Here is a 255361-nt window from a genome sequence, read left to right as displayed (position 1 = left end):
TTACATTATAAATAAATATGTTGAAGATTTTGTATGATTTATTTTGTTATTATCATTATTATCATTATTTATGTGTGTGGGTATAGATGCTCCAATTAACGCGCCATCTCATTAAACAACATAATAAATAAATAATAAACTCCTCGATTTTTTTATTGTAAGTTTCTCTTGGTATATATTGTCTTATGGATTCACTTTAAACAATATGACAAAGAACAAAATTAAATAATTATTAAAGAGAAGAATAAAATTAAATTAAAATAAACAATCATTTATGAATAATATTTTTAACTACACATTCTTTGAAATAGAAGTATATTGATTACATTTGATGACTCTGAGTGGCAAGTATACACGCCAAATATTATTAGACTTATTAATTGTTGTTTCGTTGCATTAACTAGCACTAAATATTTGTCTGTAGTCTCTACTTCCTAATAAATAATCAGATAGGTTTTATCTGATTAATTGAATTCTGTGTAATAAAACTCAAATATTGTGTAGTTTAGTTGAGAAAAAAAATACTAAAACAAAACTAATGAAATTTTTTTATATAATTTTTTTTACAATATCTCTCAGCTTAGTATATTAAGACTCAGTTTAAATAAACAGCTTAATTAAATTCATTTTAAAAAAAATAGGTTAAAATATATATATATAACTATATGAAGATTCAGTTTGAATAAACAGTTTAATTAAACTTTTTTTGATAAAATTATTTAAATAATAAATGACTATATTAAAAATAGCTTATAAATAAGTTATTTTGTATTTGGGTTTTTAGTTTTAAAAGTGTTTATTTTATAGAAATGTGATAAAAAAATAATAATATTATGAGAGAAGTTATTTTTTTAACTTCTCTATAAGCTTCTAAATAGCTTCTTAAAAAGTTGTAATTTAGTTTTAAAAATTACATCAGACATTAATACAATTACTTTTCATAAGTTAAAAATTCAAAAAAGTTACTTTTGAAGCTTCCTAAACAGGCCCTAAAAGTAGTTTATAAATAAGTTATTTTGTGTTTGAGTTTTTAGTTCTAAAAGTGTTTATTTTAAAAGAAATGTGATAAAAAATAGTAGTATTATAAGAGAAGTTTTTTTTTTTTAATTTGTCTATAAATTCCTAAATAGCTTCTTAGAAAACTGTAATTTAGTTTTAAAAATTTCACTAAATATTAATATTACTATTTTTCATAAATTAAAAACTCAAAAAAAATTACTTTTAAAATTTTTTAAACAGACCTTAAAAATTAATATATTAAGATTCTGAATTTTAATTAAAAATTTATTATTAATTAATAAATTATTAAATATACAAAATATTATTCAAAATTTTTAATATTTACATAAACAAATAAGTGAGTTAATAACTTGATACATTTAAATTAGTGCTTTTGTAAGATTATACACTAAAGTAATAATAGCATACACTGGGTTTTTTTGGGTTTAAACTATTTTTATTGGAAAAAGAAAATAATAAGTGCAGATTGCAGAAATTTTGTAACAACATTCTCTTGTTTTATTTAAGTATAAAATTAAAACCAGCTGGAATTGACATAAAAATATCTTTATTCAAAAAGAGAACACGACATATATCTATCTATAATCTATCTTTATTAACATTACAAACTAAAAATCTAAATAGTGTATTTAGGTTAGATAGATGGATGTGATTTCAATATATGTCTTTTTCTTCACTTCAATATCTTTCCTTATTATTTTAATCATACATAATTAGGAAGAGTCGTATAGTAAGATCCACGAATTTCGTCCTAGTCAACTAGGGAATATAAACCTTTTCCCTTTTAATTTAGCTATATAATTCTTTAGGCATGTTAGGGAAATAAATATATTTAACCATTATATATACACGGTTCGCAGAATAAACATTGATAAACAATAAAACTATAAAAGTTTGTTCAACTCATGATTAACAAAGGGTCCCAACAGATTGCATAACTAACTTTTTATGAAACTTATTGATATCTTTTGATTTCTCTTTCTACTTTATTTATTTATTATCAGTGGAGAAATTTAAGTCATGATGATTATTCTGTTATACTGACGAGGATTATTACATGTTTCAATATTTTTATATTGTATGGAATAGAAAAAAAATATAATATATTTTATTAGTTAAAGTTATTTATTTTTAAAAAATTTAGATACTTATAAACAAATTTTAAATTATTAATTAAAATAAAAAGAATTTAATACTCTTATATATTTTTAATTAGAATGTATTTATCAACTAAAATTATTTATTTAAAAATTTTAAATACTTATAAGTTATAAACAAATTTTAAACTATTAATTTAAATTAAAAATACTAATACTCTTATAAAAGAGGATACGATAACAAATCTTATAATTTTTACGGACAATATTAAAATAACCTTAACATCATTAATAAAAATTAAATTAAAATAATTTATTTTCAATTGTGTCAATCATGTTTAAATTCTATCTAGCTAATTCTTTCTTATATAATATGTTGAAGCAATTGGTGAATAGTGATGAGTGATGACACCCACAACTTAAAGATTTTTTTTTTTTTTAAATAAACATCGTCACATTCATGATCATATAGGATGATGAGATGAGTGTATAAAAAATTGCACTTACCAGCTATACCCAATCATTAAAGACAACGATTATACGTTGAATGCCTCACTAGTCACTACTCTTCGGATCATCATCATTTCCATTTAAAAATTAATTTATATATTAATGTTGTTGAATATTAATGTACTAAAAAATAAATGTATATCTTTATACTTTTTGTTTTGTTATTGATTATGACGTATGAGTTGTTTTAATAAAATATTGAACCATACAGTTTCACTGTACTGAACATGATTTGAAGCGTCTAAATTCTTTGTAAGTAGGTCAATTCTACCTACATGTTTAGATTTTCACTATTTATTTATATAAAAAAAAAATGCTTCTTCCCCCTCCCCTTCGTCCTCCTTCCCCCTTTTCTCAATTTATATATATAAACAAGTTAGGAGAATTTGTTAATAAATTCATATACAAAAATATCCATATGAAAATTAATAAATAAAATATATTTATACATGTTATTTCATATTTTTTAGTAAAATTATCAACTATAAATAATCAAAGTTCTAAATTAGAATGTAATTAAATATTTCATAATAAAATAATATCTTTTTCATAACATTATGATCAAAATTGTTAAGAATATCAAAAATCACCCACCATTGTATTTTTTTTTAGACTTTTACTTCTATTTTAATTATAAACACTACTAGGATTCAGCTCATCAAAATAAATTTGATTTTTAATATTTTTAATATGCTTTAAAATATTTTTATGTTAATTTTTTTATAAGAAGAAATATTAGAATTAACGATAGATTGAAACACATTAGAATTTGCATCTATTATGAAAATTTTGAATATTTGTTGATTTTTCTTGTATTATAGATATCTGAACTTCACATAGGAAATAACATATTTTTCGCCTAAGTAATTTTGGGCATTTACAAGAGAAAAAAAAAATCAGAAAAATGAATAAAGGTAGTTATAACAGACATTAATCTAGTTTTATTTTTTATATTTTATTGGTGTAAAAACAACTCAAAATACCCACTCTCCATTATATAGATATATATAAATCTAATTAAATTGAGTATATATAAATCAAGTTCGATTATTAGTTTAAATATGTTATCATTTTGATATGTATTTCTATATGAGTGCTGGTATAATCTGTGGAGTCTAGTGGTTAAAAAGTTTTTTCAACGTATTTGTGTACATTACATCAATTACAGTGCATATGTTGGGTTAACTACCAAAATCCCCTCCGAATTATTTAAACGCTGACAAAAATACATTTAAATTTTACTATCAATAAAAATACCGTTAAATAATTTAAAAATACAACAACAATATCTAATAGTAAATATATATTTTCAAAAAATACTTTAGAGATTAAATTTTGATGCAATTTTTTATAAGCATGATTATAAAAATAATATATTATTATAAAAATAATATATTATTATATATAAAAATTGGTGATTTTTTGTTAAGTATATAATTTCTTATAATTATTTTTGTTAACAACCAATAATACTTTTAAAAAATCACAAAATAATATATACTTAACAAAAAATCACTAAATTTTAAGAATAATGATATCTCATTTTTTTAATTATTCTTGCAAAAAATTACATCAAAATTCAATCTCTAATATATTTTTTGAGAAATAAATATTTAATGTTAGTTTTTTTGCAAGAATATCTAACAATTAATATGTATTTCTCAAAAAATATACTAGAGATTGAATTTTGATACAATTTTTATCAAGTATAATTAAAAAATGAGATATTAATATCCATAAAATTTGGTAATTTTTCGTTGAGTATATATTTTTTTTGTAATTTTTTTGTTAATAACTAATAATACTTTTAAAAAATCACAAAAAATATATACTTAGAAAAAAATTATCAAATTTTAAGAATAATATCTCATTTTTTTAATTATTCTTGTAAAAAATCACATCAAAATTCAATCTCTAAGGTATTTTTTGAAAATATATATTTATTGTTGGGTATTGTTGTCATGTTTTTAAATTATTTAAAGATATTTTTATCGATAATAAAATTCGGGTGCATTTCTGTCAGCGTTTGAATAAATCGGGAGCGTTTTTAGTGGTTAACCCGCATATGTTTAAAAAATTGAAAAAGAAGAATATATTTTTTTTTTCGTACATTAACCATGTCAATGTGCAATAATGTGAAAATGTAAAAATTTAAAGAAGAGTACTGAATGCACAATGAAATTTTAACTTATAAATAAGAGACGTTTGTCGAGTAAATTCTCATAATAGTCTTTAAGATTTAGGCTATTATCTAATGTGATCTTCGAGATCTTATTAATTTTATCATTATAATTTTTTAGATACAATTTTAAACATCATAATAGTCCATAAATATTTTTTCGGTGATGAGTTAGTTATCATCGTGTTGACCTGGCATCATGTTGTCATATTAGATGGTGTCAAAACGTTGCCGTTTTGGTTTGACGCCAAATTTGATAAAAAAAAATGACGCCATTTACATTAAACATATCATGTAAACGGTTTCAATTAAACACACATTCTTCTCCATTTTCAAACTTCTTCTCCTTCTTCATTCTTCTTCTCTTTATCAATGGAGTCAAAAGCTTAAAGGCAAAAAACTTCCAACTCAAGACTAAGTTAGTCATTCCTTTCTTCCACTACAAGCAAGAGATTCTACCATTTTTATTGTTACCAAAGATAAATTTTTTTTTGCAATTAAATAATGGTTGTTCGGTATATTCGTCTTGTGATGATGGTTGAAATTTTCTGTTTCTTTTCGAAGGAGTTGGGTCATCAATTTGGTAAGGTTTCTAACTCTTTGCCCTATCATCAGACTCGATGCTGCCTCTTGGTTTAGTTTTAACCACAACCACCCAAGTAAACTTGTATGAACCGGACAAGACAAATAGTATACTTGTTGTGCTTTTTGACGTAGAATAAAAGGATCGTAGTGCCTATATTTCCTGGTTACATTAACCTCAGTGATATTGTAGTCCATGTGCTTTCGTGTTCTTTGTCGCAAACTTGGATCGTACCATTCACATTTAAACATGCACATCTTGTATGTAGTGCGACAGAAATACTCTAATTCAATTATGTTGTGCAACACACCAAACCAATCCGAATTTTTCCTTGATTCAAAGACATTCATCAAATAAATGTTTTCACAGAGAAAACAGTTGCAGGCATAAATTAGAACAAACACGAATTTAATAACACATCAAATCCTAACCGTTCTAGTGCGTAACCCCTTAAAACTCCACAATTATTCAGCAAACAACGGTTTCGAGAAGGTGCCTCTACTATGCGATCTTCTCCCACTTCCGTTCTAAAATTCTATCCTAGAAAAAGTAAGTCCAATATAAAACTTAAACAATTTATTATAGTTAGAGATAGAAAATCTACCTAGAACACGGATGCACAAAATACGGAAGAAATGAAATCCAATTAATCTCAGAGAAATAACACCGTCCTAATAAAAAAGAAACTTATTAAACTCACAAGGTGAAACTAATTAATTCAACAAACTACACAAACCAACAATATCGAGCACTATTAATCTCACTCTACTTAACCTACCTTAATTTATTTTCTATTTACATTAAATTAACATAAGAAATCCTAATCACAAATTTCATTATCCTAATTTAATAAATAATTTGATAATAAAATACATAATAAAACTCCAAACTCACAAAAAAATATGAAAAAACTAAAAACCATAAACCAAACTCTAATCACATACTTCATTATCCTAATTTAATTAATAATTTAGTAAAATACCTAATAAAATTCTAAACTCAAAAATTTTGAAAAACTCTATAAAAAACTATACCAAATTCTAATCATAAACTTTATTACACTAATTTAATCAATAACTTCATAGACTACTTAATATAAAATCCTAAACTCACATAAAAATCTTTAAAAAAAATAAAAAATGCAAAAATTATCTCTAATGGTGACTGTAGGATGAGAAAGGTGTGGTGGTAACAAGAGGTGGCGTGACGGTGATAACATCACTATCACAAACGGCAGTGACCGTGAACGCGAACGGTGACATTCCCGATAGCTACATCGGTGAGAATGTCCAGCGACAACGGCAGCGGAGGCTCTAGTGGGTGGCTGCGATGCCAGTAGTTTCAATGCCAATGAGAGAGCACATAGGAGAGAGAAAGAGAGAGAGAGAGAGAGAGAGAGAGAGAGAGAGAGAGAGAGTTTGTAGAAGTGAGGGGGAAGGGGTTTGTATTTGAATTTTACCCTAATATTACCATCGAATTTACCAGCGGAGCATTCTGACGGTAAATTTTAACGCAGCATTTCACGAAACCCTGTTACCATCGGCACAATCTGACAGTAGATCTTTCGGTATAGTTGGCACCACTAAAATAATATTTCACACCACTTATCACCATCAAAATTAGAATCAGAACATAAAATTCAACGGTAAATAATTTGGGCAACCAAACCTAGCTTGTATCCTATGCAAAAACCAACGTTAAATCCGACAGTGATGGACATTGCTAAATCCAATGGTATTCAGTGTGTCTCTTGTAGTAGTAATCATTTTTAAATTTTCTGCAGTTAGAAGAGATGATGGGTATCATGTTTCATTTTAGGGGTGACTTCAAAAAAAATGAAGAAGGGATAATGATATATTCTCCAGATAACAAGGTTTGTTTAGGTGATTTATATGTGATACTCTAGATATATTCCACTTGAAGAACTATCATAAAAAATTTGGATATAATGAGATAAATCAATGCTAGTGGCATGTACTTGAAAAAGTTTTGGAGAACGGGTTGAGAAATTTGAACAGTGTCAAAGAAATAAAAGAATGATAAATTATGCTAAGAAAACTGATGGAGTAATTAATGTATATCTAGAGCATGGAGTGTCATTGTCAGAGATTTTAAAAGAAAATGAGGCAATTATCTATTTGGATGATGATGATGCAGAAAGGTGCAATGCTAATATAGATGCTCCTGTGAATCCCCCTTCAAATGAGAATTATGTACTCATAGTTACTCTCACCACCAATGACAAGTTCAATCTACCAAATACCACTTTTGAACCTAACACACATATTTATTCTAGCCCCACCAAAAAAATTTTTTGTAGAAGAACACATCCATCACTTTCAAAAACCAAAATTTTAGCCAAGACCAAAATTAAGCAGACCAAGCCTACCATAAGCATCCAGTCCACCAACCTTATGAAGCCCACAAAATTTACCCAACACAACAAATCAGATAAGTCCAATAAGTCCAAACAGTCCAAAAAATCTAACATATCTAGGAGACCCTGTACAAGGTCTATTGTCAAAGAATTCAAGAGCAAAATTTTTAACAATAAAATTTTTTTGGAAGTATTTTTTGACTCTTATATAACTTTTCTGAAGAAAATGCACACACAAGGAGAGGTTGCAAAAAAGAAAATGGAAGGAGGCATTGTTACATCTGACCAACTAACTGAGCAACCTAAAGATGATTGTGACCAAGGTGCTGGAAAAGATGAGTATATTTTGTAGCCTCCTGTGAATGCACAAGCCAATTTTGATGGATAACATGTAGAGATAGATAGATTTATCTCAGTCTACTACTTTTGACTTAGAAGAATCTCAACATATATCTAAATATCCTAATACATAATTTTATGTGATTCATTTAAAATGATTTCGTTTAATGATCTAGGTGGTTGGACATGGCAGGCCTTCGAAATTACCACCAAGAAAAAGACCCTTTTCACCACTAATTCCTGGCCTAGTCAATCCTATACAAGGTGCTAGTTTAGGACAGCATCAAGACTTGCCAAAGTTCATGAAGTTCACCCAACTCCAGAATTTAAGGCTCTAAAAAGGAAGAATTGAAAACTTTAACTTAGTGTTCATAGGATTTTCTGTTTTAGTTTAAAACTAGGTATTAAATATTAACTGTAGAAGGATGTACAGTCTTTTATGTTTTGTTGTAAAGTCCTTTGATTGTGGCTATTTTATTCTAGCATACTTCTTGATTGAGTAATTTAGGTTTAAAATTCGGTATAAGATATTAACTTCATGTTTTATGGTTATGTACTCATGTTGCCTTCTTTAGCATACTATTGTCTTTGGTACATTCTATGAACAAATATAACTACATTCCATTCATAATTAACCTAGTTTTCATTCCATCAACAAACACTAGTCATCAGTTTTTTATTTTCATACTCACATTTTTATTTTTTCATTCATCATTCATTCAATGAATACAGGGTAGCCACTACCAACTCTTTCACTCATGATTTACAATCCAAGATCACAATTAATACTATTAATACATACACAATTAGTACTAATAACTAAAAGATTAATTTTTTATTTCGAACATCTTCCTCCAACCGCTCAAGCTTCCAATCAAAGTTCATCTTCACTTTATAATTGTCTCCTTAAGATTCTCGTTTCTCAACCTTTCATCCTATCAAGTATCCATTCATACAAAAAATTCACACCATCTCTTCTCACTTTTGTGTAATCAAGAAAAGATATAATATACTCAAGCCTTAGGGAAGAACAACAAAAGAAGAACAGTGATGGAAGAACAATTATAAAGAGATAGGTAATAATGATAACTCACATGATAATTGGGACAACCAAAAAATAATTTGTTTGAATATGAATCTATCTCAGACCATTTGAGAACCAGACGTAGCCACAACCACACCATTTCGGCACCTGCAATTTTTTACTCTTATTTTGTGTTCTCGTCCAGTACCCAATAGATGGTGAACGGATAGAGCTTTCAGCTATAATGCTCCCACCACCTATCATGAATATCACGAACAAAGAAAAGAAGAAGAAGAAAATATTAAAGAAGAATAAAAAATTAACTTTCTAAAGATTTAGGAAGTTAGTGTTAAATATAGAGGAAGAAACTAAATTAGATATAAATTAGAATTTTGCGAGCTAAGCTAGCTATTGCACTATCCAGTGAGGCAACATGATGTTAAATCAACGCGATGATAATTGACTCATCACTAAAAAGATACATCGAGACTACTATAATGTTTAGACCTGTATCTAGGAGATTATAATAATAAAATTGAGATCTCAAAAAGTATATTGGATAATGATATGAATTTCAAAGACCGTCATAAAAATTTATTTAACGTTCGTTGCGTTTTAAATTTGTTGGAGAAAAAATGTGCTAGAGAAAAATAATAAAAAAATTGTAACAATTAATTGGGAGAGATTTTTTTTTGAAAAACGGGTTAATAGTGTCCAAAAATTATAAGGTATGGATTTATACCTTTAAGAATATTTTTGGAGTAACATCTTTATTATTTTGTGAAATATGAATGGTACTCACTCTAAAATATTATATGTAACTTTTGTATATAAGAGTATAGAAATAGTATTGTATAATTATCCTAAATATATTGAAATTTTTTTAGAACTTTTAACATAAATTTTATCCGATTTTAGATATTGTCATATTAAATATTAATGCAAGTTATTATTTCAGAAATAGTTCTCATATAATACTATTCACCGTACGTGTATAATATTATTTGCCTTTACATATGTGGAATGTTGATGTATATAATACTCCATATTATATTTGTATTTGTATATTGTACTATTTATAAATAGTTAAATACGACTTTTTCTTGTCAAATTTATACTTCTGTTATTAATTTATTATGATTGATTATATTGTTGGTGAAAATTAATTTTGTATTCTGCGCAAGTTCCAACATAATTTATTTGGCTTTATTAATTTCATACTTTTTAGAATTTTATCCCTTTTGCTAGAAATGCTGTAAGATTTTAGGTAAAAAATTATTTTATTTTATTTTATTTTGTGCAGAATAAATTAATAGAGAATAAAAAGTAACATAGTCATATATTTTAATTTAGCTATTAAATAAATAACAGTCATGCTACACATCCATGTAATTTTGTATGCAAATTCATCCAAGTTGGTTCAATACCAAAAAAATTTCAATACGATTAAATGAAACGTGAAATACACGCGCCCAACACACACAAAACCGTTCTTGCCTAACACTTCTTCTCTTTTTCTTCTTCTCTTCTTTCCCACGCTTCTTCTTCTTCTTCTTCTCATGCTCGTTTACGCACGGAGGGTTTTCTTCTTCTTTGCCTTCTTCTTCGCATTCCTCTTCCTACTCATTCTCCTCCTTCTTTTTTGCGTTCTTTCTTCTTCACATGTTTTCTCCTTATCGCCATTCTTTTGTTATTGTTGCTGCTGTATTTTTTTGTCTTTTCCTCCTTCTCTCTCTAGTGAAGAAACATTAGAAGGTGAGGAGGAAGAGTTTTGAATTGTGCAGAACAGAAATGAACCGAACATGTTATTATGGTGAAACAATTGTATAGTACTAAATGAATGGAACATTACCCATTATATAAATTCAAATTCGAACATCTTTCTACATAATGAACTGAGAACACATACTGATGGTGAAATAATTGTATAGTACTGAATAAACGAAACATAATCCATTATATAAATTTAAATTCAAACAGCTTTCTGCATAATGAACCGAGCATGTCATTATGGTAAAACAATTGTATAGTACTGAATGAACAAAACATAATCCATTATATAAAATCAAATTCAAACAGCTTTCTGCATAATGAATCGAACACGTACTCATGGTGAAACAATTGTATAGTACTAAAGGAATGATGTAAACCCCGATAAATTAGTAAATAATTAGTCAATAAATTATTTTTTAATAAAGAAGATTAGAAACACGAATATTATATTAAATTAGGATAGAGCTCATCGAAACGAGAAATATTGATTAGACCGAACGGGCTGAACCGATTAAACCTGACTCAAACCAGCCCAAAAGGACATTTAATGAAACTCAAACATTTCCCATTTCTTCCCATATACACGTTCCAGTGAGCAGAGGGAAGGGAAGAATGAGAAAACGTTTCCAACCCTTACGGTAAATTCAATTTGCTGTAACTCTTCCGTCCGAGCTCCGATCACTGCACCGTTTGCGGCCACGTGACCACCGCGTCGAGCTCTACGTTTCTATCGAAATAATTTCATAGGTAATCCACTAATTACTCTTAGCCACTCTTTTTCCCCAATTTTTAAAAAATTAAAAGAAATGTTGAATTTCTTTAATTTCTGATATTTTAGGATCCAATTAGCTTGAGAAAAATTTTTATTCTTGCTTATATGAAGCTTGAGTAAGGTGAGAAAACCATAATTCTATTTTAATTTTACTGAATTTGAGTTTTGAGTATTAAATTGGATATATATGTGTTATAACTGTGTATTAGGTTGTGAATAAATAATTGGAGCTTGAAATTGTGAATATTGGAACTTAGAGGAAGCTGAGCCTAGTGTTTACTGAATTTTGGAAGGGCTGTGTTTGTTTTGGAAGGGATGTGTTTGTTTTAAATAAGTTGCCTTGATCACTACGAGGAAATTGGCTAAGGTATGGTCTATGTTTCTTGCATTTAATATATAATATCCTGTAAAAACTTATGCTAGATGACCATAGGATAAGCTGAAACGTACAGAATGGTACAATGCTTATTATACTTGATATGTATGATGTTATTTGATTATGTAATAGAGATCATCATTATATTGACATTTCAATGAGATATGAGCAATGAGATATGAGTAAGTTGATGATTATAGGTTACAAGTATATTGAATGAAGGTTTGATGGATTTGTTGAAATGTATAATATTGATGAATGGTGGTTGATAAATGGTGTAAAGTTGTGTTGAGTTTTGTTACTAGCATATGGTGTTGGGTTTGGCAAGTTTAACAAGGAATGGAATGGAGATTTTGGAATGTAAATGAGTTTTAAAAGGCTTTGTAAAGTTGGTTTTTGGCCGAACTTCGGCGAGACATAACTTGGCTTTCGGACCCTCAATTTGTTTCCAACTTGTTTTGAAATGAAAACTGGGTTGGTGATGTTTATGCCATTCGAAGAATGGGTAAAAAATATTTTAAATCGAAAAAGTTATGGGTGTTGGAAGATTTGAACTCAAAACTGGTTTTTATTATAATTCTGCATTTTGCTACTGAATCTGTTTTTTTTAAGGAACGTGCATCCACGCGTATGTGTGGCATGGACTTTCGGCGATGCGTACGCGTCTAGTCCTATGCGTATGCATGACATGAAGTTTTCACCCACGCGTACGCATGACAAGGGATGCGCGCGCGAGTTGCACCTTCATTCTCCCACGCGTACGCGTGGCCCCTGTTTCAGCAAACATATTTTTGGAGTTTTAAACTTTATTTCAAACCTCTAAACCTCTATTTTTATTCTTTTAGTCATTAATAATAGTATTAAACCTGATATTTAGATGAAGTTAGGAAACAGATATAATTTGGAGCTGAAGTAAAGCTGAAAAGTGATGAATTGACTATGAAATGTTCCGAATGATCATGTATGATACCTGGCTTGAATGACTAAATGATCTGAGATACGAGATTTCCTGGATGAAGTACCATGGCTTGCCACCATGTGTACCAGGTTAAAAATTCGATACTCTGTTGACCCTACGACGTAAGGGTGACTGGGCACTTATAAATTCCCGGGAATATTAACCCCATTGAGCAATGTTGATTATTTGAAAAAAAGCTATGCATAGACTCTTGGGGATGCACGTCGAGGGACAGTCTAAGGTTTTTGGACTTGTCGGGTTGGCTGGATAACCGACAGATGAGTTTCATCAGTCATAGGACAGGCATGCATCATATACATATTACTTGAATTATTTGTTTGTGCATTAATTGGGTGTGCCTAAGTGTACTTGCCATGTTAAATGTATAATTGTTACCTGCACTACTTGCAACCTTCTTGTGCTTGCCTTTATCTATTTATTTATCTGTGATATGCTGACGGAGATGGAGGTATGGAGGAATGACAGTATGAGACTTAAATTTAAGGTTAAGTTAGGCTTAAATACTTTTAAAAAATCACCTTTTTATGGCTTCTCTTTAATACTTTAAGCCCTATAATATGAGTGTCGGCGTTCTAGGATTTTCTCTAGCATTCCCAGGACCTTATATATTATGTGTGTGGCACCTTTACCATACTGAGAACCTCCAGTTCTCATTCCATACTATGTTGTTGTTTTTCAAATGCAGGTCGAGGGGCATCTCGTTAGGCGTTTGGATCCCTGAGGCGAAGTGGTTACTGGATTATTTTGTTGTACACTGATGTATATATATATGTACTTAGCTCTCTCTCCCCGCATAACTTGTTCTTTTGATCCTCTTAGAGGTTTATGGAGAGGCAGGATTTTGTTTATGTACATTTGGATTTTGGATATTATATATATGTGTGTAAATATTCTTCGGCCAGTCTTGACTTCGCGGACTGAGTTGGAAGCTTGTTATTTTGTATCTTTGCCACTCTATCCTACTTTTATAATCTTATGTTTGATGGTTATAGCTTTCTTAACACGCAAGTTAACTCGTTTCTTGAGCGTTGCGCTTTTATTTCGCGATTTTTATTTCCCATATTCTTCAAGGCTCCTAGCATATTATATTCTTTCTGTTATTATATGTACACATTTTATTTTAGAGGTCGTAATACCACACCACCTCTGTTTTACGACTTAAGCGTAAAGCTCAGTGTGGTAGGGTATTACAAACAAGACATAATCCATTATATAAAATCAAATTCAAACAGTTTTCCGCATAATGAACCAAACACGTACTCATGGTGAAATAGTTGTATAGTACTAAGTGAACGAAATATAATCTATTATATAAAATCAAATTCAAACAGCTTTTTGCATAATGAACCAAACGCCTACTCATGGTGAAATATTTATATAGTACTGAGTGAATGAAACATAATCCATTATATAAAATCAAATTCAAACAGCTCTGCCTACAATTTACAGATTATCAATACAATTCAATTCATTTCAGTACACATTCGTCCATTCAATTCAAATTCAATTCAAATTAGCAATTGCATTCCATTCAATTCGATTCAAAATTGAATAATCTAAACTTCGTCAGTTTGATTCGTTTCAGAAGAATAATCCAAATCGCTCTCATTCAACTGATTTGAAGTTGAGTTATTCATTATTTCGATTCAAAAGTGCATATCGAAGAAGAAAACGAAGAAGAATAGGAAGAAGATAAATGCAACGTAACCATATCGAAAGAAAGAAACGAGAAGATGAACGCGACCAAAAAAGAACGACAAAGGCAATGCAGATCAATAAGGAAGAACGCGAGCAGAGGGGAACGCGTCTGGCCAATATTGCTTGAATAACTTGGATGAATTTTTTACATGAACATAGAGCATTATTGAATAAATAAATATAATAAAGTTTACATTCAATTTTTTATCACAAATTATAATAAAATTTTCACAATAATTAAATAAATTATAGTTACTAATTTAATGAATTAAATCCTACTCGTCTAGAATCTAGGAGCACAAGCCAAACACCAGACCACTAAGCTCAAACTAAATTTTGCTAACCTTTAGATGCATGCTAACCCAATTTAATAAAGAAGGATTGTATAAACTATATCCAAGTTTAAGTAACATGAATTTTGGCTTTTCTTAACCTATTTTTCTTATCTTTTTCCACTCTTAGTTTTTTTTTTATTCCTCACAAAATATCAATTCAACCTTTTGCATTATAGAAAGAGATATATTAGGAAAAATAAAATAAAATAGCATTTTCTATGTAAGCATGTGATAGAAAGGAATAAAGCTTATCATAATCCATCAACTAATATTTATCATCATCAAATATTGTTAATTTTAATTCTAAATTCAACATATTCTAAACAACGTTTTAGAATGTTCAAAAGGAGATTTCAAATATTAGGAAAAAGATAAGGGATGCTAGGGAATCCAATCTAAATGAAGTTCCGAAAAAAGGTGATACCACTAATGAAAGGGTCAGAACATTTATTACTTTGACTAATCCCATGTTAGTTAGTATTAATCAACTAAACACTACTCGTTTGCAATATTGACTAGCTAGCTATAGTGATTACAAATCAATTTGGATTGGTCGAGTGGTCCGCTCACTCGTCCACTTAAATAAGTGTTGAGGGTTTAAATTTCGATTTGTGTATGTAGCAATCCATTGGCCAGCGACAGACCTTTAAATGAAGCTCAGATCCGCGACGAATTATTCTTTGACCTGTGGACCAAAAAAAAAAACTATAGTGATTACAAAGTGTATTATTATATTAAATAAAAAGAAATTCTATCAATAAAAGAAAAATTAAATAAATGGTACGGTCACATGGTAGAGCACCTATAAGGAAATTATTAATTAATAACAAAAGGAGAACCTAAAAAACAAAGAAAGGAACAAAATCTATTCAAATCTATGAAGGTTAATATCTCTATCTTCGTTTTCTCTTAATATGATTTCTTGTTATTATTATTTCATGTGACGAAATAAAAATAGTTATGATTCATACTATTGAGACAAAACTATAAAACCGACTTTTCTTTCCAATGGAATATTTTCTGTCATGTATTTGGATTTGCTAGAATTTATATATAATACAACATAATCTTAGTAAATATGATTGGTATTATAATATAGCACCTCATTAGTTCTTGGGTGGATTTTTGTCCTTGGCAACCATTATGAGAGGGAATCGTATTGGTCAAAATTAATGCATTCCTAATTAGCCTTCATTATTCTAATAATATAATATAATTTATTTTCCTTTTATTACTATAACAAAATCACTTTTAGAAACAAATTTTTAATGACAATGCAATAACGTAATAGTCATTATATAGTTCATTTAGCTTATATTTTTTACAAAAATTATATATTTATTATTACTATATATTATAATAACAATTATATACTTTTTATAGTCATTTAAAATATCTTTATTGATAATTATATAATTATCGTTAAAATTTTTTAGTAACAAAACATAAGATAATTAATATCAAATTATCATTATATATATATATATTATTAGTAATTATTTTTATTATTACTAAAATAAAATAAATAATTGCTAAAAAATGATTTTTCTAGTAATTAATTGTTATTGTTTTGGGGTTTTTTTTTTTGTAGAAGGTCATCTCATTTTCTTTATTTAAGATTACCAAGCCAAGTAATATTTAATGAACAATTTAGTACTAAAAAATATATTTCATACCTTCAAGCATTGACGTGTGTATGCCATAGACCATAGACTTAGTCAACAAACACAAATTTAAGATTTTAGATCTCTTGTTATACATACATTATTACCGGTTTGTCAGATACTTCGTATTTATTAAGCTAAAATTTTATGTAGTAATTTATTAGGATTTTGGTTCTAATTTTTTAAATTCAAAATTGTTAAAAAGGTGATAATATAATTAAGTTACAGTAAACAAAAAATAGGGAAAAAATTGAAAACATAGTTGTTTGAATTTTTTTTTTTAGAAAAAAAAGAAGTGAAAATGTGTGTTTTATGGAAGTTGGATTTGGGAGAGAAACAACAAACTGCCTTTCTTATATAGAGAAGTGGAGCACCTTGAGAAAACACTTCTACACTTGAGTTTTAACCATATTTAAGACTAATAGTGTAATATCCTAATCATCTCTCAAAAAATCTTTAGTCAAATATTTTAATTTTTATTTTTACTAGATAAATTAATTTTTATATTAGATTATCTATTTATATAAAAAAATCATTCTAAAAGTTTTATAATTTTTTAGAGACCATTATATTTTTATCAAATAACGATAGAGATTTATTTATCTATCTTTTTATCAAAATTTGATGTAAAAATTGATATATCTAATCAAATAAATAGTTAAAAATTAATTTGGTGATTAAAATTGATTGATATGTCAAAACTCATATTCCTCCTCCTTTTCTTCTTTATTATTATTATTATTTTTTTTCTTTTTCTATATTTTTATATTTTTTTATTTGACTCTTTTAATAAGAAGCTGTCTTATGGTTAAAAAAATTTTGGTTTTAAAATTAAAAAAATTATGTGTCACGGTTAAAAAATTTTGATGTTACTTTTTTGATAAATTCTGCAGAATTTAAATATTTTTTTCCTCTTCTTTATCATTATCATCTTCTTCGTCTTCTTTTTCATATTCTCTTTCTTGTTTTACATTCTCATAATTCAATACCACCCAACTAGTTTAATGATAAGAAAAGTACATCATTTAGATAGAAATAACACGATTATGAAAATTTTTTGCACGGTTAAAAAATTTTGGTGTCAAAATTTAAAAATTTCATGTGTCGCGATTAAAAAATTTCAATACTATTTTTTTTTTGATAAATTTTGCACACTTCAAAAATCTCCTCCTCCTCCTTCTTCTTTCACATTCTCATAATTCTTGTTTCACTCTCTTAACAAGAATTTGTATCTCGATTAAAAAATTTCGGTGTCAAAATTAACAAATTTTTTGTAATTAAAAACTTGTGTCTTAGTTAAAAAATTTTAGTGTCAAAATTAAAAAAAAAAATTTGTCACGGTTAAAAAGTTTCAGTGCTATTTTTTTGATAAATTTTGCATAACTTAAAACTCTTCTTTCTCCTCTTTCTCATCATCATTATCATCATTATTATCATTATCATCATCATAAAAACAAGAATAAAAACAAAAATAAAAATAAAAAACATCAAATAAAAATGAAGAAAAAAGGTATAATGATGAGAAAAAGAAAAAAATATAACAACATCAACAATAACAAAAGAATAACAATAAAAAAATACACGAATAAAAAAAACACAAATTAAAGAAGAAGTACCTGATTCACGCGTTTGTCATTATTTGTTTTTTTTTTATGAGCTAACTTGATAATATTAGATTGACAAAAATACTTAAATATACAACAAAATCGCATAATTTAATATTAATAAGAACTTAAAAAGGTGATAAACTGTGGCCAAAGCATGTGGTATAGTGGCAAAGGTGTTTGCCTTGTACTAAGCCATACCAAATTCGAATTCCTAGCAGTGGTAGCTAGATTAGTCAGTTTGTGTGTGTATGAATGAGTATATTAGTGCGTTGTATGACTAAACAAAAATTGATAAACTGTAATAATTAAATAATTGTCCACTATAGTTTTTTCTAAGTCTTAATTTATCGACAAATTAAATGTATAGCATAAAAAATATTGTCATATTATAAAATCTAAACATAATATACTTGTTAATTAGGTAGCAACTAGCAACCCCTTTTCACAACCCTACCTAACAAAAAGTCACACAAAAAAAAAAACAACAAGAGTGATATTATTTTTTTTTTTTTTGACAACTAGAAGATATTAAAATTAAATATTATAGGAAAAAAAATACAAGGCATCAATAATTGCAGTAAATGAACTGAGACTTAGCTTTATGTATCATTGTCTTCATTATGATGTTTATACATAATAAAGATACATATATAAAGGAATTTGACGGGCACAATAAACTAGTTCCTTATAGAATGATTATATATTCCTGTAGAATCGTAGAGATATCTAATAAAATTATACCATAATCATTTTATTTCGGTGGGAATTAATTAATATTGGTTTCTTCACTTAAGAGTAATAATGATACAAATATTTTTTTATAAACATATTAATAAACTAAAAAATTATCAATGAAATTATTTTTTTCAGAAATTTAACTTTATAAAAATAGATACATAAATAATTATATATTCAACGTATTTTTTCTACGCAATGTACTCTTTTATATTTGCGTTAATTTTTACATAGGGTATTTTTATTTATCTTATGCCAATTTTTTTTTAAGTCAATAAAGTTAAATTCAGATTTGTAAGTTATAGAAATTTTAATATCATGTTATGAAATTATTTTTTAAAAAAAATTTAAGTTAATAAAAAAAAGTATATATATGACTATATATCTCAAATAAAATCATTCTGAAAGAAAAGAATTCTAAACCGGATATGACTAAACAAAAGAATCCTGAACAACACAAAATTTGATTTTTCGTTTGTTCACTATTAATCTTTATAAAATCTTAATTTTGGTATTTAAGATTATAAATTATTTTTTACATTTTTATTATCTGAAGAAATTTGATATCTTGCATTGGAAGATCAATTAATTAATGGTATAATTAAAAGATAGTTAGTTTTATTGTAGTAATAATATATAATTGAATATCTACACAGAATTTTCTCCACCAATAATATTACATACTAAAGAATTATGGTTAGAAAAATGTGTTATTAATTATTGAATTTTATCCAATTAGTATATAGTATATTACTACATTATATGACAACTAACCCTACAATAATTAATATATTAATCTGAGTTTACTTTCTTACTTTGTTTTAACTATATATTCTTTATAATCTATATTTCTATTACATAATAATTTTAAGCTAAGTGATCACGGATCCCAACAAGGGTTGATGCAATGGAACTATAGTAAAAAAAAAGTTCAAATTCAAATTAATTTAATAAATTAATTAAGTTTGAAGTCATGCTTCCTAGCAATAAATCTTAGTGATTCTACATGGTATGCTAGGGGCATTGCACCTGGCACAACCATGTTTTTGCATATGGCAGGGACTTACCAATATTTTAAGCAAGCTAAATTCCTTTCTTTAAATTGGTACATATACACATTATTATGATAATAATAATTAGTTTATTTATTTTATTTTAACTGGAATTCCTTTTTTTTTTTTTTCTCTTCATTCTAGGTGCCGCCCTCAGTGACTGTTTTCCATGTTTGAGGCAAAAATAATGAAAAACCTCTCACGTTCTTCCCATAGATTTCTGATCAGGTTTTCTTTTATAATCATTTGAGTTGAACATGCATGTGTATGTAATTTCCTATATTTCGCTTAGCTTCTGATTCAGAATGTGCTTCTCCCCGTAGATCAATGTCACATGACATAATTAAAACAGTGCATGTATATAAAAGCAAATTATATTTCAACCAGAATCATGAATTAATTATTGAAGTTAACATAATTATTCTTATTACTTGGTGGAAATTTAACATAATTTTCCTATTTAATATTTTTAACCAGTATCATGAAAATACTAATTTGTAAAAGGATAAACTACCAAAAAAGCATTCGAATAATTTTGTTGCTGATAAAAATATATTTAAATAATATCTTCAAATGATTTAAAAACGCAATAAAAATGTCCAACGTTAAATATGTATTCTCAAAAAATACTTTAGAAATTGAATTTTGATGCAATTTTTTGCAAACATAATTAAAAAAAAGAGATATTTTTATTCTTAAAATTTGGTATTTTTCACTAAGTATATATTTTTTGTGAAAAATATATACTTGGCAAAAAAGTCACCAAATTTTAAGAATAATAATATCTCATTTTTCTAATCATTCTTGTAAAAAAATCGTATCAAAATTTAATCTCTAAAATATTTTTTCAAAAATACATATTTAATATTGGATATTTTTCTGTATTTTTAAATTATTTTAGAATATTTTTGTCGATAACAAAATTTAGGTGCATCTTTATCAGTGATAAAATTATTCGAATGCATTTTTAGTAGATTACCCTTTGTAAAACTATTAAAATTACAGACACATATAATACAAATTAATTTAGTGTAAGGATATTTTTATCATTAATTATGTTTATTGATCTTAAAAGTAGGTATAATATAAATTGATTTGTTCTAATGATGCATTAGTATATATATGATTGAAAAACTTTTAAGTTATCGGTGTTTCAGTAATTTTTAACTACTAATTTTATAACGAATAAAAATGACTAAAATACTAGTGTATCGATACACTTAAAAATTTTTCTATATATAATTATGTTACAATATATCACTCTTAGAATCTTTCATATTATTGAGATATTTTACTGCGAGTTTTTTTAGTTTAGCGACGAAAATAGTGAAGGAAAAAATCCATCGCTAAAAGTGGCATAGAAAACAATTGGGGTCAAATTTTAAATTTTGTTACTAATTTGTGATAAAAAAAAATGACAAAAGATTATTTAATAATATTATTCTTATTGAAAAATTTTATTGTTAATTTTTTTTCTAGTGAAATGTATTGTTTGATAGTAACTAATTTACGATTGATTTTCAAAATAAATTTGTCGATATCACATATATACACGACATTGTTTGAGTTGATCAAATTATCGATGAATTTTTTTAAATCCAAAACTTTTTTTGTCGCTAAATTTTTGAAAAAAAAATTGTATACCAAATTTTTTGTCGCTATTTTAACTAAATGTGTTGCTAAAACTCGTTAGTAATCTGAAAGATTTTAGTATTGGTGAAAATCTACTCCTATACGAATAACACAGTAAAATTAAATGACTTATAAGTCCCTGTGTAATCTCACTTGAACTTAGAATGAATATAGTATTTTACTTCCGTTTCATTTTTTAATATATCCATTAACATACTAACGTAATTATATAAATTATTTTTCATTTATATACGAACAAGATTATTATTTGCCATATATAGGTTAATGTTCCCACGTATTTGGAGTAGTGACTAAGCTTAATAATATATTTTCTTTTATATTATTGTTACACATTGGTTATAGGAAAAAAATCTCATCAGAGAGAGTATTAACATACACCTTATTCTTATCTATTAGGTGGATTATATTTTCAACAACGTGCTTATATATTATTTTAAGATAGATATTTAATTTTTACAGTAGCTACCTGCACTAGGTACACACTATTACTATTCATGCACAAATAATATATAATTTAAGAATAAAATGATAAAAATATACGTAAAAAATTTGAATAATTTATTTATTTAAATTGTTTAAAAAATTATTTTATTAGATTATAATTTTTAGAAAATAAAAATACAAATACAACTTTTATATCTTTATAGAAATTACAGTAGGATATCACAATTTAGGATTATACTTAAATTGTTATAAAAATATAGCGGTTTGTGAAATAGACAACATAAAGAAATTAGATAATCTGTAAATTTTATTTTATATAAAAAAAATATTTTTATTTTATTTTGTAAAATTTGTAATTATAATTATTATATAATACGTTATTACCAAATTTTACATAATATGAATTATAATTCTATTAAAAAGACAAAATAAATAAAAAAATTAATTATAAATAACAATAATTTTATAAATAATAAAAATTTATAATTTAAAATAATATTAAATTAAAGAGTACTGATAGTACTATAAAAATTATAAAATATTTTTTTTGTTTAATATTATAAAATTTAGAGTACTCTCTTTTGTATTTTTATTTTTTATTATATTTATTTTATTTACATGAGAAATCATTTTTATATTTTTTTTAATGTTACGATTTTGTATGTATATTATTATTTTTTACAATTTTTATTATTTCTTTGTTTATATTAACTTTTTTTTTATCATATACATTCTTTATGTCTAATACTTTTGTTGTGGTTGAAATTTATAATACTCGTATACTATGTTTTTTTATAATATAGATTATGATCTCATTCAAAAATTTCTAAATGAATAACTCGCTACTACCGCAAGGGAATTTATATTCATCCAATTTCTGACGCTACAGAGTGAGTGTCGCGATTTCTTCATGCAGCTATAGGGATAATGGTTTCTGCATGTACGGCGTCGTTTAATGTAGCGATTTACGTGTAATCTTAATCTTAATTCGTGGGAGGGTGTCGCTATTTTTATAGATTTGTAAGAGTTGTATTTATATTTTTCAAAAGTTGTAATCTGATAAAATAATTCTCTAAACAATTTAAATAGATAAATTGTCCTAAAAAATTTATAATAAATAAAAATATAGATTAAAATTTATAAATATAAAAATATAGTTATAAATCTGCTAATAATATAATATTTTTGTTCATTAAAAATAATTTTTTAAATATATTTTGATATTTATAAACTTTATGTATATTACTTTTGTTCATTTTAAATTATATTCTAAATTATTTTATGTATATTTTTGTCTATTTATAATTTAATTTAATTTAATAATTATATAATACAATACTGCATTAGTTATTACTGACTTATAAATTGTCCTTTGGTCAACAAAAAAAACTGTACTTTGAAAATTGTCAACTATTGTGGCAACTAAGACGAAAAAAAGAGAAACACAAATGAATGAAGTGTCGATAGTGTATCTTGGAAATCTCCATGCTTTAAGTGTGGATAGTGTGTCTTGGAAATCTCTATTGTTTCTCGAAAAGGTTAAGTTATATTTGAAGTTCTCAATGTCTACTGATTTTCGAGATAATTAAGTTATTCTTGAAGTTCTCAATGTCTTCGTGGACGTTTTACGTAAAACAAGATTCATGTACATTTTACGTATTGTTTTTCAATTTTTATATACTTAATTTCATTTGATCTTTCACTCATGTCAACAGCCATCCATTTTTTAATTATACGTCTTTTTAACATTTTTTTAAATACAAAAATTTAAATAATTTTAATGGTAAAAGACTTCCATAAATCAAAAGAGTGAGTGTTTTATGTAAGATAAAGTTCATGTATATTCCACGTATTGCTTTTCAATTTTCATGCACTTAATCTCATTTGATCCTTCACCCATGTCAAAAGTCATCCATTTTTTAATTATATGTCCTTTTAACATTTTTTTTTAAATAGAAAAGTCTAGATAATTTGAAGGGTAAAAGACCTCCTTAAATCAAAGGGTGAGTGTTTTATGTGAAAAATATTTATGCATATTGCTTTTCAATTTTCTTGCACTTAATCTCATTTGATCCTTCACCTATGTCAAAAGCTATTCATTTTTTAATTATATGTTCTTTTAACATTTTTTTTAAATGCAAAAATCTAGATAATTTTAACGATAAAAGACTTCCATAAATCAAAGAGCGATTGTTTTATGTGAAATAAGATTCATGCACATTCCACGTATTGCTTTTCAATTTTCATGCACTTAATTTCGTTTGATCCTTCACCCATGTCAAAAGTTATCTATTTTTTAATTATATGTCCTTTTAATATTTTTTTAAAAACAAAAGTCTAGATAATTTTAAGGGTAAAAAACTTCCATAAATCAAATGTGAGTATTTTCTATAAAACAAGATTCATGCACATTTCACGTATTGCTTTTCAATTTTCATGCATTTAATCTCATTTAATCCTTCATTCATGTCAAAAGCCATCCATTTTTTAATTATATGTCCTAACATTTTTTTAAATGTAAAAGTCTAGATAATTTTAAGGGTAACAGGCCTCCATAGATCAAAGGGTGAGTGTTTTATGCGAAACAAGATTCATGCACATTTCACATATTGCTTTTCAATTTTTATGCACTTAATCTCATTTGCACTTAATCTCATTTGATCATTCATCCATGTCAAAAGCCATCTATTTTTTAATTATATATTCTTTTAACATTTTTTTTTAAATGCAAAAGTCTAAGTAATTTTAAGGGTAAAAGATCTCCATAAATCAAAGGGTGAGTGTTTGAAAAAGTCTAAGGGCCAGCAACTTTAGTGTTTTCTGGTCAGCACTTAACCATCAAAAGAAAAGTGAATGATTTCTCACTATTAGATGTAATCTTCCACCATTAAAAATATTATTGATGGCCAATTAATGGTTACAAAATACTAAAATTGCTGACCCTTTAGTATTCCTTTAAGTGTTTTATGTGAAATAAGATTTATGCACATTTCACGTATTGCTTTTCAATTTTCATGCACTTAATCTTATTTGATCCTTTTTACATGTCAAAACTCATGCATTTTTCAATTACAAGTCCTTTTAATATATTTTTTTTAATACAAAAGTCTAGATAATTTTAACGGTAAAACAAACCTCCATAAATCAAAGGGTGATGGATTTTACATGAATTCCTCACATTAAAATTCGTTACATAAATGTCAGAGTATATTTTTATATAAATCGAATTGATTTAATTCGATTTAGGAATACAAATTGAATTAAATTGATCAAATTTAAATTACTAAGGATAAGAGTAAATCGAATTGATGATTCTATTTAGCATGCATATGCCTGAATACATGTAATTTAGAAGGATTAAATTCGATTTATGTATGTATGAATTGCATAAATCGAAGCCATAAAATTTGATTTACTGTATTTTGATACACCAACAATTATATTTATATGAAGTCCATGCTAAATTGAATCATGCGAGTTTATGAAAAAAAAAATTGTATTTTATAAAGTTTAAAAATTTTTATTATGTATAAGTTAATAACGAGTATATTACAAATTTTTATATTACTCATCATAATAATACTTAATTTAAAAATTATTATTAAAATTTTAGTTATACTCATTATATAAATTGACTTACAAGTTGTTATTAAAAAATTTTTTAGTGAATTAATTTACATGTATTGATTTACAAATTTTTATAATACTCATAAAAATTTTTTAAAAAAATTTTACATTTTATAAAATTATTTATAATAATAATAATAATAATAATAATAATAATAATAATAATAATAATAATAATAATAATAAGAAGAAGAAGAAGGTTTAAACCCATTTTATTATATTAGGTTAAATAAAAATTAAATTATTTAAATAAGAAATTTGGTGTTTGGAAGTCAAGCATTAGAATAATATTTTTGAAAAGTATTTATCATATCAGATATTCATAATTATATAATTATGTGATGATTTATTTTTTAAATTATATTTTAAATTAATTGACTTTTAATATTGTTAGATTGTCCTCTTTTATTATAATTATTCATTTCGTAATGAATATAACTAAAATTTTAATAAAAATTTTAAATTAAATATTTTTATAAAATTTTAAATTTGTTATTGTAAACCCTTTTTTATAATTATTATAAATAATTTTATAAAATTTATAATTACTTAAAAGATGTTATGATGAGTACTATAAAAATTTGTAATGTACTCGTTACTAAGTTATACATAATAAAAAATTTTAAACTTATAATTTTTTTTATAGACTCGTATTATTGAACTAATTGAATTTGATTTAGCATTGGTTTCATATAAATATAATTGTTGGTGTATCAAAATACAGTAAATCGAATTTTATGGATTCGATTTATGTAATTCGTGCATTTTGTACATAAATTAAATTTAATCGTTTCGAATTACATGTATCTAGGTATATGCATGCCAAATAGAATTTGATAGGATCGGTTTACTTTGCAAACTTACATCCATGCTAAATTGAATCAAGTAAATTTGATTTACCCTTATCCCTGGTAATTCGAATTTGATCAATTCAATTTACTAATATGCCTAAATCGAATTGAAGAAATAGATTCTTGAAGTTAATTTGGACTTTTGATTTAGTAAAAATGAGTTTTAAGAAAGAGAAATGGATTTAACTTGTTTTTTTTTTAAAGAAAATATATTTGAGATTTGAAATACCTAGATAAGATGCAAATGTTGTGGTTTAGTCGCACTTGCTCTGGGTTAAGATTTTAAAGGATTGTGATTCTGAATATGATTGGGAACATTATTAGAATTTGATTTGTATTTAGTAAGGACGGAGGTATTATCCTGCTTATGTATTTGAGATTGAAAATAATAACTGATTGGCAAGGATCATGGTGGTGTATCGCTCGTCCAGTGTCGCAGCAGACATAGAAATTGTGGTTATCTACCACCGACATTTTTTTTTATATTGTAACTTATACACCTGGCAAGGATCATGATGGTGTACTGCTTGTCTAATATTGCAGCAGACATGGGGATCTTGGTTATTTACTTTCCATGGGTTTTTTTAAATTGTAACTTATGCACATGGCAAGAATCATGGTTATTTACCGCTCAAGAGGTGGGAATTGTGGTTCTTTAGCGCCCACCGCCTTTCAAGAGGACGATATCTGGGTTGGTTAACTGGTGTGTCGGGTTTGGAATGATAACCAACACGTGAGCTTACGGCCAGTAAGACAGGCATACATCATGTGCATTTGGTTGCTAGTGTTTGGATGTGCTTAAGTGTTCTGGTTTGCCTATCTGAAGAATTCTATCTAACTGTTAATTGTGGTGCCTGTTGTAACTGCTTTCTAATTGTGTTTACCTAGTATTATTTGTTGCCTGTGATTGATTTTATTTTGAGTCTGATTTTTGGTGATGAATTGATGATTCTGAGACCAAGTGTTGATTGATTATATGTTGGACCAGAGGTCAAGATTTGATTATATATTGGGCGGGAGGCGTGATTGGTTATGCTTGGATCGGGGGATGTGATTGGTAAGTTTGGATTGATTGATCCTTTGGTATGTATTGAAATGTTATGTGATTTATCCGATAATTTTTAGAACTTATTACAAATAAAGATATGAAGTTGGATTTTCGTATTATTTATATGTTGATGTTTGAATAGATTCATTAGACGAATGATAATCGTTGTGGTTGAAATATATACTCTTCTTTATACGTATCCTCTTATAACAATTTTGAACTTCTCTGGTGAGACCGTGTGGTTAGATTCTCACCATACAAATTTCTCTTTTCATGATGGACAAGGAGTTTAAGGAGTTTCTTCCACGTATGTGATTGTATTGTATATATCTTAGTTATAGTTTTTCTCTTGCCTTGGTATATAGTTTTGTAAGAAGAACATGAGTCGTGATTTGTAGTGATATATATGTCTAGCATATTTGTAAGTTACTTGTATAAGAAGTCTTGTATATATATATATATATATATATATATATATATATATATATATATATATATATATATATATGAAAATTGTGATTGAATTTGCTTATACATGCATGTTTGTAAAAAGAAAAAAAAACTTTTGATTTTTCAAAGAAAATAGCGATATGGTTTCGAGTTAAAGGTTCCTATTTTATTATTAAGTAGGAAAAACAACCATTAGTATCCATGAACTTTACGAACGCTGACAAAAGTACTCATCAAATAAGGAAACCAACGTTGTACCATGAAAGATGGATTCCGTACGATAAAAGTACCTAAACCCTAATTTTTTGTTGACTTTTTAATCAAATTTCCAAATTAACCCTATCCTTTTTTCTTTTCCAAACTTTAACAATAGTGCTTCAAAAAATCCCATCCATCAATAGCTACAGTTTTAACACCTTTGCTTTTTTTTTTCAAATCTTCTACTTCTTCTTCTTATTCTTCTTATTCTTCTCAAAACTCACCGAAAAAGCACACTCTTTTAGATGTAAAAGAACCCTAATCAGAATTAAAAAAAAACTTAACATGGATGAATCTATAGCAACCATTCTCAGTTTCTCACTGTTGGTCACCTCCCTCTTACTGTTGGTCACCTCCCTCTCACTGTTGTCGCCACATCGTTGCCTCTTGCTCCATGCTGGTTCGCCATCATCACAGCCTCCTAATCGATCTTCCTCGTCATTGCTATCTCTAGCAAAGTCGTCACCGCCACCAGCAGCATCGTTTCTGCCTCCAGCAACCTCCTCGTCGTCGCATCAATCTTTCCTTCTGTCGCGGCTACCTCGCATTTGTTACCACATTCTGTACTAAGTCTATTTCTCTGATTAACATTTTGGGGTTTAGGGTTTGTTCAATTTTTTTGGTAATATAAATTTTGGGTATGGCTTGATTCGGTAAATTGATTAACAATTTAACCCTTTTTGTTGTTATTGGTGGTGGTGGTGGTGTAGGTGGTGGGAAAGACCTTTCAAATTCTAAGCGCTTTGGGTACTTTTGCATTGAAACTTTTCATTTCCAGAGAAATCGGTGTTGGTGCTGAAGTTTGGAGAAGAAGAGAGGCCGTGGAATTGAGGTTGAAGAAGAAAGATGATTTAATTTGAAAATTTTGTTAAAAAGTTAACAAAAAATTAGGATTTGGGCAATTTTGTCGTACGAAACCTATCTTTCATGGGTATAACTTTAGTTTTGTTGTTTGATGCTGGGTACTTTTGTCAGCATTCATAAAATTCATAGGTACTAATGGTTGTTTTCCCATTAAGTATATAGAATTCATCGTAATGTCCTTGCTATCAAAATGGCACAACCGAAAACGTGATATTCTGATAATAAGGGTGTTACATCTTCCATTTAGAGACATGACAAAGAAACCAAGTGGTCATTCATTTTAAGAATTTGCAAAAACTAGAATTATTGTTATGATATACAGTGCAGATATTACCACCTTAACTAATCAAATCTTCATTAACTTATTGTAGCAAAAAGCTACTTCATAACCATACAAGACCATTGCATTGATAATATGAGCCACAACAAGGGTGAATTTCGGTTTGATTGGAATCACAAGTATAAAACCTTGTTTTCGGCTTATTCTTCAATATTTGTGAAAGCACGGTTGAGATGAACTATTTTGGAAATTGATGTATTTGTTGAAGAACAAATGGTACATATCTAGAAGAGTTATAAGTCAGGTTTTATATACATCTAAATCTGATTATATTAGGAAAGATAACTAATTTCAGGAGATGGTCATAACAGAGATTAGTCAACTGAAACTCAAGAATTATGTTTACACGCTCATCCAACAAATTATATAATTACATTCCATACTGGTGAAATTTTTGGTATATGTATGCGTGAAAAACATCATGGCTGATGGAAAGAGCCTGCTCCTTGTTCATGATGATAAGTAACTCAAAAGAAATATCCCGAAAGCCTATAAAAAAAACATCCGATAACTCAAAAACAAAACATTCAAAACTCTATAAAGTCAATTAAATCTTCTAATTTTAAGAGCAACAAACATTAAAATCTCATAAAAACAACCAAAAATGAGAAAATGGGGTTGTTAATTCTTGAGTTGCACTCTCAAAAAATTATATTTAGAAGTAAAAACAAACAAAGTATAAGCAAAGATAAGAATGCAGTACTTTTTTATTCATTGGTTGAGCATTGAATTTTGACATTTTAGGAACTATTTCTTCATCAAGATCAATAGTACTCCCTACACTTGCTAAGGAAACAACCTGATCTATCTTGAATCCAGGTATTTTAGGCCTTGGTTTCATCTGTTTCTAGGCAGCACTTCCTTGAATCATACGTCAAAACTATAAGAACATCTACTCACATGGTGTAACGAAAGAAGAAAACAAAATAGACAATAGAAGAATAAAGTAAACCTTCACCGCATCTATCTGCATTTTACTATAAAAAAGAACATTCCTAAACCTATGAAAGAAATATCTAGTAACTCATAGAGAAACATCCCAAAGTTGATTAAACAACAAATTTGATAACGTGAAAAGAAACATCTGAAATTCTGTAAAAAATGTCTATTTACTCAAAAAGAAACATCCAAAAAATCAATTGAAGCTTCCAATTGTAAGAGCACCAAAACCCCCTATGATGATCATCCAATTTTAAATGAAAGCAACAACTGAATTTAAAAAACATAGAAACAACCAAATTCATAGAGGAATGACATGGATAATACATGTTGTCACAGGAAAACATCCGTAACGCATGCCAATATAACATCCAAAATTGAGGATAAGTCCATTTTATGTTTCCCAAAAAAGGATCGGATACAAGTGGTGTTACCTTGTCTATGGAGCCCTTGCATTCGGTGAGTGAGTTTTTATGCACATTTCAAAACGTACGATGCACGGAGGTGGGGGCCGGCACGAGTGTGGACGGCTGGAGTGTGGATAGAACTGCAAAAGTAGATGATGGAAGCGATGGGGATGAAAGTGGCGAGTGGCAAGGATGCGACAGGCGAGCGGCGTGGGTGCGAGTGGCACGGATCAAACGGCGGTGTAACGGAAGAGCGGCAATGATGTGAGAGTGCTGCTGATAAACTCCATTTTGAGGGTTTATCTTGTATCGATTTTAGGGGTTTTATCAATGATTCCACACGCTTTTCATTTGAAAATACAAGACTTTGTGTTCCTTTCCTAATTTTGCCTCATGGATGAAAACATGCTTATTTTGCACTAAATTAGATACATTTCTAGTCTCTTCTTGGTGCCATTCGATACCGTAACCTGTGTGCTAAGTGGTTTCAGAATATAGGGCAGGGATGAACCGGAAGAGAGAAGGAGAACGGGTGCAAAGGAAGGGAGCATGAGAAAGTGAGCTTTGGAAACTTCAGCAAGGGCGCTTGCGCGTACTTGGCGCGCCCGCGTGGATTGCGCAGCTAGAAGTCAAAGCTAGAAGCCAAGCCATGAGCGGTCTTGTGTAGCGGCTAGGCCATAATCTCCATGGGCGCGCACGCGTACGTTACGCCTCCGCGCGCATCACAAGATGCCCCAGTGGCGCGCACGCGTGCTTTGTGCGTGCGCGCTGATGCTCGAATATGATTTTTTTAAAGAGTCACGTGACCTGGGCGTGGAGACAGTTGGGGATCTCATCTTTGGGAAGTGCCTTGGCGGGAAGAGCTTAAGAAGACCAAAGGTTGAAGGGTTAAGGGACTTTTTGCTCATTTGTGATTGTTCTAGATATTTTTGCTATAGTTAGTTACACTCTTGGGGAAGGAAGTTCTCATTAGGGTTCATCTTCATCCATTTTCTGAATTTTCAATCACTCTTTGGTGAGATCCATTGCAATTCTCAATTTACTTTGTTCATGTCATAGATCTTCTTCTCCCAATCTCAACTAGTGTTTGTAATTGCTCAATTTTCATAGATCCTAGATTCAACTTTGTAGTTTTGGATTTTATCAAGTTCTTGAGAGTTTCATTTCCATTGTTGTTCTTTGTTAATTGTTGTTAGTTTCTTGTGTTGGAGCATTTTTAATTCTACTTTCTTCTCATTCTTACTATGCCTTTTATTCTTGCTCATCAATTGTTTGATAAAATGCCAACACTAGTTATGGAGTAAAAGTTTCTTGCTTGGCATAGGGTTTGGGCCATTAGAAGGAGTTGAATAGTTTATGTCAATTGTTGATTTGGAATTAGAAATTGCTAGTTGACTTGGAGTGCACTAAAGCTAGATTTCCCTAAGGTAAAACTAGAACTTGTGACTCAAGTTAGTTACTCTCATTTGACTTTCCTCTATACCTAGGGGTTAACTAAATGAAGCAAGGCCTAATTGTTGTCATCATTGAAGGGACTATAAGGATAGAACTTCTAATGCCAACCCTAGGCCAAGTCTTTTAAAGATTGATTGTTTGTCATCTATTTTGCTAAACCTTCAAAGAATCATAACAAGGCTTCCTAATCAATAAGATGCATGCTTTAGCAATTCCAAGGGAGGACGACTCAGGAGACTAGTACTCTCGGTTATAGATTGTAGGATTGTTTGATGCGAAGTTTAAGTGTCGGTTAGACTATACTCACGATCATATTCATTATTGAATTCTATATCGGCATGATAAATTTCATTTATCAAAATGGCGCCGTTGCCGGGGAATTTGCTTAGTGTGCCATGTTATTGTTTAGAGTAAATGTGTATATATGTACATAGTTGCATTTCATTGTAATTTGTTCAAGTGACTAACCCCTCATCGTCACCATGAATTTCACTTCTCCTTCATTGCATGACGCGTTCACAACCGAATCCGAGCTTAGTTCCCTTTGATCCGGAAATAGAACGAACTTTGTTTCATATTAGACAAGCTCGGAAGCGGTTAAAGTTTGGAAAAGGTGAAGAGGTTTTCACCACCTAAACCACCTCACTAAAAGTGAACATTGAACCGTCACTCAAAGAAGGCAATAGTCATTCTCCCATCAATATCACTAACAACTCTTCTTTTGTTTTAGGTACTAACGCCATGGATGCTCCGATGAGAGTTACTATCAAGGAAGCGGGTACACCGGATTATGTCCTTCAACCCCTTCATGTAACTCACCCCAACTTGAATGCAAACTTTGAACTTAAGACCGCTTTGATCAATCTCCTACCTAAGTTTCATGGGCTTCCCGCACAAGACCCTATTCGACATCTCAAAGACTTTCATCGTATATGCTCAACAACTAGACGGGAAGGATCCGATGAGGTTGCGATATGGTTGTTTGCTTTTCCTTTCTCTCTCGAGGACAAGGCTAAAGAATGGTTCTACACTCTATCTAGTGAAGTCACCTCCGATTGGGACTTGCTTAGACGAGGATTCTTGGATAAATTCTTGCCTCTGGAGAAGATGGATAGGCTAAGGAAGGAAATGTCTTGTATTGTGCAAGGTGAAACGGAACCACTATACGAGTATTAGGAACGGTTTCGTAAGCTACTAGACACATGCCCTAATCACATGCTTGACACTCAAGTATTGCTTGGATACATATGTCAAGGGATGCGAGAACAAGATAGAACTCTCTTAGACACCTCTAGCAATGGTTCCTTGTCTAAATATAAAACAGCGGAGGAGGCATGGCAACTTATCATTGACCTAGCCGAATCCAATCAACATATGAGAGGAAGAGTCAACCGCTCAAGAACCGTGAATGAGGTATCAACTAGTAGTGAAACCACCGCTCTAACTCAATCCTTGAGCGAAATGACATCCATCTTGAGGTAACTCCAATTGAGCCAACAACAACCACAACAACCTCAACCATATCAACAACACTCCCCACCCCCTCAACAATACAATCAACAATTGGTCCCTCAAAAAGTGTGTGGCATTTGTTCTTGCTATTCCCACTACACGGATGAGTGCCCAAGCCTTCAAGAAGACAACACTTTGGTGGCTACCCATAATTTCTATGACCGCTCAAATCAAGGGTACTACCAAGGCAATCCTAACCAAGGGCACCCTTATCAAGGAGGAAGCTACAATCAAGGGAGTGGGAATCACAATCAAAATTGGAGAGATAATCATCAACAAGGGAATAGAGACAACAACAACAATGGAGGAGGTCAAAGATGGAATAACAACTCACAAAACCGGCCACCATTCAACCAACAAAGTCTACCATTTAACCAACAACATCAACCATATAACCAACAAAATTAACAAAGGAACTACCAAACATACCAACCACCACATCAAAGACCACCACCCAACCAATCACAAGCTCCTCAACTCACATATTCATCCGCCTCCTCCAACCAAGATGAAACACTCCGGACCATCATCCAAGGCCAAAAGGAACTACAAAACACACTTGCTTCCGGTCTCACCGGCCTCACCTCTACACTACAAGCTCTTCTTGCACGAATGGACACACCATCAAATCCCACTCCTCAACCCCCAATCCAAAGCATCATTCCCTCTCAACCTCAACCCAATCCTAAGGGGGGCATCAATGCCATCACCCTAAGATCCGGAACACAATTAAAAGAAAAGGGAGCAAAGGATTCAAATCCCATCACAATCGCTCAAGAGGAGGAGAGAATAGATGTAGAAGAGGTAGTGGAAGAGGAGACACCACAAGTCATAATTGAGGATGAAGCTCAACCAACAAAGGAGACCCCCAAGACCAAGAGAACCTTAGAAGAAGAAATTGCTCAACCACTCCCATTTCCAACACATGCAAAGAAAGCTAGGAAGCGCATAGAACTCGACCCCAAAATGGTAGAAATGTTCAAGAAAGTTGAGGTAACCATCCCCCTCTTTGATGCTATCCATCAAGTTCCTAGATATGCAAAATTCCTTAAAGATCTATGCATGAACAAGGATAGAATTCTTGAATTGGAAACCATCCCATTGGGGAGTTCTATTTCCGCTTTAATGGGAGCATTGCCCGAGAAGTGTGATGATCTGGGCCCTTGTATGGTCACTTGCATTGTCAATGGAGTTCAATTCATCGATTGTATGTGTGACCTCGGAGCATGTGTTAGCATCATGCCTCTCTCCGTCTACCGGGTATTGAAGTTGCCACCACTAAAAAGGTTGACGGAAAGATTTGTCCTAGCGGATAAAAGCATAATAACCGTGACGGGTGTTGCGGAAGATGTATTGGTGAATATCAAAGGGTTGGTGTTTCCGATTGACTTCTATGTCCTTGAAATGCCATCAAGCGAAACCGAGAGAGCATTATCCATCCTACTTGGAAGACCATTTTTGAGAACTTCTAGATTTAAGCTAGATGCCTACTCGGGAACCTACTCATTTGAGATAGATGGGAGAGTCGTAAGTATTAGCCTAGAAGAAGCAATGAAGCATCCACCGGAGAATCACTCTCTATTCCGGTGCGACCCAATTGACAACATTGTTGCCGAAGTTCACCTTGCAAAGTTAGATGAGAAGTACATGATTGAAGAAGTAAATGAAGATCCAAGCAAATTAAACACCACACACCATACAAACCATCTGGAAACTCAAACTTCAAAAAATGACAAAAAGATGGAATTGAAGCCACTACCACCCCACCTAAGGTACTCATATCTTGATGAAGCCCAAAAGCTCCCCGTGATAATTGCAAAAGAGCTAACTCCTCAACAAGAAGAAAAGTTGCTGGATGTATTGAGGAAAAATAAAAGGGCAATCGGGTGGAGTTTGGCGGATCTAGTGGGAATAAGCTCCCAAGTATGCGAGCACCGCATATTTCTTGAAGAAGGAGCAAGACCGGTCCGACAACCTCAAAGGAGACTTAATCCAACCATTCTTGAGGTTGTGAAAAAAGAGGTCACTCGGTGGTGCGCGAAATTGTGATCACTACAACTTCACACAACTAACCAGCAAGTGCACTGGGTCGTCCAAGTAATACCTTACGCGAGTAAGGGTCGATCCCATGGAGATTGTTGGTATGAAGCAAGCTATGGTCACCTTGTAAATCTCAGTCAGGCAGACTCAAATGGGTATAGGTAATAAACGAAAATAACATAAAAGATAAAGATAGAGATACTTATGTAATTCATTGGTAGGAACTTCAGATAAGCGCATGAAGATGCCTTCCCTTCCGTCTCTCTGCTTTCCTACTGTCTTCATCCAATCCTTCTTACTCCTTTCCATGGCAAGCTTATGCAAGGGTTTCACCGTTGTCAATGGCTACCTCCCATCCTCTCATTGGAAATACGTTCTTGATGCTCTGTCACAGCATCGGCTATCCATCTGTCGGTTCTCAATCAGGCCGGAATAGAATCCAGTGATTCTTTTGCGTCTGTCACTAACGCCCCGCCCTCAGGAGTTTGAAGCACGTCACAGTCATTCAATCATTGAATCCTACTCAGAATACCACAGACAAGGTTAGACCTTCCGGATTCTCTTGAATGCCGCCATCAGTTCTCGCCTATACCACGAAGATTCCGGTTAAAGAATCCAAGAGATATTCACTAGAGCCTCGTATGCTTGTAGAACAAGAATGGTTGTCAGTCACCTTGTTCATGGGTGAGAATGGTGATGAGTGTCAATCATCACCTTCATCAAGTTGAAGAACAAGTGATATCTTGGATAAAGAACAAGCGGAATTGAATAGAAGAACAATAGTAATTGCATTAATACTCGAGGTACAGCAGAGCTCCACACCTTAATCTATGGTGTGTAGAGGCTCCACCGTTGAAAATACATAAGCATAAGGTCTAGGCATGGCCGAATGGCCAGCCTCCCAATGATCTAAGAACTAGATGTCCAAAGATGAAAAATACAATAGTAAAAGGTCCTATATATAGAGAACTAGTAGCCTATGGTGTACAGAGATGAGTAAATGACATAAAAATCCACTTCCGGGCCCACTTGGTGTGTGCTTGGGCTGAGCAATGAAGCATTTTCGTGTAGAGACTCTTCTTGGAGTTAAACGCCAGCTTTTATGCCAGTTTGGGCGTTTAACTCCCAATTAGGTGCCAGTTCCGGCGTTTAATGCTGGAATTTCTGAGGGTGACTTTGAACGCCAGTTTGGGCCATCAAATCTTGGGCAAAGTATGGACTATCATATATTGCTGGAAAGCCCAGGATGTCTACTTTCCAAAGCCGTTGAGAGCGCGCCAATTGGGCTTCTGTAGCTCCAGAAAATCCACTTCGAGTGCAGGGAGGTCAGAATCCAACAGCATCTGCAGTCCTTTTTGGTCTCTGAATCAGATTTTTGCTCAGATCCCTCAATTTCAGCCAGAAAATACCTGAAATCACAGAAAAACACAAAAACTCATAGTAAAGTCCAGAAAAGTGAATTTTAACTAAAAACTAATAAAAATATACTAAGAACTCAACTAAAACTACCAAAAACATACTAAAAACAATGCCATAAAGCGTACAAATTATCCGCTCATCACAACACCAAACTTAAATTGTTGCTTGTCCCCAAGCAACTGAAAATCAAATAAGATAAAAAGAAGAGAATATACTATAGACTCCAAATTATCAATGAAACTAAGCTCCAAATTAGATGAGCGGGACTAGTAGCTTTTTGCCTTCGAACAGTTTTAGCATCTCACTTTATCCTTTGAAATTCAGAATGATTGGCTTCTTTAGGAACTCAGAATCCAGATAGTGTTATTGATTCTCCTAGTTAAGTATGATGATTCTTGAACACAGCTACTTATTGAGTCTTGGCCGTGGCCCAAAGCACTCTGTCTTCCAGTATTACCACCGGATACATACATGCCACAGACACATAATTGGGTGAACCTTTTCAGATTGTGACTCAGCTTTGCTAAAGTCCCCAATTAGAGGTGTCCAGGGTTCTTAAGCACACTCTTATTGCCTTGGATCACAACTTTATTTCTTTCTTTTTCTTTCTTTTTCTCTTTCTCCCCTTTTTTTTCGTTTTTCTCCTTCTTTTTCTCTTTTTTTTTGTATTCACTGCTTTTTCTTGCTTCAAGAATCATTTTTATGATTTTTCAGATCCTCAGTAACATGTCTCCTTTTTCATCATTCTTTCAAGAGCCAACAATTTTAACATTCATGAACCACAAATTCAAAAGACATATGCACTGTTCAAGCATACATTCAGAAAACAAAAAGTATTGTCACCACATCAAACTAATTAAGCTAGTTTTAAAGATGAATTCGAAATCCTGTACTTCTTGTTCTTTTGTGATAAAAACAGTTTTCATTTAAGAAAGGTGATGGATTCATATTCATAGCTTTAAGGCATAGACACTAAGACACTAATGATCATAAGACACAAACATGGATAAACATAAAGCACTAAAATTCGAAAAACAGAAAAATAAAGAACAAGGAGATTAAAGAACGGGTCCACCTTAGTGATGGCGGCTCTTTCTTTCTCTTGAAGATCCTATGGAGTGCTTGAGCTCCTCAATGTCTCTTCCTTGTCTTTGTTGCTCCTCTCTCATGATTCTTTGATCTTCTCTAATTTCATGGAGGGGGATGGCATGTTCTTGGTGCTCCACCCTTAGTTGTCCCATGTTGAAACTTAATTCTCCTAGGGAGGTGTTCAGTTGCTCCCAATAGTCTTGTGGAGGAAAGTGCATCCCTTGAGGTATCTTAGGGATCTCTTGATGAGAGGGGTCTCTTGTTTGCTCCATCTTTTTCTTAGTGATGGGCTTGAGGTCATGCCTTCTCAGTTGAACCGGCTTTAGATGCCATAAATGGTTATGGAAAAACAAAAAGCAATGCTTTTACCACACCAAACTTAAAAAGGTTTGCTCGTCCTCGAGCAAAAGAAGAAAGAAGAGAGTAGAAGTAGAAGGAATGAGGAAGAAGGGAATGGCTTTGTGTTCGGCCAAAGAGAGGGGGAGAAGTGGTGTTTAGGTTGTGTGAAGATGAAGGGGTGAAGAAGGGTTTATATAGGGGTGTTGAGGTGATTGGTGAATGGGTGAAGAAGAGAGAGAGAATGGTGGGGTTGGTGGGGATCCTGTGGGGTCCACAGATCCTGTGGTGTCAAGGAAAAGTCATCCCTGCACCAAATGTTGCTCAAAATCACGTTTTGAGCCATTTCTGGCGTTAAACGCTGGGCTGGTGCCCATTCCTGGCGTTTAACGCCAGGTTCTTGCCCTTTTCTGGCGTTTAACGCCAGTCTGGTGCCCCTTTCTGGCGTTAAACGCCCAGAATGGTGCCAGACTGGGCGTTAAACGCCCAACTGCTAGGCTTACTGGCGTTTGAACGCCAGCAACATCTTTCTCCAGGGTGTGCTGTTTTTCTTCCTGTTTTTCATTCTGTTTTTGCTTTTTCAATGGATTTTGTGACTTCTTATGATCATCAACCTACAAAAAACATAAAATAACAAAACAAAATATATAGAATATAACATTGGGTTGCCTCCCAACAAGCGCTTCTTTAATGTCAGTAGCTTGACAGAGGGCTCTCATGGAGCCTCACAGATACTCAGAGCAATGTTGGAACCTCCCAACACCAAACTTAGAGTTTGAATGTGGGGGTTCAACACCAAACTTAGAGTTTGGTTGTGGCCTCCCAACACCAAACTTAGAGTTTGACTGTGGGGGCTCTGTTTGACTCTGATTTGAGAGAAGCTCTTCAAGCTTCCTCTCCATGGTGACAGAGGGATATCCTTGAGCCTTAAACCCAAAGGATTCTTCATTCACTTGAATGATTAACTCTCCTCTATCAACATCAATCACAGCCCTTGCTGTGGCTAGGAAGGGTCTGCCAAGGATGATGGATTCATCCATGCACTTCCCAGTCTCTAGGACTATGAAATCAGTAGGGATGTAATGGTCTTCAACTTTTACCAGAACATTCTCTACAAGTCCATGAGCTTGTTTTCTTGAGTTGTCTGCCATCTCTAGTGAGATTCTTGCAGCTTGCACCTCAAAGATCCTTAGCTTCTCCATTACAGAGAGAGGCATGAGGTTTACACTTGACCCTAAGTCACACAGAGCCTTCTTGAAGGTCATGGTGCCTATGGTACAAGGTATGGAAAACTTCCCAGGATCTTGTCTCTTTTGAGGTAATTTCTGCCTAGACAAGTCATCCAGTTCTTTGGTGAGCAAAGGAGGTTCATTCTCCCAAGTCTCATTTCCAAATAACTTGTCATTTAGCTTCATGATTGCTCCAAGATATTTAGCAACTTGCTCTTCAGTGACATACTCATCCTCTTCAGAGGAAGAATACTCATCAGAGCTCATGAAAGGCAGAAGTAAGTCCAATGGAATCTCTATGGTCTCATTTTGAGCCTCAGATTCCCATGGTTCCTCATTGGGGAACTCAGAAGAGGTTGGTGCACGCCCATTGAGGTCTTCCTCAGTGGCGTCCACCTCCTCTCTTTCCTCTCCAAATTCGGCCATGGTTATGGCTTTGCATTCTCCTTTTGGATTTTCTTCTGTATTACTTGGGAGAGTACTAGGAGGGAGTTCAGTAACTTTCTTGCTCAGCTGCCCCACTTGTGCTTCCAAATTCCTAATGGAAGACCTTGTTTCAGTTATGAAACTTTGAGTGGTTTTGATTAGATCAGAGACCATTGTTGCTAAGTCAGAGGTATTCTGCTTAGAACTCTCTGTCTGTTGCTGAGAAGAAGATGGAAAAGGCTTGTTATTGCTAAACCTGTTTCTTCCACCATTATTATTATTGAAACCTTGTTGAGGTCTCTCTTGATTCTTCCATGAGAAATTTGGGTGATTTCTCCATGAAGAATTATAGGTGTTTCCATAGGGTTCTCCCATGTAATTCACCTCTTCCATTGAAGGGTTCTCAGGATCATAAGCTTCTTCCTCAGATGAAGCTTCCTTAGTACTGCCAGGTGCATTTTGCATTCCAGACAGACTTTGAGAAATTAAATTGACTTGTTGAGTCAATATCTTGTTCTGAGCCAGTATGGCATTCAGAGCATCAATCTCAAGAGCTCCTTTCTTCTGACTAGTCCCATTGTTCACAGGATTTCTTTCAGAAGTGTACATGAATTGGTTATTTGCAACCATTTCAATTAGCTCTTGAGCTTCTGTAGGCGTCTTCTTCAAATGAAGAGATCCTCCAGCAGAGCTATCCAAAGACATCTTGGATAGTTCAGAGAGACCATCATAGAAAATACCTATGATGTTCCATTCAGAAAGCATGTCTGAGGGACATTTTCTGATTTATTGTTTGTATCTTTCCCAAGCTTCATAGAGGGATTCTCCATCCTTCTGTCTGAAGGTTTGGACCTCCACTCTAAGCTTACTCAATTTTTGAGGTGGAAAGAACTTTGCCAAGAAGGCATTGACTAGCTTTTCCCAAGAATCCAGGCTTTCTTTAGGTTGTGAGTCCAACCATATTCTAGCTCTGTCTCTTACAGCAAAAGGGAATAGCATCAGTCTATAGACCTCAGGGTCAACCCCATTAGTCTTGACTGTGTCACAGATTTGCAAGAACTCAGCTAAAAACTGATGAGGATCTTCCATTGGAAGTCCATGGAACTTACAATTCTGTTGCATTAGAGAAACTAATTGAGGCTTAAGCTCAAAGTTGTTTGCTCCAATGGCAGGGATAGAGATGCTTCTCCCATAGAAATTGGGAGTAGGTGCAGTAAAGTCACCCAGCACCTTCCTTGCATTGTTGCCATTGTTGTTTTCGGCTGCCATGTGTTCTTCTTCTTTGGAGAATTCGGTTAGGTCCTTTAAAGAGAGTTGTGCTTTGGCTTCTCTTAGCTTTCTCTTCAAGGTCCTTTCAGGTTCAGGATCTGCCTCAACAAGAATACCTTTGTCTTTGCTCCTGCTCATAAGAAAGAGAAGAGAACAAGAAAATGTGGAATCCTCTATGTCACAGTATAGAGATTCCTTTAGGTGTCAGAAGAAAAGAAGAGTAGAAGACAGAAGTAGAAAATTCGAACTTATCAAAGAAGATGGAGTTCGAATTTTGCATTAAGGAATAGTGTTAGTCCATAAATAGAAGGATGTGAGAAGAAGGGAAGTAATTTTCGAAAATTAAGTAAAAGATTTTGAAAACATTTTGAAAAACACTTAATTGATTTTCGAAAATAATAGTGGAAAAGAAATCAAGTGATTTTTGAAAAAGATTTTTAAATTAGAAATCAAAAAGATTTGATTGAAAACTATTTTGAAAAAGATGTGGTTAAGAAGATATGATTGGTTTAAAAAAATGTGATTGAGAAAATATGATTTGAAAACAATTTTAAAAGATATGATTTGAAAACAATTTGAAAAGATATGATTTTAAAAATTAATGACTTGCCTAACAAGAAAAGATATGATTCAAACATAAAACCTTCCTCAACAGAAAAGGCAAAAAATGTTCAATCAAATCATTAATTGTTAGTAAGTATCTTTGAAAAAGGAAAAGAAATTGATTTTGAAAACATTTGATTGAAAAGATATGATTTGAAAAAGATTTGATTTTGAAAAACTTTGAAAACTTAAAAAAAATTTGATTTGAAAAACAAAATCTTCCCCCTAGCACCATCCTGGCGTTAAACGCCCAGAATGTGCACATTCTGGCGTTTAACGCCCAAACTACTACCCTTTTGGGCGTTAAACGCCCAGCCAGGCACCCTGGCTGGCGTTTAAACGCCAGTCTGTCTTCTTCACTGGGCATTTTTGAATGCCCAGCTTTTTCTGTGTGATTCCTCTGCAGTATGTTCTGAATCTTCAATTCTCTGTATTATTGACTTGAAAAGACACAAATTAAAAATATTTTTGGATTTTTAATAATGAGGAACAATCAAAATGCAACTAAATAACAATGCATGCAAGACACCAAACTTAGCAGTTTGTATACTACTGACACTAACAAGATGAGAATGCATATGAGAAACAACAAAACACTCAAGTCAATAGAATTCAAAGATCAAAACAAGGAAATCATCAAGAACAACTTGAAGATTAGTGAAGACACATGCATAAATTCGAAAGATGCAAGAAGGACAGAAACATGCAATTGACACCAAACTTAAAATGAGACACTAGACTTAAACAAGAAATATTTTGGTTTTTATGATTTTGTAAATTTTTTTTTTTCGAAAATTAGGTGAAAGAAGAAAATAAAGGTATCAAAATTCTTAATGAGAATTCCAGGAATCATGCAATGTTAGTCTAAAGCTTTAGTCTAAAGGAATTAGACATAGCTAGCTAAGCTTCAGCAGGACATTGCATTCAAGAGCTAAATTGATGATGATCAATCAGCTTTGGTGATGATAAGAACATCACCTTGAAACACTAGAATTCATTCTTAAGAACTCTGAAGAAAAAAAAATACCTAATCTAAGCAACAAGATGAACCGTCAGTTGTCCATACACAAACAATCCCCGGCAACGGCGCCAAAAACTTGGTGCCCGAAATTGTGATCACTACAACTTCACACAACTAACCAGCAAGTGCACTGGGTCGTCCAAGTAATACCTTACGCGAGTAAGGGTCGATCCCACGGAGATTGTTGGTATGAAGCAAGCTATGGTCACCTTGTAAATCTCAGTCAGGCAGACTCAAATGGGTATAGGTAATAAACGAAAATAACATAAAAGATAAAGATAGAGATACTTATGTAATTCATTGGTAGGAACTTCAGATAAGCGCATGAAGATGCCTTCCCTTCCGTCTCTCTGCTTTCCTACTGTCTTCATCCAATCCTTCTTACTCCTTTCCATGGCAAGCTTATGCAAGGGTTTCACCGTTGTCAATGGCTACCTCCCATCCTCTCATTGGAAATACGTTCTTGATGCTCTGTCACAGCATCGGCTATCCATCTGTCGGTTCTCAATCAGGCCGGAATAGAATCCAGTGATTCTTTGCGTCTGTCACTAACGCCCCGCCCTCAGGAGTTTGAAGCACGTCACAGTCATTCAATCATTGAATCCTACTCAGAATACCACAGACAAGGTTAGACCTTCCGGATTCTCTTGAATGCCGCCATCAGTTCTCGCCTATACCACGAAGATTCGGTTAAAGAATCCAAGAGATATTCACTAGAGCCTCGTATGCTTGTAGAACAAGAATGGTTGTCAGTCACCTTGTTCATGGGTGAGAATGGTGATGAGTGTCAATCATCACCTTCATCAAGTTGAAGAACAAGTGATATCTTGGATAAAGAACAAGCGGAATTGAATAGAAGAACAATAGTAATTGCATTAATACTCGAGGTACAGCAGAGCTCCACACCTTAATCTATGGTGTGTAGAGGCTCCACCGTTGAAAATACATAAGCATAAGGTCTAGGCATGGCCGAATGGCCAGCCTCCCAATGATCTAAGAACTAGATGTCCAAAGATGAAAAATACAATAGTAAAAGGTCCTATATATAGAGAACTAGTAGCCTATGGTGTACAGAGATGAGTAAATGACATAAAAATCCACTTCCGGGCCCACTTGGTGTGTGCTTGGGCTGAGCAATGAAGCATTTTCGTGTAGAGACTCTTCTTGGAGTTAAACGCCAGCTTTTATGCCAGTTTGGGCGTTTAACTCCCAATTAGGTGCCAGTTCCGGCGTTTAATGCTGGAATTTCTGAGGGTGACTTTGAACGCCAGTTTGGGCCATCAAATCTTGGGCAAAGTATGGACTATCATATATTGCTGGAAAGCCCAGGATGTCTACTTTCCAAAGCCGTTGAGAGCGCGCCAATTGGGCTTCTGTAGCTCCAGAAAATCCACTTCGAGTGCAGGGAGGTCAGAATCCAACAGCATCTGCAGTCCTTTTTGGTCTCTGAATCAGATTTTTGCTCAGATCCCTCAATTTCAGCCAGAAAATACCTGAAATCACAGAAAAACACACAAACTCATAGTAAAGTCCAGAAAAGTGAATTTTAACTAAAAACTAATAAAAATATACTAAGAACTCAACTAAAACTACCAAAAACATACTAAAAACAATGCCAAAAAGCGTACAAATTATCCGCTCATCACTCGGCTACTTGAAGCGGACATCATCTATTCTATCTCGGATAGCGAGTGGGTGAGCCCAGTCCAAGTGGTGCCAAAGAAATCCGGGGTGACCACAATCAAAATAGAAAGCGGTGAACTCATAGCAACAAGAGTGCAAAATTCTTGGAGAGTATGCATAGACTATCGAAGGTTGAATGCGGCCACAAGAAAAGATCACTTCCCACTACCGTTCATTGATCAAATGCTTGATCGACTAGCCGGTAAATCATATTATTGCTTTCTTGATGGTTACTCCGGATACTTCCAAATACACATCGCTCTAGAGGACCAAGAAAAAACCACATTCACTTGCCCCTTTGGAATGTATGCTTACAAGCGTATGCCATTTGGCCTATGCAACGCACCGGCAACGTTTCAAAGATGCATGATGAGCTTCTTTGCGGACTTTGTAGAACAATGTATGGAAATTTTCATGGACGACTTTAGTGTGTACGGTGATTCATTTGATCATTGCTTAGGTAACCTTGAAAAAGTCTTAGAGAGATGCACCAAAACAAACCTTGTCTTAAATTTTGAAAAATGTCATTTCATGGTCAAACAAGGCATTGGTTTGGGGTACATAGTCTCAAAAGAAGGCATCTCCGTAGATCCGGCAAAAATAAATGTCATATCTAGTTTACCTTACCCCTCCTCCGAGAGAGAAGTCCGCTCTTTTCTTGGACATGCAGGATTCTACCGGAGATTCATCAAAGACTTTAGCAAGGTGGCCTTACCTCTCTCTCGACTACTACAAAAGGACACTGAATTTGAACTGAGCAAGGAATGTATGGAAGCATATGACAAACTTAAAGTAGCATTGACACAAGCTCCTATTGTGCGAGGACCGAATTGGACTCAACCATTTGAAATCATGTGCGATGCCTCGAATTATGCGATAGGAGCCGCGTTAGCACAACGCGAGGGTAAGATTTCCTATGTCATAGCTTATGCTTCCAAAACACTAGACGGAGCCCAATCCAACTACACTACTACCGAAAAGGAACTCCTAGCTATTGTTTTTGCTTTGGACAAGTTCCGAGCCTATCTTCTTAGTTTCAAGGTAGTAGTGTACTCGGATCACGCGACACTAAAGTATTTGTTAGCCAAAAAGGAATCAAAACCGAGATTAATTCGTTGGGTGCTTTTGTTACAAGAATTTGACTTGGAGATCAAGGATAGGAGTGGTTCCCAAAACTTAGTGGCGGACCATCTAAGTCGCCTCGAACACACAAAAGGCGACACCACTCCTATCAATGACTCCTTTCCTCTAGATGGTTTACACGCAATCTCGGAAGTAGTTCCTTGGTATGCCCCAATAGCAAACTACTTGGTTTCACGCACCTTCCCTCCCAATCTCAACAAGCATCAAAAGGATAAGCTGAAAAGCGAATCCAAATACTATGTTTGGGACGATCCCTATTTGTGGAGGTGTGGAGCGGACCAAATAGTGCGACGGTGCATACCTCAAACCGAATTCCAAGCAATCTTGGACGCTTTACATTCTTCCGAAGGAGGTGGCCACTACGGCCCCCAAAGAACGGCAAGAAAGGTCCTTGATTGCGGATTTTGGTGGCCAACCCTTCTCAAAGATTCTTCCCTCTATTGCAAATCTTGTCCCCAATGCATTCGGTTTGGTAATATTTCTAAGAAGGACGAAATCCCCCAACAAAATATGCTTTTTTGTGAAATCTTTGATGTATGGGGAATCGACTTCATGGGACCATTTCCAAATTCCAATGGCTTTCTCTACATCTTATTAGCTGTCGATTATGTGTAAAACTGGGTGGAGGCAATCCCCACCCGAACGGATGATGCTCATGTTGTTTATTCTTTTGTGAGGAACAATATCATTTGTCGCTTTGGCGCCCCAAGAGCAATCATAAGTGACCAAGGATTCCACTTTTGCAACAAAAAAATGGACGGCCTCATGAGAAAGTATGGCATCATACACAAAGTCGCCATGGCCTACCACCCTCAGACAAACGGCCAAGCTAAGGTTTCTAACCGGGAAATCAAACATGTGTTAGAAAGGATTGTGAAGCCGAATAGGAAGGATTGGAGCGCTAAACTCTCCGATGCACTTTGGGCATATCGAACGACTTACAAAACACCCATTGGCATGAGCCCTTTTAGGCTTGTATATGGTAAAGCATGTCACTTACCGGTAGAAATCGAACACAAAGCTTATTGGGCCATAAAGGAATGCAATATGAGTTTGGGTGGAGCCGGAGTAGAGAGAAAGCTTCAATTGGCGGAATTGGAGTGCTTGAGATTAGAAGCCTATGAAAATTCTAGACTCTACAAGGAAAAGATGAAAGCCATTCATGACAAGAACATTAGGAGAAGGGAATTTAGACCCGGTGAACTAGTCCTCCTTTACAACTCAAGGTTGAGATTATTACCCGGAAAGCTTAGATCAAGATGGGATGGACCATACCAGGTAGAGAAAGTAGAACCTTATGGGATCTACCACTTGCGCCACCCATCAAGTCTGGATATTTTCAAGGTAAATGGGCACCGTCTCAAATTGTACCATGGTGAGCAAAGAAAGAACTCCAAGGAATTCGAAGTGTTCCTCTTGAGGGATGCATCTCTTGAACAAGAACTTTGAGCTAGTGGAAGTCCAACTTAAGGACGGTAAACAAAAGTGCTAGGTGGGAGACACCCCACCATGGTAAGATCTACCATTTGTACATAGCCATTGAATTCTTCTTTGATTGATACTTGCTTAACACTTGACTTCATGTTTGGTAGCTAGGTAATTGATGTAGTTGTAGCTAGGTTTCATTTCAAATTTTGTTTCATTTGTTGAGTACATTTGGTACTTTATCATGTCTAAACATGCTTCTATAGTGCTTAAAGTGGTTGTTTGGAGGGTTAAAATGCTGAAAGTGGTGCGAAACATGCAAACTTTGAAAAAGGCACCCTTCTGCGCGTGCGCGCACCTGGCGCGTACGCGCCCATGAAGCATTTTTCGACCATCCACGCAGACGCGCGGCGTGCGCGAACGCGTGGATTGCAAAAAGTACCCCTCCATACATTTTCTAGAGAGTTGCGCCCACACTACGCCAGCACCATGCCTGAGGCACAGACCAATCACGCGTGCGCGCACATGGCGCGTACGCGCTCTTTGACAAATCCACAGATCGACGCGCTAGCGCACCTGGCGCGCGCGCGCCAATCGCCTCTGTGCACTCCTGGTACATATTCCAGAGAGTTAAGTCACTCTCGCGCCTGCACTAAGCCACCAGCCCACCACCTCTGCCGCATACGCGCACTAGGCGCCAGCGCGTCCATATGCTCACAAAACGAGGTGCGCGCCTGCGCCCATGCCGCGCACGCGTCCCTCGTTCTGCACCAACCTCTAGGCCACTCCACAGAGAGTTAGGCCAACCCTAGGCCCATCTTATGCCTGAGGCATAACCGCATTACCGCGTGCGCACACCGTGCGCGCGCACGCCAACAGCCCTGCAGCCAACTTCTGGTACTTCTTCCAGAAAGTTGTGCCACCTCTAAGCCACCCTTGTGCTACCAGCACAAGCACATGGGCGCGTGCGCGCGCACGCGCCATCACCCCACCCCGCTTCCTTGCGTGAGCGCGCACCGTGCGCGCACGCGTGGGTGACCGACGTAAACATAATGCGGGAGCATACTTGCTCCCTTCATTCTTCTTCCCCCTTTTTCTTCTTACCTCCTCTACTAACCATTTACCTACTACCATTTCTCCTTCCAATCAACCACCTCCTACCATCACCTCCGGTGACCACCCACCTCCGGTGGCCCCTACATTGCCCCCTCCATCCTCCATCATTCCACTCTACAACTTCTTCTCTCATAACCTTTTTCATCTCTCTCAAGGTACTATACTAGGCTTCCCTCTTGCTCTACTTCTCTCTTTTTGCTTCTTAGTCAGTTAATTTCATTTTCTTTTAGGTAGTCTCTTTCTTTTTCTCCTCCCTCTTTTAGTTACTTCTTTGGGGTGTTTTTATTTTTTTCCAATTAACTCTTCATAGGAATTTGGGTCCTAACTTCTTTTGCATTGGTAGATGAGATGTGTTGTATGATTTTCTTACAACCACTGTGCATTGTAGTGATTAATATTGGTTTGTGGAATGTCACATTGCTTTCCCCCTCATCTATTTACCTACTACAAAAAGGATGCACGCCAAGTGTTTGAGGAAAGGCATACATGACTTTTGAGCTCATTTTGACTCATTGGTTCTTAACTAGTCACTTTTGGGTGCACCTTCACATTCTACAATCCACCCACTCACTATTTCATAAATTGATTTTCACTTTGGTATTTGAGGGTATATGCTTCTCATGCCTTTTCCTTGCATGCTTAAACCACCCCTATACCACATGCCAATGATTTGCCTTGCTCTTCACATGTTATCTTAGTTACATGTTGCAGCTGTCATGTATTAAGGATACCCATATTCTTACGGCACAATTTTTCATTTGCATAATCGCATTCAATTACGCTTCTTTGGGTTTGATGTTATCTCATTTCTTTACTATCATAGGATGGTCATCAAAAAGAACAAAGGGAAAGCCCCGAAGAAGCCAGCTTCCAATAGAGCGCGCCAAGAACTAACGGCCAAGCCACTCCTAAAGAAGGCTAAGGGCCCCGTTGATGTTCTAGAGAAGGACAACCCTCCAAAGGATTCAAACAAGTTCCCTAACCGCTACTGCGAACTTGTTTACTCAAGGATGATTGAAAGAAATTATCACCCAGAGCCTCTTCTAGTCCTACCGGCCCACCTCACTCCGATAGTGATGCCACACATTGACCGGAGGCAATGGAGGTTCCTCTTGAGGCAACCAAAGGAGGCCAATTTATCATGGGTGGTGGAATTCTACTCCAACTACCACTCACCCCTTCTCACATCAATATTTGTGCGCCGGAAGCAAGTGTCAGTCACAGTGGAAACCATTCGAGGAGTCCTTGGGATTGGGCCATTAACGGATGGATACGATGCCTATCAAGAAGTCTTGACAGCATGCGACGACCGTGACTTCGATTGGAGCGCGGTCCTCCGCATAATTGCTTTACCCGACGCATGTTGGATTCGGGAGACCATAAAGCAAAGACCAAAAGGCTTGGATGCACGTTACCTCACTCAAGAAGCCACGGCATGGGCCCAAATTCTAGCTCACTACGTGCTCCCGAGCACCCATGGGTCATCCATTACCGCCGAGCTTGCCTTATTGATATGGTGCATCTTAACCGAGAAACCGGTCAACATTTCGCATGCCATTCGCCAATCCATGGGGCGCTTTCATGCCAAGGGAAATCTACCATTCCCCGCTATGGTGACCGAATTAGTAGCAACAATCGGCGTCCCCCGAGAGGCTAAGGATAGGAGGACCTCAATTCCGGTCGAGGGCGATGTTATTCCGACCAAGAGGTGCCTCAAGCCTCCGGAATTCACCAAGGACATTGGACTACCCACACCAACTCCCAACACCACTACATCATCCACACCACAAAAATCAGCCACCCAACGCCTTGAAGACCTTCACAAGAAGTTGGACCGTTATGAGAGGCGTAACCAACGCCGATATGCTCACGTGAAGAAACTTCTAAGCATTGTCACCCCACCTATGGAGGAACCAGATATCTCCACATCCACCGCTACTTCAAGCGGAAATAGCGATGACAATGGAGATGAGGGACACTCGGGACTCGGCCACCCATTGCGCATCACCTATAGCACGGAGGACCGTGCTAAGTTTTAAGTGTGGGGAGGTCAGCTGACCGATCTCCGTAGGTAACACCTGAATAAAACACCTGAATAAATTTTCGTTCTTTGAACTCCTTTATAGTTAGGATAGGTTGCATGATTAGGTTTTCTTTGACATCATTTGCATGGTAAGTTTACTTGGTTGGAACAATGAAACTCTCTCTTAGGAAACTAATACTTTGGGGCAACCGTGACATTGCCAATTTTGAATATTTTGATGTCAAACTTGCTTGAAGAATTGTATTTTGGAACATGGATTTTGAGCTAAGAACACAAGCTAGTGAGCTTTGAGCCTTGTTTTGTGGCTACATCTTATAGTCACTTATTCTCCTTCTTGTGTGCAATTGTTTTCTCTCTATGAGTGTGATCCTTGCTTTGTTTGAGTCTATATGTCCATTATTCCTTGTATTCATGCATTTATATGATTGAGGCCATCACTTCATTAGCCCACGTACCAAATAGCCTTACCTCTTATCTTCCCTTGTTAGCCAAATTTGAGCCTACGCTTAACCCACTTGTTCTCAATTTAGCACATTACAAGCCTTAAAGCGGAAAACAATAAAAGTCCTTATTTGGATCTTTGATTAGCTTAGGCTAGTGTGTGTGAGTATCATTCAAGTATGGGAACCTTGGGACATTGGGTGAATAAAAGGGGTAGTTTTTGTATTGTTATTAAAAATATTGGGAATTGGGTACATACTCATGTATTGGTCAAATGTAAAACCTTATGCATTGAGATCCTAGTATAAAAAAAAATTTTGATGAGAAAAACAAAAGAAAAAAAATAATATAATATGAGAAAATATATATATATATATATATATATATATATATATATATATAGAAAAAGAAAGGAAAAGAAAAAAAAAGAGAAAGGAATAAAAAGGGGACGAAATGCCCTAAATCAAAGTATAGTCCACTAAAATCAATGCATAGGTGTTGTGAAATTAAAAAGGAATACATGAGTATGTGAAAGAGTGAAAAATGGGTAGTTAGGTTGGAATTTAATTCTATAGGATGTCATAGGTTAGGTGGGAAGTTTAAGCTTATCAAAGATTCAAATTTCAAACTCACTTAGCCAAATATGCATCCCACCTTGACCCTAGCCCCATTACAACCTAAAGACAAGACCTCATGATATTTGTACACATGCATGGAATAAATGTTGATTGTTAGATGGAGAACAAATCTTGGAGAGCATGATTAGGAGAAAATTGAAAGAAGCAACCCTAGACACTTGAGCGAATAGAGTGTAAACACTTCCGGTGAGGGTTCGAAGGCTCTAATTCATGATTCCCGGCTCTCACGAGCATTCTTCATGCAAAGGTTGCATATATTGCACTTGATGCTTGAAAATTGGTAAGTCCTATATATTGACCACCATCGTACCCTATATGCTTGCATATATCTTAGGAAGGTTGATTTGTTCCTAACCAAGTAGATAGTAGCACTAGTCGTAGTTGCATTCATGAAAGTAGGTTGCACTTCATGAGTCTTATACCTTTATGATCCTTCGGTCTTTTGCGTCTCTTTTGCATTTCTCTAAGCATGAGGACATGCTAGAATCTAAGTGTGGGGAGGTTGATAAACCCCATTTTGAGGGTTTATCTTGTATTGATTTTAGGGGTTTTATCAATGATTCCACACGCTTTTCATATGAAAATACAAGACTTTGTGTTCCTTTCCTAATTTTGCCTCATCGATGAAAACATGCTTATTTTGCACTATTTTGCACTAAATTAGATACATTTCTAGTCTCCTCTTGGTGCCATTCGATGCCGTAACCTGTGTGCTAAGTGGTTTCAGAATATAGGGCAGGGATGAACCGGAAGAGAGAAGGAGAACGGGCGCAAAGGAAGGGAGCATGAGAAAGTGAGCTTTGGAAACTTCAGCAAGGGCGCGTGCGCGTACTTGGCGCGCCCGCATGGATTGCGCAGCTAGAAGTCAAAGCTAGAAGCCAAGCCATGAGCCGGCTTGTGTAGCGGCTAGGCCATAATCTCCATGGGCACGCACGCGTACGTTACGCCTCCGCGCGCATCACAAGATGCCCCAGTGGCGCGCACGCGTGCTTTGCGCGTGCGCGCCGATGCTCGAATATGATTTTTTTAAAGAGTCACGTGACCTGGGCGTGGAGACAGTTGGGGATCTCATCTTTGGGAAGTGCCTTGGCGGGAAGAGCTTAAGAAGACCAAAGGTTGAAGGGTTAAGGGACTTTTTGCTCATTTGTGATTGTTCTAGATATTTTTGCTATAGTTAGTTACACTCTTGGGGAAGGAAGTTCTCATTAGGGCTCATCTTCATCCATTTTCTGAATTTTCAATCACTCTTTGGTGAGATCCATTGCAATTCTCAATTTACTTTGTTCATGTCATAGATCTTCTTCTCCCAATCTCAACTAGTGTTTGTAATTGCTCAATTTTCATAGATCCTAGATTCAACTTTGTAGTTTTGGATTTTATCAAGTTCTTGAGAGTTTCATTTCCATTGTTGTTCTTTGTTAATTGTTGTTAGTTTCTTGTGTTGGAGCATTTTTAATTCTACTTTCTTCTCATTCTTACTATGCCTTTTATTCTTGCTCATCAATTGTTTGATAAAATGCCAACACTAGTTATGGAGTAAAAGTTTCTTGCTTGGCATAGGGTTTGGGCCATTAGAAGGAGTTGAATAGTTTATGTCAATTGTTGATTTGGAATTAGAAATTGCTAGTTGACTTGGAGTGCACTAAAACTAGATTTCCCTAAGGTAAAACTAGAACTTGTGACTCAAGTTAGTTACTCTCATTTGACTTTTCTCTATACCTAGGGGTTAACTAAATGAAGCAAGGCCTAATTGTTGTCATCATTGAAGGGACTATAAGGATAGAACTTCTAATGCCAACCCTAGGCCAAGTCTTTTAAAGATTGATTGTTTGTCATCTATTTTGCTAAACCTTCAAAGAATCATAACAAGGCTTCCTAATCAATAAGATGCATGCTTTAGCAATTCCAAGGGAGGACGACTCGGGAGACTAGTACTCTCGGTTATAGATTGTAGGATTGTTTGATGCGAAGTTTAAGTGTCGGTTAGACTATACTCACGATCATATTCATTATTGAATTTTATATCGGCATGATAAATTTCGTTTATCAGCTGCACAGACGTTGAGCGATGGGACGCGAAGAGGGTGAAGCAGAGGCGCGATGGTGGTTGTCTTTCCTGTGCAAACGGCAGATGAGGTGGCAGAAAAGGATGTGAGGATGACCAGCGGTGGCATATGAAGACGGTGCAGCGACAGTGTGGAGCGTTGGGAAGAAGGAGGCGCAACGTTGATTATTGGGAGGGAGGAATTAGGATTTATGATTTTGTAGGGTGAGTGGGAGTAAAATTGGAATTAAGGTAATTTTGTGTATAAATTTTTATTTTTTAAAAAATTAAAAATTATAGAAAAATTAGCTGAGTTAGCTTATAACATAGTTAGCCCCTATACTTTCTCTAATAAAATGCTTAAAATGGTATTTAACGCTTTTAATAAATACTAGAAATAATACTCACATACTACATTTTATCCGAATATCGTATATTTAACAACACCTTTTTTTATCCTTGTAAACAATATAAGAATATGTTCCACTACAAGAAAAATAAAACGATTGTGGCAGTCTTTTTAATATTTAGTGATAATTTAAACCAGTTAATGACGGTTGGTTAAACACCGTATTTTAAAGCACTGACAAATATATTTTTGATGGTTTCTAATTACATTGATTTGCGTTGATTCATAACCGTCGCTATTTTTTCAATGATTTTAAAATATAAAATTACGTCCATTTAAAACCACTGCAATTTTTTTTTGAGATTTAAAAAAATACAAGGGCTTAAAATCTCCATAATTTTCTACGTGATATTGAAAAGAAAAAAGAGTTGATAAATTATTGTGCGAATGTTTTTATTCTTTACCCTGATCTTTTGCTTTTATAATACCAACCCTAAAACAAAAAATACACACGTATATCAAGAATCTTGATGATAGTTAAATTAAAAAATGATCTAAGTAGACTAAATTAACTTCATATTAAAAAACACATTTTATTATAATTAAGATAAATATTACATTTATTTTCCTTTTCAAATTACATTATTAGTAGGGATAATTTTGGAGGAAAAAAAAGTGATACTACCTACATATATATTTTAAATGAGATATTTTGAAACATTAAAAAACATCAATAAGCCCGATATTATAAAACAGAAGGGATATTCAAAGAAAAAATGCAAATCAATACTTTCGTTACATTTGAGTTTTTAACATATTCAAAAGTATGATTGATATTTTGAAATAGAAAGAATATTTTTTTAAGACTTATTTGGATGAGCATTTAAGAAAATATCTTTTTTTGAATTATTTTTTTAAAAGATCTTATGAAAAAATAAAAGTAATTTTATTTTTTAGTATTTCATGTAAGAAGATCTTTTTATTTATCAATTATGTTTGAATATAACAATATAAAAGTATTTTTTGTTTATTTATACATAAAAAACATCTTTTTTTAAAAAAAAAAAGATTTTTTAAAAAAATATATAAATTATAACTTTTAAGAAAAGATATATTTTTTTTAATTTTTCTAGTACTTTTATTTTTATTTTAAAAATTTATCAAATACACTAAAAAATAAAAAAAAATCTTTTTCATTAAAATTTTTTTTATCAAAATAATAACACCCAAACAAATACTTAGTTTGTGTATATGTAACTTTTATTATTTTGGAACCGTTATTATAAAAACGGAGGAAAAATATACTACTGAGAACATTTAAATTAAAAAAAAAATAATTAACTAGGGAAGGCACATGGAGTGGGATCATAATAATAACACTAGGATGCACACTATTACTATAATTAACATTGCATGAATTACAATCTTCAATGTCGTCTCCTATAGAACACTCGTAACCGCCCTTTTTAGATTTGACTATTTGAGCGCCTTAGCTTTTGATTACAGTTTACTACTTATTAATTAATAATTAATAAACTATAACTACTACTACTACTACTTACATGTGAATTATTCCAATCTTAAATGGGTCACAAGTCAGAACCCCAATTTATAAATGATCCCATGTATAGATATTGTTAAAAGTCAAATCCATATAACCTTAATTATTTAGACTTGCTACTGCAACATTCTTAGTCTACCTGCAGCTAAGGTTTATTATGATTTTGTTGGAAAAGTCAACAAATTAATGCATACATCTTTCCATTAATTTAATCTTTTAAAATAAATAATTTTATGACGAATTAGAATTTTTATAGTCTAAAAATGTGAAGTTTGGTATTTATTTACTCTAAAAGAATTAAAGAACATCACTCACATTAAAAATATATTAATAATTGTTTATGTATATTCTTTATTAATTTAAAATTTTTAGATAATATTTATAACAATTAACTTGCAAAAAAAGTGGATATTTTTTTCACAATAATTTTTTTTTCAAAATTTGACCACAATAAAATTTATACTTATAATTTCATTACTAATAATTGACAAGTTAGTCACCAGCTAGCTAGTTTAATCTAGAGACGTAACTGATAGTAAATATTCACTTATCACAAATTTTATCATGGTAAGATTTCACAACTCATCACTACAGTTGAATTAACCAATTATTTTAAGATCAGATATAGTGTACTTTCTTTTACCAATAATTTCGTTTCTCATCATTTTTTTTAGCCTAACAAGACAAAAATTGAGCTATACTATGGATCGAAGTTCTATTGAAGAATTTCTCACTATTTGCCAATAGACTACTGCTATATGCACAAGGCATATTTTAAATTTTCAATACTTATTTTAGTGAATAAGTGTGCTAATCATTTGATTAACTCAAATTAATTTTTTTTATTAATAATATTATTTTAAAAAAATAAGAATAATATTAAAGAGATAATAATTTATTATAAAATTATTTTATTTAACTTTACATTTATAATTTTATATATATAATATTTATAATTACACACATCTTATATTTAATATTTTATATTTATTCCAGTAATAATTAATAAATATAAACAAAAGCAAAAAAGACAAGTTATGACATTTTCGTTTCACATAAACTAGAAATATCATGAATATATTTCCGTCCCTAATAGCATTTATTAAGAGATAAGTTCAAATCTATTTAGAATACATACATATGCTCAAATCTTTCTTCATAAGTGGTCGGTATTTCAGTTCAGCGGTCAAATATAAGTAATCAACATATCCTCCAACATATATATTAGTTTTTCAGAACAAGAAATTGTATATCTTTTGCTTAGTGTTAATTACAAGTAAATTATACTACTTGGATTGCACATGACATAAATCATAAACGACAAAGGCAAACCATGTAATAGAAACAAAGATACACATAATATAAGCTAGCACCTTAAAAAATTACACTAACTGCTAATGGAATCTGCATGTGATATAATTTAATTTGACCTAGCTAGCTATATTATTAATTGCATTAAAAGTGATCATTCTGTGGCATTAATTTATTCCTAAGTGCAGAACAGCATTAACTAACAATACAACTACCATAACGGCAAAGATAACAACTAAAAAATAACAATATTTTTTGTACAATTTAATGATTCACAATTTCAACTAGCTAGGAAGAAGGGAATATAATATGTTTTAGAACATGACTAGCCGTTTGGCAAAAGGAAATGAAGAACATGACGGGAATAAATTAGATACATGCATTATTAATTGCATCATATGAAATCTGTTTGACCACACACATATGAGGGGGGAAATTAAAATAAATAAATATTATATATAATAACCACCAAAGAGAACGATATATATGTGGACTCTCCGAAGAAACACATGAGACCACATGGAACGGCTTCTTAAATTACAATTGGAATATTTAGACTTTAAATGAGTAGAGGATAAACCACAAAAAATATTCTCTTATTAGACTACTTATACAGAGTTACTTTTTAAATTTTTTAAGATAAAAATACTTTTAAAATACAATAAAAGTAATAAAAATTATAATTTTTTTTTTATAAGTAGCAAATGGTTACGTATTTAGTAAATCATTTGAGCATATAAAATTTTGTAAAAATATTTAGATTATTAATTATTCAAAATATGCATGCAAAAAACTAGACTAAAATTTGGTCTCTAGACTTTTTTTTTATTTTTTAAAATTGGACCATTTATAAAAAAAACAAAAAACAAAAAATATTCACTTATAAAATCATCAAATTTTAAAATAAAATATTTTATTTTTTTAATCATATCTAAAAAATATTTACTTATATTTTGTATATATATTTTTCTTTTATTTTCTCTTTCTTTACTTCAATTTCCTCATCAAGTAATAATATGAAATTTTGACCATGTAGTATATATGCATGTGTGTTTGTTGCCAATAGGAGCATGCCTCTCTGAATGCATCCTCAATGAAGTTTACTACAATATAGGAAAACGTACTTCCTTTTATTTTCTTATTTTATTTATTTTATTAATGACTATATTTTTATACATATTTTATTATGACTATTGTTCACTCAATATATATGGGGGAGGTACATTATATATTTGACTTTGTGAGTGTGGTATATAATAATTTGTGCTATTATTACAAAATAAATAAATAAAAAGGGGCTATAGATAGATCCTTTAAAAATTCTCACAAAAAAAATTCCGAACAACAAATCATACATATATATATATATATATGCCATTAAACAATAATTTCCATGCATGTTAAAAGCAACTAAGAGAAGGAAAATAGGAATTTGAGCAGGTGCATTGCATGGTTTCTCCACTACCTACTTTGATGCTTCAGGTTTAATTTTTTTTTTTTTTGGGATTTTTTTTTCTTACTGAATACTCTAGTTTAGTATATTAGGGTGAAATAAAAAGAAAAATTAAAAGCTTATCCAAGATGGGACCAAAAGTAAAAGAATAATTCAAATTGGTATAAAAAAATTATTTGACTTGAATAATATTATTAGATCTGTCATATTAATTTATAGATTCACCTACAAAATTATGTCTGCATATATGTCACTGAATCATATTCAACGAACACGTTATACGTAACATGTTCATCCAATATAAGTGCCCTCTTTTTAATTTATTTCATCATTGGAAGAAAAAAAAATAAAAACATTGTTTCGTAAACTGTTTAAATTATGCTGAGTGTATAAATTTTACATATATACATTTAAACGTATCATCATTATTATTATTATTATTATTATTTGCACATTGACATGAAAGTAACATTTAAAAATAAGTATTCTTAACTAAATCATTATTGTTTCACTGATAAAATTTTTCTTTAGTTTTTGGCTGAAATATTTATGATATGGCCGCACAAGCTGGCCAATATTGATGATTGCCATGATTAAGATTTCATCATATAAACACATTTTTCCCACTAAATAATTAATAACTAGTTTTTTCTTTGTTGTTCATAATATATATAATGCATGGGCCTTTCACAATCATTGTCACCAGATTATAATAATGGTATAATAGTAACAAGCCGATCCACCAATTTTATTATAGAATAAAATTAAAGAAATTAATAAATAAGGCAATTAAATTTGATAGCAATGTCTACCAGCTCTTCAAAGTTAGATTAAAATCCAGGGTGAGTATATATATATATTCTTCTTTTATATCTACCTACTAAAAATGAAGATATATGTTCACTTTCCTCAATTGATTTCTCAACCCTAAGCCACAAATTTTGTGAAAATTATAGTTAATAATTTGTGCAGATATATGAGATAGGGATGTAAATTCTGGCGAAGGCTAAATTTTTTTGAGCCATGTGCTATTGAAAATGACAAAGTTGGACTTTAATTTTCCTTTTGATCCTCAGCATATTAATATATATATATATATATCCCAAATAAGACAAAGGTAAGAGTATAAATATAAATTGAATATATATTTCATATAATTGTGACAAGGAATTAAATTTGAAGAAAGGGATTGCATTGACTATCTAGCTAGTTGGCTAGTTGATGATGGGCTATGGCATGGCATAATTGAAATCCACAAATTATTGACACTAATCAATTAGTTAGTATATATATAGAGTTTCGTTAAATGTAATGAGTACCTTCAAAATATTCTTTAAGAAAAATACAAAACTAAAAATATTTTAATTAATGCCATTAAAAACTTAAATTTCTTGTCTTTTTCATATTTTAATTATGTCTAAAATTATATGATTATTCTAGCTATAATTAAGGAATACAGAATAAAAATACTTAATGTAAAATAAAATAATTTTAATTTATTTTAAATTGATTTTTTTATTATTTACTAAACATTTTTTTATAAAAAGTTTAACTAATATGTATTCTAAAAATACATGTTAAGATTATTATTATTAAAAATTTTATTTTAATAAATAAAAAATCAATATATTAAAAATTTAAATTTTATATTTTTCTATAAAAAAATTTTTTAATCGATAATGTTAATAAGTATCTTTAGGACTCATGTTAGTTAATCTTTTTTTTTTAAATACTCTCAAGACACTCATTAGAAAAGTTATTATTTTTATTCACCCATTATTATTGTTTATTAAGTTCCAATTAAGAGGTAATTTATCGTAATAAGTCCATATGAATATTCATAATTATTAGTGTCATCATCACTTATTCACTTGAAAGCTTCTTCTTTGTTCTTTTTGGTAGGCACTTCTAAACTGTTTGGATCATATACTTCCATATATGTTGTCATTTTCCATAAACATTTGTGATTTGTATGATGCTCTTATGCAATTTATTAATTATATTTTTGGAAACTTGAGAAACTTTATTTCATCTGCTTGATGGTCCATGTATGGGGTACTTTATTTTATCCCCAAAAAGATTGTCCTCTATAACTATATATAGAAGAAGTCCTTTAATTTAATTTCCTTTCTTTATTGCCTCCTATACTAAAAAGAGCAAAGATTAGTTAAGTTCAACAGGATAGGGTTGTTTGTAGCAAGATGTAATAATGGAACTGGTCTAATTATTATTCGAGTTTATTAACATGTTTTGGACATATTAAGGTTATTAATTAAAAGGCTTTTAATTTTCATAAAAAGTATATAAATTTTAAATTTTAAGGTTATTAATTAAAAGGCTTTTAATTTTCATAAAAAGTATATAAATTTTAAATTTTAATGCATTTGTTATATATTTATTAAAATAAAAAATGTAATTTTTTTTAATAAGTGTTCTAACTTCTAAGAACACATTAATTAACTAAACCTTTATTGTTATTACCAAAGTTTACTTATTACTGGTTAGTAAAATAGTATTAGTGAAAATATTATTATATCATATCTCATTATCTTGAGAGGAAAAGTAGGGAGATAATATCTCATGTCATAAAATCATATATCCCAAAAGTAGATTTTGGGTTTCACCAAAGATCGAATTCTTGACCTTTCGAATCTAAAGATTTAATATCATGTCATGATATAACTCATCCCAGAAGCTTACGCTGATGGAAAAATGTAAAACTAATGATTATATCTCTATTACTTCTTAAACCTCCATTATATGCATTGTACAAATATTCTATTAGCTCCCCATACTTTCTCAAGCAAAAATCCTTCCCCACCGCCCCCTTCTGCTGGATGGTCATTTTTTTTCTTTTTTCTATATTCCTCTACATTTTCTTTAACAACAACAACATACAAAATGCAATATTTTTTTCTGATTTTTTTTAATGCATAAGCATAATTGCATGATAACTATACTCAACAACCATGCAAATTTCATGACTACTATTATTCTCGTTCAATGTACTACAAGATTGAAGAATCAATCAATGAATTCCCAAGATTGGTTGTGAACTTGTGATAGAAAGCTCTATTAAGTATCAATATTTTAATCTAAAACCTAAATTTACCTACAATTTAGTGAATGTGTTGGATTTGGAGATTTCGAAATCTCAAAAGATTCAAAGCTCTAATATTATTATTCAATTTTGTATGATGAAAAACAAAAGCTGGCGGTTTTAACCACTTGGGTGTTTTCTTATTCAACATTCTCAACAATGTCACATTTTTTGAACCTACATAATATGAGTGAAATACACATTAAATGAAAATAGGCTGAATGAATCATAATTTATAAAGGCAGCTGGTGCGGTGTTTATAACCCACAAATTAACCGGCAAATGTACCGGGTCATATCAAGTAATACCTCAGGTGAGTGAGGGTCGATTCCATGAGAATTGATGGATCAAGCAACAATGATTGATTGATTGGCTCAGTTAGACAAACAGAAAAGAGTGTTTGAGTGTTCAAAGAGCATTAAATAATCGTTCAGAAAATAAAATAGTAAAGTAAATAAGTTGGGAATAAAATATGGGAGAAAACAGTTAAGGCTTCAGAGTTATCTATTTTTTCAGATTAACTTTTCTTACTAACTATTTTAATCATATAGAATTTAATTTATGGCAAACTATATGTGACTAGACCCTAATTCCTTAGACCTTTCTAATCTCCTTTAAGATTCATTAATTGTCCATTCCTTGGTTAATTAATTCCAATTAGAAGCTGCATTATCAAATTTCAGTTTATATGCCACAAAAACTATAATTACCCAAAAATAAAAGGATTATATGTCACGTATCCCGTTAAATCCAAATAACTAAAATTTAGGAGAATATGTTTTCAAGCTGTTGTTCAAGTAAATAGCTTTTCCAAGTTTTACAAGAACTCAAATAGAAAGAGGGTCATCTTCCGTTCCACCCAAATTCATAAGATAAAGAACGAAAACAATTCTTAAATTATAAATCCATACATGAATTAAAATAGAAAAAGCAATAAAATCAATCCATACAAATAGACAGAGCTCCTAACCTTAATAATGGAGGATTAGTTGCTCATGGTTCAGAGAAAAATAGGATTCTCCTAAAATGTACAGAATTCCAATCTGATGGCATGTAAAATTGGTATAGAATTCCCTAATAGAATCCATTTTTATAACTAATCCTAATTAATTTAAAATTAAAAATAATATCCTTTCCTATTTTAAAATCAAATTTGAATTTAAATCAGAATTAATTATAACAATAAGCAAGTCAACTATTGATGGGGTGTGGAACTCTTGTTTTGTCCATTCTGCAACTTCTAATCTGTGTTTTCTGGGCTGGAAACTGGGTCAAAACAGCCAGAAATTGCCCCCAGCATTTTTTTGCATTTTCTGCACGTGGCACATGTCACGCGTACGCGTCAGTCACGCGTACGCGTCGATCACGCGCAAGCGTCGATCACGCGCACGCGTCGATCACGCGCACGCGTCGCTGTGCAAATCTTCAAATCATGCACACGCGTACGCATCATTCACGTGCAGGCATCGCCATGGAAAGCTCCAAATCACGCGTACGCGTCAGTCATGCGTACGCGTCGCTCCTCGCTGCCATCTCTTTTGATTCTTATGCTGCAGAAACTCCATCAAATTTCGCCGAATGCTACCTAAAATAAACAAAATTGCAATAGACTCAAAGTAGCATCCATATTGGCTAAAAGATAATTAATTCTTTATTAAACTCAACAAATTAGATGCAAATTCACTAGGAAAAGATAGGAAAGATGCTCACGCATCACAACACCAAACTTAAATTGTTGCTTGTCCTCAAGCAACCAAAACTAATATAAATTTAGGATGTGAATTTACATGAGAATGAAGGTTCGATTAAGCTCATGTCTCTTCTTATAGTGGGGTTTACAACTGCAATCCTGAATAGTTTTGGCATTTCACTTTATCCTTTGAAGTTCAGAATGATTGGAATCCATAGGAACTCAGAATTCAGATAGTGTTATTGATTCTCCTAGTTCAGTATGTTAATTCTTGAACACAGCTACTTTATGAGTCTTGGCCGTGACCCTAAGCATTTTGTTTTCCAGTATTACCACCGGATACATAAATGCCACAGACACATAACTGGGTGAACCTTTTCAGATTGTGACTCAACTTTGCTAGAGTCCCCAGTTAGAGGTGCCCAGAGTTCTTAAGCACACTCTTTTTGCTTTGGATCATGATTTTAACCGCTCAGTCTCAAGCTTTTTAGTTGACACCTTCACGCCACAAGCACATGGTTAAGGACAGCTTAATTTAGCCGCTTAGGCCAGTGTTTTATTCCTTTGGGCCCTCCTAGCTCCTATCCATTAATGCTCAAAGCCTTGGATCCTTTTTTACCCTTTGCTTTTTAGTTTAAAGGGTTCTTCTTTTTTTTCGCAAGCTTTGTGTTTTTCACTGCTTTTTCTTGCTTCAAGAATCAATTTTATGATTTTTCAGATTATCAATAATATTTCTCTTTTTTCATCATTCTTTTAAGAGCCAACAATTTTAACATTCATAAACTTCACTATAAAAAATATGCACTATTCATGTCATGCATTCAGAATCACAGAAAATACCACCACATTTAAGTAAATAAGACTATTCTTTAATATAGACCCACTTTCTCATGCAATATATCACTCCTGTATTTTTTTATTTGGATTCAACCTCAGTGAGTAATACAAGAGACATCTTTTCAGAATTAAAGCAATAGGGAGAACTAAACTAGTTCTAGGATTCTAACTAATAAAGGATCATACAGCAAATAAAGCAAAATAGCAGAAAACTGGAACATAACATAGTAAAAGCGGGAAGGAATAAAAAAATGAAAAGAACTCATCCACCTTAGTTATCCGAGCGGTCGTTTTATTCTTCAGGTTTGTGCTCTTTTGTGAAGATGATTCACCTCCCTTAATGCTATAAAATTAAACAGAAAACTCTTAAGCGAAGCGTGAACACCAAACTTAAAGCTTTGCTTGTCCTCAAGTAAAGAAGAACTGAAAATAAAAACAAATACTAAGAGGAAAGAAGAATATAAGGATAAAAGAACAAGGAGGAATTAGGATTGGGAGAGGGAGAGGGGGAAAGAAAATTAAAGCTGGGCGGCGAACTAGTGTAGTTGTGTGGCGCAGGTGATGCGTACGCGTGGGTCGCGAATTTTCTTAATGATGCGTCAGCGTCATGCACGCGTCTGCGTGCCCTAGGTTTTGCACGATTTGCGCGAAGCCAGCCGCGCGCACGCACAACTCTCTGTTCGCGTGGCTTGGGCACCAATATTTTCAAACGACGCGTGCACGTCATGCACGCACGCGTGGATGGCCATTTGTGCAAATGACGTGCACGCGTCAGGGACGCGTACGCGTGAACAAGTTTTGTGCTTCTAGCACACTTCCAGCACCAAGCCAGCATATCTCTCTGACCAAACACATATTTACGCTGTTTTCAAAGTCAAGCGTACGCGTGGAGTGTCAAAATTACCAATGATGCGCACGCGTCATGGACGTGTTCACGTGGGCTTGTTTGTGCGAAAGGCATCATTCCTGCACCACTCCCGCACAACTCTCTATTCATTTTTATTTTTCACGCACACCCCTCTGATGCGTAAGCGTCAGCGACGCTTGCGCATCATGTGCTCTCTCTTTTTTTTCCGGTTCCTTTTCTAAAATAGTTGCATGATCAGAAAATTATTAAGAACTCAATAAAAATCAAATAAGTAAGAAAACTACTACAACGAAAAATAACTAAGAATGAAAAGGGACGATCATACCACGGTGGGTTGTCTCCCACTTTTAGTTAAAGTCCTTAAGTTGGACATGTGGCGAGCTCCTTGTCATGGTGGCTTGTGCTTGTACTGATCCAGAAATCTCCACCAATGTTTGTAAGTCCAATGGCCACCGGGATTCCAAGCTAGGCGCATAACGCCTTCGAGCAAGTTGAAGCAAGTGACAAGGCCCCAAGAGTATTGATTGTGGAAATAAGTTCCAGGGTCCCAAACCTTGCTTTTACATCCGTCTTCTTGTGGATTACCATTGTTCCCACCGGGTGGCAAGCAATCTGAATTCTCATAGAGACATCCAAACAACCTTCTAGACCCATTCAATTGAGCTCTATACCAATCTTTGCACTTCAATTTGGAGCATGCAACCATATTGAACTTTGCTTGATAACTCTTGCCACTAACCATCTTCCTCTTACTCTTAATGCCACAAAGAGCTCTAAGTTGACCATCCGTCTCCAGTAGCCCATATTCAAGTGGGAAAGTAAAGGTTAAGGATAGGAATTTTACCCACTTGAATGTTGTATTGGATGGTGATGACTTTGGAAGAGGTCTTGCAAGTTCCACTCCCTTGTGTTCTTCTTTGAATTCTTCTACCTCTTTGCAAGCTTCCTCAATTTCAACCTTTTCCTCTTGGTAGCTTTCTTCTAATTCAATCTCTTCTTCGTTACTTACCAAGGGCATGGGAGGTTGTGCATCTTTCTCTTCTTCTATATGTGAGGGTGGAAAGTTCTCTAATTCACTGGAGTATAAACTCCTTTGATTTATTTCCTCACTTTCTTCCCTAGGATCGTGCATTGTATCTTTTGGGAAGGAATTTGCTTGTTCCTCTTCCTGGTTCTTGATTAGCGACTACACAAATTCCTCTACATTTTTGGCACTCGTCTTTATATCATGTAAGAATTCTTTTATGAGGAGCTCAAGATCTGATGGTATCTGAGATGAATAAGAAGATGATGGCTCTTGATATGTATAAGAAGGAGATGATGGTTCTTGATAAGTGTAAAAGAAGGATGGTTCTTGGTATGAATAGAGAGATGGTGGCTCTTGATATGGGTAGAAGGATGACGGTTCTTGATATGGATAGAGAGGTGGTGGTTCTTGGTATGAATATGGAGATGGTGGTTCTTAATATGAATATGGAGGTGGTGGCTCTTGATAGTTGGAACATGGAGCATTGAAGTTTCTTTGGTTTTGACTTTGCCAACCAAAACTTGGATAGTTCCTCCATCCACCATAATATGAATCACTACTCGGGTGTGAGTAGTACCCCATGTGATCTCTTTCCATTATTTTTTCTTAGCACAAAAAATACCAAAAAGGATTAAATGCACCATGTGATAAACAGGAAAGCAAAGAAGAAAGAACAAGGTTCTAAGAATTCAAATAAAACTAACTAGGAAACACCAAACTTAATTTCAGAAATTAAGAAAAATATTGGTTCTATTTATTTATTTAATTTTTTTTCTTTTTTTTCGAATTTTTTTAATAAAATTTAAATAAAATTAAAACTAAAACGCATAGTCTAAGCAATCAAACAATTAATAGTTGTTAACCACTGTCAATCCCCGACAACGGCGCCAAAAATTTGGTGCGGTGTTTATAACCCACAAACTAACCGGCAAGTGCACCGGGTCGTACCAAGTAATATATACCTCAGGTGAGTGAGGGTCGATCCCACGAGGATTGATGGATCAAGCAATAATGATTGATTGGTTGGCTCGGTTAGACAAACAGAAAAGAGTGTTTGAGTGTTCAAAGAGCATTAAACAATCGTTCAGAAAATAAAATAGTAAAGTAAATAAGTTGGGAATAAAATATGGGAGAAAACAGTTAAGGCTTCAGAATTATCTATTTTTCCGGATTAACTTTTGTTACTAACTATTTTAATCATGTAGAATTTAATTTATGGCAAACTATATATGACTAGACCCTAATTCCTTAGACCTTTCTAGTCTCCTCTAAGATTCATTAATTGCCAATTCCTTGGTCAATTAATTCCAATTAGAAGCTGCATGATCAAATTCCAGTTTATATGCCACAAAAACTCTAATTACCCAAAAATAAAAGGATTATATGTCACGTATTTCGTTAAATCCAGATAATTAAAATTTAGGAGAATATGTTTTCAAGCTGTTGTTCAAGTAAAGAGCTTTTTCAAGTTTTACAAGAACTCAAATAGAAAGAGGATCATACTTCCGTTCCACCCAAATTCATAAGATAAAGAGCGAAAATAATTCTTAAATTATAAATCCATACATGAATTAAAATAGAAAAAGTAATAAAATCAATCCATACAAATAGACAGAGCTCCTAACTTTAACAATGGATGATTAGTTACTCATGGTTCAGAGAAAAATAGAATTTTCCTAAAATGTATAGAGTTCCAATATGATGGCATGTAAAATTGGTATAGAATTCCCTAATGGAATCCCTTTTTATAACTAATTCTAATTAATTTAAAATATAATTATCTAAAATTAAAAATAATATCCTTTTCTATTTTAAAATCAAATTTGAATTTAAATCAGAATTAATTATAACAATCAGCAAGTCTTCAGTTGATGGGTGGGGACCACTTGTTTTGTCCATTCTGCATTTTCTAATATGTGTTTTCTGGGTTAGAAACTAGGTCAAAATAGCCCAGAAATCGCCCACAGCATTTTTTTGCATTTTCTGCACGTGGCACATGTCACGCGTACGCGTCAATGGTCTTTTTCCCGAGTCACGCGGACGCGTCGATCACGCGCACGCGTTGCTGTGCAAATCTTCAAATCACGCGTACGCGTCAGTCACGCGCACGCGTCACCATGGAAAGTTCCAAATCACGCGTACGCGTCAGTCACGCGTACGCGTCGCTCCTCGCTGTCATCTCCTTTGATTCTCGTGCTACAGAAACTCTATCAAATTCTGCCGAATGCTACTTAAAATAAACAAATTTGCAAAAGGCTCAAAGTAGCATCTATATTGGCTAAAAGATAATTAATTTTTTTATTAAACTCAACAAATTAAATGCAAATTCACAGAAAAAAGATAGGAAAGATGATCACTGGTGCACGAAATTGTGATCACTACTTTTCACAACTTTCATAATCCCCGGTCATGAACTCCAAAAACTTGGTGGTTCAATCCCATGGCATTACACAACTTCGCACAACTAACCAGCAAGTGCACTGGGTCGTCCAAGTAATACCTTACGTGAGTAAGGGTCGATCCCACGGAGATTGTTGCTATGAAGCAAGCTATGGTCACCTTGTAAATCTCAGTCAGGCAGACTCAAATGGGTATAGTGATAAACGAATAAAGCATAAAGATAAAGATAGAGGTACTTATGTATATCATTGGTGAGAGCTTCAGACAAGCGTATGAAGATGCCTTCTCTTCTGTCTCTCTGCTTTCCTACTGTCTTCATCCAATCCTTCTTACTCTTTTCCATGGCAAGCTTATGCAAGGGTTTCACCGTTGTCAGTGGCTACCTCCCATCCTCTCATTGGAAATGTTCAACGCACCCTGTCACGGCACGGCTATCCATCTGTCGGTTCTCAATCAGGCCGGAATAGAATCCAGTGATTCTTTTGCGTCTGTCACTAACGCCCCGCCCTCAGGAGTTTGAAGCACGTCACAGTCATTCAATCATTGAATCCTACTCAGAATACCACAGACAAGGTTAGACCTTCCGGATTCTCTTGAATGCCACCATCAGTTCTCGCCTATACCACGAAGACTCTGATCTCACGGAATGGCTGGCTCATTTGTCAGGCGAGCACTCGGTTGTCAGGCGATCAACCATGCATCGTGTTATCAGGAATCCAAGAGATATTCACTAGAGCTTTGATTGCTTGTAGAACAAGAATGGTTGTCAGTCACCTTGTTCATGAGTGAGAATGATGATGAGTGTCACGGATCATCACCTTCATCAGTTGAAGAACAAGTGATATCTTGGACAAAGAACAAGCGGAATTGAATAGAAGAACAATAGTAATTGCATTAATACTCGAGGTACAGCAGAGCTCCACACCTTAATCTATGGTGTGTAGAAACTCCACCGTTGAAAATACATAAGAACAAGGTCTAGGCATGGCCGAATGGCCAGCCTCCCAAATGATCTAAGAACTAGATGTCCAAAGATGATCAAAGGATCAAAAACAATCCAAAGATGAAAATACAATAGCAAAAGGTCCTACTTATAGAAAACTAGTAGCCTAGGGTGTACAGAGATGAGTAAATGACATAAAAATCCACTTCCGGGCCCACTTGGTGTGTGCTTGGGCTGAGCAATGAAGCAATTTCGTGTAGAGACTCTTCTTGGAGTTAAACGCCAGCTTTTATGCCAGTTTGGGCGTTTAACTCCCATTTGGGTGCCAGTTCCAGCGTTTAACGCTGGGATTTCTTGAGGTGACTTTGAACGCCAGTTTGGGCCATCAAATCTTGGGCAAAGTATGGACTATCATATATTGCTGAAAAGCCCAGGATGTCTACTTTCCAATGCCGTTGAGAGCGCGCCAATTGGGCTTCTGTAGCTCCAGAAAATCCACTTCGAGTGCAGGGAGGTCAGAATCCAACAGCATCTGCAGTCCTTTTTAGTCTCTGAATCAGATTTTTGCTCAGATCCCTCAATTTCAGCCAGAAAATACCTGAAATCACAGAAAAACACACAAACTCATAGTAAAGTCCAGAAAAGTGAATTTTAACTAAAAACTAATAAAAATATAATAAAAACTAACTAAAAGATACTAAAAACATACTAAAAACAATGCCAAAAAGCGTACAAATTATCCGCTCATCACAACACCAAACTTAAATTGTTGCTTGTCCCCAAGCAACTGAAGATCAAATAAGATAAAAAGAAGAGAATATGCAATGAACTCCAAAAACATCTATGAAGATCAGTATTAATTAGATGAGCGGGGCTTTTAGCTTTTTGCCTCTGAATAGTTTTGGCGTCTCACTCTATCCTTTGGAATTCAGAATGATTGGCTTCTTTAGGAACTCAGAATCTAGATAGTGTTATTGATTCTCCTAGTTAAGTATGATGATTCTTGAACACAGCTACTTATTGAGTCTTGGCCGTGGCCCAAAGCACTCTGTCTTCCAGTATTACCACCGGATACATACATGCCACAGACACATAATTGGGTGAACCTTTTCAGATTGTGACTCAGCTTTGCTAAAGTCCCCAATTAGAGGTGTCCAGGGTTCTTAAGCACACTCTTATTGCCTTGGATCACAACTTTTTTCCTTCTCTTTTTTTTTTCTTTTCTTTCTTTCTCCTTTTTTTTTTCGTTTTTTTTTTCGCTCTTCTCTTTTTTTTTTGTATTCACTGCTTTTTCTTGCTTCAAGAATCATTTTTATGATTTTTCAGATCCTCAGTAACATGTCTCCTTTTTCATCATTCTTTCAAGAGCCAACATTCATGAACCACAAATTCAAAAGACATATGTACTGTTTAAGCATACATTCAAAAAACAAAAGTAATGCCACCACATCAACACAATTAAACTGTTATAAAATTCAAAATTCATGCAATTCTTTTTCTTTTTCAATTAAGAACGTTTTTATTCAAGAAAGGTGATGGATTCATAGGACATTCATAACTTTAAGGCATAGACACTAAGACACTAATGATCACAAGATACAAACATGGATAAACATAAGCATAAAATTCGAAAAACAGAAGAATAAAGAACAAGGAAATCAAAGAACGGGTCCACCTTAGTGATGGCGGCTCTTTCTTCCTCTTGAAGATCCTATGGAGTGCTTGAGCTCCTCAATGTCTCTTCCTTGTCTTTGTTGCTCCTCCCTCATGATTCTTTGGTCTTCTCAAATTTCATGAAGGATGATGGAGTGTTCTTGATGCTCCACCCTTAGTTGTCCCATGTTGGAACTTAGTTCTCCTAGGGAGGTGTTTAGTTGCTCCCAATAGTTTTGTGGAGGAAAGTACATCCCTTGAGGAATCTCAGGGATCTCATGATGAGTGGGGTCTCTTGTGTGCTCCATCCTTTTCTTAGTGATGGGCTTATCCTCATCAATGGGGATGTCTCCTTTTATGTCAACTCCAACTGAATAACAGAGGTGACAAATGAGATGAGGAAAGGCTAACCTTGCTAAGGTAGAGGACTTGTCCGCCACCTTATAGAGTTCTTGGGCTATAACCTCATGAACTTCCACTTCTTCTCCAATCATGATGCTATGAATCATGATGGCCCGGTCTAGAGTAACTTCGGACCGGTTGCTAGTGGGAATGATTGAGCGTTGAATGAACTCCAACCATCCTCTAGCCATGGGCTTGAGGTCATGCCTTCTCAATTGAACCGGCTTGCCTCTTGAATCTCTCTTCCATTGTGCGCCCTCTTCACATATGACTGTGAGGACTTGGTCCAACCTTTGATCAAAGTTGACCCTTCTAGTGTAAGGATGTTCATCTCCTTGCATCATAGGCAAGTTGAATGCTACCCTCACACTTTCCGGACTGAAATCCAAGTATTTCCCCCGAACCATAGTAAGATAATTCTTTGGATTCGGGTTCATACTTTGATCATGGTTCTTTGTGATCCATGCATTGGCATAGAACTCTTGAACCATCAAGATTCCGACTTGTTGAATGGGGTTGGTAAGTACTTCCCAACCTCTTCTTCGGATCTCATGGCGGATCTCCGGATATTCACCCTTTTTGAGTGAAAAGGGGACCTCGGGGATCACCTTTTTCAAGGCCACAACTTCATAGAAGTGGTCTTGATGCACCCTTGAGATGAATCTATCCATCTCCCATGACTCGGAGGTAGAAGCTTTTGCCTTCCCTTTCCTCTTTCTAGAGGTTTCTCCGGCCTTGGATGCCATAAATGGTTATGGAAAAACGAAAAAGCAACGCTTTTACCACACCAAACTTAAAAGGTTTGCTCGTCCTCGAGCAAAAGAAGAAAGAAGAGAGTAGAAGAAGAAGAAATGAGGAAGAGGGAGATGGTGGTGTGTACGGCCAAAGAGGGAGAGAAGTGGTGTTTAGGTTGTGTGAAAATGAAGGAGTGAAGAAGGGTATTTATAGGAGAGAGGGGAGAGGGTTGTTCGGCCATAATGGGTGGGTTTGGGAGGGAAAGTGGTTTGAATTTGAAGGGTGAGGTTGGTGGGGTTTTATGAAGGATGGATGTGAGTGGTGAAGAGAAAGATGGGATTTGATAGGTGAAAGGTTTTTGGGGAAGAGGTCTTGAGGTGATTGGTGAATGGGGGAAGAAGAGAGAGGGTGGTGGTGGGGTAGGTGGGGGTCCTGTGGGGTCCACAGATCCTGTGGTGTCAAGGAAAAGTCATCCCTGCACCAAATGTTGCTCAAAATCATGTTTTGAGCTATTTCTGGCGTTAAACGCCGGGCTGGTGCCCATTCCTGGCGTTTAACGCCAGGTTCTTGCCCTTTTCTGGCGTTTAACGCCAGTCTGGTGCCCCTTTCTGGCGTTAAACGCCCAGAATGGTGCCAGACTGGGCGTTAAACGCCCAACAGCTAACCTCACTGGCGTTTAAACGCCAGCAACATCTTCCTCCAGGGTGTGCTATTTTTCTTCCTGTTTTTCATTTTGTTTTTGCTTTTTTCATTGATTTTGTGACTTCTCATGATCATCAACCTACAAAAAACATAAAATAACAAAAGGAAATATATAAAATATAATCATTGGGTTGCCTCCCAACAAGCGCTTCTTTAATGTCAGTAGCTTGACAGATGGCTCTCATGGAGCCTCACAGATACTCAGAGCAATGTGGGAACCTCCCAACACCAAACTTAGAGTTTGAATGTGGGGGTTCAACACCAAACTTAGAGTTTGGTTGTGGCCTCCCAACACCAAACTTAGAGTTTGACTGTGGGGGCTCTATTTGACTCTGATTTGAGAGAAGCTCTTCAAGCTTCCTCTCCATGGTGACAGAGGGATATCCTTGAGCCTTAAACACAAAGGATTCTTCATTCACTTGAATGATTAGTTCACCTCTATCAACATCAATCACAGCCTTTGCTGTGGCTAGGAAGGGTCTGCCAAGGATGATGGATTCATCCATGCACTTCCCAGTCTCTAGGACTATGAAATCAGTAGGGATGTAATGGTCTTCAACTTTTACCAAAACATTCTCTACAAGTCCATGAGCTTGTTTTCTTGAGTTGTCTGCCATTTCTAGTGAGATTCTTGCAGCTTGTACCTCAAAGATCCCTAGCTTCTCCATTACAGAGAGAGGCATGAGGTTCACACTTGACCCTAAGTCACACAGAGCCTTCTTGAAGGTCATGGTGCCTATGGTACAAGGTATGGAGAACTTCCCAGGGTCTTGTCTCTTTTGAGGTAATTTCTGCCTAGACAAGTCATCCAGTTCTTTGGTGAGCAAGGGAGGTTCATCTTCCCAAGTCTCATTTCCAAATAACTTGTCATTTAGCTTCATGATTGCTCCAAGATATTTAGCAACTTGCTCTTCAGTGACATACTCATCCTCTTCAGAGGAAGAATACTCATCAGAGCTCATGAAAGGCAGAAGTAAGTCCAATGGAATCTCTATGGTCTCATTTTGAGCTTTGGATTCCCATGGTTCCTCATTGGGGAACTCAGAGGAGGTTGGTGCACGCCCATTGAGGTCTTCCTCAGTGGCGTCCACCTCCTCTCTTTCCTCTCCATATTCGGCCATGGTTATGGCTTTGCACTCTCCTTTTGGATTTTCTTCTGTATTACTTGGGAGAGTACTAGGAGGGAGTTCAGTAATTTTCTTGCTCAGCTGACCCACTTGTCCTTCCAAATTTCTGATGGAGGACCTTGTTTCATTCATGAAACTTTGAGTGGTTTTGATTAGATCAGAGACCATTGTTGCTAAGTCAGAGGTATTCTGCTTAGAACTCTCTGTCTGTTGCTGAGAAGATGATGGAAAAGGCTTGTTATTGCCAAGCCTGTTTCTTCCACCATTATTACTATTGAAACCTTGTTGAGGTCTCTCTTGATTCTTCCATGAGAAATTTGGGTGATTTCTCCATGAAGAATTATAGGTGTTTCCATAGGGTTCTCCTAGGTAATTCACCTCTTCCATTGAAGAGTTCTCAGGATCATAGGCTTCTTCCTCAGATGAAGCTTCCTTAGTACTGCCAGGTGCATTTTGCATTCCAGACAGACTTTGAGAAATTAAATTGACTTGTTGAGTCAATATCTTGTTCTGAGCCAGTATGGCATTCAGAGTGTCAATCTCAAGAACTCCTTTCTTCTGACTTGTCCCATTGTTCACAGGATTCCTTTCAGAATTGGTTATTTGCAACTATCTCAATTAGTTCCTGAGCTTCTGTAGGCGTCTTCTTCAAATGAAGAGATCCTCCAGCAGAGCTATCCAAAGACATCTTGGATAGTTCAGAGAGACCATCATAGAAAATACATATGATGCTCCATTCAGAAAGCATGTCTGAGGGACATTTTCTGATTAATTGTTTGTATCTTTCCCAAGCTTCATAGAGGGATTCTCCATCCTTTTGTCTGAAGGTTTGGACTTCCACTCTAAGCTTACTCCATTTTTGAGGTGGAAAGAACTTTGCCAAGAAGGCATTGACTAGCTTTTCCCAAGAGTCCAGGCTATCTTTAGGTTGTGAGTCCAACCATATTCTAGCTCTGTCTCTTACACCAAAAGGGAATAGCATCAGTCTGTAGACCTCAGGGTCAACCCCATTAGTCTTGACTGTGTCACAGATTTGCAAGAACTCAGCTAAAAATTGATGAGGATCTTCCATTGGAAGTCCATGGAATTTGCAATTCTGTTGCATTAGAGAAACTAATTGAGGCTTAAGCTCAAAGTTGTTTGCTCCAATGGCAGGGGTAGAGATGCTTCTCCCATAGAAGTTGGGAGTAGGTGCAGTAAAGTCACCCAGCACCTTCCTTGCATTGTTGGCATTGTTGTTGTTTTCGGCTGCCATGTGTTCTCCTTCTTTGAAGAATTCGGTCAGGTCCCCTAAAGAGAATTGTGCTTTGGCTTCTCTTAGCTTTCTCCTTAAGGTCCTTTCAGGTTCAGGGTCAGCTTCAACAAGAATGCTTTTGTCTCTGCTCCTGCTCATATGAAAGGGAAGAGAACAAGAAAATGTGGAATCCTCTATGTCACAGTATAGAGATTCCTTGAGGTGTCAGAAGAACAGAAAAATAGAAGAAAAGAAGGTAGAAGAATTCGAACTTGATTAGATAGAGTTCGAATTGTGCATTAAGAGGGAGTAGTACTCCATAAATAGAAGGATGTGGGAAGGAGGGAAGAGGATTTTCGAAAATTAATCAAAAAGATGTTAAAAACATTTTCAAATTTGATTGATAATTTTCGAAAATTGAAAGTGGAAAAGAAATCAAGTGATTTTTGAAAAATATTTTGAAATTAGAAGTCAAAAAGATTTGATTGAAAACTATTTTGAAAAAGATGAGGTTAAGAAGATATGATTAGTTTTAAAGAGATGTGATTGAGAAGATATGATTTGAAAACAATTTTAAAAGATATGTTTTGAAAACAATTTTAAAAGATTTGATTTTGAAAATTAGTGACTTGCCTAACAAGAAAAGATATGATTCAAACATTAAACCTTTCTCAACAGAAAAGGCAACAAATTTGAGATGTCCAATCAAATCATTAATTGTTAGTAAGTATCTTTGAAAAAGGAAAGAAATTGATTTTGAAAACATTTGATTGAAAAGATTTGATTTGAAAAAGATTTGATTTTGAAAAACTTTGAAAACTTAAAAAAAATTGATTTTGAAAACAAAATCTTCCCCCTAGCACCATCCTGGCGTTAAACGCCCAGAATGGTATCCATTCTGGCGTTTAACGCCCAAAATGCACCCTTTTTGGGCGTTAAACGCCCAACCAGGTACCCTGGCTGGCGTTTAAACGCCAGTCTGTCCTTCTTCACTGGGCGTTTTGAACGCCCAGCTTTCTCTGTGTAATTCCTCTGCGGTATGTTCTGAATCTTCGATTCTCTGTATCATTGACTTGAAAAGACACAAATTAAAAATATTTTTGGATTTTCAATAATGAAGAATAATCAAAATGCAACTAAAATCAAATAACAATGCATGCAAGACACCAAACTTAGCAGTTTGTATACTACTGACACTATATGAGACGCATAAACACTCAAGCCAAAAGAATTCAAAGATCAGAGTAAGAAATCATCAAGAATTACTTGAAGATCCTTAAGACACATGAATGAATGCATGCAATTGACACCAAACTTAAGATGAGACTAGTGTCTCAACAAGAAACATAACATATTTTTGGATTTTATGAAATTTTTTGATTTTTTTGTGTTTTTTCGAAAATTAAGTGGAAAAAGATATCAAAATTCTTAATGAGAATTCCAGGAATCAGTGCAATGCTAGTCTAAGACTCCGGTCCAGGAATTAGACATGGCTTCACAGCCAGCCAAGCTTTCAAAGAAAGCTTCGGTCCAAAACACTAGACATAGCCAAAGGCCAGCCAAGCCTTAGCAGATCACTGCTCCAAAAGCAAGATTGATGAAAATCAACAAGCTCTTGTGATGATAAGTTGAAACCTCGGTCCAATGAGATTAGACATGGCTTCTCAGCCAGCCAGATTTCAACAAATCATCATGAAACTCTAGAATTCATCTTCAAGAATTTTGAAAAAAAATACCTGATCTAAGCAACAAGATGAACCGTCAGTTGTCCATACACAAACAATCCCCGGCAACGGCGCCAAAAACTTGGTGCACGAAATTGTGATCACTACTTTTCACAACTTTCATAATCCCCGGTCATGAACTCCAAAAACTTGGTGGTTCAATCCCATGGCATTACACAACTTCGCACAACTAACCAGCAAGTGCACTGGGTCGTCCAAGTAATACCTTACGTGAGTAAGGGTCGATCCCACGGAGATTGTTGCTATGAAGCAAGCTATGGTCACCTTGTAAATCTCAGTCAGGCAGACTCAAATGGGTATAGTGATAAACGAATAAAGCATAAAGATAAAGATAGAGGTATTTATGTATATCATTGGTGAGAGCTTCAGACAAGCGTATGAAGATGCCTTCCCTTCTGTCTCTCTGCTTTCCTACTGTCTTCATCCAATCCTTCTTACTCTTTTCCATGGCAAGCTTATGCAAGGGTTTCACCGTTGTCAGTGGCTACCTCCCATCCTCTCATTGGAAATGTTCAACGCACCCTGTCACGGCACGGCTATCCATCTGTCGGTTCTCAATCAGGCCGGAATAGAATCCAGTGATTCTTTTGCGTCTGTCACTAACGCCCCGCCCTCAGGAGTTTGAAGCACGTCACAGTCATTCAATCATTGAATCCTACTCAGAATACCACAGACAAGGTTAGACCTTCCGGATTCTCTTGAATGCCGCCATCAGTTCTCGCCTATACCACGAAGACTCTGATCTCACGGAATGGCTGGCTCGTTTGTCAGGCGAGCACTCGGTTGTCAGGCGATCAACCATGCATCGTGTTATCAGGAATCCAAGAGATATTCACTAGAGCTTTGATTGCTTGTAGAACAAGAATGGTTGTCAGTCACCTTGTTCATGAGTGAGAATGATGATGAGTGTCACGGATCATCACCTTCATCAAGTTGAAGAACAAGTGATATCTTGGACAAAGAACAAGCGGAATTGAATAGAAGAACAATAGTAATTGCATTAATACTCGAGGTACAGCAGAGCTCCACACCTTAATCTATGGTGTGTAGAAACTCCACCGTTGAAAATACATAAGAACAAGGTCTAGGCATGGCCGAATGGCCAGCCTCCCAAATGATCTAAGAACTAGATGTCCAAAGATGATCAAAGGATCAAAAACAATCCAAAGATGAAAATACAATAGCAAAAGGTCCTACTTATAGAAAACTAGTAGCCTAGGGTGTACAGAGATGAGTAAATGACATAAAAATCCACTTCCGGGCCCACTTGGTGTGTGCTTGGGCTGAGCAATGAAGCAATTTCGTGTAGAGACTCTTCTTGGAGTTAAACGCCAGCTTTTATGCCAGTTTGGGCGTTTAACTCCCATTTGGGTGCCAGTTCCAGCGTTTAACGCTAGGATTTCTTGAGGTGACTTTGAACGCTGGTTTGGGCCATCAAATCTTGGGCAAAGTATGGACTATCATATATTGCTGGAAAGCCCAGGATGTCTACTTTCCAATGCCGTTGAGAGCGCGCCAATTGGGCTTCTGTAGCTCCAGAAAATCCACTTCGAGTGCAGGGAGGTCAGAATCCAACAGCATCTGCAGTCCTTTTTAGTCTCTGAATCAGATTTTTGCTCAGATCCCTCAATTTCAGCCAGAAAATACCTGAAATCACAGAAAAACACACAAACTCATAGTAAAGTCCAGAAAAGTGAATTTTAACTAAAAACTAATAAAAATATAATAAAAACTAACTAAAAGATACTAAAAACATACTAAAAACAATACCAAAAAGCGTACAAATTATCCGCTCATCAATCACGCATCAACAGCATTAGTGGAAAATTGAAAATGGTTAAGAGTTCAATATTTGGATGTGCATATAAATCCGGCTTTAGTAGAAAGTGTTTAACAAAGGTGTCAAACATAGAATTTTTTACTTGAAAAATTAAAAAGTTTTTCATTATTGTTAATTCCCTATATATGCCATTTTTTTAGGGATATAAAGAGATATTTTAAAAAAATAATAATAAAAAGTCTTAATCATGAATCTTTAATTATTAATGAATCAACTGATATTTATAATGATTTTTATAAAATTATTTCATCTTGAATCTTAAGTTTGTAAAAGTGTAAATAAATTTTCATGAATATAATTTCTGAAATAGTTAACTCAAAATTTGGATTTCCAAACTTATTATTGATATTTTATTTAAATTCAAAAAAATTCTTATTCGCAAGTACATTCTAAAAAATTACTAGATATAAATAAATTGTTAAATTGTTGTCAAGTAGTTGAATTGTAGATATTTGCTATACTACTAATTTGGCTCTATCTTATTGTCATTGCCAATGATATACATGCAAATATAATTTTCTTATTTTGACTGGTGGTGACAATAAGATAATGCAGATTAGTTTTGTTCCCCAAACCAACTAAACACCTAACAAAATAGAAATTGGTGAATATTGCACAATTTACACATATATGAATACAATAAAGTTTAATTATTATATTGATACTTATAATTTCATCAAATTTGTAATTAAATTTTTATATTTTTTTTTAATTGGATCTTATTGCTTTTAATTTTGTAATTAGATCATTATTAGTATAAAAAAATTTAGAATTAATAAAATATTTCTTCGTTCACAAATTAAAAGTATTCACAATTAAAAACCTAACTAAATCTTCGAGATTTTGACCACATATTTTTTGGGAAGAGTATTCCGTTAATTTTAATATTTTTGACACGAAAATGACCTAATTACAAAATTAAAAGTAGTATAGAGACCTAATTGAAAGAAAAAATTATAGAGACTTAATTGTAAATTTAATAAAATTATATATACTAAAAAATAATTAAACTTATAATAAATTTTTGTTTAAATCTTAAAAAAAAAACACTTTGCCTTGGAATGAATGCAAATATGACGAATGCATGTATGTCATTTTTGTAGTTAGGGGAGGACCTTGTACGCCAATGGGAATAATGGTAAATGGTCCAACAAATTATAAGAGTAGCCTTAGGTGCATTTTCACTTTCAGGTGACCATTTTTGGATTATTACGTCTAACAATATATGACATACATACATACATACATGGACCACATAATTTTACTAACCTAGAATGACGACGTTTTCTTGTCTTCTTCCCACCCAAATAATATATCAATATTTTTGTTTTTATATTTATCAAAACCTAATGCAGAAGGCATTAAATTCAGCTTAATTAATAGTGCCATGTTGCACATTTTCAATCGAGAAACGTTACATGGCCGAACATTAACAGATTAGTTAGAATACTATGTATAATGGTCCAATTCCAGTAACGCTATATAGTCTATTCCATATAGGGGTGCCGTCAATAAAATTGGCCAGATTACAATTATGAGTATCCCAGAAATTAATTAAAAGATGGTCCAATTCCAGTACTTTTTGGTCCTAAGAATGGTTGGCTTGATAAAATTCATTGTGCCTATAAGAGATAAAAAGCCGTTCATTGATGTAACCCTTTTCTTTGGGACAGAATGATGTAAGCTAATAAAATCTATACCTGCCATAAATGGATCTCTCGTGTGTGTGTGTGTGTGTGTGTTATAAATGTTTTTTATAATACTTTGTTGGGTTTTCTTTTTTCATCGTTTTTGGTGCTTATAACTCTTTTTTGTCTCGGACTGGTTCATATGATACAATAAATATGCTGACTGCTGAGGATTAGGCTAATTGGGTTGTATATAGTGTGCCCTATGAAACATTTGAGTTTGGACCATCTTTATTTTCTTTGGGTTTGCTCGAAACATTTCAATCTTAATGTCTGACTTTTCTTTACCCCGGCAAATAGCATTGTAATTCTGTCTCTTTGGGCTTTGGCCCCGTTAATTACCAAAAAAAAAAATATCTATTCTAAAGAACGTATTATAACTGAAGTTAATAGTCAAAAAAATTCCTAGAGTTAATAGTCAATTAAGTTCCAAAGATCACCCATGTATCAAATTAATTCCGAAAAAAATTTTCAATGATTAGTTCTTGAAGAATATATTCGTACGTGGTGTTAGTCCTCCTGTCATCTCTTGTATTAAGGTTGCTGAATGCCGAGCTGGGCTACATTATTTTCTTTATTAGCACAGAATCAAGGAATCCTCCAAACATGACTCTGGCACTATAGTTTTTGAGCTGGCCTGTTCATTCCACTAGTTAGTTTTGTTACGACACTGAAAAGAAAAAGGAGTTATTCTTGGACACATGCATAACCAAATCATGTGAAAAAGTTCACATTACATGGCTAAATGATAAACAGCATAAATATTTACTGGTCATTCTAAGAATAATGCTGGGTTTTGAAATGCTCCCTACGAACTACATCACAGTGCCTATTCATATATCCATTGGGTTCAGCAAAGTTAGCATCTGTCAACACCAAAATATACAGTGCTCTTAACATTCCATTGTTGATTTACTGGAGACGAGAAGAGCTTCGGGTTACTCTCCTTGTACCAGGAACGCCGGGTAAAGATTGGGATTGAGATTCAGCAGATATTCCCACATTTGCATCGCCACTTCTATGAGTTTTACCCCTTTTGCGCGTCATTTCATTACCATGTTGGCTTCCGGTGCGTTCATTTGGCACATTCTCATCACATGATTCAGCCGCTTCATCCCCAGAATTCGTATTGGTTCTTTGCCTCGTTCTTCTAGAACCAGTTGGTAGTTTGCTTCCTCGAGGTTCATGCCCATCTTCAGTTGCCACGGCTTGCCTGGTTCTTCTAGAACCAGTAGCTTGTTGGCTTCCTCGAGGTTTATTCTCAACTTCAGTTGCCACGGCTTGCCTGGTTCTTCTAGAACCAGTAGCTTGTCGGCTTCCTCCGGGTTCATTCTCATCTTCAGTTTCCACAGCTTCTGTCTTGGGTACTGTATATGGCCATGAGGTACCACAACTTGGGCAAACTTTTTCCACCTAAACATGAATTAGTGGTAAAGATAAAACAAAAAATATTCATTTTATAAACAAAATGAATTGAAAAAAAAAAAAGGGAACATTATAAACTTGCAACAAGAAAATAATACCTTTCTTCGGGAAAAAAGTTGCTTGAGGCAGTAGTGATGAATTCTTACTGTACAATTTTCGTTTCGGCATAACTCGGCCTGTCATATTAACTAATGAATAATCAGACGCAAAAGAGAAATAATATGTGTTGCAAGTATTATTGATGCTAAGTATATAATTCAAATTTTCAATTTCTATTGTTTTTTTCTTCCCACAATTCTACTACATAACATGTCTAGCTACTATTGTCTTGGGATCTTATCAGTGGTTCAAACAGGATGGATCAGAAATATATATCTCCGTATTGGTAATACAATTCAGACAGCATCACCATGTAGAAGAAATTATAACTGTATAACTCAACTTGCCCAAACGGTACTCAAATAGTTTTCAACAATAAAATAAGCACACAACACTTATCAATTTAATGAACCACTTGATTGTTTCTAACCAAATTATAATTTTATCAAGATTTCTTCTTTTGGAATTCCCACTTAAAATTTACAATGCATAGATTCCAGAAAAAGGATAAGCAGAAAGTCAAATGCCAATGCAACACAATCAAAACCAATGACAGAAAAAGAAGGAACTGTCACAAACAGGATAACCTTTACACCAGCTTCATTGCAAACTTGACATGATGGAATGTCATTATTCCGAAACCAACTGCGAAGATCAAGAAATGACTTCACTCCAAGTTTGATATGACCATCTTCAGTCACATGAAGCCACCTATCCCTCACAAGGTCATCTAGTGCCTTTTCCTTCTGAATTTTTGTGAAAGTTTTCAATGGATGTGGGATATTGGATTGGCTTCCTTGGGATTGTGGATCTATCGCGATCGAAACCTATAGAAAGACAACTTAATGTTATCGCCATAGTCAACATTTACAATTGATACGAAGCTGGTATGTAAACACACTTATATTGATATTCACAGTGAAAAAGTCCTTCAATACTGAAGCACAAAAGTTTTTAAAAAAATATAACACAAAAAAAAAATCAGCAAATAGAAGTCCCTTCTACCACAGTACCAGTATGCATTGATGCTAGTGCAAAAATGTGAGACCTTTTTCATAGATTGAATGCAACTACCCAGGAAGTGGTACAATATAATCTCGGCACACAAACTCCATTATCTGACAGAAATTTTTATGCTTGGAAGTGCACACAGAATTAGTATTGAAAAATGACGGATCCCTCACTGAAAAACTAGTTCTTTGCAGTTGTGTTCAAATAAGATATACTAAGTTTTGTATCTTGGCCTCTTGGGACTAGCGTGTAAATTGTTGTGACGGAGGTAGCCTCAGTTATTAGATGTTCAATAATCACCGTGTTGTGGCATCTATGGTGGCTTGAAATCCTTCACGACAAAAATAATTTCAGCCACCAAAGAACTAGAAACAGTGAGACTAACAATTATTTAGAGGACAAAGGTACATCATTAATGATGCTATGAAAAATAAGTTACTGGCAGTGAATTACGACAAAAAGACTTGCCATCAAATAACCTATTTTGCTAAATTCCATTAAGACTATATTGCTATTGTAGCGGTTTAGTGAAAAGTCAAATAAAGAAACCAGAAAACTTGATGGCCTTCAATGTTTAGACAAGTCAAAAGATATGGCACAGAAACAAGTTCATTAAAGGCTCTAATAGAGGAAGGAGTTTGAATTGTGTTATTTGATCTATAAAGAATATGTTATGTTCTTTATGATAGGACGGCAAGATATGCCCAATTTCATAGAGGTGCCACAAAATGATTTACAAATAATAATAGGATTGTAACAAGGTCATTTTTTAATCTAAACCATTTTAATCTATGTTACACTTGCGGTACATAACCGGTCCCAAGCCCGGATAAAGGAGGAGGGTTGTATTAGGTCTTCGACAACCAACATAAAAATATAGTCGAACCCCCATGCCATGACATGTTGGATTGTCCACATCAAAGAGCTAGTGCCTCAGTTAATGCATACATTTACTTAATGTGATAGGCCTAGTTGATGCAGGGAGAGAATGGTGAAATAAATTCATGTGTGTTAATTGAGAAGGGCTTCACAGTCAAGTAAAGCATGACAATGAAAGTGGAGTCGAATTAGTGGGATGAGACCAAACAATATTTGAAAGATGAAAATTGGGGATAATGTCCCACAATTTGTTAACTGTATTCTCACTATCCAATTTAATGATAAATTAGTGATGTTTATCATTGATTGATCATGTTCAGATTGAGCTACATGTAGGAAAGGAAGAAAAAAAGATGACAAGGGCTGATTAATATGAAAATATATGGGTGCGACTATTCTAATGTGATGAGGTGTTGATACAAAATGCAAAGGTCCAATCGCTATTTATAATTATATAACGTACGAGAATCATAGCTCTAACACAAAAAGAGCACCAAAAATAACAAAGACAGACCAAAAAAGAAATGTAATAGAAGACAAGCCACAAGAAAAATATTGGGTAGCCAAATACAGGAGAAACACTGAAGAAAAAATAGAAGAGGTTCAATTTGTATGAAACTCTAGCATAATAGTCACATAAACCACAAAAGATAGCACCACTCTTATACCATATTGAGATTATGGACTTTAGGCAGTAAAGGAAAAATAGAAGAGAAAATTAAGACTATCAGTAGTATAAAAATATATAGGTGTGGTATTCTTGAGTATGCTGTGCTATGATACAAAAACAAAATACAAAGCACTATTCCCTATTTATAATAATATTACAAAACCAAATCTTATTTAGATGAAGAAACAAATCTGAAGTATAAGGAAATATAAACATGAATCTAAGAGATAAACTTAGATAATGTAATATTTTAAGATATGATATGAGACATTATGTGATACTATAAGATACAGTATAGACATTTCTAAATTTCCAACATATTTGTACATCTCAAGCATTTACAGCTATAAATGTAAACAGATCCAATTTTTTATGAGCAAAAAGTGTAGGTATCTATTTGTAACCTGACTGTCCAAACGAAGATTCAGAGCATCAATGCTAGATACAACACCACTTGCCATGGCATCTTGTGCTATCACTTCCATCTGTTGTTTGTCATTGAATAGCAAAATAATAATTATCCCCATTAATTTACCAAAATAAATAAATAAATAATATTCATATCACTCTCCCATCTCTCTTCTCAGTATTCAACCGATATGGTTCATACATCAAGTGCGAGGTCTGAATCAAATTAGTTATTATTAAATCCTTACCTTGGGATCTAGAAGGTCCCTGAATTCAAGGATTAAGTAACCAATGAGGGATAATATAGGATGGTGTAAGGTATTTGCAGTTTCTGGATGCTACAAAGGAAAATTTCTAGCTAATTTCTTACTTCTCCGATCTCACACAAAGACATCCTGTTTATGATACATTATATATAATATATGATTTGATTACCCCACTATTCCATGTGACCAGGTCTAACAAAAGCAACCTAGACTCAAACAAATTTCAATCCTTAATCATTAGATTTCAATCTTTCCCACATATATCAATCCTAAATACATACATATTACTCTCACTTCAAATGAATTACACACTGTACCAATGATTTTTGATATTCACACAAGTGCTACACACAAATATTCAACATCTCATGCAAAGATATTTACAGAACCTAGTACTTGTTCTACATAGCACACACAAATAGAGATTGGAGAAACACTTGCAAGTACAGCTAAACTTACAAGAGCCTTATAAAAAGCAATTTCAGGGATTGTATACTTCGTTCCAAGCTTTGATTGTTCGTCAGAGACTGTATTGACCACACCATAATAGATTTGGCCATCATATTGATCTATGCAGGCACGCAACTCAAAATTAACAAAAGTAAGTTCCATATTTATCTTCAGAATAAACTCATCAAATAGCTTCCGATCAGTGCCTACACCAAGGTAATTGCCATTAAGGTCATGAGAAAAAAACAAGTTAACAAATACACATGAAATGCAAATATTCCAAACTACAAATCAAAAAATGAAAAAATTAATCACAAGAGGAACCCTTTCTAGTTGGAAGATACAAAACCATTTCAGCCCTTTTCTTCCATCTACTTGAGCTTTTGGTGAGAGATTATTCATGATAACCTATCAAAGGCTCTATGATCAAGAAGTCTAAAGTTTGATTCTTGATCTCTCATTCTTCTAAATAGAAGTTAAATTTCAGCATGAATTTTCCACACTCTAGCCAAACAGAAACTCTAATTTGAGTTCACATGCTAGATAATAGATATAAAACATTCATGCCTTTACCCAACACTTGAGCTTTTGGTAGAGATGGTTCGTTACAGTCATTATTTAAAAACTCTCAACTTCATTCTTAGTGTTCATCATACCACACTAGACTGGATCATAAGTTTAGAACTTAGCTTCAAAAACCATGTTTGATTTATACAATATCCTCCCCCCAACCCCCCCCCCCCCCCCCCCCCCCCCCCGTTTTTTTTTTAAACATAAAGATTAAGCATTAACCATGCCAAAATACAGAAAGCTTAAAATTTGGATGTCAAAACCTACAAACTTTAATGTAAACTATAAAATTTTAAAAAACAAAACCTGGGCTTTTCTTAGTGAGTTCCTTGAACATCGAGTGCAAATCGTTCTCTTTGAGTGGACCTCGTGACAACAAAGCTTGAATTACGGCATGGTGCCTCCAGGTTAACCCACCTGACATCTTTTCTCAATGGTGAGTATATGTCTACAGCTGTCCAATTTTTCTTACTGTAGATCTGCAAAATTTCAGATTTATCAATGAAAGTTACTAATCATGCATGCTAAAACTTAAAAGGCTACAATTGCAAGAACAATTCAACTAAAATGAAAGAACAATTCCTTAATTTCAGGAATTGAGAAAACCCAATTTCTGAACCACTGAACCATACTCAGTAATCCAGCATTAAGGTGATGTTAGTCAAATAAAACCAACTTTTTTAAGTCCAAATGGTTTTATTGTGGGCACTTATATGGCCATCAACTTCTCCTTCAAGTGGTAACTTCATACTCTACGAATTAAAGGAGCAGTGTTGGCCAAGAAGCCATAAGGATGAAAAGAGCTGAAGAGCATCAATGCCTTAGTCTCCTCCTTGAAATTATGCCCTGCCTTGGAGCAACTTTCTTTTACGGTAGGTTAATCAGTTAATTAATGAATCGTATCATACTATTGCTTTTTTGCAGTATCTCTTAACTAATTAACTGATATATGTTCATCACTATTTTGGATGCAGATTGATCCTAAGAGTTATTCATATTGGGGTTCAAGGACAAAGTTTTCATACTTAAAGTAAGCAACTAAGTACAGGGAACTGCAGCAACTAAGGCTGACAAGGTTAACGGGATTTACAAATAGAGTGGAGGAAATATCAGTAGCAAAAAGATTTATTGGACTAGTAGTCATGAAGGGAAATATTACAAAGATAGAGACATTAGATGGGACTTACCTAGATTAGGCCAAGGGTGTATATGGGCCGGGTAAAACCGGGTTTGTCCTAACCCAGGCAGGCCCGGCCCTAAATATGTACCAGCCTACCAGGCCTATTTTTTAGACCCTAACCTGGTCCGAGATACAATGAAACCTAAACACTTTATAGCCACAATTATACCGGGTGAAAACCGGGCCTTTAATCATTCTTTACAGATTTTACTACGAATTCAAACTCAGTGTATGCCTTTTATCAAGCAGAGCATTCTTTAATCTTCACGGGGTAAAAGTTCCCCAAGTATGCCAATATGAAGCCAATCCCTACATAGATCTAATCGAAATTGATTGTAGAACCACTACTGATATTTCAAGTCCAAATACATTGATAATTAGAAACATATCAGGAAGTAGAAATTCATAACAGAAACTTCACCAAGCAACCTAAATCAATTTTCTCCTTCAGGAAAATAATAAAATAAAAAAAATAAAAAAATAGAAAGAACCAGTACACCGTATACAAGCTTTGATATTCTTTTTCCAAGGGTTGATATAAGCAAGGTTATCAAACACGCGAGTCTAAATATACTCGTGGAACTGACGTAGACTCGACTCATAGACTCATACAAGTTTACCTATTATGATTTTTTTAAAAAATATGTATATAATATATAATATATTTACGCAAATATAGGCATTCAAAATTAACAATTTCAACCTCAAAACACATAATAAGTTAAAATAGTACTACAATTATAACAAGTTCTAGAACACATACAGTAACACTGTAATTTGCTAAAATTGCAACTGCAATAGCTTTCAGTGACATGAATCAACATCATTCTCCAACAGAACTAAAATAAATTCAACCTTTTTTCCCTTGCAAATTACAATTATGAAAAATGAATTAACAATTATCAGAATTCAGACAAGCAGAGTTCAGACTATCACAGAACAACTAAAAAATTTAAGTCAGTAACAACTAACAACTAAAAATGCAGTAAGTCAGCAAGAAACTCAAGTAACAACTATGAAATTGTTTTTAAAAACCATACCTGAATGGAGCGGAGAAGCAGCGCAGTTGTGCAGGCAGGGAAACGGCGCAGTCGTGCAGGGACGTCTGGACGTGTGCGGCTATGGACGAACGAACGACGGCAGCGCGGCGGACGGCAGAGATTCGACGTGCATCAAAGCAGAACAGAGAGCGAGAATGCGAAAGTAAGGAGAGGCAAAGCAGAGAGTAGAGAGCGACGTGCGTCTGTGCGCGAAGCCGAGCAGACGAAGGAGAACGCAGGCGACCGGCGGAGAACGGCGACGAACGGCAGACGGCAGAGGTCAGAACACTGAGAGAGTAAGTGAGAGTGAGAGAACGGGGAGAGTGAGAGAAAGGTGTGACCGAGCCAATTAGGGTAAGTGGGTAACGTTTTTTTTTTTTTTTTTTGGTATAGGGTAAGTGGGTAACGTTAATCTCTCTTGTTTTTTTTTTTTTTGGGGCCAAAACGACCTCGTTTTTAGCCAAGACGGGCGGCGTCCAATGCAAACTCAACGCCAATTTTGGTCGTGTTTAAGCAAGTCCATCGGAGTCTATCTGAATTTATTCAAAAACTAATATCTGTCCAAGTTTACGAATTAATTGGCGAGTTTAACAACAAAAAATACCTGACCAAAAAAAAAAAAAACAACAATAAATAGAAAAACGAAAATGTTATTTTTCATTTAAATTTTAACTTTTGGTCAACCTTTAAATTTAATAATATATTATTTTAAATTTTTTATACCTACTTTTACAATTAATATAAAATGAAAGTTATTTTTTTTTATTTTTTTTTTACTCTAAAAGCTGAATAAAAAATAATTTTTAAAAAATATCTATTTGCGCTGAAATAAAAATATATTTGATAATATCTTATAAGTTCCTGACATTTGAAGATTCAATTATCGGGAATAATTTTATAAGAGTATCAGAGCTAAGAGCATCAGAACTAAACAAAGAGAATAAATCAACAATAGCCAAAAGTTTAGAACAACAAATTACCTTTATAATTATAAGGATTAAGTACGATTTTGGTCCTTAAAATAAGGGTTGAAAATTTTTTTCGTCCTCGACCTTTTTTCACTACAAAATAATTCCAAAGATTTAACTTAGTTTTAAAATCGTCCTTCGGACAAAAATGTCATTCCCCCTTCTTCCCAAAATCAACTAACGCAGAACCAGAAGCTAAACCAGACGTTGGAGCAGAAGCAGAAGCAACACCAATAAAACAATCAACCAGAAGCACAACAACAACAATAACAATAATTGGATAATGAAATTAGCAAAAGGACAACAACAAAACCAAGAACCCAGAAGATAATGAAATCAGAAGATCAACAACAACAAAAACCCAGAAGAAGAAAAATCCAAAAACATCATCATCAAAAGAAACACTAGAAAATCATTATCATCATCGTCAAGAACCAAGAAAAACAAGAACCAGAAAAACAAGAACCCAGATGCAGAACTCAGAACTCAGAAAACAACAAAATCATCATCGTGCAATTACTATAATCAGAAGCAATTACTAATTTACTATAATCAGAAGCAGTATCACCAATAATAAATTAACAACAACAATTGTGAAGGGTGAATCAATAATGGTGAATCAACAATGATGAAGCAACAACAAAAGCAAAAATAAAAACAGAAATAGAAGCAGAAGGCAGAAAGCATAAGCAGAAAAGCAGAAGCAACAACAGGGCTCGATAGCGACGGGACCTCACTCCAATGGCGGCGACGGGACAGGGCTCGAGCGCGACTGATGACGGCGGTTCGCGATGAGGACGACAGCAGGACGTGGCTGGACACGGTCTTCATCAGCGCCTTCGTGCTTCTCTTCTCTTCCTCTCCGCTTCTCTTTCTCTCTTTCTCTACTTGCAGTGATGTGAATCCAAGTCAGCGGTGACGCCAGCGAACTGCAGTTGTACTGGTGCGACGACGGAGAGGAGCTGTAGCGGTGGTGGACGGTGGTTTCGGTGGTTTCGCTGGCATGTCCTCCCCCCTTCTCCTTCCCCCTTCTTCTTCCCTGCCCCCACCCTCTGCGTGATTCCCCCTTCCCCTTCCCTTTTGTTTTCTTTCTTTTTTTATTTTATAATTTTTTATAATTTTTTAATGAAGGGTAATTTAGTAATAAAAAAAATAAAATTGGTAAAAAAGGATAATTTTAAAATAAACTGAAATTTTGGAGATCATTTTGTAGCAAAAAAAGGTCAGAGACAAAATCGATTTTCGATCTCTATGTTGAGAACCAAAATCGTACTTAACTCTAATTATAATAACAAGTTCAGAACAAATCAAGTACGGGCTTATAGCTGGATATGATCCTTTTTACTGAAATGGAGTTAATACTTGTCCCAAACCCCCAAAAGGCCAAAACACCTCGTTGATTTGAACATTGTAAGCAACTTTATTCCGATTTATGAGCCACTATTGGCTTATCTATGGTAGTAGTAAATAGTAATACCCGGTACTAAAGTAGACACTGTCCTTGTATGTGTCCTTTTTGTCCTCAGTTATTTTAATCGGACATCTTTGGAAGAACTAATTAAATATATTAAGCTATATTGTATGTATAGTAGGGTTGAGTACGGATAGTGGGTATCTTATTATCTATCCGAATCTGAACCAAACTAATTAAATTGGTTCTAGAACTAACAGGTAATCGGATTCGGTCCGAATCAAACCAATGCCTCTCTCTAGTAATTAGTTCGGGTAACGGTTATGGAGTTCGGAATCCGAACCAACTTGTGGACCCGACCACATATTAATTAAATAAAAAATAAAAATTTAAAAAATATAGATATGCCTTTTAATGATTTTGAGTTTCTTACCCAATAAAGTTATAACCCTAACACTAGCAGCGGTTTTCTCAAAGTTACGAAAACCAAACCGATCAATAAACCGGTAAGGTCACTGGTTTAATGGTTCACTGATTCGACCAAAATTCAACCGGGATTCAACCGATTTAATTAAATATTAAAAAAAAATTAGAAAACCTATGTATATAAATATATAAATTCAATAATTTCTAACTTAATAAAATTCAAAATTTCACAATTTCACATAATAAATTATCTATAATTTAATATTAGAAGTTCACAAACAATTTCAAACATCAAAATTCATAACTCAAAATAATCAAAGCGCACATAGTGACAAACACATAATGTTCTACTATCAAAAAATCGTTAACAAATAAGTTTTCAACTTTCACAAAATCCTGTTAAACATATATACATGACTATTGACTGACAAAAAGTAGAATTGCAACCAAAATAAAGAGTGCATCTGGAGCAAGTGGGAAAGTTTTATAGAAAAGCAATCTTACTAGAACTTGTCCAAATTGTCAACATGTTATTGATAACAATGATGTATGTGTATATCTTGTACAATCTACCATTTCATTTGAGGTTCTATATATTAACACATATGCTCTGTACTTCTATGTGGATATTGCACATGTGTGTGTAAGGTTGTCAACACGATCACTTGTTCGCCATCACCCTCATCACATTTGTGTTTGCATTATTGTGCTTGTGTTCCATTCATTTACTCTAGTTTTCATGCTATTGTGCTAGGGAGAAAAAAGTGGAAAACACACTACACATAAAAAAGGGAAGGGAACATAGTAGACTCAGAATCAGAAATCAAAGAACCCAAAACCCAAAATCGGTATTATTAACAAATGTACAAACCAACCAATATTAATTAAAGCATCAGCGCTTACCGGCAGCAAAAGAGGAAGGAAAGTGACGGTGAGGGAGGAATGAGAGGTGACAGGCTGATGACAACGGAACAAGGGAAGTGAACTCGAACAGAGAGCGAGAAAGCTCGAAGCTTAGACACAGAAAGAGTGTGTGAGAGAGAGCGCACGCTTGAAGAGATGACGATCGACCGGGCAACCTTCGCAATAGTGATGCCACGGGGCCAACGCTTCCTTCGTGCGACAGTGACGAGAAGAGGAAAGATGAGAAGGGATTGGCGATGAGAAGAGCGCGATGGCACCCATGATTCCCGCCGGCAGCGAAAGCACCATCTACCGGAAAAGAAGAGTTTGGCCATGGGAGATTATGATGGTGGGCTGGAGGCTGGGTTTAGGTTAGGGTAAGGTTTCTGATTCTCAAAGATGAGAGAAATAGGTGGGGGTGGCGTGGGAATGACGCGTTAGAGCTTATATACCCGAACCAAAAATCCTAGAAAAAGCTGGTCAGTTTTGGCGGTTCACTGGTTAAATAGCAAAGAAAAAAAAAAGAAAAATGAAAAGATCAAAAGAAAATCAAAGTTGCAAATCTCTGAGTATCAATGGTTAAAGAGCCTAGTTATGTGTTTGTGGTATTGATTGTCCAAGGATAGGGCTCCGGTAATTAGATCCGAGGGGTGCTTCGTCACCCGGTAACATGGGCCAACTGATCCGGAATTATCGATCCAAAGCCCACAATTAAGAATTTCCTTGAGACAAAATATTTAGAAGCCCAAAGAGACTCTAGACATCGATGTCTGGGAATTTAAAGTCTTTAGCTATATGCTTGTGGTGCGACCGTGTCAAGGAGAGGCTTGGGTAACTAGATATGTGGAGTGCTTTATCACCCGGTAACTTGGATCAACTAGCCCGGGATTATTGATCAAAAGTCCACTATCAAGAGTTGTCTTGAGACGGAACACTTAGAGTTGTCAACCAAAAGGCTCTCTCTATTATAAATAAAGAATTCAAGAATCAATCAAAGCTAAAGGAAAGAAATCTCATATTATCATCCAAGCTTCAGTTCTAAAGGATTCCTTACTCTCAAGACTTCAATATTCATTAAGAAAGAAGAGAATCTATTTATAATCACATGGTTTGCTAAACCCCACCCTCAAGAAGAACATGAACTTCAAGAAGATTCAATTCTCTTCCATTCAATTATTTTCTTTCCTTTTCCTTTTGCTTGAGGGCAAGCAAAGTTTTAAGTTTGGCATTGTGATGTGCTCACATCATTAGTTGTTTTTCTTACTTTCATTCATTGTTTTCTTTGGTTTAATTACAGTCTTATCTTATAATCTTGTCACTTTTAAGTGTTTTGTACTACTAAGATATTTGCTAAGTATTTTTAAGGAATTATGATTAAAAGACAGGTAAATCAAGTGGCAAATTAAAGGTTAATCAAGGAGCAAGTTTAGCATGAAGAACCACGAGCCAATAATACAAGGATCAAGCCATACAAAGAAGCATAGAACAGGGAGTGCCATGCCTTGGAGGAGAGGAAAGAGGGTGTGCCACGCCCCAGCATCATCAAGTCCAGTCGTGCCATGCCCTCAGGAGAAGTCACCCAATATGCCATGCCAGGCACCATGCATGCCATGCTCTAACACAAGAAAGAGGGGAGTGTCATGCCCATGAAAAAGAGCACAAGAGCATGCCATGCCCTATGGAATCAGGCAAGGGCGTGCCACGGGAGAGCAGTGGGCGTGCCACACCCTAACCCAATTTCAAGCCCTGGGAGTATTGTCCAATTTAGGTGTGCCACAAGGAGTCATGGGTGTGCCACACTAGCCTAAATTTGTCTTGTCTGATGTTGACTCATCACAAGTCTAACCTTAAAGATTTTATTTTAATTTTGAAGATTAAAGAAGATTTTGTAATTAATTAGTTCTGAATTTCTTTTAATTCTATTTTGACATTTAAGATTTAAATTAATTAGAGATGATCTTAATTATTCTTATTAAGATAAAATTATAATTTGAATTTAAATTAGAAAAACCTAGGTATAACAAGTGAATTACATTCACAAAGGAGGCATCGAGCTTTCTCCGCAGATTTTTCATCTTTGTGTTTTTGCATTCTTCATGAATCACTAATTCTTTGTCAAAGGGTTAGGGGCTTTGTTTTTGTTTCTATGAATTATTAATCTAAGTTTCTTTCTATTTTAAAGCTTGCATTGATCTGTTTATGATTGAGTATTTCATTCTTCATCCTTAAAGAATTAGTAGTGTTGAATGGTTGCTAATCCTGTTTTGAATTCACTTACTGATTCGACAAAGCATATATCCAAATTGTACTTGAAAACTCTTTCTAAATTGACTAGACATAGCGTTTTAAAAGTGTGCGACACAGCAAATGACTTTTTTTTACCCTACTCTTGAATACATGACATATAATTCAGATTAGGACGATTTTCGAAAATTGTGTTTTCATATAAGATTCAATTGGACAGAACTAGCTTGGTTACATGACATATAATCCGACTTAAGGACTATTCTTGAATCTTATATGGAATTGAATCAATTTTTGTACTTAACTTGGGTTAATCAACTAACCAAGACATTGGCTTTTGATTAACTAAGGAAAAACTGAGGAGTCAAGGAATTGAAAATTGGTTAATTAAGATTCGTCGTGAACGATCCTTGCTTGCTTTGAACAGAGAAAACTAAGTTTAATTCTTCTGAAGACTTAAGCCTCTCCAAAACCCTTGACTTCTCCATCATATATATTTTCCTCTAACAATCACATGTACTGTCTCAAGCAAGTTAAAACCCTAGTCTTCAAGTTTCTTCAAGATTTTACTCTTCTAACAAGTCTTCAAGATTTCAGCACTCAACAGTTCTAAGTTTTATTGATCTAATTAGTATAATTTTATATTTGCGTGCTCAATTCTGTTAATTCTCGTGAAAATGATATCCACTCACCGTAATATTACTTGAACGATCCGACGCGCTGATATCCATGAACTCTACTTTTTGCTCATCATAGTGATTAACCCTTTTAGGTCTCATTCTTGAAATATGACTAAATATTTACGGTGTCGTAATGTATATTTTTTAAACATTAGATACATTTTACATTGTATCATAACAAACATTTAAATTTTCTTTTTGTATTTTTTAATTTTGATATTGACAGCACAATAGTATTTTAACCATTGAAACTTGGTGTGTTAACCAGTCTGGAGGACAGCTTCATCCCAACAAATAGGAGCCTCATGTTTTTGGTTCCATGGGACACGCGTTCAACAATCGAATGACTAGATTTGAATTACAAGAAATCAAACTCTCATAATTTAATCTGAGCCTTAGATTTGGGTACCATGGGACACGCATCGTGCATGTGTCTGGTGGCTGTTCTCTTCTTCTCCCTCGATAGTAACTTTAGATTTATGTTTCAAGCCCAATTGGTAAATAATTTAAATAAGTTTTTTTAGAAAATGAGATTAAAATATAAGAAATTTTATTAATAGCAGCTTATAAATAAGTTATTTTGTGTTTGGATTTTTAGTTATAAAAGTACTTATTTTAAAATTGTAGCGTTTGGATAAATAACTCAAAAGATAAATTTTTTTATAAAAGAGAATGAATATTAAAATAACGATGATAACAAATACTTTTCAATATTAAATGTTGATTTTACAAATCTAATCACTAATATTGTGTATGATATGGTAGGTGAAAAAAAAAATAAATATAAAATGTGTGTCAATGTATATTTTATTGCTGTTTTTTATTTTTTATTTTTATTTCTATTAGAACTCTCTTCTCCTTTATTGAGGTCAAGAACTTGTTATAATTAACTATGAAAATAATAATAAGCTATAAAATTACGGCTACGGATTCGTTACTCCTACTTTTATGTGGGAGTAACATTAACCATCATAAAAATATTTATAAATAGCACTCCGTTTTTGTATTTTTGGAAGAATTTATAATTAAACATTTACCCTTGTATTTTTTCATTTTACACATTCTTCCTTTTTCTTTTAATCAGTTTCAAAAGAGACGAGACATTTGGCTCTGGTAGGGTTCTTGCCTCCTTCTACCAAGTCGCTGGTTCTCTATTCCTCTCCCTCTGTGGTCCCTATCTCTGATCATCGCGCAAAGTCGTTGGTTCTCTGCTTCTCACCGTGCGCCGTCGCTACTGCTCTGCTCCTCCCCATGTCTCGCGTTCGTTGGTGGGTGATCTCGCCGTGTCTTGCTTCCGTGTCTGCTCGAAGTCGAAGCAACATTTCTTCTCTTGTCTGGACTCACTCTGGCTCTCTGCTTTAGTTCGGTAGTTCAATTCAGGTATCTCTCAATTTAGTTTCTTTCTTCTCGAAGTTTCAATTTTTCAATTAAGAAATGGAAATAATATGAAAAAGTCTAATCTGCCGCCGTGCAAAACGCCGTTTTTTGCTCCTGCGAGATTCTCCTCCTTCCTGGAGCTTTTGCTCTGGTAGCTTCTCCTTATCCATTAACGTGCCTTTGCCTCCTCGATCTGTTTCTCAATTTGTGTTCTAACTTCTCACTTTTAGATCTGTAACTAATTTCACATCCTCTTGTTTTGATTACTTCAATGATTGTTATATGCTAATTATTCTAATTACATCCTCTCTCAATAATATTTTCGATTTCGATTTTGAATTCACTCTTAATTATTTTTTCTAGCATTTCATCTTTCATGAGGCTTTGATAATTGACTGGATGCTCTTTATTTCTAACTCTGTATGTTCTCCAGTTTTTCGGCTGCATAGCAAATGTTTTGCTGATAATCTGTTTCCCTGTCTCCTTACTTTTGTAGCCTTCCCCAATTAAATCTTGTGTAAAATATGGATGATGGACTGCTGAATCTTTATTACTATTTTTGGTATTTTATTTATTTAAATTTTTTCGTGGCTAGTCTGATAGGATGTCCTTAAAATTTGTAGTATTTTAGGCTGCAGATTGGAGTAGTGCTACTTCCCTTTATGAACAGGCTGGTAAAACAACATTATTTATTCATACCTTAAATTCTGATAATATAGATAGAGATGTATGAAAATTAAAGCATGTAACTCTTTAATTTTGGCAGCTAATCGATTTAGAGTTGCCAAGGATTATGAGAGATCAAAAGCAGCATATGAGAAAGCTTCCAAGGGACAAGAGATGCTTGCTTCGTATCCTTATTTATAACTGGTTGTTCTATAATCACTGTGAAAGGATTCTGTGTTTCTGTGTCCTTGACAAGTAAACCAGCCCTTGGGATGCAGCTAAGCACATGGAATCAGCTGCTAATATGGCAAAGGAACTCAGAAACTGGAGAGAAGTTGTGAGCTTCTCTCGAAAGGGCGTCGGAATTGTACATTGAGTGTGGGAGGCCACAACCTGCATCAGATGCTCTTGCAAAGGGAGCCCGGTATTGTTTGGTTTCTGTTTTCATTTTCAGTATTCTATGCTTTAAGAATTTTGTTAAAGAACAAGTGAAAACAAACAAAATGAACTTTATGGCTTGGAGATGCTGAATTATGTAAATGATATGTAGCTTTCTTTATTTAAAAATAATTACTTGTCCAAAGGCACAAATGTAGGATTGAAGCATGCAACATACATCAATTCAAGACGGTATCAATCCCACCAAGGTCTAAAAAATGGCAGCACCATCCATCAAGTACCAAGTGAAGCTCTGTCATAGAGTGCTGACAAATTTCGATCTTCAAAATGATTGTGCGTCCTCACTTTGCCATGTAGCTTGTCAAGAATCCTCCATGTCACACAATCAGGTGTGAGTTTATTCCTTTTCATCTCTCTAACAATATGGTAAGCCTCCCTTTTCAAACCTAGATTGCAAGCACAATTGATCACAATATTATAACTAAATATATTTGGAGACACCCCAGAATCTACCAGTTCATACAAAAAATGACAAGCTTCATTAAAGTTATTGGTGCGACAGAACCCTTTTAGAATTGCTGCATAAACAAAATTATCATGAATCTCTGAAGGCCATATAACATTCTGCCAAAAATTCTTTGCTTCATCTATTTGGTTAGATTCACATAGACCATCTACCACAACAGTATAAGTGGTACTATCTGCAGTAATGCCATTACTTGCCATATTATTGAAGGCCCTCAATGCATCATTTGGCCTCTTTAGTTTGAATAGGCCTCGGAGAAAAGCATTATATGTCGCAACACTCGGTCTTACACCATTTTCAGGCATTACTTTATGGAGCAACTCAACAGCTTCATCAACTCTTGCAGTGTCCAATAAACTAGAAATTATAGTAGTGAAGGTCACAACATTGGGAGCGGAAAATTTACCACTCAACATGTCCTGTAATACCGTTAGAGCTTCATCAATCCTCCCCACCTTGCAAAATCCATTGATAACTGTGTTAAGTGTGATCACATCTGCATGACACTGGCTTTGAAGCATGAGCACAAGCACATTCAAGAGTTCTATTGGATTATTCACAATACAAAGAGCTCTTAAATAGGTGTTGTAAATCCTAGTCTTGTCGACGCCTTCCCTACTTAGCATGTGTTCAAGAACTTTCCTTGCCTTGTCCACATCTAGCACTTGGCAAAGAGCTTCCACCAACACCTTGTAGGTATGCTCAGAAAGCAAGAATCCGAATTTAGCTTCCTCTAATAACTGATAAGCTCTCATACAATCACCATCCTTGCTAAGCCCATGTATAATATAATTATAACATGCTACACTCGGAACTAATCCTCTCTTCCTCATTATATACACAATCCTAGCAGCCACATGATACCTCCCAACCTTGCAGAGTGAATCTATCATCTGTCCATATGCAACCTCCTCACACAAACTGCTCCTAATGCAAACTCCTCGGCTATCCTAAACAATTCATTGAAGAACCCTCCCCTACACAGAGAATCAACTAGATTCGCAAAGGCTGCCATCTTCATCGAAGCCTCCCTTTCAACCCTCATCTTCTCCCATAACTGGCACATCATTCCCTTTGCTCCTTCTATATCCCTCATCCTAAGAAACCCGCCGACTAAAACACTATAAGTCAAAGAATTTGCCGCAATACCACTATCAAGCATTTCATCAAACACCTTGCGGGCATCACCAATTCCACCAATTAAGCAGTACCCATTAATGAGAGTAGTATAAGAAACCACATTGGGGCAATGCCCTCTACCCTTCATGTCGAAGAACAGTATGTGTGCTTGTTGGGGTTGACCGAACCTGCAAAAGTGATCCATTAAGCGGTGATAGGTGACAATGGAGGGAACAAAGCCGTGGTTAGCTTGGATCAAAGAAAGGGCACAAGCCCAAGTTCGGTGCGGGGTTCGAGAGGGGAGGAGGCGGGAGAGGAGAACGTTGGAGGTGCGGTGGTCAGGGAGGAAGCCGGAGGAGAGGAAGAGGGAGAAGATGTTGTGGGCTTCATCGAAACGGTGGGCGTCACAGAGGGAGTGGATGATGGCGGCAAGGTTACGGTTGTGGAAGGTGGTGGTGGAGTGGTGGTGTCGTCCATGTTGAATGGTGTGGTTGTGGATGGTGGTTGAGAATGGAAGAGAGGGGAGAACGAAGAAGGGTTTGGATTTACTATGGATGAGAAAGGTGGTGGTGCGTGATTGCATTGCATTGACACGCGATGAGCCAATGGACAGAGGCTCCTTTGGGGCATTTGGTCGAACAGGTTCTATACTAACTTCATGTGAAATTAATAAAAAACTGCACATGAATTTTCATCATAAACACCCTTCTTTGTATGTGTCCTTGTCTGCATTTTTTTTCCTCCGTACTCTTCTTTGTTTTATTCCTCTTTTTTTTTCCAAAAAGAAAAACAAGGGCAAAAAAAAAAGAAAGAAGCAAAAAGTTGTGTTTAGTTAGAAAAATGAATCCTAACTAGCAACAAAAAAAAATTTGACTCGACTCGGGCATCCATTCTTGTATTCACTCTTCATATTTTTTTACAAGTGCTCAATAGTAACAAGAATGAACATTTTCACATTTCACAGTTTTTTTTCCTTCCTACTATTAAAGAAATAAAATGATGCTGAGTTTGTATTAATGCTCCATCATTAATCAAATCAAATCATGGATAAGAACTTAACCAACATCCAAGCCTACCCAATAAAAAGGTGTTCAATCACCAATTACACTCATCATCCAATCATTTGTTTCTTGAATAAAACATGATAATTATATGTGTATAAGTATAACCATTGCAATCAAACTGTGTTATGTACAAAACACACTCTTCATTTTTGTCCACTCCTTTTGGCTTCCAATGTTGTTCCCTCTTTGAGTGCTACTTGTGCTTCATGCTCCATTCCAAGTTCACCCAATAAAACATACTGAAGATAAGATGCAATGTGCCACAAAGGGGAAATCACTTGCGCTTGCATTGCATCGCCTAGTGCTTCCTGCGGCATTTCGCTCATGAGATAACACAAATTGCGACGCGCATGTACCGTTGGAGAAACCATTGTTCCGGCATCAATGAACTGAAAGTAACAGAGAAATCTATTTTGTTTAAAATAGCGATCAAGGTATGGTATTGTGATTTCTAACTTTTGAGGGACGAAACTGTAGAGAGGATATGCAAAACAATCATGGATTTGTTGCTATTATTGTTTCTCATTTGAATACAAGTTTTCACATATCATTTACCAAACTAATTTAATCTACTTTTGCATTAGATAAATAAGGTCTTACTCTAGTGATATATAACACAACAATATTTATGTCATTATGTGTGTGTGCATATATAGATCAAATAACAGAAAGGCTATGTTCTTAAATGTTACTCTATCTTGTTAATGAATATTTTAATTAAAAATAAAAAAACTATTCATCATTATGTAAAGGGTTAATTGAAATTTACCTTATATGTACTTTAACTGCTAAACTTTAAAAATGTGCAAAAAGGACCCCTGAAAACATTGTGTTATGTGAAAATTGACCCTCTAAACTTTCCGAAATATGCAACTGTGGCACCTTAAACTTTTGTTAACAACTGATGAAAAAAATTGTTAACATGGTTAATTTGCATATCTGGAGAAATTTAGAGTGTCAATTTGCACATTTTTAGAATTCAAGTATTAAAGTGCATGACATAAAGTTCTAAGGGCAAGGAAAAGTACAACTAAACCTTACGTAAACTTCACATGAGCAAGGATATAACTTGCAATTTTATTATTCATAGTTCATTAAGGACTAAAAAAGAAAGGTAAGACAAATTTAGATGATTGAGCATTCCCATGAGAAATCTACCTGTGTATAGAACTCAATTGCAAGTCTAAAATCTTTCTGCCGGAAAGCCGCATCGCCTTTTTTCTTACAATTTAGCATGTCCTGCATTTGATCAGTCCACATCTGGAAAGATAACTGTAGCATCACAACAGAGAAAAACTCAAATTAGCACACGACAAAGAAACAAGGTAAAAGTTAAATAAAAAATTACATATTACTTAATAGTTTGTCTGAATAAGTTAATATAAAAAGAACACATGATGCTTTTGGTTTGCATTTTCATTTTAATTTTCAGTGTTTTTTATTTTCAGGATTTTGTGAAGAAAAAAAGAAACACGAGATGAAAATAGAACACTGATTTCTCTTTTTTCTTCACAAAATCCTGAAAACAGAAAATATAAACCATAAGCACACTAAACTTTTTCCAAAACAATTTTAGAGGCATATAGCAAATTTAGATAGAGAACCTCATTTGCAATTCCCTCATCATCTTTATAGCCAAGTTTTTCGAAAACTTCATGAATGGCAGTCAGGTCCTTTCTTGAACAAGCTTCACCGAGCGGAGACAATGAAGCTAAAGTAGAACCATGCGGAATACCCATCAATTCATGTGAAGGAACCTAAAAGAAATAAAAAGATAACAGAAGAAATCAAATGAATGACAGTATTATACCAACCTCTGTCTCTTTCTGAAGAGGGGCCAAAGCAGCCACTAATGACTTTGGATTAGGCCTCTCTCTTGGTTCGTACTGTAAACATCGAGATGCCCAGCGCACCAACTCGGTTCCATCATCATCAGAAAACTGTCCTTCCAAGCAAGAATCCGTCAGCATCTGAAGATTTCTGTCTCGAATCAAATCAAGAGCCTGCTCCAATATTTTCAAAAAATAAGAGATACTTGTCACATTACATATAATATTCAAGTTTACACACCAAAGGATATATAAAGAAATAAAATTGTGCAATCTTCAATGCCACGATTTTCCCTAAAGTAACATGACTTACATGACTTGGAGGGATATGCTTCCCACTCAGAATGTCAAGCAAAAGAGTTCCAAAGCTATATATTACACTTTTTGGTGTTACTCTACCTACAGAAGAAAAGTAGTTATTAAAATTTTGTTATCATCCTACTCTTACAAACGATTAATGATCATATATTCTAAAATGAAAAGACTGATTTTTCAATTTAATATCAACACAATGCTACTACTGAAGAAAAATGGCATACCAGTTCTGAGATACTCAGGAGGGGTAAATGCTAAATTCGTGCTATAACTTTTCCCATCCCTACTATTCTTCATAAGGTCAAAAGTTGAAAGCCTAGGATTACCATCCTGCAAAATTCTAACACAGGATTTGTATTAATTTAATTACATTAGACACATACACAAGGCGGACACAAAATTTTACCTCATCAAATAGAACTCTATATGCATTAAGGTCATGATAGAGCACACGTCCTTTGCTCGTGCAGTATTCCAGAGCTTCTGCAAGATGTAGAACAACTCTCAGTCGCATTGGCCATTTCATCGGTTGAGTTTCCCCTGATATAGAGACAAACATCAATTATTTTGCATATCATAGACTCAGCAGTATGTTCATGAAAACCATCACCAGAAAATAGGATAATCATCAAATATTGAAGCTAGCATAATTCTTTGGGAAGATTTATTTATGATTTTTTGTAGTTTGAGTGATATTTTGTATTTTGACAGTACAAAACCTAATTTTCTTAACAAGATGAATGTTATTCAGTTATTGGACAGTACTAATCCCATATTATGCACCAACAATGCACCAGGATTGACTCGTGACAAAGCAGATAAAAACAAAATAGTAAGCACTATATTAATTCAAGGCATACCAATTGGTTTTCCAATTATTAAAAAAAAAGAACAAATCATATGCATGAAAGAAGCTATTACAATGGAAAAGGTGTTTTGCGAGTGTTTCGTTGGGCATGTATTCGGCTACAAGCAACCTCTCTTCGCCTTCACAACAACAACCAAGTAAATTCTCTAATCTTTGGTGACGAAGCTGGCCAACAGATCTAGCTTCCTCCTGAAGTTACAAAATGAAATTATCCTTATTAACTAAAATTGAGACCAATACCATGTGAGGATTGAAAGTTACAGTGTGTGGTTTTAGAATCCACTAAGAAAGAAAGGTAACATTTACCAAAAACTGCCGAGAATCGGGCCAAGCATTCCTATTGAACCTCTTAACAGCAATCCTCATTTGATTCTCCAACTTCCCTTTATACACAACATTTGGAGCCTTCTCTCCATGTTCAGATACTATATTCTGAACAGAGAAACCGGATGTCGCATTCTTAAGTTGCTCAAATGTATATTCGCGAAATGCAAGCCCATTATCGACTTCACTTCTATCTTCATTTCCTGGAAAAGAAAACATTACATTAAACATCTATGAACCACAATTTCTTGAAATTACTGAGCAGAACATAATGCACCATAATATTATTAACAGTGTATTATTGTTACCTACCAGTATGCGGAACTTCAATAACAGATGCCTTAACTTGTGAATTTACGCAGCACGGCACGAGGCTAGAGAACTGAATCCCCATTTTGATTCACTAAAATAATAATATTTGAAGTTATGACAACCTCTTCCATTTTCAATTATTTGAATTTCTGTATATATCCAAAAAAAAACATATGCAGCTGCAAATTTTGGAGCAAGAAATGCCTGTAACTCACATTAAAAAAAAATCCTTGTTTAAGGTTTAAAGGGTTTAAAAGAGCATAGCCTTTGATCACTCTCAAGCAACTAAAACAAAGTCATCAAGCACTAGCATCAAGAACCATTTTCACAATTAACAAGAAGAGAAGACAATGATCAGAACAACATAAAAAAAATACTCAACAAATGTAAAGCTGCTTCATTTAAGAAGGGAATATGATAGTACTTTTCATTATTTTTTGTACATTTTTCGTTTCGTTGGGTTGGTGAAGAGAATTGAAGATGTCACATACATAGAAACACAAAGTAATAACAAAATCATCACAAAACAATAATCCCAAATCCATATGATCTTTAAATACTACACAACCAAACAACTAAGCAATTTTAGTATTTAAAGCTAAAAGGTAAATAAAAAGGACATCCATCATAAACATTTAAATGCATTTCATAAAAGTTAGGGGGAGAAATCATAAACACACAGAAGCTGAATATTTAACTTCACATGACAGCATAGTATCTAAGCATCTATTTGCATCTAGCTTTCAATTTTTTTTCTCTTATTTCACTTTCTCCCTTTTTCTCTTCGAGTCAACTCAATAGTATAGTTAGAAAATGCACCTAAAGTCTTTTCCATTTTTTCTACTTTGCCAAACTAAACAATGAATAAAGCAGCACTTTTTGAACCTACCCAAAAAGCAATTTCACCTTTGAAATTCTTCTTCAGTTCTTCTTCAATGGCAGTGAGAAAAAAAAGTTGACTCCTTCTTTTCTCCTCTCTCTTACCTAGACCAAATCAAAAGCTTTTGCGAGATCCACATTTTCTTCCCAGAAAACAAAAGAGAAAAATAATAATAAAACCAGGAAAATTGTCTGAATTTTTCAAAGTTCAAGTCTTTTTCTCGATCCAATCAAACCCCATTTATCATTTTCCTCAGAAAACTTGGGATTTTCTTCTTTTGTTTCCTCCAAAACCCAACAATTCTTCAACCCAGATCAAGTAAAATATTAAAACCTAATTTTTTAAGTATAAAAAAATTTTTGTTTTTTAAATTGAAGAAAATCAATAAAGGAAGAATGAAACTCTAGCTGAACTGATCAACTTTGTGAGAAGCACAAAATGTATAAAGAAAAATGATGGTGAGTGATGATGAAACTAGGCTTCTCAATTTTATTTTATTGGCCCTTTCATTTGGAATAAAATTATAGGCCATAGATTCCTTAATCCTATATTTTTGTAGGAGTATCATTAACCTTCATAAAAATAATTACAAAATATACTCCATTTTTTTTTTGAAAAAGTTACTAATTTTATTTTGATCCTTTTAATTATTGATTTTTTAACTTTGTCCCTTTTCTCTTTTTTTGAGTACGAAAAACTGAGAGAAATTAGAGTTCTTGGAGAGCATCAACAAGATTGAAGAAATCTCCTTCCAAAATAGAGTGTGGATTGAAAAACCTAACTCTGCCCTCCCCTTTCTTTTTGATTTCAGAGGCATTGAGAGAAGAGAAGTAGCTAGGGTTTCATTCAACTTCAATCCTGCCATTCTCATCCTCTTCCTCTGCTACAAATTTTGTACGCCTCCGCCGTCGCCGCTCCCTGCTTCTTTTCATTCTTACATTAGAAGCATTCAGAGAAGAAAAGGTCCGCTAGGGGTTTCATACAATTTCAATTCCTGCATTTCTCTCTTCCTCTTCCTCTGCTGCACATCTCACTGGCATATTCTCGCCGCCGCAATACGCCGCAACCTGCGACTGCCGCCGCGCTAGCTGCCGCCGCCGCGCAAGACTGCTGACAGACATTCTCAAGGATGACAGCAATTCTAACTCTGTATGTTCTCTAGTAATCTGTTTCCCTGTCTCCTTATTTTTGCAGCCTTCCCCAATTAAATCTTGGTTAATTTGCTATTATCGTTGTGATTTTATTGGTGTTGTGGTTTGATGCTTGATGCGCTTTCTCTGTTTTTTGGCGTTCGATTAGGAATTCGTGCAATCTTTTCATAGGAACCTGTGCGATGATGATGCCTTGAAAGTCATCAAGTTGGGGATTCCTGGTTGATTTTGTTGAAGCCATTATGGAGGTAGTTCCATCCAATTTGATCACATCTCAGGATAAAGACTGCAATTTTGTAACTTTTAATTTGATTCCATATTCCAGACAGCTTATACTGTCTAAAGTCTTCGATATTTCTTTATGCCTATGCAGATCTTGCATTTTTTTACATTAAAAGCAAAGTTTTTGAAAGAAGTTAGTTGCTATTTAAAAACATTGCAACTTTTTCATGTGAGGTTGTTAGAAAATACTACGTGATTTCACATAATTTTGTGCCCAACAAACTCAAGGTTACCATGTGAAATTCTTAGTGTTTGTTTGGCTTTTGTTCTTGTTTTCTGTTTCTGCTTTCAGTTTTTAGGACTCTAGGAAGAAGTGGTAAAACATGAAACGAAAACAGAAAACACCATCTTGATAAATAGTGTATAGTTTCTGCTGAGTGAGTGGTGAAAATGTTGCTTGACAAATGGTTTTTATCCCAAACTGAAAAGCTACTTGTTCATCATGCATGATCTTGTTAACTAAAATAAATATTGCTAATTGTGTTCTCTCCGTTCTCCTACTTATAACTACAGGATAAGCCAGCTTTCATATTCTATGTCGAAGACAGAGCACTCTTTTTTTTGAAGAGCAACTTTTTTATTGTTTTGGTAAACTTATCCAGGATTCAAGAGCCGCGTTAAGTTCTTTAGTATTCTTGATCCAACAAGACCCTGTAATTATGTTTCTGAAATCTCTGGTGCTGGATTTCTTGGTCCTCTTTTCAAGGTATTATTTCTGACCTTGTATCTCTCTTTGGTTTTACACCTATGATTGACTAGTTCTTGATCGAAGTTTATTACACATTTTGTAAAATACATTCCAGGTTACCATGGAAGAACATCCAACTGAAGCTTTCACAAACACATCAGCGGATAAGTGTTGGGAAACAATTCTTGACAGACTAAACGCTGAGATCGAGAGGTGTAAGAGTCTAGGTGAACAAGAACTCCCTCCCTTGGAGGTTTTGCAAAGCATTAATGGTCATAAAATGTTCGGATTCCTTAAGCCATCCATTATTCAGGTAACGCTATCTCAAATATTGAAGATCTTTTCAGCCACTGAGGAAGTTATGATCTAACTTCTGAAGTTTTAATCAATTCTGGCAAACAATTTCAGGCCATTGAAGCTCAAGATCCCAGTCATCAATGTGTAGAGTACTGGCATCACAAAGAACTTTCCTCTGAATCTTCAGGCAGTGGAAATGATACCTCTAAGTGCTCAAATGGTTCAAGCAACTCTCTGGGTGATGTCAAGACCAAACTTTTCGGCTTCAATTTGATAAAGCAGGAGCAAGAAGATAACATAGAAGGACATTTTCATTCATTTGAAGAGATGAAGTCATTGCTACAAGGATTCCTAAAAAAGGCCAGTCCTGCCGAGTTGAGTGCAATGCTCAAGTTATTTAGCTCTGATTCACAAGTTACTCAATGGAGAGCGGCATTCGTAGCGTTGATCGAAGAGATCCAGAAAGGTTGTAGATAAAAGAAGAATAAGATCTCTCTAGTCATTTTTCAATTTATTCAGTAGTTAGGTCCATTCATAACTAAACTGAAGAAAATTCTGGGTAAGGCCAAGATATAAAATTTTCTTTTGTTCCTAGTAATAGAGTGAACTTGTTAGTTAGAGGTGGCTAATGCTATTAAACACCCATTGTAGTTGCTAGTGCCTTTGTTCCATTTATACTTTTCTTTTTTATATTTATATTTTTCTTTTTAAGCTTGCTTTTGGTGTCAATTAGGCTTTATTAATTTCATCCTTACTAATCTCCATTTATCTCTAAATTTCTGTATATAAACAGAAAAAAATGCTGCTGATATATAAATGATGATTGATATCAATAGAAACAATACATGGAGAACTTTGCTCCTCAAATAATGTGTTTCACTTTCAACCCTTGTGTTGTAATTATTCAATAATTAGTACATATTTGTTTATATTAGGATAGATTTGGTGCAGATTTGTTTTGAATAGCTTTTATTACCTGTTATTTGCTTTCCTTAATTAGGTTGTAAATAATCTTTCTATTTTGTATGTAATCACTCTTTAAGTGAAACAATTCAGGAATAATATTTAAAAATCTTCTTTTCAAGTCCTTGGGTACTCTCTTTTAAGTTCATATTTCAGTATTGTTCTCCTACAGGGCCTAGTATACCAAGACATGTTTATAAAGCATAGCATTCACAATTTTTGTCACCTTTACATTGAATAAGATTGAACACTTGGTACACTTGGTACACCAATCCTCTTTTTAAGTTTCATTGTTCTTAAGATCAAAATATTCTTATGGTACATCAGAAACGAAAAATTAATAAAAGAAATGTGGCCCGGAGAATTGTTAAGTGAGGTCATTTTCATCTAGAGGCTGGTCTTCCTGTCTGGCAGTGTTACCCTTCAATGCACTCACATCTCCTGTTGGCAGTTTCCTTGCTAGCCTAATCATCTGTAGAATTCAAAACTCACATACTAAGTTTCATACAAAGGCTAGTTCACATCACAAGAATTGTGCCACAAGCTCTTACTTCTTACAACTCAGTATGCTTACATTAGAAATCAATGTAATTAGGGACAGGGTAACAAAATATATAGTGAAAAATAAGTAATATTCCGAATTAATTTCTAAGAAAATTTGTAGCCAAATATTTTGTTCTTCAAATATTTTAATCGGTCTTAACATCAAACTGTTCATTAATATAGAAGAACTAATACGAGGATTTTAAAAATTTTTAGCAACTGTTGTGTCTTTGTTACATAATAATAGGGATCGATTTGTCTAACCTTTTACCAAAATTTGACGTCTAATAAAATAAAAGGTTAAAGCCTGATTTGGTAATTAAAATTTGTTGAGGATTAAAAATCTTTTAGAAGCCGATATCGGTATTACACTCTAAAAAATTGATTCTCTGATGTATGAATTTTCTGACTGAACAGTTATTAGAACTTCTTCTAAAACAACCTTGTATGAAATCTGAATATGATCATACACAGGAAATGTAATATATACAAACTTAGGTTATCGAGTGGTCAAGATTTGAAATGCTGCTCGATTGGGCGATACGTTTGATTTCTTCAATGTCTCCATCTGAGTATGCAGCAAGGAGATTGCTAGCACAGCGATTCTGGTCACTTTTGCAAAAAGCATCAATCCTAGACACACCACACAACCATATTATCCATAGATATTAATAATTGATTAAAGTGACATTCAATCTTTTATAGTAAAGGAAACTAACAAGAGAGGAGGCAGAAACTCACTGAGAGCAGTCATTATAACACATCTCTGCTTGCTTGTAGTCATTAGTATAAAGGTAGATAATAATTGCACTGAGATATGCCTGCATTTATGAGCATCTCTGTTAGAGGAATTTCTCCCTAAAAATAACAAGCAAATTCCATCACAGCAACATACAATATATATACAGTTACAGTTCAAATGCAGAATGCAAAATTAAATCAATCCTAACCTTGCACTGGCTGTTGGTAGCATTACACTTGGAAGCTGCTAAGCCGAACTTCAATTGGAGAGGCGCAGCGTCCAAATACCTTTGTGTTACAGAAACATACCCCGGAAAATGTTGCAAAATCAGCATTCAAGGAAAATTGCTAGAAGATTTTGAATGGAACTTCATACTTTACTACACAGAGATTGGATGATGAGTGTAATTGGTGATTGAACACCCCTACCCCTTTTTATTGGGTAGGCTTGGATGTTGGTTAAGTTCTTATCCATGATTTGATTTGATTAATGATGGAGCATTAATACAAACTCAGCATCATTTTATTTCTTTAATAACAGGAAGGAAAAAAAACTGTGAAATGTGGAAATGTTCATTCTTGTTACTATTGAGCACTTGTAAAAAAATATGAAAAGTGAATACAAGAATGGATGCCGAGTCAAGAGTCAAATTTTTTTTTGTTGGCAGTTAGGTATCATTTTTCTAACTAAACACAACTTTTTGCTTCTTTCTTTTTTTGCCCTTGTTTTTCTTTTTGGAAAAAAAAAGAGGAATAAAACAAAGAAGAGTACCGAGAAAAAAAATGCAGACAAGGACACATACAAAGAAGGGTGTTTATGATGAAAATTCATGTGCAGTTTTTTATTAATTTCACATGAAGTTAGTACAGAACCTGTTCGACCAAATGCCCCAAAGGAGCCTCTGTCCATTGGCTCATCGCGTGTCAATGCAATGCAATCACGCACCACCACCTTTCTCATCCATAGTAAATCCAAACCCTTCTTCGTTCTCCCCTCTCTTCCATTCTCAACCACCATCCACAACCACACCATTCAACATGGACAACACCACCACACCACCACCACCTTCCACAACCGCAACCTTGCCGCCATCATCCACTCCCTCTGTGACGCCCACCGTTTCGATGAAGCCCACAACATCTTCTCCCTCTTCCTCTCCTCCGGCTTCCTCCCTGACCACCGCACCTCCAACATTCTCCTCTCCCGCCTCCTCCCCTCTCGAACCCCGCACCGAACCTGGGCTTGTGCCCTTTCTTTGATCCAAGCTAACTACGGCTTTGTTCCCTCCATTGTCACCTATCACCGCTTAATGGATCACTTTTGCAGGTTCGGTCAACCCCAACAAGGTCACATACTGTTCTTCGACATGAAGGGTAGAGGGCATTGCCCCAATGTGGTTTCTTATACTACTCTCATTAATGGGTACTGCTTAATTGGTGGAATTGGTGATGCCCGCAAGGTGTTTGATGAAATTCTTGATAGTGGTATTGCGGCGAATTCTTTGACTTATAGTGTTTTAGTCGGCGGGTTTCTTAGGATGAGGGATATAGAAGGAGCAAAGGGAATGATGTGCCAGTTATGGGAGAAGATGAGGGTTGAAAGGAGGCTTCGATGAAGATGGCAGCCTTTGCGAATCTGGTTGATTCTCTATGTAGGGAGGGTTCTTCAATGAATTGTTTAGGATAGCCGAGGAGTTTGCATTAGGGGGCAGTTTGTGTGAGGAGGTTGCATATGGACAGATGATAGATTCACTCTGCAAGGTTGGGAGGTATCATGCGGCTGCTAGGATTGTGTATATAATGAGGAAGAGAGGATTAGTTCCGAGTGTAGCATGTTATAATTATATTATACATGGGCTTAGCAAGGATGGTGATTGTATGAGAGCTTATCAGTTATTAGAGGAAGCTAAATTCAGATTCTTGCTTTCTGAGCATACCTACAAGGTGTTGGTGGAAGCTCTTTGCCAAGTGCTAGATGTGGACAAGGCAAGGAAAGTTCTTGAACACATGCTAAGTAGGGAAGGCGTCGACAAGACTAGGATTTACAACACCTATTTAAGAGCTCTTTGTATTGATGAATAATCCAACAGAACTCTTGAATGTGCTTGTGCTCATGCTTCAAAGCCAGTGTCATGCAGATGTGATCACACTTAACACAGTTATCAATGGATTTTGCAAGGTGGGGAGGATTGATGAAGCTCTAACGGTATTACAGGACATGTTGAGTGGTAAATTTTCCGCTCCCAATGTTGTGACCTTCACTACTATAATTTCTGGTTTATTGGACACTGCAAGAGTTGATGAAGCTGTTGAGTTGCTCCATAAAGTAATGCCTGAAAATGGTGTAAGACCGAGTGTTGCGACATATAATGCTTTTCTCCGAGGCCTATTCAAACTAAAGAGGCCAAATGATGCATTGAGGGCCTTCAATAATATGGCAAGTAATGGCATTACTGCAGATAGTACCACTTATACTGTTGTGGTAGATGGTCTATGTGAATCTAACCAAATAGATGAAGCGAAGAATTTTTGGCATAATGTTATATGGCCTTCAGGGATTCATGATAATTTTGTTTATGCAGCAATTCTAAAAGGGTTCTGTCGCACCAATAACTTTAATGAAGCTTGTCATTTTTTGTATGAACTGGTAGATTCTGGGGTGTCTCCAAATATATTTAGTTATAATATTGTGATCAATTGTGCTTGCAATCTAGGTTTGAAAAGGGAGGCTTACCAGATTGTTAGAGAGATGAAAAGGAATAAACTCACACCTGATTGTGTGACATGGAGGATTCTTGACAAGCTACATGGCAAAGTGAGGACGCACAATCATTTTGAAGATCGAAATTTGTCAGCACCCTATGACAGAGCTTCACTTGGTACTTGATGGATGGTGCTGCCATTTTTTAGACCTTGGTGGGATTGCTACCGTCTTGAATTGATGTATGTTGCATGCTTCAATCCTACATTTGTGCCTTTGGACAAGTAATTAAGCATTATTTTTATATATTATAGACAGCAATATAGCAAGTACCATCTGAGTAGCAGTCAAGTCTTTGTCATATAGTGATGGATAAAATAATTAAGAGTGAATAGAGATAATTGACTGGATGCTCTTTATTTCTAACTCTTAATTATTTTTTCTAGCATTTCATCTTTCATGAGGCTTTGATAATTGACTGGATGCTCTTTATTTCTAACTCTGTATGTTCTCCAGTTTTTCGGCTGCATAGCAAATGTTTTGCTGATAATCTGTTTCCCTGTCTCCTTACTTTTGCAGCCTTCCCCAATTGAATCTTGTGTAAAATATGGATGATGGACTGTGATGAGCGGATAATTTGTACGCTTTTTGGCATTGTTTTTAGTATGTTTTTAGTAGTTTTAGTTGAGTTCTTAGTATATTTTTATTAGTTTTTAGTTAAAATTCACTTTTCTGGACTTTACTATGAGTTTGTGTGTTTTTCTGTGATTTCAGGTATTTTCTGGCTGAAATTGAGGGACCTGAGCAAAAATCTGATTCAGAGACTGAAAAGGACTGCAGATGCTGTTGGATTCTGACCTCCCTGCACTCGAAGTGGATTTTCTGGAGCTACAGAAGCCCAATTGGCGCGCTCTCAACGGCGTTGGAAAGTAGACATCCTGGGCTTTCCAGCAATATATGATAGTCCATACTTTGCGCAAGATTTGATGGCGGCATTCAAGAGAATCCGGAAGGTCTAACCTTGTCTGTGGTATTCTGAGTAGGATTCAATGATTGAATGACTGTGACGTGCTTCAAACTCCTGAGGGCGGGGCGTTAGTGACAGACGCAAAAGAATCAATGGATTCTATTCCGGCCTGATCGAGAACCGACAGATGGATAGCCGTGCCGTGACAGGGTGCGTTGAACATTTCCACTGAGAGGATGGGAGGTAGCCACTGACAACGGTGAAACCCTTGCATAAGCTTGCCATGGAAAGGAGTAAGAAGGATTGGATGAAGACAGTAGGAAAGCAGAGAGACGGAAGGGACAAGCATCTTCATACGCTTATCTGAAGCTCTCACCAATGATATACATAAGTATCTCTATCTTTATCTTTATGTTTTATTCATATATCATCTATACCCATTTGAGTCTGCCTGACTAAGATTTACAAGGTGACCATAGCTTGCTTCATACCAACAATCTCCGTGGGATCGACCCTTACTCGCGTAAGGTTTATTACTTGGACGACCCAGTGCACTTGCTGGTTAGTTGTGCAAAGTTGTGTTTATGCCATGGTATTGAGCACCAAGTTTTTGGGGCCATTACTAGGGATTATTTGAGTTGTGAAAAGTAATGATCACAATTTCGCACACCAAGTTTTTGGCGCCGTTGCCGGGGAATTAAATGTCCTAACTATAGTTTCGCATTTGTTCCCTGCAATAACAGTGCCAAGTTTTGATCCGGCAACAACACCAAGTTTTTGGCGCCGTTGCCGGGGATTGTTTCGAGTATGGACAACTGACGGTTCATCTTGTTGCTTAGATTAGGTATTTTTTTCAGAGTTCTTAAGAGTGAATTCTAGTGTTTCATGATGATCTGTTGAAATCTGGCTGGCTGAGAAGCCATGTCTAATCTTATTGGACCGAGGTTTCAACTGATCATCACAAGAGCTTGTTGATTTCTATCAATCTTGCTATTGGAGCAATGATCTGCTAAGGCTTGGCTGACCATTGGCCATGTCTAGTGTTTTGGACCGAAGCTTTCTTTGAAAGCTTGGCTGGCTGTGAAGCCATGTCTAATTCCTGGATCGGAGTCTTAGACTAGCATTGCAATGATTATGGAATTCAAATTAAGAATTCTGAAACCTTTATTTTCTATTTTCATATAATTTTCGAAAAAGCACAAAAAAAAATTACAAAACCATAAAAACCAAAAAAAGATTTTATGTTTCTTGTTGAGTCTAGTGTCTTATTTTAAGTTTGGTGTCTTTCATGCATTGTTTATTTGATCTTGGTTCTATTTTCAAGTCAATAGTACAAGGAACTGAAGATTCAAGAACATGCAGCAGAGGAATTACACAGAAAAAGCTGGGCGTTCAAAACGCCCAGTGAAGAAGGACAGACTGGCGTTTAAACGCCAGCCAGGGTGCCTGGTTGGGCGTTTAACGCCCAAAAAGGTAGTGCATTGGGCGTTAAACGCCAGAATGTGCACCATTCTGGGCGTTTAACGCCAGGATGGCACAAGAGGGAGGATTTTGTTTTCAAATCAATTTTTTTTCAAGTTTTCAAAATCAAATCATATCTTTTCAATCAAATCTTTTTCAAAATCAATTTCTTTCCTTTTTTTTAAGATACTTGCTAACAATTAATGATTTGATTGAACAAATAAAGTATGTTGCCTTTTCTGTTGAGAAAGGTTTAATGTTTGAATCATATCTTTTCTTGTTAGGCAAGTCATTAATTTTTAAAAATCAAATCTTTTTTTTTAATTTGTTTTCAAATCATATCTTTTCAATCATATCTTTTAAAAAAAAAACATAAATTTTTTTTCTCATATCTTTTTTATCACATCTTTTTCAAAACAGTTTTTAATCATATCTTTTTGATTTCTAATTTCAAAATCTTTTTCAAAAAAATTACTTGATCTCTTTCTCACTCTTGATTTTCGAAAATCAAATTAAAGTTTTTCAAAATGTTTTTTTAAACATCTTTTTAACTTAATTTTCGAAAATTTCTTCCTCTCTTTTCACATCCTTCTATTTATGGAGTACTACTCCTTCTCAATGCACAATTCGAACTCTATCTGATTAAAGTTCGAATTCTTCTACCTCTTCCTTCTATTTTTCTTTTCCTCTGACACCTCAAGGAATCTCTATACTGTGACATAGAGGATTCCATATTTTCTTGTTCTCTTCTCTTTCATATGAGCAGGAACAAAGACAAAGGCATTCTTGTTGAAGCTGACCCTGAATCTGAAAGGACCTTGAAGCGAAAGCTAAGAGAAGCTAAGGCACAACTCTCTGTAGAGGACCTAACCGACTTCTTCAAAGAAGAAGAACACATGGCAGCCGAAAACAACAACAATGCCAACAATGCAAGGAAGGTGCTTGGTGACTTTACTGCACCTACTCCCGAATTCTATGGGAGAAGCATCTCTATCCCTGCCATTGGAGCAAACAACTTTGAGCTTAAGCCTCAATTAGTTTCTCTAATGCAACAGAATTGCAAGTTCCATGGACTTCCATTGGAAGATCCTCATCAGTTTTTAGCTGAATTCTTGCAAATCTGTGACACTGTCAAGACTAATGGGGTTGACCCTGAGGTCTACAGACTTATGCTATTCCCTTTTGCTGTAAGAGACAGAGCTAGGACATGGTTGGACTCACAACCTAAAGAAAGCCTGGACTCATGGGAAAAGCTAGTCAATGCCTTCTTGGCAAAGTTCTTTCCACCTCAAAAATTGAGTAACCTTAGAGTGGAAGTCCAAACCTTCATACAGAAGAATGGAGAATCCCTCTATGAAGCTTGGGAAAGATACAAACAATTGATCAGAAAATGTCCTTCTGACATGCTTTCTGAATGGAGCATCATAGGTATTTTCTATGATGGTCTCTCTGAACTATCCAAGATGTCTTTGGATAGCTCTGCTGGAGGATCTCTTCATCTGAAGAAGATGCCTACAGAAGCTCAAGAACTAATTGAAATGGTTGCAAATAACCAATTCATGTACACTTCTGAAAGGAATCCTGTGAACAATAGGACAAATCAGAAGAAAGGAGTTCTTGAGATTGATACTCTGAATGCCATTCTGGCTCAGAACAAAATATTGACTCAACAAGTCAATTTGATTTCTCAAAGTCTGTCTGGAATGCAAAATGCACCAAGCAGTACTAAGGATGCTTCATCTAAAGAAGAAGCCTATGATCCTGAGAACCCTTCAATGGAAGAGGTGAATTACCTAGGAGAACCCTATGGAAACACCTATAATTCTTCATGGAGAAATCATCCAAATTTCTCATGGAAGAATCAAGGGAGACCTCAACAAGGTTTCAACAACAATAATGGTGGAAGAAACAGGTTTAGCAATGGCAAGCCTTTTCCATCATCTTCTCAGCAACAGACAGAGAATTCTAAGCAGAACCCCTCTGACTTAGCAACCATGGTCTCTGATCTAATCAAAACCACTCAAAGTTTCATGACTGAAACAAGGTCCTCCATTAGAAATTTGGAGGCACAAGTGGGACAGCTGAGCAAGAAAGTTACTGAACTCCCTCCTAGTACTCTTCCAAGCAATACAGAAGAAAATCCAAAAGGAGAGTGCAAGGCCATCAACATGGCCGAATTTGGAGAGGAAGGAGAGGAAGTGAACGCCACTGAGGAAGACCTCAATGGGCGTGCACTGACCTCCAATGAGTTCCCTAATGAGGAACCATGGGAATCTGAGGCTCAAAATGAGACCATAGAGATTCCATTGGACTTACTTCTGCCTTTCATGAGCTCTGATGAGTATTCTTCCTCTGAAGAGGATGAGTATGTCACTGAAGAGCAAGTTGCTAAATACCTTGGAGCAATCATGAAGCTAAATGACAAGTTATTTGGAAATGAGACTTGGGAGGATGAACCCCCTTTGCTCACCAAAGAACTGGATGACTTGTCTAGGCAGAAATTACCTCAAAAGAGACAAGATCCTGGGAAGTTTTCCATACCTTGTACCATAGGCACCATGACCTTCAAGAAGGCTCTGTGTGACTTAGGGTCAAGTGTAAACCTCATGCCTCTCTCTGTAATGGAGAAGTTAGGGATCTTTGAGGTACAAGCTGCAAGAATCTCATTAGAGATGGCAGACAACTCAAGAAAACAAGCTTATGGACTTGTAGAGGATGTTTTGGTGAAGATTGAAGACCATTACATCCCTGCTGATTTCATAGTCCTAGAAACTGGAAAGTGCATGGATGAAACCATCATCCTTGGCAGACCCTTCCTAGCCACAGCAAAGGCTGTGATTGATGTTGATGGAGGTGAACTGATCATTCAAGTGAATGAAGAATCCTTTGTGTTTAAGGCTCAAGGATATCCCTCTGTCACCATAGAGAGGAAGCATGAAGAGCTTCTCTCAAATCAGAGTCAAACAGAGCCCCCACAGTCAAACTCTAAGTTTGGTGTTGGGAGGCCACAACCAAACTCTAAGTTTGGTGTTGAACCCCCACATTCAAACTCTAAGTTTGGTGTTGGGAGGTTCCAACATTGCTCTGAGTATCTGTGAGGCTCCATGAGAGCCCTCTGTCAAGCTACTAACATTAAAGAAGCGCTTGTTGGGAGGCAACCCAATGTCATATTTTATCTATTTTCCTTTGTTATTTTATGTTTTTTGTAGGTTGATGATCATAAGAAGTCACAAAATCAATTGAAAAAGCAAAAACAGAATGAAAAACAGGAAGAAAAATAGCACACCCTGGAGGAAGAACCTACTGGCGTTTAAACGCCAGTAAGGCTAGCAGGTGGGCGTTTAACGCCCAGTCTGGCACCATTCTGGGCGTTTAACGCCAGAAAGGGGCACCAGACTGGCGTTAAACGCCAGGAAAGGGCAAGAACCTGGTGTTAAACGCCAGAAATGGGCACCAGCCCGGCGTTTAACGCCAGAATTGGCTCAAAACGTGTTTTTGCATGCCATTTGGTGCAAGGATGACTTTTCCTTGACACCTCAGGATCTGTGGACCCCACAGGATCCCCACCTACCCCACCACTCTCCCTCTTCTTCACCCATTCACCAATCACCTCAACACCTCTTCCCCAAAAACCCTTCACCTATCAAATCCCATCTTTCTCTTCACCACTCACATCCATCCTTCATAAAACCCCACCTACCTCACCCTTCAAATTCAAACCACTTTCCCTCCCAAACCCACCCATACATGACCGAACCATGAGCCCCCCTCTCCTATATAAACCCTTCTTCACCCCTTCATTCTCACACAACCTAAACACCACTTCTCCCCCTCTTGGCCGAACACAAAGCCATTCCCTTCTTCCTCATTTCTTCTTCTTCTTCTACTCTCTTCTTTCTTCTTTTGCTCGAGGACGAGCAAACCTTTTAAGTTTGGTGTGGTAAAAGCATTGCTTTTTATTTTTCCATAACCATTTATGGCATCCAAGGCCGGAGAAACCTCTAGAAAGAGGAAAGGGTAGGCAAAAGCTTCCACCTCCGAGTCATGGGAGATGGAGAGATTCATCTCAAGGGTGCATCAAGACCACTTCTATGAAGTTGTGGCCTTGAAGAAGGTGATCCCCGAGGTCCCCTTTTCACTCAAAAAGAGTGAATATCCGGAGATCCGACATGAGATCCGAAGAAGAGGTTGGGAAGTTCTCACTAACCCCATTCAACAAGTCGGAATCTTAATGGTTCAAGAGTTCTATGCCAATGCATGGATCACCAAGAACCATGATCAAAGTGTGAACCCGGATCCAAAGAATTGGCTTACTATGGTTCGGGGGAATTACTTGGATTTTAGTCCGGAAAATGTAAGGTTAGCATTCAACTTGCCCATGATGCAAGGAGATGAACATCCTTACACAAGAAGGGTCAACTTTGATCAAAGGTTGGACCAAGTCCTCACTGAAATTTGTGAAGAGGGCGCCCAATGGAAGAGAGATTCAAGAGGGAAGCCGGTTCAATTGAGAAGGCATGACCTCAAGCCCGTGGCTAGAGGATGGTTGGAGTTTATCCAACGCTCAATCATTCCCACTAGCAACCGGTCCGAAGTTACTCTAGACCGGGCCATCATGATTCATAGTATCATGATTGGAGAAGAAGTAGAAGTTCATGAGGTTATAGCCCAAGAACTCTATAAGGTGGCAGACAAGTCCTCCACCTTGGCAAGGTTAGCCTTTCCTCATCTCATTTGTCACCTCTGTTATTCAATTGGAGTGGACATAGAAGGAGACATCCTCATTGATGAGGACAAGCCCATCACTAAGAAAAGGATGGAGCAAACAAGAGACCCCTCTCATCATGAGATCCCTGAGATGCCTCAAGAGATACACTTTCCTCCACAAGATTATTGGGAGCAACTAAACACCTCCCTAGGAGAATTGAGTTCCAACATGGGACAACTAAGGGTGGAGCACCAAGAACATTCCATCCTCCTCCATGAAATTAGAAAAGATCAAAGAATCATGAGAGAGGAGCAACAAAGACAAGGAAGAGACATTGAGGAGCTCAAGCACTCCATAAGACCTTCAAGAGGAAGAACAAGCCGCCATCACTAAGGTGGACCCGTTCTTTAATCTCCTTGTTCTTTATTTTCTTGTGTTTTTCGAAATTTATGCTTTATGTTTGTCCATGTTTGTGACTTATGATCATTAGTGTCTTAGTGTCTATGCCTTAAAGTTATGAATGTCCTATGAATCCATCACCTTTCTTAAATAAACAATGTTCTTAATTGAAAAAGAGAAGAATTGCATGAATTTCAGATTTTATAACAGTTTAATTATTTTGATGTGGTGGCAATACTTTTGTTCTCTGAATGTATGCTTGAACAGTGCATATGTCTTTTGAATTTGTGGTTCATGAATGTTGGCTCTTGAAAGAATGATGAAAAAGGAGACATGTTACTGAGGATCTGAAAAATCATAAAAATGATTCTTGAAGCAAGAAAAAGCAGTGAATACAAAAAAAAAAAGAGAAGCAAGCGAAAAAAAAAATGAAAAAGAAAGAAAAAGAAAGAAATAAAGTTGTGATCCAAGGCAAAAAGAGTGTGCTTAAGAACCCTGGACACCTCTAATTGGGGACTCTAGCAAAGCTGAGTCACAATCTGAAAAGGTTCACCCAAGTATGTGTCTGTGGCATGTATGTATCCGGTGGTAATACTGGAAGACAGAGTGCTTTGGGCCACGGCCAAGACTCAAAAAGTAGCTGTGTTCAAGAATCATCATACTTAACTAGGAGAATCAATAACACTATCTGGATTCTGAGTTCCTAAAGAAGCCAATCATTCTGAATTCCAAAGGATAGAGTGAGATGCCAAAACTATTTATAGGCAAAAAGCTAAAAGCCCCGCTCATCTAATTAATACTGATCTTCATAGATGTTTTTGGAGTTCATTGCATATTCTCTTCTTTTTATCTTATTTGATTTTCAGTTGCTTGAGGACAAGCAACAATTTAAGTTTGGTGTTGTGATGAGCGGATAATTTGTACGCTTTTTGGCATTGTTTTTAGTAGTTTTAGTTGAGTTCTTAGTATATTTTTATTAGTTTTTAGTTAAAATTCACTTTTCTGGACTTTACTATGAGTTTGTGTGTTTTTCTGTGATTTCAGGTATTTTCTGGCTGAAATTGAGGGACCTGAGCAAAAATCTGATTTAGAGACTGAAAAGGACTGCAGATGCTGTTGGATTCTGACCTCCCTGCACTCGAAGTGGATTTTCTGGAGCTACAGAAGCCCAATTGGCACGCTCTCAACGGCGTTGGAAAGTAGACATCTTGGGCTTTCCAGCAATATATGATAGTCCATACTTTGCGCAAGATTTGATGGCGGCATTCAAGAGAATCCGGAAGGTCTAACCTTGTCTGTGGTATTCTGAGTAGGATTCAATGATTGAATGACTATGACGTGCTTCAAACTCCTGAGGGTGGGGCGTTAGTGACAGACGCAAAAGAATCAATGGATTCTATTCCGGCCTGATCGAGAATCGACAGATGGATAGCCGTGCCGTGACAGGGTGCGATGAACATTTCCACTGAGAGGATGGGAGGTAGCCACTGACAACGGTGAAACCCTTGCATAAGCTTGCCATGGAAAGGAGTAAGAAGGATTGGATGAAGACAGTAGGAAAGTAGAGAGACGGAAGGGACAAGCATCTTCATACGCTTATCTGAAGCTCTCACCAATGATATACATAAGTATCTCTATCTTTATCTTTATGTTTTATTCATATATCATCTATACACATTTGAGTCTGCCTGACTAAGATTTACAAGGTGACCATAGCTTGCTTCATACCAACAATCTCCGTGGGATCGACCCTTACTCGCGTAAGGTTTATTACTTGGACGACCCAGTGCACTTGCTGGTTAGTTGTGCAAAGTTGTGTTTATGCCATGGTATTGAGCACCAAGTTTTTGGGGCCATTACTAGGGATTATTTGAGTTGTGAAAAGTAGTGATCACAATTTCGCACACCAGACTGCTGAATCTTTATTGCTATTTTTGGTATTTTATTTATTTAAATTTTTTCGTGGCTAGTCTGATCGGATGTCCTTAAAATTTGTAGTATTTTAGGCTGCAGATTGGAGTAGTGCTACTTCCCTTTATGAACAAGCTGGTAAAACAACATTATTTATTCATACCTTAAATTCTGATAATATAGATAGAGATGTATGAAAATTAAAGCATGTAACTCTTTAATTTTGGAAGCTAATCGATTTAGAGTTGCCAAGGATTATGAGAGATCAAAAGTAGCATATGAGAAAGCTTCCAAGGGACAAGAGATGCTTGCTTCGTATCCTTATTTATAACTGGTTGTTCTATAATCACTGTGAAAGGATTCTGTGTTTCTGTGTCCTTGACAAGTAAACCAGCCCTTGGGATGCAGCTAAGCACATGGAATCAGCAGCTAATATGGCAAAGGAACTCAGAAACTGGAGAGAAGTTGTGAGCTTCTCTCGAAAGGGCGTCGGAATTGTACATTGAGTGTGGGAGGCCACAACCTGCATCAGATGCTCTTGCAAAGGGAGCCCGGTATTGTTTGGTTTCTGTTTTCATTTTCAGTGTTCTATGCTTTAAGGATTTTGTTAAAGAACAAGTGAAAACAAACAAAATGAACTTTATGGCTTGGAGATGCTGAATTATGTAAATGATATGTAGCTTTCTTTATTTTCTCACTATGCAGTGCTTTGGAAGAAACCATGCCTGAAGAAGCTATTCAGCTATATACTGATGTCATTACAATTCTTGAGGAAGATGGAGGAGGACAAATGGCCTTTGATCTCTATCGTTCTGCTACTGCTGTTTATATAAAACTTGAGAAGTAAGTCTGTGTAGTAAAGTATGAAGTTCCATTCAAAATTTTCTAGCAATTTTCCTTGAATGCTGATTTTGCAACATTTTCCGGGGTATGTTTTCTGTAACACAAAGGTATTTGGACGCTGCGCCTCTCCAATTGAAGTTCGGCTTAGCAGCTTCTGATGACAAGTCATCTTAGCCTAGTTTCACTAGTCTTTTTCTTTTGTTTTCACTTAGATTATGCACTTTCTTGAGGCTTAAGCAAGCTAATTTAGGTAGATTTTCATGCTTCCTTTGATTGAATCAACCATATGTGAATTAATGCTTTTTCATGAGGTTTGATGCCATAATTGGTGCATATTAGGATAGAATGATCATCTCATGATTCCAAGCATAGCTTTGATGTGTTTGGTTGATTTATGATAGGTGAAGAAAGCTTGAAAAAGGATTGAAGTGAGAAGGAATGGCTAGAAGCTAAGATGAGACAATGAATCAAGGGAGATTGAACCAGGAACAAATGAAGTTGGAATTGAAGTTAGCCCCAACGTTAGCCCCTAACTTGGAGGCTAACGTTGGGAATTAAAATTGCTCCCAGGGGTTAGCCACGTTAGCGCCAACGTTAGCCCCTAACTTGGAGGCTAACGTTGGCATGAGAAATTGCTCCCAGGGGTTAGCCACGTTAGCGCCAACGTTAGCCCCTAACTTGGAGGCTAACGTTGGCATGAGAAATTGCTCCCAGGGGTTAGCCACGTTAGCGCCAACGTTAGCCCCTAACTTGGAGGCTAACGTTGGCATGAGAAATTGTCCTCCAGGGTGTGCAACGTTAGCGCCAACGTTAGCCCCTAACTTGGAGGCTAACGTTGGCGCAACTCCAACTCAAAGCAAGGCCAACGTTAGGGACAAAGTTAGCCCCCTAACGTTGGCCCAAACGTGAAGTGCAGAGAATGGGGTTTGCTGCTAAAAAAAGTTAGCCATGAAGTTAGCCCCTAACTTTGAGGCTAACTTTAAAAACCCAACTTTGCAAAACTCACATCCGGTTCAATTGATTCACTTGGGTCTCTTTCCAAATTTCAAGAGCAATCAACCAAGGCCTCCTTCAACCCAATTCCATCAAGAGCAAAGGCCCAAACCAAGGCTTGAAGATCAATTGAAGAAGGTGTATAAATAGGCTAGAATTCAATTTGTTTGAGGGAGTTCTCTTTTTAGAATTTTGCTGAGAGCTTTCCTTGAGTTTTGAGTTACAGAGTGATCTTTAGTTTCTTGTTTCGGGGGAAGGAGAAGTCCATTCTCTTCCTCTTAGCTTTCAATTTCAATTACACTTGTCTGGGATCTTGGGTTGGAGAATTGAAGGAATTCTGTTTCAATCTCACCTTAGATCTCTCTTTTGATTTACTGTTTAATTGAATTTAGCTTCCTGTTAATTGCTCTTCTTCTATTTCCCTTGCAGTCTACAATTTCCTGGCTATTGTTCTTGTTGGATCTAGGAAGGCATTGAGATCTAGACTCAGTTTTCTAGTCTCTGGGTCCTGAGATCCAATTCTCACATTTTAAATTTTCTGCTCTTGCTTTACTTATTCATTTACCTTTCTGTTTTAACTACGATCTAATCCCAATTCCCAATTATCCTTCTGTTCGATGCAATTTTACTTTTCCTTGTTTAATTTCTGCAAATCCAACTCCCAATTCCCTTTACAATTCAAGTCATTTACATTTCCAGCACTTTAAGATTTTGCAATTTACATTACTTGCTCTTTAAGTTTCTGCCATTTAATTTCTTGTTCTTTAAGATTCAGCCATTTACTCATTGCGCTCTTTACTTTCAATGCAATTTAAATTCTGCAACTCAATCAACCAAATCTTGATTCGCTTGACTAATTCAACCACTAAACTAAAATTGCTCAATCCTTCAATCCCTGTGGGATCGACCTCACACCCGTGAGTTTTTATTACTTGATGCGACCCGGTATACTTGCCGGTTAGATTGGTGTTATTTTTGGGAGAGATTCTTGTCTCAACCTAAAATATCCCATCAAGTTTTTGGCGCCGTTGCCGGGGATTGATTAGATTGACAATGATTAAGTGAGGTGGTTATCTAGATCAAGCACTTTTTCTTTAATTTTGATTAACCCACTAACTGTTTGATTTATTGTTTTAACTAACTAAAATTTCAATTTAGCAGTAAATTGAAACATCACTGGTTTGTGAATTCCTTTGTCATGCTTGTATGTCAGGTACAAGAAGAAGCACACTAAACCTTCATGAACAAGATGAGAGGACTCTCAGAAGGTTAAGGAGAGCTGAAAGAGGAAAAAATATTGTTGGAGAAGAGGAATCTGAAGAAGAATTTCATGAGATGGAGGAACATTCAACTAATCCACCAGGAGGAGCAAACAACAACAATGAAAATCCTCCTCAGAGGAGAGTTTTGGCTTCCTATACCTTTGCCAATCCTAGACATTGTGGAAGCAGCATCTTGGCTCCAAATGTCAATGCAAATAATTTTGAACTCAAGCCACAACTCATCACTTTGGTTCAGAATAATTGCTCTTTTGGTGGAGGATCACTTGAAGATCCACATCAACACTTATCCACCTTCCTGAGGATATGCAACACTGTCAAAACCAATGGAGTACCCCCTGACAGCTACAAATTGATGCTGTTCCCATTCTCTCTCAGGGACAAGGCTACACAATGGTTGGAATCATTTCCAAGAGACAGCATCAACAACTGGGATGACTTGGTAACCAAGTTCCTTGCCAAGTTTTACCCACCACAGAGGGTGATAAGGTTGAAGGCTGAGGTACAAACATTCACACAAATGGAGAATGAACCCATCTATGAGGCATGGGAGAGGTACAAAGCTCTAGTCAGAAAATGCCCTTCCAACATGTTCAATGAATGGGAGAAGCTGCAAAACTTCTATGAAGGCTTAACACTGAAGTCTCAGGAATCCTTGGATCACTCAGCTGGAGGTTCCTTGCAGCTTATGAAAACTGCAGAGGAGGCTCAAGAACTTATTGATATGGTGGCCAACAATCAATACTTCTTTGCTCATCAAAGAAGCCGCCAACCATCACAAAGAAGAGGAGTAATGGAGCTAGAAGGAGTAGATTCAATCCTGGCTCAAAACAAACTAATGCAGCAGCAAATTCAACAACAATTTGAGCAAATGACCAAGAGGATTGACAACCTTCAAGTTGCAGCAGTCAACACTAGCCAACCATCAACCACATGGGGACAAAATGAAGAAGTTCAAGAAGAGCCACAGCAAGAACAAGTTCAGTATATGCATTCTAATTCAAATGAAGTTTATGGTGATACATACAACCTCTCATGGAAGAATCACCCCAACCTCAGATGGGGAGACACTCAAAACCACCAACAACCATGGCAGAGGAACTCAAACCAAAACAACCCAAGACACAATCAAAATTTCAACCAGCATCAAACTAACCAAAACACCTACAGGAAACCTCAAAACAACTACCCCAACCCCAACCAGTACCAATCCACTAATCAAAATTCCTATCATCCACCAACCACATCTCATAACCCACCACAAACACCACCTGAACCCCAAAGAATCACCAACTTGGAATCTATGATAGAGAAAATGATGAAACTCCAAGAAATGACAAACAAAAACCATGAGGCATCCATAAAGAACCTAGAAAGGCAGATCGGGCAAATTTCCAAGCAAATGACTGTTGAGAGACCTTCAAGCTCATTGCCTAGTGACACAATCCCAAATCCCAAGGAGGAGTGCAAGGCAATACAATTGAGAAGTGGGAGAATATTGATGAACAACAACACTCCAAAGAAACAAAAAGAAAGCATCAAAGAACCAACAGAGGAAGAGAAGCAAACAAAAGCAGATCAAGCTAAGGAGCAAAGTGTGGTGCCAACCAAAAACAATGAGAAACTCAAAGAACAGGAGAACCAGCCACATAGCTCAAAGGAAAAGACTCAAGGAAAGCAGCAGGTCGAAAAGCATCTCACACCTCCACTACCATATCCTCAGAGATTCAACAAGGAGGTTAAGGACCAACATTTCCACAAGTTCCTTGAGACCTTCAAGAAGCTGGAAATCAATATTCCTCTAGCTGAAGCACTTGAGCAAATGCCTTATATGCCAAGTTCTTGAAGGACCTTATCAATAAGAAGAGAAGTTGGCTTGAGAAGGAAACCATATTACTGACAGAGGAATGCAGTGCTGTGATTCAGCGGGGCATTCCCCCAAAACTCAAGGATCCGGGTGGCTTTGTAGTGTCATGCACCATTGGAAAAACAATTCTCAACAAAGCTCTCTGTGACCTTGGTGCCAGCATCAATTTAATGCCTCTCTCAATGATGAGAAAACTTGATATAGAAGAGCTCAAACCCACCAGGATGTCATTAGTTATGGCTGACAGATCCATTAAGACACCCAATGGAATTGTGGAAAATCTGTTGGTGAAGATTGGGGAATTCATCTTCCCAGCAGATTTTGTGATTTTGGATACTGAAGAGGAAGGAAGTGACTCAATCATTTTGGGGAGGCCGTTCTTACACACAGCAAGAGCCATCATCGATGTAGAAAAAGGAGAAATGGTCTTCAGGGTCCATAATGAACAAATGATCATAAATGTTTTCAAGTCAATGCAAAATAGCCCTGAGCAAGAGGATTATGTAAAAGTGGATATGATAGAGAGTTTGGTGGAAGAAATGCTGGAAGAAAGTTCTCAAGAGCAAGAAGGAGATCAAAGTGCAATAGAAGAACAAGTAGCCGAGACCTTCACAAGCAAAGAGGTGAAACCAAGCAAGAAAGAAGAGGTGCAAAAGCAAGAACTGAAGCCATTACCCTCTCATCTCAAATATGCATTTCTTGGCACTTCAGAAAGCCTCCCAGTGATCATCAACTCGTCCTTGACAAAGAAAGAAGAAGGAGAGCTTCTTGATGTTCTCAGAACTCACAAGGATGCCTTAGGATGGACTATTGATGACCTGAAAGGCATCAGCCCCACAGTCTGCATGCATAAGATTCTTTTGGAGGACAATTCCAAAGCAGTGATTCAACCTCAAAGAAGACTCAACCCTGCAATGAAGGAGGTTGTCCAGAAGGAAGTGATGAAATTATGGAATGCAGGAATCATATACCCTATTTCCGATAGCTCGTGGATAAGCCCAGTCCAAGTGGTACCAAAGAAAGGAGGAATGACAGTCATTATTAATGAGAAAAATAAACTCATTCCAACTAGAACTGTGACAGGGTGGAGGATGTGTATTGACTATAGAAGGTTGAATGATGCCACACGCAAAGATCACTTCCCACTTCCTTTCATTGATCAAATGCTTGAAAGGTTGGCTGGCCATGCTTATTATTGCTTCTTGGATGGATATTCTGGGTATAATCAGATAGTGGTGGACCCAAAGGACCAAGAAAAGACTTCATTCACATGCCCAGTTGGAGTTTTTGCTTATAGAAGAATGCCATTCGGATTGTGCAATGCCCCAGCCACTTTTCAAAGGTGTATGCTTTCCATTTTCTCAGATATGGTTGAAAAATTCTTGGAGGTTTTTATGGATGATTTCTCTGTTTTTGGTGATAGTTTTAATGCTTGCTTAAACCATCTAACTCTTGTCTTGAAACGATGCCAAGAAACTAATTTGGTTTTGAACTGGGAGAAGTGCCATTTCATGGTACCTGAGGGGATTGTTCTTGGGCATAAAGTTTCAAGAAAAGGGATAGAGGTTGATAAGGCAAAGGTTGAGATAATAGAAAAACTCCCTCCACCAACTAATGTGAAATCTGTTAGAAGTTTCTTGGGGCATGCAGGATTTTATAGAAGGTTTATTAAAGATTTTTCTAAAATAGCCAAACCTTTGAGCAACCTTTTGATGATTGATCAACCTTTTGTTTTTGATAAAGAGTGCCAGTGGTGGACGAAATTGTGATCACATTATATGTTTCTTGGATTTTGAATGAAAGCTTATAAGGGGCAGCACCTGTGTGAGGTTTTCTTTATTGGAATTCACAACTCCGCTCAACTAACCAGCAAGTGTACTGGGTCGTCCAAGTAATAACCTTACGTGAGTAAGGGTCGAATCCACAGAGATTGTTGGTATGAAGCAAGCTATGGTCACCTTGTAAATCTCAGTTAGGGAGATTAAAGAGTAATTGTGATTATCATTAAATAAAAAGGAATAATAAAAGGGATAGAAATACTTATGTAGATTCATTGGTAGGAATTTCAGATAAGCGGAATGAAGATGCTGTAGAGCTCTCGGACGCCTGCTCTCCTATTGCTTCAATTCAATCCTGAGTTTACTCCTTTCCATGGCAAGCTTTGTATAGGGGTTCACTATCAGCTGTGGCTACTTTCATTCCTCTCGGGGAAATAACCTGTACGGCTGTCACTCGCACAGCTAACCAGTCTGGAGGCATCACCCATGGTTGATAGCTACATCCCATCCTCGCAGTGAAAGCTAATGCACGCACTCTGTCACAGTACGGCCAATCACCGGTTGGTTCCCGCTCCTACTGGAATAGAATCCCTCTTTTGCGTTTGTCACTAACGCCCAGCAGGTTAAAGTTTGAAGCACGTCACAGTCATTCATGAACGGAATCCTACTCGGAATACCACAGACAAGGTGAGACTTTCCGGATTCCCAGGATCCTACTCGGAACACCACAGACAAGGTTGGACTTTCCGGATCCAGATGAATGCCGCCATCTATCTAGCTTATACCACGAAGATTCTGTTGGGGAATCTAAGAGATACACATTCAAGCTTTGTTGCATGTAGAACGGAAGTGGTTGTCAATCACGCGCGTTCATCAGTGAGAATAATAATGAGGGTTATCTAACTCATCATCATTCATCATGTTCTTGAGTACGAATGAATATCTTGGAATAAGAATAAGATAGAGCATTGAATAAAAGAAAATAGAACTTCATTAATCTTTGAGGTACAGCAGAGCTCCACACCCTTAATCTATGGTGTGCAGAAACTCCACCGTTGAAAATACATAAGCAAAAGAAGGTTCAGGCATGGCCGAATGGCCAGCCCTCTCCATGATCAAGTGACCGAATGAATAAAGAGTTTAAAGTGGTCAAAAGATGTCTAATACAATAGATAAGTGTCCTATATACTAGACTAGCTACTAGGGTTTACATGAGTAAGTAATTGATGCATAAATCCACTTCCGGGGCCCACTTGGTGTGTGCTTGGGCTAAGCTTGATCTATCCACGAGCTGAGGCTTCTCTTGGAGTTGAATTTCGAGTTATGATGTGCTTTGGGCGTTCAACTCCGGATTATGACGTTTTTCTGGCGTTTAACTCCAGAAAGGAGTGTGTACTTGGCGTTCAACGCCAAGTTGCGTCGTCATTCTTCGAATAAAGTATGGACTATTATATATTTCTGGAAAGCCCTGGATGTCTACTTTCCAACGCCGTTGAGAGCGCGCCATTTGGAGTTCTGTAGCTCCAGAAAATCCATTTCGAGTGCAGGGAGGTCAGAATCCAACAGCATCAGCAGTCCTTTTGTCAGCCTTTTTCAGAGTTTTGCTCAAATCCCTCAATTTCAGTCAGAATTTACCTGAAATCACAGAAAAACACACAAACTCATAGTAAAGTCCAGAAATGTGAATTTAACATAAAAACTAATGAAAACATCCCTAAAAGTAGCTCAAACTTACTAAAAACTATATAAAAACAATGCCAAAAAGCGTATAAATTATCCGCTCATCACAACACCAAACTTAAATTGTTGCTTGTCCCCAAGCAACTGAAAATCAAATAGGATAAAAAGAAGAGAATATACTACAAAGTCCAAAATATCAATGAATATTAATTTAATTACATGAGCGGGACTTGTAGCTTTTTGCTTCTGAACAGTTTTGGCATCTCACTTTTTCCTTTGAAGTTCAGAGTGATTGGCATCTTTAGGAACTTAGAATTTCAGATAGTGTTATTGACTTTCCTAGTTAAGCATGTTGATTCTTGAACACAGCTACTTTTGAGTCTTGGCCGTGGCCCTAAGCACTTTGTCTTCCAGTATTACCACCGGATACACAAATGCCACAGACACATAACTGGGTGAACCTTTTCAGATTGTGACTTAGCTTTGCTAAAGTCCCCAATTAGTGGTGTCCAGAGCTCTTAAGCACACTCTTTGCTTTAGATCACGACTTTAACCACTCAGTCTCAAGCTTTTCACTTGGACCTTCATGACACAAGCACATGGTTAGGGACAGCTTGATTTAGCCGCTTAGGCCCGGATTAAATTTCCTTGGGCCCTCCTACCCATTGATGCTCAAAGCCTTGGATCCTTGCTTTGGAATTTTCGCCTCTTTTTTTTTTTTCACTGCTTTTCTTGCTTCAAGAATCAATTTCATGATATTTTTCAGATCATCAATAACATTTCTCTTTGTTCCTCATTCTTTCAAGAACCAACAATTTTAACACTCATAAACAACAAGATCCAAAGATATACGCACTGTTCATTCATTCATTCAGAAAACAAAAGCATTGTCACCACATCAAAATAATTAAACTAAATTCAATAATAATTTCGAAAATTATGTACTTCTTGTTCTTTTGATTTAAAACATTTTTCTTTTAAGAGAGGTGAAGGACTAATGGAATTTATTTATAGCTTTAAGGCATGGTTACATACTAATGATCATGAAATAAAGACACAAAACATAGATAAACATAATAATTAAAAACCGAAAACAGAAAGAAATAAAGAACAAGGAATGAATCCACCTCTAGTGGCGTCTTCTTCTTGAAGGACCAATGATGTTCTTCAACTCTTCTATGTCCCTTCCTTGCCTTTGTTGCTCCTCCCTCATTGCTCTTTGATCTTCTCTTATTTCTTGAAGAGTGAGGGCGTGTTCATGGTGTTCCACCCTTAGTTGTTCCACATTATGGCTCAAATCTTCCAAGGAGGTGCTAAGTTGCTCCCAATAGTTGTTGGGAGGAAAGTGCATTTGAGGCATTTGTTGATGGTGAACCTCCTCTTGTTCTCCTTGAGGGCCGTGAGGAACTTCCCTTGTTTGCTCCATCCTTTTCTTGGTGATGGGCTTGTCTTCTTCTATGGAGGCATCTCCATCTATGATAACTCCGGCTGAATAACATAGATGGCATATGAGGTGAGGGAATGCTAGCCGTGCCATGTATGAAGGCTTGTCAGCTATTTTGTAGAGTTCATTGGCTATGACTTCATGAACCTCTACTTCTTCACCAATCATGATGCTATGAACCATGATGGCCCGATCCACAGTAACTTCAGATCGGTTGCTTGTAGGGATGATGGATCTTTGAATGAACTCCAACCTTCCTCTAGCTACAGGCTTGAGGTCCAGTCTTCTTAGTTGGACTGGCTTGCCTTTGGAGTCAACTCTCCATTGGGCGCCTTCCACACAAATGTCCCTAAGGACTTGGTCCAACCTTTGATCAAAGTTGACCCTTCTAGTGTAGGGGTGTTCATCACCTTGCATCATAGGCAAATGAAACGCCAACCTCACATTTTCCGGACTGAAATCCAAGTATTTCCCCCTAACCATTGTGAGATAATTCTTTGGGCTTGGGTTCATACTTTGGTCATGGTTTCTAGTGATCCATGCATTGGCATAGAACTCTTGAACCATGAGAATTCCGACTTGTTGCATGGGGTTGGCTAAGACTTCCCAACCTCTTTTTTGAATTTCATGTCGGATTTCCGGATACTCATTCTTCTTGAGCTTGAAAGGGACCTCAGGGATCACCCTCTTCTTTGCCACAACATCATAGAAGTGGTCTTGATGGCTTTTGGAGATAAATCTCTCTTTCTCCCATGACTCGGAAGTGGAAGCTTTTGCTTTCCCTTTCCCTTTTCTTGAGGAAATTCTGGTCTTGGGTGCCATTGATGGTGAATGAAAAATAAAAAAGCTTAGGCTTTTTACCACACCAAACTTAAAGTTTGCTCGCCCTCGAGCAAAAAAAAAGAAAAGAAGAGTAGAAGAAGAAGAAGAAAATATGGAGAGAGGGAGAAGAGAGGGTTCGGTTATATGAGAGAAGAAGGTGTTTGTGTAGTGAGAAAATGAGGAAGAATTGAAGGGTATATAGGGAGGGGGGAGGGTATAGGTTCGGCCATTTTGGGTGGGAAAGGGTGGGAAATTGAATTTGAAAGTAGTGGGGGTAGGTGGGGTGTATGGGGAAGAGGAGGATGATGTGAGTGGTGAATGGGTTAATTGGGAAGAGGAATTGAGGTGATAGGTGAAGGTTTTTGGGAAGTGTGACATTGAGAATGAGATTTGGATTAGAAGAGTGTGATTAGGATTAAAAGGAATGTGGTAGGTGGGGATCCTGTGGGGTCCACAGATCCTGAGGTGAAAACAAATACCATTCCTTCACCATATAGGCATGTAACATGCCTTCATGCAACATCCTGGCGTTCAAACGCCCATTGATGCTAGTTCTGGGCGTTAAACGCCCATGTTATGCACGTTTCTGGCGTTGAACGCCAGTTTCATGCTTGTTTCTGGCGTTCAGCGCCAGATTGTCCTCTGTGTGCGCATCCTGGCGTTAAACGCCAGGTTGTTGCTTGTTTTGGGCGTTCAACGCCAGAAAGATGCTCTGTTCTGGCGTTGAACGCCAGAAAGATGCTCCTTCTGGGCGTTGAACGCCAGCCTGTGCGCCTCCAGGGTGAAAAAATTTTTTCCTTCTGTTTTTGACTCTGTTTTTAATTTTTTTGATTTTTTTCGTGACTCCTCATGATCATGTACCTAATAAAACACAAAAATAACAAAGAAACAAAATAAAATAAAATTAGATAAATAAAGTTGGGTTGCCTCCCAACAAGCGCTTCTTTAATGTCAATAGCTTGACAGTGGTTCTCATGGAACCACAAGGTGATCAGGTCAATTTAAGTGTGGTATTCCCAACACCAAACTTAGAGTTTGGATATGGGGTTTGAACACCAAACTTAGAGTTTGGTTGTGGCCTCACAACACCAAACTTAGAGTTTGACTGTGGAGGCTCTTCTTGACTCTGAACTGAGAGGAGCTCTTCATGCTTACTCTCTTTTGTCATAGAGGGATGGCCATGTGCTTGAAACACAAGGTAGTCCCCATTCAACTGAAGGACTAACTCACCTCTGTTGACATCTATCACAGCTCCTGCTGTGGCTAGGAAAGGTCTTCCTAGGATGATGCATTCATCATCTTCCTTCCTAGTATCTAGGATTATGAAATCAGTAGGGATGTAAAGGCCTTCAACCTTTACTAGCACGTCCTCTACTAATCCATAAGCTTGTCTTATGGACTTATCTGCCAATTGTAATGAGAACAAGGCAGGTTGTACCTCAATGATCCCCATCTTCTCCATTACAGAGAGTGGCATAAGATTTATCCCTGACCCCAGATCACATAGAGCTTTTTCAAAGCTCATGGTGCCAATGGTACAAGGTATTAAGAACTTGCCAGGATCTTGTTTCTTTTGAGGTAGAGTTTTCTGAATCCAAGTGTCTAGTTCACTAATGAGTAAGGGAGGTTTACTTTCCCAAGTCTCATTACCAAACAGTTTGGCATTCAGCTTCATGATAGCTCCTAAATATAGAGCTGCTTGCTCTCCAGTCACATCTTCATCCTCTTCTGAGGAAGAATATTCTTCAGAGCTCATGAATGGCAGAAGGAGGTTCAATGGAATCTCTATGGTCTCTAGATGAGCCTCAGATTCCTCAGGATCCTTAATAGGAAACTCCTTCATGCTTGAAGGACGTCCCAGGAGGTCTTTCTCCTTAGGATTTTCGTCCTCCTCCTCCCTAGTGCATTCGGTCACTTTGATTAAATCAATGGCCTTGCACTCTCCTTTTGGATTCTCTTCTGTATTGCTGGGGAGAATACTGGGAGGAGTTTCAATAACTTTCTTACTCAGCTGGCCCACTTGTGCTTCCAGATTTCTAATGGAAGATCTGGTTTCATTCATGAAACTGAAAGTGGCCTTTGACAGATCAGAGACTATGTTGGCTAAATTAGAATTGTTTTGTTCAGAGTTCTCTGTCTGTTGCTGAGAAGATGATGGATATGGCTTACTATTATTCAGCCTTGCACGTCCACCATTGTTAAAACCTTGATGGGGTTTTTGTTGATCCTTCCAGGAGAAATTTGGATGATTTCTCCATGATGAGTTATAGGTGTTTCCATAAGGTTCACCTAAGTAATTAACTTCTGCCATGGCAGGGTTTTCAGGATCATAAGCTTCTTCAGAAGCTACCTCTCTAGTACTGGATGCATGTTGCAATCCATTCAGATTCTGAGAGATCATGTTGACCTGTTGAGTCAACATTTTGTTCTGAGCCAATATGGCATTCAGAGCATCAATTTCAAGAACTCCTTTCTTCTAAGGTACCCCATTGTTCACGGAATTCCTTTCAGAGGTGTACATGAACTGGTTGTTTGCAACCATGTCAATGAGTTCTTGAGCCTCTTCAGGCGTTTTCTTCAGGTGAATAGATCCACCTGCAGAGTGGTCCAATGACATTTTCGAAAATTCAGAGAGACCATAATAGAATATATCTAATATGGTCCATTCAGAAAACATGTCAGATGGACATCTCTTGGTCAGCTGCTTGTATCTTTCCCAAGCTTCATAGAGGGATTCACCATCTTTTTGTTTGAAGGTTTGAACATCCACTCTCAGCTTGCTCAGCTTTTGAGGAGGAAAGAACTTGTCTAAGAATGCAGTGACAAGCTTATCCCATGAGTCCAGCTATCCTTGGGTTGTGAATCCAACCATACTCTAGCTCTGTCTCTTACAGCAAAAGGGAAAAGCAAGAGTCTGTAGACTTCAGGATTAACTCCATTTGTCTTTACAGTGCACAGATCTGCAAGAACTCAGTTAAAACTGATAAGGATCTTCAGATGGAAGTCCATAAAACTTGCAGTTTTGTTGCATTAATGCAACTAGTTGAGGCTTAAGCTCAAGTTATTGGCTCCAATGGCAGGAAGGATGCTTCTTCCATCAAATTTGGATGTTGGCTTTGTGAAGTCGCCGCATTCTCCTTGCATTATTATTATAATTTCGGCCATCACCTCTTGTGCTATGTTTCTGAAGGTTGTTTTGGATTGTTGTAATTTAGCTTCTTTTAATTTTCTCTTCAGAGTCCTTTCAGGTTCTGGATCAATTTCAACAAGAGTGCATTTATCCTTGTTCCTGCTCATATGAAAGAGGAGAAAACAAGAAAAGAAAAAGGAATCCTCTATGTCACAGTATAGAGATTCCTTTATGTTAGTAGAAAAGAAAGAGGTAGAAGAATGAGGAAGGAGGTTCGGTTTTTAGAAAGAGAGGTGAAGAGAAGTGTTAGTAATTAAATAATTAAATAGAAGAGAAGAGAGAAGAGAAATTTCAAAAATTTTGAAAAGGAGTTAGTGATTTCGAAAATTAGAGATAGAATGTAATTAAAACATGAACAATTAATTAATTAAAAGAACTTTTGAAAAAGAGAGAGATTTTCGAAAATAGAAGAGGAAAAAGTAGTTAGGTGGTTTTGAAAAGATAAGAAACAAACAAAAGTTAGTTAGTTGATTGAAAAAGATTTGAAATCAAAATTTAAAAGATAAGAAGATAGTAAGTTGGATAAGAGATTTTAAAATCAAATTTTGAAAAAAAAGATAAATTTTGAAAAAGATAACATAAAAGATAAAAGATTTAATCAAAAATTTAAAAATTATTACTTCACTAACAAGAAACTACAAGATAAGATTCTAGAACTTAAGATTGAACCTTTCTTAACAAGAAAGTAACAAACTTCAAATTTTTGAACCAATCACATTAATTATTAGTGAATTTTCGAAAATTACATATAAAGATAAGAAAAGATTTTGAAAATATTGAAAAAAATTTTGAAATTTTCGAAAATAAATTAAAAAAATTTGAAAAAGATATGATTTGAAAAAGATTTTGAAAGATAAGATTTTTAAAATTGAAATTTTGACTTGACTTGTAAGAAACAACTAATTTTGAGAATTTTGACCAAGTCAACCAAAATTTCGAAATTTTGGAGGGAAATAAGGAAAAGATATTTTTTTTTTATTTTTAAATTTTAAAGAAAAACACAAAAATGACCCAGACATGAAAATTTTGGATCAAGACACAAGATGCATGCAAGAATGCTATGAATGTCAAGATGAACACCAAGAACACTTTGAAGATCATGATGAACATCAAGAACATTTTTCAAAATTTTTGATGCAAAGAGAACATGCAAGACACCAAACTTAGAAATTTTTAATGCTGGAAATATGAATGCAAAAATGCACAAGAAAAACAAGAAAACAACACAAACAAGAAATCATCAAGATCAAACAAGAGGACTTATCAAGAACAACTTGAAGATCATGAAGAACACTATGAATGCATGGAAATTTCGAAAATGCAAGAAAAATTTTAAAAGCATGCAATGACACCAACTTAAAATTAACACAAGACTCAAACAAGAACACAAATATTTTTGGATTTATGATTTTCTAATTTTTTGGATTTATTAATTTTTTCGAAAATAAGGTTTTGAAAAACGAAAAATAAAAGAAAAATTTTGAAAAGATTTTTGAAAGAAAATTACCTAATCTGAGCAACAAGATGAACCGTCAGTTGTCCATACTCGAACAATCCCCGGCAACGGCGCCAAAACTTGGTGGACGAAATTGTGATCACATTATGTTTCTTGGATTTTGAATGAAGCTTATAAGGGGCAGCACCTGTGTGAGGTTTTTTATTGGAATTCACAACTCCGCTCAACTAACCAGTAAGTGTACTGGGTCGTCCAAGTAATAACCTTACGTGAGTAAGGTCGAATCCACAGAGATTGTTGGTATGAAGCAAGCTATGGTCACCTTGTAAATCTCAGTTAGGGAGATTAAGAGTAATTGTGATTATCATTAAATAAAAAGGAATAATAAAAGGGATAGAAATACTTATGTAGATCATGGTAGGAATTTCAGATAAGCGGAATGAAGATGCTGTAGAGCTCTCGACGCCTGCTCTCCTATTGCTTCATTCAATCCTGAGTTTACTCCTTTCCATGGCAAGCTTTGTATAGGGGTTCACTATCAGCTGTGGCTACTTTCATTCTCTCGGGGAAATAACCTGTACGGCTGTCACTCGCACAGCTAACCAGTCTGGAGGCACCATGGTTGATAGCTACATCCCATCCTCGCAGTGAAAGCTAATGCACGCACTCTGTCACAGTACGGCCAATCACCGGTTGGTTCCCGCTCCTACTGGAATAGAATCCCTCTTTTGCGTTTGTCACTAATGCCCAGCAGGTTAAAGTTTGAAGCACGTCACAGTCATTCATGAACGGAATCCTACTCGGAATACCACAGACAAGGTGAGACTTTCCGGATTCCCAGGATCCTACTCGGAACACCCAGACAAGGTTGGACTTTCCGGATCCAGATGAATGCCGCCATCTATCTAGCTTATACCACGAAGATTCTGTTGGGGAATCTAAGAGATACATTCAAGCTTTGTTGCATGTAGAACGGAAGTGGTGTCAATCACGCGCGTTCATCAGTGAGATAATAATGAGGTTATCTAACCATCATCATTCATCATGTTCTTGAGTACGAATGAATATCTTGAATAAGAATAAGATAGAGCATTGAATAAAGAAAATAGAACTTCATTAATCTTTGAGGTACAGCAGAGCTCCACACCTTAATCTATGGTGTGCAGAAACTCCACCGTTGAAAATACATAAGCAAAAGAGGTTCAGCATGGCCGAATGCCAGCCCTCTCCATGATCAAGTGACCGAATGAATAAGTTTAAGTGGTCAAAAGATGTCTAATACAATAGATAAGTGTCCTATATATACTAGCTACTAGGTTTACATGAGTAAGTAATTGATGCATAAATCCACTTCCGGGGCCCACTTGGTGTGTGCTTGGGCTAAGCTTGATCTATCCACGAGCTGAGGCTTCTCTTGGAGTTGAATTTCGAGTTATGATGTGCTTTGGGCGTTCACTCCGGATTATGACGTTTTTCTGGCGTTAACTCCAGAAAGGAGTGTGTACTTGGCGTTCAACGCCAAGTTGCGTCGTCATTCTTCGAAAAAGTATGGACTATTATATATTGCTGAAAGCCTGGATGTCTACTTTCCAACGCCGTTGAGAGCGCGCCATTTGGAGTTCTGTAGCTCCAGAAAATCCATTTCGAGTGCAGGAGGTCAGAATCCAACAGCATCAGCGTCCTTTTGTCAGCCTTTTTCAGAGTTTTGCTCAAATCCCTCAATTTCAGTCAGAATTTACCTGAAATCACAGAAAAACACACAAACTCATAGTAAAGTCCAGAAATGTGAATTTAACATAAAAACTAATGAAAACATCCCTAAAAGTAGCTCAAACTTACTAAAAACTATATAAAAACAATGCCAAAAAGCGTATAAATTATCCGCTCATCAGCCAGCATGCTTTTGAAACTTTAAAACAGAAACTCACAACAGCACCAATTATCACACCTCCGGATTGGAATTCGCCATTTGAACTCATGTGTGATGCAAGTGAGATTGCCATTGGTGCTGTACTTGGACAGAAGAAGGGAAACTTGCATCATGTCATATATTATGCAAGTAAAGTATTAAATGAAGCTCAAAAAATTACTACAACAGAGGAATGTTGGCTGTAGTCTATGCATTTGATAAGTTTAGATCATACTTGATAGGGTCTAAATTGTGGTTTATACTGATCATGCTGCTCTCAAGTATTTGATGTCAAAGCAGGACGCTAAACCAAGACTCATCAGGGGATTCTACTCTTACAAGAATTTGACATTGAAGTGAGGGACAGGAAGGCACCGAAAATCTAGTTGCTGATCATTTGTCAAGGCTGCCACCAGAAACAATCCAAACGGCTTCACTACCTGTGAATGAAAGCTTCCCAGATGAACACCTATGCTGATCCAACAAACACCATGGTTTGCCGATATAGCTACTACAAAGTGGGAAGGAAGATACCTCAAGAATTCACTAAGCAACAGTGAAGAAGTGATCAATGAATCAAAGAAGTTCTTGTGGGATGAACCTTATTGTTCAAAAGGTGTTCTGATGGAATAATTAGAAGATGTGCCCCTGAGAGTGAAATGCAAGACATATTATGGCATTGCCATGGCTCTACATATGGTGGACATTTTGGTCCAGAAGAACAGCAGCAAAGATACTACAAAGTGGGTTCTATGCCAACCATTTTCAAAGATGCCAGGGAGTTTGTCCACCAATGCAATGAATGCCAAGAGCAGGAGGATTAACAAAAAGGAATGAGATGCCACATAACATTTTGGAAGTGGAATTGTTTGATCTATGGGGCATTGATTTCATGGGACCCTTTCCATCTTATTCATTCAAATATATCTTGGTGGCAGTGGAATATGTTTCAAATGGGTGGAAGCCATAGCCACAACTACCTGTGATGCACAAATTGTTCTTCAATTCCTAAAGAAGCACATCTTTACTAGATTTGGAGTACCCAAGGGGCTCATCAGCGATGGTGGTGGTCATTTTGCAATAGACAAATGGAGAAACTCCCACAAATATGGAGTTATTCATAAGGTAGCCACACCATATCATCCTCAAACTAATGGACAGGCAGAATTGGCAAACAGGGAATGAAGAAGATCCTAGAAAAGACAGTTGGTAGCACAAGAAAGGATTGGGCTCGGAAGTTGGAAGATGCACTCTGGGCATACCGAACAGCCTTCAAAACTCCCATTGGGAAGTCCCCATTTCAATTGCTATATGGTAAATCTTGTCATCTCCCTGTAGAGCTCGAGCACAAGGCCTTTTGGGCCACCAAACTTCTAATCTGGATTCTGAAGCAGCAGGAGAGAAAAGATGTTGCAGCTGAATGAGCTAGATGAGTTTAGGCTAGAAGCCTATGAAAATGCAAGATATACAGGAAAAAGCCAAAAGATGGCATGACAGGAAGATTTTGAAGAAAGAGTTCAAACCTGGACAACAAGTTCTCTTGTATAACTCACGGCTCAAGATATTCCTGGCAAGCTTAGTCTAAATGGACAGGTCCATACTTGGTGACTAAGGTCTTTCCTTATGGGAGTATTGAATTGCTAGATGAAGCAACAAAGAATCGGTTTACAGCAAATGGACATAGAGCAAAGCTATACCTAGAGGGCAATGGAACAAAGAAGCAGAGGTTCAGAGCCTAAATCCCCTTGAAGCAAAACAGAAGATGTCAAGCTAATGACAATAAAAGAGCGCTTGTTGGGAGGCAACCCAACCTGAGGTAGTTTTCTTTCCTAACTATTTTAATAAAAGTTGAGTAGTTTTATATGTAGTGCAAGGAGCTAAGTTTGGTGTTGCACACCAAAACAATTTAAGTGAGAATGAAAGATTTTAAGTTTGGTGCCCACCAAAATCTCATTTAAAAGCACATTCTAACTCCCTGCATAAAGATTTGCTAGCTCCGAGCAATCAGATAAACTATTCAGCCATTGTTTGTTTTCTAGTCTTTAGTTTTACTACTTTTAGCAAAGACAAAAAGGATTCCACATATGGTTAATCTGATGCAAGGAAATAGTGGCAAGGGACTAAGTTTGGTGTTCACACACCAAAGTAAGTTCAAGAGGCCATAACCAATCTTTGCATACTAACCTGCTACCTAAAGGCTTGAGAAGCAAGCAATTTTGATGAGTATGCAGGAAATTAGCCACCATTTGAAGACATTGTGCATTATGACTAAAAAGGGGCATAACAGGAGGAAGAACAAACAAGCTGCAAACTAACAGGTTGTATTTACACTTGTTTCTTGCTATTGAGAAATGTTCTAATTTAGGAGTTCTAGTATGTCTTGCTAATGTGTTCTTTTAATACAAGAGGAATTGGTCTCTACAATAAATAAGCTAGTCTAAGAGTATGCTTGTGTTTACTTTCACTTAACCAAGAAGAATGTCTGTCCCCTGCATCTTTAATTCAATAAAAGAAATGTTTGAATGTGAAATGAGATTATTCATTGTTAGAAAGAAGTAGAATAATAGTAAGGGTGGTATGTGTGATTGTAAAAACTCACTTTAGTGAATAAAGGGCTAGGATGTCTTTTTCGAAGCATAAGTGACTTGCTGTCTATGAATCTCAATAAAGAAAATCCTTGGTTCAAAAGAAAACAAAAGAAGAAAGAAAAGAATAGCCAAAGATGGCAGAACCAAAGAAATAAAAAAGAAACAAGGCTAGACACCAATAGCTGAACCCACAATATATGCCTGGGTGTCTGTGTATTAGGATCTGCTTGGACTACTAGCTCTTGGAGTGCTTCAACACTCGGTGACTTGGATTAACTAATCCGGGATCATCAGCTGAAAATCCACTATCAAGAGCAACCTAACTACAAGACATTTAGTAACCAAAACAAAAGGTGCTGGGCATCAATGTTTAAGAGGAAAGGTGAGCCAAGTGTCCATGGTGAATAATGTCAAGTATGCAGAAAAGAAATGAACTTGTACACATGACACTCAAATAAAGCTTTGAACAAGTAATAGCCAAGGATGAAGAAATAATGAGAGGGCATAGCAGGGTGCTTGAAACTTGAAGGAGACTTCCTAAGCCTAAGAATCAATAAGGAGTGAGTATTGCATATCCACACAAAATCCATGAACTTCCAAATAACTTTTGCTAGCATGAACATTCTCTTCCACTTCTTCTTTCTTCTTAATAAGTCATTCTTGCTTGGGGACAAGCAAGCTTTAAGTTTGGTGTTGTGATGACAAGTCATCTTAGCCTAGTTCACTAGTCTTTTCTTTGTTTTCACTTAGATTATGCACTTTCTTGAGGCTTAAGCAAGCTAATTTAGGTAGATTTTCATGCTTCCTTTGATTGAATCAACCATATGTGAATTAATGCTTTTTCATGAGGTTTGATGCCATAATGGTGCATATTAGGATAGAATGATCTCATGATTCCAAGCATAGCTTGATGTGTTTGGTTGATTTATGATAGGTGAAGAAAGCTTGGAAAAGGATTGAAGTGAGAAGGAATGGCTAGAAGCTAAGATGAGACAATGATCAAGGGAGATTGAACCAGGAACAAATGAAGTTGGAATTGAAGTTAGCCTAACTTGGAGGCTAACGTGGCATGAGAAATTGCTCCCAGGGGTTAGCCACGTTAGCGCCACGTTAGCCCCTAACTTGGAGGCTAACGTTGGCATGAGAAATTGTCCTCCGGGTGTGCAACGTTAGCGCCAACGTTAGCCCCTAACTTGGAGCTAACGTTGGCGCAACTCAACTCAAGCAAGGCCACGTTAGGGACAAAGTTAGCCCCTAACGTTGGCCAAACGTGAAGTGCAGAGAATGGGGTTTGCTGCTAAAAAAGTTAGCCATGAAGTTAGCCCCTAACTTTGAGGCTAACTTTAAAAACCCAACTTTGCAAACTCACATCCGTTCAATTGATTCACTTGGGTCTCTTTCCAAATTTCAAGGCAATCAACCAAGGCCTCCTTCACCCAATTCCATCAAGAGCAAGGCCCAAACCAAGGCTTGAAGATCAATTGAAGAAGGTGTATAAATAGGCTAGAATTCAATTTGTTTGAGGGAGTTCTCTTTTAGAATTTGCTGAGAGCTTTCCTTGAGTTTTGAGTTACAGAGTGATCTTTGTTTCTTGTTTCGGGGAAGGAGAATCCATTCTCTTCCTCTTAGCTTTCAATTTCAATTACACTTGTCTGGGATCTTGGGTTGGAGAATTGAAGGAATTCTGTTTCAATCTCACCTTAGACTCTCTTTTGATTTACTGTTTAATTGAATTTAGCTCCCTGTTAATTGCTCTTCTATTTCCCTTGCAATCTACAATTCCTGGCTATTGTTCTTGTTGGATCTAGGAAGGCATTGAGATCTAGACTCAGTTTTCTAGTCTCTGGTCCTGAGATCCAATTCTCACATTTTAAATTTTCTGCTCTGCTTTACTTATTCATTACCTTTCTGTTTAACTACGATCTAATCCCAATTCCCAATTATCCTTCTGTTCGATGCAATTTTACTTTTCCTTGTTTAATTTCTGCAAATCCAACTCCCAATTCCCTTTACAATTCAAGCATTACATTTCCAGCACTTTAAGATTTGCAATTTACATTACTTGCTCTTAAGTTTCTGCATTTAATTTCTTGTTCTTTAGATTCAGCCATTTACTCATTGCGCTCTTTACTTCAATGCAATTTAAATTCTGCAACTCAATCAACCAATCTTGATTCGCTTGACTAATTCAACCACTAAACTAAATTGCTCAATCCTTCATCCCTGTGGGATCGACCTCACACCCGTGAGTTTTTTACTTGATGCGACCGGTATACTTGCCGGTTAGATTGGGTTATTTTTGGGAGAGATTCTTGTCTCACCTAAATATCCATCAGCTTCCAAGTGTAATGCTACCAATAGCCAGTGCAAGGTTAGGATTGATTTATTTTGCATTCTGCATTTGAACTGTAACTGTATATATATTGTATGTGCTGTGATGGAATTTGCTTGTTATTTTTAGGGAGAAATTCCTCTAACAGAGATGCTCATAATGCAGGCATATCTCAGTGCAATTATTATCTACCTCTATACTAATGACTACAAGCAAGCGCGAGTGTATAATGACTGCTCTCAGTGAGTTTCTGCCTCCTCTCTTGTTAGTTTCCTTACTATAAAAGATTGAATGTCACTTTAATCAATTATATCTATATAATATGGTTGTGTGGTGTGTCTAGGATTGATGCTTTTTGCAAAGTGACCAGAATCGCTGTGCTAGCAAGCTCCTTGCTGCATACTCAGATGGAGACATTGAAGAAATCAAACGTATCGCCCAATCGAGCAGCATTTCAAATCTTGACCACTCGGTAACCTAAGTTTGTATATATTACATTTCCTGTGTATGATCATATTCAGATTTCATACAAGGTGGTTTTAGAAGAAGTTCTAATAACTGTTCAGTCAAAAATTCATACATCAGAGAATCAATTTTTTAGAGTGTAATACCGATATCGGCTTCTAAAAGTTTTTAATCCTCAAAATTTTAATTACCAAATCAGGCTTTAACCTTTTATTTTATTAGACGTCAAATTTTGGTAAAAGGTTAGACTCGATCCCTATTATTGTAACAAAGACACAACAGTTGCTAAAAATTTTAAAATCCTCGTATTAGTTCTTATTTAATGAACAGTTTGATTTAAGACCGATTAAAATATTGAGAACAAAATATTTGGCTAAAATTTTCTTAGTAATTCGGGATATTACTTATTTTTCACTATATATTTGTTACCCTGTCCCTAATTACATTGATTTCTATGTAAGCATACTGAGTGGTAAGAAGTAAGAGCTTGTGGCACAATTCTGATGTGAACTAGCCTTTGTATGAAACTTAGTATGTGAGTTTGAATTCTACAGATGATTAGGCTAGCAAGGAAACTGCCAACAGGAGATGTGAGTGCATTGAAGGGTACTGCCAGACAGGAAGACCAGCCTAGATGAAAATGACCTCACTTAACAATTTCCGGGCCACATTTCTTTTATTAATTTTTCGTTTCTGCGTACTATAAAATATTTTGATCTTAAGAACAATGAAACTTAAAGAGGATTGGTGCACCAAGTGTACCAAGTTCAATCTATTCAATGTAAAGGTGACAAAAATTGTGAATGCTATGCTTTATAAACATGTCTTGGTATATAGGCCTGTAGGAGAACAATACTGAAATATGAACTTAAAAGAGAGTAGCCAAGGACTTGAAAAGAAGATTTTTAAATTATTCCTGAATTGTTTCACTTAAAGAGTGATTACATACAGATATAAGATTATTTACAACCTAATTAAGGAAAGAAAATAACAGGTATAAAGCTATTCAAACAAATCTGCACCAATCTATCCTAATAAACAAATATGTACTAATTATAGAATAATTACAACACAAGGGTGAAAGTGAAACACATTATTTGAGGAGCAAGTTCTCCATGTATTGTTTCTATTGATATCAATCATCATTTATATATCAGCAGCATTTCTTTTTCTGTTTATACAGAAATTTAGAGATAAATGGAGATCAGTAGGATGAAATAATAAAGCCTAATTGACACCAAAAGCTAGCTTAAAAGAAAATATAAATATAAAAAAGAAAAGTATAAATGGGACAAAGGCACTAGCCACCTCTAACTAACAAGTTCACTATTACTAGGAACAAAGAAAATTTTATATCTTGGCCTTACCCAGAATTTCTTCAGTTTAGTTATGAATGGACCTAACTACTGAATAAATTGAAAAATGACTAGAGATCTATTCTTCTTTTCTACAACCTTTGGATCTCTTCGATCAACGCTACGAATGCCGCTCTCCATTGAGTAACTTGTGAATCAGAGCTAATAACTTGAGCATTGCACTCAACTCGGCAGGACTGGCCTTTTTAGGAATCCTTGTAGCAATGACTTCATCTCTTCAAATGAACGAAAATGTCCTTCTATGTTCTTCTTGCTCCTGCTTTATCAAATTGAAGCCGAAAAGTTTGGTCTTGACATCACCCAGAGAGTTGCTTGAACATTTGAGCAATTAGAGGCATCATTTCCACTGCCTGAAGATTCAGAGGAAAGTTCTTGTGATGCCAGTACTCTACACATTGATGACTGGGATCTTGAGCTTCAATGGCCTGAAATTGTTTGCCGGAATTGATTAAAACTTCAGAAGTTAGATCATAAATTCCTCAGTGGCTGAAAAGATCTCAATATTTGAGATAGCGTACCTGAATAATGGATGGCTTAAGGAATCCGAACATTTTATGACCATTAATGCTTTGCAAACCTCCAAGGGAGGGAGTTCTTGTTCCCTAGACTCTTACACCTCTCGATCTCAGCGTTTAGTCTGTCAGAATTGTTTCCCAACACTTATCCGCTGATGTGTTTGTGAAAGCTTCAGTTGGATGTTCTTCCATGGTAACTGGAATGTATTTTACAAAATGTGTAAAAACTTCGATCAAGAACTAGTCAATCATAGGTGTAAAACCAAAGAGATACTAAAGATTAACGCGGCTCTTGAATCCTGGTAAGTTTACCAAAACAATAAAAAAGTTGCTCTTCAAAAAAAAGAGTGCTCTGTCTTCGCACAGAATATGAAAGCTGGCTTATCCTGTAGTTTAGTAGGAACGGAGAACACAATTAGCAATATTTATTTTAGTTAACAAGATCATGCATGATGAACAAGTAGCTTTTTAGTTTTGGGATAAAAACCATTTGTCAAGCAACATTTTCACCACTCACTCAACAGAAACTATACACTATTTATCAATGGTGTTTTCTGTTTTCGTTTCATGTTTTACCACTTCTTAGAGTCCTAAAAAACTGAAAGCAGAAACAAACAAGAACAAAAGCCAAACAAACACTAAGAATTTCACATGGTAACCTTGAGTTGTTGGGCACAAAATTATGTGAAATCACGTAGTATTTTCTAACAACCTCACATGAAAAAAGTTGCAATGTTTTTAAATAGCAACTAACTTCTTTCAAAAACTTTGCTTTTAATATAAAAAAATGCAAGATCTGCATAGGCATAAAGAAATATCGAGACTTTAGACAGTATAAGCTGTCTGGAATATGAATCAAATTAAAAGTTACAAATTGCAGTCAAACCACAACACCATAAAATCAACGATAATAGCAAATTAACCAAGATTTAATGGGAAGGCTGCAAAATAAGGAGAGGGAAACAGATTACTAGAGAAACATACAGAGTTAGAATTGCTGTCATCCTTGAGAATGTCTGTCAGCAGTCTTGCGCGGCGGCAGTCGCAGGTTGCGGCGTATTGCGGCGTGAGAATATGCCAGTGAGATGTGCGCAGAGGAAGAGGAAGAGAGAAATGCAGGAATTGAAATTGTATGAAAACCCTAGCGGACCTTTCTTCTCTGAATGCTTCTAATGTAAGAATGAAAAGAAGCAGGGAGCGACGGCGGCGGAGGCGTACGAAATTTGCAGCAGAGGAAGAGGATGAGAATGGCAGGATTGAAGTTGAATGAAACCCTAGCTACTCTTCTCTCAATGCCTCTGAAATCAAAAAGAAAGGGAGGGCAGAGGTTAGGTTTTTCAATCCACACTCTATTTTGGAAGGAGATTTCTTCAATCTTGTTGATGCTCTCCAAGAACTCTAATTTCTCTCCGTTTTTCGTACTCAAAAAAAGAGAAAAGGGACAAAGTTAAAAAATCAATAATTGAAAGGATCAAAATGAAATTAGTAACTTTTTCAAAAAAAAAATGGAGTATATTTTGTAATTATTTTTATGAAGGTTAATGATACTCCTACAAAAATATAGGATTAAGGAATCCATGGCCTATAATTTTATTCCAAATGAAAGGGCCAATAAAATAAAATTGAGAAGCCTAGTTTCATCATCACTCACCATCATTTTTCTTTATACATTTTGTGCTTCTCACAAAGTTGATCAGTTCAGCTAGAGTTTTCATTCTTCCTTTATTGATTTTCTTCAATTTAAAAAACGAAAATTTTTTTATACTTAAAAAATTGGGTTTTAATATTTTACTTGATCTGGGTTGAAGAATTGTTGGGTTTTGGAGGAAACAAAAGAAGAAAATCCCAAGTTTTCTGAGGAAAATGATAAATGGGGTTTGATTGGATCGAGAAAAAGACTTGAACTTTGAAAAATTCAGACAATTTTCCTGGTTTTATTATTATTTTTCTCTTTTGTTTTCTGGGAAGAAAATGTGGATCTCGCAAAAGCTTTTGATTTGGTCTAGGTAAGAGAGAGGAGAAAAGAAGGAGTCAACTTTTTTTTCTCACTGCCATTGAAGAAGAACTGAAGAAGAATTTCAAAGGTGAAATTGCTTTTTGGGTAGGTTCAAAAAGTGCTGCTTTATTCATTGTTTAGTTTGGCAAAGTAGAAAAAATGGAAAAGACTTTAGGTGCATTTCTAAACTACACGAGTTGACTCGAGAGAAAAAGGGAGAAAGTGAAATAAGAGAAAAAAAATTGAAAGCTAGATGCAAATAGATGCTTAGATACTATGCTGTCATGTGAAGTTAAATATTCAGCTTCTGTGTGTTTATGATTTCTCTCCCTAACTTTTATGAAATGCATTTAAATGTTTCATCTATGATGGATGTCCTTTTTTTATTTACCTTTTAGCTTTAAATACTAAAATTGCTTAGTTGTTTGGTTGTGTAGTATTTAAAGATCATATGGATTTGGGATTATTGTTTTGTGATGATTTTGTTATTACTTTGTGTTTCTATGTATGTGACATCTTCAATTCTCTTCACCAACCCAACGAAACGAAAAATGTACAAAAAATAATGAAAAGTACTATCATATTCCCTTTCTTAAATGAAGTAGCTTTACATTTGTTGAGTATTTTTTTATGTTGTTCTGATCATTGTCTTCTCTTCTTGTTAATTGTGAAAATGGTTCTTGATGCTAATGCTTGATGACTTTGTTTTAGTTGCTTGAGAGTGATCAAAGGCTATGCTCTTTTAAACCCTTTAAACCTTAAACAAGGATTTTTTTTTTAATGTGAGTTACAGGCATTTCTTGCTCCAAAATTTGCAGCTGCATATGTTTTTTTTTTTGGATATATACAGAAATTCAAATAATTGAAAGTGGAAGAGGTTGTCATAGCTTCAAATATTATTATTTTAGTGAATCAAAATGGGGATTCAGTTCTCCAGCCTCGTGCCGTGCTGCGTAAATTCACAAGTTAAGACATCTGTTATTGAAGTTCCGCATACTGGTAGGTAACAATAATACACTGTTAATAATATTATGGTGCATTATGTTCTGCTCAGTAATTTCAAGAAATTGTGGTTCATAGATGTTTAATGTAATGTTTTCTTTTCCAAGAAATGAAGATAGAAGTGAAGCCGATAATGGGCCTGCATTTCGCGAATATACATTTGAGCAACTTAAGAATGCGACATCCGGTTTCTCTGTTCAGAATATAGTATCTGAACATGGAGAGAAGGCTCCAATTGTTGTGTATAAAGGGAAGTTGGAGAATCAAATGAGGATTGCTATTAAGAGGTTCAATAGGAATGCTTGGCCCGATTCTCGGCAGTTTTTGGTAAATGTTACCTTTCTTTCTTAGTGGATTCTAAAACCACACACTGTAACTTTCAATCCTCACATGGTATTGGTCTCAATTTTAGTTAATAAGGATAATTTCATTTTGTAACTTCATAAGGAAGCTAGATCTGTTGGCCAGCTTCGTCACCAAAGATTAGCGAATTTACTTGGTTGTTGTTGTGAAGGCGAAGAGAGGTTGCTTGTGGCCGAATACATACCCAACGAAACACTCGCAAAACACCTTTTCCATTGTAATAGCTTCTTTCATGCATATGATTTGTTCTTTTCTTTTAATAATTGGAAAACGAATTGGTATGCCTTGAATTAATATAGTGCTTACTATTTTGTTTTTATCTGCTTTGTCACGAGTCAATCCTGGTGCATTGTTGGTGCATAATATGGGATTAGTACTGTCCAATAACTGAATAACATTCATCTTGTTAAGAAAATTAGGTTTTGTACTGTCAAAATACAAAATAGCACTCAAACTAAACAAAAAATCATAAATAAATCTTCCCAAAGAATTATGCTAGCTTCAATATTTGATGATTATCCTGTTTTCTGGTGATGGTTTTCATGAACATACTGCTAAGTCTATGATATGCGAAATAATTGATGTTTGTCTCTATATCAGGGGAAACTCAACCGATGAAATGGCCAATGCGACTGAGAGTTGTTCTACATCTTGCAGAAGCTCTGGAATACTGCACGAGCAAAGGACGTGCGCTCTATCATGACCTTAACGCATATAGAGTTCTATTTGACGAGGTAAAATTTTGTGTCTTCCTTGTGTATGTGTCTAATGTAATTAAATTAATACAAATCCTGTGTTAGAATTTTGCAGGATGGTAATCCTAGGCTTTCAACTTTTGGCCTTATGAAGAATAGTAGGGATGGGAAAAGTTATAGCACGAATTTAGCATTTACCCCTCCTGAGTATCTCAGAACTGGTATGCCATTTTTCTTCAGTAGTAGCATTGTGTTGATATTAAATTGAAAAATCAGTCTTTTCATTTTAGAATATATGATCATTAATCGTTTGTAAGAGTAGGATGATAACAAAATTTTAATAACTATTTTTCTTCTGTAGGTAGAGTAACACCAGAAAGTGTAATATATAGCTTTGGAACTCTTTTGCTTGACATTCTGAGTGGAAAGCATATCCCTCCAAGTCATGTAAGTCATGTTACTTTAGGGAAAATTGTGCCATTGAAGATTGCACAATTTTATTTCTTTATATATCCTTTGGTGTGTAAACTTGAATATTATATGTAATGTGACAAGTATCTCTAATTTTTTGAAAATGTTGAAGTAGGCTCTTGATTTGATTCGAGACAGAAATCTTCGGATGCTGACGGATTCTTGCTTGCAAGGACAGTTTTCTGATGATGATGGAACCGAGTTGGTGCGCTGGGCATCTCGATGTTTACAGTACGAACCAAGAGAGAGGCCTAATCCGAAGTCATTAGTGGCTGCTTTGGCCCCTCTTCAGAAAGAGACAGAGGTTGGTATAATACTGTCATTCATTTGATTTCTTCTGTTATCTTTTTATTTCTTTTAGGTTCCTTCACATGAATTGATGGGTATCCCGCATGGTTCTACTTTAGCTTCATTGTCTCCGCTCGATGAAGCTTGTTCAAGAAAGGACCTGACTGCCATTCATGAAGTTTTGGAAAAATTTGGCTATAAAGATGATGAGGGAATTGCAAATGAGGTTCTCTATCTAAATTTGCTATATGCCTCTAAAATTGTTTTGGAAAAAGTTTAGTGTGCTTATGGTTTATATTTCTGTTTTCAGATTTTGTGAAGAAAAAAGAGAAATCAGTGTTCTGTTTTCATCTCGTGTTTCTCTTTTTCTTCACAAATCCTGAAAATAAAAACACTGAAAATTAAAATGAAAATGCAAACCAAAAGCATCATGTGTTCTTTTATATTGACTTATTCAGACAAACTATTAAGTAATATGTAATTTTTTATTTAACTTACCTTGTTTCTTTGTCATGTGCTAATTTGAGTTTTTCTCTGTTGTGATGCTACAGTTATCTTTCCAGATGTGGACTGATCAAATGCAGGACATGCTAAATTGTAAGAAAAAAGGCGATGCGGCTTTCCGGCAGAAAGATTTTAGACTTGCAATTGATTCTATACACAGGTAGATTTCTCATGGGGATGCTCATTCATCTAAATTTGTCTTACCTTTTTTTTAGTCCTTAATGAACTATGAATAATACAATTGCAAGTTATATCCTTGCTCATGTGAAGTTTATGTAGGGTTAGTTGTACTTTTCCTTGCCCTTAGAACTTATGTCAGGCACTTTAATACTTGAATTCTAAAAATGTGCAAATTGACACTCTAAATTTCTCCAAATATGCAAATTAACCATGTTAACAATTTTTGTTCATCAGTTGTTAACAAAGGTTTAAGGTGCCACAGTTGCATATTCGGAAAGTTTAGAGGGTCAATTTTCATATAACACAATGTTTTCAGGGGTCCTTTTTGCACATTTTTAAAGTTTAGCAGTTAAAGTACATATAAGGTAAATTTCAATTAACCCTTTACATAATGATGAATAGTTTTTGATTTTTAATTAAAATATTCATTAACAAGATAGAGTAACATTCAAGAACATAGCCTTTCTGTTATTTGATCTATATATGCACACACATAATGACATAAATATTGTTGTGTTATATATCACTAGAGTAAGACCTTATTTATCTAGTGCAAAAGTAGATTAAATTAGTTTGGTAAATGATATGTGAAAACTTGTATTCAAATGAGAAACAATAATAGCAACAAATCCATGATTGTTTTCATATCCTCTCTACAATTTCGTCCCTCAAAAGTTAAAAATCACAATACCATACCTTGATCTATTTTAAACAAAATAGATTTCTCTGTTACTTTCAGTTCATTGATGCCGGAACAATGGTTTCTCCAACGGTACATGCGCGTCGCAGTTTGTGTTATCTCATGAGCGAAATGCCGCAGGAAGCGCTAGGCGATGCAATGCAAGCGCAAGTGATTTCCCTTTGTGGCACATTGCATTTATCTTCAGTATGTTCCATTGGGTGGACTTGGAATGGAGCATGAAGCACAAGTAGCACTCAAAGAGGGAACAACATTGGAAGCCAAAAGGAGTGGACAAAAATGAAGAGTGTGTTTTGTACATAACACAGTTTCATTGCAATGGTTATACTTATACACATATAATTATCATGTATTATCAAGAAACAAATGATTGGATGATGAGTGTAATTGGTGATTGAACCACCCCTACCCCTTTTTATTGGGTAGGCTTGGATGTTGGTTAAGTTCTATCCATGATTTGATTTGATTAATGATGGAGCATTAATACAAACTCAGCATCATTTTATCTTTAATAACAGGAAGGAAAAAAAACTGTGAAATGTGGAAATGTTCATTCTTGTTACTATGAGCACTTGTAAAAAATATGAAGAGTGAATACAAGAATGGATGCCCGAAGAGTCAAAATTTTTTGTTGCTAGTTAGGTATCATTTTTCTAACTAAACACAACTTTTTGCTTCTTTCTTTTTTTCGCCCTTATATTTCTTTTTGGAAAAAAAAAGAGGAATAAAACAAAGAAGAGTACGGAAAAAAAAAATGCAGACAAGGACACATACAAAGAAGGGTGTTTATGATGAAAATTCATGTGCAGTTTTTTATTAATTTCACGTGAAGTTAGTACAGAACCTGTTCGACCAAATGCCCCAAAGGAGCCTCTGTCCATTGGCTCATCGCGTGTCAATGTAATGCAATCACGCACCACCACCTTTCTCATCCATAGTAAATCCAAACCCTTCTTCGTTCTCCCCTCTCTTCCATTCTCAACCACCATCCACAACCACACCATTCAACATGGACAACACCACCACACCACCACCACTTTCCACAACCGCAACCTTGCCGCCATCATCCACTCCCTCTGTGACGCCCACCGTTTCGATGAAGCCCACAACATCTTCTCCCTCTTCCTCTCCTCCGGCTTCCTCCCTGACCACCGCACCTCCAACGTTCTCCTCTCCCGCCTCCTCCCCTCTCAAACCCCGCACCGAACCTGGGCTTGTGCCCTTTCTTTGATCCAAGCTAACCACGGCTTTGTTCCCTCCATTGTCACCTATCACCGCTTAATGGATCACTTTTGCAGGTTTGGTCAACCCCAACAAGCTCACATACTGTTCTTCGACATGAAGGGTAGAGGGCATTGCCCCAATGTGGTTTCTTATACTACTCTCATTAATGGGTACTGCTTAATTGGTGGAATTGGTGATGCCCGCAAGGTGTTTGATGAAATGCTTGATAGTGGTATTGCGGCAAATTCTTTGACTTATAGTCTTTTAGTCTGCGGGTTTCTTAGGAAGAAGGATATAGAAGGAGCAAAGGGAATGATGTGCCAGTTATGGGAAAAGATGAGGGTTGAAAGCAAGGCTTCGATGAAGATGGCAGCCTTTGCGAATCTGGTTGATTCTCTGTGTAGGGGAGGGTTCTTCAATGAATTGTTTAGGATAGCCAAGGAGTTTGCATTAGGGGGCAGTTTGTGTGAGGATGTTGCATATGGACAGATGATAGATTCACTCTGCAAGGTTGGAAGGTATCATGCGGCTGCTAGGATTGTGTATATAATGAGGAAGAGAGGATTAGTTTCGAGTGTAGCATGTTATAATTATATTATACATGGGCTTAGCAAGGATGGTGATTGTATGAGAGTTTATCTGTTATTAGAGGAAGCTGAATTCGGATTCTTGCTTTCTGAGCATACCTACAAGGTGTTGGTGGAAGCTCTTTGCCAAGTGCTGGATGTGGACAAGGCAAGGAAAGTTCTTGAACACATGCTAAGTAGGAAGGCGTCGACAAGACTAGGATTTACAACACCTATTTAAGAGCTCTTTGTATTGTGGATAATCCAACTGAACTCTTGAATGTGCTTGTGCTCATGCTTCAAAACCAGTGTCATGCAGATGTGATCACACTTAACGCAGTTATCAATGGATTTTGCAAGGTGGGGAGGATTGATGAAGCTCTAACGGTATTACAGGACATGTTGAGTGGTAAATTTTTCGCTCCCAATGTTGTGACCTTCACTACTATAATTTCTGGTTTATTGGACACTGCAAGAGTTGATGAAGCTGTTGAGTTGCTCCATAAAGTAATGCTTGAAAATGGTGTAAGACCGAGTGTTGCGACATATAATGCTTTTCTCCGAGGCCTATTCAAACTAAAGAGGCCAAATGATGCATTGAGGGCCTTCAATAATATGGCAAGTAATGGCATTACTGCAGATAGTACCACTTATACTGTTGTGGTAGATGGTCTATGTGAATCTAACCAAAGAGATGAAGTGAAGAATTTTTGCAACAATGTTATATGGCCTTCAGGGATTCATGATAATTTTGTTTATGCAGCAATTCTAAAAGGGTTCTGTCGCACCAATAACTTTAATGAAGCTTGTCATTTTTTGTATGAACTGGTAGATTCTGGGGTGTCTCCAAATATATTTAGTTATAATATTGTGATCAATTGTGCTTGCAATCTAGGTTTGAAAAGGGAGGCTTACCATATTGTTAGAGAGATGAAAAGGAATAAACTCACACCTGATTGTGTGACATGGAGGATTCTTGACAAGCTACATGGCAAAGTGAGGACGCACAATCATTTTGAAGATCGAAATTTGTCAGCACTCTATGACAGAGCTTCACTTGGTACTTGATGGATGGTGCTGCCATTTTTTAGACCTTGGTGGGATTGCTACCGTCTTGAATTGATGTATGTTGCATGCTTCAATCCTACATTTGTGCCTTTGGACAAGTAATTAAGCATTATTTTTATATATTATAGACAGATAAATATAGTCTTCTCATTAATAAAATACAAAATTTCTACCACAGTTCCATTATTATTTATTGATCTAAGTCCATTTATAATTTCTCTTGGGTTGGTAGACAAATGGCCCATCAGCTTTCACAGCTGTTAGAGCTTCTCTCTTAGTTTTTTATTAGCTTTAACCGTGAAACACAAAGCCAATGTGTCATGTCTGTCTTTAGTTATATAGTAAAATCATTTTACTATATAACTAAAGACATTTTAGACTTTTTATCCATCACTATATGACAAAGACTTGACTGCTACTCAGATGGTACTTGCTATATTGCTGTCTATAATATATAAAAATAATGCTTAATTACTTGTCCAAAGGCACAAATGTAGGATTGAAGCATGCAACATACATCAATTCAAGACGGTAGCAATCCCACCAAGGTCTAAAAAATGGCAGCACCATCCATCAAGTACCAAGTGAAGCTCTGTCATAGAGTGCTGACAAATTTTGATCTTCAAAATAATTGTGCGTCCTCACTTTGCCATGTAGCTTGTCAAGAATCCTCCATGTCACACAATCAGGTGTGAGTTTATTCCTTTTCATCTCTCTAACAATATGGTAAGCCTCCCTTTTCAAACCTAGATTGCAAGCACAATTGATCACAATATTATAACTAAATATATTTGGAGACACCCCAGAATCTACCAGTTCTTACAAAAAATGACAAGCTTCATTAAAGTTATTGGTGCGATAGAACCCTTTTAGAATTGCTGCATAAACAAAATTATCATGAATCCCTGAAGGCCATATAACATTGTGCCAAAAATTTTTTGCTTCATCTATTTGGTTAGATTCACATAGACCATCTACCACAACAGTATAAGTGGTACTATCTGCAGTAATGCCATTATTTGCCATATTATTGAAGGCCCTCAATGCATCATTTGGCCTCTTTATTTTGAATAGGCCTCGGAGAAAAGCATTATATGTCGCAACACTCGGTCTTACACGATTTTCAGGCATTACTTTATGGAGCAACTCAACAGCTTCATCAACTCTTGCAGTGTCCAATAAACCAGAAATTATAGTAGTGAAGGTCACAACATTGGGAGCGGAAAATTTACCACTCAACATGTCCTGTAATACCGTTAGAGCTTCATCAATCCTCCCCACCTTGCAAAATCCATTGATAACTGTGTTAAGTGTGATCACATCTGCATGACACTGGCTTTGAAGCATGAGCACAAGCACATTCAAGAGTTCTATTGGATTATTCACAATACAAAGAGCTCTTAAATAGATGTTGTAAATCCTAGTCTTGTCGACGCCTTCCCTACTTAGCATGTGTTCAAGAACTTTCCTTGCCTTGTCCACATCCAGCACTTGGCAAAGAGCTTCCACCAACACCTTGTAGGTATGCTCAGAAAGCAAGAATCCAAATTCAGCTTCTTCTAATAACTGATAAGCTCTCATACAATCACCATCCTTGCTAAGCCCATGTATAATATAATTATAACATGCTACACTCGGAACTAATCCTCTCTTCCTCATTATATACACAATCCTAGCAGCCGCATGATACCTCCCAACCTTGCAGAGTGAATCTATCATCTGTCCATATGCAACCTCCTCACACAAACTGCCCCCTAATGCAAACTCCTCGGCTATCCTAAACAATTCATTGAAGAACCCTCCCCTACATAGAGAATCAACCAGATTCGCAAAGGCTGCCATCTTCATCGAAGCCTCCCTTTCAACCCTCATCTTCTCCCATAACTGGCACATCATTCCCTTTGCTCCTTCTATATCCCTCATCCTAAGAAACCCGCCGACTAAAACACTATAAGTCAAAGAATTCACCGCAATACCACTATCAAGCATTTCATCAAACACCTTGCGGGCATCACCAATTCCACCAATTAAGCAGTACCCATTAATGAGAGTAGTATAAGAAACCACATTGGGGCAATACCCTCTACCCTTCATGTCGAAGAACAGTATGTGAGCTTGTTGGGGTTGACCGAACCTGCAAAAGTGATCCATTAAGCGGTGATAGGTGACAATGGAGGGAACAAAGCCGTAGTTAGCTTGGATCAAAGAAAGGGCACAAGCCCAGGTTCGGTGCGGGGTTCGAGAGGGGAGGAGGAGGGAGAGGAGAACGTTGGAGGTGCGGTGGTCAGGGAGGAAGCCGGAGGAGAAGAAGAGGGAGAAGATGTTGTGGGCTTCATCGAAACGGTGGGCGTCACAGAGGGAGTGGATGATGGCGGCAAGGTTGCGGTTGTGGAAAGTGGTGGTGGTGTGGTGGTGTTGTCCATGTTGAATGGTGTGGTTGTGGATGGTGGTTGAGAATGGAAGAGAGGGGAGAACGAAGAAGGGTTTGGATTTACTATGGATGAGAAAGGTGGTGGTGCGTGATTGCATTGCATTGACACGCGATGAGCCAATGGACAGAGGCTCCTTTGGGGCATTTGGTCGAACAGGTTCTGTACTAACTTCACGTGAAATTAATAAAAAACTGCACATGAATTTTCATCATAAACACCCTTCTTTGTATGTGTCCTTGTCTGCATTTTTTTTTCTCCGTACTCTTCTTTGTTTTATTCCTCTTTTTTTTCCAAAAAGAAATATAAGGGCGAAAAAAAGAAAGAAGCAAAAAGTTGTGTTTAGTTAGAAAAATGATACCTAACTAGCAACAAAAAAATTTTTGACTCTTGACTCGGGCATCCATTCTTGTATTCACTCTTCATATTTTTTTACAAGTGCTCAATAGTAACAAGAATGAACATTTCCACATTTCACAGTTTTTTTTCCTTCCTGTTATTAAAGAAATAAAATGATGCTGAGTTTGTATTAATGCTCCATCATTAATCAAATCAAATCATGGATAAGAACTTAACCAACATCCAAGCCTACCCAATAAAAAGGGGTAGGGGTGTTCAATCACCAATTACACTCATCATCCAATCATTTGTTTCTTGAATAATACATGATAATTATATGTGTATAAGTATAACCATTGCAATGAAACTGTGTTATGTACAAAACACACTCTTCATTTTTGTCCACTCCTTTTGGCTTCCAATGTTGTTCCCTCTTTGAGTGCTACTTGTGCTTCATGCTCCATTCCAAGTCCACCCAATGGAACATACTGAAGATAAGATGCAATGTGCCACAAAGGGGAAATCACTTGCGCTTGCATTGCATCGCCTAGCGCTTCCTGCGGCATTTCGCTCATGAGATAACACAAACTGCGACGCGCATGTACCGTTGGAGAAACCATTGTTCCGGCATCAATGAACTGAAAGTAACAGAGAAATCTATTTTGTTTAAAATAGCGATCAAGGTATGGTATTGTGATTTTTAACTTTTGAGGGACGAAATTGTAGAGAGGATATGAAAAACAATCATGGATTTGTTGCTATTATTGTTTCTCATTTGAATACAAGTTTTCACATATCATTTACCAAACTAATTTAATCTACTTTTGCACTAGATAAATAAGGTCTTACTCTAGTGATATATAACACAACAATATTTATGTCATTATGTGTGTGTGCATATATAGATCAAATAACAGAAAGGCTATGTTCTTGAATGTTACTCTATCTTGTTAATGAATATTTTAATTAAAAATCAAAAACTATTCATCATTATGTAAAGGGTTAATTGAAATTTACCTTATATGTACTTTAACTGCTAAACTTTAAAAATGTGCAAAAAGGACCCCTGAAAACATTGTGTTATATGAAAATTGACCCTCTAAACTTTCCGAAATATGCAACTGTGGCACCTTAAACCTTTGTTAACAACTGATGAACAAAAATTGTTAACATGGTTAATTTGCATATTTGGAGAAATTTAGAGTGTCAATTTGCACATTTTTAGAATTCAAGTATTAAAGTGCCTGACATAAAGTTCTAAGGGCAAGGAAAAGTACAACTAACCCTTACATAAACTTCACATGAGCAAGGATATAACTTGCAATTGTATTATTCATAGTTCATTAAGGACTAAAAAACAAAGGTAAGACAAATTTAGATGAATGAGCATCCCCATGAGAAATCTACCTGTGTATAGAACTCAATTGCAAGTCTAAAATCTTTCTGCCGGAAAGCCGCATCGCCTTTTTTCTTACAATTTAGCATGTCCTGCATTTGATCAGTCCACATCTGGAAAGATAACTGTAGCATCACAACAGAGAAAAACTCAAATTAGCACATGACAAAGAAACAAGGTAAAAGTTAAATAAAAAATTACATATTACTTAATAGTTTGTCTGAATAAGTCAATATAAAAAGAACACATGATGCTTTTGGTTTGCATTTTCATTTTAATTTTCAGTGTTTTTTATTTTCAGGATTTTGTGAAGAAAAAGAGAAACACGAGATGAAAACAGAACACTGATTTCTCTTTTTTCTTCACAAAATCTTGAAAACAGAAAATATAAACCATAAGCACACTAAACTTTTTCCAAAACAATTTTAGAGGCATATAGCAAATTTAGATAGAGAACCTCATTTGCAATTCCCTCATCATCTTTATAGCCAAATTTTTCCAAAACTTCATGAATGGCAGTCAGGTCCTTTCTTGAACAAGCTTCATCGAGCGGAGACAATGAAGCTAAAGTAGAACCATGCGGGATACCCATCAATTCATGTGAAGGAACCTAAAAGAAATAAAAAGATAACAGAAGAAATCAAATGAATGACAGTATTATACCAACCTCTGTCTCTTTCTGAAGAGGGGCCAAAGCAGCCACTAATGACTTCGGATTAGGCCTCTCTCTTGGTTCGTACTGTAAACATCGAGATGCCCAGCGCACCAACTCGGTTCCATCATCATCAGAAAACTGTCCTTCCAAGCAAGATGAATGTTATTCAGTTATTGGACAGTACTAATCCCATATTATGCACCAACAATGCACCAGGATGGACTTGTGACAAAGCAGATAAAAACAAAATAGTAAGCACTATATTAATTCAAGGCATACCAATTGGTTTTCCAATTATTAAAAGAGAAGAACAAATCATATGCATGAAACAAGCTATTACAATGGAAAAGGTGTTTTGCGAGAGTTTCGTTGGGCATGTATTCGGCCACACGCAACCTCTTTTCGCCTTCACAACAACAACCAAGCAAATTCGCCAATCTTTGGTGACGAAGCTGGCCAACAGATCTAGCTTCCTCCTGAAGTTACAAAATGAAATTATCCTTATTAACTAAAATTGAGACCAATACCATGTGAGGATTGAAAGTTACAGTGTGTGGTTTTAGAATCCACTAAGAAAGAAAGGTAACATTTACCAAAAACTGCCGAGAATCGGGCCAAGCATTCCTATTGAACCTCTTAACAGCAATCCTCATTTGATTCTCCAACTCCCCTTTATACACAACATTTGGAGCCTTCTCTCCATGTTCAGATACTATATTCTGAACAGAAAAACCGGATGTCGCATTCTTAAGTTGCTCAAATGTATATTCGCGAAATGCAGGCCAATTATCGGCTTCACTTCTATCTTCATTTCCTGGAAAAGAAAACATTACATTAAACATCTATGAACAACAATTTCTTGAAATTACTGAGCAGAACATAATGCACCATAATATTATTAACAGTGTATTATTGTTACCTACCAGTATGCGGAACTTCAATAACAGATGTCTTAACTTGTGAATTTACGCAGCACGGCATGAGGCTGGAGAACTGAATCCCCATTTTGATTCACTAAAATAATAATATTTGAAGTTATGACAACCTCTTTCACTTTCAATTATTTGTATTTCTGTATATATCCAAAAAAAAAAAACATATGCAGCTGCAAATTTTGGAGCAAGAAATGCCTGTAACTCACATTAAAAAAAATCCTTGTTTAAGGTTTAAAGGGTTTAAAAGAGCATAGCCTTTGATCACTCTCAAGCAACTAAAACAAAGTCATCAAGCACTAGCATCAAGAACCATTTTCACAATTAACAATAAGAGAAGACAATGATCAGAACAACATAAAAAAAATACCCAACAAATGTAAAGCTGCTTCATTTAAGAAGGGAATATGATAGTACTTTTCATTATTTTTTGTACATTTTTCGTTTCGTTGGGTTGGTGAAGAGAATTGAAGATGTCACATACATAGAAACACAAAGTAATAACAAAATCATCACAAAGCAATAATCCCAAATCCATATGATCTTTAAATACTACACAACCAAACAACTAAGCAATTTTAGCATTTAAAGCTAAAAGGTAAATAAAAAGGACATCCATCATAGATGAAACATTTAAATGCATTTCATAAAAGTTAGGGGGAGAAATCATAAACACACAGAAGCTGAATATTTAACTTCACATGACAGCATAGTATCTAAGCATCTATTTGCATCTAGCTTTCAATTTTTTTTTCTCTTATTTCACTTTCTCCCTTTTTCTCTCCGAGTCAACTCAATAGTATAGTTAGAAAATGCACCTAAAGTCTTTTCCATTTTTTCTACTTTGCCAAACTAAACAATGAATAAAGCAGCACTTTTTGAACCTACCCAAAAAGTAATTTCACCTTTGAAATTCTTCTTCAGTTCTTCTTCAATGGCAGTGAGAAAAAAAAGTTGACTCCTTCTTTTCTCCTCTCTCTTACCTAGACCAAATCAAAAGCTTTTGCGAGATCCACATTTTCTTCCCAGAAAACAAAAGAGAAAAATAATAATAAAACCAGAAAAATTGTCTGAATTTTTCAAAGTTCAAGTCTTTTTCTCGATCCAATCAAACCCCATTTATCATTTTTCTCAGAAAACTTGGGATTTTCTTCTTTTGTTTCCTCCAAAACCCAACAATTCTTCAACCCAGATCAAGTAAAATATTAAAACCCAATTTTTTAAGTATAAAAAAATTTTCGTTTTTTAAATTGAAGAAAATCAATAAAAGAAGAATGAAACTCTAGCTGAACTGATCAACTTTGTGAGAAGCACAAAATGTATAAAGAAAAATGATGGTGAGTGATGATGAAACTAGGCTTCTCAATTTTATTTTATTGGCCCTTTCATTTGGAATAAAATTAAGGCCATAAATTCCTTAATCCTATATTTTTGTAGGAGTATCATTAACCTTCATAAAAATAATTACAAAATATACTCCATTTTTTTTTTGAAAAAGTTACTAATTTTATTTTGATCCTTTCAATTATTGATTTTTTAACTTTGTCCTTTTTCTCTTTTTTTGAGTACCAAAAACGGAGAGAAATTAGAGTTTTTGGAGAGCATCAACAAGATTGAAGAAATCTCCTTCCAAAATAGAGTGTGGATTGAAAAACCTAACTCTGCCCTCCCCTTTCTTTTTGATTTCAGAGGCATTGAGAGAAGAGAAGTAGCTAGGGTTTCATTCAACTTCAATCCTGCCATTCTCATCCTCTTCCTCTGCTGCAAATTTCGTACGCCTCCGCCGCCGCCGCTCCCTGCTTCTTTTCATTCTTACATTAGAAGCATTCAGAGAAGAAAAGGTCCGCTAGGGTTTTCATACAATTTCAATTCCTGCATTTCTCTCTTCCTCTTCCTCTGCTGCACATCTCACTGGCATATTCTCGCCGCCGCAATACGCCGCAACCTGCGACTGCCGCCGCGCTAGCTGCCGCCGCCGCGCAAGACTGCTGACAGACATTCTCAAGGATGACAGCAATTCTAACTCTGTATGTTCTCTAGTAATCTGTTTCCCTGTCTCCTTATTTTTGCAGCCTTCCCCAATTAAATCTTGGTTAATTTGCTATTATCGTTGTGATTTTATTGGTGTTGTGGTTTGATGCTTGATGCGCTTTCTCTGTTTTTTGGCGTTCGATTAGGAATTCGTGCAATCTTTTCATGGGAACCTGTGCGATGATGATGCCTTGAAAGTCATCAAGTTGGGGATTCCTGGTTGATTTTGTTGAAGCCATTATGGAGGTAGTTCCATCCAATTTGATCACATCTCAGGATAAAGACTGCAATTTTGTAACTTTTAATTTGATTCCATATTCTAGACAGCTTATACTGTCTAAAGTCTTCGATATTTCTTTATGTCTATGCAGATCTTGCATTTTTTTATATTAAAAGCAAAGTTTTTGAAAGAAGTTAGTTGCTATTTAAAAACATTGCAACTTTTTCATGTGAGGTTGTTAGAAAATACTACGTGATTTCACATAATTTTGTGCCCAACAAACTCAAGGTTACCATGTGAAATTCTTAGTGTTTGTTTGGCTTTTGTTCTTGTTTTTTGTTTCTGCTTTCAGTTTTTAGGACTCTAGGAAGAAGTGGTAAAACATGAAACGAAAACAGAAAACACCATCTTGATAAATAGTGTATAGTTTCTGCTGAGTGAGTGGTGAAAATGTTGCTTGACAAATGGTTTTTATCCCAAACTGAAAAGCTGCTTGTTCATCATGCATGATCTTGTTAACTAAAATAAATATTGCTAATTGTGTTCTCTCCGTTCTCCTACTTATAACTACAGGATAAGCCAGCTTTCATATTCTGTGTCGAAGACAGAGCACTCTTTTTTTTGAAGAGCAACTTTTTTATTGTTTTGGTAAACTTATCCAGGATTCAAGAGCCGCGTTAAGTTCTTTAGTATTCTTGATCCAACAAGATCCTGTAATTATGTTTCTGAAATCTCTGATGCTGGATTTCTTGGTCCTCTTTTCAAGGTATTATTTCTGACCTTGTATCTCTCTTTGGTTTTACACCTATGATTGACTAGTTCTTGATCGAAGTTTATTACACATTTTGTAAAATACATTCCAGGTTACCATGGAAGAACATCCAACTGAAGCTTTCACAAACACATCAGCGGATAAGTGTTGGGAAACAATTCTTGACAGACTAAACGCTGAGATCGAGAGGTGTAAGAGTCTAGGTGAACAAGAACTCCCCCCCTTGGAGGTTTTGCAAAGCATTAGTGGTCATAAAATGTTCGGATTCCTTAAGCCATCCATTATTCAGGTAACGCTATCTCAAATATTGAAGATCTTTTCAGCCACTGAGGAAGTTATGATCTAACTTCTGAAGTTTTAATCAATTCCGGCAAACAATTTCAGGCCATTGAAGCTCAAGATCCCAGTCATCAATGTGTAGAGTACTGGCATCACAAAGAACTTTCCTCTGAATCTTCAGGCAGTGGAAATGATGCCTCTAAGTGCTCAAATGGTTCAAGCAACTCTCTGGGTGATGTCAAGACCAAACTTTTCGGCTTCAATTTGATAAAGCAGGAGCAAGAAGATAACATAGAAGGACATTTTCGTTCATTTGAAGAGATGAAGTCATTGCTACAAGGATTCCTAAAAAAGGCCAGTCCTGCCGAGTTGAGTGCAATGCTCAAGTTATTTAGCTCTGATTCACAAGTTACTCAATGGAGAGCGGCATTCGTAGCGTTGATCGAAGAGATCCAGAAAGGTTGTAGATAAAAGAAGAATAAGATCTCTCTAGTCATTTTTCAATTTATTCAGTAGTTAGGTCCATTCATAACTAAACTGAAGAAAATTCTGGGTAAGGCCAAGATATAAAATTTTCTTTTGTTCCTAGTAATAGAGTGAACTTGTTAGTTAGAGGTGGCTAATGCTATTAAACACCCATTGTAGTTGCTAGTGCCTTTGTCCCATTTATACTTTTCTTTTTTATATTTATATTTTTCTTTTTAAGCTAGCTTTTGGTGTCAATTAGGCTTTATTGATTTCATCTTTACTGATCTCCATTTATCTCTAAATTTCCTCTATATAAATAGAAAAAGAAATGCTGCTGATATATAAATGATGATTGATCAATAGAAACAATACATGGAGAACTTTGCTCCTCAAATAATGTGTTTCATTTTCAACCCTTGTGTTGTAATTATTCTATAATTAGTACATATTTGTTTATATTAGGATAGATTTGGTGCAGATTTGTTTTGAATAGCTTTTATTACCTGTTTTTTTTTCCTTAATTAGGTTGTAAATAATCTTTATAGCTTTTATTACCTGTTATTTTCTTTCCTTAATTAGGTTGTAAATAATCTTTATATTCTGTATGTAATCACTCTTTAAGTGAAACAATTCAGGAATAATATTTAAAAATCTTCTTTTCAAGTCCTTGGCTACTCTCTTTTAAGTTCATATTTCAGTATTGTTCTCCTACAGGGCCTAGTATACCAAGACATGTTTATAAAGCATAGCATTCACAATTTTTGTCACCTTTACATTGAATAAGATTGAACACTTGGTACACTTGGTGCACCAATCCTCTTTTTAAGTTTCATTGTTCTTAAGATCAAAATATTCTTATGGTACGTCAGAAACGAAAAATTAATAAAAGAAATGTGGCCCGGAGAATTGTTAAGTGAGGTCATTTTCATCTAGAGGCTGGTCTTCCTGTCTGGCAGTGTTACCCTTCAATGCACTCACATCTCCTGTTGGCAGTTTCCTTGCTAGCCTAATCATCTGTAGAATTCAAAACTCACATACTAAGTTTCATACAAAGGCTAGTTCACATCACAAGAATTGTGCCACAAGCTCTTACTTCTTACCACTCAGTATGCTTACATTAGAAATCAATGTAATTAGGGACAGGGTAACAAAATATATAGTGAAAAATAAGTAATATCCCGAATTAATTTCTAAGAAAATTTGTAGCCAAATATTTTGTTCTTCAAATATTTTAATCGGTCTTAACATCAAACTGTTCATTAATATAGAAGAACTAATACGAGGATTTTAAAAATTTTTAGCAACTGTTGTGTCTTTGTTACATAATAATAGGGATCGATTTGTCTAACCTTTTACCAAAATTTGACGTCTAATAAAATAAAAGGTTAAAGCCTGATTTGGTAATTAAAATTTGTTGAGGATTAAAAATCTTTTAGAAGTCGATATCGGTATTACACTCTAAAAAATTGATTCTCTGATGTATGAATTTTCTGACTGAACAGTTATTAGAACTTCTTCCAAAACCACCTTGTATGAAATCTGAATATGATCATACACAGGAAATGTAATATATACAAACTTAGGTTACCGAGTGGTCAAGATTTGAAATGCTGCTCGATTGGGCGATACGTTTGATTTCTTCAATGTCTCCATCTGAGTATGCAGCAAGGAGATTGCTAGCACAGCGATTCTGGTCACTTTTGCAAAAAGCATCAATCCTAGACACACCACACAACCATATTATCCATAGATATTAATAATTGATTAAAGTGACATTCAATCTTTTATAGTAAAGGAAACTAACAAGAGAGGAGGCAGAAACTCACTGAGAGCAGTCATTATAACACATCTCTGCTTGCTTGTAGTCATTAGTATAAAGGTAGATAATAATTGCACTGAGATATGCCTGCATTTATGAGCATCTCTGTTAGAGGAATTTCTCCCTAAAAATAACAAGCAATTCCATCACAGCAACATACATATATATACAGTTACAGTTCAAATGCAGAATGCAAAATTAAATCAATCCTAACCTTGCACTGGCTATTGGTAGCATTACACTTGGAAGCTGCTAAGCTGAACTTCAATTGGAGAGGCGCAGCGTCCAAATACCTTTGTGTTACAGAAAACATACCCCGGAAAATGTTGCAAAATCAGCATTCAAGGAAAATTGCTAGAAAATTTTGAATGGAACTTCATACTTTACTACACAGACTTACTTCTCAAGTTTTATATAAACAGCAGTAGCAGAACGATAGAGATCAAAGGCCATTTGTCCTCCTCCATCTTCCTCAAGAATTGTAATGACATCAGTATATAGCTGAATAGCTTCTTCAGGCATGGTTTCTTCCAAAGCACTGCATAGTGAGAAAATAAAGAAAGCTACATATCATTTACATAATTCAGCATCTCCAAGCCATAAAGTTCATTTTGTTTGTTTTCACTTGTTCTTTAACAAAATCCTTAAAGCATAGAACACTGAAAATGAAAACAGAAACCAAACAATACCGGGCTCCCTTTGCAAGAGCATCTGATGCAGGTTGTGGCCTCCCACACTCAATGTACAATTCCGACGCCCTTTCGAGAGAAGCTCACAACTTCTCTCCAGTTTCTGAGTTCCTTTGCCATATTAGCAGCTGATTCCATGTGCTTAGCTGCATCCCAAGGGCTGGTTTACTTGTCAAGGACACAGAAACACATAATCCTTTCACAGTGATTATAGAACAACCAGTTATAAATAAGGATACGAAGCAAGCATCTCTTGTCAAGGACGCCCTTTCGAGAGAAGCTCACAACTTCTCTCCAGTTTCTGAGTTCCTTTGCCATATTAGCAGCTGATTCCATGTGCTTAGCTGCATCCCAAGGGCTGGTTTACTTGTCAAGGACACAGAAACACATAATCCTTTCACAGTGATTATAGAACAACCAGTTATAAATAAGGATACGAAGCAAGCATCTCTTGTCCCTTGGAAGCTTTCTCATATGCTGCTTTTGATCTCTCATAATCCTTGGCAACTCTAAATCGATTAGCTGCCAAAATTAAAGAGTTACATGCTTTAATTTTCATACATCTCTATCTATATTATCAGAATTTAAGGTATGAATAAATAATGTTGTTTTACCAGCCTGTTCATAAAGGGAAGTAGCACTACTCCAATCTGCAGCCTAAAATACTACAAATTTTAAGGACATCCTATCAGACTAGCCACGAAAAAATTTAAATAAATAAAATACCAAAAACAGCAATAAAGATTCAGCAGTCCATCATCCATATTTTACACAAGATTCAATTGGGGAAGGCTGCAAAAGTAAGGAGACAGGGAAACAGATTATCAGCAAAACATTTGCTATGCAGCCGAAAAACTGGAGAACATACAGAGTTAGAAATAAAGAGCATCCAGTCAATTATCAAAGCCTCATGAAAGATGAAATGCTAGAAAAAATAATTAAGAGTTAGAAATAAAGAGCATCCAGTCAATTATCTCTATTCACTCTTAATTATTTTATCCATCACTATATGACAAAGACTTGACTGATACTCAGATGGTACTTGCTATATTGCTGTCTATAATATATAAAAATAATGCTTAATTACTTGTCCAAAGGCACAAATGTAGGATTGAAGCATGCAACATACATCAATTCAAGATGGTAGCAATCCCACCAAGGTCTAAAAAATGGCAGCACCATCCATCAAGTACCAAGTGAAGCTCTGTCATAGGGTGCTGACAAATTTCGATCTTCAAAATGATTGTGCGTCCTCACTTTGCCATGTAGCTTGTCAAGAATCCTCCATGTCACACAATCAGGTGTGAGTTTATTCCTTTTCATCTCTCTAACAATCTGGTAAGCCTCCCTTTTCAAACCTAGATTGCAAGCACAATTGATCACAATATTATAACTAAATATATTTGGAGACACCCCAGAATCTACCAGTTCATACAAAAAATGACAAGCTTCATTAAAGTTATTGGTGCGACAGAACCCTTTTAGAATTGCTGCATAAACAAAATTATCATGAATCCCTGAAGGCCATATAACATTATGCCAAAAATTCTTCGCTTCATCTATTTGGTTAGATTCACATAGACCATCTACCACAACAGTATAAGTGGTACTATCTGCAGTAATGCCATTACTTGCCATATTATTGAAGGCCCTCAATGCATCATTTGGCCTCTTTAGTTTGAATAGGCCTCGGAGAAAAGCATTATATGTCGCAACACTCGGTCTTACACGATTTTCAGGCATTACTTTATGGAGCAACTCAACAGCTTCATCAACTCTTGCAGTGTCCAATAAACCAGAAATTATAGTAGTGAAGGTCACAATGGGAGCGGAAAATTTACCACTCAACATGTCCTGTAATACCGTTAGAGCTTCATCAATCCTCCCCACCTTGCAAAATCCATTGATAACTGTGTTAAGTGTGATCACATCTGCATGACACTGGCTTTGAAGCATGAGCACAAGCACATTCAAGAGTTCTGTTGGATTATTCACAATACAAAGAGCTCTTAAATAGATGTTGTAAATCCTAGTCTTGTCGACGCCTTCCCTACTTAGCATGTGTTCAAGAACTTTCCTTGCCTTGTCCACATCCAGCACTTGGCAAAGAGCTTCCACCAACACCTTGTAGGTATGCTCAGAAAGCAAGAATCCGAATTCAGCTTCCTCTAATAACTGATAAGCTCTCATACAATCACCATCCTTGCTAAGCCCATGTATAATATAATTATAACATGCTACACTCGGAACTAATCCTCTCTTCCTCATTATATACACAATCCTAGCAGCCGCATGATACCTCCCAACCTTGCAGAGTGAATCTATCATCTGTCCATATGCAACCTCCTCACACAAACTGCCCCCTAATGCAAACTCCTCGGCTATCCTAAACAATTCATTGAAGAACCCTCCCCTACACAGAGAATCAACCAGATTCGCAAAGGCTGCCATCTTCATCGAAGCCTCCCTTTCAACCCTCATCTTCTCCCATAACTGGCACATCATTCCCTTTGCTCCTTCTATATCCCTCATCCTAAGAAACCCGCCGACTAAAACACTATAAGTCAAAGAATTTGCCGCAATACCACTATCAAGCATTTCATCAAACACCTTGTGGGCATCACCAATTCCACCAATTAAGCAGTACCCATTAATGAGAGTAGTATAAGAAACCACATTGGGGCAATGCCCTCTACCCTTCATGTCGAAGAACAGTATGTGAGCTTGTTGGGGTTGACCGAACCTGCAAAAGTGATCCATTAAGCGGTGATAGGTGACAATGGAGGGAACAAAGCCGTGGTTAGCTTGGATCAAAGAAAGGGCACAAGCCCAGGTTCGGTGCGGGGTTCGAGAGGGGAGGAGGCGGGAGAGGAGAACGTTGGAGGTGCGGTGGTCAGGGAGGAAGCCGGAGGAGAGGAAGAGGGAGAAGATGTTGTGGGCTTCATCGAAACGGTGGGCGTCACAGAGGGAGTGGATGATGGCGGCAAGGTTGCGGTTGTGGAAGGTGGTGGTGGTGTGGTGGTGTTGTCCATGTTGAATGGTGTGGTTGTGGATGGTGGTTGAGAATGGAAGAGAGGGGAGAACGAAGAAGGGTTTGGATTTACTATGGATGAGAAAGGTGGTGGTGCGTGATTGCATTGCATTGACACGCGATGAGCCAATGGACAGAGGCTCCTTTGGGGCATTTGGTCGAACAGGTTCTGTACTAACTTCATGTGAAATTAATAAAAAACTGCACATGAATTTTCATCATAAACACCCTTCTTTGTATGTGTCCTTGTCTGCATTTCTTAGTGAGTTCCTTGAACATTGAGTGCAAATCATTCTCTGAGTGGACCTCGTGACAACAAAGCTTGAATTACGGCATGGTGCCTCCAGGTTAACCCACCTGACATCTTTTCTCAATGGTGAGTATATGTCTACAGCTGTCCAATTTTTCTTACTGTAGATCTGCAAAATTTCAGATTTATCAATGAAAGTTACTAATCATGCATGCTAAAACTTAAAAGGCTACAATTGCAAGAACAATTCAACTAAAATGAAAGAACAATTCCTTAATTTCAGGAATTGAGAAAACCCAATTTCTGAACCACTGAACCATACTCAGTAATCCAGCATTAAGGTGATGTTAGTCAAATAAAACCAACTTTTTTAAGTCCAAATGGTTTTATTGTGGGCACTTATATGGCCATCAACTTCTCCTTCAAGTGGTAACTTCATACTCTACGAATTAAAGGAGCAGTGTTGGCCAAGAAGCCATAAGGATGAAAAGAGCTGAAGAGCATCAATGCCTTAGTCTCCTCCTTGAAATTATGCCCTGCCTTGGAGCAACTTTCTTTTACGGTAGGTTAATCAGTTAATTAATGAATCGTATCATACTATTGCTTTTTTGCAGTATCTCTTAACTAATTAACTGATATATGTTCATCACTATTTTGGATGCAGATTGATCCTAAGAGTTATTCATATTGGGGTTCAAGGACAAAGTTTTCATACTTAAAGTAAGCAACTAAGTACAGGGAACTGCAGCAACTAAGGCTGACAAGGTTAACGGGATTTACAAATAGAGTGGAGGAAATATCAGTAGCAAAAAGATTTATTGGACTAGTAGTCATGAAGGGAAATATTACAAAGATAGAGACATTAGATGGGACTTACCTAGATTAGGCCAAGGGTGTATATGGGCCGGGTAAAACCGGGTTTGTCCTAACCCAGGCAGGCCCGGCCCTAAATATGTACCAGCCTACCAGGCCTATTTTTTAGACCCTAACCTGGTCCGAGATACAATGAAACCTAAACACTTTATAGCCACAATTATACCGGGTGAAAACCGGGCCTTTAATCATTCTTTACAGATTTTACTACGAATTCAAACTCAGTGTATGCCTTTTATCAAGCAGAGCATTCTTTAATCTTCACGGGGTAAAAGTTCCCCAAGTATGCCAATATGAAGCCAATCCCTACATAGATCTAATCGAAATTGATTGTAGAACCACTACTGATATTTCAAGTCCAAATACATTGATAATTAGAAACATATCAGGAAGTAGAAATTCATAACAGAAACTTCACCAAGCAACCTAAATCAATTTTCTCCTTCAGGAAAATAATAAAATAAAAAAAAATAAAAAAATAGAAAGAACCAGTACACCGTATACAAGCTTTGATATTCTTTTTCCAAGGGTTGATATAAGCAAGGTTATCAAACACGCGAGTCTAAATATACTCGTGGAACTGACGTAGACTCGACTCATAGACTCATACAAGTTTACCTATTATGATTTTTTTAAAAAATATGTATATAATATATAATATATATTTACGCAAATATAGGCATTCAAAATTAACAATTTCAACCTCAAAACACATAATAAGTTAAAATAGTACTACAATTATAACAAGTTCTAGAACACATACAGTAACACTGTAATTTGCTAAAATTGCAACTGCAATAGCTTTCAGTGACATGAATCAACATCATTCTCCAACAGAACTAAAATAAATTCAACCTTTTTTCCCTTGCAAATTACAATTATGAAAAATGAATTAACAATTATCAGAATTCAGACAAGCAGAGTTCAGACTATCACAGAACAACTAAAAAATTTAAGTCAGTAACAACTAACAACTAAAAATGCAGTAAGTCAGCAAGAAACTCAAGTAACAACTATGAAATTGTTTTTAAAAACCATACCTGAATGGAGCGGAGAAGCAGCGCAGTTGTGCAGGCAGGGAAACGGCGCAGTCGTGCAGGGACGTCTGGACGTGTGCGGCTATGGACGAACGAACGACGGCAGCGCGGCGGACGGCAGAGATTCGACGTGCATCAAAGCAGAACAGAGAGCGAGAATGCGAAAGTAAGGAGAGGCAAAGCAGAGAGTAGAGAGCGACGTGCGTCTGTGCGCGAAGCCGAGCAGACGAAGGAGAACGCAGGCGACCGGCGGAGAACGGCGACGAACGGCAGACGGCAGAGGTCAGAACACTGAGAGAGTAAGTGAGAGTGAGAGAACGGGGAGAGTGAGAGAAAGGTGTGACCGAGCCAATTAGGGTAAGTGGGTAACGTTTTTTTTTTTTTTGGTGTAGGGTAAGTGGGTAACGTTAATCTCTCTTGTTTTTCTTTTTTTTGGGGCCAAAACGACCTCGTTTTTAGCTCAGACGGGCGGCGTCCAATGCAAACTCAACGCCAATTTTGGTCGTGTTTAAGCAAGTCCATCGGAGTCTATCTGAATTTATTCAAAAACTAATATCTGTCCAAGTTTACGAATTAATTGGCGAGTTTAACAACAAAAAATACCTGACCAAAAAAAAAAAAAACAACAATAAATAGAAAAACGAAAATGTTATTTTTCATTTAAATTTTAACTTTTGGTCAACCTTTAAATTTAATAATATATTATTTTAAATTTTTTATACCTACTTTTACAATTAATATAAAATGAAAGTTATTTATTTTTTATTTTTTTTTTACTCTAAAAGCTGAATAAAAAATAATTTTTAAAAAATATCTATTTGCGCTGAAATAAAAATATATTTGATAATATCTTATAAGTTCCTGACATTTGAAGATTCAATTATCGGGAATAATTTTATAAGAGTATCAGAGCTAAGAGCATCAGAACTAAACAAATAGAATAAATCAACAATAGCCAAAAGTTTAGAACAACAAATTACCTTTATAATTATAAGGATTAAGTACGATTTTGGTCCTTAAAATAAGGGTTGAAAATTTTTTTCGTCCTCGACCTTTTTTCACTACAAAATAATTCCAAAGATTTAACTTAGTTTTAAAATCGTCCTTCGGACAAAAATGTCATTCCCCCTTCTTCCCAAAATCAACTAACGCAGAACCAGAAGCTAAACCAGACGTTGGAGCAGAAGCAGAAGCAACACCAATAAAACAATCAACCAGAAGCACAACAACAACAATAACAATAATTAGATAATGAAATTAGCAAAAGGACAACAACAAAACCAAGAACCCAGAAGATAATGAAATCAGAAGATCAACAACAACAAAAACCCAGAAGAAGAAAAATCCAAAAACATCATCATCAAAAGAAACACTAGAAAATCATTATCATCATCGTCAAGAACCAAGAAAAACAAGAACCAGAAAAACAAGAACCCAGATGCAGAACTCAGAACTCAGAAAACAAAAAAATCATCATCATGCAATTACTATAATCAGAAGCAATTACTAATTTACTATAATCAGAAGCAGTATCACCAATAATAAATTAACAACAACAATTGTGAAGGGTGAATCAATAATGGTGAATCAACAATGATGAAGCAACAACAAAAGCAAAAATAAAAACAGAAATAGAAGCAGAAGGCAGAAAGCATAAGCAGAAAAGCAGAAGCAACAACAGGGCTCGATAGCGACGGGACCTCACTCCAATGGCGGCGACGGGACAGGGCTCGAGCGCGACTGATGACGGCGGTTCGCGATGAGGACGACAGCAGGACGTGGCTGGACGCGGTCTTCATCAGCGCCTTCGTGCTTCTCTTCTCTTCCTCTCCGCTTCTCTTTCTCTCTTTCTCTACTTGCAGTGATGCGAATCCAAGCCAGCGGTGACGTCAGTGAACTGCAGTTGTACTGGTGCGACGACGGAGAGGAGCTGTAGCGGTGGTGGACGGTGGTTTCGGTGGTTTCGCTGGCATATCCTCCCCCCTTCTCCTTCCCCCTTCTTCTTCCCTGCCCCCACCCTCTGCGTGATTCCCCCTTCCCCTTCCCTTTTGTTTTTTTTCTTTTTTATTTTATAATTTTTTAATGAAGGGTAATTTAGTAATAAAAAAAATAAAATTGGTAAAAAAGGATAATTTTAAAATAAACTGAAATTTTGGAGACCATTTTGTAGCAAAAAAAGGTCAGAGACAAAATCGATTTTCGATCTCTACGTTGAGAACCAAAATCGTACTTAACTCTAATTATAATAACAAGTTCAGAACAAATCAAGTACGGGCTTATAGCTGGATATGATCCTTTTTTACTGAAATGGAGTTAATACTTGTCCCAAACCCCCAAAAGGCCAAAACACCTCGTTGATTTGAACATTGTAAGCAACTTTATTCCGATTTATGAGCCACTATTGGCTTATCTATGGTAGTAGTAAATAGTAATACCCGGTACTAAAGTAGACACTGTCCTTGTATGTGTCCTTTTTGTCCTCAGTTATTTTAATCGGACATCTTTGGAAGAACTAATTAAATATATTAAGCTATATTGTATGTATAGTAGGGTTGAGTACGGATAGTGGGTATCTTATTATCTATCCGAATCTAAACCAAACTAATTAAATTAGTTCTAGAACTAACAGGTAATCGGATCCGGTCCGAATCAAACCAATGCCTCTCTCTAGTAATTAGTTCGGGTAACGGTTATGGAGTTCGGAATCCGAACCAACTTGTGGACCCGACCACATATTAATTAAATAAAAAATAAAAATTTAAAAAATATAGATATGCCTTTTAATGATTTTGAGTTTCTTACCCAATAAAGTTATAACCCTAACACTAGCAGCGGTTTTCTCAAAGTTACGAAAACCAAACCGATCAATAAACCGGTAAGGTCACTGGTTTAATGGTTCACTGATTCGACCAAAATTCAACCGGGATTCAACCGATTTAATTAAATATTAAAAAAAATTAGAAAACCTATGTATATAAATATATAAATTCAATAATTTCTAACTTAATAAAATTCAAAATTTCACAATTTCATATAATAAATTATCTATAATTTAATATTAGAAGTTCATAAACAATTTCAAACATCAAAATTCATAACTCAAAAATAATCAAAGCGCACATAGTGACAAACACATAATGTTCTACTATCAAAAAATCGTTAACAAATAAGTTTTCAACTTTCACAAAATCCTGTTAAACATATATACATGACTATTGACTGACAAAAAGTAGAATTGCAACCAAAATAAAGAGTGCATCTGGAGCAAGTGGGAAAGTTTTATAGAAAAGCAATCCTACTAGAACTTGTCCAAATTGTCAACATGTTATTGATAACAGTGATGTATGTGTATATCTTGTACAATCTACCATTTCATTTGAGGTTCTATATATTAACACATATGCTCTGTACTTCTATGTGGATATTGCACATGTGTGTGTAAGGTTGTCAACACGATCACTTATTCGCCATCACCCTCATCACATTTGTGTTTGCATTATTGTGCTTGTGTTCCATTCATTTACTCTAGTTTTCATGCTATTGTGCTAGGGAGAGAAAAGTGGAAAACACACTACACATAAAAAAGGGAAGGGAACATAGTAGACTCAGAATCAGAAATCAAAGAACCCAAAACCCAAAATCGGTATTATTAACAAATGTACAAACCAACCAATATTAATTAAAGCATCAGCGCTTACCGGCAGCGAAAGAGGAAGGAAAGTGACGGTGAGGGAGGAATGGGAGGTGACAGGCTGATGACAACGGAACAAGGAAAGTGAACTCGAACAGAGAGCGAGAAAGCTCGAAGCTTAGACATAGAAAGAGTGTGTGAGAGAGAGCGCACGCTTGAAGAGATGACGATCGACCGGGCAACCTTCGCAATAGTGATGCCACGGGGTCAACGCTTCCTTCGTGCGACAGTGACGAGAAGAGGAAAGATGAGAAGGGATTGGCGATGAGAAGAGCGCGATGGCACCCATGATTCCCGCGGCAGCGAAAGCACCATCTACCGGAGAAGAAGAGTTCGGCCATGGGAGATTATGATGGTGGGCTGGAGGCTGGGTTTAGGTTAGGGTAAGGTTTCTGATTCTCAAAGATGAGAGAAATAGGTGGGGGTGGCGTGAGAATGACGCGTTAGAGCTTATATACCCGAACCAAAAATTCTAGAAAAAAGCTGGTCAGTTTTGGCGGTTCACTGGTTAAATAGCAAAGAAAAAAAAGAAAAATGAAAAGATCAAAAGAAAATCAAAGTTGCAAATCTCTGAGTATCAATGGTTAAAGAGCCTAGTTATGTGTTTGTGGTATTGATTGTCCAAGGATAGGGCTCCAGTAATTAGATCCGAGGGGTGCTTCGTCACCCGGTAACATGGGCCAACTGATCCGGAATTATCGATCCAAAGCCCACAATTAAGAATTTCCTTGAGACAAAATATTTAGAAGCCCAAAGAGACTCTAGACATCGATGTCTGGGAATTTAAAGTCTTTAGCTATATGCTTGTGGTGCGATCGTGTCAAGGAGAGGCTTGGGTAACTAGATATGTGGAGTGCTTTATCACCCGGTAACTTGGATCAACTAGCCCGAGATTATTGATCAAAAGTCCACTCTCAAGAGTTGTCTTGAGACGGAACACTTAGAGTTGTCAACCAAAAGGCTCTCTCTATTATAAATAAAGAATTCAAGAATCAATCAAAGCTAAAGGAAAGAAATCTCATATTATCATCCAAGCTTCAGTTCTAAAGGATTCCTCACTCTCAAGACTTCAATATTCATTAAGAAAGAAGAGAATCTATTTATAATCACATGGTTTGCTAAACCCCACCCTCAAGAAGAACATGAACTTCAAGAAGATTCAATTCTCTTCCATTCAATTATTTTCTTTCCTTTTCCTTTTGCTTGAGGGCAAGCAAAGTTTTAAGTTTGGCATTGTGATGTGCTCACATCATTAGTTGTTTTTCTTACTTTCATTCATTGTTTTCTTTGGTTTAATTACAGTCTTATCTTCTAATCTTGTCACTTTTAAGTGTTTTGTACTACTAAGATATTTGCTAAGTATTTTTAAGGAATTATGATTAAAAGACAGGTAAATCAAGTGGCAAATTAAAGGTTAATCAAGGAGCAAGTTTAGCATGAAGAACCACGAGCCAATAATACAAGGATCAAGCCATACAAAGAAGCATAGAACAGGGAGTGCCATGCCTTGGAGGAGAGGAAAGAGGGTGTGCCACGCCCCAGCATCATCAAGTCCAGTCGTGCCATGCCCTCAGGAGAAGTCACCCAATATGCCATGCCAGGCACCATGCATGCCATGCTCTAACACAAGAAAGAGAGGAGTGTCATGCCCATGAAAAAGAGCACAAGAGCATGCCATGCCCTATGGAATCAGGCAAGGGCGTGCCACGGGAGAGCAGTGGGCGTGCCACACCCTAACCCAATTTCAAGCCCTGGGAGTATTGTCCAATTTAGGTGTGCCACAAGGAGTCATGGGTGTGCCACACTAGCCTAAATTTGTCTTGTCTGATGTTGACTCATCACAAGTCTAACCTTAAAGATTTTATTTTAATTTTGAAGATTAAAGAAGATTTTGTAATTAATTAGTTCTGAATTTCTTTTAATTCTATTTTGACATTTAAGATTTAAATTAATTAGAGATGATCTTAATTATTCTTATTAAGATAAAATTACAATTTGAATTTAAATTAGAAAAACCTAGGTATAACAAGTGAATTACATTCACAAAGGAGGCATCGAGCTTTCTCCGCAGATTTTTCATCTTTGTGTTTTTGCATTCTTCATGAATCACTAATTCTTTGTCAAAGGGTTAGGGGCTTTGTTTTTGTTTCTATGAATTATTAATCTAAGTTTCTTTCTATTTTAAAGCTTGCATTGATCTGTTTATGATTGAGTATTTCATTCTTCATCCTTAAAGAATTAGTAGTGTTGAATGGTTGCTAATCCTGTTTTGAATTCACTTACTGATTCGACAAAGCATATATCCAAATTGTACTTGAAAACTCTTTCTAAATTGACTAGACATAGCGTTTTAAAAGTGTGCGACACAGCAAATGACTTTTTTTACCCTACTCTTGAATACATGACATATAATTCAGATTAGGACGATTTTCGAAAATTGTGTTTTCATATAAGATTCAATTGGACAGAACTAGCTTGGTTACATGACATATAATCCGACTTAAGGACTATTCTTGAATCTTATGTGGAATTGAATCAATTTTTGTACTTAACTTCGGTTAATCAACTAACCAAGACATTGGCTTTTGATTAACTAAGGAAAAACTGAGGAGTCAAGGAATTGAAAATTGGTTAATTAAGATTCGTCGTGAACGATCCTTGCTTGCTTTGAACAGAGAAAACTAAGTTTAATTCTTCTGAAGACTTAAGCCTCTCCAAAACCCTTGACTTCTCCATCATATATATTTTCCTCTAACAATCACATGTACTGTCTCAAGCAAGTTAAAACCCTAGTCTTCAAGTTTCTTCAAGATTTTACTCTTCCAACAAGTCTTCAAGATTTCAGCACTCAACAGTTCTAAGTTTTATTGATCTAATTAGTATAATTTTATATTTGCGTGCTCAATTCTGTTAATTCTCGTGAAAATGATATCCACTCACCGTAATATTACTTGAACGATCCGACGCACTGATATCCATGAACTCTACTTTTTGCTCATCATAGTGATTAACCCTTTTAGGTCTCATTCTTGAAATATGACTAAATATTTACGGTGTCGTAATGTATATTTTTTAAACATTAGATACATTTTACATTGTATCATAACAAACATTTAAATTTTCTTTTTGTATTTTTTAATTTTGATATTGACAGCACAATAGTATTTTAACCATTGAAACTTGGTGTGTTAACCAGTCTGGAGGACAGCTTCATCCCAACAAATAGGAGCCTCATGTTTTTGGTTCCATGGGACACGCGTTCAACAATCGAATGACTAGATTTGAATTACAAGAAATCAAACTCTCATAATTTAATCTGAGCCTTAGATTTGGGTACCATGGGACACGCATCGTGCATGTGTCTGGTGGCTGTTCTCTTCTTCTCCCTCGATAGTAACTTTAGATTTATGTTTCAAGCCCAATTGGTAAATAATTTAAATAAGTTTTTTTAGAAAATGAGATTAAAATATAAGAAATTTTATTAATAGCAGCTTATAAATAAGTTATTTTGTGTTTGGATTTTTAGTTATAAAAGTACTTATTTTAAAATTGTAGCGTTTGGATAAATAACTCAAAAGATAAATTTTTTTTATAAAAGAGAATGAATATTAAAATAACGATGATAACAAATACTTTTCAATATTAAATGTTGATTTTACATAATCTAATCACTAATATTGTGTATGATATGGTAGGTGAAAAAAAAATATAAAATGTGTGTCAATGTATATTTTATTACTGTTTTTTATTTTTTATTTTTATTTCTATTAGAACTCTCTTCTCCTTTATTGAGGTCAAGAACTTGTTATAATTAACTATGAAAATAATAATAAGCTATAAAATTACGGCTACGGATTCGTTACTCCTACTTTTATGTGGGAGTAACATTAACCATCATAAAAATATTTATAAATAGCACTCCGTTTTTGTATTTTTGGAAGAATTTATAATTAAACATTTACCCCTGTATTTTTTCTTTTTACACATTCTTCCTTTTTCTTTTAATCAGTTTCAAAAGAGACGAGACATTTGGCTCTGCTAGGGTTCTTGCTTCCTTCTACCAAGTCGCTGGTTCTCTATTCCTCTCCCTCTGTGGTCCCTATCTCTGATCATCGTGCACCGTCGTTGGTTCTCTGCTTCTCACCGTGCGCCGTCGCTACTGCTCTGCTCCTCCCTATGTCTCGCGTTCGTTGGTGGGTGATCTCGCCGTGTCTTGCTTCCGTGTCTGCTCGAAGTCGAAGCAACATTTCTTCTCTTGTCTGGACTCACTCTGGCTCTCTGCTTTAGTTCGGTAGTTCGATTCAGGTATCTCTCAATTTAGTTTCTTTCTTCTCGAAGTTTCAATTTTTCAATTAAGAAATGGAAATAATATGAAAGAGTCTAATCTGCCGCCGTGCAAAACGCCGTTTTTTGCTCCTGCGAGCTTCTCCTCCTTCCTGGAGCTTTTGCTCTGGTAGCTTCTCCTTATCCATTAACGTGCCTTTGCCTCCTCGATCTGTTTCTCAATTTGCGTTCTAACTTCTCACTTTTAGATCTGTAACTAAATTCACATCCTCTTGTTTTGATTACTTCAATGATTGTTATATGCTAATTATTCTAATTACATCCTCTCTCAATAATATTTTCGATTTCGATTTTGAATTCACTCTTAATTATTTTTTCTAGCATTTCATCTTTCATAAGGCTTTGATAATTGACTAGATGCTCTTTATTTCTAACTCTGTATGTTCTCCAGTTTTTCGGCTGCATAGCAAATGTTTTGCTGATAATCTGTTTCCCTGTCTCCTTACTTTTGCAGCCTTTCCCAATTAAATCTTGTGTAAAATATGGATGATGGACTGCTGAATCTTTATTGCTGTTTTTGGTATTTTATTTATTTAAATTTTTTCGTGGCTAGTCTGATAGGATGTCCTTAAAATTTGTAGTATTTTAGGCTGCAGATTGGAGTAGTGCTACTTCCCTTTATGAACAGGCTGGTAAAACAACATTATTTATTCATACCTTAAATTCTGATAATATAGATAGAGATGTATGAAAATTAAAGCATGTAACTCTTTAATTTTGGCAGCTAATCGATTTAGAGTTGCCAAGGATTATGAGAGATCAAAAGCAGCATATGAGAAAGCTTCCAAGGGACAAGAGATGCTTGCTTCGTATCCTTATTTATAACCGGTTGTTCTATAATCACTGTGAAAGGATTCTGTGTTTCTGTGTCCTTGACAAGTAAACCAGCCCTTGGGATGCAGCTAAGCACATGGAATCAGCTGCTAATATGGCAAAGGAACTCAGAAACTGGAGAGAAGTTATGAGCTTCTCTCGAAAGGGCGTCGGAATTGTACATTGAGTGTGGGAGGCCACAACCTGCATCAGATGCTCTTGCAAAGGGAGCCCGGTATTGTTTGGTTTCTGTTTTCATTTTCAGTATTCTATGCTTTAAGGATTTTGTTAAAGAACAAGTGAAAACAAACAAAATGAACTTTATGGCTTGGAGATACTGAATTATGTAAATGATATGTAGCTTTCTTTATTTAAAAATAATTACTTGTCCAAAGGCACAAATGTAGGATTGAAGCATGCAACATACATCAATTCAAGACGGTATCAATCCCACCAAGGTCTAAAAAATGGCAGCACCATCCATCAAGTACCAAGTGAAGCTCTGTCATAGAGTGCTGACAAATTTCGATCTTCAAAATGATTGTGCGTCCTCACTTTGCCATGTAGCTTGTCAAGAATCCTCCATGTCACACAATCAGGTGTGAGTTTATTCCTTTTCATCTCTCTAACAATCTGGTAAGCCTCCCTTTTCAAACCTAGATTGCAAGCACAATTGATCACAATATTATAACTAAATATATTTGGAGACACCCCAGAATCTACCAGTTCATACAAAAAATGACAAGCTTCATTAAAGTTATTGGTGCGATAGAACCCTTTTAGAATTGCCGCATAAACAAAATTATCATGAATCCCTGAAGGCCATATAACATTGTGCCAAAAATTTTTTGCTTCATCTATTTGGTTAGATTCACATAGACCATCTACCACAACAGTATAAGTGGTACTATCTGCAGTAATGCCATTACTTGCCATATTATTGAAGGCCCTCAATGCATCATTTGGCCTCTTTAGTTTGAATAGGCCTCGGAGAAAAGCATTATATGTCGCAACACTCGGTCTTACACGATTTTCAGGCATTTCTTTATGGAGCAACTCAACAGCTTCATCAACTCTTGCAGTGTCCAATAAACCAGAAATTATAGTAGTGAAGGTCACAACATTGGGAGCGGAAAATTTACCACTCAACATGTTCTGTAATACCGTTAGAGCTTCATCAATCCTCCCCACCTTGCAAAATCCATTGATAACTGTGTTAAGTGTGATCACATCTGCATGACACTGGCTTTGAAGCATGAGCACAAGCACATTCAAGAGTTCTGTTGGATTATCCACAATACAAAGAGCTCTTAAATAGTATTGTAAATCCTAGTCTTGTCGACGCCTTCCCTACTTAGCATGTGTTCAAGAACTTTCCTTGCCTTGTCCACATCCAGCACTTGGCAAAGAGCTTCCACCAACACCTTATAGGTATGCTCAGAAAGCAAGAATCTGAATTCAGCTTCCTCTAATAACTGATAAGCTCTCATACAATCACCATCCTTGCTAAGCCCATGTATAATATAATTATAACATGCTACACTCGGAACTAATCCTCTCTTCCTCATTATATACACAATCCTAGCAGCCACATGATACCTCCCAACCTTGCAAAGTGAATCTATCATCTGTCCATATGCAACCTCCTCACACAAACTGCCCCTAATGCAAACTCCTCGGCTATCCTAAATAATTCATTGAAGAACCCTCCCCTACACAGAGAATCAACCAGATTCGCAAAGGCTGCCATCTTCATCGAAGCCTCCCTTTCAACCCTCATCTTCTCCCATAACTAGCACATCATTCCCTTTGCTCCTTCTATATCCCTCATCCTAAGAAACCCGCCGACTAAAACACTATAAGTCAAAGAATTTGCCGCAATACCACTATCAAGCATTTCATCAAACACCTTGCGGGCATCACCAATTCCACCAATTAAGCAGTACCCATTAATGAGAGTAGTATAAGAAACCACATTGGGGCAATGCCCTCTACCCTTCATGTCGAAGAACAGTATGTGTGCTTGTTGGGGTTGACCGAACCTGCAAAAGTGATCCATTAAGCGGTGATAGGTGACAATGGAGGGAACAAAGCCGTGGTTAGCTTGGATCAAAGAAAGGGCACAAGCCCAAGTTCGGTGCGGGGTTCGAGAGGGGAGGAGGCGGGAGAGGAGAACGTTGGAGGTGCGGTGGTCAGGGAGGAAGCCGGAGGAGAGGAAGAGGGAGAAGATGTTGTGGGCTTCATCGAAACGGTGGGCGTCACAGAGGGAGTGGATGATGGCGGCAAGGTTGCGGTTGTGGATGGTGGTGGTGGAGTGGTGGTGTTGTCCATGTTGAATGGTGTGGTTGTGGATGGTGGTTGAGAATGGAAGAGAGGGGAGAACGAAGAAGGGTTTGGATTTACTATGGATGAGAAAGGTGGTGGTGCGTGATTGCATTGCATTGACACGCGATGAGCCAATGGACAGAGGCTCCTTTGGGGCATTTGGTCGAACAGGTTCTGTACTAACTTCATGTGAAATTAATAAAAAACTGCACATGAATTTTCATCATAAACACCCTTCTTTGTATGTGTCCTTGTCTGCATTTTTTTTCCTCCGTACTCTTCTTTGTTTTATTCCTCTTTTTTTTTCCAAAAAGAAAAACAAGGGCAAAAAAAAGAAAGAAGCAAAAAGTTGTGTTTAGTTAGAAAAATGATTCCTAACTAGCAACAAAAAAAAATTTGACTCGACTCGGGCATCCATTCTTGTATTCACTCTTCATATTTTTTTACAAGTGCTCAATGGTAACAAGAATGAACATTTTCACATTTCACAGTTTTTTTCCTTCCTGTTATTAAAGAAATAAAATGATGCTGAGTTTGTATTAATGCTCCATCATTAATCAAATCAAATCATGGATAAGAACTTAACCAACATCCAAGCCTACCCAATAAAAAGGTGTTCAATCACCAATTACACTCATCATCCAATCATTTGTTTCTTGAATAATTCATGATAATTATATGTGTATAAGTATAACCATTGCAATCAAACTGTGTTATGTACAAAACACACTCTTCATTTTTGTCCACTCCTTTTGGCTTCCAATGTTGTTCCCTCTTTGAGTGCTACTTGTGCTTCATGCTCCATTCCAAGTTCACCCAATAAAACATACTGAAGATAAGATGCAATGTGCCACAAAGGGGAAATCACTTGCGCTTGCATTGCATCGTCTAGTGCTTCCTGCGGTATTTCACTCATGAGATAACACAAACTGCGACGCGCATGTACCGTTGGAGAAACCATTGTTCCGGCATCAATGAACTGAAAGTAATAGAGAAATCTATTTTGTTTAAAATAGCGATCAAGGTATGGTATTGTGATTTCTAACTTTTGAGGGACGAAACTGTAGAGAGGATATGCAAAACAATCATGGATTTGTTGCTATTATTGTTTCTCATTTGAATACAAGTTTTCACATATCATTTACCAAACTAATTTAATCTACTTTTGCATTAGATAAATAAGGTCTTACTCTAGTGATATATAACACAACAATATTTATGTCATTATGTGTGTGTGCATATATAGATCAAATAACAGAAAGGCTATGTTCTTGAATGTTACTCTATCTTGTTAATGAATATTTTAATTAAAAATAAAAAACTATTCATCATTATGTAAAGGGTTAATTGAAATTTACCTTATATGTACTTTAACTGCTAAACTTTAAAAATGTGCAAAAAGGACCCCTGAAAACATTGTGTTATGTGAAAATTGACCTTCTAAACTTTCCGAAATATGCAACTGTGGCACCTTAAACTTTTGTTAACAACTGATGAAAAAAATTGTTAACATGGTTAATTTGCATATCTGGAGAAATTTAGAGTGTCAATTTGCACATTTTTAGAATTCAAGTATTAAAGTGCATGACATAAAGTTCTAAGGGCAAGAAAAAGTACAACTAACCCTTACGTAAACTTCACATGAGCAAGGATATAACTTGCAATTTTATTATTCATAGTTCATTAAGGACTAAAAAAGAAAGGTAAGACAAATTTAGATGAATGAGCATCCCCATGAGAAATCTAACTGTGTATAGAACTCAATTGCAAGTCTAAAATCTTTCTGCCGGAAAGCCGCATCGCCTTTTTTCTTACAATTTAGCATGTCCTGCATTTGATCAGTCCACATCTGAAAAGATAACTGTAGCATCACAACAGAGAAAAACTCAAATTAGCACACGACAAAGAAACAAGGTAAAAGTTAAATAAAAAATTACATATTACTTAATAGTTTGTCTGAATAAGTCAATATAAAAAGAACACATGTTACTTTTGGTTTGCATTTTCATTTTAATTTTCAGTGTTTTTTATTTTCAGGATTTTGTGAAGAAAAAGAGAAAAACGAGATGAAAACAGAACACTGATTTCTCTTTTTTCTTCACAAAATCCTGAAAACAGAAAATATAAACCATAAGCACACTAAACTTTTTCCAAAACAATTTTAGAGGCATATAGCAAATTTAGATAGAGAACCTCATTTGCAATTCCCTCATCATCTTTATAGCCAAGTTTTTCCAAAACTTCATGAATGGCAGTCAGGTCCTTTCTTGAACAAGCTTCATCGAGCGGAGACAATGAAGCTAAAGTAGAACCATGCGGGATACCCATCAATTCATGTGAAGGAACCTAAAAGAAATAAAAAGATAACAGAAGAAATCAAATGAATGACAGTATTATACCAACCTCTGTCTCTTTCTGAAGAGGGGCCAAAGCAGCCACTAATGACTTCGGATTAGGTCTCTCTCTTGGTTCGTACTGTAAACATCGAGATGCCCAGCGCACCAACTCGGTTCCATCATCATCAGAAAACTGTCCTTCCAAGCAAGATGAATGTTATTCAGTTATTGGACAGTACTAATCCCATATTATGCACCAACAATGCACCAGGATGGACTCGTGACAAAGCAGATAAAAACAAAATAGTAAGCACTATATTAATTCAAGGCATACCAATTGGTTTTCCAATTATTAAAAGAGAAGAACAAATCATATGCATGAAACAAGCTATTACAATGGAAAAGGTGTTTTGCGAGAGTTTCGTTGGGCATGTATTCGGCCACACGCAACCTCTTTTCGCCTTCACAACAACAACCAAGCAAATTCGCCAATCTTTGGTGACGAAGCTGGCCAACAGATCTAGCTTCCTCCTGAAGTTACAAAATGAAATTATCCTTATTAACTAAAATTGAGACCAATACCATATGAGGATTGAAAGTTACAGTGTGTGGTTTTAGAATCCACTAAGAAAGAAAGGTAACATTTACCAAAAACTGCCGAGAATCGGGCCAAGCATTCCTATTGAACCTCTTAACAGCAATCCTCATTTGATTCTCCAACTTCCCTTTATACACAACATTTGGAGCCTTCTCTCCATGTTCAGATACTATATTCTGAACAGAGAAACCGGATGTCGCATTCTTAAGTTGCTCAAATGTATATTCGCGAAATGCAGGCCAATTATCGGCTTCACTTCTATAGTGGTAAAACATGAAACGAAAACAGAAAACACCATCTTGATAAATAGTGTATAGTTTCTGCTGAGTGAGTGGTGAAAATGTTGCTTGACAAATGGTTTTTATCCCAAACTGAAAAGCTGCTTGTTCATCATGCATGATCTTGTTAACTAAAATAAATATTGCTAATTGTATTCTCTCCGTTCTCCTACTTATAACTACAGGATAAGCCAGCTTTCATATTCTGTGTCGAAGACAGAGCACTCTTTTTTTTGAAGAGCAACTTTTTTATTGTTTTGGTAAACTTATCCAGGATTCAAGAGCCGCGTTAAGTTCTTTAGTATTCTTGATCCAACAAGACCCTGTAATTATGTTTCTGAAATCTCTGATGCTGGATTTCTTGGTCCTCTTTTCAAGGTATTATTTCTGACCTTGTATCTCTCTTTGGTTTTACACCTATGATTGACTAGTTCTTGATCGAAGTTTATTACACATTTTGTAAAATACATTCCAGGTTACCATGGAAGAACATCCAACTGAAGCTTTCACAAACACATCAGCGGATAAGTGTTGGGAAACAATTCTTGACAGACTAAACGCTGAGATCGAGAGGTGTAAGAGTCTAGGTGAACAAGAACTCCCTCCCTTGGAGGTTTTGCAAAGCATTAGTGGTCATAAAATGTTCGGATTCCTTAAGCCATCCATTATTCAGGTAACGCTATCTCAAATATTGAAGATCTTTTCAGCCACTGAGGAAGTTATGATCTAACTTCTGAAGTTTTAATCAATTCCGGCAAACAATTTCAGGCCATTGAAGCTCAAGATCCCAGTCATCAATGTGTAGAGTACTGGCATCACAAAGAACTTTCCTCTGAATCTTCAGGCAGTGGAAATGATGCCTCTAAGTGCTCAAATGGTTCAAGCAACTCTCTGGGTGATGTCAAGACCAAACTTTTCGGCTTCAATTTGATAAAGCAGGAGCAAGAAGATAACATAGAAGGACATTTTCGTTCATTTAAAGAGATGAAGTCATTGCTACAAGGATTCCTAAAAAAGGCCAGTCCTGCCGAGTTGAGTGCAATGCTCAAGTTATTTAGCTCTGATTCACAAGTTACTCAATGGAGAGCGGCATTCGTAGCGTTGATCGAAGAGATCCAGAAAGGTTGTAGATAAAAGAAGAATAAGATCTCTCTAGTCATTTCTCAATTTATTCAGTAGTTAGGTCCATTCATAACTAAACTGAAGAAAATTCTAGGTAAGGCCAAGATATAAAATTTTCTTTTGTTCCTAGTAATAGAGTGAACTTGTTAGTTAGAGGTGGCTAATGCTATTAAACACCCATTGTAGTTGCTAGTGCCTTTGTCCCATTTATACTTTTCTTTTTTATATTTATATTTTTCTTTTTAAGCTAGCTTTTGGTGTCAATTAGGCTTTATTGATTTCATCTTTACTGATCTCCATTTATCTCTAAATTTCCTCTATATAAATAGAAAAAGAAATGCTGCTGATATATAAATGATGATTGATATCAATAGAAACAATACATGGAGAACTTTGCTCCTCAAATAATGTGTTTCATTTTCAACCCTTGTGTTGTAATTATTCTATAATTAGTACATATTTGTTTATATTAGGATAGATTTGGTGCAGATTTGTTTTGAATAGCTTTTATTACCTGTTATTTTCTTTCCTTAATTAGGTTGTAAATAATCTTTATAGCTTTTATTACCTGTTATTTTCTTTCCTTAATTAGGTTGTAAATAATCTTTATATTCTGTATGTAATCACTCTTTAAGTGAAACAATTCAGGAATAATATTTAAAAATCTTCTTTTCAAGTCCTTGGCTACTCTCTTTTAAGTTCATATTTCAGTATTGTTCTCCTACAGGGCCTAGTATACCAAGACATGTTTATAAAGCATAGCATTCACAATTTTTGTCACCTTTACATTGAATAAGATTGAACACTTGGTACACTTGGTGCACCAATCCTCTTTTTAAGTTTCATTGTTCTTAAGATCAAAATATTCTTATGGTACGTCAGAAACGAAAAATTAATAAAAGAAATGTGGCCCGGAGAATTGTTAAGTGAGGTCATTTTCATCTAGAGGCTGGTCTTCCTGTCTGGCAGTGTTACCCTTCAATGCACTCACATCTCCTGTTGGCAGTTTCCTTGCTAGCCTAATCATCTGTAGAATTCAAAACTCACATACTAAGTTTCATACAAAGGCTAGTTCACATCACAAGAATTGTGCCACAAGCTCTTACTTCTTACCACTCAGTATGCTTACATTAGAAATCAATGTAATTAGGGACAGGGTAACAAATATATAGTGAAAAATAAGTAATATCCCGAATTAATTTCTAAGAAAATTTGTAGCCAAATATTTTGTTCTTCAAATATTTTAATCGGTCTTAACATCAAACTGTTCATTAATATAGAAGAACTAATACGAGGATTTTAAAAATTTTTAGCAACTGTTGTGTCTTTGTTACATAATAATAGGGATCGATTTGTCTAACCTTTTACCAAAATTTGACGTCTAATAAAATAAAAGGTTAAAGCCTGATTTGGTAATTAAAATTTGTTGAGGATTAAAAATCTTTTAGAAGTCGATATCGGTATTACACTCTAAAAATTGATTCTCTGATGTATGAATTTTCTGACTGAACAGTTATTAGAACTTCTTCCAAAACCACCTTGTATGAAATCTGAATATGATCATACACAGGAAATGTAATATATACAAACTTAGGTTACCGAGTGGTCAAGATTTGAAATGCTGCTCGATTGGGCGATACGTTTGATTTCTTCAATGTCTCCATCTGAGTATGCAGCAAGGAGATTGCTAGCACAGCGATTCTGGTCACTTTTGCAAAAAGCATCAATCCTAGACACACCACACAACCATATTATCCATAGATATTAATAATTGATTAAAGTGACATTCAATCTTTTATAGTAAAGGAAACTAACAAGAGAGGAGGCAGAAACTCACTGAGAGCAGTCATTATAACACATCTCTGCTTGCTTGTAGTCATTAGTATAAAGGTAGATAATAATTGCACTGAGATATGCCTGCATTTATGAGCATCTCTGTTAGAGGAATTTCTCCCTAAAAATAACAAGCAAATTCCATCACAGCAACATACAATATATATACAGTTACAGTTCAAATGCAGAATGCAAAATTAAATCAATCCTAACCTTGCACTGGCTATTGGTAGCATTACACTTGGAAGCTGCTAAGCTGAACTTCAATTGGAGAGGCGCAGCGTCCAAATACCTTTGTGTTACAGAAAACATACCCCGGAAAATGTTGCAAAATCAGCATTCAAGGAAAATTGCTAGAAAATTTTGAATGGAACTTCATACTTTACTACACAGACTTACTTCTCAAGTTTTATATAAACAGCAGTAGCAGAACGATAGAGATCAAAGGCCATTTGTCCTCCTCCATCTTCCTCAAGAATTGTAATGACATCAGTATATAGCTGAATAGCTTCTTCAGGCATGGTTTCTTCCAAAGCACTGCATAGTGAGAAAATAAAGAAAGCTACATATCATTTACATAATTCAGCATCTCCAAGCCATAAAGTTCATTTTGTTTGTTTTCACTTGTTCTTTAACAAAATCCTTAAAGCATAGAACACTGAAAATGAAAACAGAAACCAAACAATACCGGGCTCCCTTTGCAAGAGCATCTGATGCAGGTTGTGGCCTCCCACACTCAATGTACAATTCCGACGCCCTTTCGAGAGAAGCTCACAACTTCTCTCCAGTTTCTGAGTTCCTTTGCCATATTAGCAGCTGATTCCATGTGCTTAGCTGCATCCCAAGGGCTGGTTTACTTGTCAAGGACACAGAAACACATAATCCTTTCACAGTGATTATAGAACAACCAGTTATAAATAAGGATACGAAGCAAGCATCTCTTGTCCCTTGGAAGCTTTCTCATATGCTGCTTTTGATCTCTCATAATCCTTGGCAACTCTAAATCGATTAGCTGCCAAAATTAAAGAGTTACATGCTTTAATTTTCATACATCTCTATCTATATTATCAGAATTTAAGGTATGAATAAATAATGTTGTTTTACCAGCCTGTTCATAAAGGGAAGTAGCACTACTCCAATCTGCAGCCTAAAATACTACAAATTTTAAGGACATCCTATCAGACTAGCCACAAAAAAATTTAAATAAATTAAATACCAAAAACAGCAATAAAGATTCAACAGTCCATCATCCATATTTTACACAAGATTTAATTGGGGAAGGCTGCAAAAGTAAGGAGACAGGGAAACAGATTATCAGCAAAACATTTGCTATGCAGCCGAAAAACTGGAGAACATACAGAGTTAGAAATAAAGAGCATCCAGTCAATTATCAAAGCCTCATGAAAGATGAAATGCTAGAAAAAATAATTAAGAGTGAATTCAAAATCGAAATCGAAAATATTATTGAGAGAGGATGTAATTAGAATAATTAGCATATAACAATCATTGAAGTAATCAAAACAAGAGGATGTGAATTTAGTTACAGATCTAAAAGTGAGAAGTTAGAACGCAAATTGAGAAACAGATCGAGGAGGCGAAGGCACGTTAATGGATAAGGAGAAGCTACCAGAGCAAAAGCTCCAGGAAGGAGGAGAAGCTCGCAGGAGCAAAAAACGGCGTTTTGCACGGCGGCAGATTAGACTCTTTCATATTATTTCCATTTCTTAATTGAAATTGAAACTTCGAGAAGAAAGAAACTAAATTGAGAGATACCTGAATTGAACTACCGAACTAAAGCAGAGAGCCAGAGTGAGTCCAGACAAGAGAAGAAATGTTGCTTCGACTTCGAGCAGACACGGAAGCAAGACACGGCGAGATCACCCACCAACGAACGCGAGACATGGGGAGGAGCAGAGCAGTAGCGACGGCGCACGGTGAGAAGCAGAGAACCAACGACGGTGCACGATGATCAGAGATAGGGACCACAGAGGGAGAGGAATAGAGAACCAGCGACTTGGTAGAAGGAGGCAAGAACCCTAGCAGAGCCAAATGTCTCGTCTCTTTTGAAACTGATTAAAAGAAAAAGGAAGAATGTGTAAAAAGAAAAAATACAGGGGTAAATGTTTAATTATAAATTCTTCCAAAAATACAAAAAACGGAGTGCTATTTATAAATATTTTTATGATGGTTAATGTTACTCCCACATAAAAGTAGGAGTAACGAATCCGTAGCCTAAAATTACATATAAAAAAAATAAAATTAAAACTGAAATTTCAGACCACACTTGAATACAAATTTAATAATAAAAAATAGTGATAAAATGATAAAAAAATATTTAGAAGGAATATATACAGTAAGTTGTTCAGATGTAATATTGTCTGAAAATGTGGTGGAGGATCAATACTTCTATCAGATGTTTCATTACGTAAAAATGGTGAGACTTGGAACATTGCGTGAGAATGATGGTGGAAGACCAGTGCTTCTAGCAGACCTTGTGTGAAAATGGTGATGAAAAGTCAGTATTTTTCATAGAGTCAAGAAGGAAAATAAATTTTTTTGTTTTAAAATTAATTTTTTTTAAGTAAGTGATAGAATGACTTCTCAAAAAGCAAGAAGTCATATATTTCTACTTTTTCAAAAAGTTGCAAATTAACTTTTCGGAAAGTTAAATTTTTTTTTAAAATAGTGCCAAACACATATATTATGACTTTTCATAATCCAAAAGTTAAAAAAAGTAGCTTCTGCTACTTCCCAAACGGGCTCTCATTCTCACTCTTAATCACTCTCACTCCCAATCCTCTTTCACTCTCACAAACCAGAAATAAAATTTAATTTGAAAGATTAACCATAGTAATGTTTAGGAGACTTAAAATCAAAGAAGTTAATCGTCTTAAACTTTACATTATTAATTATCTTAGTCAATCTAATTATGTAAATAATCAATTTTTAATTTTTTTTTTCGGCGACGTTGAGATGAGCTAGTAAGAGAGAGACCGACGGCGCAATTAAATTTTAGATTTCTAATTAATTAAATCATTATTAACATACTTTAAGATTTAAAATTTCGAAATTAACAGCAACCGCGAATGGTTAAAATTTGAAAATGTAAGGTAAAAGGGTTTTTGTTACTTGATTTGGGTGGTTTTTTTTAATTTTTGGTGGGCCAAGAAATTAGCCTGTGGTTCATGTTGTTCATATTCTCTATTGTCTACCAAACAGAACTGAATATTTAAGCTATTGTCGTAGTCGCTCCTTCGACCACCATCCCTACTCATCGCCGTCGTTGCTTCACTGGACACCCTTATTAACGTGTTTGGAGTTGTATACGTGCCTCATGATTCTTGGGGGTGCTGCTGTTGTCTCGTCGCCATCATCCCTCCGTCGCTATGATTCTCCTCCTCCTCTTCTTCCTCTCTTTCTCCCCTTTTTTCAGATATGGATGTTCGTTTTACTAGATATATGGATGATTATTTTTATTTTAAAGTGGATGTTCATTTAGTTTGGATTGGATTTATGTAAATACAATGAAATTTGGTAGATGTTTATTTTACTAGATATGTGGATAATTTTTTTTCATTCTAAACCGATGACTTGATGGAGAAGAAGCTCGGAGACGTTGAGCCGACGGCGCAATTAAAATTCAAATTTCTAATTAATTAAATAATTATTAACATATTTTAAAATTTAAAAATCGACAATTTAAAATTTCGAAATCAACAGCAACAGTCAATGGTTAAAATTTGAAAAAGTAAGGTAAAAAGATTTTTGTTATTTGATTTGGGTGGAATTTTTTATTTTTGGTGGGCTAAGAAATCAACCTATTATTTAAGTTGTTCAAATTTTTTGTTGTTTATCTAGCAGAACCGAATATTTAAATATAAATATCTTTAAAGTTAATAATCATTTATCTATAAATAAACCTTTTGATGCTATATGCAACATTACAAGAGTATCAATGCTAAAAATTCTCTCGTTCTCTCTGTTCCTTTTTTTTCTACTCTATTGTATTTTTCTTCTATATTTCACGGAAAAAAAGAAAAAAAAAGGTGTCTAATTCCAAGAAATTAAGCTTGAGGATAGAGAAATGATTATATAGATAACTCAAAAGATCCCTTAAGCATACTATCTTTTGTGGAGACCACAGGTGCCCGATTCGTATTATCATAAATTAAAGAAAAAATAAGATAAAAATACATCCGAATTTTTATATAATGAATAAATATATTTTTAAATTTTTAATGAGTTATTTGTATATATTAAAATAAAATTTTGTTGTCAATTTTACTTTTTCAGGACCTGAATAATTTTTCCGACAATAATAAAGGCCAGGTGACACAATATTATGTGATGTGGCCAATTTGGAGTGACAAAATAAAAAATAAAATTATTATATTATTAAATTTGTTGAAAATAAATATAAAAAAATGACATAATAAAACCATTGTTTATTTATCCTCTTCCTTCTCCAATTCCTTCAAACCTTAGAAATTCTAATACAAGGTGGAAAAAAATTCTTTCTAAGCATACATACTGCATCCATTTTCTAATGCTCTTCAACTCTTGATTAATTTCATTAATTGTCTGTAACATCTTCTTCATTTTTTCTTCTACTTTTTAGTTGCTTTCTTCTGCAAATCTCCATTTGCTTTTTTCACTCTACTCCTGAATCCCACAATTTCTTCCAACATCAATAACTTCATCAGCCCAAATGAAATAATCACACTTCAATTCAACCTTCTGCATCATGAATCTGACGACAATTTCAACCATTTCACATAAGATTCACAACATTTGTCCTCCCATAACGGACAACGAAAAAACAATCTTCCAAGGTTCCACTATGTAGCATACTCAAGCACTACTGCGTTAAGTCCAATAGTCCATGCAGACACTTGCCATTGTTGCAGTTGAACTTCTTCTTCTTCCTATTTTTTGGCGCAGGAGACGAGTCACCACAACTACTGGTACAAACATGAGGTATATTCTTCCTTCATTGAGAGTGTGATATTTTGATACATTAGAGTTTTCAAACTCCTATTACAACAAACAGGAAGAAGATGTACAAAAAAATGAAGAGAATGAAGGATAAATTTTTTCACCCGGTGTTAGGGTTCTTAGGGTTCGAAGGAATTTGAGAAGGAACAGGATGAACAGTGATTCTATTACACCTTTTTTTATATTTATTTCAACAAATTTAATAATGTAATAATTCTATTTTTTACTTTGTCATCCCAAATTGGCCACATCACACAATACCGTGTCATCTGGCATCCACTACCGCTAGAAAAATTACTCAGGTCACGGAAGGATAAAATTTACAACGAAATTTTATTTTGGTGTGTACAAATGACTCATTAAAAAATTTAGGAATATATCTATCCACGGTGTGAAAATTCTTGTGTACTTTTATCTATTTTTTTTAAATTAAATAATTAAATTTGGGGCTTACACAATATTAACTAAAAATAGAAGAAATCTGTTAGTGCCGGATGAATATTTACATATCTAAAATTAACTCATTATAATGGAATCAAAAAGTCTAGCAATATGTTCGTGTGAATTTGTTTAGTTGAGATGTGAACTACGTAGTACGTACAGACAAGAGTTTTGTTATGTATTGGACTAACTGATTGGGTACTCATTACAAATAAATCAAAAAAAAAAAAATCACTAATGTCAAATTTGTTACGGATATTTACAGCTAAAAACTTTGCAATAAAGAAAAGAACAAAAGACTAGTACGAACACCAGAATATGAAAACCTATTCATTATTTATCAAATATCAATGTGCATTTTTTTTACCCTTTACACAAGCAAAAAAGGAAAATGTGGAAAGTCAGCTTGGACCCCAAAAACAAAAATTATAAGCACAGCTGATCTTTCTAGAGGTTTTCTGACCAAATTGACTATAAAAGACAACAAAAATGAACAAATATTAAGGCAAGCTCACCTAATCCTATAAATATCCCTACCCCTTGAAGATTTTACAATTGAATGCCAACCAAAGAATGAAAAAATTAACTTTACATCAGGGGCATGATGATGCAGGGATACTATAAACAATATGTAAAACCAAAACAAAAGAAATAGGTAAAATGAAAAAAGAACAAAATTAAAATAAGAAAAAAAGGATTTACAGCCACTATGGCAAGGACCAACAACTGATTTTGTTGCCTGCCTTGACTAAGAGACAATTTATAAAATGCATACTAAGCTTCATTTCCTTTTTGCCTACTCATTTAAAAATTGGAAGGCAGGGTTCTCAAGAAGCTCTTCTGCTGGTTTCATGTCTGAGAATTCCTTCTCTTGGAGTGCTGTAGAAAGGTCATCCACTGAGAAGGGAATACTGTCAAAAAAAAAAAAGAAAAAATTAATTGGTAAAACTTGAATCCAATATGAATATTTCATAACATCTTTCTTTTTCCTAATCAATATTTCAACTACCAATTTAAGACAATGATAATCTACATATTTTATTAAAATATGGTGTATGCTATGATGCTTATACCATGATAGTTATGGTGTCTTAAAAAGTATTGCTAAAAATAAAGTAACGTTTTTTTACTATTTAACAACGCTTCTTAACTTTAAAAATAAAAGAAAAAGTATTACCAAAATGTATAAGAAGTGTAACTTTAATTTTAACAACACTTGTGTAGCCACTATAGCCACCATAACCAGATACCATAGACTCCAGCAAATATGATTAGGATTTAATAGTTCAAACTCATATGTATCCACCTTTTGCACTAGCTAGCTATTCCATGTTATGCTATTAAAGCACCACAAATCATTTTCCATAGGCAAGCACTCTCACCTGGAATTGTCATCCAACAAGAAAGAATCACTTTGAGCATTATTCGAATCCTCGGCCATAAGCACCCTCATGCTGGAAAGGACCTGAAAGAAGATTCGTGTATAATTGTCAACTGTTTACCTTTTCCTTTAATTTTACAATTGATAGAAACAGTATAGTGAAATGAAAATACTTACGTCCGGAGAAACGCTTCGAGTATTGTAGTTAGCATCCCAGTAAAGTGTACATATTCTATATAGCTGCTGGACACTCATGATCTGATGAAGAAGGAGGGGAGAAAGAAAGAAAAACAGAAGGTATAACACATGAGAAAACATGTACACTTAGAAATGGATTGAGTTTATGGCAAAAAGTGAGGGGCATGAACAGAAGACTATGCTTTAGCCTTCATCCAATTTAACGTTGATAAACAATTGCAATAATAAAAAGAAACTAAATTGAAAAATCAAACATTCCAAGAATTCATCAATTTAATTCTGCTGTACAAAGTAATCAACTATGCTATCAAATTTAGGCCCTTGGGAATATTAACAAATTAATATGCAATATGGAAGCCCCATACACTCATACAGAAAGCTTGATATCGATAGATACTTACAGGGCATAAATCGTTAATGATTTCATCATAGGAAATCCTGTACTTCTGATGAATAACCTGCTCATAAAAATTTGAAACCATTAAAGCGATTCAAGTAGCAAAGATGTAATGGATATTTTGATAATTTTATAGAGAATAACTAAGAAACATAAAATTAATCTCCAGACTGTCTTAAGCATTTGAGTATAAGATACTTGTTATTTGTAATTACTAAATAAAATCACCAATCATAGACGCTAGAACTAGTATTAGTTAGACTATCTAGATTTTTAGAAACAGGCTTGATCATGTATATTTATCAACATATGTCTGAGTAGTTTGAAAATGATCTAGAGCTTCTTAGAGTAATTTGAAACTCAGAATAAAAGATGTCTTAAAGAACTTTGCTTGAAAATTATTTTCTTAGAACAAATCCAATTAAAAGTACACGTTTTCAACAATAATGTGTAAATGGAAAATACAACTCAAGAAGAATGAAAATTTAGATTTAGATTTAGATTAGCTTGATCTAGGGGGCAGAAGAAGATCCAGATCCTCTTCGGCATTTAGTTTGATAGAATTTGTCCAATCACTTAACATTATCACGGAAACTTTCAGATTTTGTGAGATGATAAGTATAAACAAAACATGATGCATAATAAACCAACAGCAATTCTCATCATCATGAAAACATTAACAGCTAGGAAAAGTCAATGCGGGTGCTACATTATCAAAGGAAGCGAGAGAAAATTACCAAGAACCCAACTGCCTGTCTGATGTGCTTAAGCTCGTCCCAAGATGAACCTGCATACTGTGAAAATGAGGGAATCAGATTAGACTTCTGAAGATATGTGCATGAATCCAAAAGCCACAAAGTGCATACATATGGACTAAAACTTCAGAACCAACATGAAACAAAATAAACAAAAATAAATTACCTCCTCCTTTGCTTGAGCACACCACAACTCCAATTCTGCTAAACCAGCTTTCACATATTCTCCATTGGTGAATGTGCAACAGTCCCGACGTAGAAGAAGACTGACAATAATTGTTGCAAGCATAGAATAGAATGTTAACCTTACTAGATTTTATAAAATTAAGCAAAAACTTTACTTTCGAGTAAAAGAAGCGGCTTACCTGTTGAAGAGTTGAACATTAATATATGAGAATGTTTGAGTGTAGATCTTTTGGATTAGGACTGGAGGCACCTGAAATCCAAACCAATATCATGTTTAATAAATTTAAGGAATAGCATCACAAGCTTAATTGGAGGGAAGTATTGCAGAAAGTTAATAATGTAATTGTTTTGTTTCTTACGAAGTTCTCTTTTAAAGTACATAGGAGGGTGTTGAGGGATTCAATAATACTTTGCCAGTGACCCATGGGAGAATCTTTGCCAAAGGATCGGCCAGACCGTAACACTCCCTTTGATGTTCTTGGGGCCTGTATATCAGCAATATGATTTCCATGAGGAATGGGCCCAAATGAGTATGTAACTAAAAAGGAACCTCAGGATCCTATTAAAATTTTCTAGAAAGTATCTCCAAAAGACAGATATAGTATACAAGGAAAAGCAAAGAGAACAATGTGGGATGTAAGACATCGTCTCCAATTTCACCCATCCATTATTCTTGATTTAGCCTCACTATAGTTCAATAATTGCAGACTGCATGTCGCCCATACCTGTATACATAATGAAAGCAACGATGCCAACTCCTTTTTCAAGTTGTCCCGAAGGATACCATATATTTTTTCTACATAGGCTGTGAGCTGCTGCTTGAACAGCAAAGCAGGGTATTTAGCTTCAACCTTCTTTACAACCTCTAATGCTGGGGCCGGAAGGTTGGCTGAAGAAGGGGACGAGCGAAAACCCTGCAATGTATCAATTAAATAAATCAGACTATCAGAATAATTTAGCATATGAGAAACAATGATTATGTTATTAAGAGCATAAGGAAAACTCATTACCATAGTCATTCTTCCAAAGAGGGATGTTGGATTAGGTGGTTTTTTAACTGGGGTGGTATCACTTGCACCCCCGGACTTCAAACTTTGTTGGAGCAAAAACAATAATGCAGATGTATTTGACAACCAATAGGCCATAAGATCATTGTCATCTTGATTCTGGAAAGTGAGAAACGAATAAGTAAAAACTATTGTTATTCAAATAGCTACAATACTTTATGAAAAGCACCCTAATTGTTGAATAATTGTCTCATTAAAATTAGGATCAGATTATTTAACAGAATAGGTGGTAAATAGTAATTCACTAACATACAAATAGCTCATAGTCTTAAATAATTGGAAAGATACTTCAACAATTAAACCATGAAAATGGCCACTGGCAACAGCAGCATCCAATCTTGCATACATATTACTTCTAACACCAAGGGTTTCAAATAGATGTTCATCCGCACAAGAATTGAACCATAATAACCCACATTAACCCACTCCCAACTTCAACACAAGCGCCTATTCACTGATAATTGAATATTACATTCCATTTGACTAACTATTCACTACCTTGAGTATACTATTAATCAGTGAATTATGAAATGTAATAGTGTGGTTAAGACATAACTTATTACGTGAAGGCCTAATAATTTCTTTACTCTTAGCAAAAATTATATCTTCTTTTACAAATTTATATCTGGATTAGACATAAATTTTCTGCAAGATATCAATAATCTGAGAGTGGAAAATTTATTTCTTAAGAAAAGTGAAAATAGTCACCTCAATTGCAGAACCTATCATCTGGATAAGACGGTCAAATACACTAGTTCTTTCAGCTTCAAATGATTTCCAGTGGAGCAGGCATTTGTAAATGGTGAATGCAGCAACAGGCTTTCCATGATGGAAGCCAATATTCTTCATTACACAGTTTACAAGAGCATCAACATTCTCCTGCAGTGAAAAGGATGGTTAAAAATAGTGAACAAATTAACTGGAGAGCTGATTAATAAATGTAAGAGTTTAAGCACACACATGTTGACGTTCAATGTAGGATCTCCTCAATTTGCTATCAGATTCTGTACCAAACATTTTAACAGGTGTAACACTCTCCTGCAATTACATCACATTTTAGATTTCACTAAACACAAAAAGCTGGCGTAATACACGGGGGTCGAGAGAGAGAGAGAGTAAAAAACAAAGTACTTACAGCAGATTTCTGCTCTTCTACCACATGATGACCATTGCCCAACTTCTGCAGAAGAATATATGATGACTAAATAACATTCCACACTTGCATACAGATTACAAAACCTATACCTTTGAGCAAGCATAATTTACCTCGTAAACATGATTGGAAAGGTGCTCTGCCATTGGTTTTACAGATGATGTTATCAGAGTTTGTTGCCGAAGAACCTGGTTTTCCGATTCCATATCTAAGAATTTCTCTTCAAGCCTATCAGTGTCAATTAAATCAAGAAAAGTCATATGACACTGCAGATCTTGTAAGAGCAAATAGAGTACTTGGATGACTAATTTACAGGACTGGAAACAAGCAATAGTTTGAATTATATGAATTGAAATAAATCGGACACCAAGGAAGGTCAATCAAAAACAACACCTTTGCATTGCAGTCTTCAACTGGATTATTTTTGATTCAGCATCCAAAGCTTGCTTCAACCTTTCTTCACTGACTTTGCTTGCCTCTTCATACCTCTTTTCTGTTTCACCAATTTTCTCTTCCAGAGAGCTCACCAAGTTCTGCAATGGACCCCAGCAGGAACATAAGATATGACCAACTACTTGCCAATAAAGTGAGAATATTTGATGTGCACCCAATATTGAAGGCTTTCTTTAGTGCAGATAAGATACGTATGCTAAAAAAACACCTCACCTTGAGTTTCTCATTTTCACTAGTTAATTTTTCCATCAAACCATGGTCAACAACGGGAATCTCCTGTATGACAGGTACTCTCTCTGCCTCTCTTTTCATAGCCTCTTCACGCTCCTTCTTAAGAAGTGCCTTAGTCTCTTTAAATTGCAGTTGCATCTTTTGCAAAGCAGACTGTAATCTTTCGTTTTCTTGTGATTTTGCTTCTTCCATGTCAGCCTACATTATTATAAAAAAATTTAACAATCTTCACAACAAAAGATACTTAATAGTGTTCACATGGATATAGCAGCAACTAAAGTCTAATCCAACTAGGTGGCTTTTGCTACACGCATTAACACGGATAAGCAATTTAAATTAATTACAGTGCTCTCAGTTAACATAATGACAGAAATTGCCAGTTGTTGACAGTGAAATAATTTCAGTTAATAGCTAACACAGAAAAACTTGTAGTCATTTACCCTCATGCGTTTTTCCAGCTGTAACCTCAGTGTAAGATCTTCAACTTGCTTTTCAAGCTTATTTTTGGCAGCTTGGAGTGCTCCAGTTTCTCTGGCAGCCTGAAATTTAAATATAACGTTACTGAATAGCAAAATAAAAATATGTGAACAGTTAGCAATGATATATGTGAAAGCATTACAAATTTACAATTTCCCTTTCCAGCAAAAAGAGTGACATAGTCCCTTTATTCAGGAAAATTGCATAACTAATTGACTCTTACTGTTATGGTTTTTCAGGCTACAATTTGAGATATTTCAGGATACCTCAACAATGGTGTATTTGTTTTGTGGGACACTTTCCCAAAATGTCAACTTTGAATAATTAAGGTAGAGCAGAAACATGTAACAAATTTTCCTAATGCACAGACTGGATTGATTTATATAATTCTGAGTTCACTAACTAGTCTCCAAAAATTTAATTGATGGATTCCAAGGATTAATAAGGAAGGAAGGGGTTGGTTACCATCTTGAGCTTTCGTAACTCTCGGCGAGCAACTTTTCCTCTCCATGCACATTGTGTAGCAATTGCTGCCTTCTTTAAGTCCTTAAAACGATGTTGTGCCAAATATTTTCGGCAATGGCTCTGAAATACACAAACAAAATTCAGATTTACAAGGATAAACTAACATAATACAAAAATAAGATTAGTTAAAAGAAATTAAAGGTCATAAATTTTTTTTCTCTTTCAGATTTACCTGAATGACAATTGCTGCCTTAGTCTGCTTCCTAAAGTTCAGCTCACAACGAGCAGCCATCCCTCGCATACCAGTCTGAATAGAAACAGCAGCACTATACAATTTTCTATAAGCCTTTCTAGCAGCATGCATGCGTATATACCTCTGAATCATCAGACTAGAAGCCTCTTGCCGCAATCCCTTGTAAACTTGTCGAGCAAGTTGTCCTGTAATAGGCATTAAAAATTCATAAGAATTCACAAGTACTTTTTCACAAAATACAAACTGAGGATAAAATTAACACAGACCTCTGCACGAAGCTTGAATCTGTATAGCAGACAAACGAAGCAATACAAAACTTCGGTGGGCCAAATAGGTACGAACTTTCCTCTGAATAATGCTTGCCGATCTTCCTAGTATTTCAGTTCTACGAGTATCTAAGTCAGCCATTTGACCAGCTCGAAGAAACACTTTTGTTTTTCCAATCTGCAGAATAAGGAGAACCAGTAAAATAAATCAATACAAAAAATATAGCCTCATATGGAAACAGTAAACTCCAGTTACCTGAACATTAATGACAACAAACACTCACAGAGATAACTTTATTCTCATTTCAAAAGAAAATAAATAAATTATTTTTTCTGGATTTGTAAGATTTATTCCCCCAAAAAAACAGTAGTGAACAGAGTAAGAAATGTTACTAGTGGTCCCCACATAAGCTCCAAACAGTAACTCAACAAGTCAAAATGAGCATCATGTTATAAGTTGCCTAATAAGTAAAGGAGTTACCCGGATGAAGAAGAAAAAAAAAACAAAAAATTTGGAGAGTTTTGCAGGGACTCAAGTCAACAACAGATTTATACAAGTGATGCTTCATTTCCGAAATATTATGCCAAACTCCATGGTCAAGGTAATCTCAAATGATGATCACGTGGTGATAGTTACCTGATAACCTTTAAGTCCAACTTTTTCCAGAATCCTCTTGCATACAGAAACCTCATCAGAGCTGACATAAAAAATTGAAAAAAAAATATCAGAAATTTGAGGTTAGTAACTAATGGGCCTGATTGGATTGACAATTCAGATACCTTCTATCTAGTGCTTCAGGTGCAAGAAGTCCAAACCGATCCACAAATTCATCAAAGGTTTTTCTAGTGGGGTACCCTGCACAGCTTATTCTAATTGCCTCCATAACTCCCTATAATCAAGAGCATAAATGAAACTCACATGGCAATAAGTTGAACTTCAACTGTAGCACTAACCATAAGGACCAAAACACGGATAAAAATTCAAGTTGTCTTACCCCACAACGCAGTTGCTGCAGAACATTTTTGTTCTCAAAAATTGCAGGCTTAAGAAGATTGTTGGGTTTTACGCAACGAATATAGTGTGGCTCGGTGGAACTGAGAGTTTCAAGTAGAGCTTGCAATTGTTGCTGCAGGACATATTAACAAGGATTATAGAACCACATATGTTGAGCAAGGGAACTAAATTGTGTGCCTTCAAAAATAAGAAAAACCACCAACCTTGAATCGTGAACCTATTGAAGAGAACTTTGATTGTTTGGATGACTCCTCAGACGAGGGGGGAAACAAACTCGATACAAAGGAGCATTTAGAAGCATAAAGAAGTGCTTGGTGTTCTGCAATAACGTAATCTTTGTTCTTGTCCAGGAACAATTCCGTTTGATAAGTCACCTAAATTAGACACATATCAGGATGCACAGTCCAAAATAAAAATAAGCACACCTATTCAAAACATTCTAGTCCTATATTATATATTTATATCATGTAATTATCCTATTTATTTTTTATTATATCCAGCAGGGAAAGAGCTTGTAACTGATCTGACTTACATCACCAGCATAATGGCAAATTGTGAAGTCACTACGTGACAATTTAGGCTTGCTGAACCTTTTATGGTTTTTGAATGTCTGATACAACTTCTGGGCAAAAGTTTCGTGTGTTGATCTAGGAAACATGCTGCAAAAGAATAAATATACAAGTATTTTAAGGCTTTTAGCATCGACAAAGTTTAAGAACAATGGAAAAATAAAATGAGAGTAAAGGAAGATGTATTGTGATATTAGGACTCTGAATATCAAATAAAAGGATTCAGTACAAACTATACTCACCAAGCTTCATCAAGAAGAGAAATAATGCCACCAGGTTTCTGAAAATTAAACAATAAATATACCATGGTAAATAATAAATCCACTGATAACAAACTGCACAAACACAATGGTGTCATCATCTTGTTAGGAATAAATGCAAAAGCCCTAATGACAACTTGATTAAATACAACAAAAATTAGTCTACACGCAACTACTTTTTTGTCTTGAACTTGTTATTACAACCAAATCTTCTAATTGAGAAAAATTAACTTTAACAGTTTTCCTCTTTTTTATAAAAAAATCAATGGAAGAACATTCTCGGAATGTTGAAGGAGAGGATACAACGTGAAGACTAAAAGGACTAAGCATCATCCAAAACTCATTCCGAAAAACAAATTAAATTCACAGCCTTTTACTAGTTTCAGAGCATACCTTTTGATTTCTGTTCTTTTTCTTTTTTTTATGCCAACAAAATTTGTTACAAAATATTTTCGGTTAACATAACCACTAGAACTGTCATCCAAGCTGTGCATATGCAAGGGATCTTTCCTTGCATGGTATTATTTACATTGATATTTTATCAAGAGAATCACTCCTTGACATTTCATGAACAAATCAAATATACTGCTTTTTATCAAGAAAAATTTAAAATGAAATCATATCTAAAAACATCTACATTGCAATTTTCTTAATTGATTATTGTTTAGAAACCTTTGAGATAAACAAAACATTTCACTTCTTATAAAAAATAACAACAAAGTCTTATCCAACTAGATGGGATCTACCACATAGACAAAACAATGATATTGTGTCTTGTCATGTATTATGTCTGCAGTAAATTCATTAATGTATCATGTCTTTTAATCAAGTATATGCAATAATAAATTTCCAAAACAGATGGAGTGAATAATGCAAGAAATAACCATATCCTCGAAACAAAAATAAAGAACCAATTATTTGTGAATGCTTTTTGGGTATTTACCACTTGTTTTCTCAACGGAAACACTTCATGTTAAGCACAATTTCTCGTATGCAACTAATTTTTTTATTTTACAATGAAATGAAACTAGAGTTGTCTTTTATCCAATATCTTCTACAAAAACATGGTAAGTTGTCTCTGATATCTCAAAAGAACAATGATATCCTAAAGAGAGAACTTTATTTACAAAGTTCTAACTTAAATCTCTTCTTTCTACTAGAGAATTAGAGATAGCAAGGGAAAGGAGATGGGAGTAGAATAGGGGACCCTAGACTTTGATGTAAGAGAATTAACCATTAAATGGTGGGCTCAAAAATTGCTAATTTAAAATTTTAAACACCTAAAAATTAAGATGTTATTGCCAATTTGAATGTATTTGATATTTAGAATTGTTATTTAACAACATTCCCTAATAGAATTTTAAAAAGTGATGGGCAAAGGCAAAAACGCTAGTCTGTCAAGACATAGTTTTAGAAGAAGAGGGGTGGTGGGAATTGAAACTGCAGAACTACTTGAATCACCACCCTTGCAAATTCTTGTGATATCATACCTCATGTACAAGCAGATGCAAGATAATTAGTATCTACAGCCACACATTACAATATGCTCAAACATCTTATACTAGAGTAAGATAAAGGAAACAGTCAAAGAACAGAATGATTGTGCAGTTGGAAGGAAAACCTTTTCGATGAGATCCAGGACATCTTGATTGTCAACAAACTCAATGTAACTCCAATCAATCTCCTCTTTTTTATATTCTTCTTGCTCCATTTTGAAAACATGCTGCAGAATAAATATTAAAGCATTAGAAAACATCTAAAATGAGTATAAACAAGTATCCTTATGTTTCTGTTACAATTATACAAGCAAACATTCCAGTCACTACAAAGAAGGTAATCTGTATTTCACAACAAACCTGATTAAAGTGTTGCTGAAGCTTTTCATTGGTCAAATTAATACAAAATTGCTCAAAACTGCAAAATAGAAAAATCAAACATTAATCACAATTTACAGCTCCGCTACAATGTCGATTTAGATGTAGACAATAACTACTGCTTGATAGAAAGGCATTAAATTAAGTCATGTTCGGGAGTTTTGAAACGAAGAGACACGGTTCATAATGAAATAGAGTTTGAAATGGGGTCAACTGCCATTTAGATCGAGATTTTTTAGCTCCTAGAGTTTATATCCTTATCAATATTTCATGTAATCCTATCATCTATTTAATAAATAATCTAGCCCAATACCAAATTAGTTAAACTGGGCATCACTCAACATCTTCTTGGTATAAAGCATCTTAATATCTAGCATCACACAATATTTTTCAAGCATGTAGACGAGTGTACAAACTATTTGGAATGCATATATTAGTTTTAGTACAAAAGCTGTCCTGCTATCCACGTCAACAACTTTGGGCTGGCCATTCCGCACCCTCTTTATGATACTCAGCCTTTGGACATGCTTGTAACTTGGGACAATGATGGGTTCCGCTCCCCATTGTTGGAAGTCATTATATCAGATAATGTAACAAATTACAAGTATAAATTCCCGTACTAATTTCTTGGATCTTCACTTAAATAGATTAGCCTATCTGTAGAGAACAAACAAAACATATCACAGTAATGCACCTGTTAGTCTTGAAACTTTCAAAACCATAAATATCCAGCACACCGATTAAGGACTTCGACTCAGGGTCTTGACCAATTGAATTATTAATTTTATCCACCAGCCTGCCAAAGATGACATAAAATTACTAAAGAGCGAATTGAGCTAACTTGCCCAAACCAATAACCAAGGTTCAAAATAATCTATCTTCAAGCAATTTGCTCGCAACTTACCAGTCAAACAACCTCGTGTACACAATCTTAGCCAAAGCATCTCGGCTAAGTGCAGCAGATTCTGGATCCAACCATTTAGTAATTGTTTCATCACGCGTAACAATCACTCGCTTGCAAAGAGAATTCTCAAGTGCCTTTGCATCACACCTGAATAAAATTTCATGACCCAAGGAATTTAAATTGAGAGATATGATGTGCAAACCTTAGAATATGATTAAGCAATGCAAGCTTGCAATGTTTGCTCACATGAAAAGTTCAGCAGCAGTTTGTAGATGGAACCGAGATTTTTCATCTTTGGGCGTAGATGAGTCAATTTCCTGACCTTTTGTAAATTCAATATTGCCAAGATGCAAAATTGCAGCTACCACTCGGAATATTGCTTCCTGAAGAGAGATGAGGACAGAGGAAAAGCAAAAAACAAAGTATTGAAGATCACATAATAATTGGTATATACTTAAAGAAACTGCCAATAAAATACCTGCTCCTCAGAACTTATTCCAACAACATCCATTGCTCTCCTTGTATCATGATATTCTTTTGCTTCATCAACTCCTTCCAACTCAAAGCAATTTGTTTGGTTTAGATAATGAAATGTTCTTGGGTTTCCTAATTTGTACTTCTTAACATCCTGCCAAAAGAATTGTTTTTTAGTTACAAAAACTAAGTAAAATAATGCGGTCAAGAAAAATGATGAAAATGAGTTGAACATTAACAAGTAATACCAACAAGCATTACCATAATCAAGTCAAAAGGTACAAGAAAGCTGACGCCTCGGCCTCAGTAATTGAAAAGATATATCCATCCCTTTTTGTTAACAATATCTCTTCTTTTTTATTAAAAAAAGAGGGTCATTTCAAAAATATATAAGAAGACAATGAAAGGAAAGAAATCAGCACCTCTTTTTTCTATCCAGCAACAGTTCTATGTTTACTAGTTAGTTTCATAGTAACTTACTCAAATTTATGATTCATGCAAATTAATAAAGCTCTATCTATACATCTAGTCTTTCACTTCTTCCCATCAATATGATCTTGAACCCAAACAAAATAAATCCATTACCTCTGGAGGTGCAGCACACAACATATAGAAACAGTGATAATTTCTTTCTGGATCTGACAATTGGCAAACACGTGATCTTTCCAACAGATATGTTCTAATAGCAGCTCCAGAAATCCTTCCCCTCTGGTCAAATTGGATCTCCACAAACTTCCCAAAACGACTGCACAAGTCACAAGTGATGAAATAGTAACAATTAGAGAATAGCTTGGTATTTTCATTATCGTGACCAAAAAATATAAAATAATGGGGAAAGAAAAAGGGGAAGGGGGGGGGGGGAGTCTTTCTATCATTTCACACCTTGAATTATTGTTCCTAACAGTCTTTGCATTGCCAAAGGCTTCTAGAACAGGATTGGACTGAAAATGAGAAAAGAAGGCCAAAACATAAGTCTATGTTAAATCTGTCTTAGCTTTAAGTAAAACAATACCAAAAGTATGTAAACTAAAAGATATATAAAATGGTACAGAATAAGCTTGCCAAGAAAAACAACCCTTAAGAGGGAGATTGATTTGGTTTCTGTTTACAGTAAAATGTTTTCATTAATAATTACAAAAATGCCACATCCTTCTATTTGAGTTATAAACAGAACTCCGTGAGGGAAACAAGGAAGAATTAAAACTTGGTGGCATTTTCTTAGCCATCAGTTAAAGCATATCGACTAAATATAAAAAATAGAAAACAAACCAAACACCAACGTAAAAAAGGTCAAATTCTGTTACCTCTAGGACTTTCTGCTCTACAGTCCTACCTTCACCAACAGCAGCTCTACCTCCCATGTAAGCAAGATAGCGCATGAGTAACTTTGTGCTTTCTGTTTTACCAGCCCCACTTTCACCACTAACCAGTATTGACTGACTGATTCCTTCATTAATCATAAGCCTACATACACAACAGTTTATGTGGTCAAACTTGTAAAGTACTTACCGAACTTTTACACAAATAATATAAATAAGAATTTAATTTTGATGTACTAACAGTGTAAAGGTGTCTTACACTTGCATCCAATTAAGTATCACCATGTCAGAAAAAATAACTACTTTCAACAATCAATGCGTGAATGGTCATTTAAACTAATGGAAGTGATTGAACAACTGTGTAAAATGGTTTTACACTGTCAATGCATCAAAATTAAACTCTATAAATAACTACCTATATGCTGCATCTGCAACTGCAAAAGGATGTGGACTTAGCTCGCCAAAACCTGCTCCTTTATATTGTGCCATCATATGGCTATCGTATAAATGAGGGAGCTTTATGAACGGGTTCACAGCAATCAATATATTCCCAGTATACGTCTGGAAGCAAAATATCATTGTAAGGCTAAGCGAATGTCAAAGAAGTATAAATACACTAAGATACAAGAGAGACATTTTTTAGAGAGTAGGCATCCAAAGCTCATACATATATTTCATTGATGTCATATCTAGATCTCAGATTAGCTAGGACACCAGGTTCATGCAGATAAGCAAGCTTTGTCATATCATCCACTCCACATGGTGGAGCTTCAGTATCTTTATGATAAACGCTGGACACTTTAACCACAACCTGCAAATTTAAAACAACAGAGTGAGGAAAGGATTTCACAATTTTAAGACATCATACAGTTCCAACTTCTGAGTCAACTTTGGAGGTAATTTCAAAATTTTATATATAGTACATGTTAAGTACAGTCATGCTGCAGGCACTTAACTGTGCTATCTTCACATTATACACATTATGCAACCCTTAAAATATTGCCACCAGTTATTCATGTTTACGAATTTATTGCAGTCAAAGCAAAACTGGTACATTCAAAGAACAAGAAAATAAATTACTGAAGAACAATGAATAGGATTAAATTAAAATAAAAATCATGCAAACCCACCGTCTTCCCTGAAGTGCAAAGGACTTTGATGTCTTGCCCCTTAACCTCCAAAACTTCACCATCTATCCAAGCTGCCTCTGGATCCTCCAACCAAACTTGGGACCCAACTACAGGATTGGCAGTAGCAGCCTACAATGCAGAGTGTCACAACAAAATAAAACCACTAGAGATCTCACCGTGTCTAATAATTATATTCATATTCAAGTAATTACAATGAAACCTTTAACCTAAATCAAAACAGGTCAAATCAAGTTATCTACCTTCAAATCTTACTCAAGTGGTATAAAAGTATGTTAAATGGTCACATTAGAAAGCAATAAAAGATATATATTTTTTTTTTGGCAGAAAAGAAACTGTAACTTCTAGTTTAAATAATTTAAAAGATTGGCTCAGGTAACAAGCAGCAACTCCCACAACTTTTGTGGGTTAATAGCATCAGTAAAAGCTCCGTAATCAGAAAATGATTCAATACCATATAGAACGTGTTTGAAAAGGAAGTCGGAATCCTTGTTCTTCCATCTACATTAATCTGATTGTTTCACATTTTCTATCAAAATGTGCAATCTAGAGTCTACCGAATTTTTCAAACCATCAGTCTCATTGGAATAAAATGATTAATCATTGAAGTATACAACTAATATCACCCAAATTAAATTTTCCTTAATTTATCCATGATATCCAAGCAAGGAATACAACTAGTTTAGAAGACAAAGACGAAGTAATTGCTTGATTGTTTGTTAGATTCGGTCTTGTTCAACAACCTAATTGACTACAAAGGACACACATAATCCTCAGTTAAAATTCACAACTGAATTAAAAATCCCGAACAAAACTGAACAAATTTCTCCATGATTGAATTATTGAAAATTCATCCAACCCAATCAATGATGTAACAATGCAAATTTATCAAGTCGTAATCGGCGGACCATATCCTAAGTTTCCTATTTCAAGAAATATCCCAACAGATTCATGCCGAGTCCAATCACCAAGCCTACAAATCATCTCTATAAACCTTAAGAGCCAGTATTCGTTCATAGTTAAACTAATCTTCCCCTAAATCACATATTAAAAATTAGGAGGGAATAAGTTTTCCAAAGAAGTCAACAAATTACTAGCAACCCTATAAGAACGAAACCATGTTTCTCTGCGAATTTGAATTGAACCAAAACAAGCTACAACAAGAGAGGGAGAGGGAGAGAGAGAGAAAGGTGAGGGGAAAAATTAGTATACCACATTGCAATCTGACCCCTACAATGTCGCTACTAACACATTGACCAAAAAATCTAAACAACCAAATCAAAAACCGAATCACATACGTGTAACAGAATTCTCAGACATAAACAAAGATCCGAAATTCCGATTTTACCGCAATACTAGATCAGCTCCTAAAAGTTTGAAAATATGAAGAAGAAAAAATGACATAATATCTAAAATTAAAAAAAGGCAAACATTTCCGAAGAAAGTGAGAATCTTCATCTACAAGACTTCAAATTGATTCAACTATGACCAGTAAAAATCTAATAAGTAAAATTAAAAAAAAAAGAACGAAAAATTAATACCATTTTGCAATCGATTTGATTGGATCAGAAGCTTCGGTTTGTTCCGGATCTAGCTCCAATGGCTGCTACTCATCCACACTCCTGAAGAGCAAGAAGATCCTTTGCACCACGATTCGATGCAATTTCCAAAATAATCGAAAAAATATATATATTTATCTACCAGCTGAAATTTTGTGTGTGTAGTGAATGAAATGAATGGGAGAGAAGAAAGAGAAAGAGCTTAAACCTCTTCCCCAAAACGCTGAAAAATATTTTTGATGAAGAGGATTATTATTACTAAGCTCTTTCCGTTTATGGTTTCGGTTTTTTCCTTTCTTTATTCCTTAGCTGCTGCTTCTTCTTCGCTACTTTTCTTCTTCTCTCAACATCTTTGTCTTCGGGTCTAAGTTTATTTTGTTATTATTGATTGATTGATTAATTAAGTTAAAGGTAGAATAATCCAAATTAATTATTTTCTGTAATGAATGAAATTGGTAAGGTTCAATTTGCAATTAATTAAGGTAAGTATGTACTGTTGTACACGTAAAATAAATAATAATAATTTATAGAATTTTTGTAAGGTGAAATTCCAATAATGACCTTGTAGCGTGACATGAATTACGGGACTTTGATTTTCTGACGCGGCGAACTCGGAGACAGTCACGCACCCTCTTGCTCTCGGTGCTGTCTGAAAATATTTCTTTTCTCATTTATTATTAGGGGCATCTAGTGTACAGATGTAATTGTGAAGATTTTTGTCTTTTATGATTATTTGTTGGTTTTGAAAGCGTGTCACTAAAAGTGTTACTTAAAGAGAAAGTATTACCCTTAATAGTTAACTTGACTCTGATACCAATTTTTAGTTGTAATTTCTTTTTCAAAATTTCCATTAACTCTTCATATAAGTTTATAATTTGTATAGATTTGGTTGGTAGTACTTTATAATTTACAATTTCATAATCAAAAGTATTGACCATTTCTACTAATTCTGATTTCATTTTTATAGTTTTTCAATTTTGTTTTAGTTTATAATATTCTTTTTTGCATGGATTATTGTAAATAAAATCTTTTATCTGTTTGTCTTTTTCTTTAATATAATTTTTTAAATCCTCAAAAACTTCTTTTATTTCTACATTTTCTGTTGTTTCTAAATATCTTTTTAATTTTTCAACTTCATTCTCCATTTTTTCTTTCAACAGCTTTAATTCTTTTAAGTCATAATATGGTTTTCCAGGCATTTATAAATTTTTTAAGTTTAGCTCCAACTTGTTTATATTTGTTCTTATTTCTATCCTTTTTATTATAAGGTCATTAATTTCGAACCGAAGATTATTTAATTCCCTTTTATACTCCTTTATTTTACTTTTTAATTTTTTCGCCCTTTTTCTTTTTATTTTGTTTTCTGGTCTTTCAATCTTTGTATACTTCATTATTTATCATAGTATTTCTGCAAATTCTATCATCGATTCATCACTATTTTCTAGAGATTCTATTAATTTTTCTAACTCTTCAACTTCTCCTTTCAATTTGTCATAGATTATTTTTAGAGCTTTAAATGCTCTTTGATTTATTTTAGAAAACTGTAAATAATTCAACCGATTTTCTCTTTCAAAGAGCTCTTATTTCTTGTCTTGATAGGTTACATATATTTTTTCTTTATTTATTGTCATAACTTAGTGTTTAGGGTTTCATTTAATTTTTTGACCTTTTTTGTTAATTCTTTTATTTCAGAATTTTCTTCTTTAATCTTTAACTTAGATAAACTTAACGGGCTATTAATTTTGGATTCTCTTATTTGAAAATTCGATGAAACTAATTTTCCTGATGGTTCTTTTAGTAAAAGAACTGGATTTTCAATAGCTTTATATTTTGGTATTTCTGTCTTTACAATTTTCTGAAATAATTCATCGACATAAATTCTTTCTCTGTTTTTAAATATTATACTATGATGGCTATTTGTTAAAGCATAATTTATTGCATATGTAATTGAAAAGGGTTCATCGTCTTGTTCCATTAGATTCTTTATGTGAAATTTATAAGCCAAACTTATAGATCTTCCAAGATTTTCAGTTGATAAAGGTATAGCATATCCAAGATGGGCATTGAATTTAACATTTACGTTTGCCAAGTTTCCATGAACAATTCCAATTATTTGATCTATTGGGTCATCAGTAATTCTTTTGTCACAGATTGCTAAGCTTATCGGTGAATTAATTCCTTTCATATATGTAGATTTGATTAAGACTTGTATAGTACTAATATGAATCCATCCAATTTTAGATCTTTTTTGTTGTTCCTTAATTTTCTCAATCTGTTTACTCAATTCTTCATCATTTATCAAAGCTATTTCAAGTTCTCCATTGGCGGATTTTATCTTTATAGGGGCTTCAAGTTGAATTTTTCCATAGTATATTATATTTTTTCTATTAAAAACTTCTTTTAAAAGATTTTGTTTATTAAAATTTTCATTTGATTTGAGATTTAATTCTGTTTTTAGAACAGCCTGTTTTTCATTATCTAATAAGGCAGATAATCTATAATAATCAGATTCTTCCGTTAATTCTAAACTTTCTAAATAATTCATTACTATGAGATTATGATAAAGGCGTACCTTTCTGGAGAAAAACTTCCTTTATTTAGAATATTTACATAAGATGTTTTTATCTCCAGAGGGGAGATTGTAGATACTAACTCCAGAGGGGAGTTTAGAATTGGTTTTTCCTAAGGGAATTCTTCTTCAGACTATAGAATCGCCTTGGCAGCTTCCTCCTTGCTCTCCTAGCATATGAGTACTCTTAGCCTCTTGCTTTCTATTGTCTGATACCTTCTACAATTGCCTAAGCAACCTATTTATAATGGTTTGGGTCTGATGGACAATTCCCATCCTTACCCTTCTTATGACGTCATTGCTTACGTCATTGTTTATTATCTTGCACCAGCTACATTGTTAGTGCTCTATGACCTAAGCGCTTACGTCACTATGCAATAATGTTGAGAGATGCTTCAGATGTGTTGTCTTCTTCCTTTATCATGTGGGTTGATTCCGTTTCATTATTGCTTTCTTCAGATAACCCTGAGACACATAGCTGGCACTTGTGGTCTTCTCTGTCTTTTATCAAATAGCAGAGATTCCTCTTTATCCCTTCGGAGAGCTTTTCTAAGAGTCCAGATAAGTTGTAGAATGCTGATTCAAATTCCACTAAGAGTCTCATCTCTCTTTCTTCAATTTCATTCCTTTTACTGGACACAAGCAAAGTATTTCTGCTTTTATAATTGATTCTTGTGTGAGATTCCTTTGTTATCTTTTGAGTTCTTTCGAAGACCCTTGCTAGTGTGCTGGCTAGTCTTCCTTCATGGCTGTAGATTGTTAAATCTTGAATTTGATCAATTGGTTGAAAATTTCCTGGGAAGACGGACATGAAGATTACTTGATGTGCTGGAACCAAGCATTCTTCTTCTTCATTAAAAATAGGTTGACTATTCGTAAATTTTAGGGATATATCCCTTGGATTTACATTGTCAATCATATTTTTAAATCTCTTTACTGCATCAATGAATCCTGCAGGAAACTCACTAATAATTTTCAAATCATTAAAAATTAAAATTGTATCAATTAATCCATACTGGAAAAACTGATAGGTGTCAGATGGGGAAGCATTTGGAAATATAACCAGCTTTGTTAGCTGTTCTTTGGCAATAGGATAATATCCCAAGATTGCCCTTTTTTCTTCAGTCCAATTCAGGACTATGTTAAGGGTTTTTCTGAGATTTGATCTACAGACCCTTTTCTTTTCCTTGATTTCAGCCTTTGTAGGAATGTTTCTTATTATCCCTGTTCTCTGGGTTTGAATTGGAGCTTTATCTGCTCTTTTTAGGGTTTGCTCTGGATGAAGAGCTTCATATTTCCTGAAGGATTCTTTTGCTTCTTCCAGTGTTAAAAACCCTCCTTTATGAATTATCCTTGATTGATGTGTAAATGGTGCTGCTTTTTCCCAGGCATCATATACTCCTTTCATGGGGCCATTATAAATTACATAATATTTTTTATCTTGGGTGGATTTTTTGATAATTTCAGCAATTGTTTTATTTTCTGGAATTTTTTCTTCACCTGATTTGTCCACCACGCTTGGCTGGCTGAACTCTGATGGTTTCGGTTGTTGTGTTGATTTCATTGCTTCGATGGCCTTCTTGAGGGATTGGATCTGTGTCCTTATTTGCTGACAATGCTTGCATTTTTCGAGTTCTTGTTCGTATTTTTGAATTTCTTGATCTAATGCGTTGTAGACGAACTCCATTCTCTTGTTAATGTATCTGCAATAACATTTTTGTCACCCTTAATATATTCAATTTTTATTGGATATTGTAACAAAAATAATTGCCATCTTACCAATCGTCCATGATTATAATCAACTTTTAAGTTATATCGTATGAAACCTGTTAGGTAACTTGAATCTGTCCTTAATGTAAATTCTCTGGGTAGTAAATCAATTTTCTATTTCTTAAGAGATTTAATTGCTGCTAGAGTTTCCTTTTCATGAGTGGTATATCTCTGTTCTGTTGGAGTAAAAGTCCCTGAAATATACCTGCAAAGTAATTCCTTTGGGGGATATTTAGAATCTAGTGATTCTTTTTCTTGTTCCAAACTTTTTATAGCTTTCTTAGCTTTTAGACAGCCTGACCAGGTTATGTCTGAAGCATCTGTTTCTACTATTAAGTAGTCATTTTCTTCTGGAATATAAAGTTCTGGAAGTTTTTCACATAATTCTTTAATTCTTTGAATTTGTATACTATCTTTTTCATCCCATTTCCATTCTTTTTTAGTACTTATTTTTGGAAATAAGCTTTTAGTGTATTCTGTTATATTCTTTAAAAATTCTTGATCCGAAATATAATTTATACACCCTAAAAATCTTTGTAATTATTTTCTATCTTCTATTCTGTTAGGAAATAAATTTACCTTTTCTAGAACATTTGGTTGAAGTTTTAGCTTTCCTTGAGTGGATAGAATTAATCCAAGAAATTCTATTTCTTGTTTTGCTATTCTTGCTTTCTTTTTGCTAAGAACTAATCCTTTCTGTTTATATCTTTCTAAAACTATTAATAATTTTTGAAGATGATCTTCTTTATCCTGTCTTGTAAAAATTAGTATATCATCAATGTATACTAAAACAAATTCATTTAACTCTTTTAGATTTTCTTCCATAAATCTTTGATAAATACCTGGGGCTTGCTTTAATCCGAATGGTAATACATTCCATTCATAAAGCAACACACTTGTTGATTCTCTTGTTGGGCAAGTAAAAGCAGTTAATTTCTTTGTTTCTTCATCTAAACGAAGTTGTCAATATCCTGATTTTGCATCAAGAGATGAAAACCAAGTTGCTCCTTTGATTTTTTCTAAAATAGAATCTTTTCTTGGAAGTTTATGAGCATCACCAATAGTTGCTTCATTCATTTTCTTATAGTTTATTACCATTCTTCGTTTTTCCCTTTTAATTTCATTATTGTTTTCAACGTAAAAAGCTGGAGCCGCATGAGGACTTTTACTTAATCTTATAATTCTTTTTTCCAAAAGATCTTTACATTCTAATGAGAACTCTTCTCTATCTCTTGCGGAATAAGGAATTTTATTTGGAACATTTATCTCTTTTGTGGGATCTTTTAATTTAATGCTTACTAATTCGTTATTTGTATTTTTAATATCTAAAGGATTTTCAGCACAAATTTCATCCAAGAGTTCTTCTATCTTTATTTCAAGATTTTTTTTGGAATATTTATCTGAAAGTATAGATTTAAATAACATGTTTCTAATATAGAAAATATTTTAAATTTTAAGATCTTATTTATAGTAGTAGTTGGTATTTTTATACGTTTTGATTTTTGATTTATTGAAGAATCGTGTGGAGCTTTTAAAACTATATATGTTAATTCTTGAATGAATGGATGATATAACTTTAAAAAGTTATTTCCTATGATATAATCCATTCCAGAATCTAACATATATATATAGATGGAACAATGAACCTATAATTTTGAATAAAAATTTCAACCATCTCTGCTTTTTGATCAATTTTATGTATTGATTTGTCAGCTATTCTAACTCTTAATGGTTTCTTTAATTTTTTCCAATCAAGTTTTATATTTGAACTAGCAAAGCATTGTGTTGCCCCAGAATCTATGAAAGCATTTATAAACTTTTCTGTTATTTTTATAGTAATAAATGTAGCATTATTACTCAGTCTCTGAGTCTGTTTTCGAGACATATTCAAAAATATAGTCTAAGTTATCATCAGATTCTTCTAATGGTTCCATGAAACAAGACTTAGCAATTTCTATTTGTTTAGTAAGATTCTTTTTATCCTTCTTTTTCTGGCATTCATTTGCGTAGTGTCCTTCTTCTTGGCAATACCAACATTTACAATTTTCTTTTTTATTTGGGCAATAGTTATTTCTTTGTCTTTTATTTTTATTGTTATTTTCTTTTCTAAAATATCTCTTTTTTCTCCAGTTTGGATAGTATTTTCTTTTCTAAATTGATATTTTCTTTTTCTTTGAAAAATTTTATTAAGACCATATTTTTGAGGTATCTCCTCATTATCCTGACAGCAAATTCTGATTATATTTGCAAATCTTTTTTGAGTTGCTTCTTGCATACAACGTTCTTTTATTTCCTCTCTTATTGCAGAGGTTGCTCCACCAAAATTATTTTCAATTGTTCCTCTATTTATTTCTCTTATAAATCTTCCCATTATAAATTCATTAGCAGGATATGGAAGTTTTGTTATGTACATACTAAGATAATGATTTTTATCTTCTTCTTTTAATTTGTAATAATGTATTCTATATTCACATATATAAGATTCCACATTACATAAATCATATATCTGAATATTAGCTAAATGGTTTTTTGCTTCTTGATATTCTTTATTATAGACTTCTTGTCTATGATCTATAATATTTTTTCCAAAAAATTCTTTATATAGAATCATCATTATATATAATATCTTATCATAAGCTGTTGTTTTTGTTTCTAATTCTTCTATTATTTGGTTTTCTATTGATGTCATATAATCTCTTATAGTTCCTTTAGTATGAAACCCTATGTAATTCCAAATGTCCCTTCCAGACAATTCACTAAGTTTTGGATTAGTAAAGGCTTCTAATAAAAAGGAATTCAACCAGTTTTCGAAAATTTCTTTTTCGTTCTTTTTGCAGTCTAAATCGAGCATTCTTCCTCCTTCCATTTCCTGGATTTTAGGAACGTATTTTGATGGTATTTTTGTATATTTTGAATCTTTATTTATAAACCCTTTTTTAAAAGCATAATTATCAAAACCTGTTTTCCATTTAAATTGAGATTGATTATCCTTAGATGTTCCAGCTTCATTTTTTACTTGTATTGGAATAGCTGGTTCTTCGTCACTTGAATAATCTAGAATGTGTTCTTCATTTTCTATATTTTCAGAATTTACTAATTCTTCTTCTATTTGAAAACCATGTTCCATAATATTATTTTCTTGAGCCATTTTTAATTGTTTAAAAAGCATTGTAACTTCTTCTAATTTTTCTTCAATATTCATAATTTCAATGGTGGTTTTACTTTTAAGTCTGTTATGTTGATTATATTTTGAAATTTTTCTTCTTTGGGATTCTCTTTTTCCTTATTTCTTTGAAATTTTATAGATACTAATATTTCTTCAAACATATCTACTATAGAATTTAATTGTGGGTTAAAAGTATGATAAAGATGTGGGGAATCATTTCCATAGTAGCATTTTTTAGAAATTCCGTGTGAAAAATAAGTTTTTTCAGGTTTTTGAAGTCCTTCAATAAAACTTATAGTAAAATAAAGATTTTGAGAAAAATCATTTTGTATTGATTTTAAGAATTCAGTGTCATTACAATTAACATTAGTTAAAATCATTAATTTTTGATCTATTAATTTTGATAACTTAATTATTTCTTCTCTTAAATCTTCTAATTTACTTTTTTCCATTAGGTGACGCTTTTCTTTGTGAAGAGTTATGGTTTTAAGTGAAAAGTGTGGTTTTAGAATGTGTGGTTTGAGTTTTGCCACGTAAGCACATCTTTAAAACAACATCTGTACCCTATATTTCACTTTATTATTATTATTGTTATTATTGTTATGAGTTTTCTCTTTTAAAAATGGGAATTAGCCTAACGCACTTGTTAAATAATTAAGAATAATACCTAGTATGTTTTTAATTTATTTAATAAAGAATTTGTATTTTTATTTTCAGTTAAAATTAATTTTTATATTTATAAAGACACTTTTAATCAATTCTTAAAATTTCAGGCAAATGTGATAGTTTTGGCTTCGAACATAAAAATACTTAACAAACCAACTATTTGAAACGAAAAATTTTATAAATACGCCAAATACGTTTCACACGCATATAAAAATTTTTGTTATTAATTAATTGTGTATTTAAATTATTTTTTAATTAATAAACAAAGACAATGCGTGTTTAATCGTTAAGAAAATACTAACGTCAAAATAGTATTTATTATAAAGTATAAAATTTAGTTTAATAAAATTTTTATCTTTTAAAAGTAATTTATAAAATCTTTCTTTTAAAATATAATTTTTAAATATTATAGTATTTATACTTGATAAATTAAAAATAATTTTTAATAAATATAAATAATAAAAATGTGTTTGATAAAAATAATTTTTAAACATTAAAAATACGATAATAGACATTAATGTAATAGTTAAATTTAAAAATTAACTAATATATGATGTTATATTAAAAAGTTTGGAGTGTGTTGTAAAATAACTAAATAAATAAATAAATAAATAAAGGTAACAAATATAAAATATGAAAATATATTTAGATAACTCTCGTAGTAATATTTACTAGAATTACTATATCAATATAATAGATTTAATTAATATATTTAATAATATTAAAATAAAGTATATAAGAAAGAGAATAGTACGAAAGAGAGAGAGTGAAGAATGTTTTATATTCTTATTGTTGTGTAACTATGTGTTGTTCAACCTCTATTTATACATGGGAGGCTTCTTTTTTCACTATCATTAAATGTAAGGACTTTGGTAACATAACCTTTCAATATGGGAAAGATGAGCCGCCCATGGTCATCTATTTCATTTTTATCGCAACACTCCCCCTTGAATGACCATTTAGGATTATGCCTCGTTAAAACCTTACTAAAGAAAACCCAATGGGAAAAATTTTAGTGAAGGAAAAAGAGTACAAAATCCTTTGTGATGGGACTGTCTCATTAAAAACCTTGTCAATAAAAACACAATGGAAAAAAAACCTGACCAAGGAAAAAAGAGTACAGTTTCCCCCTCTTGTCGATATCATTTAATGTCTCGAAATCAGCGCATCTCAATCTCATGTATCAATCTTTCAAAGGAGGATTTCGAGAGTGACTTTGTGAATAAATTTGCCAAATGTCACTTGAGCGGATCTGTTGGATATCAATTGTTCCTTGATTTTGAATATCATGAGTGAAGAAGAATTTGGAGAAATATGCTTTGTTCTATCACCTTTGATATATCTGCCTTTAAGTTGAGCAATACATGTTGTATTATCTTCAAACAAGACAGTTGGAGCTATCTTCTGATCAATCAATTCACATGATGACAGAATATATTGAATCAAACTCTTGAGCCAAAAAAACTCGCGACTTACTTCATGTATCGCTAGTATTTCAGCATGATTAGAGGAGGTTGCTGCAATTGTCTATTTTGTGGACCTCCATGATATAGATGTACCACCATATGTGAACAAATATCCTGTTTGAGATCTCCCTTTATGTGGATCAGACAAGTATCCAGCATCTGCATATCCAACTAGTTGTGACTGATCCATATGAATAAAACAATCCTATATCAACCGTTTCATGAATATATCGAAAAATTTGCTTGACTCCACTCCAATATCTTTTGGTTGGAAAGGAACTATACCTTGCTAATAAATTCACACCAAATGATATATCGGGTCGTGTATTATTAGCAAGATACATTAGTACTCCAATGGCACTAAGATATGGTACTTCAAGACCAAGGATATCTTCATTTTCTTCTTTAGGACGGAATTGATCCTTTTTCACATCCAAAGATCTTACGATCATTGGGGTACTTAATGGATGTGACTTATCCATATAAAATCTCTTAAAGATCTTTTCTGTGTATGTTGTTTAATGAATGAAGATCCCATTTTTTGCATGCTCGATCTGCAGGCCGAGACAAAATTTAGTCTTTCCAAGATCTTTCATCTCAAACTCTTCTTTTAGAGTTTTTATAATTGTTAGAATCTCTTCAGGAGTCCCAATGATATTTAAATCATCAAAGTACACCGTAATTATAATGAATCCAGCTGCAGATTTCTTTATGAAAACACATGGACAGATATCATCATTCTTGAATCTATTTTTTGACAGATACTCAGTAAGATGATTATATCACATTCGTCCAGCTTGCTTTAGACCGTATAAAGATCTTTGCAATTTGACTGAGTATAACCCCTGTGAATATTCATTGGATGGTTTAGATATCTTTAGTCCTTCAGGGACTTTCATATAGATATCCCGATCTAATGAGCTGTATAAATAGGCTGTTACCACATCCATTAAATGCATATGCAGTTTATGATATGCAGATAAACTGACCAAATAACGCAATGTTATCGCATCCACTACAGGGGAATACGTTTCTTCATAATCTATACCGGGCCTTTGTGAAAAACCTTGTGCCACAAGTCGGGTTTTGTAGCGCACAACTTCATTTTTCTCATTTCATTTTTTCACAAATACCCATTGGTATCCAACAGGTTTTACATCTTCTGGTGTACGGACTACAGGTCTAAAGACTTCACGTTTTACAAGTGAGTCTAACTCAGCCTTCATACCTTCTTCCCATTTTGGCCAATCATTTCTTTGTCGACATTCTTTAACTAATCTTGGCTCAGGATCCTTACTTTTATGCATGATATTTAATGCCATATTATATGCAAATATTTCATTGACAATTGTCTTATTTCGGTCCCATTTTTCTCCTGTAAAGACATAATTTATAAAGATCTCGTCATTGTTACAATTTTTAGGTACCTGAACGTCTTCTGGCGTTAAAACTATATCTGAATTTTTGACAACTGCAGGTGTCTTTACTATGTCTTTTTGCAATAGGAATAGTATTTACCTCTTTTCTCTTTCGAGAATTTTTGTCTTTGGAACCGACAGGCTTGCCACGCTTCTGGCGTGAATTTGCTTCAATGGCTATTTGTCCGACTGGGACATCAATTCGAATTGGGGCATTTTCTGCTGGTATATAAGATTTGGTTATCCTCTTTGTATCGGAAAATGCATCAAGCAATTCATTTGCTATTCTTTGTAAATGTATAATCTTTTGAACTTCTAGTTCATATTGCCCTGATCGAGAATCTAAATGCATCAACGATAATGCATTCCAATTAAGTTCCTTTTTAGGAAGCTTATTCTCTCCCCCTAATGTTGAAAATTTTGATTCATCAAAATGACAATCCGCAAACCGGGCTTTAAATACATCTCCAGTTTGTATCTCAAGATACCTCACTATAGAGGGAAAATCATATCCAACATATATCTCCAATTTTCTTTGGGGTCCCATTTTGGTGTAATTAGGTGGTGCAATGGGAACATATGTCGCACATCCGAATATTCTTAAATGGGAAACATTTGGCTACTGGCCAAAAGCTAATTGCATAGGAGAAAACTGATAGTAACTCGTTGGCCTCAAATGAATAAGTGTTATGGCATGTAAAATAGCATGCCCAAACTGAGGTTGGGAGATTTTTTTCTCATAAGTAAGGATCTAGCAATTAATTGGAGTCATTTAATAAATGATTCTGCTAACCCACTTTGTGTGTGAACATGAGCTATTGGATGTTTATAAGAACTGCAACTAATCAACCGGTTAATTAAGTGATTAATTGTCCAAATTAGATTCCGAAAAGTTAGAGAGAGAATTTGAGGATTTAAAGGTGATTTTTGGACTCAATGGATCTTTTTGAGTCAGAAAATGTGCTTTTTGCAAAAAAGTGTAAAAAATTACGAACCGGCAGTTGAACCGGTTAAATCGGTTCAAGTCTGTCCGGTGCCGCACGAGAAAAGTGAAAACCGTCAAAAATCTTAGAAAATTATTAGAAATAAAAAATTGGGCGTTAATTTTAAAGATTTGGCCCGAAGTTGGGTCAAACGAGCTAAAAACGCTAACGGATTGAACCGGGCCCAAGCCCAACATATAAAAGGCTCATTAAGTGAACCCAATCACTCATAACACACTAACAAACACACATACCCAGCTGAAAGAGAGAGGGGAGAAGAGAAACCCTTGAACACTATTCACCCATCTCTTCTCTTCACGATATCTTGAGCTACGGTGCTCCGATTTGCATGTCGTCAGTGGCTACGCGTTCCTTGTGAAGAGCTCTACAAAATCCATCCAAGAAATCCTATAGAGAATCATGAAATCTTCCCAGTTTCTCTCTTGAAAATTTCGGGTACTTAGGGTTTGTGCTTAAATGAGTTTTGTGATTTTGGATGTTTAGGTTTGTTCTAATCCTTGCTTAGCTTTAGATTTGTGCTATCAAATCTATTGGGAAAAGTAAGAGCTCTTAAACCCTTGTGATATTATATTTATGTTGAATCCTAGGTTGATTTGTGGTGATTTATATGTATATAGTTTGATTTTTGTGGCTTTGGGAGCTCTTGGAACTTAATTGTGCTTATTATTGGAGTGGAATTGAAAGCTTGGATTGTGGTTGGAAACTTGTTTGTGCTAATTTGGAGATTTGGTGTATATAGAGAATCAGCCAATGTATGGTTTTGGTTTCCTCTATGTAGTATATAATATTCATAGACACTTAGGTTAGTGACCCATAGGATATGTTTGAATTTAAATGGTTGTTGAGTGTTAAATGATGGTATGTGGTGATTTATGAGGAATTAATGATTGTTGAGTTTGATTATGATGGATGAGGGTAATATGATAATGATGATTGAATTGTATAACTTGAAAAGGAATAATGATGATGTAATTGATGTTGAATTTGATGATTGGCATTATGGTTGTAAAAGTGTGATATATTGGTGTTGATGTGAAAGATGATGAAATGTGAAGAGAAATGTGGTGATGTTGGTGTATTATGGCATAACAGGTTAATTTTGATGAAAGATGATGTTTTTGAATGGTTTGGTATGATTTGGAATGTGAATGGTAAGAATTTGTGTATATGGTGAAGTTTGGTAAATTTGGGATTTTGATGAACTTTGTTCGATCATAACTTCTGCCTTAGATTTTGAAATTGATTGAAATTTGTTTAGAATTAAAGATCTTTGAAAACCCTTTAGATTGATATAAAGTTTATGAAATTTAAAATTTTGTAGAGGAAGTTATGATCATTCAAAGTTGGTGTTAAAATATGAAATTCTACAAAGTTGCAGAATTTCATGATTTCTGATATGTGCGGACGCATACCCTTGTGCGGGTGCAAACCTTGCAAAAATTTCAACCTGTGCGAACGCACACATCTGTGTGCACATACAGGCAGGGGAGTGCGCTCTGTTTGCAGCGCTAGCACAGCTTGTGCACACACATATCTAAGAAAAAACTTCAACCTGTGCAGACGCACAAGTCTGTTCGGACGCACACGTTGGGAAGGTCACTCTGTTGGGGGCGCTGGCACAAGTTGTGTGAGTGAACAGATTCTGAAAGTTTTGCCACCTGTGCGTACGCACACCCCTGTGCGTACGCACACATTTTAAACTTCCAGGCGTGCGCACGCACAGACCCCTGTGCGGCCGCACACGTCCTGTTTCTCAAATTTACTTATTTTTCAACTATTTTACCTTCCCAACAAGGTTGTAAGCTTCTATAACACCATTTTAAGACTTTTGGGCTTGGTTTTGAGTATTAGAAAATGGAGGCCTAGGTTTCTGGCATGCTGAGAATGGTTTGACGTTAGGTGAAGGATGGTTGGTATATGAGATGAGGAATGATGAACTTTTGGTATTTGGAAACTGAGTTATGAATGGACAGTGGTTGAGATGAGTCGGGGACTCGGATTGAGATGATGGATCTCTGTATACTGAAAATACTTTTTGAAAACCACTGAAATAATGTTTTTACTGAGATTATGAGACGCTATGCGCCCGGCAGGGACGGTGGTTAATCCCGCCTGTTGAGGTAGCGGCAGTGGCGTAAGGACGGTGGTTAATCCCACTTATGTTGAGATGTGAGGTCTGAGGCAAGAGTATCTTGCTCACATCCCTTCGGATCTATAGAGCGTGCAGGCGCCGGTACCTGGACAGTGATCCGAGCACTATATCTCGGGGGTTCTCATATGAGAAATCCGAAGGGCGACGTCTCCATGGAGATGTGTCGGGTTGGCAGTTGAACCGATAATATGATATCACAGCCAGTAGGACAGGCATTCATCATATGCATTTTCTATCTGCTTGTATGCTTTGTTTACTTGTAATGGCTTGCCTAATTGAATAACATGCTTACTTGCTATCTGAATTAATTGCCTTATATACTTCTACTTGTGTTTTACTTGCATTGTATACTACCTGTGTTTTCTACTGGGATTGAGGAGGTTCGAAAGGTGGTGGCGATGGGATCGCATAGAGGATCGGTTGGTGAAGGCTGTGGGACAGCGGTATTTGGTTAGAGTAGAAATCCCCTAAGATAGATGATCTGGCTTATTTAAGTTAATGTTGGTATATTATGCTTATCTGTTTTATAATGTTTAAGTTTGAAGTCTTATGATGTATATGGAGCTTAGGATTGCCTTTGGCGTCCTGGAGTCTTATATCCTACATCATTGGGCACTATTACCATACTGAGAACCTCCGGTTCTCATACCATATTGTTGTTGTGTTTTTCAGATGCAGGTCGCAACCCACCTCGGTGAGTTGCGTTGGATGGTGACAGAAGCGGAGGATCTTGGATTCTTTTGGAGTCTTTTTGGTTTATTTTGTTTATACATCTCTCCTTTTATATTTTGTTTTGCCTAGAGGCATGTATTTGAGAGAACAAAACTTGTATAAGCTGTTTTCACTGTATGGTTCTGTATACTTATATATGGCTAGCCAGCTTAAACTCCGCGAGTCGTGACTAGTTTTCTATGATATTATATACTTATCTTTTGTTATATCTTATATGTCTCTTGTGCGTTAAGCTAGTGGCTTCGTTAGTACGTTTTGCGCTTTAAAATTCTGTTTTTGAGCTATATCATTCATCAGGCTTCTAGATTATACTATTCTTTCTATATATATATATATATATATATATATATATATATATATATATATATATATATATTATGTAAGAGTTTAGAATTGTCGTAATCTCTAATTAACCTTTGCTTTACGATGCGTGGTAAGACTTAGGCTTATTAGGGTGTTACATTTTGTGGTATCAGAGCGGTTCGTCCTCGTGAGCCTGAGGGATAGACCGATTGTGCTTCATTGCATACTCTGTGTGTCTTTTCTTTGATGCTATTAGGTTATTTGTTTGATATTGCATAGCATTCTTGCTTGTGAGTGCCTGTTTGGGATAATTGAAGCACTACATTTTTGATATTGAGACTGATCACCTTGATATTGATTTTTTGGTGTAGACAGGAACAAAATATCTAAAAGATCCACATGGTGGATGAATAAGTCCACATATATCACTTTGAATCATTTCTAGGAATTCAGGGGACTCAAATCCGATCTTTACTGGTGATGACCTTAAAATTAACTTCCCTTGTGAACATGCAGCACAACAAAATTTACTAGATTTAAGAATCTTCTGGTTCTTTAGTGAATGTCCATGAAAGTTTTCAATAATTCTTCGCATCATGGTTGTTCCCGGATGACCCAATCGGTCGTGCCAAGTTATGAATTTATTTGGGATAGTAAACTTCTGGTTTACAGTGACATGTGATTCAATTGCACTAATCTTTGTATAATATAACCTAGATGAAAGTGAGGGTAACTTTTCTAATATAACCTTTTTATTTGAATCATGAGTTGTGATACATAAGTACTCATGACTTTCCTCATTCATAGTCTCAATGTGATATCCATTTCGGCGAATATCTTTAAAACTCAACAAGTTTCTTAGAGACTTGTTAGATAGTAGTGCATTATTTATTATGAATTTTGTTCCTCCGAAAAATAAAATTATAGCTCTTCCGGAGCCTTCTATCACATTGCCGGAGCCAATAATAGTATTAACATATTCTTCTTTTGGCACAAGATGGGTAAAATATATATCACTTTTGAGAATGGTGTGCGAACTTGCATTATCCGCAAGGCATACATCTTCATTATATATCCTTGCCATTTTCTTCAAAGACAAATAATAATAATAAAATGAGTAGTATGCACAGTTAAATTGAATACTTGATCGGAATTATTTTTCTAAGAAACACTGTACATAAAAATAATGTCATATACTAAAATTTTATTTTAAAACTTGACACATTTAATGATTTCAAAGCATAAAAATTAATATTTTATTATTTATATACATCATATTTGAAACTTAAAGTACATAGAGAATAAAACTTAATAATAAGTTATTTACATTATTTATTTACATGAATATTTAACAATCTCACATATTAAACTATTCCATCATTGATCAAATGACCAATATTTCCTTTAGGATCCTCAAAGAAATCAAATACATCATAATGAGTGGTGAAATTTTCAACATCATTTGAAACAAAATTCGACTCCTTTCCTTTGTCGTCTTTTTTCAAAGATGCTTGATAAAGATCGACTAGGTGCCTTGGGGTACGACAGGTACGTGACCGATGGCCCTTTCCACCACAACGAAAATATTTATCCTCTGTTGATTTATTTTGCCCAATATTTTTTTCTTTATCCCACTTCTGGTGAGATCCTCTCTTTTGAACATAATTCATTTTCCTTCTATAATTTTTCTTGTTATTAAAACCTTACCATTTACCTCTTCTAGGGTAATGATTTGCCGCATTTACTTCAGAAAATGGGGCAGCGCCAGCTGGGCGCACTTCATGATTCTTTAAAAATAATTCATTGTTGCATTCAGCAACAAGAATGCAAGAAATTAACTTAAAATATTTTTAAATCATTTTTCTCGATACTGCTGCTGCAAGAGCACATTCGAGGCATGGAAGGTCGAGAAAGTTTTTTCTAACATATCATTATCAGATATCTTTTTCCCACATAATTTCATTTGTGAGGTGATTCGAAACATTGCCAAATTATATTCATTTATGGATTTAAAATCCTGTAGACGCAAGTGCGTCCATTCATATCGATCGGGCTTGAAGAAGTATTACCGTTTTTTTATGATTATACATTTCTTCAAGGTCTTTCCAAAGATCTACAGGATCTTTTAATGTGAGATATTCATTTTCAAACCTTTGTCAAGATGACGACAAAGAAAAATCATGACTTTGGCTTTATCCTTCTGGGATGCATTATTTTCAACCTTAATGGTATCTCCAAGATCCATTGAATCAAGATGAATTTCAACATCTAATATCCATGATAAATAATTATTTCCAGATATATCAAGAGCATTGAATTCAAGATGAGAGAGTTTCGACATAATGAAAATTTGTTACCTGAGTCTTCTTAAAAATTTGATCAGAGTCTCGTGCTAATAACGTATTGTAAAATAACTAAATAAATAAATAAATAAAGAAGAGGTAACAAATATAAAATATAAAAATATAATTAGATAACTTTTGTAGTAATATTTACTAGAATTACTATATCAATATAATAGATCTAATTAATATATTTAATAATATTAAAATAAAGTATATAAGAAAGAAAATAGTACGAAAGAGAGAGAGTGAAGAATATTTTATATTCTTATTATTGTGTAACTGGGTCTTATTCACTAAGGTTCAATCTCTATTTATACATATAAGGAGACTTCTTTTTCCACTATCATTAAATGTAAGGACTTTGGTAACATAATATTTCAGTATGAAAAAGATGAGTTGCCCATCGTCATCTATTTCATTCTTATCGCAATAGAGTGTTTTTAAAATTTACCAAATATCTCATTTTATAGTTTTTTAAAAGTTTGGAATTTTTAAAAGCACCTGAAAAAAAAAATTTAAAGATGACTTATATTTATTAAAATTAAAAATTATTATAATCTTATATAATAATAAATATCCAAATTAACTCTTATGTCTTTTTTGTTGACTAAATTAACTCTCATGTTTATATCTATTATAATCTTTTTAAATTTTAAAAATTATTTTAATAAATATAATTATTATTATTTATATTTATTAAAAATTATTTTTAATTTAATTTATTTAACATAAATGTTACAACTTTAAAAAATTATTTTTTAAAAACTAACTTTCATGAATTCTTTTCAAAAAATAAAAAATTTATCAACCTAAGTTTAAAAATTGTAAAAGAATTGCTACAACCAAAAAATGTGTCATTCCTAATTTTTGTTAAGGAGTCAAATGACAAAGATGAAGCAAAATCCAACATAGTTAAAGTTGGTTACTTTTCTTGCAGACTTATATATATATATATATATATCTTAGTCTAATGATTCTTAATGTATATATTGTTCATGATTAGTAAATTCATGATTTCTTATATATTTTGTCTCTTTTACACTTGAAGACTTGTTTTTTGTGCTTCATTGTTATATTAAGACAAATAATCCATGAACACAGAGACAAAAAATAACTATAGACATTATAAAACATAAAAATTTTGAATTTGTTTGATATTTAAGTACATAATACTATTTTATAATGTATCATTATAAATTATCACCATTAAAACTAGCAAATCATAGAACAAATTAAAAAACTAGATCCAATTCAATTTAACATAAAAATATAATTTTTAATCAACATCTAAATAAAAAATAAATAAATGATATATAAATTAAAAAATTAAAAATAGAGAACTAACTAAAGATAGATGACGACGAAAAAAAAAGTGGAGCAATGGTAGAAGAATGCAAAGACGGAATTAGAAGAGATAGATTGAGAGAGAAGGAGAGAGAGAGAGGTGTGCACATAAAGAAGAGACGAAGATAGATCTGTAATGCAAAGAAAGAGAGAGAGAGAGAAATAACGACAGATTTAGCAGAGGCAGATACAAAGTAAAGATGGCGATAGATTTGATAGAAAGGGTTCGAAGATGAAGAGGAGGACAACAAAAAGTGGAGTGAAGAGAAATGAAAAAAAAAAGACGACCATGAATAAAGCAGCCATGGCAATAACAGAAAGCAAGTGAGAAAGGAAGAGGTGGGACTACAAAGAAAGATAAATTTGGACAAATGAGATAGAAATGACAAAGAGAAAAGGACCCGGTGACAGTGGAGGAAGCAAGAGAGAAGAGTAGTGGTAAAAGAAAGAAAAAAAAAAGAAAAGAAGAACAAACATTGATAAAACAAAAAATGAAGATAAAATAGGTTATTTTTAAAATAATTTTTAAAGATAAAAAAGTTAAATTTTGTATCTTATGTATTGTGTTTGATTATCCTAACTTTAACGAAAAACATTAAAAATATGTATTTATATATGTATCTATATATCTATTATTGTGTCCATAAAAAATCTATGTTACAAGTTACAACAAACAAACAATAAAGTGTATTATCGTATCCATATCTGGATGTCCATATCTCTGCAACTAAACACTATCTTACCTCTAGTCCCTTCTACCTTTCCAATAACTATTATAAGTTATCAAGAGCCATTTTTAAGGTCTATGCATGGCACTCATCCTTAAAAATTCATCGGTTATTACTTATTACAAAGAACAACACACTGGTTCTTATTCTAAACAAACTAGATGAGGATAATTTTATTACTTGGAGTTCCATATACTAATTTATATCCTTCAAATGATTCAAACACTTATCAAACTCAAGTTCCATATACTAATTTATATCCTTCTCCACTCTTAATCTTTTTCCATCAACCAAAATCATATATCTCAAATTCGTCTTTAGAGAATGACGTAGCATGGTACTCTTATCTTGGTTCCAGCCATCACATCACAACAAATCATGCAAACTTTTCAAATTCATCTGAAAGCATTCAAGGATCTAAGCAATTTTATATATGTAATGGATACAAGTATAAAGATGTGAATTAAATATTTGATTATAAATGTGATCATAAAATTATATTCTATATTTTGTATAAATAGTTAATAATTAGTGGTTAATTTCTAATAATGTATATGTAATATAATCTATTATTATCATGTACATCTCCATAAAAAAAAGGATTTTGTAGTAAATATTTGTTACTATCGCATAAACACTACTATGTAATTTCTATCTTAAGTGAGTATTTATTTTTTAAATTTTATTTGGATCAAAATCTTTTTCAGAAAATTTAGATAATATTATTTTCTAATAATAATCTTATTAAATGAAAGAGAGATAGTAATTAAGTAAGATGGAAGCTAAGAGTAAGCATAAGATAGAAGAGAGCTAAAAAGAAATTTTTATTGTATAATCAATTTAATTTTTTTAAAATGCATATAAAGTATTATTTTAGCTTTCAATATTTGAACAAAATTCTAATTTGATTCCTAACGTTTTAAACGTCTTATTTATGTTACAAAAAGTTTCAAATAGAATCAATGTTGACCTATCATTAAATTTGATACGAATAATTAACGGAATGACTACATGGACGTTAACAACGTTATTATTAACTCATATTTTCTTTCGTGTGTTAAAAAAATATAACCAAAACCTTCTCGTAACACTTATTTTTATCTATCTCATTCTTGTAAACAAAAATTCTAGCTAAATCATATCAATCAATCATCAATGCTCAAAAATTAAAGAAATTTTTTTTACGTTGATGATATTGGTAGATCGATTCTACTTACGTACCGAAATCAAACATAATTAGCTCTTTAATATGCTAATTGTTCATGTCAAATTTAATTGTGGATAATATTAAATACATTTAAACTTTTTTGAGATAAAAAATTTAAAATTTTTTAGAACTGACATAAGATATTTAAAATATTAGGTACTGTTTCGGAGGTTACCTGAAATTGGATTATGATTGAGCTTGTGTGTAAGGCCCAAGTTAAATGAAGGTGGTCTTCGACTTGTCCTATGTCAGTGAGCCGCCGTCCAAATTGTGTGTTTGAAAGGGTGGGGGGTGGTACCTGCAAGACACTTCGATGCCTAAGTCAGCAAAAGGTTAATCAGGTTTAAGTATATTGGAACTTAAAAATACCTGAGGGGTGTCAGTGTATTTATAAGTGATGTGCCAATAACCACCGTTGGAGTAGTTCCACTTCTAATGGTGGATAACCATCCATTTATCTTAGATTTTTTGAGATCTCCCTTCTAAAAATGGGTGAGAGATTCAGGGAGGCGGTTACTTACTTGGATAAGTAAGCCGTCCGCTTTTGTTGGATCTGACCTCCTTAAAGAGGTCGGATAAGCGGTAGAGGCCACATTCTTTTACTGGGCCTTTCAGCTTTAGTGGGCCTGGCTTATGTTTTGGGCCATGGTATGAACATTGTCCCTACTCGAGGTCGAACTTTATGAAGTTGGACTCGAGCAATCAAATGATCAAGTCAAAATGTTGAGTTATGGAAAAGTTGTTACTTTCCTAAAAGTTGTCGTTTGGTGACCTGATATCACAAGTCATTTTCACATTCTGCGTGACTTGCTCTCTTTATACGACTTGTTTTTGGCCAAGTCTTTTTTTAGAACTGATTTGTATAACTCGTTATTTCCGAGTTATTTAAGACTTGTAGGCTCTGTATGATTAGTTTTAGCACATCTTGCTTGACCAAAGAAAATTTCTTGTCTTAATTTCGTATAACTCGTTTAATTCGAGTTGTTTTAAGGATGCATGACTTGTTTTAATATAAATCACCTTTCTGAAACAAATTCTTATTTTGTGCAACTTGTTTTATACCGAGCTGTTTTGAAGATTGTAGATTTGTTGCACGACTTTGTTTTTGGTACAAATCGCTTATTTTGAGACATGAATATTTCTTGATCAGATTTCATACAACTCGTTTAGTTCGAGTTATTTTTAAGACTTCACAACTTATTTTTCAACTTGTTTACTTTGAGTCCTTTTAAAGTATCAGGTCATCTTTATAGCTATCGGGCTTCGTTGCTTTATCCATTTTGCCCCTGCTCGAGGTCGAGCTTTATGAAGTCAGACTCAAGCAATCAAGCAGATCGGATTTTCGAATGAAGCCTTTCAATGATTTGTTCAACTCGTTCATTCCAAGTTTTTTGTAGATGACTTGTTTTTTATACAAGTCACTCTTTTGAAGCACAATTCGTTATACATCAAGTTGTTTTACGCAATTTGTTTTAATGCAAATTGCTTAGATCATATGGTTAGTTTTTACTCGATTTTGTTTAACTCATGAGCTTGAGTTGTTTTAAACATCAAGCCGTATTATAACCATTGGACAGCAATTTGAACCTCATCGCTTTATCCGAGCAACCATTAAAAAGGTCGGCTAGTGATTTTTGCGCTTTGTTGAGCATAAATTGGCGCCTTAAGTGAAGGGAGTATATGCTTATTCTCTCATCTTTCTAGTTTTTACAAGGTTGTCATCCTTGTGTATGATACAACTCGTTTTACCCGAGTTGTTTTGAAGGATAGTTTTTACGTTTTGATTTTGTTCAAAAACGTTTACAATCCTTTCTTTCCTTTTCAACTCGTTTTTGTACAAGTTATTTGGTTGAAGGATTTTTATTTTGATTTTACTTTAGTGATTCATTTTGATACAAATCACTTTTTAATGCTTTGCTTTAATAATTTGTTTTAATACAATAACTTTTAAAGCTTTGTTTTTAGATAGACACGACTTATGCTTGACACAATTTCATTGAAAATATGGTTGACTGTCCGAGTTGTCCTTATGTTGTTGTGAATGTTAGAATAAGTTTTCTTTAGGCAACTTGTTTTTGTGAAATTGTTCCATTTGATACGACTAGGTCGTTTACTTTGGAACTTGTAGAGATGAGATCGTGGGTTTGAAATTTTATACGATTCATTTGTTACTCGTGTGGGTCGAGTTGTTAAATCGTATTTATGCCTCGAGGGGCATATTTAGTTAAGTTACTTTTGCGACTTGTTCTAAACACAACATTTTTCAACCCATTTGGCCCGAGCTGTATCGAGGTGTTTTCTTTCCAATTCGTGTATGTAACTTCTTTTCACCAATTGGTTCCTCGTCGCTTCATCCGAGTGATTTCTATAGGATCGGCCTATGATTTTCGCGGTTTATCAAGCTTCAATTGGTGTGTGTTAATTGTAGAAAATCAATTTCCATAAGAAATTGTATTATCTTCTTATGTTGGAGGTGTGTCGCGACCTGGGCAGTTCTTCACCCTTGAGGTCAAACACTTTGTAGTAGCCCTTTCCTAAGACTTCAATAATATTGTAGGGTCTTGTCCTTTTTGCTGTCAGCTTTCTTTCACCCGACCTCAGTAGCCCAATATTATTTCTTATCAAGATGAGGTCTTTTGCGGCGAATCTCGTAGCCATCCTTTGTCTCAAAATGTCTTTTCTTATCTGTGTTTGCTATCGAATTTCTAGAAGGAGGTCAAGCTTTTCTTTTTGAACTTGAATGTTACCAACTTCATTGTAAAATTTTTCAAAACCTCTTTTCTTATCTAAGTTTACTCTCAGATTTCTAGAAGGAGGTCGAGTTCTTCTTTTGTGTTTTGACTTCATTGTAAAATGTTGTCCTTGAATTTTCTTTATTTATGTTAATGGGAATCATGACTTATGTGCCATATGCATGTCAAAGGGAGATTCTTTAGTGATAGTTTGAGTCGTTCCATATGCTTATAGTATTTGTGTGAGCTTTAAAAAGTCTGTCAGTAGAAACTAGCTTGTAACACCTTTTTGTAAGTGACTTGCCCCTAGATAAATTTCATTGATTTCACTTTGGGTTTCATTTAGAACCTCTTGTATTTGAAGTCAGGATGCACTTTGATAGAGGTGTTGAGATCCCTCTTTTATAGAGAATATTACAAACTAAGATGTAGTGTTGAGCTTCTTTCATTAATATCTTTGCCTTCCTTTATTCTTGAGGAAGGATGTTGAACTTGATATATTCAACGATTGGAGTTATCCATCCCTAGATTGTGAGGATGTCCGTCTTGTTGACTTCTTTTGATATTAAAAGTGACCGTAGTATTTTTTGGATCAAGATTTTATCATTGTCTTGGACTTTGTATTGGCTAGCTTTGAGAGGGCATCAGCTCGGCCATTATGCTCTTGGCTTATATGCCTGACCTTTCCTTCTTCATTCTTGAGGATAAACCTTGCCCCACTACCAGCTTTGTTTGATGATTCATCTCTTAGTCGTGGAGCTCCCTTTTTGTTCTTTCTGCAAGGAAGTTGGCCAAGTAATGTGACTTGATGACTGATCGAGTTTCGTACTTCAAATTGAACTCGGACAGCTCCATATCCCATTGTAGTATCTGCCTTGTACTATCCATTTTTTGAAGGATATCCTTCATGGGTTGATTAGTTCGGGCTTTGATGGTTTGAACTTGAAAGTGGAGTCACAAACTCTAGGATGCCAAGATCAAAGTATATGCAACTTGCTCAATTTTCTAATAATTGAGCTAAGCTCTTTGTAGTACTTTATTGGTGAAGTAGGCAAGCTTTTACCCATTGTATCTTTTCTGAATAAAGCAGATGCTACTGCTTTGTCAGCCACAGCTAAATATAGAACGGGCTATTCTCCCGTTTCAAGTCGGGTAAGAATTAAAGACTGAGACAAGAATTGTCTTATGGTTTGGGATACTTCTGTCAAGTCGGATATGTTGTAATAGTTCTTTTCCAAGCCTTAAGTGACTTTGTTGGGGTCTTTTTATTTTGTTGTCGGCTTTTCTTAGTCCAATTTTGGCCCAATGTCATTTCAGATCAGGATGAGGTCACTAGTTAAGAAACTTCTTCGTATGACCTTCTTATGGCCATTTTTTGCTTGGAATCTTGCTCCAAAAAAAGTCGTATCCCCGAAAAGAGGTCGAATTTTTCCTTATAAGCTCAGAGATTTTCAACCTCATTGTAGTCTGACTCTTAAAAGAGGTCAGGTTTTCTTCGTAAATTCTAAAAGAAATCGGATTTTTATTTGTAGACTTAAATCTTCAGCAGATGTCAGATTTTCTTCATGAGTATAGATCCTTAGAAGAGGTCGAATTTTTCTTTTTAAGCTTGAAAAGAGGAGTGTTAGGGGCCAACAAATTTTATGATTTATAGTCATCAATTAGCTATCATCAATATTTTTAATAGTATGAGATTATATTTATTAGTGTGTAATTACTCATTTTCCTTTTAATAATTAAGTACTAGCCAAATTTTAATAAAAATGTTAATTCTCTATACTTTCTCATTAAGAAATTATATAGGACATCAATTTTTAAGTATAGTTTATCTTAATTAAAATTGAAAGCCTCGTATTCAATTCAATTCTCTCCCCATTATTATCTTGTGACATGAAAAATATTTTCGTATACCGATCAATATATATAGTAGCTGAATGCATGGATGGAAATGGAATTGCAGTTTTTTTTGTTGGAAGGAAACGAAAATATTTGATAATAAAAAATAACTAAAATTTATTTTTTTAGTATTTATTAATTTTAATAATAATTAAAAAATATTAAATAAAATAAATTTTGATTATTTTTTGCGTCTAGTTAATATTATCGAGAAGAAAAATATTGGAAGAGATATCTAATTAAGCGGCGTAGATAGATAACTTCCTCTAATTTGTCCATAATAAACATGATATTTTGACTTCCATAATAATTTTTAAACTTTACGTATAAAGTGGATATAGTCATATTGGTACATATAAATTTTGTTTGCTTTTTGGAGCATAGAAGTAGTTGAGAACGCATGAACCCAAAATAGAGTAGTTGAGATCGTGGGTTGCACCAGTAATTATTTTAATTAGAGTATATATACATGTAATCATCTAGCTATCTTTTAAAATATTCTTCAAAATTGTACTTATTTGTTCCTGTTTTTCTGGATTTATGGGCTGTGTGGAATGAGGCATGGCAGCTTGGAAATTATGAAGGATTGAGCCGGCATTTAAAGAAAACTACATGCAATTAATTGATTAATTATATAATTGTTGATTAATTGTATTATACTTGTTTATGTAATACTATGGATGAGGAAAGTTAAAAAAAAAATGATATAATGACAACTAAAATTATATTTAAATAAAAAAAAGTTACATTTTTACACTATATATGAGCGTAAATTACATTAATAAAAATGAACAAAATTTATGTTTTGAAAGAAAATTATTACCACTTTCCTTAAAAAATTATGAAATCAATAAGTATAAATATTATTTGTGAATTAATCTGATTTATTACGAAAATATTTGAGGAATAACTATAATATATATTTTATTTGGGTACATAAAAAATAGTTTAACTAACATGTATTTTTTAGTTCTAAAATTACATATTAAAATGATTAACTAAAAAATTATAATAACCACACAAAATTAAGTTTCAATATATTTATTAAAATAAAATGTTAAAAGGTTTGTTCAAATGGTATATAATCTCTTCATACTCACCTAAAAAGTCGTGAATTCGAGTCTCTCTATTTTTGATAAAAAAAAATATAATAAAATAAAATATTAAAAGGTTTTACTAATAATAATTTTAATATGTATTCTTAAATATATATATATTTGTTAAATTCTAATAAAAAAATAAACTAAAAATGACAAAGTAAGGGCAACCTAGTAATAGCTGAAAGAGACCAATTAGAATTAGCCATGTGTATAAAAGTATATTCCCTGAAAATTGTCCTAAACTCTCAAGCTTATATGTGTTTGAGTGGGACCCACAGACAGATTTTTTAAATGGCAATGATTTAAAAGAGAAAAAACTAAGACGTCTCTCCAACACGGGACAGCTCGTTTTATTACACGGTTTCACAAGCTGCATCCTCATTCCTCTCTAACTGTCCCAGCACAAATCAGCTTTTTATTATTATTATTGTTATTATTATTATTATTATTATTTTAATTGAATAAAAAATTAAAATTTCTTTCTGCTTTAACCTTTGAATGTTATGAAATTCAGGGTGATTGTTTAATATAAAATGTTCAAATGTGGTTTACACATTATCAATACATCAACAATTAATTTGTTTCTTTTCCTCCTTAATGTGTGATGAATTGTTTCAAGTAACTTGCCAAAGAAAAACTTTTTTTTTGTGTACGGTATTTTCTAATCCGACAGGTTAAGGATTAATCCGTCATGAATTAGAACTCTATTTAAGAATTTATTACCGGTCAATAGATTGCTGCATATACAAAGCGTAATTCGAACTCCTAACATTTGCTTTAGCGGATAAGTGAGTTGACCACTCAACCAATTCAAATTGGTTAAAAAAACATTTTAAAGTAAGGTTTTAAGAAGTTAGGAATAAAAGAAAATTATGTTAACAAAAAACTTTATTTGCTCAAACTAGATTAAATAGAATTTACTTTCCGTTTTTGAAATTATAATTTTTTTTCTTTTTGAAGGAGACAATACTATCCGAATTGAAAAGAATAAGAGCATTTAGATCACAAGCTCTCTTCCAAGTATTATTGTAATTGCATGCCCAATGTTTGAACTTAATATCACTTGTGAAATTAAATTAGTATATACTCCCAGAAATTTAATTACACACATATTAGAAGCTGGTTAATTCTAGAGGTTAATAGTTTGGTGTTAAAAAATACCAATGATTTACACTAAATAATAAATGAGAACACAACAAAAGGATTTCTTATTAAATTTTTATACACTTAAGACTTTAAATTAATTAAGCTAAGAACACATGCTCGTTGTTATGATGCATATAAGATAGTGCGTTCAAAGGTTAAAATAGATTGATATTATTTAAAAAAAAAAAAAGTTGGCTTTGAAAATGTGACGCTTTTCCCCTATGAATGTGGTTTTAGCAATAGGAGGAATTATGGGTGAGGAAAGTTTGTTTTGCTTTATTTGGGAGACAGGTTGTCACGTCAAAACGATGGCGTATTTATATATCACCGCCATAATCTGCGGAGCACATTACAATATTTGGGGGCCTCTCAAACACACACTCTTTCTCACTTACAAATTGCCAAAGTGATAGTGCCACTTGCCACGTAGATGTCGGTGCCACCCTCACAAAAACGACATATAAAAAGTGCAATAAAAAATTCTCCACAATCATTATTTATAACCCACTTATCGAAAAAATTAATTTTACATTAGTTTTTGTATTATAAATAATAAATAAAGATTAAAACGTCACTTTTTTACACTAGTAAATTTACATTAATAAAAATGACCAAAATTTATGTTTTGAAAGAAAATTACCACTTTAATCCTTAAAAAATATAAAAATAATAAGTATAATTTACTTATCATCATAAAACATAATTTTATATTGATTTTTGTGTTATAAATAATAAATAAAAATAAAAAATATTTCTCTTTTTTCTTAAAAAATTCATTTTAATTTTTACTATTCTATGTATTCATATTCTGCATAAAAAATATATAAAAATACAAAAAAATATTTATATTTTGAATATTTAAAAAAATACACAAAATAATTATTGGCCTAAAGGATTTATAAAGTTATTTTCAAAATCAAAATCTAATTTATGAACAGTGAATAACTATCATTTTACATTCCTTCAATGTAAAATAAGTATTCATTAATTTATTTTAATACATAATTTAAAATTAAATCAAAATATTTATATTAGAATCTTATCTTTTCAAATTTTTGTCTATAAATAATATTAATGGCTAAATTTGCAGATATTTTTACACGATCCATGAATAAAATTTTTAAATTATTTTTACTTTTAATTCTTGAAGTGTCACATATAGTTAGTCATATTTAAAAATTGATTTGAATAAGTACAATTTAATATGATATAAAATTTATCCATAAAATTTATTAACTGTCATGTCAAAAGATATTATTATCGAAAACTATTTTTGTTGAAATCTAACTAGCACAGTTTCATTTGTTAGTACTATATTTATTCTTAAAATTAAAGTAATATTATTAACGTTATTACTCACTAAGACTTCACATTTTATGACATAATTTATTTCTAAGCTTCTTAATTTGTAACTTTGTACCATCACAAAAGTCATTCGATTACATCTCTGAACACTAATTTTGAGTATTAATTTATGTGGAGGCAAACCAGAATAATTTGTGCTATTCAATAATTCTAGAACATAAAGATCTAATTAACTCTCCATATTTTTTTCATTCATACAAATTGAATCCAAATTAAGATATAATTATTTTCTTCGAGGATAATATCCATTAAATAGTTGTTAATATCTTCAACAATATCCAACGTAAGAGTCAGTATAATTCCTGCTTTGAAAAAGTCCTTTAAAGACATGTTTTTCAAAATATTTGGATAAGAAAAATGAACCAACTTATCAAATGCCTGATTTAAAGAAGGAATAACAATATATTTTGGAAAACATATCTCAAATTCACTATTCTATATTGTCACCTATTAATTTATCACTAATTTTTAATAACCACTCATCAAATTACTTTGTTTCATCTTGATCTGAACTAGTTACTTTCACAGAGTCTCATTTTTTTAATTTGAGCACCTGACAAAATTTTAAAAGGTAAAATAAATTCACAATGGAATGAATAATATCTTGTCTTGATCCTTGTAAAATGATAAGAAGAATTTGTCTAAAATCTCCCCCTAATACAATCACTTTTTTTAAACGGCAAATTTTTGTTATATATTTGAGAAAATCTCATAATATCACTCAAGAATTTATCAAGTATTTTGTACAGTACATATGAATCATTGGAGTCTTATCTCAAATTATAGATTTAGCTTTCAATAGCAATATTATCTGAGGAGAACCAGATTTAACATTGTATATAGAATCCTTATTTATATTCAGCAGTATTTAAACTTTGAGTGTGTCGTTCTTCCAGTGAAAAAGAGTAAAAAAACAATGACACTTAAAATAACATTTAATACAATGTCAACCCTTGAAAAAATTTTAATAGACGTGAAGGTTTAGAAAAATATTTTTTCAATACCCCATGACCATACACAGAAAAACTGCTTCCTCATAATATACGACTGTAACAATTTTATGTTTTTGCTCATCTGTTGTGGTAGTTAACATGTCTGAGGCATTTTTTTAACTCATTCCTATTAAAATTTTGTTCTTTTTTAATAATCCTTTCGGCTAATAAAGAACTATCAACTTCAGTTGCAAAAGACATAGGAGGATAATCAGTGACAGACCCAAAAAATTTATATTAGGGGAGCAAAAATAATACACATTACTATCAAAAGATATATTAATTCAAATTAAAAAAAAAATAAAAGTGTATATTAATTATTCGAATACAAAAAAACAAAAAATTACATATAATAAAATAAGATGAAATATATTTTTAAAAATATTTTTTATTACTATTTTTAAAAATAAAAAATATATATTATAAATTAGTAAATTAATCAATTGACTTTAGAAATTTATATGCAACATAATTACATATAATAAAATAGAACGAAAGATAAACAAATAAATAATAAGGATCACTAAATTGAGAATAAAATAAAATATATAAATTTATGAAGAGAATAAAAAATTAGATTAATTAATACATAAATATTGCTTGAATTAAAATTTGCAATTGAAAATATCAAAAAGAAAAATAATAAAATTAAAAAAATACATAGTTATAGAGAGTGATATAAAAAAATATTAAAATTTTTTTTTTTTGATAAAAAGAAGATGATCACTAAAAAAAGAATAAAAAAAGAAGGTTAAAAATATGAAACTAAAAAGAGGGTTTAAGAGAATAAAGGAGTGGTGATGGCCGAAATTTGAGAATGGGAGAAGATTAAATTTGACTAGGTTAACTAATAGTCAAAATGACAGAAAGATAAAGTAGATTTAAAATTTTAAATAATTAGCCTTAATTTATTTGTCGCGAGGTTATTTAAAATTTAAAATGGAGACATATATATATATATATATATATATATATATATATATATATATATATATAATTTAAAATGGAGACACATTACATATATATATAAAATTAAAAAAAATTGAAATGAGAGTGGGGCATGTGCCCCCATTGTAGTACGTAGGTTTGTGTCTGAGAATAGTCTTTCAGAATTTTATCATAAGGATGTAAGATCTCGTCGTTATCCATTAAGTACAATTGCTTAATTTCATTATTCAATGAGCTTACTTTTTTAATGACATCTACGAAATTTCTATCATCTTGTAAAAGTTCAAGAGCAAAGCATGTATCTCTATAAGTAGCATAAATTATTTCTCCTACTATTCTTATATTTTGAAAATTCATACATTCTCTTTGAGTATTTAAGAGAAGTCATTGGTAATATTCTTAAGTATTTACTATAAAAAAAATTGGTTAAGATTCCATTCTAAGTCGCTAAATTGATTAGGCTCCACGATTTCAATTATTATGTAGCTACATACACATATAAATTTTTTTTTTGATAAAGTGCACAATAATGATAAAATTGTATAATTTATAGAGCATTAGATTATAGTTGCATAAAGTTATTTAAACATTTATTTTCTAACATAAATAAATTGAATAAAATGGACATGGAGTACATGCTGTTAAGATTTTAATTTTAAATCATAAAAAAATAGAAACAAAATTGAATATAAACTCATCATTACTTGTAGGCATATTAGTCAACCTTTCAATTGCAACGCCTTGTTTTCGAGGCAACCACTTCGAAACATCTTCCTTCCAAATAAGTTTGGGCATAAGTTAAACTTTGGGCATAAGGATATGACCTGTTAGCCGCCATCCATCCCAAAAACATAGACTTGTGATAATATCATTCATATGAGAAGTTTCACTATAAATCACAGGTTATTCATCTTCTAAATAGAATAGAAGTCTAATCACAAATGATTCTTTCTCTTGAATTTCGTATCCAAATAAATACTATGCTGCTTCACATGCCGAAATGTATCTACAATCATAGCAGTTCCAAATTTCGTCGATAACTTATGTTGTTTTTGATGAATCACCAGCATTTTTGTATAGGATAACCATTACATGATTATTGTCCTTGTATACATATTCAAACAAGTACTTGATAGAACTTATTTGGTATTGATATTCCACATTTATGTGGTACTCGAACTTGAATGACAATTTTGGATTATATGGAACAATGAATTTATTGTCTAGTATATATTCTTTTTCATCACAGTTTGACCGTTATTGGTATGCCTATACTTGGAAAATCCAACTTTGCCAATGAGTACTTGCTGTCTAAACTCTTTGGGATAAAATTTTGAATAAGATCCATTTTTCATGCAAGATGAATTGTTGTTGTACGTCTCACATGGACCATGTACCATGTACCATGTACTTTTGAACAACTCCATGTAGATTTGACCTTTCATTTTCATTAGGAATCTTAGTCGTTATTTGTTTGTCAATGTCATCTGGTGTTTGTTTATTGAACTTATTACTCATGAATAAAAGAATATGTGCAATAGAAACCCTCTCTTTTGAAATTCTATAGTATAAATATCTGAAAATTGAAAAAGACAAATGAATAAAACATTATCTAATGGATTACCATGTGTTCGTAACACGTAGCAGAAGAAAAGAAAGTAATTCTAAAGATCTATTTTGTGTTTAAACTTTATTTCAATAATATAGATCAGATCTAAATACCTTTGAACGCTTTAGTAAAAACTTTATTTTCTCCTTCGATAGTACGAAGGTGCTATGCATATCCACACCGAGACCATCTCTTGCTATCAACTCCTTGACCAATAGACATTTGATCTAAATTGAGAAACTTCTTGCAACTCTTTGCATACCATAAAATTCTTTTCTAAGAATTAGGCTCACATACGTTTATGTGTGTAGAGGTAAAGGAATAAAATACTTGTGTGTTATTCATCTTATTCCTCTACTCTTGGCATACATATATATAATATGAGATTTTTTTATTGATTTTAAATTTGAATCTCAATTCAAATTCAAATCATATCTTGTTATTTTAAACTGGAATCTTTTAAATTTATGAATCATATCATAACTCAATTTGAAACAGAATCAATTAGAATCTCATCTAAATTTAGAATTCAAATTTAGAAATAGAATAACCAATTAGTCTCAAATCTCATTTAATATTCTCAATTATCATACTATTATTATATTCTTTGTGCTAGCAAAGAATACAATAATATTCTATTTGAATTAATATAATTATTTATTTTATCAAATTAAAATAATAATTAAATAATTCTGTAGCAAATATTAGAACACTCGTTAGTGTGTGACCCTATAGGTTCAATACTAAGCGGATAGTAAATTAGTCATACTAAATTTACTAATCAATGTTGGCGTCTAGCAACACTCCTTAATGACCCGATAGTATGAAGTAATATATTTTTACTAAGAACCTGAGAAGAACAAAGTATAATTCCTTTTATCTTTTCAGATCTTAGTTAACCCTTAGAGTATGGTTTAATTGTCAAACTCTAACTTGCTACCATTATTATAATGAACTGTGAATTACTTAAGAAAATCATTTCTTCATTCATTCAATCCCCTTGACCAAGGTTTTATGCATCTCAGTCATTATAATCATAGAACTCAAACTCTTTACCGAGAGTTGACGGATTTCTTATTGACTAATCATTAATTCTACAAGTATTTAAATCATATCCAATATCTATTCAACTAGCACCCTAAGGTATTAGGTGTCCGGAATCAAAGTATAATAAATACATTGTTAGTTATTATGACAGTCGCAGGTAAAAGAAAACTTTATTACCATGTTCATCTTGAGAGTATCTTATTGACAAATATGCAGTAATTATAACCATTAGAAATTTTTAAATTGAGTCAGTTCAATGGTCATATCTCTATATGTACCATATATATATATATAAAATTTAATAAATGAAATCTATTAATCTTCATCCAATGAAGATCATTATATATATATATATATATAATATATTATATATATATATATATATATATATATATATTATATATATGATTTTTTCGGATTATTAATGTCCTTTTAATAATCCTATGACCAAAAACAATTTAGATTAAATTATAAAAGATTTATCTATTAATATTATGATCACTATCATAATGATAAATTCCTAAATTTAATCAGGAGCTTTATTATATTAATATTTTAACATAATAGCAATAACAAATTATTTGACACATAATTGATTGAATTGTGATCATACTATTATTCCCAACATTATCTATAGCATAAGATTTTAATAAGGTGTTGAATAAACATAAACTTGTATTCCAAAATTTTGTCCAATACTTTTCTCTCTTTTAAGTCCTCAATCAAATCATTAAATTTGATTTTGAAAAATTAACACAATATATCAGGGAAGTCTTCTACCTTCAATCCAATGGGAGCCACTTCTCTCTTTTTTCTCCCATTCAGGATTACAGGTCATAGTGATAAAATAGTTAGGATATCGTGTATATTTGTAAATCGCAAATGCATCTTTGTATTTATTCATTATGTATCTAGGTATGCCAGTAAAAGTACTGGAAAGAATTAATTTTTTGCCAGGCCTTGTAGCATCTTATTCCTGTTTATAAGACTCAAGCAAACATATTTAAATTTGATTGTTTACACTTGAAGAATTTTAACCATTCTAATTCCACCATTGTGTAGGCATCCACCAGAAACAGTTGGAATAACCTCTTTGATCTCAGAATTAACAGAGATTCTCCCATCTCTTTTTGTAAGCAGAAAGTAAAAAAATTATCGCAAAGTGATTATTTTATGTTTTTTGTAGACTTAGCAGAGATAGAATCTGATGTTGCAATACCCAGACAAAAACCTTCCTTCCCATACAGAAACAATAATGGATATTGCAAGGCTAAATAAGATGGATGAAGAATTCGTTGGAGTCTTCTAGATGGACTCTCTATAATAATGTCTCTATCTTTGCTTAGTTGTTCAACATCACCAACAATTACTGCAACCACTACAATTGTTCCGTCATCTGTAGTCCTTTTAATAATCAAGTTAAACTTTATGTCTGTACAATTTTTCTATTGGTACCTATCCCTTACATAGCAAAAACTCTATGTAAAACTATGATATTTGTCTATCATGTTTTTTAATATAGCCAAAATTTTTCTATTATGCTCATTTATAGCTTCATTGAAATTGCATAGAAGAAGACACAATAAAATTTAAGTTTCTCTCTACAATTAAAAAAATAACTAAAGTGTTTGACTAATTGCATAAAAGTTATTGAAGTGTGTCTATTTGATTATCAATCTCATTCTCTGTGTCCTAGAGACCTAGATATATAGTTAGAAAAATGTTGACTGTAGACTATTCGAAGGAAGTAGGCTACCAATGTTATGGTAGTTTTGACCCTCAAGCTTAAAGATTGGGGGAGTAGTTCAATTGTTCACCACATGGATAACTTTTTGGCCATTAATGCAAAACAAAACATTGAATTAAAGTTCTCTTATATTTTTTAGAAAATGAACACTTCTTTAATCTCCCTTGGTATGAAGCTGAATGAGCTCTGATGCGTGAACATCTTTCCTATCCTTTCTTAGTAAATTCGATATGGATTTGTTGAGTTTTTATGAGATTTTGGTGTTTTAAACCATCATGAATGCTACTTTGAGTTGTATTGCTATTTTGTTGATTACAGGTAAAATTTGGGCGAGTTTGACAAAGTTCGTGTAGAAAAAAAAGGATAAAAATGGTTGCTGTCAAGCTAGTGCTAACATCACTACCCTACATTTAGCGCCGCAAGCCTCGAAATGTATACCAGCATTCTGTGAAGATGGCGCTAAATGCCACGACTCGGATTTTAGCTCCAAAGGTCTTGTAATTCGTACAATGATTCTGTTTGGTAGCGCTAAATGTCATTACCCAGCATTTAATGCCAGGTGCCTCGTAAACTGGGAAAAGTGTGTGATGCCAGGGCATCTAGGCCAGTTTTACTGACCTTTTCTTTACTGTTTTAGGGTAGTTTCATGCATTTTCTTAGTGAATAAGGCAAGTTTTGGATGAAATTACACTTACACCTTGATTCAAGCAACTTTTGTGAACTTTGCATAATTTCATGAGTATTTTGCTAGAATTGCATGATAAATTGATGATGCATAATCTCATGACTTTGGCTAGAGCTTTGATGCACTTTAATTGCTTGTTTTCAGGGCAAAGGAAGCAAGGAAGAATCACGTTAGTTTTCACATTAACCTAGTTAACGTGAACACTAATGAGGAATGGTAAAGCTTGCAACGTTAATGAGAAAAGTGATCACCAATAACGCCTGGGAAGCCATCCAAAACTCACGTTACTTGCCACGTTAACTAAGTTAACGTGGTAGTTAACATAAAAGAAAAAGGAACTCCAACGTTAAGAGAAAACGTGAACACCACTAACGTTGGAGAACTTGGCAATGATCCACATTAAGAGTCACGTTAACTTAGTTAACGTGAACTCTAACGTGGAAGAGGAAAACAAAAGCCAACGTTAGTGACACTCACTTTTGTCACTAACGTTGGACCAACTAGCATTGCCCACGTTAACTTTCACGTTAAGACCATTAACGTGAAAGTTAACGTGGAGTTGAGATCAAAGACCAACGTTAGTGACACTCATTTTTGTCATTAACGTTGGAAGATGGCATCACTACTACGTTAAGAGCCATGTTAACTTAGTTAACGTGAGTTCCAACGTAGAGAATTTGGCATTTGGAGCGTTAGTGACAAAGGTGAGTGTCACTAACGCTCTCAAAGGTGAATCACACCTACGTTAAGAGTCACGTTAGCTATACTAACGTGGACTCTAACGTAGGAACAAAGGGGCACTAAGCAACGTTAATAGGAAAAGTGATTCCCATTAATGTTCGCGAAGGGGTACAAGCCAACGTTATTGGAAAAAGTGAGTCCCAATAACGTTGGCCAAAATTTGAGAAAGCAATGTTAGTGGTCACGTTAAGACCACTACCGTTGGATTTAACGTGGATATATGAGGATGGAATGTTAGTGGAAAAAGTGAATGCCACTAACGTTCTCGAACCCACAATGGCACTCAACGTTAAATCTTACTAAATACCCAAAGCCTAATTCATATTTCTCTGCAAGTTGGGCCCACTAAAGATGAAAACTACTTCAACTCAAGATCCAAAATCCACATCCAAGACTTGAAAAACTCACTAGAAGATCAAGAGGAGTAGTATATATAGGAGTAGTTTTGAACTATAGGGAAGTTTGGCACTTTTGGAAACTACTCTCTATAGAATTACTTTTCTGCACTTTTAGCATGGATTCTTCTTTTCTGCCATTTTTTATTTCTAGAGCTATGAACAACTAAACCCCTTTCATTGGGTTAGGGAGCTCTGTTGTAATTTGATGAATCAATTATAGTTTTCATTCTTCTTCTTCTTCTTTCTTTTCTCTTGATCTTACTAGAAAGCTTTCGATCTTAATTCAATTGGTTAGTTGTCTTGGAAAAGAAACTCTCCATAATTGGATCTCCTTTGAGCCTTGGAAAAGAGATGAGGAGATCATGTTAGAAATACTTTCTCATGTTGGACCAAATTGGGGTTTGGGCGGATATAGTGACATGTAATCCTCCCAACACTTTGATTTGGAAATACATGTGGTATAATCAGTGACCACACTTCATCTCTTCCCATGAGCAATTAAATCAAGGAATTGGGCAATTGTTCAAGCTTAGAGAGATTGGATTGCCAAGGAATTGGGATCCAATCACTTAAGATTGCCAAGGAGATCAATGAATGCATTAATTGAGAAAGAGATGAGAATGAACTTGATCCGGAGAATGCAACATCTCCTGAACCCAATGATTTCTCTATTTCTGATCTTACCCATTTTCTTTACTTTTTGCCATTTAATTTCATGCTCATTACCCCAATTCCCCATTTAAGATTCTACACTTTAATTTCTGTTATTTACTTTCCAGTCATTTAAATTTCTGCATCTCAATCTAAATTCTGTTTAGCTCAACTAGCATATTCTTCTAACTAAAGTTGCTTGACCAATCAATCCTTGTGGGATTCGACCTCACTCTATTGTGAGTTTTACTTGACGACAATTCGGTATACTTGCCGAAGGGAAATTTATTGAGAGACAAGTTTTCATGCATCAAGTTTTTGGCGCCGTTGCCAGGGATTGATTTTGAATCAACAATGATTAAGTTTGAAGATCACTAGATTGAGCATTTTTCTTTTTGTTTATTTTATTCAGTCATTTTTTGGTTTGTTTTAATTTCTTCCTCACCCCCTTCACCCTCTTTATTTTTTCGTTCTTTCTTTCTTTGATTACAATTCTGCTCACTAACCCACTAACTGTTTGATAATTTGCATCACTCACACTAACAATTACTCTAACAAGAATAGTTTCTTCATTGTATCTCTTGTTGTGCAATCTGTCTGTTGTATGACAGGGAGAAGAGAAGGAGCTTCAACATCCTTTGATTCAGAACCTGAAAGGACCCTTTGGAGACTAAGAAGGGAAGCAAGAAGGAAAAGAATTATTGGTGCTGAGGAAGAAGAGGAAGAGTATTTTGAACCCAACATGGAAGAGAATTTGGAGAACAATCATGAAGAAGAAGCCCATAATCATGTCAGAGAAGGCCATACAACCGTGCTGGGCAAGAAAGGAGAGTTTTAGGCTCTTATATCAATCCTAATCCAGGAAACTGTGGAAGCAGCATTCAGAAGCCCACCATACATGCCAACAATTTCGAACTAAAACCCTAGCTCATCACTCTTGTTCAGAATAATTGCTCATTTGGAGGAGGTGCTCAGGAAGATCCCAATCAACATTTAACCACCTTTCCTGAGGATTTGTGACACTGTGAAGTCCAATGGAGTCCATCCAGATGTCTATAGGTTGCTCTTGTTCCCTTTTTCACTCAGGGACAAGGCATCCAAATGGCTTGAATCCTTCCCAAAGGAAAGCTTAACAAATTGGGAGGATGTGGTGAACAAGTTTTTGGCAAGATTTTACCCTCCTCAAAGGATCAATAGGCTGAGAGCTGAGGTGCAAACTTTCAGGCAACAAGATGGTGAGACACTTTATGAAGCATGGGAGAGATTCAAAGATCTAACAAGAAGATGGCCACCAGAGATGTTTAACGAATGGGTTCAACTTCACATCTTCTACGAAGGTCTTTCCTATGAGTCAAAGAAGGCTGTGGATCATTCATCAGGAGGCTCTCTAAACAAGAAGAAAACCATTGAAGAAGCCATAGATGTCATTGAAACAGTTGCTGAAAATGACTACTTCTATGCCTCCGAAAGAAGTAACACCAGAGGAGTAATAGAACTGAACCATATGGATGCATTGTTAGCTCAAAACAAGATAATTACCAAGCAGCTAGCAGATCTTACCAAGAAGGTGGAGGAGAACCAAGTTGCAGCAGCCATCACCTCATCATCAGCTCAAGAAGGAGTAAATATAGGAGAAGAAGGTGATTGGGAGCAAGCCAACTATGTTGGGAACTCACCTAGACAAGTCCATGATCCATACTCCAAAACTTACAGCTATGGATGGAAAAATTATCCCAACTTTGGGTGGGAAAACCAACAAGACCAAGGGCAAGATCAGAGACACCACAACCTCAATTCCAACAACAATGCAACTCATCAAAACACCTCACAGAGATATTACCAACATCCATCTAACCAACCTTCTCAACCACCTAATCTCAACCCACCATCATTAACAGATGATAGGCTCTCAAAGATTGAGGCTCTACTTGAAAACTTATGCAGAGAAGTCCAAGACAACAAAGTGTTTAAGGAAGAAGTGCGAGCCAATATCAAGAATCAAGGAGAAAACATCAAGAGATTGGAGTCCCAAGTAGGGTATCTATCTCAACAAATTCCCAAACCCACTGATGGATTCTCTAGTGATACAGAGAAGAATCCAAGAGGAGAAACATAGAAAGTGAGATGGGAAGAATGTAAAATGATAACCACAAGTGATGAGGGGAGTATGAATGGAGTAGAACACCTCCAAAATAATCAAAAGGAAAGCCAGGAGGAAAGAAGCTATACACCCCAACCTACATCCAAGGAAGAGCTGAAGAAGAAGGAGGTATTGAACCCATATGCACCTTTTCCCCACAGGCTTAAAGGTGGTGTAGCAGGGAGAATGTATTCAAGGTTCCTTGATATGTTTGCATCTCTTGATGTAAATATACCATTCATTAAAGCCCTCCAGCAAATGCCTTTCTACATCAAGTATATAAAGGAGCTACTAGCCAGAAAAAGTCCATTGAAGGGTGGACAAACCATAAAGATGAACAGGAATTGCAGTACTCTCATTCAACCAGGGCCACCCACAAAGAAGGAGGATCCAGGGAGTTTCCACATTCCTTGTGCCATAGGAGAAACAATGATTGACAAAGGGCTTTGTGACTTGGGAGCAAGCATCAACTTAATGCCTCTCTTCCTCATGAAGAAGCTCCAAATCAATGAACTAACTCCTACTGATGTAATTATCAGATTGGCTAACAAAACTCAAAAACAAGCAATAGGAGTGGTTGAAAATGTGCTCGTGAAGGTTGGGAGCTACTATCTTCCCACAGATTTTGTTGTTCTGGAAATGGATAAAAATCCTATTTACCCCATCATTCTGGGAAGACCATTCCTAGCCACAGCCAGAGCGCTCATAGATGTAGAACGATGAGAGTTAGTGCTGAGAATACATGACGAGCAGCTCACTTTCAATGTTTTCAACCTCTCACAAGAATCAAGTCAAGAGAATAAAGAATCAAGAGAAGAGCAGAATGAAGCACTGATGCAAGAAACAAGCAGTGAAGCACAAACAACACAATTGGAACCCCATTGGTTGGAAGCCATGCATTCAAGAAGAACCTCATCCAAAGGTAACTCAAGGGAAGCTGAGCAAACCAGAGTCATGCAAAGCTAGCAACAAAGAGTCCTTAGGGAAAGAGTCTATAGAAAACAAGACAACATCAATGGAAACAAGGAATAAAGTACCCAGAAGATGGAGAAACAAGAAGATCCCTACAGAGGATTTCTCCCCAGGAGATGAACTTCTCAACAAATCCACTAGAGACAAACACACTGCAAGAGGGGAGGATTTCAAGCACCACCAACCACCCTAACAAGGGTCAACCATAAAGCTAATGACGTTAAAGAAGCGCTTCATGGGAGGCAACCCATAATTTTTATCTCTTCTTTTAAATTCTTTAGTGTTAGTAATAAAGTAAGAGCATGAATTTCAAAACAACTTGACAAACATTTAACAAAATTCTTATATGCAACATATAGTGAACAACAAGTTTGGTGTTCAAGGTACATCAAGATGGCATGAACACAAATTATGTCAATTTGGGCTGAGAATCTTGATGTAAATCCTTGAACACCACATGATCACAAACTAAGTTTGGTGTCACCAATGTACATATATGAGCATTAAGGGAGTCAGTTGTCTTGTCTTCATGAAGATCATAAAATATATATATATATATATATATATATATATATATATATATATATATTTTTTTTTTCCGATAGCTAATTCATATTTTAAATCTTCTCACCAAAATTTCAATTAACTTTTTGTATTCCTTTTTGTCATATATAGGAAATGAAAAAAGAAGGGGATTGAAGTAGATTGATGGAACAACTAATGGAAGGAGGTTCAGCCACTTTAGTCAAGGGGGTTATACACTTGTCTTCAAGGAGATCCCCTTGAAAAATGTTGTCATGAAAGGATGAGAAACGGTCATCTTGGAAACCGAAGCAATCAGTTCATAAATATGATGATCCTTGTGCTCACCTTGCACCAAACCCCAACCGTTCACTATCAAGGCCGTGCCATTGATCTACACCATTCAACTATCACCACCAACCTATATAAAGAACCCTCACCAATCTAGCCCCTCTCAAATATTCATCCAACCCACTTCTCTTCCTTCTCTCAAAACACATTTCTCCAAGACACATTCTGCCTCAACCCAACCGAACTCTATCTTCAAACCCATAATCTTTACTATCTTCGCAATTCAATTCTCACTCATGGCATCATCAAGTTTCAAGAGGCGAAGAGGAAAGAAACCAATGCAGCAGCCTTCCTTCGACGCCGGGAGATTCAAAACAGCCTTCCATGAGCTCGAGTTTGAAAGAATAAAGGACAAAAAGATATTGCCTGAGTCAACATTCCAGTTCAATGAAGATGAATGTCCACAAATTTGGGAGAAGATTGAGCAAAGGGGTTGGCAAAAGCTCACTAACCCGGAAGCAAGGGTAAATTCAACTCTCATCAGAGAATTCTATGCAAATGTGGTTAGAGAAGAGAAGACCATAACCCCCACCTTCAAAAGCTATGTAAGAGGAACAGAGGTAGATTTCAGCCTAAATGCTATAATTAGAACTCTTCATCTGAAATCACCACAATTTGTTGAGCTCGGGTACCAAGAAAGAATGAACAATGGCCCCGACAATGATGAACTGGAAGAAATTGTAGGTGACATATGTATTGTAGGATCCGACTGGGAAAGGTATTCGGATAAGAGGCCCTGTTTCATCAGGAGAGGAGACCTCATCCCAGAAGTCAAGGGATGGTTTGAGCTTGTGAGACGATCTATCCTTCCTGCCGCAAACAATTCTGAGGTCAATATTGCTCGAGCTCCCATGGTACATTGTTTAATAAAGGGTGGGAGCATCAATGTGCATGAAATTATAGCTGAAGGAATCCAAGAATCAGCCGAGAAGAAAAATTCGGGTGCTAGACTTTGGTACCCCAGCACCATCCTTAGATTATGCATGAAAGCCAAGGTAGTCTTTGAAGACAGCAATCCAACTTGGGTAGGTCTTGGGAGATCACTTACACTCCAACGCATAACCCATGTGACTCCAGCTCAATAGTAGAAAAGACCCCATCTAAGGAAGAGGACATCAGAAGAAGCACAAGAGGAAGAACCTATCCAAGAAGAAACCCAACCAACAGAGCATCATCAAGAAGGGTATTATGACCCAACCAACATCAATTTGGGTCACATCCGAGGAGCCATTGATGATTTATCAAGAATATACATGGAAGGACAAGAACAACAGTTGCAATTTCAATCTCAGAGAATGGATCGTCAAGAGGAAATGCTAACAAATTGGATGAATCAACAAAGAGAATGGCAGAAACAGCTAATGGAGCAGCAACAAGAGCACTACTCTCAGCTCACTCAAGCCATCAGTCAAGTATCTGAAAGGCAAGAAAGCCAAGATAAACGCCTCCAGGAACTCAATCAACGCCAGATGACTCAGATGAAAGCATTCAACGAATTCAGTGTGCTCAATAAAGGAAGGCAACTGCATCGAGAAGAATTCAGCGTCAACACTCAGGCAAGGTTAAACTATATGACTGAGCATATGCATCACTTGCACCCCGACATCCCAAGTTATGAGGAAGTTTGCAAGAACTTAATAGAACAAGAAGAGGGGAAAATGAAACAGCAAAAGGAAGCATTGAAGAAGAAGATGGAGGATGCCGGTTTCTGGAAAAAGTTGATGGGGAGGGAAG

The 255361-nt window shown here is 34.8% G+C and overlaps 6 protein-coding genes, 1 long non-coding RNA gene, 3 other non-coding genes and 8 pseudogenes across 12 annotated transcripts; 6 read left to right on the top strand and 12 right to left on the bottom strand.

The window, feature by feature from the left end:
* Positions 1-41266: 41266 nt before the first annotated feature.
* LOC130964733 (small nucleolar RNA R71) lies at positions 41267-41374 on the top strand. The gene has a single exon (XR_009080809.1). It is a non-coding gene; the product is annotated as a small nucleolar RNA R71 (small nucleolar RNA).
* A 33460-nt stretch (positions 41375-74834) lies between these two features.
* LOC130964335 (small nucleolar RNA R71) lies at positions 74835-74942 on the top strand. Its single transcript, XR_009080433.1, has one exon. It is a non-coding gene; the product is annotated as a small nucleolar RNA R71 (small nucleolar RNA).
* A 6328-nt stretch (positions 74943-81270) lies between these two features.
* On the bottom strand, positions 81271-88929 carry LOC130962216 (uncharacterized). The gene is made up of 7 exons (XM_057888363.1): positions 88598-88929; positions 86684-86856; positions 85817-86013; positions 85088-85168; positions 82711-82950; positions 82123-82200; positions 81271-82012 (listed from the first exon to the last, which is right to left on the bottom strand). The coding sequence occupies exons 2-7, from the start codon at positions 86799-86801 to the stop codon at positions 81512-81514; spliced, it is 1215 nt and encodes a 404-aa protein (XP_057744346.1). The 5' UTR covers positions 86802-86856; positions 88598-88929; the 3' UTR covers positions 81271-81511.
* LOC130962729 (gamma-soluble NSF attachment protein-like) lies at positions 88602-145021 on the top strand (annotated as a pseudogene).
* On the bottom strand, positions 100499-104110 carry LOC130961465 (serine/threonine-protein kinase BSK3-like). Its single transcript, XM_057887374.1, has 10 exons — positions 104029-104110; positions 103699-103919; positions 103446-103581; positions 102931-103064; positions 102749-102854; positions 102523-102608; positions 102195-102383; positions 101985-102137; positions 101539-101652; positions 100499-100769 (listed from the first exon to the last, which is right to left on the bottom strand). Exons 1-10 carry the CDS (start codon positions 104108-104110, stop codon positions 100524-100526), a joined length of 1467 nt encoding a protein of 488 aa, XP_057743357.1. The 3' UTR covers positions 100499-100523.
* On the bottom strand, positions 109315-109861 carry LOC130961466 (uncharacterized). The gene is made up of 3 exons (XR_009079561.1): positions 109783-109861; positions 109574-109653; positions 109315-109465 (listed from the first exon to the last, which is right to left on the bottom strand). It is a non-coding gene; the product is annotated as an uncharacterized LOC130961466 (long non-coding RNA).
* LOC130961464 (pentatricopeptide repeat-containing protein At3g18020-like) lies at positions 110372-112891 on the top strand (annotated as a pseudogene).
* Positions 116004-116110, bottom strand: LOC130965008 (small nucleolar RNA R71). Its single transcript, XR_009081068.1, has one exon. It is a non-coding gene; the product is annotated as a small nucleolar RNA R71 (small nucleolar RNA).
* A 4150-nt stretch (positions 145022-149171) lies between the features above and the next one.
* On the top strand, positions 149172-152740 carry LOC130961806 (serine/threonine-protein kinase BSK3-like; annotated as a pseudogene).
* A 518-nt stretch (positions 152741-153258) lies between these two features.
* LOC130962728 (pentatricopeptide repeat-containing protein At3g18020-like) lies at positions 153259-181613 on the top strand (annotated as a pseudogene).
* LOC130962727 (pentatricopeptide repeat-containing protein At3g18020-like) lies at positions 155889-157946 on the bottom strand (annotated as a pseudogene).
* Positions 158476-161139, bottom strand: LOC130962726 (serine/threonine-protein kinase BSK3-like). Its single transcript, XM_057888900.1, has 7 exons — positions 161058-161139; positions 160728-160948; positions 160414-160610; positions 160147-160294; positions 159937-160089; positions 159491-159604; positions 158476-158721 (listed from the first exon to the last, which is right to left on the bottom strand). Exons 1-7 carry the CDS (start codon positions 161137-161139, stop codon positions 158476-158478), a joined length of 1161 nt encoding a protein of 386 aa, XP_057744883.1.
* Positions 165570-168555, bottom strand: LOC130962725 (gamma-soluble NSF attachment protein-like; annotated as a pseudogene).
* LOC130960508 (pentatricopeptide repeat-containing protein At3g18020-like) lies at positions 167997-172886 on the bottom strand. The gene is made up of 4 exons (XM_057885920.1): positions 172539-172886; positions 168980-170794; positions 168474-168702; positions 167997-168009 (listed from the first exon to the last, which is right to left on the bottom strand). Exons 2-3 carry the CDS (start codon positions 170582-170584, stop codon positions 168697-168699), a joined length of 1611 nt encoding a protein of 536 aa, XP_057741903.1. The 5' UTR covers positions 170585-170794; positions 172539-172886; the 3' UTR covers positions 167997-168009; positions 168474-168696.
* A 288-nt stretch (positions 181614-181901) lies between the features above and the next one.
* Positions 181902-183922, bottom strand: LOC130962724 (pentatricopeptide repeat-containing protein At3g18020-like; annotated as a pseudogene).
* Positions 183923-185398: 1476 nt separating this feature from the next.
* On the bottom strand, positions 185399-186242 carry LOC130961893 (serine/threonine-protein kinase BSK3-like). 2 transcript variants are annotated; one of them, XR_009079654.1, is made up of 3 exons: positions 186112-186242; positions 185902-186008; positions 185399-185569 (listed from the first exon to the last, which is right to left on the bottom strand). XR_009079654.1 is itself a non-coding variant. In XM_057887931.1 (2 exons), exons 1-2 carry the CDS (start codon positions 186034-186036, stop codon positions 185423-185425), a joined length of 282 nt encoding a protein of 93 aa, XP_057743914.1. In that variant the 5' UTR covers positions 186037-186065; the 3' UTR covers positions 185399-185422. The 2 variants fall into 2 exon arrangements, 1 of the variants encoding a protein (XP_057743914.1); XM_057887931.1 differs by lacking the exon at positions 186112-186242 and having other exon boundaries at positions 185902-186065.
* Positions 186243-188788: 2546 nt separating this feature from the next.
* Positions 188789-193150, bottom strand: LOC130962723 (gamma-soluble NSF attachment protein-like; annotated as a pseudogene).
* Positions 193151-195717: 2567 nt separating this feature from the next.
* Positions 195718-212096, bottom strand: LOC130961707 (myosin-6-like). Of its 2 annotated transcripts, XM_057887691.1 has the most exons (39): positions 211698-212096; positions 210139-210267; positions 209676-209819; positions 209424-209569; positions 208994-209153; positions 208572-208630; positions 208275-208434; positions 207694-207843; positions 207462-207598; positions 207216-207362; positions 207006-207107; positions 206294-206351; positions 206059-206160; positions 204420-204457; positions 204141-204267; positions 203812-203982; positions 203589-203720; positions 203374-203483; positions 203231-203291; positions 202594-202771; positions 202307-202512; positions 202075-202194; positions 201573-201671; positions 201115-201330; positions 200842-200981; positions 200562-200676; positions 200431-200475; positions 200256-200333; positions 200004-200174; positions 199239-199394; positions 198954-199142; positions 198588-198713; positions 198408-198478; positions 198209-198308; positions 198025-198081; positions 197292-197348; positions 196870-196950; positions 196694-196776; positions 195718-196222 (listed from the first exon to the last, which is right to left on the bottom strand). In XM_057887691.1, exons 1-39 carry the CDS (start codon positions 211698-211700, stop codon positions 196108-196110), a joined length of 4539 nt encoding a protein of 1512 aa, XP_057743674.1. In that variant the 5' UTR covers positions 211701-212096; the 3' UTR covers positions 195718-196107. The 2 variants fall into 2 exon arrangements, with proteins under 2 accessions (XP_057743674.1, XP_057743675.1); XM_057887692.1 differs by lacking the exons at positions 210139-210267; positions 211698-212096 and having other exon boundaries at positions 209023-209153; positions 209676-209732.
* Positions 212097-255361: the final 43265 nt, after the last annotated feature.

Source organism: Arachis stenosperma, chromosome 2 (genome assembly GCF_014773155.1).
Source record: "Arachis stenosperma cultivar V10309 chromosome 2, arast.V10309.gnm1.PFL2, whole genome shotgun sequence".
Taxonomy (NCBI): Eukaryota; Viridiplantae; Streptophyta; class Magnoliopsida; order Fabales; family Fabaceae; genus Arachis; species Arachis stenosperma.
The sequence above is the reverse complement of the archived record's forward strand: the minus strand, read 5'-3'. Positions and strand labels throughout refer to the sequence as shown.

What these genes read in the sequence shown, in the direction of transcription:
- LOC130962216 (XM_057888363.1), bottom strand. Translation starts at nt 86,801, where the DNA reads ATGTCAGGTGGGTTAACCTGGAGGCACCATGCCGTAATTCAAGCTTTG. An exon ending in ACTCACTAAGAAAAGCCCAG is followed by an intron (nt 86,014 to 86,683) that starts GTTTTGTTTTTT and finishes ACCTTGGTGTAG; the next exon opens with GCACTGATCGGAAGCTATTT. An exon ending in GCAATGAAGCTGGTGTAAAG is followed by an intron (nt 82,201 to 82,710) that starts GTTATCCTGTTT and finishes TTAATATGACAG; the next exon opens with GCCGAGTTATGCCGAAACGA.
- LOC130961465 (XM_057887374.1), bottom strand. Translation starts at nt 104,110, where the DNA reads ATGGGGATTCAGTTCTCTAGCCTCGTGCCGTGCTGCGTAAATTCACAA. An exon ending in CCGATTCTCGGCAGTTTTTG is followed by an intron (nt 103,582 to 103,698) that starts GTAAATGTTACC and finishes TTGTAACTTCAG; the next exon opens with GAGGAAGCTAGATCTGTTGG. An exon ending in CTCTTCAGAAAGAGACAGAG is followed by an intron (nt 102,138 to 102,194) that starts GTTGGTATAATA and finishes TATTTCTTTTAG; the next exon opens with GTTCCTTCACATGAATTGAT.
- LOC130962726 (XM_057888900.1), bottom strand. Translation starts at nt 161,139, where the DNA reads ATGGGGATTCAGTTCTCCAGCCTCATGCCGTGCTGCGTAAATTCACAA. An exon ending in TATTGAAGTTCCGCATACTG is followed by an intron (nt 160,949 to 161,057) that starts GTAGGTAACAAT and finishes TTTCTTTTCCAG; the next exon opens with GAAATGAAGATAGAAGTGAA. An exon ending in ATGAGGGAATTGCAAATGAG is followed by an intron (nt 159,605 to 159,936) that starts GTTCTCTATCTA and finishes GTGATGCTACAG; the next exon opens with TTATCTTTCCAGATGTGGAC.
- LOC130960508 (XM_057885920.1), bottom strand. Translation starts at nt 170,584, where the DNA reads ATGTGCAGTTTTTTATTAATTTCACATGAAGTTAGTACAGAACCTGTT.
- LOC130961893 (XM_057887931.1), bottom strand. Translation starts at nt 186,036, where the DNA reads ATGGGTATCCCGCATGGTTCTACTTTAGCTTCATTGTCTCCGCTCGAT. An exon ending in ATGAGGGAATTGCAAATGAG is followed by an intron (nt 185,570 to 185,901) that starts GTTCTCTATCTA and finishes GTGATGCTACAG; the next exon opens with TTATCTTTTCAGATGTGGAC.
- LOC130961707 (XM_057887691.1), bottom strand. An exon ending in TCTCTTCTTGATGAAGCTTG is followed by an intron (nt 204,268 to 204,419) that starts GTGAGTATAGTT and finishes ATTCTTTTGCAG; the next exon opens with CATGTTTCCTAGATCAACAC. An exon ending in GTACTTTAAAAGAGAACTTC is followed by an intron (nt 198,479 to 198,587) that starts GTAAGAAACAAA and finishes TTTGGATTTCAG; the next exon opens with GTGCCTCCAGTCCTAATCCA.